A 277799-nucleotide genomic window follows, 5' to 3' on the forward strand; every position below is an offset into this window, starting at 1 on the left:
GCCCGCATGACGTCGCACGAAGACAATCAGGCAAGAGCACTGGAGGGGCGACAGGTGTCACCATGACACCAGGGGTGACCCCGCGGAAGAAAACCCCAGGCCGTCCGCATTGGTTACCCTGGTCCGGGGCTGAAACCCCAGCGCCAGGGAGCGCGCGCCAGCGAGCAGAGGGAAGGGCTCCGAAGGGCACCTGCCGCCCCGGGCCCCGGGGGCTGCGGCTGGGGCTGGGGGCTGCCCGGGCGGCGGGCACGGATCTCCGGCCCGGGGGTCACACGCCTCCCCCACCCCCGTCAAACGCCGTCACGGGCTCGGTTTCAAGCGCACACCGTCCCTGGGCTTTCTAAATCATGGTCCCCTGGGGACACAGGGCGTGCACGTGGTGGTGCTCCTGGAGCCGCGCTCCCCCCAAACCGGGACCCGGACGCGACACCGAGAGCCTCCACGCCCCCAGCTCCCAGGCCCTGCTGCCGCCTCTTCGACTGCGCAGGCGCCAATCAGGACGGCCGGAAGCCAGGCCCCTTGAGGGCGAACCCATTTCCAGGAGGGCAGGGGGGTTGCGAATCCCCATTTCTCTGGAAGATGGTCTGAGCCAACTCTGACCAATCAGAAAGCTTCTTTCATCAGCGCTCTGGCTACTTAGTGTTGGAGTTTGTTTTCCCGGTGAGCAAAGGCGGAGAGAGGCGGGAGATAGAGCTGATTGACATAACCTGGACCCATTCGTCAAGCGGAATGAACTTGAAGAGCAGATGCTGCTACAAATGCTCTCAAAAGGAGCTGATTAGTCCCTCCCCCTCCTCCCATTGGGTCTGCGAGAGCTGTCGGGGGCGGGAGTATTGGTGACAGCCAATCGAGGGTCAGCGAGGAAGAGGCGGAGGCGGAACAAGGGGCGGTGGTTACCAGGGAAACACCTTTGGCGCGGGACTTCGGACGCGGAGGGGCCGGGCTGCGAGGCTGGGCCGCGCTCCGGAGTCGCTTCGCTTGCACTCTCGCAGGCTGCTTCTGGAGCCTCGAGCCGGGCCCCGTCAGGAGCCCTCCTGCAGCCCGCTCGCCCCCCGCCGGCGTCGCTGTCTGCCCCCAGCCCCTGTCCAGCGGATCCAGGCCGCGGATTCGGCCCTCCCACCCACCTCCCGTCGGAGGCCGGCGGGGGCCCTCTCAGGTCCGGGGCGGCGGCTGTTACCATGGTGAAGCTGGCAGCCAAGTGCATCCTGGCCGGTGAGTCGGCGGCCTCGGCTCCGGCGTCGTGGGAGCTCTTGTCCCGTCCCTTTCGCTCTGCTGCAGCGGCTGGGGCAGTCAACTCCGTTAGGCGGGGAGGAGCTGCTCCCAGAGCACCTGTGTCGCCCCGCCGGCCTGGCCCGGCGCGGTCAGCCCAACCCTCCGCTGTCCGGCAGGGCGAGGCCTGGGGGACCTGGCTGGCCATCGCTCCGTGCGTCCTGTCGCCTTGGCGCCCTGGCCTCGGCGCTGCCACGTCCACCCTGGTCCTGTTCCTCCTGAGGCACCGAGAGGGGCGGCCCCAGCTCAGAGCCAGGATTTCCACCCCCGGGTCTTAACTCGCGTTGCTGTGCACACCTGCAGCTTCCCCGGGCTTCCCCAAGCAGCTCCGGAATGGAGCGGCAAGAAATTGTACGGAGAAAAGAATCTCCTTTTTATCCCTCCCTTCCAGAGTGAAATTATTACTTAACGATTTTTTTCTTTATTTGAAAGTCAGCGTTAGATGGGGGGAGGGGCAGATCAATCTTCCATCCGCTGGTTCACTCCCCAGAGGCTGCAACGGCCAGGAGCCAGGAGCTTCTTCCTGGTCTCCCCCGTGGGCGCAGGGACCCGAGGACTTGGACTGTCTCCCGCTGCTCTCCCAGGCTGTTAGCAGGGAGCGCGATGGGATGGCGGCACTGCAGGTGGCCGGTTAACCCGCTGCAGGCTGCAGGCTCGGATGAGATGATCATATTGGTGATGACTTTCCTGATTTGAAAGTAAAAGGGTCCCCCGGAAAGCTGCCTGGCAGCTTTCATGTTAGGGCTAGAGACTAGGGGTTCCCAGGGGAGGCGGCTCCCCCGAGCGCAGTGTTGTGCTGTTCCTCTCACCAGCTCCGTCACCCTGGCCAAGGCACTTTGAGCTTCAGTCTGCTTTAGGGATGAGGTGGCAACAGTTTACTTTCTCTTCTGAATGGGCGTCTCCGACTGTTCCTTCTCCTGTTGCTTTTTTTTTTTTTTTTTTTTTTTTTGGACAGACAGAGACAGTGAGAGAGAGAGAGAAGGGTCTTCCATTTTCCATTGGTTCACCCCCCAAGTGGCCGCTACGGCCAGCGCATTGCAGCCGGCGTGCTGTGCCAATCTGAAGCCAGGAGCCAGGTGCCAGGTGCTTCTCCTGGTCTCCCATGCGGGTGCAGGGCCCAAGCACTTGGGCCATCCTCCACTGCCCTCCCAGGCCACAGCAGAGAGCTAGACTGGAAGAGGGGCAGCCGGGACTAGAACCCGGGGTGTGGGCGCTACAGGCGGAGGATTAGCCAAGTGAGCCGCGGCGCCGGCTCTCCTGTTGCTTTTCAAATCCAGCTGTTGTCCCGGAGCTGACCGCTGGAGTGGTTTCTGGGCGCCAGCACTGTGCTAGACTCTCAACCCTTCTCCCCGTGGCTCCTGGCCACAGCCCCCTGGGCGGGACTGTCCTCCTCACTTACAGGGGAAGAGGCCCAGAGAGGGGAGGACATTGGCACTGGGTCACACAGCAGGAGGCGGCACACTGTGTGATCAGACCAGGTGGTCTGGCTCCTGTGGCTCTGTTCCCAGCCCAGGCTTTAAATGTCTTTCGTTTTGCCCTTCTCCTCCTCCTCCCAGTCCTCCTTCTTAGAGATGTGTTTATTTATTTGCAAGGCCGAGTGACAGTGAGAGAGAAGGCGAGGCAGAGATCTTCCATCCACTGGCCAAATCCAGGAGGCTGGAACTCCATCTGGTTCTCCCTCGTGAGTGGCAGGGGCCCAGACACATTAGCAGGGGGCTGGATTGGAAGCGGAGCAGCCAGGACCTTCACTGGCGCTCCACTGTGGGCCGCCGGCATCGTTGGTGGCAGCTTAGCCTGTGCCACGACACCGGCCCCGTCTCTGCTCCTGCTCCCGAGGCCGACGTTTCTACTCGGTCCAGCCGCTGCCTGAACCCCAGCCTGGCCTTCGGTCTGCAGCCTGCTCGTGCGGCCCCAAAGGCCTCCCTTCCTGGAAGTGTCCGGGGACCTAAAGGCCTCAGCCCGGCGAGCCAGCCCCCTTTCCCACCACATACACAGGCACACGCACATGTAAGCACACGCACACACGCACACACACGTGCATTCACGCACCATCGCTGGCTTTCTCTTTCCTTTCACCTCTCCCAGGGCTGCTGCTTTAACCCATGTGGCTTTGTTTTTTCTCCCACATGACCAGCCCATCAATCCAAGGGTGTTCATGCGACAGCCACCACTGAGCACCTGCTGCGTGGGGGTCGTCCTGCATGGGGAGCGCAGGGACGCTTCAGCCCAGCCCCTGCACTCCAGGACAGGCCAAGGTGCCCGTGAGCGGTTGATCCGCAGCAAACACGAACCAAGACACCCGAGAAACGCCTCACGTGTGGCTCGTTCTGGCTCCCACCACGCGAGCAAAGCACACTTGGTGCTCATCTGTGTCTTATTAGGAAACATTTAAGCAGCACCTACTGTATGCCAGGCACTGTGCATTTTAACTCACGAAATCCTCCCAGCAATTCGAGGAAGCAGGTGTTACTTTGGACGGCTGTGCCCGCTGAGGCACAGAGAGGCTAAGGGACTGACCCACAGTCACACAGCTAGCAAGTGACAGAGTCGGTCCTGAGTCTGCGCCCTGGGGTGCTGTGATGTGCTGCTGCTTGGGACGCAGGGGACGGTGACGGTGCCTCCGGGGAGGATGCACCTTGGCCGCCCGGGGACGGATGGACAGACAGGACACTGGGCTTCACCTGGCAGAGAATGGGCAGGCTTTGGACTTGGACTGGGGCACCGGACGGAGCTGGCCCTGGGCTGAGAGCGGGGCTGCAGAGCCCAGACTGTGTGCAGGAGAGGGCTGGCGAGAGCTGGGCCGTGGGCCGGGGCGGGCTGTGGCGGGCAGGCCTGGGGGCTGGCGAGAGCTGGGCCGTGGGCCGGGGCGGGCTGTGGCGGGCAGGCCTGGGGGCTGGCGAGAGCTGGGCTGTGGGCCGGGGTGGGCTGTGGTGGGTAGGCCTCACCGCCTTTTGCGTGAGAGCCGGGATGAGGGCGCCACTCTGGGAGGGTCCCTGGGTCAGTGCTGTGTGCAGGGCGGTTGAGGCAGGGAGGAGGGAGAATTGCCTGCTGGCCTGTATTCCTACCCCAGGCCTGGTCCAGACCACAACGCATTCAGCCCTCGGCGGGGACGGCTCGTCAGACATGGAGGGCCGCAGAGACGGGACCGCCGAAGCTTAAGAGTCCCCAGAGCTGGGATGCAGACCCCTGCGGCCCCTTGGTGACACCAGCACTGCAATTCAGTGGCCCAACCTGAGGGGGGTGGTCACTGTGACTCACTTCCTGCAACAGCAGGGTCTGGATCCCGGGCCTGGCCCACAATCCAGGTCTCCCACGTGGGCGGCAGGAACACACGCCTGGGCCATCACTGCCCCGGGGGCAGTGTCGGGAGACGCCCGGGTGTGGGGTGTGGGCGGGGGGAAATGTCAGGAGATGCCCAGGTGTGGGGTGTGGGCGGGGGCAGTGTCGGGGACCTCCTGGTGTGGGATGTGGGCTTGGACGGTGTTGGGAGACGCCCAGGTGTGGGGTGTGGGCGGGGGTGGTGTCGGGAAACCCCTAGGTATAGGGTGTCGGCGGGGCCAGTGTCAGGAGATCGCCCAGGTGTGGGGTGTGGGCAGGGAGAGTGTTGGGAGACCCCCCGGAGTGGGGTGTGGGCAGGGGCGGTGTCGGGAGACGCCAGGGGAGGGGTGTGGGAGGATAGGGTGTCGGGAGAAGCCCGGGTGTGTGGTGTGGGCGGGGGCGGTGTCGGGAGACCCCTGGGTGTGGGGTGTGGGCGGGGACGGTGTCGGGAGACCCCAGGGTGTGAGGTGTGTGCAGGTGCGGTGTCGGGAGACCCCCGGGTGTGGATATCGGCGGGGGCGGTGTCGGGAGATCGCCCAGGTGTGGGGTGTGGGCAGGGAGAGTGTTGGGAGACTCCAGGGGTGGGGTGTGGGAGGATAGGGTGTCGGGAGTAGCCCGGGTGTGTGGTGTGGGCGGGTGCGGTGTCGGGAGGCGCCCAGGTGTGGGGTGTGGGCGAGGACGGTGTGGGGAGACGCCCAGGTGTGGGGTGTGGGCGGGGGCACTGTTGGGAGACCCCCGGGTGTGGGGTGTGGGCGGGGATGGTGTCGGGAGACCCACGGGTGTGGGGTGTGGGCGGGGACGGTGTCGGGAGACCCCCGGGTGTGGGGTGTGGGCGGGGGCAGTGTCGGGATCGCCCAGGTGTGGGGTGTGGGCGGGGAAGGTGTCGGGAGACCCCGGGTATGGGGTGTGGGCGGGGGCAGTGTCGGGAGACCCCCGGATGTGGGGTGTGGGTGGGGGCACTGTTGGGAGACTCCCAGGTGTGGGCGGGGGCAGTGTCGGGAGATGCCCAGGTGTGGGCGGGGGCGGTGTCGGGAGACGCCCAGGTGTGGGGTGTGGGCGGGGGCAGTGTTGGGAGACGCCCAGGTGTGGGGTGTGGGCGGGGGCAGTGTCGGGAGACCCCCCCGGTTTTGGGTGTCGGCGGGGGCGTTGTCAGGAGACGCCCAGGTGTGGGGTGTTGGCGGGGACGGTGTTGGGAGACCCCCGGGTGTGGGGTGTGGGCGGGGACGGTGTCGGGAGACCCCCGGGTGTGGGGTGTGGGCGGGGGCACTGTTGGGAGACTCCCAGGTGTGGGGTGTTGGCGGGGACGGTGTTGGGAGACCCCCGGGTGTGGGGTGTGGGCGGGGACGGTGTCGGGAGACCCCCGGGTGTGGGGTGTGGGCGGGGGCACTGTTGGGAGACTCCCAGGTGTGGGGTGTGGGCGGGGGCGGTGTCGGGAGACGCCCAGGTGTGGGGTGTGGGCGGGGGCGGTGTCGGGAGACGCCCAGGTGTGGGGTGTGGGCGGGGGCGGTGTCGGGAGACCCCTGGGTGTTGGGTGTGGGCTTGGACGGTGTCGGGAGACCCCCGGGTGTAGATTGTGGGCGGGGGCAGTGTCGGGAGACTCCCAGGTGTGGGCGGGGGCAGTTTCAGGAGATGCCCAGGTGTGGGGTGTGGGCAGGGAGAGTGTTGGGAGACCCTCCGGGTTTGGGGTGTGGGCAGGGGCGGTGTCGGGAGACGCCAGGGGTGGGGTATGGGCGGATAGGGTGTCGGGAGGCGCTCAGGTGTGTGGTGTGGGCAGGGCGGTGTCGGGAGACCCCCGGGTGTGGGTGTGGGCGGGGGCACTGTTGGGAGACGCCCAGGTGTGGGCGGGGGCAGTTTCAGGAGATGCCCAGGTGTGGGCAGGGGCGGTGTCGGGAGACCCCCGGGAGTTGGGTGTGGGCAGGGACAATGTCGGGAGACCCCCAGGTGTGGGGTGTGGGCGGGGAAGGTGTCAGGAGACCGCCGGGTGTGGGGTGTGGGCTGGGGCGGTGTCAGACCCCCGGGTGTGGGGTGTGTGTGGGGGCGGTGTCGGGAGACCCCCGGGTGTAGATTGTGGGAGGGGGCGGTGTCGGGAGATCCCCGGGTGTGGGGTGTGGGCGGGGGCGGTGTCGGGAGACCCCCGGGTGTGGGGTGTGGGCGGGGGTGGTGTCGGGAGACCCCCGGGTGTGGGGTGGGGGCGGGGACGGTGTTGGGAGACCCCCGGGTGTGGGGTGTGGGCAGGGGCAGTTTCAGGAGATGCCCAGGTGTGGGCAGGTGCGGTGTCCGGAGACCCCCCGGGTGTGGGGTGTGGGCTGGGGCGGTGTCGGGAGACCCCTGGGTGTGGGGTGTGTGCGGGGGCGGTGTCGGGAGACCCCCGGGTGTGGGGTGTGTGCGGTGTCGGGAGACCCCCGGGTGTGGGGTGTGTGCGGGGGCGGTGTCGGAAGACCCCCGGGTTTTGGATGTGGGCGGGGTCGGTGTCCGGAGACCCCCGGGTGTGGGGTGTGGGCGGTGTCGGGAGACCCCCGGGTGTGGGGGTGTGGGCAGGGGCGGTGTCGGGAGACCCCCGGGTGTGGGGTGTGGGCAGGGGCGGTGTCGGGAGACCCCCTGGTGTGGGGGTGTGGGCGGGGGCGGTATCGGGAGACCCCCGGGTGTGGGGTGTGGGCGGTGTCGGGAGACCCCCGGGTGTAGGGTTGTGGGCGGGGGCAGTGTCGGGAGACTCCCAGGTGTGGGCGGGGGCAGTTTCAAGAGATGCCCAGGTTGGGCAGGGGCGGTGTCGGGAGACCCACGGGTGTTGGGTGTGGGCGGTGACACTGTCGGGAGACCCCCGGGTGTGAGGTGTGGGCGGGGAAGGTGTCAGGAAACCCCCGGGTGTGGGGTGTGGGCGGGGGCGGTGTCGGGAGACCCCCGGGTGTGGGGTGTGGGCGGGGGCGGTGTCGGGAGACCCCCCGGATGTGGGGTGTGGGCTGGGGCGGTGTCGGGAGACCCCCGGGTGTGGGGTGTGGGCGGGGGCGGTGTCGGGAGACCCCCGGGTGTGGGGTGTGGGCGGGGGGCGGTGTCGGGAGACCCCCCGGGTGTGGGGTGTGGGCTGGGGCGGTGTCGGGAGACCCCCGGGTGTGGGGTGTGTGCGGGGGCGGTGTCGGGAGACCCCCGGGTGTGGGGTGTGTGCGGGGGCGGTGTCGGGAGACCCCCGGGTGTGGGGTGTGTGCGGTGTCGGGAGACCCCCGGGTGTGGGGTGTGTGCGGGGGCGGTGTCGGAAGACCCCCGGGTTTTGGATGTGGGCGGGGTCGGTGTCTGGAGACCCCCGGGTGTGGGGTGTGGGCAGGGGCGGTGTCGGGAGACCCCCTGGTGTGGGGGTGTGGGCGGGGGCGGTATCGGGAGACCCCTGGGTGTGGGGTGTGGGCGGTGTCGGGAGACCCCCGGGTGTAGGGGTGTGGGCAGGGGCGGTATCGGGAGACCCCCGGGTGTGGGGTGTGGGCAGGGGCGGTGTCGGGAGACCCCTGGGTGTTGGGTGTGGGTTTGGACGGTGTCGGGAGACCCCTGGGTGTAGATTGTGGGCGGGGGCGGTGTCGGGAGACCCCCGTGTGTGGGGTGTGGGCGGGGGCAGTGTCGGGAGACTCCCAGGTGTGGGCGGGGGCAGTTTCAAGAGATGCCCAGGTGTGGGCAGGGGCGGTGTCGGGAGACCCACGGGTGTTGGGTGTGGGCGGTGACACTGTCGGGAGACCCCCGGGTGTGAGGTGTGGGCGGGGAAGGTGTCAGGAAACCCCCGGGTGTGGGGTGTGGGCGGGGGCGGTGTCGGGAGACCCCCGGGTGTGGGGTGTGGGCGGGGGCGGTGTCGGGAGACCCCCGGGTGTGGGGTGTGGGCGGGGGCGGTGTCGGGAGACCCCCGGGTGTGGGGTGTGGGCGGGGGCAGTGTCGGGAGACCCCCGGATGTGGGGTGTGGGCGGGGGCAGTGTCGGGAGATGCCCAGGTGTGGGCGGGGGCAGTGTCGGGAGACCCCCGGGTGTGGGGTATGGGCAGGGGCGTTGTCGGGAGACGCCCAGGTGTGGGGTGTGGGCGGGGGCAGTGTTGGGAGACCCCCGTTTTGGGGTGTTGGCGGGGACGGTGTCGGGAGACCCCCTGGTGTGGGGGTGTGGGCGGGGGCGGTGTCGGGAGACTCCCGGGTGTGGGGTGTGGGCGGGGGCGGTGTCGGGAGACTCCCAGGTGTGGGCGGGGGCAGTTTCAGGAGATGCCCAGGTGTGGGCAGTTGCGGTGTCGGGAGACCCCCGGGTGTTGGGTGTGGGCTTGGACGGTGTCAGGAGACCCCCGGGTGTAGATTGTGGGCGGGGGCGGTGTCGGGAGACCCCCGGTTGTGGGGTGTGGGCGGGGGCGGTGTCGGGAGACCCCCGGGTGTGGGGTGTGGGCAAGGGCGGTGTCGGGAGACCCCCCGGTGTGGGGTGTGGGCGGGGGCGCTGTCGGGAGACCCCCGGGTGTGGGGTGTGGGCAAGGGCGGTGTCGGGAGACCCCCCGGGTGTGGGGTGTGGGCTGGGGTGGTGTCGGGAGACCCCCGGGTGTTGGGTGTGGGCTGGGATGGTGTCGGGAGACCCCCGGGTGTGGGGTGTGGGCGGGGGCGGTGTCGGGAGACTCCCGGGTGTGGTGTGTGGGCTGGGATGGTGTCAGGAGACCCCTGGGTGTAGATTGTGGGTGGGGGCGGTATTGGGAGACGCCCATGTGTGGGGTTTGGGTGGGGGCAGTGTGGGGAGACCCCCGGGTGTGGGGTGTGGGCGGGGGCGGTGTCGGGAGGCCCCCGGGTGTGGGGTGTGGGCGGGGGCGGTGTCGGGAGTCCCCCGGGTGTGGGGTGTGGGCGGGGGCGGTATCGGGAGGCCCCCGGGTGTGGGGTTTGGGTGGGGGCAGTGTGGGGAGACCCCCGGGTGTGGGGTGTGGGCGGGGGCGGTGTCGGGAGGCCCCCGGGTGTGGGGTTTGGGTGGGGGCAGTGTGGGGAGACCCCCGGGTGTGGGGTGTGGGCGGGGGCGGTGGCGGCAGACCCCTGGGTGTGGGGTGTGGGCGGGGGCGGTGTCGGGAGTCCCCCGGGTGTGGGGTGTGGGCGGGGGCGGTGGCGGCAGACCCCCGGGTGTGGGGTGTGGGCGGGGGCGGTGTCGGGAGACCCCGGGGTGTGGGGTGTTGGCGGAGGCAGTGTCGGGAGTCGCCCAGGTGTGGGGTGTGGGCGGGGGCAGTGTCGGGAGACTCCCAGGTGTGGGCGGGGGCGGTGTCAGGAGACCCCCGCGTGTGGTGTGTGGGCTGGGATGGTGTCAGGAGACCCCCGGGTATAGATTGTGGGTGGGGGCGGTGTTGGGAGACGCCCATGTGTGGGGTTTGGGTGGGGGCAGTGTGGGGAGACCCCGGGGTGTGGGGTGTTGGTGGAGGCAGTGTCGGGAGTCGCCCAGGTGTGGGGTGTGGGCGGGGGCAGTGTCGGGAGACTCCCAGGTGTGGGCGGGGCGGTGTCGGGAGACCCCCCGGGTGTTGGGTGTGGGCGGGGACACTGTGGGGAGACGCCCAGGTGTGGGGTGTGGGCGGAGGCAGTGTCAGGAGTCACCCAAGTGTGGGGTTGGGCAGAGGCAGTGTTGGGAGACGCCGGGGTGTGGGCAGGGGCAGTGTCGGGAGACCTCCGGGTGTGGGCGGGGGCAGTGTTGGTAGATGCCCAGGTGTTAGCGGGGGCATTGTCGGGAGTCGCCCAGTTGTGGGCGAGGGCAGTGTCAGGTGTGGGCTTCAGATGTAGCAGATTATGTGAGAGGGAAGGGCCACTGCTGGATAGGGGAGGGGGCAGTGAGGACGCGGTCTGGGGGTGTGCAGAGCCCCAGGGACCGGGGAGCCTGGCTGTGCACTGATGCGTTGGGTAAAGGCCCATGGGTGCTGGGAATACCAAGCTCGGAGGGAGGCCCTTGAGGGTCAAGGCTGTGAGAATGAGTGATTCAGAGCTCCAAGGACTCACGTGGGAGCCGAGGAGTGGGCAGAGTGGCAGGAGACCCTGGCCAGCGCCGGGGCCCTGAAACCACAGGGCCAGGGCTCGGGGTGGAGGGTCACGTCGGGCTGCCTCATGCCCTTGAGAGCTGTCAAGGATGTTGAGAACCAAGAACAGACACTGGACTTGGCAGGTCCGGGGTCACGGTGGCCTCCGCCGTCACCCTCGGGAAGCCCGCCACGCCGCACGACCCACTCCTTCCTTCCGTGCCTCGCTGCTGCCGCAGACGCCGCCGTGGTTCTCAGTTGGGGCTGCTTGAACTTGCACTTGTCAGCTTGCTGCTCTGCTGATGTGGTTAGCAGTGGTTTCGCCTCCTCGCAGCCACCGCAGGAGGTGTCCTGTAGGAGCCGGTGACGCCGCCTGACAGCCGGGGGTGAAGCAGATCAGACCAGCAGGCACTGTCCCACGCGGGGAGGGCCCATTGCTGCTGCGTGTGGGAGCGGGCAGCTGGGTGCAGGCAGGGTGTGCAGGAGAGCTGTCCGTGCTCCAAGAACGGTGGTGCCCGGCCCTGGTCCCCACTGTGGGTCAGGGCTGGGTCAGCGGTGGGCCCCCACTGCAGGGGAGGAGGGGCCTGGAGGGGAGGGCACCTGCTTCTCCCACTCTCTTCATCTGTCCCCTGAGGTTCACGGCAGTGGCCTTGGCAGGGAAGGCAGGGGTGGGTGCGTGAATGGGACACGCTGCTTCCCGTCCACGTGGGGCAGATAGGGAAGCCAGACCCAAACAGCTCACTCACACCTGGAGGAGTTAAAGCGCAGTGCCATGCGCCGTCCAAGAATTGTCTTCCAAGGGAATTATAGGTGGGAAAAGTCTAAACTGGAGGCGAACAGAGCAGCCAGCCTTCGGCAGGTGGCGGGCACGCAGGGTGCAGGGGCGCCAGCACTGAGGGTCGAGAGCTGGTTCTGTCCGGGGCTGGATGGACGAAGGGCTGGGAACCAGGGCGCAGCTCTGCAGGTGAGGAAGATACTGCAAATAAAACAGGCGGCCATCAGGAGGCTGAGTGAGGTCATGGGTGCAAAAGCAGGGAGGGCAAATGGGGAGGTAAAGACGGGCGGAGAGAACCCCCGGCACCCCGGCGAGCTCGGGCAGCACTCCAGGCCCCACTGTTCCCTGGGTGGGATCCCAGGCCCGCCGTGTCCATGTGCGGGGCTGTTGACCAGCCAGAGAGCATTGGGAGAAGCCCAGCTTGGCGGGAACGGTTCCCACTGTGGTGGAGCTGTGGCGAGGCTGCGAGGAGGGGCCCAGGCAGGTGCAGGTGGAGAAGGTCCCCCTGGACACGGGTTTCAGGGTGGGCAGGGAGAAAGACGGGCCTTCCATCCACTGGTTAACTCCCCGTGCCCACAGCAGCCAGGGCTGGGCCAGGCCACAGCCGGGACCCCAGAACTCTATCTGGGTCTCCCACGCGGGTTGGCAGGGACTCGGCTGCTGGAGTCACGCCCTGCTGTCTCCCAGAGCGCACGTTCGCGGAAGCTGGACCAGGCGCTCCGGTGTGGGCTGTGGAAGTCCCAGCTTAACCGCTGCACCAGACGCCCACCCCGTCGTGAATTTAGGGTCTCACAAGCCCATTGACCTGCTCGTGACCTCCAAACAAGAGCCCACGTGGGCCCGGGACGTCGGCGGCAAAAAGCCACTGGCGTTGTGGTGTCTGGGGCCGGAGCTTCTGTGAGGACTCATGGCTTCCCCCTGCCCTGACCTCACAGGAGACCCCGCGGTGGGCAAGACCGCCCTGGCCCAGACCCTCCGCAGTGACGGGGCCCACTTCCAGAAGAACTACACCCTGGTGAGCCACATGAAGGCTGCGGGGCAGGGGCCACCGAGAAGCCCCCTCCCCCACCGCTGCTCGCGGGGCCCGTGCCATGGGGTGGGGGGCCATGTGCTGAGCAGGCTGCCCAGAGCACCGTGCGGTCACCAGGCGCACAGCCCACTCCTGGGCATGGAGGGGAGGGGTCTGGCAGGTCTGTTCTGGCTGCATACTGCCTGCGAACACTGAGGCTGGTGGGGGAGCCTCCAGGGACCAGGGTGCTCATCCTCTCCTCTTGTCGCCCCCCCCCCCCCGACCCCCCATGCTCATGTGCTCGGTGCTCACGGCAGACGACGGGCGTGGACTTGGTGGTGAAGACAGTGCCGGTTCCCGACACCGGCGACAGCGTGGTGAGTGGTGACCTCCCCCCCACCCCCACCAGCGGATCCAGCGCCGCTCCATCTGGGCTCAGGGCCCCTCCCCAGGAGGGCTGCCACGCAAGGACTTGCCCGGCCTCGTCCACACACCTGGGAACAGCATCCAGGACACAGGGGACGTGAGCGGATGAGCTGAGGACGAGCAGGGGCGGAGTTCGGGGGCGTGGGCCCTGCCTCCGGAGAGCCTGTCAGTGAGCATCTGGGTTCTTACCCGGGGTCCCCCTGGGTGCACGGGAACTCCTGCAGCTGAGTGGCCGGATGGGAAGCTCGTGTGTGCGCACCTGCGGGAGGGCTTGTGGCTTTCCCTAGATCCTTTAAAAATAAAGATTGATTGATTTGAAAGGCAGAGTTAGAGGAGTGACAGTTTCCTTCCGCTGGTTCACTCCTCAGATGGCCACAATGGCCAGGGATGGCCAGACCAAAGCCAGGAGCCAGGGGCTTCATCTGGCTCTCCCACATGGGTACAGGGGCCCAAGCACTTGGGCCATCTGCAGCTGCTTTCTCAGGTGCATTATCAGGATCGGAAGTGGAGCAGCCAGGACTCAAACTGGTGCCCATGTGGGATGCCAGTGTCACAGGCCATGACACGGGTCCCTTCTAGAGATCTGTGGTGGGGCCAGGCACTGGTACAGTGCTTAAGCTGTCTCCCGGGACACCCAGATCCTACACCAGACTGCCTGGGGTGGAGGCCTGGCCCCCTTCCTGCCAGTGCGCACCCTGGGAGGCAGCAGGTGATCTCCCAGACACCTGAGTCCCCACCACCCATGTGGGAGGCCTGTGTGGGGCTCTGGGCTCCTGGCTTTGACCTGGCCCAGCCCGGGCTGTTGCTGGCATTTGGGGAGTGAACCAGGGATGGAAAATCTCTTTCTGTCCAGCTCTGTCTCTCTTTGTCTCTTTCAAATAAGTAAAAATTATTTATATAGTATATAATATATACATGGAAAAAACTATGAGCAAAAAAGTCCCTGGCGCCCCTGATGCGGTGGGAAAGGCTGTGGCAGGTGCTCCGGTGCCCCTCTGCGGGGGTGCTGGGGTCAGAACCTGCAGGGGAAGGGCTGAGGGCGAGGGGAGGGGTCTTCTGGGGCAGCAGCACCGGGACAGCCTCCCCTGGGCTGGGTGAGGTGGGGGCGAGGCAGGAAGGGTCATCCCTAGCTCTCCATCCCGGTGGGCGGCCCCTCAGCCATCCTGGAACCTGGACGGCCCGGCCTACTTGACACGCCTCCCCGTGACCTCCTTCACCAGGGTTTGCTTTAAGACTTGAAAATCCATTTGGTTAGCAAAGCCCACGATGACCCCTGGAAAGCAGAGCCCCTGTGGCCATTCTGCTCCCCAAGGTGGGAAGTCGGCTTGCGGCTGGTGCGGGAGGGGTGAGGAGGGGCGGGCGGCACTCGGGGAGGGCTGGGCGGCCTGCGACGGGGGTCGCTGGTCTGCTCTCCACCTTCCTCGCACCCCGGGGCCAGTGTGTGTGCACGGGGCCAGTGTGTGTGCACGGAGCTAAGGCGAGCACCAACCGTGACTCGACTCGCGCCAACTGTGACTCGACTCGCGCCAAGGGCATCACGTGTGTAGGCCTTGTCAGCACGCGTGTTTCCGATTCCAGGAGCTCTTCATCTTCGACTCTGCGGGCAAGGAGCTGTTCTCGGACATGCTGGATAAGCTGGCGAGTAGCACGGCCCCTTTCCTGACTGCCGCCCCTCCCCTGCTCAGCTGCCAACATGTGCTGTGGCCATTGAAAAAAACTCCCGGGGCGAAAGTCCTTACGGGGCATTCTTCTCAGCCCCGGCCCCCACCCCAGCTCTGAAACAGCCAGGTTCCAAAATGTGCCAGAAGCCATGTGGCTCTGTCCTTGCAGCCCCTGCTCTGGGCACCCCCTTCTTGTAAGCACCCTGCCGCAAAGCCTCCTGGGACAATACTTTCTGTGTTCGTTCCTCTAGGAACTTGCCTAAGGGCCCTGAAATGAGGTGCAGACCTCCTAGGGTGGGGGCACCAGGGCAGCACCCCCCCATCCCTGCCCCGCCCCTGCCCAGGAGGGACACGTCACAGCCTTTGCTCCCCGGGTGACCAGCTCTGCTGCTGGGGTGTGGCCGGTCCCTACTCGTGTCCCCTTCAGGGCAGTTCATGCCCTGGCACCCCGCATCCCTTCCCTGGGAAGGCCCCTTCCTCCCCCAACCCCACCTCCACACCGCTGACCCGCGCCCCCTCTCACCCTCACGCCCAGTGGGAGAGTCCCGACGTCCTGTGCCTGGTGTACGACGTGACCAGCGAGCAGTCATTCAACAGCTGCGGCCGGTGGCTGGAGAAGGCACGCTCCCTGGCCCCTGGCGTCTCCCTCCCAGGTAGGAGCTGCGGGTGGCGCCTCTGCCCCTCAGCTGTGGGGCCCAGGGGGTTGCTAGGGTGTCTGGGTGCCAGGTGGGGCGCTGAGGGCGTGGCCTCTGACAGCCTTGCTTGTGCAGTGGCCCCGCCTCTGAGTGGCCACCCACATCTACAGAAGGGGAGCAAAGCCGCCCCCAGCGGGGTTGTGGGAGAAAGGGGAAAGAACACTTGTTCCCGGAAGGCCAGCCTGGGGAGGACCCCTCCTGGGCGTGGGGGACAGGCAGCGTCCGCGTCCCGTTCTCACCACTGAGTACCTTCAGTCCGCCGAGTTTTCATCGCTGTGTGAAATCAACAAGTCCTCCTCCTTCCGACCCAGGAGACAGCCGCTGACGCCGCTGGGGGCCGAGCTGCCTCGCCCTCGCCCGCCAGCCTCTGCCTCGGCATCGATGACCATTTTACAGTGCCCCCTTGGCTCACACACACCTGGCCCTGCCGCCCTCTGCACAGGGGACACAGGAGCACGTGACGGCCAGGAAAAAAGGCCACGCAGAAGCAGAGCTGACCTGGGGGGCCGGCACGAGAGGCCCTGGCCCAGGGAGCCGCTCTCCCAAGGTGCCGCACGTCCCTCAGAGGTCGCGTGCTCGCTCTCGCTGCGCCGGCGGTGCCCCAGCTAAGTGCCGTGTGTTCTGGATGTTTCTTTGGAGCAGGTGTGTTGGTGGGGAATAAGACAGACCTGGCCAGCAGACGAGCCGTGGACCCCGCCCAGGCCCAGGCGTGGGCACTGAGCCAAGGCCTGGAGTGTCTGGAGACCTCCGTGGTGAGTTTGCCCGTGGGGGCGGGGGCGGGGGCGTGCACTTCTGCCGCTGTAGGTACGCAGAGTCCAGTGTGGAGCCGATGTTTGCGTTCTTAGCCCAGATCCTTCCCCCGTGCACCAGAAGTCCTCACAGGTCACGTCAACCACGGGAGCTGTAGCTCCATGGCGGCCCCCGCGGCTGGGCGGGGGTGGGGAAGCACCTGATTCCCCCCGTGTCCGCACACTCAGTGTTGGCCCCACAGCCCCCAGGTGGTTGTGGAGGAGCTGCAGTGACTCGCCCGAGGCAGCGTGACGGGTGACAGGGCCAGCCGGGGCTGGGGTCGTGGCTTCTCATTCCATCGGTGCTGCTGGCCCCCCACTTGCTGCGCCCCGGTTGACTTCAGCCCACCACATGCCCTCCAGCAAGCTGGAGTGGGAAGTTCAAGGGCGAGCTGTCACCTTTAGCCCAGGGGCGACAGGATTTGAGCTGTCCACCACTGCCCCCTGGTGGTGCTTGTGAGCCCTGCAGCCCTGGCCTCCCTGTGGCCAGCTGCAGCAGCTGACCCAGGCCCCGCCTAGAAACGGCCATCTCAGCTCCAACCTGGGGCCTTGGTGCTGCAGCCCCTGGCACTGCCTTTGTGGGGTGCCGTGATGACGTGAGCCTTAAGAGTGGTGCTGCCCTCCCGCGGGCAGTTGAGAGCCAGCCAGGGGGCCCCGGGCGTGGCACTCAGCCGCTCGGTGCTCGGTCCACCCCTGGGAAGCAAGGGAAATGCAACAGCGCCCTCCTGGATCGCAGGTTCAAGATTAAGACGGTGACACCAAAGCCCCGGCACAGTCTGCTAAGTGCTCAGTGAGTGGCCGCTAGTTTTACAGTATGAATGTCCCCTGGCGATCTCACTTGCACCCTTGCGGCTGAGCCCTCGCCTTCGTAGCTGGCAGTGATGACTCTCACCCTTGCCCCTGGCCCAGCGACCACAGACGCTGAATTAAGGAAGTTCCAGTGAGCTTTCACCATGCGGAGGGCTCCCTCGGTGGCGCTCCTGGCGAGCAGCGTCCCGGCATTCCCTCTTCCTGGGTTCCCACCCGTGAACTTGCCCCCTCACCCCGAGACCCATCCCGGGACTTCCTGGAACTCAGAAGTTAAAACCCAGCTGCCGCGAAAGCCGCTGGGCCGCGAGGTGCAGGTGTCCGGGTGTCACGGTGGTGGGGAGGGGCTTCCGTGCGGCTGGTGGTGTTGACCTTGCACACTAACACGTCCCCCCTGCCATGGTCGTAGCATAGCAGCACGGGCAGCTCTGATTCAAAAGGAAATGTAGCCAAATGCCCTCTTGAGATGCGGCCAGGTGGCGACGCCACGCCCGTCTCGTCCTCCCTGAACTCCCGAATCCGCAGCCGTGGTCTCGGGGCCTCTGCGATGCCTCCCTTTCCCAGCACGGCCTGGATCTTGAAACGTGCAGACCAAGACATCGAAGCATTTGTTTAAGCAAAAGTTACAAATGTTGAAAACCACATTGTTCGTCACCTTGAGAGGTTGGACCAGCGTCAGAAACCAAGTCCTGGGATGAGCGCTGGGGGCAGTGAGGGAGGAGGGGCTGGCGCTGGCTGGAGGCTGCCGTGTGCGCTGGGTTTACACACGGTACCTGCGTAAGCGCCCTAACGGCCCCACAGGCGGCTGCACCTGTGTCAGGTCTCAGAGCGATGGAGGAGAGGGTGGCTCCTCCCTGGGTGCGCAGGTGAAGAGAGAACCAAAGCCACGGAAACCCAGAGATGGGACGTCATGTGACACACGGGTCTCTGGCTTGGGTGGCCCTGTGGTGGCAGAAAGTGGCCCAGTTGACGTCACTTCCTGGTGACTGTTGAGGCTCCCAGGCGCTGAACTCCTTACTTCGTAGAGTTCTCCCCAGACCCGGCTTTGGGGAGCCCTCTGAATCCCTTCAGAAGTCCAGGTGCACCTGCTTTGGCAGATGCCTTGTCCACATCCCAAACCGTCCTCAACCACGTGGCCAGCAGCTGCCCTCCTCCCAATCCTGCAGAGCCCCGGGCCGACAGCCCCAGGCCGGCACTGCTGGCCCAGGGGAGCAGAAGCACCTTGCAGCCTTCGTGTCCGTTTATTTTCATTTTATCTGAGAGAGAGAGCTTTTTTTTTTTTTTTTTTTTTTTTTTTTTTTTTTTTTTTTTGACAGGCAAAGTGGACAGTGAGAGAGAGAGAAAGAAAGGTCTTCCTTTTGCTGTTGGTTCACCCTCCAATGGCTGCTGCGGCCGGTGCATCTCGCTGATCCAAAGCCGGGAGCCAGGTGCTTCCTCCTGGTCTCCCATGGGGTGCAGGGCCCAAGCACTTGGGCCATCCTCCACTGCACTCCCGGGCCACAGCAGAGAGCTGGCCTGGAAGAGGGGCAACTGGGACAGAATCCGGCACCCTGACTGGGACTAGAACCCGGTGTGCCAGCGCCGCAGGCGGAGGATTAGCCTACTGAGCCACGACGTCGGCCTGAGAGAGATCTTCTATCTGCTAGTTCTCCCCAAATGCCTGGGCGACAACCAGGGTTGGAGCGGGCCGAAGCCGGGAGCCTGCAACTCTGTCCCGGCCTGCCAGTCCTTGGAGCATCACCCCCGCCTTCAGGGTGCGTTAGCAGGACGCTGGGTTGGCAGTGGAGTGGCTGGGACTCCAGGCAGGCACTCACGTACCGGTGCAGTGCGCTCGGCCCAGCTTTTGTCTGCGTAACTTATATCGAGAGGCAGAGGCGGCCGGAGAGCCTCGTCTACTGAGCCACTCCCGAGTGCCCGGGCTGCACGTGGCTTTACCGGGAGCGCAGTCAGCAGCTCGGGCCCCTGCCTCACGCCGTTGCCTTCTGGCTTTGTTTGTTTATTTTTGAAGATTTGTTCATTGAGGCCCAGCGGGTTAAGCTGCCGCTTGCAGGGCCGGCCCCCACGTCCCGTATCAGAGCGCCGGTTCGAGTCCCTGCTGCTCCACTTCTGGAGCACCCGGGACTGTGCGCTCGTGTGGGAGACCAGGGGAATTCCTGGCTCCTGTTTGTGCCTGGCCTGTCTTTGGCTGCTGTGGCCATTTGGGAAATGAACCAGTGGATGAAAGATATCTCTCTCTCTCTCTCTCTCTCTCTCTCTCTCTCTCTCCATCATTCCGCCTTCCAAATGAAGAAAGAGAAAGCCTCTAGAAAGATGCATTGGTTCCTTTGAAAGGCAGATAGGTCTTCCGCCTGCCCGATCGTTGCCCCGATGCTGGCAGCAGCTAAGTGTAAACCAAGCCAGAGCCGGGAGCTCCATCCGGGTCTCCCTTACGGCGACAGGAACTACACCTGCTGCTTCCCAGGTGCACCTGCAGGGACTCCCACCGTGCTCAGGGTGGGACAGGGGCTTCCTAGATGTCGCCGCCCCCCACCCCGTGCCACGTGCGTGCCCCCTGCTGCAGCCTGCTGGCTGGCACCGGAGCGGGTGGGGGTGGTGTGCGGTGTGCAGCGTGTCCCGGCGGGCTCTCCCGGCTGCGCCGTCAGGACCACCAGCCCTGGGCTCTGCGCTCCTCCAGGCCCTCCGCCTTTTTCCTGAGAGCCTTACACAGACTCGACGGAGACCAGGGAGGGGCGCCCTGCCTCCTCCCCGCTCCAGGAAACGTCCCTGTCCCCGCACCGACCCGGTTCCCATCCAGACCCTTGGGGACAGGGGCTCTCCGTCCGGTGCGTGGGGCTCCTGGCCGGCACCTGCTGTGTTGGCCACCGGACCCTGAGTCCAGACGAAGTGAGAAAGGGCCTTGTCTCACCCCCATCCGGCATCCAGCTCTGTCCTAACGGCCCCAGAGTCTTGGCCGCCGTGGGCAGTGCCTCTCGGCCCAACGCCCTCCTCTAGGGTGCAGGGGGAGGCCGAGTGTGGGCAGCCCCGAGCGAGCAGAGCTGGCCCTCTGCTGATGCGAGAACGACACCGCGGCTTTCTCGACTCTCTGCAGAAGGAGCAGGAGAACTACGAGGCCCCGTTCCACTGCCTGGCCCAGCAGTTCCACCGCCTGTACCGGGAGAAGGTGGAGATCTTCCGGGCGTTGGTGTGAGGGCCGGCGGACGGTGCAGCCGGCCGGGCAGTGCTGCCGGGCATCCCGCAGTGGGCTCGGCTCCGTGGAAGGCACGAGAACGGCGGACTCGCCTCCTGCACTGCCAGAGCATCCCGACAGCTTTCAATAAAGGGAGCAGAGAATCCAGAAGCGGCGGCTCCTCTCGTTCTTGGCCAGGGCAGCCCTGGTTCTGGGTTGCACCTAGGCTGCTGTGGCACCGCCCATCACAGAGCAATCCCAGGAGCTCTGCTCCGAGCTCGGCGGCCTCCCTTTGTGGTGGCTGGCTGTGTGGAGGGCAATGCCGCCCACCCCGTGTAGCACGTGGCTGGGTGCACCGGCTCCCTGAAGGCCCCTTCACAGAGAAAGCCACACCCTCAGGCTCTGCCTCGTAGCCCCCTGGCTGGAGCCCACGGCCCTCTCCTTGTCTCCACCAGGCTTGGTTTTGCGGCCTGTCCGGCAGCCAGGGCTCCCTTGAGGCGGCTGCTGTCGCTGAGGCCACAGCGCCCTCTGCTGGCCAGGCCCGGCCCCGGCATGCTGGGGGAAGGGCCCAGCCTCTCCGCTGCCGCTGCCGGGAAGGGAGCGCTCGACCAGCCAAGGCCCCTCCGTGAACTGGGCAGCAGCCGTCACTCCCTGCATTGAGCCAGACTCTGCTCCGTCCCCCTCTGCGCCAGGTTAATCTTCCTAAAACGCCGCCCTCATCATCTCCCTGCCCTGATTAAGGACCGCAGGGCTGCCTTTGCCATCAGAGCCGCGGCCACCGCGTGGTCTGGCACCGACCTCCCCATCACCCTCGGCAGCCTCTCGCCTGTGTAGCCTGGGCTCTGCCCCAGTGCTGGCGGCGTCTCCTGTGGCCTGCCCGCCGTGTCTTAGCCGAGGTGGCCACGTTTACAGACAGGAGCCAGTGAAACCTGGCTGGCGGGACCGGGGGTGCCGGGCAGGATCTTGGCTGACGGTCAGGCTGCCCCTCCTCAAGGTCACAGCGAGAAGCGATGACCGGGATGACTGGGCCCACGGCGGCAGCCAGCGGCGGCCCTCACGCCCCCTTCCTCTTCCTGTGCCTCCTCCGAGCCCGTGGCAGCCACCCCATAGGACCGCGGGGTCTCCTCCAGCAGCACGCTTGGCATTTGGGGCACGAGCAAGGCCGAGCTGCTGCCCCCGTGTGGTTGCTTCCAGAGAGGAAGGCCCACGGGAAACCCCCAGGGGACCTGGAGCAGGTGGCAGCCCGGTCACCCTGGAATTGGACAGACGCCACTAGGTGGACCACTTTCTAAAGAGGTCCCTGGGAGTTAGGGCCAAGTGACGCCCCACCCCCTCTCCCCTGTCCATGGGAGCTCGCAGTGGGCACAGGAGGCGGGGCTGAGGGTGCACCTGATGTGAGTCAGTGCCCCCCCCAGCCCAAGGCCCAAGCAAGAGAGGCCCCTGGAGAGCCCCCAGGGCTGAGGCTGGCGCCAAGAGGGGGAGGCGGGGCCTTGCCCCCCTGCCAGCTGCTGGCCGGCTGAGCCACAAGTGCTCCGCCAAGTGGGGGGTGTCCTGGGGGAGGCCTGGCCTTGCCAAATGGGCACCGGGCGAGGGGGAACCGTGTCCTGCTTGGAAGAGGGAGGGGCTTGTGCCGCTGTATCTCCCAGAGGAGACCCCAGAGCCCCCGAATCCAGGGACCCTGCCGCCAATGGAACAGGACCAGGAGCGGGCTTGCGCGGGACAGACATGGCTCAGCCCCAGCCCCTCTGACACAAGGGGCCCCAGAGAGGGAGCCTGCTCCTCCCCCACCACACAGGCCAGAGACCTGAGCAGACTCGCAGTTTCCAACTTGGCGTGGGTTTTTCACGACGAGGCGTGCTTGGAGCGCCGCAGGTCCCCTGCTAGGAAGCCCCGGCGGGAACAGGGATTGGCCGAAGCATGGTGGAACTAAGCAATGGGAGGAAGTCCAGAGGTCCTGGTTTGGAGGGTCCCCGGCAGGCCATCCCATGCAGTGCAGACAGACAGAGCAGGGCGAGCAGCCGTGGTGGGCAGGAAGGCCTCTGAGAGGTGGCATTTGAAACCAGACAGATGGTCACGTGACCGTGCGGGGGCTGAGCCATTGGGCAGCAAGGACAGCAAGTGCAAAGGCCCTGAGGCACAGACGGCTTCGAGCGTCCAGAAACCTGAAGCCAAAGAGGATGCAGCCTGGTGTGTGTGGGGAGCAGCAAAGGAGACGAGGCAGGCAGGGGCCACAGCAGGGGGAGCTTGGCTGGCAGGGTGGGAGCCCGGCAAGCGGCTATCAAGAACAATTTTGCCAGAGGGTCCCGTTGCCCATCAGCAAACACACAGGAAACACACACCTGCAGATTTCATTAACGATCGATTTATTTGAAAGGCAGAGTGACGGAGCGACAGGAGATCAGCCATTCTCCATTTCATTCCTCAGAAGCCTACAACAAGCTGGGCTGGGGCAGCCCAAAGCCAGGGGCCAGGAGCTCCACCCAGACCTGCCGCGCGGGTGGCAGAGACTCAGTACTTGGGCCACCTTCTGCCACGTTGCCAAGTGCCTTAGCAGGGAGGGAGCTGGATGGGAAGTGGAGCAGCCGGGACTTGAACCGGTGCTCGTATAGGGCACCGGTGTTGCAGGCTGCGGCTTAACCTGCACAACCCCACAGCCCAGGTCTCATTCTTCAATGAATGCATTGGCTGAAGCAGTGCTCAGACCAAGCATTTGCTGAGCACCTACTATGTGCCAGTTCCTGTGCCTGGGGGGGGGGGAGGACACCAGACTCCCTGCCCTCCAGGGGCTCGCGTTCCTAGTGAGAGAGGTGTTGGTGAAGCAGGCAGCGGGGCAGGGGAGAGCGGGGGTCCTGGGGGCGGGGTGGGGGAGAGACCTCACTGCAGCATGGTCTGAAAGAGGTCAGAGGTCGCAGCCGGCTCCCTCCCGCCATTGTTAAGGTTTGCGCAGATGTGGCCCCCAAACGCAGGTGGACGTCTGAACCCAAAAATGCTCTGCTCACGGCTTAATGCTGGCAGTCGACGGACGGGGCGGCGGCTGGACCCCGGCGTGGCGTCTGCAGGCGGGGCCCCTGGGAAGTGAGTGGGTGAGGTTGCTGGGGTGCAGCCCCGGGGGGGGGGCCTCTATGTCTGTATCAGGAGAGGCCTGCGGAGGGAGGGGGAAGGGTGGCCGCGGGGTCCTCCCGCGACACGTGTTCCACCACCGCCATCACACGGGCCTGGCCCGGGCCCCTTGAGACCACAGGCCGGGGTGGCCTCGGCCCCTGCTAAGGGGCTGCTCTCGCGCACTTTAACAACAACCTGACGCATTCAGCCCCCCGCTCCCCGACCTGTGCTCTCTCTTCCCCGGGCGCCCAGTGCTGGGGTCACTGCCAACAGCGCAGGCTGCGTGCACAGACCCTAGGGGAGGTGAGCTGCATGGGACAGAGAAGAAAGGCGAGAGCCTGACCTCAGGGGGACCCCAGGAAGCGGCCCAGCCGGGGGGGGGGGGGGGCGGGGAGGGCAGCCCACCCAGATTCTGGCCTGACCTCTGCCCTCCCTTCTTCGAAGCCCGGCCTCTCTGTCGTCGCTGCTGGCCCATCTGTCTTGCCTGTGGCTATGCGTTGCCGTCACTTGGTGCCCCCACGGGAGGACAGGGACACTGGGGGTGGGGGTGGGTGGGTACGAGGGAGCAGCGGGGCTGGCCCGGCTTTGGAGCCAGCGTTCCCTGGGTCCAGAGACAACGCCCCCCCATGACACCCAGGGCTTCCCCTGTGCCTTGGCAGGGTTCCACCGCCCGGGCCTCCCCGCTGGGCTGTGTGGGAGGCGGCCCCTGGCGAGTCTGCCCGGCGCCGGCTCTGCAGCCTGCAGCTCGCCCAGCTCAGCAAGGAGACCGGGGGCAGAACGCAGTGCCTCAGCACCCGGGTGGAAAACACCTTCTTGTTTGGGGGTGCGTTTCTAAAACTGGAATACTGGGAATTAAGCATCTCCGTGTCCAATCTGGCCGGCGGTCGGCACAGACTCAGAGGCTCCCAGGAGGGGAACTGGAAGTGATACTAAGTCCCTGTCCGAGAGACAGAGACGTGGGGAGAAGGTTTGGTTCTGCACTGAGCTTCAGACTCCTGGGTTCAGCCCCGGGCAGGGCCCCGCCCCGTGCTGGGTGTTAAGGGAGGGCAGGCTGTGCCCCGGAGGAGCCCCAAGTCTGATGAGCACAGGGCTGACCAGGGAGGTGTTCTGGACAAAAGGGAGCCTGGGCAAAGGCCCTGAGGCAGGAAGACGGAGCCCTGCTAGAGCCCTCCACACATGCACTACAGGGTGTGAGAACCAGAGGGGCACCCAGCTGGTGAGATGCTGGAGACAGGGACAAACCGAGAACACCGAGTTGGGGCCGGCGCTGTGGCGCAGAGTATTAAAGCCACTGCCTGCAGCGCCAGCATCCCATAGGGGTGCCGGTTCAAGTCCCGGCTGCTCCACTTCCAATCCAGTTCTCTGCTGTGGCCTGGGAGAGCAGTAGAAGATGGCCCAAGTGCTTGGGCCCCTGTACCCACCTGGGAGACCCGGAAGAAGCTCCCGGCTCCTGGCTTCAGCCTGACTCAGCCCTGGCCGAGGCCATCTGGGGTGAACCAGCAGATGGAAGGTTGCTCGCTCTCTCTCTCACACTCCGACTTTCAAATAAAATAAATACATTTTAAAAAAGAAAAGAAAAGAACCCTGCACTTCTGTACCCGGAGCCCAGGAGCTGGCCTTTTCCGGAAGGCAGTGGAGCGTGACTCACTGGGAACTGGAAGGAGCGCCGAGGGGCGGGACCTCCCGCCAGAGTGTGGGCGAGGTGGGAGCAGGCTGGACCAGGCAGAGGTTGGGGCACAGCCCCTGCGCCACCCGTTATCTGCGGGGCACAGAGAAATTTCACCGACGACAGAGAAGACAGAGTGAGTTCTTCGGTGATGGAGGCAGGAGGGAGCGCAGGGCCCGCCAGCCTCTGTGGATTTCATGATATTTATGTTCAGGGCGCCCACCCTGCCGCGCTGCCAGTAAACAGAGCTGATAAATATGACGAGGGCCGCGGCACAGAGCCCATGTCTGTGCCTGGAAGGCAGGAGGCTGCGGGGGGCTCGTGAGGAGGAAAGAGTGGCAAGGCAGGCCGGCACCGCGGCTCACTTGGCTAATCCTCTGCCTGCGGCGCCGGCACACCAGGTTCTAGTCCCGGTCAGGGCGCCGGATTCTGTCCCGGTTGCTCCTCTTCCAGGCCAGCTCTCTGCTGTGGCCCGGGAAGGCAGTGGAGGATGGCCCAGGTCCTTGGGCCCTGTACCCGCATGGGAGACCAGGAGAAGCACCTGGCTCCTGCCTTCCGATCAGCGCAGCGCTGGCCATAGCGGTCATTTGGGGGGTGAACCAACGCAAGGAAGACCTTTCTGTCTCTCTCACTGTCTAACTCTGCCTGTAAAAAAAAAAAAAAAAAAAAAGAGAGAGAGAGAGAGAGAGAGAGAGTGGCAGGGAGCTTTCACCTTTCCCCAACGCTGTGACCCGCCCTGGAGGGGGCGGGGCAGGGGCACAGAGTGGGGGTGGGGCCTGAGCAGGGCAAGAGGCTGTAGTTCCTCTGTAGGCAGCCAAGGTTCGGTGGAAAGAGCACCCACCGGCTTCACATCAGAGGCGCTGAATTAGAATTGCAGCTGTGTGTCAAGTGCAAACGACAACACCAAACTTACCAGCTGGTGTGTGGGGGTTAAGATAGGTAAAACCAGGGGCCAGTGCCGCCTGCCACGCCGGCAGCTCGCATGGACACCAGTTCCAGTTTCTGCTGCTCCACTTCCAATCCAGCTCCCTGCTAATGTACCTGGGAAAGCAGCAGAAGATGGCCCAAGTGCTTGGACCCCTGCACCCACAGGGGAGACATGGATGGAGTTTCAGGCTCCTGGCTTCCACCTGGCCTGTTAACAGCCTGGCTATTAACAGCCATTTGGGGAGTGAACCAGCAGATGGAAGTTTCTCTCTCCCCCCTCCCACTTCAAATAAACATAAAAGAAAGAAGAAACTATTCAAATCTGACCGCTCAGATGTAGTCGCCACGAATATCTGATGGGTGTCCTTGCTTCCTCGTTCCTGCCTTTATAAGAACACTTCCATGGTTCGAATCCCCCCCAGATGGGATCACGCCCCAGGGACTATTTGGGACGTCTCTCTCTTCACTGACCAGTATCACGGTCACGATACCAGGCCAAAACAGGTCAATTTATTTCATGTAAAATCATGAATACTCAACACAGGACTCAGAGACAGGGATCAACGCAGAAGACACTGACGCTGCACGAGCAGGCTTGGCGGTTCCGCTGCGTTGGCTTCACCCAGCCCCGTTCTGTGGTTGTGGTTGCTGTCGTTCTTTTTATTTTTTTAAGATTTATTTATTTATTTGAAAGGTGGAGTTACAGAGAGGCAGAGAGAGAGAAAGAGGTCTTCCATCCACTGGTTCACAGCCAGAGCTGCACCGATCTGAAGCCAGGATCTTCTTCCAGGTCTCCCACATGGGTGCAGGGTCCCAAGGACTTGGGCCATCTTCCACTGCTTTCTCAGGCCATAGCAGAGAGCTGGATTGGAAGTGGAGCAGCCAGGGCTCGAACCTGCACCCATATGGAATGCCGGCATTGCAGGCGGCGGCTCTACCTGCTGCACCACAGCGCTGGCCCGCTCCCCCTTCGGTGGTAGTTGCTGATACACTGGTTTACAGCAGCTCCAGCTCACCTGTCCGTCTCCAAGCCGATCACAGGCTCATTACTGCACCTAACACAGTTAACGGTGACTCCTCAGCAGAGAGAGCCGGTCCACGCTCAGAATCCCGGCACGCTTCTCTGGCCGGCACGCCCTGACCAGCTTGTGTGATCTCCAGGGAGGGGCAACAGGTTAGGAGGGTGTCGCTAAGGGACAGGGGCAGCGTCCTGGCGCACGTGGCCCAGGACCCTGTGATTTCTCAAGGACACGTTCCTAGAAGAGGACAGCCAGGTCAAAGCCTATATACTTTTTTTTTTTTAAGGCTTTTAACAGCATTTGACAAATTGCCCTCCAGAGAAATTGCACCAATTTACACTCCCACCAGCAGGGCCCAGCACCCTGGACAACCCGAGACTGCTAATGAAAGGCAATGAAAGGGAGAGAAACAGGTGCCGAGGAAAAGGGGCAGGGCAGGGAATTCTGGAGGGGAGCTCTTGGTGCCCCCCGCCCCCGCCCAGGCCGGCCCACCCCAGCCAACCAGAACGTGGAGGGCGCAGGGAGCACACAGCCGGCCGGGTTCTAGAGCAGCCGGGCACTGCAGACGGAGCGCGAAGACTCTTCGATCCATTTTAATTAGGAGCTGCCTGAACAGAGACCAGAGCAGCCTCCACGGCTGAAGGCAAAAAGCAAAACAAAATTGCCGCAGCCCAGCTGTGCTGCAAGCTTTATCTGTTTCCTAAAATCCCGAGAAAGAGCTCAGCACCCGGGCGCTCCCAGGCGCTCCACCTCCAAGGCACCTGCCTCGCTCCTGCTCCCTAACCGTAAACATTGTTTCCAGGCTTGAGAAGAATAAATACAATTGAGATACATTTGAGCCTAGCAGGGCACTAGGCTCAAATGTGAAGAGGCTGGTTCGGGTCCTTGCGCCCTGGGGGAGGTGAGAGGGTCACCTCCAGTGGACACCATGATGCTCCACTTGCCTTCAAGACACTCTCTCTCCACCTTGCACTACAATAGTCGTATGCTGAAGCCAAGGACCCCAAAAAGAGTGAATCCTAGGCTAAACTTGAGCCACTCTTGAGTCTGCAAAGCCCTCCCGACAGGGGGCAGGGACCCTCCTGACACAGGGCCAGACCCTCTCCGGGCCAGGGACCGTGTGTAACACGGGGTTCACAGGAAGAGCACGCGAGGGCGGGGTCTGATGCAATAGTGCTGCCAACAAAGGAAGTTTTCAAGGCCGGAGAAGATAGCTTCATGTACCAGGCTGAACGCCGTGCCTTCAAGCAGTTCAGGAAACATGAGTGGTGTGAAAAAAGCCAGGGGCCGGCGCTCTGGCGTAGTGGGCTAAGCCCCTACCTGTGGTGCCGGCATCCTATATGGGCACCTGTTCTAGTCCCGGCCGCTCCTCTTCCGATCCAGCTCTCTGCTGTGGCCCGGGAAGGCAGTGGAGGATGGCCCAAGTGCTTGAGCCCCTGCACCTGCATGGGAGACATTGAGGGAGTTCCTGGCTCCTGGCTTCAATTTGGCCCAGTCCCAGATGTTGGGACCATTTGGGGAGTGAACCAGAGGATGGAAGACCTCTCTCTCTCTCCTGTGTGTGTGTGTGTGTGTGTCTACCTCTCAACTCAATAAATTTAGTAGTGTAGGGACATGGCTGGATGGAACGTGATTAGCCCGCTGGCCTGATGAGCAATTCCAGGAGCTGTTCTAGGGAACAGAGTTTGATTGCAACAGAGGCTTGGAACAGCACCTGCCAAAAAGAGACCATCCACAAACCCCTGTAGAAGTCACGGGAGCAGGGGCGAGGCCAGGCGGGACTCTCCACTTGAGCCCTTGCTCCACCAGTGTCATCGTGCGACCCTACCATACCCTGAGCCTTCCCTCTGGAAGAGTCTATGACCGTGGCAGCCCAGGGAACTGTGGAGGGAGCTAGAGGCATGTTGGGGTCACCCTGGGGGAGGCAGCCTGAACCTCGGTTTCCTCGACTGTACAATGGACTCATCAGCTCGCCAGGGCTGGACCGATGTGAAGGCAGGCTGGGCTGTGGCCAGTGCTGCTGCTAGGCCTGCGATTCTGGGGGCAGTGGGGGATGGGGTCTCTGCTGCGGCGTCAACCCTGCAGCAAGATCACCCAGCAGAGCCCCTCTCTGCCCTCCCTCTCCTGGGGTTCCACATGGCCCCCATCTTGCAAGCACTGGGTAGGAGGGACCCCTCCCCAAGAGAGCACAGCAGATACGGGACATGGCGGCGTTGGAGTGGGAACCCCAGCTCCCTCTACACAGCATAGGAGGCCTGGGCCCCACACAGGCCTGGCCCAACAGCAACCCCACTGACAAGCCAGAGCCAACACTGGGGGAAGACCCCTGCCCCGACCCTCCGAGGGAGATGCTGAGGGAGTGAGAGCCGTGGGGGCAGGGTCCCCGGACTGTCTGAGCCAGGGTGGGGGGGAGGGGAGACGCTGTCACCTGCACTTCATGGAGATAGGGCGGGGGAAGGGGCCACTCGCTGACCTCCCTCCTGGGGCCAGGCAGGGAGGAAGCCGAGGCCAGAAGGGGGGGGGCGGGTACTTGGCGCCACCCTTCCTGCTGTGCCACGCACCCCACAGCCCTCACAACCAGCTTGCAAGTGGCCACGATGTGGTCCATTTTACAGATGAGGCTAAGAGAGGTAGAGGTGATTACTCCAGTCCACGCGGGGGCTGGGGCTTGCATACAACCTGAGCTTGTCCAGTCACGAAGCAGCAGCCCAGGCGGACGGGCAGGAGCCTACCCTGGGAGCACTTCTGTCTCCAAAGAGAAGCCCAGGAAGGGTGGGCCGCAGTCGCTCACAGCCCAAGGCGGAATGGAGACACCGCTGACCCCTGCAAGCCAGTCGGGCCCCCCGAGGCACCACAGGGTGGCCAGCACCCCTTGCCACTCTCTTAGCCCCTCCCCCTCCAGAGCCTGAGGAACCCGTGTCCTACACGCCCTGCACCACTGGACGCCGGGAACAAGGGCACCTCTGCCCTGCCACACCGGGCCGGGCGCTGCCGCCGCCAGCCGGGCTCACCCGCCCCTCCCGGACAGCGGGCAAGGGCAGCCGAGCCGCGCAGGAGAAGGTGGGGTGCGCAGACCCTGCTGACCCCATTCGACGGCGCTCAATTACGAGGCCATCTGCTCAGGGCACTGGGGCAGAAACAGCGGCACCCGGCCAGCCACGTGCGCGCACCCCGGGGCCCTGCCCACGGCAGCTGCCAGCCTGCCTGGACTCCTGGCGCCGACCCTTCCCAACAGAGGTCTCAGGGTGGGGAGCGAGGGGCACCCTGGGACTCAGGAGGACGGGCAGGGCCATGGGAGGGGGTGGGGACAGAGGCAGGCGGTGTGGGTCCGGCTCTGCCATGAGCTCTGCGGGCAGTGGTGCAGGGAGCAGAGCCCCTGATTGCCAGCTCTCCTGATCCGCTGACCCCATAGCCCCAGGGACCAGCGAGGAAGCTCAGCGACCCTGCCCCCAGGGTGCCCCAGCCGCCCCCTGCATCTGCCCAGACCCCTGTAACCCACCCTCGCCTCTGTCACAGGTGACCCTGCCCCACGGACCCCGCAGCGCCAAAACCGGCTCGATGCCCCCAGGTTACTGACCCAGCCCCACCCTGCACACCCGCTCCATGGCCTCACTGTGTCCCGTCTACCCCCTCCACACGCATGCACACACACAGTCAACACACATTCACAACACACCCCACATGCAGCAACTCACTCTCGCACACTCACACACAGCACACTCACGGCACACACTCACCCTCGCACGCTTGCTCTTGCACACTCACACACAGCACACGCGTGGCACACACTCTTGCACACTCACTTTGTACACTCGCCAACTCCTGCACACTCACTCTCGCACACTCACACACAGCACATGTGTGGCACACACTCTTGCACACTCACTTTGTACACTAGCCAACTCCTGCACACTCACTCTCGCACACTCACACACAGCACACTCATGGCACACACTCTTGCACACTCACTTTGTACACTCGCCAACTCCTGCACGCTCACTCTCGCACACTCACACACAGCACACTCACGGCACACACTCACCCTCGCACGCTCGCTCTTGCACACTCACACACAGCACACGCGTGGCACACACTCTTGCACACTCACTTTGTACACTCGCCAACTCCTGCACGCTCACTCTCGCACACTCACACACAGCACACTCACGGCACACACTCACACAGGACTTTCATCTCAGGGGCCTTCTTTCGTTATGCGTTCCCTTCCTGCTCTGCCAACCTCTCTGTGCCTCAGTCTCCACACCTGGGAAATGGGAATACCTCATAGTGTGCTGGCTTTAGTTTCTCGGAAAACAGACCCCACGGTGAGTGTTGAGGGGCTGGGAGTTGGTTTGGGGGTGATCTTGGGTCCCTGTGTGTGGGGAGGTGGGGGATGAGACAGGGAGGAAGAAGCACCAACATAGGCAGTGACCGGGGGCCTCTGGGAGGCGCAGGCTCCTCCAGGGGCAGCAGAGGTATTTAACTCCCCAGTATGGGGATCCTGTGTCTTACAGGTCAGCTGGGCGACACAGGAGGCCACCAGCAAGGATGAAATCCATCCTCAGGTCACCCCTGGGGTGGGGTGAGCGACCGCGGGCAGGGCGCTGTCCGTCTCTTCCTCACAGCCCCGTGGGATGAGCGATCTAACCCGGGCCGAGTGCTTACCATATTGGCACCTGCAGGTACTCAGGGAGTCTCGGCTGTGCTGCAACAACACCTTCACATTATCACCGATGATCCTATCGGTGTGCTGTCGCCGCGGGGCCCTTGCTCCAGCTGCTCACACCATCTGGCTCTCCTCAGCACAACCTCCCTCCACGTGGGTGTTGTCCGATTACTCCTTAGGTCACAACCCAAGTACCACCTCCTCCGAGAAGCCTTCCTGGGACTACTGCATCAGATCGGCTGTCATTAAATTGATTAGCATGGTGCCTTGCGATCCTTTGCTGGTTGCCTGTCTCTCCCTCTGGGCACAGGCTGGGTTTGCCTGGCTCACAGAGACATGCCCAGGGCGGCCCCCTCCCCTCGGAAGCTCCCGGAGGAACACCTGTTGTGCTGAGTACAGGTAGCAGTGATCAACCCGGCAGGCACAGTCTCTGCCCTCAGGGGCTCTCCCGCCTGTGAGGGTGGGGAGGGGTGGAGAGACAGGACTGCGTCAGCCAGGTGGCTGCACTTGTGTCCCGAGTATCCAGGAAGACTACATTTCCCAGCGTCCTTGTAGCTGGCTGGGGTCATGTGACCAGCTGTGGCCAATGGGATGTGGGAGGAAGTGATGTGCAGCATTTCCACTCCAGCCCGCAGAAACCTTCCCCCCCATCCTCCGCTCTGTCTTCTTGGGCCTCCAGGACCCCAGGGCAGGGGTCAGCACCCTTTTCCTATGTAGGTCAGAGGGCAAATATTTTAAGTTTTCTGAGTCATGCAGGCTCTGTTCTGGCCTTGTAGCGCTAAAGCGGCCGTTGTCAAAATGTGACTGCAGTGTTGGCCGGCTCTGCGGCTCACTAGGCTAATTCTCCGCCTGCAGCGCCGGCACACCAGGTTCTAGTCCCGGTCGGGGCGCCGGATTCTGTCCCAGTTGCTCCTCTTCCAGGCCAGCTCTCTGCTATGGCCCGGGAGTGCAGTGGAGGATGGCCCAAGTTCTTGGGCCCTGCACCCCATGGGAGACCAGGAGGAAGCACCTGGCTCCTGGCTTCGGATCAGCGCAGCACTGGCAGTAGCAGCCATTAGGGGAGTGAACCAATGGAAAGAAGACCTTTCTCTCTGTCTCTCTTTCTCACTGTCTAACTCTGCCTGTCAAAAAAAAAAAAAAAAGTGTCTGCAGGGGCAGGGCTAGGTGTCAATAAAGCTTTATTTGCAAGAGCCAGTCACAGTCTGCTCGCTCCTTCTCAGAGGGCGGTGGAGCCACTGGGCAGAAGGCACAGCCCACCAGCCTCACCTCAGCCAGCGCTTGTGCCACTGCACTCTGCTGGTGCGAAAGCTTTAGGATGTAGATAACAGACGACGTATCCTAGTGAGTAAGGGTGCTCCTCACCTTGCACCAACCAAGTGGAGAGCGGCAGGTGGGATGGAAGATAGAGGGAAAAGGATGTAAAACGTGCCCACCATGCGACACCTCCTGCCTGGCAACCCCCCCACACACTTAGATTCCACCCACCCCTCAGGACTGTGCCCAGAAAGAGTACGGAGTGTGAGGCCACATAGTCCTGGGTTCAAATCCCGGCTCTGAAGCTCAAGGGTAACCGCTTAAATGTAACGGAGCCAAGACTTGTTGGATTTGAAAACTTTGCTCACACACACTTTTTCTATTAGATGACAATTCGCAAAGCAAGAAGCGACTTTGGCAAAGACCAAAGGGCAGGTGACGGCCAGGAAGGCGTTCAGAGATGATCCAAGGCGTGACTATAAAGTCCTTTGCTTCGAGCTCAGACAGGGGCGAGTCGGGGCCTCCAGACCTCCTGAGCAGTGTATGTTAAAGACCTCTGATGTCAAACAACAGAGCTCCTAAGCATCTCCAGGGCAGCTTCCCCAGGAGCCTATGTTAGCCAGCTTTTCATTTCTGCAAGGGCACTACCCGAGAGGAGCTACTGAGGGAGGAAGCAGGTTTTCCTCAGTTCACGGTTGTGGAGGTTCACAGTCCAAGATCACGGTGGTGGGCTGGCATCCGCAGAGGCAGTGGAGCAGAGAGAGGATTGCACGGCAAGCCAGGAGGCAGAGGGAGAGCGCCTGGACTGAGGTCAGCGTTCATAAACTGCCTGCCCAGGCCACACCCCAGTGACCTCAAACCCCACCCCTGGCTCATCTCCTAGATGCCACAATTCAATCACGTCTCCAACCTTCATTCATTAACATAATCAGCAAGGAGTTTGGGGACCATGCCCTCAATACACGGGCCTTGGGGGAACCCAACCTATTACCTAAACCATAATACAAAGATCCAAAAGAGATTTGCCAGTGTGGCTGTTGTCTAATGGAATGCATTATAAACTCACTCATAGGAGACTCACGCAGCTTCTAAGGGCGTGGTCTTGTCCTTGAATGAGAGGTACAAGAAGACTGTCAAATGAAAAGAGAGGATTTCGACCTTCAGCTGCCCATGGAAGCAAGCAAGGAAAAATTAGCTGCAAATACTGGTGGCTTCTATGGAAATCCAAGGACAGTTAGAACAAGCTACCAGAGGGTGGGGTCGAGAGTGCAGGAGGCGGAGTCAAGAGCTCAGAGGGTGGAGTTGAGAGCCCAGGAGGTGGAGTCAGGAGCCCAGGGGGTGGGGTCTAAAGAGCAGAAGGTAGAGCCAAGAGAATGGAGGTTGAAATCAAGAGCCCAAAGGGTGAAGTCAAAGGAACAGTGGGGAATCAAGTGAACAGAGGGGCGGGGTCAAGAGCTCAGAGGGCGGGGTCAAGGGAACCATCAGGCAGCCGGCCTGGGTACTAACCCAGACACTGGCACCATGTACCCAGACAGCTTTCAGAATTGCCTGGACCAGCGACTGCTCGGTGCTCCTGCCTCTCTGAGTTGGGGGTGTCTGTGCTCGTCACCCCCTGCTTGTCCCAAACTGTAGCTATGGGGGGAAGGCAGAGAACCCTCTCTTCAGCTCCAGCTCCCCTGTGGGATGTGTGGTACACAGGGAACTGCCATGAAGAAAGATTCTGGGGCCTGCAGGGCCCCCGCCAGTCACCCGCAGCCGCCATCACAAAGCCCCATGGCCTGAAGTTCTCTTTTTCTTTTTTTTTTTAAGATTTATTTATTCATTTGAAAGGCAGAATTACAGAGAGGCAGAGGGAGAGGGAGAGAGAGAGAGAGAGAGCTTCCATCTGCTGGTTCACTCCCCAAATGGCCACAACAGCTAGAGCTGTGCCAATCCAAAGCCAGGAGCCAGGAGCTTCTTCCAGGTCTCCCACACAGGTGCAGGGGCCCAAGCACTTGGGCCATCTTCTACTGCTTTCCCAGGCCATAGCAGAGAGCTGCTGGATTGGAAGTGGAGCAGCCAGGACTCGAACCGGCACCCATATGGGATGCCAGCGCTGCAGGCTGGGGCTTTACCCACTACACCACAGGGCACTCCCTGGCAGTTTTCCTCTCCCGGTTTGGAGTCTAAAAACCCAAGGCGGAAGCCGGGCAGGTTTCTTCTGGGGCCGCTGCCCGTGTCTTGGCCTCCTCTCCTGGCTGCGTCTGTGCCCTGAGCGTCCTATCCCAGTGTCAGCCCCGAGGGATCAAGGCCACCGCACCTTAATCCACTCCCCACAGGCAGGCACGTCCTGAGGCTCCCGGAGTTTGGGCTTCAAGACAGGAAATCGAGCCAGGGAGGTGCAGTTCAGCCCGTAACTGGGGTGCGTGTGAGTCCTGGGTGTGAATGGTGGGAACACTTGTGGACGGTGTGAACCTCAGAAACCCGCGGGCCAACCGTGGCCAACTGTACTTGCCACAGCTGCCCCCACAGACTCCGTTCACACGTGACCTTGCCCGTCCTGCACCCGGAGGTGGGCTCCACGTCCCCTCCTCTTCAACCTGGACAGGGCAGTTGGTGACGGCAGCAGCACCGCGTAGCCTCTGCCAAAGGTCATCACACGCCCTGCCGCTGTGCCATCAGGAAGTGCGGGGCACAGGGGGATGCCATGGTCCCGTCTGCTGCCAGCTCCGTGTGCAGCCCCAGCTGCCCCCTATGTCCACAGATGACAGCCCGGACGAGAACGGCAGAGCTGAGCCCACTCAACCCCCAGCTCCGTGGGAAGGAACAATAATCTTCCACGATTGCTGGCTTTTCTCACCCACTAGGTGTGGGGTGGTTTGCAACGTTGCGATGACAGCTGAGACACCGGCCAGCGTGGTGGCAGTGAGGGTTAAACCGCCACTTGCCACACCAGCATCCCCGTATCGTAGCGCAGGTTCAACTCCCGGCTGCTCCACTTCTGATCCAGCTTCCTGTGAATGTGCCTGGGAAAGCAGCCGCCCGTGGAGAGACCTGGATGGCGTTCCAGGCTCCCAGTTTCGCCCTGGCCCAGCGCCAGCCACGGTAGCCATGGGGGAGTGAATCAGTGCAAGGCAGACCCTCTCCCTTATCCATCACTCTGCCTTTCAAATAAATAAACCTTTTTTTTTTTTTAATAAAAAGTGAATAACTGGGACTCCAGAGGTGTAAGAGAACAAGGGCCAAAGAGGAAGGAAGAGGGAGGCAAAGCTGGGAGGGCTGCAGGGAGGAGGAGCCTTAGCAGCCCAGGGCGGGGCAGAGGAGTCCCGGCACACAGCACAGGCTCAGTTAACACTCAGGGAGGGGCGGACGGGGAAGGGCGGGCAGAGGGCTGTGGAAACTGAGCTTTGGGCTGCACCTCTGCAGACAACGGGATGGACCCGGAAGTCACTCCCGGACAGAACGGCCCAGGAGCCGTGTGCCAGGCGGAAGAGGAAGAGGAGGGATGTTGCTCTTCAAGAGCCAGGAGCCGGACTCCTGGGACTGACGACTGCAGGGCCGGAGGCGGGGGCTTGGGGTGAAGCCTGGGAAAGAGGCCACAGCAGAGCCAGGGCTCTGGGGGCTGGACACATGGTGCCCGGCTTGCAGAGGCTGGGCAGGGCATGGAGCAGGGCTTTCTGCCTTTGTCCCTCCCAGCTCTCCGGCCGCCCAAGGTGCTGGGTTCCGGAGTCACGTCTCTGCCTCCCTTGCCCACAAGCAGCCCAGGGCTGTTTGGGGCCCTTCTGGTTCCTTTGCTTTTCACTTAATTCCACCCCCTTCATCCCATTCTTCCCCTTCCAACCCATTTCCTCCCGCTGCCCCTGGCTCTCTAGAACCTTCCATTAGTTCCTTTCAGACTTGCGGCCCGGGGCCCTTCTGCCCATTTCTACACCACCCCCTCCTCTCCAGTCTCCACTCCCTCCTCCCGGTCAGCCCGCCCACCTCACCCCTCCCAGGTTCTGAGCACCCAAGCCCCGGAGTCCTCCCTTGGTCTGGTCCCCTTCTCCTCGTCAAACTGGGTTGTGCACGCGGCTGCGGGCCGCAGGGAGGCCACGCGGCAGGGCTAGGCTCCCGGGGGGCTGGCTTCCAATCATTTTATTTTTACACCGTCCTTGCATGGATCGAGGTGGCTGTGCAGGGTGGGGTTTGGGGCTGGGTGGGAGGGGACCGAGGCGGCGAATAGCACGCGCAATTAATATAGGTCAGTTGTCACGCAGTGTCCCCGTGGGCCTGGCGGGTGGAGAGCCTCGTCATCTGGGGCCTCGCTCTGCAGAAGTGGCGGTGGTGGCGTCCCTGCGAAGCTGTGCGGGCACTCGGGACGGTGGCCGGTGGCCGGTGAGCAGGAGGGGCCCGCTGCTCTGCGGGAATCAGCAGGCAGCAGAAGGGACCTGCCTTCCTCCTGCGGCTCCTGGGGTCTAAGGAGAGCATCCTGGCTCCGCCCCCGATTGCTGGCAGGTGGGAGAGGCAGGCCGTTCCCTGAAAAACGCAAGCTCTGCCAGGGTGCTCCCGGGCACAGCGTGCGACTTCTCCGGGTCGTTGCGGGAAAAGTGGGAGAAGCGCCCCAGAAAGCTCAAGGACACCTGCCCAGCAGGAGGAGTCTTCAGGGTGCCAACGCCTTCCTTGCCTTATCCCCTGCCTGAACGGGCAGCCCCGGGGGCAGCCCAGGTCTCCCCGCCCACGAAGGAAGAGACCCGAGCTTAAACGGCGCGAGGGTCTGATGAGACCAGAGAAGTGAGGAGAGCTCTGGACCTCAGCTGCCCCTGGGAAAGGCCCCTTGTCTCTGCGGCTCCACAGCCCTGGGGAGGCGGGAGCACGCAGGCGCCCTCACTCCGCCAACCGAAAGTGCTAGGGGCCTTTTGGGTGCGGGTCCTGTGCTGGGAAGGGGCGTGACGGTGGGCAGGGCAACCATGATGCCTGCCCTCAGGGGCTCATCTAAGGGGGACACAGACATCAGACTAAGCAGGCGAAGATGCAAGGGCGAATTGAGCAGCGTGCAGGAGACCAAATGCACTGAGAAAACCCAGGGGCCTCCTTGAGATCCCAGGGGCAGAGGGCGGCGCCTCTGGCTGTTGCCGTCTGAAGGGGGAAAGTGTGGCCCAGGCAAAGACTAAGAGAAAATTGTGTTGCAGGAGGAGGGAACATGTGCAAAGGCTGGGGGGCGGGAGGAGCCCATGTGATGGAGGGGCTGAAAGATGGAGAAGGGCTGAAGAGAGCTAAAGTTAGGAGGTCAGGGGGCAAGAGGAGGTCCCTGGAGAGATGGGCAGGGCCAGGTCAAGCAGGGTACCAGGAGTGCATATGGGCAAGGGGCTGGTACTGTGGTGTAGTGGGTTAAGCCTCCACCTACAGTGCCAGCATTGCCTATGGGCGCTGGTTCAAATCCCAGCTGCTCCACTTCCGATCTGGCTCCCTGCTGAAGGCCTGGGAAAACAGTAGAGGATGGCCCAAGTGTTTGGGTCCCAGCACCCACGTGGGAGACCCAGAGGAAACTTCTGGCTCCTGACTTCAGATCAACCTGGCTCCGGCTGTTGTGGCCATTTGGGGAGTGAACCAGCAGATGGAAGACCCCTCTCTCTGTCTCTCCCTCTCTCTAACTCCGCCTCTCAAATAAGTAAATAAATCTTTAAAAAAGAGAGAGAGAGAGAGAGAGAGAGAGAGAGTTTAATTTAACCAAGGAAGTGAGACGCTCTGATTTCTGTTTCAAAAAATCCCTCTGGCTGCTGAGCGGAAAAAGAGATTGCAGAAGGAGGGAAAAAACCAAAGACCCCCAAGGCTGTCCGGACAGGAGAGGCAGCAGCTTGAATAGAGAAGACACTCAGGCCCTCACCCTCCTGGAAGCCCCCTCGCCTACTCCAGGGAGAGGAGACGATCGAACCCATTTGACAGATGAGAAAACTGAGTCTCCGAGAGGTTGCAAGGGCTTGTAGGATGTGACTCTGGACCATGGGTGCAGCTGGTCCGCTTCCCACCCCTGCCCCCCCTGCTTCCTGTGAGGGGCTCTTCGGAGAGCCGGAGTGGGGCAGGCGAGGGAGCAGTGTGTCTGGGACGGATGGGCAGCCTTCAGGCACCCTCCTTGCTTTCACTGCCGTTTCCAAATCCTAGGCGTCCTCATGGGGATGGGGATGGTGATCTGCCCCGCCCTTCCAGGAATGAGAGCACTTAGGGGCGTGTCTGGCACACAGTGGGTGCTCCATCAGCTCCCTTCCCTTGCTGAGGACCTAGGGCCACTGACACATGCCTGCTGTCACGTGGCTGACTGCGTGCCGCCGTGCCGCAGCCCCGCTCAGGCTGCACGAGCCGGCCAGGTGGCTGGGTCGTTCTCCGGGTGAGGTCCCACGCTCTGGTGGGGAATCTGTAGGGGAGGAGCTGGCCACAGAGCTGCCCCCTGGCTGAGCTCTCCCTGCACGGCCTCGGGCAGGGTGTGGGGCCTGCTTCCATCTCCTTCCAACCACAAGCCGGCTGCGGGGCACGGCCACCTGCCAGGGGCTTCCTGAACCCACCGGAACCACCATCTCCCACCCAAGCTCACAGCCGTCCCAAGGTGGAAGGCACCTCCCCTCCAGACGGACGTGGTCCCGCTGCGTAAGGAGAAAGGGTGGGTTTCACTCACAGTTTTGGAAGTTCAAGTTCAAGATCAAGTGGTCCCACTGGTTTAGTTTTTGGAAAGAGCAGTGGGTGGCGGCATAGCGTGGAGGGGACGTGGAGCGAGAGGTGACACTGGGAGCCAGAACAGAGACCCTGATCCACAGTCCCCTGTGAAGGCAGCGCCCCAGCGGCCCAAGGACCTCCCACTCGGCCCCACCTGTAAACGGTTCTAATCCCCTCCCAGTGGCACCACCAGGGACCATGCCTTTAACACCTGGGCCTCTGGGGACAGTCAGCATGCAGGTAACAGCAAGAGGAGGCTGCCGAGAGACACAGGGGAGACAGCAAAGTGCACAGGCCACGTCCAGGACTCCCAGTCACACGACAGCCCCTGTCTGTGCTCACGGCCACCCCGCCCTTGCCCAGAGAGGCACATCCCCCTGCGAGCAGATTCGAGGTCAAGGACAGCCGAGCGAGCACAGCCTTCGTCCCAGGATGGCCAGCAGGACCAAGCTCTGACAGAGGATACCGGACTGGGTTCAGCCCCTGAGCTTTGGGGGGTTCCCCGCTTCTAGAATCCTGGAGTGGCTGAAGTTGTGGGCCCAGAGATGAGCTCGGGGCTGGGGGGCAGGTGCACCCAGGTGGGTGGGATAGACAGGGGACAGGACTGTGCGGGAGGAAGCAGCAGAGCGCAAGGGCCCAAGGGAACGGGAGCACCGAGCCCAGGGAAGCCCGGGGTGGACACGGGGAGAGGAGCCCAGGTGCCCAGGGCCACCCGGAGCCCAGGGGGTCACCTCGCACAGCACCCACACTGGAGGCTGTGGCCCAGCTCCGAGCGGCTTCGGGCAGTTCCCAGGCTGGCAGGAAGGGCCAGCAGGAGGAGGAGGCGGGCGCTCAGGATACAGGAGCCGCTTGCTGCCGTACCCCCGCCTTTCGTCGGCACAGGCTGCCGCCCGCCCCGTTTAAAAGCAGCATAAATGAATGATCAGAGAGGCAGCCGGTGACCTTGAAAGGGGCTTCCAGAGCTGGCTTTGTTCTCCGCTGGCTTGTGTCACATGTGCTCGAGTGTCCCCGATGCACCAGCACTGACTGGGCACCTGCCACGTGCCAGGCTCTGGGCCAGCTCAGCGCACGGAGCAGGAGCCCAGGCTCTGCCCTCAGACGGTGCCACGGCCCAGAGCTGACCCCAGCGAGACCGTGGGGCCCACACACCAAGCAACAGCGTGCCCAAGCCCTGGGGAAGGGAAGGAGGGACATAGCGTTTCCAAGGCTGGGAAAGGAAGAGGAACGTAGCGTTCTGTTGCTTCGTAAATGAAATGCATTTATTAGGGAAAAAAGCACTCCACACGCTCACAAGCATCTCGCTCGCTGCTCAGTCCAAGGCAGGGAAGCCCGGCAACTGTGCAAGAAGAGAACACGGCGACACAGGCGACACAGGCACTGGATTTTGCTGACACCACAGAACGGGGCACAGAGGGACTCAGGGCCGAAGCCACCGCTGACCAGGCCTTGGAATGACTCCCCGGAGTCCAGCAGGCAGACAGGGGCATGGCAGGTGCAAAGGCCCTGGGGCAAGGTGGGGGCAGGGGCCTGAGGTGTTTTGGCATTGGTGGAGCTTGAAGGTGAGAGCAAGAGCGAAGTGAGATGCCCAGGTCAGCAGCCCGCCCTGCCCGGGTCAGCAGCCCGCCTTGCCCGGGTCAGCAGCCCGCCCTGCCCGGGTCAGCAGTCCGCCCTGCTCAGGTCAGCAGCCCGCCCTGCCCGGGTCAGCAGCCCGCCCTGCCCGGGTCAGCAGCCCGCCTTGCCCGGGTCAGCAGCCCGCCCTGCCCGGGTCAGCAGCCCGCCCTGCCCGGGTCAGCAGCCCGCCCTGCCCAGGTCAGCAGTCTGCCCTGCGGGGTCTCTGCTTCCAGGGGGCCTGGCAGTATTTTGTACATCGGAGGGAGCTGGTGCTCTCCTCTCCCCAGCCATGAGGGGAAAGTTGGAGGGTCTGGGGGAGGCTGCTGGGGCTGCATCTGTGGTGGCCACCATGCACAGGGCCAGCTTCCAGAAGGCCTGTGAGCTGTGGGTCAACCAACCGGGCAGAGAGCTCCACTGGAGGCGCCCCCGGGCGGCCGTCATCTCCTCAGGCCACTTCTCCCATGGCAGAGAAAAACCCAGGATGAGGGGGTGAGGAGCTTTGTGCGAGGTGTGGGTGATGCAATCCTAGGGTGATCTGGGAAGAAGGCGCCTGTCTTAGACAACGCAAAGGAGGCGAGGGAGTGACTGTGCATGTGGGAGAAGTCAGTGCAAAGGCCCTGGGGCCGGTGGGGATTGGAGTGGTGGGTGACAGCAAGGTGACCAGAGTGGCTGTCCAGAGCTGTGGGCTAGGAGGGCCCTGCCTGGAGGCCACCTTAAACCCTGGACTTTTACCTGAGTGAAATGAGGTGACACAACCCAGGCAGGTGACACGGTCTTTCTTTCCCACCTACTTGGAAGTCAGAATGACAGAGAGACCGATGACCTTCCTTTAGCTGGTTCACTTCCCAAATGCCAGCAATAGCCAGGGCTGGGCCAGGCCAAAACCAGGACCAGGAACTCCATCCAGGTGTTCCAGATGTTCCCATCCAGGTCCCCGATGTGCGTGGCAGGGCTCCACACACTCGAGCCGTCCCCTGCTGCCTCCCAGGCACATTGGCAGGAAGCTGGATGGGAAGCGGAGTCACCAGGGCTAACACGGGCACATTGTGGGTATTGCAAGCCACTGCAGCTGCCACAAGGCCCGCCCCTAATTTACATGCTAGGAGGCTCACCCTCCCTGTGTTGGGAGGCGATGGAGGTGGGACCGGAGTAGGAGCAGGGAGAGGATGAGGAAGATATCAAGGAGGGAAGATGCCCTAACAGGTGGGAGGCCGGGGTGCCAGGCTGCCTGCAGGGTTCTGGGCCCTGCAGGAGGCTGTGGGGGAAGCAGGTTGGAGGGGAGCAGACCGCGGGTACGAGGTGCAGGGTGTGCTGCCTACGGCATCCAAGTGCGGATGCCAACCCAGGCCTGCAGGGAGAATGCAGGTGCCCCTGAGGGCCAGCACGCCTGAGCGTGTCCCCTGAGTGTGTCTCCCAGCAGGCACGTGGCCCAGGTCCCTGGTGTAGGGCAGAGCTGGGACTGTTTTCTAAGGAGCTGGCCCAAAGCCATCGTCACAGCGGGAGTACGCGTGCAGGGGTCAGGCTTTTGTTACTGTAAGGAAATCCCCGAGCTGGCTTCTTTGTAAAGAAAAGAGGCTCGGGGTCCAAGGGCATCAGCAGGGCTGTGGTGAGGGCCTCCCAGAGGGCCACCACGACAGCGGGAGCAGGTGCATCCGCACCAGGAGGTCTCGGCACCAGACAGGAAACCCAGAGAGGTCCAGGACAACTCACTGCTGCGAGGACTAACAGAGACCCTGCCTCTTAAGGCCCCACCCCTCTCGGCACCCCAACACTGGGGACCGAGTCTCCGGCTCACAAGCCGATGGGGGCGCTCAGATGGCAGTGTAGTCCACCTGTCTCTCAAACTCTGCTCTCTTCCAGAAGGATCAGATACTTCCTCAGAAGTGTTTGGAACCAGCCACAGCCATTGCTGAAGGAGACACACCAAGTGGAACCTTAGCCACATTCCAGAGCCTCCACTTACCCATCCACAAAATGGGTACATGCCTTTGTCCCAAGCACGCTGGGAAGAACAAGCCGTGCTAACATACGTTGCTGTTGCTTTTATTATTAGGATTATCCTATCATGAAAGGGCACATAGTAGGTGCTCAGGACAACAGTGTTATTCTTCATGCTGGCGATGAGACTGGGGTGTCCAGTCCTGCCTGGCCAAGGCTGGCTAATGCGAGCCTGCAAAACCGCGGGATGAGATGGGCAGCCCCGAGCAAGCACAGACAGAGCGGGGCGCACTTCCCACCCCCACCCCGCCCCTGCCCCACAGGGACAATTAGTGGCTGCCATGGTGAGCCGCCACCTGCTGTGACAGGAGCATCTGCCTAGTAGGAACCCAACCAAGAGCTGTCAGCTCCAGCTGTGCGGGCGGGGATCCAGGCCCGAGGCCTGTGAGGGCCAGGTGTCCCCACGCACCCTGGGCTGGACCCTGCGGGAACCAGGGCCCCAGAGGACAGCAGTGGCCACAGCAGCCTGCCCAAGACCCGTGTCCTGGCTCGCCCCCCACTGCAGAGAACAGAGGGCTCCTGGCAGGCCACGAGCAGTAGCCCCTACCCACACCACGCCTAGGGTGCCAGGCTCCAGTGCTGGGCTGCAAACAACCCCAGCCCAGCAGGTGCAGTGGGGCGGGGCTTCCTGGGAGGAGGCTGGTGGTTTGCTGGGTGGGTGTTGGGGGGGCATCTGGAGAGCCCAGGGTGGGAGGTGGGGGAGACAAGGTCAGCTGGACAATCAGACCAGGGCCGGAATGACTTCCTCCTGTGTCCCCTGCCATGCTGGTGAGGCCAGGGTCACTCATCTTTTCAGGTTCGGGACACAGGGCCTGCGGAGCTGGCTCAGTGCCCTGGGGCTCAGGGAGGGCCGGGTGGTCCCTGAAATGATGGTGCCCCCTGACCCCAGGAGGGGGCGAGCTCATTGTCTGGGCAGCAATCAGGGCCCTGTAGCCAGGGGACGGGGACCTGATTCTCACGGCCCCAAACAGCGACGGTGCAGTGCCCTGGGCTCCAGAGACTGGCAGACCCGCAGCCCAGTCCCCACGCGGCCCCTCGCCGCCCTGAGCCACCTTGGACGAGCTGGCTTCCATGTCCGAGGACGACAGGACTCCGCCAAGGAGAGACGGCTGATGAAGCAGCTGGCGGCGCCGGCCCATCCGGGCACTCAGCAAGCCGGAGCCCATGCGGCGGGGGAGGGAGACTACAATGACTCAAATGCGCCAGTCCCACGGGAAAGCAACTCTGACTCCTGAGTCCTGGGACTCCCCAGCGCCCTGGGAGAAGAGTGGGCAGCATTCACCAGCGAGGGACGCGAGGCAGCTGCCAGTCTAGAAGACCGCGAGGGCCCGGGCCCTGGGCCTGAACATGAACTTGAACCTGAACCTGCCTCCCTCCCCAGAGCAGACCCAGGAACAGGTCTCTGAGCCCCTGATCACTCCCAGCCGTGGGACCTGCAGCATATTCAGTGCGCTGGGTTCTGAGAATCCCAGGGTGCGTGGGGAAAGTGACAGCGGCGACACCAGGGCAGAGAGAGAGGAGAGTGCCCACTGCCCCGTGTGACAAGGGTCCCACCCCACTCCCGAGCTTAGAGGCCCTCGGAGCCAGCTCTGCACACTGGATCCACACTTAAGCAAGAGAACTGGGCGAAGGCGGGAGCTGGAGCCAAAGCTGAGTCTTCCACACTCGCACATGGATGCAAAGACACACACACGCACCAACACACAAAGCCCAATCCACACAGGCATGTCTACACATGTTCACACATGCACACAGACACGCAATGCATGTACAAATGCCTGGGATCCACATGCATATGCACACACGTGTGTCTACATGTGCACTACACACAGGCACACACACAGGCTCACACCACCCAGGGAGGTGCACTAAATTCCTCATGAGACTGCCATTTTAAAATGAGCAGGCGTGCGTCTTAACAACCAGAGACTGTTCTTTTTTTAACAACTGAACGTGACTGGAAAGATCTAGAAAAGGCTGGAGGTGTCCCACAGGAAGCCGGCTACCCAGCACGACAACCAAGCTCACCAGAGTTGTCCGGGCACGATGGGAGTAGTTTTTAGAAAGAACGAAACAGAGCAGAACCGTTGTCTGGGTGCCTCCCACGCCCCGGCCCGGCGAACCCCCACCATCTCCCAGCTTCAGGCTGGACCCTGGCTGCGCGCGCTCCCAGCACCCAGGGAAAGCCTCCGTGAATTGGGGAATCTGAAGGGTAAGCGAAGAAGTGGGTACATGGGTGGCTTTCTCACTGCCGCCTTGTTTTGCTTTCAAATCCCGACACGAGCAGGCGAGTTTGCCGGCCGAAGGGGTCTGCGGCAAATTCTCACGCATGCAAGGTACAGCAAGGCTCTCCTGTTCGACCTTGGCTGCTCTCCTTTTCCCAGGAGATTCCATTACTTCCCAGTAGAAGGGTCTGGGAGTGCAGGCAGGGGCTCGCCGTGGGAAGCCCGCGCCTGGCGCCTGCTCACTGGGTGCCCAGGCCAAGCCCCTGTCCCTGGCAGACTCCTGGGGTCATCACGGCCGGCTCCGGGAGTCTGGGTGAAGGAGAGGATGGGTGCGCTCGGTCCTTACCCCGCGCCGGGAGCCAGAGCTGCCTGCCCCAGCCCCCAGGAGCAGCGCAGGCTGCTGCAAGATGCTCCCCTCTTCCAGAGACAGGAAATTGTCTCCACTCCGCCTGACAGGTGAAGCTTCCAGGCGCCTCTGTTTGGTGAGCACCTGTTTTGCACTGGCCCCTACCAGGGGCTCTGCCCACTCAGCTCAGAGGAGCCCCAAGACAGCAGGTCCCACCACCCCTGCTTCACTGGGGCAGCGCTGGGGTTTGAGCCAGATCCGTCTGCCCAAGCCCGGGAGGGCTCTCGCCCCTCCTGCCCCCTCCCTGCTGCTACAGGGCCAGCCATGACTCCCCCTGCACCAGCTTCCCCTCTGGCCCCCCACCCCCACAGCACGCGGAGCCATCCGCATTCACCCAGCCTCCTGCCCGTGGATCAATGCCTCCCTCTCCCTCTCCCCCTCCCTCTCCCTCCCTCTCTCCCTCCCTCTCTCCCCCTCTCCCTCTCCCTCTCCCTCTCCCTCCCTCTGCCTCTCCCTCTGTCCCCCTCTCCCTCTCCCTCTGTCCCCCTCTCCCTCTCCCTCTCCCTCCCTCTCTCCCTCCCTCTCTCCCCCTCTCCCTCTCCCTCTCTCTTTCCCTCCCTCTCTCCCCCTCTCCCTCTCCCTCTCTCCCCCTCTCCCTCTCCCTCTCTCTCTCTTCCCCTCTCCCTCTCCCTCTCCTCTTCCCTCCCTCTCTCCCTCTCCCTCTCCTCTTCCCTCTGCCTCCAGCCCTTGAGTTGCCAGTGTCACCATTAGCTCATTGGACAGTGGCAGTGTTCCCGGTCCCACTCAGGAAGACACCATCTTCTGCAGGACACAGAAAAGCAGCACAAAGGTAGGGCTGCAGGGGCGGTAGTGGGCTCGGGATCACCCAGCAGCAGGCCTGCTGCACCCCTGGGGCTCCCTCAGCCAAGGTCAGTCCCCGCCCCAGCAGGTGTTTCCTGTGCGTGAACTGTCACTCTCGGAGGGCACGCAGGGGCTGGTCGGGGATCACACAGAACAAGGGACCCTGTAAGCCAGGAAAGGCCGCACCCGGGCTGCACGTTAGCACTTCCTCAAATGCCAGGGAACCCGGAATGGGGACGAGCCACTGGGCATGCGAGGGACAGAGCAAGGAGCAACATGGCAGCTCTCAGTGTGAGAGAAAAGAGAGGGGTGCCTCTGAGGTCCCCCGGATGTCCGACTTGAAGGGTTGACATGAACAGGGTGACGAGGACGGGGGACACCCCTTCCTCTGTCCAGCACCTCACATGTTTCATCGCCTGCTGCCCTGGTAACACTGCCCTGACATCATCGTCCCCCCATTGGACAGATGAACAAACTGAGACCTTGGGAGTGAGGTGACTTCCAAGGCCACACAGCTGGGGCCGGGTGACCTGGGACCCAGACCCTGAGAGTGGCTTCTCAGCCTCTTGCTGGGGTGGGAAGCATGGAGCACCACGGCCAGCCCAGGGGAAGAGCCAAGGGAATGGGTCCACCACCCACACTTGACCAAGTGGGGCGGGCCCAAGGCCCGAAGGAGCTGTCCATGGTGGACATGGCCGGCGAGGCGGGGAGTGCCTACCGGACCCCTGCATCCGAGGCACGTGGCTTCCACGCGGTCCTAGGGCCAGCCTGGCAGCAACAGCAAGACTCCAGGTATATTTAAAAATACAAGTGGCCTGGGGCTGGTGCCGTGGCTCACTTGGTTAATTCTCCACCTGCGGCGCCAGCATCCCACATGGGCACCAGGTTCTAGTTCTGGCTGTTTCTCTTCCAGTCCAGCTCTCTGCTGTGGCCCGGGAGGGCAATGGAGGATGGCCCAAGTGCTTGGGCCCTGCACCCACATGGGAGACCAGGAAGAAGCACCTGGCTCCTGGCTTCGGATTGGTGCAGCTCCAGCTGTAGCAGTCAGTTGGGGGGAGAACCAACGGAAGGAAGACCTTTCTCTCTGTCTCTCTATCTCACTGTCTATAACTCTACCTCTCAAATAAAAAAAATTCAAGTGGCCGTTTGAAACCACGGCCCATCTGCATAAGGTGTTGTCAGCGGCGGTCCCACTCACTGCAGGAGTTCTGGACTGGAGGGTCTAAAAAAGCAGGGTTCTGATCTAAGATTTACTAACTCCACTCGCTGTGTGCCCAGGGGTAAATCCTGGCTGTCTCTGGGACGGCCATAAAATAATTCAGTAGAGGCACCGGTTCTTAAAGTGCCTCCCCCGTCTGGCTTTCCAGGAGCCCGGTGAGTGCCCAGGGTCTGTGGGCCGGATGGAGCAGGAGCCCACAGAACTTTTCATAAAAAGTGCTAATTCAGCGCCGGCTGTGTCAGCTCCTGCCCGTGCATAGCCTCAGGTTACCGGCAGCTCAGTCCCGTGACGTGGACCTAGAAGAGCAGTCCGCCCATCTTGCAGAAGAGAAGTTGAGGTTCCAAGGTGTGAAGTCCCATGCCCTTTGGCCCACAGCGAGTTCAAACCCAGCTCCAGTTTTGGACCCCCTCCACTGTGTGCTGCTGCCTCCCCACCCCTGTGCCCACAAAGGTCGCTCCTCCCTCCACAGGGCCTCCTGCGAGGGGCTACACCCAGGACTCCCATTTCACAGAGCGGAACACGGAGGCACAGGCCTTGAGCTTCACCACTGAGCAACACTGCCGTGCCCACCTTGAGGCTCTCACGGTATGAGAGGCAGCAAGCTCGCGGGCCCCTGGCAGCGATTAGGTACTAGACACAGACCTTGTGGAGGCCCAGGGGGGTCCAACAGTGGCTGCGGTCCCAAGGCTGCCTCGTAGGGCCGGGTGGTGGGGGATGAGCAGAAGCAGGAGAGGGGATGGAGCAGAAGGGAGCAGCTTGTGGCTCAGCGGTAAAGCCACCGCGTGGGACAGTGGCATCTCACACCCAAATACCTGGGTTCAAGTCCTGGTTCTGCCTCTGGTCCCAGCTTCCTGCAAACACACGCCCTGGGAGGCAGCAGCTGAGGGCTCAAGTGCTTGGGTTCCTGCCACCCACGTGGGAGACCCAGATGGAGTTCCTGGCCCTTGCTTCAGCCTGGTCCCGTCCCAGCTGTTTTGGGCACTTGGGGAGTGAGCCAGTGGATGGAAGACCTCTCTCTGTCTCTTTGCCCTTCAAAAATATATATATTTGGGCCAAGCATCTGCATTGCACGTTGGGGGCAGTGCCCTGCTCCAACAAAGGATGCAAGTTTGGACACCGCTCCCGGGGCTGGGGGGGACACGAGGAATGGGGGTGCAGGGGCGATGCATGCTGCAACAGGGCGGGGTGCAGAGGAAGACACTGGCCCTGTCCACGTCAAGGAATCCCGGTACTGGGTCCTGGAGCCGCCCTCCTAGGGCGCAGTGGCGACGCCACACCTCCCTAGGGTCCTGTGCCCGCCTCCCTCTCCTGGCCATGCCCACAGCCACGCAGCCCACAGAGCGCCCTTGAATGCCCGCTCCCGCCCTTGGTTTGTCACAGAACTTTCCCGAGGTCCTTTGCATTTTAATCTTGATGACCCGGCTTAAGGGCCAGGGTCTAATTTGTGTTGCACAGAATTTACTACGCGGACAGGGGCTACGGGGACGGACAGATGGTGCAGAGGCGAGGATGGGGCTCTTAGCCTGTGCTGGCGCATAGCAGGTGCTTCTCGAACGTCTACTGGATGGACCGAGGGTCACAGGTGAAGGTTAGGGGGCAACAGGGTGAGGTCCAAGGCTCCAGCAGAACCTTCTGCCACCTCCCGCCCCCTGACCTTGTCCTCACAGCCATTCCCTGGCCTTACTTCCTGACAGACACTTTACGACTTTATGATCAAACGCCCATGGCGGTCCTTGGAGGCACTGATCCATGGTCACTCAATGAGCAAGTAGTGGAGGAATTTCGGCCCAGATTGGCTGACTCTAGAATCCTCTTTCTTATTGGCCGGATTTTACTGATTCTCAAAGCTTCACCCGTAGACATCCACCGCTGTGGCTTAACTGTTTGCTACTCAGGATAAATATTTGAGGTCCACGTCATGCTGTCTTACCAGACCTTTACATTTTAGTGTGAACATGTAACTGAAAGGGGGATACATTTACTAATGAAAACGCCCATAGTAACCTCACGACTAGTATTCACAGTCGCCCGACTGCTCATCGCGCACGTGCGACACACCAGGGACGGTTATCAGCACGGGACAGGTAGTATGTCTTTTAACCTTCGTGATAAGCTCTGACAGAAGTGGTTGTTAGGATCACTGGTCATTAAAGATTGAGATCCCCCACTCTTTTACACCGTTGGTGGGAATGTAAAATAGTAGAGTCTCGTTGGAAAAGGGGATGGAGGAGCTTCAACAAACTAAAAGCAAATAGTCCTGTGATCCAGCGATCCCACCACTGGGTGTCCATCCAGGTGGGATGAGGCCACTATACCCCAGAGATCCCAGCACGCCCCAGTTTTTTGCAGTGCTCCTCACTGTAGCCAGTACCCAGAGTCATCCAGTGTCCACCAACAGATGAGCGGACAAAGAAAACATGGTGTACACACAAGGGAATACTACACAGCCATCAAAAAGAGAAATGCTGGGCCGGCGCTGTGGCATAGTGGGTAAGGCTGCCGCCTGCAGTGCCGGCATCCCATATGGGCACTAGTTCAAGTCCCAGCTGTTCTACTTCCAATCCAACTCTCTGCTATGGCCTGGGAAAGTACAAGATGGTACAAGTCCTTGGACCCCTGCACCCATGTGGGAGACCCGGAAGAAGCTCCTGGCTCCTGGCTTTGGATCAGCACAGCTCTGGCCTTTGCGGCCAACTGGGGAGTGAACCAGCAGATGGAAGACCTCTCTCTCTCTCTTTCTCTCTCTCTCCCTCTCCCTCTCCCTTTCCCTTTCTCTGCCTCTCCTTCTCTCTCTGTGTAACTCTGACTTCCAAATAAATTAATTTTTTTTTAACAGGCAGAGTGGATAGTGAGAGAGAGAGACAGAGAGAAAGGTCTTCCTTTTGCCGTTGGTTCACCCTCCAATGGCCGCTGTGGCTGGCGCACCGCGCTGATCTGATGGCAGGAGCCAGGTGCTTCTCCTGGTCTCCCATGGGGTGCAGGGCCCAAGCACTTGGGCCATCCTCCACTGCACTCCCTGGCCACAGCAGAGAGCTGGCCTGGAAGAGGGGCAACCGGGACAGAATCTGGCACCCCGACCGGGACTAGAACCTGGTGTGCCGGCGCCACAAGGCGGAGGATTAGCCTGTTGAGCCACGGCGCTGGCAAAATAAATATTTTTTAAAAAGTGAAACGCCAACATTTGCAGCAACATGGATGGAGCTGAGGACGTCCTATCACACGAAAGAAGCCAGGAGACAAACACCACGCGTTCTCAGCATCTGCAGACGTGGCAACAGCTGCTCTTGTAGCACAGAGCTCACCAGAGGTGAGGCAGGGAGGTGGGGGTACCCTGAAGTTGGCCAACAGGTGGACAGGAGGCATGGCTCACAGCGTGCTGAGTGGGTTAGCTCTAGTGGGCAACAGCCTGTGCTGCACTTCAAAAATAGCTAGGGGGCTGGCACTGTGGTGCAGTAGGTTAATCCTCTGCCTGTGGTGCCATCATCCCATATGGGCGTCAGTTTGAGTCCCAGCAGCTCCTCTTCTGATCCAGGTCTCTGCTGTGGCCTGGGAAAGCAGTGGAAGATGGCCCAAGTCCTTGGGCCCCTGCACCTGTGTGGGAGACACGGAAGAAGCTCCTGGCTCCTGGCTTTGGATTGGCTCAGCTCTGGCTGTTGTAGCCATTTGGGGAGTGAACCAGCAGATGGAAGACCTTGCTCTCTGTCTCTCTCTCTCACTGTCTATAACTCTACCTCTCAAATAAACAAACAAAATCTTTAAAAAAAATAGCTAGAAGATTCCAGAAGATCCCAACACACAGCGATAATCAGACCAACACTTGAGGGGTCAGGGATACGAGTGTCCAGGCATCGACCATTGGACATGGCCCACGTGCATCCTGCTTCCACACTGTACCCCCAAAACAGACAACTCCTAGGTGTCAGATCCAGTTTCCAAAGATCCACTTTGTTTCCCCTCCCACTTCCCTAGCCCTTGACCTCTCTGCTGGGCCCCCTCTCACCACGAGAACCTGCCTTCCCTCACCCGTGGGTCAAAGAGGAGGTCAGACAAAGGGAGAAGACCTCTGCTCCGTGCACAGCCTGGAGCCATGCACAGAGAGCCCAGCCTGGACAGAGCAAGCCCAGGCCACTTCCACCCTCACCTCCCCCCAGCGGCACAAACGGAAGCCCTGTGCTTGCTGCGGATTCACTGTGTCTGGGGGTGTTTGTCACCGGCCACAGCCAACCAGGACAAATCCCCACGTGCACACAAAATGACTGAGACGCAGGGAGATGGCCTCACTCCCACGCATTCACAGGGCTAAAAGTAAACCCGAACAGTCCCGGGCCAGGGCCTGGAGTCACAGGGGAGGGGCAGAATCTTGAAGAACGAAGTCCGAAAGCTTGTGAATAAAACAAACCAAAGGCCCATGGGTTCATGTTCAAGGTCATCGGAAGGCAGCACCTCCAAGTGCAGAGCAGGTGCAGGCACGGCCAGGACTGAGGTGAGGCGAGAGGAAGGAACTTCAGGACCCTTCCCAGGCAGGGGTGCAGGCTCTGCGGAGGGAGCTCTGTCAGAGGAGCTCCACGAAGCTGGCACTATCCTCTGCCAAGATGTCACTCATTGAACGGATCCCTCCCAGGCCCCCGAGGAGGGGAGGAGACAGTGGCCGGGGGACAAGGACAGCAGGAGGCACCAGGTAGAGAGTGGAAGGAGCCATCATCCGGGACCACAGAATTCTTTCATTTGAAGAATTTCAGGGTCAGGGCCAGCGCTGTGGCATAGCAGGTAAAGCCGCCACCTGCAGTGCCGGCATCCAATATGAGCGCCAGTTTGAGTCTGGCTGCTCCACTTCTGATCCAGCTCTCTGCTATGGCCTGGGAAAGCAGTAGAAGATGGTCCAAGTCCTTGGACCCCTGTACCCACGTGGGAGACCCGGAAGAAGCTCCTGGCTCCTGGCTTCGGATTGGCGCAGCTCTGGCCATTGTGGCCATCTTGGGAGTAAACTAGTGGATGGAAGATTCTCTCTATATATATGTCTCTCTCTGTCTCTCTTTCTGCCTCTGCCTCTCTGTAACTCTGTCTTTCAAATAAATAAATAAATCTAAAAAAAAAGAAAGAAAGAACTTCTGGTCATCACTGTATGAGCCCCATGTTCCTTCTCATGGCCTCCTGAGCCAATATAGCCATCGGGCAGGGATGAGAGGGGGGACTCACTCAAGACCAAATAACAGCCTTTGGCCCTCGGCTGATGATGCCCACGGCCCACACCAGAGAACGCGGGCTCTGCCAGGCAGCAGCCATGGCTCAGGTGACTCGGTTCCTGCCACCCACGTGGGAGACCCGGCCTGGGTTCCCAGCTCCCAGCTCCTGCCCCGGCTCAGCCTCAACTGTGCACTCCCCACAGCCAGCACTCTCCAGGCTGAAGTTTGCTGGTCCCACGTCCGCACACCCGCCCCGGTGGAGGAACCACCACAAACGCGCATGGATAACCAGCCGTTTTCTCCAAGAGCGACATGGCGCCTGGAGAACCCGTTGAACGTGACGCTGCTAGAGACGCCCTCAGAACACAGAGCAGGAGCTGGGAGGAACATTCAGCACACACAGCAGTCCTGGACACAAGCAGTCGCCACACCGGGGCCCTGGGAACTCCACCTCTCGGACGCTCTTCTGACCGCTGAACTGTTGGGCCAGGGGTCAACTGGACTCCTCAGCGGTCAGCAGTGCCCGGTCCCCAGCCTGACACACACACACACACACACACACAGAGTTCTCTGTCCACACTGCTCTCAGAACTCACTAACCACACGGTGGGGCCGCTGATCTGATATTTTATAAGCAGCATAGATCAATTGGAAAAGTGAATTATCCTGGGTTAGTGACTAACAATAAGATAATAATGTTAGAACTACCCCCCCCCAAAAAAAAAGTGTGTAGGAGCTGGGAAAATATGGCAAGAGGAGAAAAATTGAATTAAGTTATGCAAAAAAAAAAAAAAAAATCCAAAGCGAGTGACTGTGAGAAGGCAAAGAGCAGTTAATTTGGTGACGGAATTAAATTACTCCTCTGTTAGAGATGAATTTAGCACCGTAAAATGTAGGAAAATGTATTTCAATGATCGTTGAGCTTATAAATCCAATAAATTGTTATGATCTTACGGAGGTGTCTTAGTTCACTTGCTCTGAGCCTAGAGACAGCTCACTGACGGCGCGCGGAGATCCGGGCTGGCCACCCCGCCCCTCGGCTCTTGCCCTCGGCCTCTCTGCTCCAGGCTTCCTGCTTGCTGTCCCTCGGCCTGGACATCTCCCCCAGCGCCCTGTGCAGATGGACCTCAGTTCCTGGCAGGAGTCTTCTCTGATCCCCCCAGTCCCGCCTCGGTCCCCGCTCCCATGAGTCCCTCGTCTGTTGCTGTCACACAGCCCTGGGAGGTCTGTGGACAACACCTGCTCTGGCTCCGCCCCAGCACCCACAGGCAGGACTGGAAATTCAGCAAATCCATAGCTGGCTGATTCCTAAGTCGATCGTTGTGCAAGGCCTGCGAGTGATGTTAGGAATACTCAAATGGCCCTTGGCAGAAAAAAAGAAACAGGTTCCCCAGCCCTGTTCGAGACGGAGCAGTGTATAAAGCAGAGGTTTCCTTGGGCTCGTGGCTCTGGAGGACCAAGACCAGGCAGCTGCACCTGCTTTCCCGGCGGCAGGCAGAAGGGCAAGTGGACGTGTGCAGAGAGCGAAAGGGGCTGTCCTCCCGCAATGGCTAACCCGCTCCAGCCCCGCGTCCAGCAGCTGCACGTCTGGGGGACTCAGCAACCCTAACACCCCACTGCCACGCGCTCTCTCTCTCTCTGCCATCATCTTGTCTTGTATCTTTCACAGCTCCCACCCCTCAGCGCTGCATGAAACAGACCTGGCACGCTCTGTGTGGGGGTTTGTGGGCCTGAGCAGGAGCCATAGAGATAGCACAGAACGTGGGGGCTGGGCAGGGGGCAGGGCCACGGCGCTGGAGCTCTGCCCCTTACCATCCCTCTGGCCACACCTGTCACCCTGAGTCTCCCGGGGCCCTGCCTTTCCAGCCGTATAACTGGGTGGCCATGCCCACTGCACCAGGCTACTTCAAGAAGCCCGCGAATTAACAGGTGTAAGACGATTTCAGCCCTGCCTGGAATGTACATCCGTTATTTCATCCATCCCTGCCCCCATAGGTTATTCAGAAGCAAATTCCACCTTTCGTGTGATTGTCTCTATTTCTTTAAGCGTCTCTAAGATAGGGACTCTCTATTGTAAATGCAACCCTAACATCACTGTCACACCAAAAATAACCCACAGGGTACCACTGTTACAACTTGAACTTGAGCTTCCGTCTGCCTGGGCCCCTACTCTCTCCCCAGCCCCAAGTCACACCTCACGTAAGACAGGTGCTTGGTAAGGAGGTGTTGCCCAAATGGCTTTTTAAAAAAAGAGTTATTTACTCATTTGAAGGTCAGAGTTGAGAGAGAGAGACAGAGAGAGGTCTTCCATCTGCTGGTTCACTCCCCAGATAGCCACAATGGCTAGAAACCAGGAGCCAGGAGCTTCATCCAGGTCTCCCCCATGGGTGCAGGGGCCCAAGCACTCAGGCCATCTTCTGTTACTTTTCCCAGGCCATTAGCAGGGAGCTGGATCAGAAGTGGAGCAGCTGGGACTCAAACCAGCACGCATACAGGATGCCAGGGCTACAGGCAGTGGCTCTACCCACTACACCACAGCGCCAGCCCCTAAATGAATGACTTCTTCCAATTTGCTTCGAGGGCCTGAAATGTGACAACCGTCCCAGGGGCTCAGCGCCTCTGAGCTGTCCCGTTCAGTTTGCTCCGTCTGTTCTGTAGACATTTATCTGATAACCAGGTAATATTTTAGGGTCTTGGGGTGGGGGCACAGGAGGCCTGTGGGGGGAGGGAACAGCAACAGCACACACCCAACGTCTCCTGTGCCCGCTGTAGTCCCTGGGGGCTCCCACGCAGTGATACCGGAGATGCCACAGAGAAAGACAATGTCCAAGGTCACGCAGCGGAACCAAGAGCCTGCTGACAGCAGACGAGTGTGAGAGCGACCAGCCCGGCTGACTAGAGATGAGGACGCACAAAGACTCCCATGACCAAACGCAAATGGGGCTACGGAGGAAGAGACCCAGAGGCGGGGAGCTCGGCACCAGAGCAAAGCACTCGCGAGAATTTCACCTGGGGCAGGCGACGGTCCAGGCCGGTCGGAGCCGGTGCCTTCGGTGGCTTTACTGTCGATGCCAGCATGACCCGTGATCTTTCATGAGAACAGCGAAGCCTCATCTTCCTTCCTACACATAAACAAACCCGGGATGAGTTAAAGAGTTTACTGTCCCACAGGAGGTGGGTGCAGTGGGTGACAGGCCACGTGGGATGTCCAGATCCCATACCGTGAATCCTGCTAACACACACCCCGGGAGAGAGCAGCCAGGGCAAGCCCTCGAGCCCTGCCAGCCATGCGGAGATCCAGACTGAATTCTGGGCTCCTGGCTTCAGCCTGGCCTAGTCTAGCTGTTGCAGGCATTTGAGGAGAGTGGAAAATCTCTCTCTCTCTCTCTCTCTCTCTCTCTCTCTCTCTCTCTCTCTCCCTCCCTCCCTCTCTCTCTCTCCCTCTCTGACTTTTCAAATAAAGTAAGTACGTAAGCTCTTCTGATAAAAGGAAGACATATTTCATTACCCAAAAATGATTCGTCTGGCAACAGCTATTCCCAAAGCCAATATGAGGACGAGAGTATATCAACTATTTGCACACAGCTGTCAAACCAAAGGTTCCTGCAAGCAGCTGGTCCACACTGAGGCAGCCCGGACTGGAATCGGGAAGGGGGGTATAGGCGAGGCAGGGCACAAAGCCCAGTGGTCAGCGGGCACACAGAGGCGCACAGACTCCCCAGCCGATCCAGAATCGAAAGCAAACGATGAGATTTCATTTTGTCCCCAGCAGGCAAGTGAAAATTAAAAATGATGTCAATACCCTTTGCTGGAGCGGCTTTAGAGAAACGGCGAAGTCACAAATCGTTGGAGAAAACGCAATATGGTAGAGCCTTTGGAGCAAGCAGTCTGGCAACGTCGACTAAAGTGAAAAATCGTATCTGGTCCTTCAGCTGAGTGATGCCACTCCGGGGAGTCCGTTCCGTCAGCATCAAAGCCCCCGTTGGATGGATGTGAGAACCCGGAGGTTTCCTGCAGCGGGGTTCACAGAAAGTAAAAAACAGGGAGTAAAGCGGATGCTGCTCCAAAGAAGACATCCCAGCGCATCTTCACTGTGAAATACGACACCGCGGGTAAGAGAGTGCGCGCGAGCCGCAGATGCCCCGGAAAGGGTAGAGCTGGGAGCAGAAAGGGAGCCTGAGAGAGTGATGCAGCCCCCGTGTGGACACACGCTCCTGGGTACGCGCAGGCGTGCTTGCGGGGGTATACCACTAACACGTGGAAAAACACAGGTTGTCTTTTTCACAAAAATATTGTATTTATTTATTTGAAAGGCAGAGTGATGGGGCGGTGAGACAGAGAGATATCTTCCATCCACTAGGTCACTCCCCAGATGGCCGCAATGGCTAGGGCTGGGCCAGGCGGAAGGCAGGAGCCTGGAACCCCAGCCGGTTCTCTCATGTGGGTGCAGGAGCCCAAACACTTGGGCCATCGGCTGCTTTTGCAGGTGCATTAGCAGGAAGCTGGATCGGAAGAGGAGCAGCCGGGACTGGAACCGGTGCCTGTATGGGATGTCAGCACTGTGGGCAGAGGCTTGGCCCATTATGGCGCAGCACCGGCCGGAAGAAGCTGTTTTATGGAAAAGGGATCTTGACGCCTCACAAATCCCACGGAGGGTGGGCAGGAGGTGGAGTCTACCCACGCACTTTGTTCCCAGCCAGGCCTGGCCACGGCTCGAGGGCACTCAGAACCGTTAGTGGCTTTGACCGTTTCTGGAAGGAGTCAGGGGGCTGGGGTGCACTTGGCAGACCATGGGGACAAAGCGCTGCTACTGAAAACTCCCCAGCAGAGAGGGCCTCGTCTGGTTCCCACGACGTCACCATTACACCCATTTTACAGGTGAGCAAACAGAGGCTCAGAGAGGTAGAGGAGGGAGGGGTGGAGCTGGGCCAGCTAGAACTCTGGCTACATCACCTGGGCGCAGGAGAAACCCCTCCTCCTCCCGCGATCTGCTCTGGGAGCCTGTCTCTCCATACGATGCCAATACCCGTGTCGCTTGCACCCAAGGCCCTGAGAAGGAGCTGCAGGGCTGTGTGGCTGAGCCTCCCTCGGCTGTGGTCCACACCGCCTGCAGCCTGCAGAGTAGGAAGCCCCACTCCTGAAGGCAGGACAGCGGCTAAGGGATGGAGCTGGAGCCCTGTGCAAACGTCACCTCCTCCATGGAGCCCCCCTGCTATGGATCTCCCTTGGCCACTCTGCATCCAGTCCTCGGGTCCTGCCAGTGACAGCCTTGGGTTTGCTCCGCTGGGTGCCCAGTGCCGTGAGCGTGGCACCCAGCAGGCCTGGGCTCATCAAGGCCCTCCTGGGCCCAGCCCCACCTCCTCTCCCAGCTATTCTCCACAGGGCCCACCCACCGGAAACCAGGACCACCTGGGGCTCCAGGGCCACACCATGCACGTACGGCGCCCTCAGTTAGGGAAGCAACAGTGGGATCCGTTACTCAGTGCCCGCCTCCTTTCTGTGGGCGGCGGCTATGCCAGTCCTATTTGGGCTATGCCAGTCCTATTTGCTGACACGTCCTGGGCAAACCTGGGGAGTCCAAGCCTCACGCTTGGGCCTGACATTCCCTCCGCCCAGAAAATGCTTCCCCAGCACCCTCCGCCTCCTCGTCACCTACTCATCCTTCAAGACCCACACCAGTGGTCACCACCTCCGGGAAGCCCTCCTGGCCTCCCGGGTGGCATTACCTGCCCTCTTCCTGCCTTCCCCGTGGGACACTGAGCCCCACTCCCAGGTCCCCGCACCTCTCGGCTGTGAGGGCTCCTAGGCAGGGACCACGTCTTTGCATTTCCATATTTTATGCAGAGCCCACAACCTCCAGCAGGAGCTCCCCACACAGCTAAGATTTATCTGGGGCTTGCTACGCAGTAGGCGCTGGGAGCGCTTTGCGTGATTTTATTTGATTATCAGAACAGCACCTCGGGGCGGGCAATGCTGCCCTCAGTTTCCAGACAGGGCGGCTGAGACCTCGGGTGGCTGTCGCACGCCCAAGGCCACGCTGCTAGGAAACATCAGAACCAGGGCCTGACCCCAGGCTGCATGGTGTCCAGCCCAGCCACCCCAGCAAAGCCCCGTCCTGGACGCGCTAAGACCCACACAGAGGGGAGTCCCCCCTCCTTTCCTACTCATCATCACTCCAGGTCCCACCCTGCGAGGGACCCCGTCAGCCAGACCCCCGCTCAGAGACCCCCAGCCCCTCCTGGGGGCTGTCCCCGTTCCCTTCCTCCTCCTCAGGGCTTTTGTTGAGCACCTACTGTGTGCTAAACACCGTGTGAGAGGCAGAGGCCATAAAAGTAACACAGCCAAGCCCCTGCCCTTACGCTACAAATAAGAAAATAAATACGTGTGGGAGCAGGGGGCGCTGCTGAGCAGGTGCAGAGGGTGTGGCTGTGGGGGGGCAGCAGGCTTGTCTTGGGGGGTCAGTGGGACCTCTGAGCAGACACCGCAGGAATAAGGGAAGGAGCTGGCTGCCCGATGAGCGTCTCAGACAGAGGAGGAGTGATGCAAAGGCCCTGGGGTGGGCGTGGACTGGAGGGGAGAAGTAGGGGGAGGGGCTGTGAGGTGGCCCAAGCCTGGTCACATAGGCCATGCAGGACCTTGCTCGCCCAAGTGTCCCTAGGAAGGGTCTCGTTTTCTACCTCCACCCTTGGATGCCTTCCCACCCAGGAGTCCCTAGGGAGTCCCACCAGCCAGCTCAGCGGGGCACCTTGACCACCCGTGTCCTTTCATGTCCTCTGCTCTGTAGCTTTATTGGCCTCTCATGATTTCCTTTGCCACAGCTCAGTTCCCGGGGGCCAGCCTGGAGGTGGTGACGCTGGTGATCCAGAGCTCTGATGGTGGCCGTCCTGGGAGGTGGGGGCCAGTGACTTCTGGAAGTTCTTGCCGTGGGCACCACACGTGGGGTCTCTGCTTCTGGCTCTCGCAGGCTCAGATCTCATGGCACCCAACCCTCAACACACAGGCTGCCCCAGCCCCCTAGGCCACAGGTTCTTGGACAGCCTCCAGTGCAAGGAGATAACCCACCATCCGCCCCCAGTGCCTTCCCTCCACAGCCCCCGGGGCCCCTGTACAGCATGGGGCTCCACAGCTCTGCTCTCGGGCCCAACCTGCGCCTTTGCCAGTGCCCCCTCCCGCCAAGGGCCAGGACAGCATCCAGGACCCGTTTCCGCGATGGGCCGAAGGCTTCCGATAGATGCAGCCCCCCGGGTGATCCCAACAACCACCGCCGTATCCGTGCACTCGCAGACCCTCCGCTGAGCACCATTCCGGGTGCCGCAAAGGAAGAAGAGCCGGAGTCTGAGCCTGGGCGGGGACAGAACGCACATGACGGACCAACATCGGGCCAGAGTCGCCGGGGTGACCGCGTCCGGTCGTGTGGCCAGCAGCGCCTTCCCGGAGTGGACACTGACATGAACCCCAGACTGGTGAGCTCAGGAGACGGCATCCGAGCAGGGGAACAGCAAATGTAAAGGTAGAAACAGAGCCGGCACCGACGCCCCGGTCACAGAGCAGGACGCTGGGGCTCAGGGGGGCGAAACTGCAGCCAGAGGTAACACAGACGGAGCGGTGAGTGGGGACGCAAACCCAGGCCCATCTGACGACACAACCTGTACCCTTCCTGCATGGGCAGCGGCCACAGGACAGGGTCGCCGAGGGACGTCCCGGACAGGCCCAGCAGCCCAGCCCCAGCCCCTCAACCACGCCCCCTCCTTGAGGCTCCTGCTGCTATACCAACCTCTCTGTGCACCTGTGGCTCTTCGCGGAATGCCCTCCTCCTCTCTCTCTCCCTCCTTCCCCTGACCTTACCCCACCCTGATCTTGGAGGGTCAGCTTGTCACCAAAGTCCTCTAAGACACTCCAAGATCCAAGATGGGAATAAATGCTTCCTGCCCAGGACTCCACAGCACCCGTCTTCACCGTGTGCATGTGTTCACTCATCAAACAAGTGTTGCAGACCTACTACGTGCCAGCCAAGCTCAGCCACGAAACAGCCACTGCAGCAAGGCGGGGAGAAGTGTGGGGCGTGTGGGAGCCGCAGCAGGCAGTGCCGCGCGCCCACGGCCCACAGCTCTCCCGGGCTGGCCGCAGTGCCCTGGCCGAGCTGTCCGCCTGCCAGCCTCCGTGATTCGGGTGTTTTATTCTCGTCCACATCCCTTGCACTCGGCCCAGTGCCTGGCACAGGGCAGACGCGCATTTACATTTCCAGATCAACAAAATCCTCTGTTCTTATTGAGCACCTACTATGTGCCAGAGACAGAGCGGACCCAAATCTTGGCCTCCGTGCGCCTCCCCTTCCTGCGGGGCTGGAATGGAATGGAAGGGGCCGTTCATGTTCCTGGTTCCTCCGTTACCAAGCTCAGAAGAGATGGGCAGGGAGCAGGAAGCTCAGAGCAGCAGAATCCAGCAACACGAGACGCGGGGCCAAAGCTGAATTCCTGGCTCCCTCCCCCAACTCCTTGCCCCACCACACCCTGCTGCCTCACACTTACCCATCTCGGTAATGGGCACCAGTCACCATCAGTCTCTTCCCAGACACCCCGACCTTTGCCTCCACTTCTCTCTGGCCCCGGCCACCACTGACTCTTGCTTGGGCTCTAGTGACAGCTGTGGATGGCCTCCCTGCCTCCAGGTGTGGTTCTCATGTCTACGTCGCACCTGTCTGCTCCCAGAGGGCTCTCCACGCCCCCACCACCAAGGGCTTAGCCTAAACCATTTCCCAGTACTGTTTTAGGATCAGCCAGACTTAGGGTCTTCCCACGCTTCTGAACCTTGGCACCAGCTATGCCCCCCTCCCATTCAAACATTCCAGAATGTTCTTCCTCTGCTCAGCTCCCCTGCCCCCTCCCCATCTGCCCAGCTACTTCCTCCTTCCTGCCCTCAGGGAGGGTGCTCCTCCCCCACAGAAGGTCTGTTCACAGCACGGTGGCCCCTGCCGGCCTGCCTGCCCCCTGGCTTCCCCCTGAGTCCTTGGAGACAGGGTCCGCATCTGTGACCACCTGCACCAGGAATTAGCCCAGCGCCTGTCCCAAGGCAGGGCTCAGTTCTTCGAATGAGGAAGGAAGCGAATAAACTTTGGCCTTGTGGCTACAGAACCGGAAGCAGTACCAAGTGCTCAGGTCTCTGCCACCCCGCTTACTCAATGCAAGGCTGGGGATGCGACGTAGACTCTTGGAGCCGCGTTCTCTCCTCTACAGGAGAAGTTACCAATGTGGGGTCAAGTCTGGGAAGGGCCTGGCAGCGACAAGTTCCTCCACAAGTGTTCCCAGCTTTGTGGATGAAAAATAAAGAGCTGGGGTCTAAAACCCTCACTCAGAAAGCTCGTGTCTTAGGTCTCACAGGCTTCGAGCCAGGCTCCGGGGCCAGCCCCCCAGCCGTGCCACTAAGGACAGCCTCAGGTCAGATCACTGGGCCAGGGTGTGACTCAGTTTCTTTGCCTGCAGAATGGGAATCAGGAAGGTACAGACCTCACAGGCTCATTGTGGGGTTCCGCTTAGCTCGTCCCCCCAGTCGCTAGCTGTTGTCACTGCTACAAACCTGGACCACGCACGTCACGCCGTGTCCTTCCTGACCGAGTGAAAGACGCGTTTCCCGAGAGGTTAGACGACTGCCCAAGGTCACACGAGGAGGGAGCGGCAGGCTTGCGCTTCCAGGCCAGGTCTGCTGCGCCCAAATCCCATGTTACTTCCACTCCATCAAAGAAGCAGCTCAAAATAGGCCTGTGGCATTTCGGCTAATTTCCTCTAAGCCCTTCCCAAAGAACCAGCCACAGGAGCACCGAGCTGCTCCCCCATTCAGCCGCTACTAAGTCTGGGTGCCTGCTGGGTCCCCACCTCCGCATGGGGCTGGACCCAAGCCGGCTCTTCCCTGGTCTGCAGAAGGGATCTTGGAGGGGCAGGGGCAGCTTGGGAGGGGGAGGGTGGGGGTACAGGAGCCACTGGTGGAAGAGGAAGTTGAAGATCAATGCTTGCTGAGCAGCCCCCGCCCCGCCCAGGGCCTGGCACTTCCTGGGTCTTAACACCATTTCACCTGCACCATCCCCGCTGGGTCCCTGCCGCTGGGACTTTGCCTTAGGTTAGGCCCCCAAGACGGACCAGTGAGCAGACAGGGCTATGGGCCCCCAACAACTTGCCCATTGACGCAGACTGACGTGCTAGCACCGTGACGGCCCACGTCCGGTAGGGTGGCAGGCAGTGCGAACCAGGGAGCAGCTGGGAGCAATTTCCGAAAGTGGGAGGCAGCCACCAAGGGCCCCGGATCCCACAAGGTGGAACCGAGGCCCGAGGAAGCCAGCCCCTTGAAGCCACACATTTTGCAAGCAGCAGCATGACGCTGTGCCCCGGGCCTGCTCTCTCTTTCCCGAGGCCTCTGCTCTCTCCGGGCTCGCAGTCCAAGCAAGGGCTTCCTCCCCACCCCCTTTCCTTTTCTCAATGATCATCTGGCCAGAAGATTAATCAAATGCTCCTAAAGCTGCGGCCGCTGTCGGGGGCTAAGACGTGAGCAGCTCCTGTGTCCACACAGAAGCTTCCGGGCCTCGGCTGCGGACTCCTTTGAGCAAAACGTTCAGGGCGGGTAGGGGGAAGAGAAGGGGGGCTCTCGCTCCATTCGGAAGGGACCTCTTCCCAATGGAGAGGACTGGTCAAAGGCAGCCAGGGGACAGGAGCAAACCAGGACAGGCCGCTCAGGCTCCCGGGCTACACCAGGCTCCTCTCCACCAACCCCCCCAGATGCCTAGCTGACCCTGGAGGCCTCGGTGCCTGCCCCGTGCCTCTTCTTCAAAGAGCTGAGAAAATCCCCCCACCGGCTCAACTAACTGGATTCCCTGCTACGTGGGGTCAGCAGCCCAGCCCCTCCCGCCCTCACAGGATGAGACAACCACGGTGGGGGGGGGGGGGCTTCAGCCTGCAAATGAGATCTTGCTGCACCCTCCAGGTGCCTACGAAGAGGCTGTGGGAACCCCACTTCTGTTCTCAAACATCACAGCCCCACAGGGCCCTCTCCCAGGCACCGGAGGGTGGTGGGGCCTTGCGTCTGAGAGGGGAGCCGGGAGGGGGCGGAGGCAAGTTTTGCGGGGAAATGGGTAGCATCTTCTGAATGCCCTGGCCCTACCTGCTGCCCCCCCACCCCCAGCTGAGGCCAGGAGGCCAGGCAGTGGATGGATGTTGACCACAAAGAAAGTTTCTCTGTCATCCGTAAATCTTTTCTCTCCTCTCTGACAGTCAGCAGTGAGAAATTATTAAGCTAAGAACCTCAAGACGAGCAGTGGAGGACAGAGAGAGGCAAGTACGGGATAACGGATGGAAAATCTCAGCTCCCCCCCCCCCCACCGCCACCAGCCCCCTCCAGGCTCCCCCAGGAAAAAAAAAATCTCAAAACCAGGCACCCACATCGCGTCTCCTCCACACGCACTCTCTCTCTCAGCGGCAAAACTGATCAGAGCTAAAGACGCAATGGGCAGCAGGAGGGGCGGGGAGGGGGGGCTGCCTTTTCGCAGGAAAGAGAAGTTGTCCTCGCAGGTGGAGACCTGAGGCTGGAATGAACCCAGGGCAGCGGTTTGTGGAGGAGGAGGGGAGGGCTGTGCGTGTCGGTGTCCCCAGCGGGGAGGGCTTCTACTCCCAAGCCAGTTTATGAATGGCACCGGAAACCTACAGCGCCTACCATGTCTCCCGCGTGCCCTGCGGAGTGTTTACCCTTGGGAGGAAAGCCACAGCCCGCCCCTGCCTCCGGCCGCCCCTCCACAGCTTTTCCCACGAAGAATCTTTCCAAGATGTCTGCTTGCAGAGCAAGACTTGGAATGTCACGGGAAAACTAGAGACACAGACAGTGCAAGGCACACCCGTGTTAGCCAGAGAGAGACAAAGCGAGGACAGACAACCGAGCCCATAAAATAAATCCCACCACCACCACCACCCCCCAAAAAAAAAGCAAAGTGGAAACGGTGATGTCCACAACACACAGAGACGGGGTCTGTAATTACCCACACAGCTCATTTTCGGCTTGCAGGCTGCCCAACGGCTGGGTGAAGTTTGGTGCCCGTCTGATTGTGGTGGGAGGGTGGTGTTTGGAGCTCTGGGCACGTAGAGATGGAACGAGAAGGAGGCTGAGCTGGGAAGAGCACCGAGGGGGAGGGTGGGAGGGGAGAGGGTGCGAGCGAGGGAGCCAGCGCGCTCCAGCGACGCCCTGCTTTAGCCCCGGCAGCCCGGCCGAGCGCTCCCGGCAGGGGCTGGCGGCGCAGCGAGCCCCGGCGAGGCCGCCCCCAGGGAGGGAGCCCCGCGGCCCGCGCGCCCCTCCCGGCGGGCCGGCCCCGAGCCCCGAGCGCCGAGCGCGGCGGGCGCGGCGCGCGGAGCTGTCCAGTTCAGCACCGCCCGGCGATGCAGTAGGTGGGAGCCTCGGCGGGGCCGCGCGGAGCTGGGGGGGCGGCGGCCCATCCTGCAGCAACACGCCGGCTCCCTCGCTTGCGGGCGCTTTGCAGATAGGGGGAGGGAAGCCCGCCTCGGTGCTCCGGGAGAAACCCCCTCCCTCCCCCACTTCGCCGACTCTTCCCCCGCCGCCGCCGCCGACAACAATACCCGCCACCGCGGCCGCGCCTGCCCGCCCCGCCGCCGCCGCCGCCGCCGCCGCCGCCGCCGGGGCCGAGCCATGGAAGGCGAGACCCCCGCACCTGCGCCGCTGAGATCCAGGGCTCGCGGAGTACCGGGGAGTCTGGTCTGAAGCGGAGGCGCCCGAGACCCCGCAAGGAGGAGAACTGGCGAAGCCCAGGATTTTCATGGCGCAGGCCGCAGAGCCGGGAACGAAGAGGAAAGGTTCCCCGGCAGCTCGCGCGGTCTCTAACTCTCTAGGTCCCGACCATGGGAGATGGCGTTGACGACTGCACCCTTCCGTGGCTCGTGGTGGAAGCCATCTCCAAATTAGCTACCACCTATGGAAACTGGAGACCAGAATTTTAGGAAAAGAGATTAAGGCATCTCACTTGGGGGGGTGGGGGGTGTCTTTTTATTTTTATTTTTTCCTTTTTTTAAAAAAAAACAAAACAGTGCAACTGGAACAGTTTCTGATCTCAAAAGGCAAGCCTCTTCCGTGTGATCTTTATAATTTACACTCTTCGTGAGCTTTCTTACCGCCCTTTTTTTTATATCTCTCCGTATTCTCTACTCACACATATATCCGTTATATTAGTAGTGGAATTATCTTTATTGGTTTTTTTTTTTTTTTTTTTTTTTTTTGCTTTAGCCCTGGCACCCTCGCACACACTCTCCCGAGAACCAGAAGTCGGTTGGGTGTTTATATAATGAAGAATTATGGGGCTGTTTGATCGAGGTGTTCAGATGCTTTTAACCACGGTTGGTGCTTTCGCTGCCTTCAGCCTGATGACCATAGCCGTGGGGACCGACTATTGGCTCTACTCCAGAGGGGTTTGCAAGACAAAAAGTGTCAGTGAGAATGAAACCAGTAAGAAGAACGAGGAAGTGATGACCCATTCTGGACTGTGGAGGACCTGCTGCCTGGAAGGTATTTGCTTCTCCATCTCCTCCCCCTCTCCACCCCGCCCCTCCCCGCCGCACTCCCCCCACCCCGAGAGTCCCCTTCACCTTCCACCATTTTCCTACTTCACTCCCTCCACCACACATCAGGGCTGGCTGGGGTACTTTCAGAACAGAGAAAGATCAATAAGCAGAGACCATACGCCGCTCCCCCGCCTCCACCACCCGTCTCCCCCTGCACCCTCCTCACTGGCATCACCTGTGAAATGATGACAACAGCGAGAGGTGGTCTTTAGGAGTCCGGTGGGCTCTGCCTGCTTTGGAATCATTAGGATTTGCCATCTAATTTGGGAGGAGAGAAAGAATCGCTTCTCTCAGTGCTGTTCCCCTTTCCCACTGAAGAACCGGAAAAGACTCCCTTTTCCCCTCTTCTGCCCCTGACTCTCCAAAAGTCCCAGACACATTCAAAAAAAAATCTCCTTTTTATTAAAAGAAAAAATCTGTTGTTTCTAAAGAACGTTTTGCTTGCTAAATCCTAATGATTCCAGGGTCTCCGGAGCATTTCGTAACGTCTGTGAGCCACACGTACCACGCGAGGCGGCTGGCTGCGTGTGTGTCTGTGTGTGCTTTAGCGTTTACGAAGTCTAAAAATACATGCGTCTCTCACAGGAAACAAGCCCAAGTTCTAATACACAGCAATGAACTTGCGGGTCAGGCTGGGAACCAATGCGCGTGCACACAGAATGACATGTCTGTTAAGCCGAGGCGAGAGGAATGAGCCCTGCAGCCAGCTTCGGATTCCGACATTGTGCGGGCAGGGAGGGAGGGAAGCGAGGGCACGGGGAGGTGGGGGGGGGCATTGGGGCGCAGTGGGGTGGGGATGGCAGGTGTTTGCCTTGATCTTGCGGGGTTGCTGAGCTGTGTGCGCGTGCTGCAGGCAAAGAGGCCCTCACGGTGTAGGCTGGGAGATCAGGGGCTGGACGGAGGCATGTGCTTTTGGGACCCATTAAGAGCGCAGGAGAAAAAAAAAAAAAAAAAAAACTCCTGCAGGTCATACAACCTGCATTCGGCAATGGACTTTAACTGGGGTGGGGGTGGGGGGTGCTGCGTCTGGCCGGCTCTGCGCGTCTGTGTGTCCGAGCTGCGGCCGTCCGCAGATAGCTGTGCTGTTTCTGTGTGGCAGGCAGGAAAGGCTGGTGTGCTTGATACCTGATGTGAACCAATCCTGGAGGCCGTTTGAGGCGGTGTCGGGAAGCAGGGACTGCAGGATTGTTTGTTAAGCTCAACATGGGATGGTGATGCAGGGAGTTGAAGCCAAGAGGTGGGGGAGAAGGGAGGGAAAAGGACGGGAGAGGGAGAAACGGATGGAGCCTCTGGGGTCTGACCTGAACTGAGCCAAAGCTGCTCTGGGTGGGGGGAATGGAGAGGTCTGGAGGGGAGCTCACGTTCCAGGCCCCCTCCCACTGGTCTTGGTGCAAACGGTTGAGTGACGGCTGAACATGTTTTGAATAGCTAAGTGACTTCATTGAGCGATGGTCTGTTTGACGCATACTGCATTTGGTGCCCTCTCTCCATCCAAGCCGCTGCCTTTAACACATTCTGCAGAGGAGCTCCGCGCCGAATGCTGGCTGCCCGTCCCTCGCCAGGGAATCGATACCAGGAAATTAATGGGGACTGTTTAGAACACACGCACGCACACCCCCCGCCTTTGAAAAATGAAAAGCCTTTCTCTCAGACAGCTCGTCGTTAGCGGTGGAAAGACTTCCATTGAATTAAACATTCATGACAGACTTGTATTCCGAAAGAGAAGTGAATGAGGGCTGCTTTAGGAAAATGATCAGAGTAGCAATTTGCCCTCCGTGGCGTCTACTCGGGGGACGGAGACAGCCAGCCGAGACAGGGAGCAAAGACACGAGCTGGCTTTAGGGGGAACACACCCAGGGATGGGTGGGTTGCTCTCCGTTGTAGTTTCTCGGCCAGGGTTTTTTCTGATTCCCAGGAGGCAGGGGGACTTCAAAGGCTTAAGTGTCTGTCATTAAGATCCCATCTGTATGGTGTCTGTGTCCCCAGATCCGCAGCCCACCCCAGTAACTTTCTCTGCAGGCTGCACACCCTCTGTGCCCCGGAACATCTTGCCTGGATAGAACTGCGGCGCATCCCACGGCCTGTGGGCTGCACACAGGCGCTTGGGGTTTGGCCCCGGCACCTGCCTCCCGGTGATAACCGGAGGCTCGGGCTGCCTTCAGGTGGAGGGATGGTCTCTCTCCACTCCTACCGGAGGCCTTTTCAGGAAGGGGCCTGGGGGCACCCAGCCTTCAATTCCCAAAGCCTCTTTTGAGATGGGGCATCGCAGGCCTGGGACTGGCCTTGGCCATGCAGATGCATTGATGGTTTTAAGGCTTCTTCTTTGCAAAGGAGGCACTGTGGTTTCCCGAGATTGTCAGCTCGCTTATTTCTGGAAGTCAGCATCGCCGGCTCTTGGGGGGCTGTTGCCAGGCCGCCTTTCTCTGAGCACCCCGAGTGAGGGCAGCATACATGATTGGAAGTCCAATTCTCCCTGCTGCAGGCTCCCCCAGCCTCTGCTGCTTGGGAGAAACCGGACTTTGGAAAAAAGACCCCAGTCGTCACCTCTTTATCTGTGTTTTCTGTCCACACCGGAGGAGTTGGGGACCGGTCTCACAGCTCCCCTCCGATCGGCTGCTAAGGCTTCCAGATACAGAGCAGCCCCGGCCTCCTCCCATCTCTCACTCCCTGGCTCGCGCTAGGGCTGAAAAAGGCATCTGAGACGACTCTTCTCATTCACCCGCTTAGGAACACAGGCACTGCTGCTTTTGAAGTGAATGAGTTTGCCCAAGACTGAGAAAGGACGTGGCCACCTGTTAGGGACAGACGCAGGGGCACAGGGAGAGGGATCCAAAAAAAGAAAGAAAGAAACCCACAGCCCTTCTTTTATCCCCATGCAGAGAAAATAAAAGCTTCGGCGTGTGCTGTCTCCAGCAGGCGCGTGTCCTCGGGGCCATCTGAGGAGCGGGGTGGCGGGTGCGGGCTGCACGTGCACACAGGTAGGTGGCGAGTGATTGGAGGAGCTCTTGAACTTGTCAAGGAAGCTGCATGGAGACTCTCGGGCTGCAGAGATGAGTTGGCCCTTTCAGGGAGGGGTTCAGGCAAACCTGCAGCAGGGCGCTAACACAGCTCGTCCCCAGCGCCGTGTCTCTGGGCTGTGCAGCGGCAGCTTGTGCTTGGGATATTAACCTCTGCGGTCACCCAAAGGAAGCGGCGTCCCCAGGGGCAGGGAGAAATTCTCTCTTGGTTGGCTCACTCTGCACCTCCCTTCCCTCTGCCCAGGCCCCGTGCCTGCCCCAAAGGATTCCCCGTGCTGCAGAGGCCACGCCAGCAGCTGCTACAGTGTGGTCTGCAGGAGAAAGGAGCCCTGCTGCCCTGCTATGGGCAGAGCAGTGCTCTCTCGCGCTCTCTCGCTCTCTCTCTCTCTCTCTCCCTCTCTCTCTCTCTCTCTCCTGGCTGTTGAATTCCATCTGCTGAATTGTTCGGCTCCTTCTGCACCCATGGCCCTCTTTGAGCAAGAAGGGTCTAAAGTGTCCTGAATTCTCTTGGCCAAGTTCATGACTGCACAGCCCTCGCTGCGGGAGTGGGGGCAGCGTGCTGTGCTCTGTTGGACCTCGGCTCTCGGGTTCCGTGGAAGGCAAAGGTGCAGCTGGCTTTTAGCTTTTCTCACACACCCTTGCCCGTAGCGTGGATGAGCTGGGAGTGGAAGACAACGCCTTTCCCACGGCCTGGGCACCGCCCCACGATCCCCAGGGCAATTCGGCTTTTTTTTTTTTAAGGAAGTTTGCAGACAGTAGGTGCATAAGCAAATATTTATCAGTGTGTTCATTCAGAAATTCTTAAAATGACCTCAAAGGAAAGCAAACACCATAAAGACATGTGACAGGTAATTAGAGAGGGAGAGAGAGAGGGGAGAGAGAGCCGAGGGGGTGAGGAGGTCAGGATGATTTGCTTGTTCTTCCTGGAACTTCTTTTTTAAAATAATAATGAGTCACGAATCTGTTATTATAAAAAGAATTCAAAAGGAGCCGGTCACTGGGTCTGCACGGCCCCTAATTGGCTACAGTGAAGGCAAATTAGTCAAGGAAAGGTAAATATATGGCGATGGCGATGGCGATGGCGATGGCGATGGCGATGGAGAGACAGAGATAAAGAGAGAGAGAGAGAGGTCAGAAGACATGGCCTCTACAGGGAAGGCAACTACCCACTTGACTTTCCTTTCTCCTCTGCTACTAACGTTTACTAGAGTCTGGTTCGGTCCTGCCCTCCAGCACAGCAGGTGCTCTGGTGGGCTGTACCTGCTGGCATCGCCTGAACCGTCTTTTTTTTTTTTCTTCCTTCTTTCTTTCTTTCTTTCTTTCTTTCTTTCTTTCTTTCTTTCTTTCTTTCTTTCTTTCTTTCTTTTTCCTTCCATTCCCTTCCCTTCCCTTCCCTTTCTTTTCCTTTTTGCCTTTTTCGCAAACCTCCCATCCAAGGTCCTGAGTTCTAGTTCAGGGTTCCCCACAGATCCAGGCCCTCAACTCCCCAACATTAGCCACATCCCACCCATGCGTGGTTCACACTGCCCGCCCTGCCCAGGTGAGCAGAATGGGGCACACGGGACAGAAGCACCACACCAAGCGCATGGCGCAGCAAGGAGCAGAACCCGATCTTGAACCCAGGCCCCTTGTGACTCCCTGAGCTGCGTGTCCCCCCTGGTCTGGACACCCTGAGAGCCCGCAGGGGCTGTGAGCAGTAGACCTCAGCCCACCGAGGTCGCCACTCACCCCAGATGCCGGGCTGCCTGCGCCCCACTGAGCAGCCCCAAGGAGCTCTGGCCTGGGCCTGTGCCTCTGGAGGCTGAGTTCTGGCCCCCCTGACTCAGCCAGCAGTCCACGCCCCCAGGCCACCAGGGCAAACCGCCCCACCCTTCAGGACAGTGAGTGCACCTGTGTGCCAGGTGCTTGGGAAGAAGGGGGTGCGTCCGGCCAGGCCCACCAGGTGTCTCTTTCTTTTTGCTCTTTCATTTGGGAAGTGTCTTCAACATAAAAAAAAAAAGCTTGGTTTGATGTTGCCAAGCGTTTTCAGAAAATAGGAAACTCACAGCCACTGTAGCTCCTGGGATTTTGCCGCTGAAGCTTTGTGCTGTGGTTGGAAGAAATTGCATCCCCACAGACCCACGCTCACGGCCTGCACGGCCGTCTTAGGAGCTGTGGTTCGGGACCGGTGATGTGACCTCGCCAGGAGTCGGTTTCCTTGTAAGCAAAGGCAGTGTGACAGCTCCTCACTGCGGGGCTGGGGTCCGGGGACTAAATGGATGGGCGCCCGTCCCCTTCTCTTCTCTGGCCGCCTTCTTTGTAATCACCGTGAGCAGTCTTCACTCCACAGCCCCAGACAGGGGACTTCAGCAAGTCCATGGAACCAGAATTAAAACATAAGTCAGGGGCACGCATCTGGCCACGGGGTTAAGATGCCGGTTAAGATGCCTACTTCTCAGTCTCTGGGTTTGAATCCCTGCTCGGCTCCTGCCTCCAGCTTCCTGCTAATGTAGCAGGTGGACCCAAGTCCTTGCGTTCCTGCCACCCACCGGGAGCCTAGATGGAGTCCCCGGCTCCTGGCTTCAGCCCGGCACTGTCCCAGCTATTGCAAGCATTTGGGGAGTGAACCCAAGGATGAGACCTTTCTCTCTCTCTCCCTCCCTCCCTCCCTCCTACTTTCCCTCCCTCCCTCCCTCCCTCTTCCTCTCTGTCTCTTTCTCTACCTCTCCACACATTCTTAAGAAATAAGTTTGGTTTGGTACAAAACCCATTTGGAGTCCGTGCGTAGTTGGTTGGTGAAGCTCGTCTTCCGTGGCCGTGGTGAAGACCCCCCGCGCGTGCCTCATGTCTTCGAGCCCTTGTACGGAGTCCATCCCATCCCCCACACGTGGTCTCAGCTGCTTGGATCTGCTCCCAGCCCTGGCCGCTCAACTCCAGGAGGGCTGGGCCCACAGCGGTGATGATGGTGCCAGGTGGGAACTGGCCCTGGTTGAGAAGTGGCCAGGGGACCTCTGCCCACTGCAGGTGGCCATTGAGAAATGGCGGTCCCTTGTCCTTGTCCAAGGATTGTCCTTTATACACAGCGAGCGGTGGTGGCATAATTTTTTTTTTTTGCACGTTCCAAAAAAAAAAAAAAAAGTAAGAATTTCAACACAAAGACACCTAAGACAGAGGATAAAAGTGATCAGAGAGAAGAGTCCTGAAACGGGGCAGAGTGAGGGTCCTCCAGGCAGTGCCACACCCCGAGATCCCTGGGGAGAGCTCCCTGTGACTGCTCCCTTTTGGGTCGGCAGGGGCGGGGGGAGATGGTGTATATCCAGACTGATAACGCAGCCGGCTGTTAAATGCATTCAAACCCGGAGGCTCCTCTCAGCCTCACGTGTGAGCCTCTTGGCCAAACCCCCTCCCCATTCGAGAGAAATATGAGGATGCTTCTGAAAATGCATGGGGAATGGAGTTAAAAGGACCAACGAGGGGTCTTCAAAACACCCATGGAGGTGCAAAGTTCAAAAAAACCACAGATTTCACCTGGGGGACCCCAGTGTAGACTCGTACTTCAACCCCAGTTCCCGTAGACTTCTGGGAGAGGCCTCCTCGGCCGTGTGAGCTTCCGGGTTAGCTGCAGCTGGGGTCAGGCAGTCCCTTCCTGCATTTGCTTTGTTGGGCCTCTGCCAACTGCCAGGTTGGAGGGAGGGGGTAGACACAGTCAGAGGGGGGAGGACACGGTCAGAGGGGGGAGGACACGGTCGGTTGGAGGCAGCGTTCTTCAGGGTCACCAACCTCAAGCTCCGCAGAGCCTAGCAGGAGAGACTCCATTCACAGCCTCTCTCTCTCTCTCTCTCTCTCTCTCTCTCTCTCTCTCCCTCCCTCCCTCCCTTCCCTCCCTCTCTCTACACACACACACACACACACAGCCAGAGCTACTATAATATGTACTAATCAAGGGATGACCCACCCGAGTCTGAATTCCTGATCTTGGGATTATGTCTAATCTGGGAAGGCTTCCCTGAGGAGGCGAGATGGGAACGAGAATCTGCAGGATGCGCAGGAGTAACAGGCAGAGAAGGACAAGTGGCTGGAGAAGGCTGGGGGGGGGGGGGGGGGGAAGGCGAGCTGGACGGAGGGGGCGGGGCTGCTGGCTGGCGTGGGCGGGGACAGGGATAGTCCCGTCCAGGAGTTTTGCTCCTTGCCTTCTGGCTGCTCGCTGTCAGCTGTGTGACCTTGGGCTACCGAATCCTGCGTCCGTGCCTCGGGCGTGCCATCTGCTGATTGGGAGCGCCCTTGCTTGCCTCCTCGGCACTCGTGGGGGGCCCCTGAGGCTCCACAACTCCCCCTGGCTGTGCCGAGAGCGTGGGAACTAAATGCCACCGAATTCCAATCCAGCAGCTAAACGCAGAAAGCACGAGTGGAGGTGGGTGCCAACCCTGTGGGAAGCAGCAGGCAGTGGCCCCCACCCCTGCCTCCAGGCCCCTCCAGAGGGGTCCCAGCCGGGGGTCCTAAAGCCCCGGATCTCACAAAAGGGCTCCCTCTGATCCGAGACATCAGAGGCAGCCCCAGAGCCTGCAATCCCCACCTGCCAGTTCAGAGAGATTTCCGGTGCCTTCCACAACCTGGTGGGATCACGCAGGATTGGGGCTGGAATTTGAATGAGGCTCAGTTATAACCGTGAGGCTTTGGGGAACTAGGAATGAGGGTGAGCGATGCTAAACTCTGCTCCCAGTGGCAGGAAATACCCATCGGCCGCTGTGGGGGCTGCCAGGAGCCCCGAGGGCCACACCAAGCCTGCTCCTTGCCCTGGGACACACATCGGGCTCCATCCTCCGGTTCTAAGACACCGCCAACCGTGAAAGGAATGATCTGTCCCCCAAAACAGCCTTCGGTGTGGGTGCAGGAGACAAACTTGATGTTCCACATTAACTGTAAGATACAGTCTGATCTCAAAAGCCTTGAGCCTTGAGATAGGTGCCCTGGGACAGGAGGGTGGGGAGCTCTCTGGCTGAGCGGAGCACACGTGGGCAGGGCCCCAGGGATTTCTCCAGATGCGGCTGATGCCTGGCCCCTGGCTCAGGGAGCAGCAGGGGGGCCGGAGAATGTACTCTGCCAGCAACTTTGTTGCCAAGGAAAAGGGGGGGGGAGTCGTTTGCCAGGTCCCAGGTGTGAGTCGCAGAGGGAGTTAAGAGGCTCAAGTTCTGCCCTGGAGGAGCCCAGTCTGGTAGAGAAGCTGCTCCAGCAAAGACAAGGATGACGGCCAGGGGTGAAGGGCCAGAGCAGGGGATTCTGGGAGCACAGAGACCGGGGAGATGAGAGAGGCATGGGGTGGGTGAGCAAGCCCGGGAGAGGAAGAGTGCTCCAGAGAGAAGAAATGGCGGGACTCGCACGGTCCATGGGGCTGGGAGGTGGAAGGCAGGGAGGCGCGAGGCTGGGAGGCGGCAGAGGTGTCACACCCGCGGGACAGAAATGGCTCCCGAGCAGTTCGTCTTTGAGGGTGACACGAGGGATGGCCACAGCGGATGCTGCTGGGCACAGGTCGTGGCAACCGGGGACTTAAGTTAATCTCAGTGAGGGGAGGGGACTAGGGAGAAGGGGAGAGACGGCAGGTGCCGCTCCGTGGGAGCATCCAGACGCCCTTTTTGACATCCTAGGATGAGTGTCGTTGAACACATGCGGTGTGCCAGGCCCTGCAGTTACACAAAGTAAGAGAGTCTGTGCCCAGCTGCCACCTTCTCCAGGGGCCCTTCCAAAGCCGCCCCCCACCCCAGGCCCTGGGCCTCTCTTTCACTTCCTTCTCTACCATTTGCTGTCCATCGATGGATTTTTTGAGCATTCCCTTGTTTTTGATCTGGGTGCCCCTGCGAGACCGTCGGCCCCAGAGGGGCAGGGCCCAGGCCTGCCCAGCCGCCACAGGCTCCCAGAGTGGGGTCTCGTGCGTGGCACAGGTGGGCTGGAGGAAGAGAGAGACGTGGCCGGAGCCCGAGGGCTTCCTAAGCAGGACTGCAGGCCTCCTCCTGGACGCTCCCTTCTCCCGGGCCTCACAGGGGGACCAGCAGGTGTGGGCTCGCCCCCTGCACCCGGAGGGCTTCCAGGAAGGCGTGGTCACCTGGCCCAGAGGCCCTGGCTGAGCAGCCCTGGGCTCGCTCCAAGGAGTTGCCCCCGCCCACCTTGCCTCAGTGCCTCGACGACTCTCCATTCTCCCCTGGTCTTCCCCGACCGTGGGTAGCTTCCCAGCCACTAATGATTTTTCCCCAAGGGGGCCAGTGCTCCTCCCTCATCCTCCTCCATGGGCTCTTGCAAAGCCCTTCTGCCATCCGTGGCTTTAGCACCAATAACGACGGCAGCAGTAATAATAACAGCCGGTCCCTCGTTGGGTGTTTGCTTTGTGCTCTGCACTGTCTGGGATGCTTGCTGGAGGTTAGCTCACATTCAGTCTTTTCACACTTCTGAGGGATCGTCTCCATGCTCCCCGTCTTTGCAGGCTCAGAGACGGTCAGTAACTTGCCCAAAGTCACACAGCCAGTGGCAGAGCTGTGATTCCAGCTCAAGTCTACCCGGCCCAACAATCTGCAGACAGCCTCTTAGTAGCCTAAATGTATCTGCAATTTCTGCCGCCCCTTCCCCCCAAATCTATAAATCAGTTAATTTGAGAAGTGGGGGGGGCAGGGCTGAGTGAGGTCGCTCTTTGAAATCCCGTGCACGAGGGAGTCACCAGAGTTTGGAAGCCTTGCTCAGGACACGCTCCTCACCCACCCAGGCGGAGTGGGGTGGAGTGGGGCGGAGTGGGGGTGCTGCCAGCTTTGCCTGTGGCTTTGAAAACAGGCAGGCGCCTCGCGATGCAAAGACAGCCCTTGCCCCCCGCCCTGTTGTGAACACACAGCCCCTCCCTGCCTCCTGCCTGGCACCCAGTGTTGTCTGTGGGTCTCAGCAGCGCTGTCACCACCTCCCCCCACCCCCTCCCATCTCTGCCACCCCACACCCTGCTGCCTCCTCGGTGGGATCCCTTCCCCCTCCCTTCCACAGCACCCATGCACAGCTCCAGACCCTGAGGTCCCTCACCTGCAGCAACATTTGCTAAGTCACTATCATGTGTCTTGGACCACGTGAGGTTTAGACCTTGGCTGGAGACCCAGGTGTGGGAGCGGCGGCAGGGGAAGGGGCTAGCAATGACCACGAGCTTGGGCAGAGACCTCAGCACGAAGGGACAGTTACACTGGGGTTGCTCAGTTAATGTCTGGGGAATCGGTGAAGGCAGAGAAATAAGGGACCCGGCCCGGAGTTTTGCAACTGAGATTAGGATGCACATAGACGCTCAGCTTTTCCCAGCATGCTCCTCTTCTAAGTGTGTACCACATTGCAGCCAGGCCGGCAGCGCGTATTGGCTCTGACACCGGCCCGCCGAGTTCAGAGCCCGATCTTGTCACTTCCCAGCTGTGTGACCTCGGCCCAGGAACTGCCGCCTCCTAGACGGATTTCTCCCGTGTCAGATGGGGAACCTGCTTGCATCTCCCCCGGCAGCCGGGGAGGGGCGTTCGAAATGATGGGCCGGCCCGCAATAAGGGCTCGGAAAAGCCCAGGGCACCCGTACCCTGGCATTGGTGACACTTTCCCCTATTGGCAGCTGCAAGGGGTCCTCTGCCAGGGAGCTGTGTTCGGCCCCCCTAGGGTGTAGGACTGGGAATTTCCGCATAAAAATTCTGGGCTTCCCTTGGGGGCAAAAAATCCAAAGATTTTTGTAACCCTGAGCTGCATTCCTGCTTGGGGACGGCCGGCAGGAGCCGGGCGGCGGATGTCTCTGCGCACTCCAGGGTCCCCACGGCTCCTGTGTGGCCTCCGGGGCCTCTGCGCTCTGTGAGTGACCCTTACCTGGCCTGGGTAGGCGGCTGAGTTTGCAAGCCAGTGGCAAGTCCCAGGCAGAGCCTTTGTGTTTTGACAGCCGACAGTGTAGCTAAGACAACACAGGCACAGGGCAGGCATCGCGCGGCTCCCGGCCACAGAGGAGCACAAGCCAGGGCATAAACAGCCCACCTTCCCGAGGCTCGGGTGCGAGGTTCGCCCCCGGCCGCTCCCTGTGCTGGAGCAGCCCAGCCAGTGCTGCTGACCTTGGCCTTGGCTCGGCCCCTCTGGGAAGTGCAGGCACCCCTGTGGCGCCCACCAGCCACACGGTGCACCTGCGCCTCCTGTGGTGAGGAATCGAGGGGAGGGGCGCGCGGAGCCCCTGGGGGTTCTCTCCGGCTGCTCTCTACCTCCGAAGACTTCACAGCCAACAGGGAAATCTGAGGAGCTGCCCCAGTAGGCAAAAATGGCCCGGCAGTTGTCCAAAAAGGCTCTGAGTTTCGCGACGTGTGACAGGCCTGACCCAGTTCAGGGATCGTTGAATGTTAGGGTTAAGGTCTGGCTCCGCGCGCACTCAGAGGTCCCCGGAACAGGTCAGCTGCCGCAGAGCCAGCTGCCCCCCCTTCCTGCCCCCCTCTTCCCTGCCCCCCTTCCCTGCCTCTCTCCCCCATTGTCTTTGCTTCATCGTATTTAGTTCCCTCTGAATCTGCTTGTTTGTCTACGGGGTGTGTGGGTTCCCTGCTAAGCTCTGTAAGGCCACTGTCCTCGTCTGCCTGATTCACTGCCACAGCCCTAGAGCTGAGATTGGCACCTGCACGTAGTAGGTGCTTAGTGAATGCTTGTTGGACGGCAGAAGATGCGGGAAGGATATCAGGACTGGAAGAGACGGGCAGCTGCCGGGCCACTGGCCGAGAGCTCAGAGCACCCATAAATGCGTGGAGAAGCGCAGAGAGGAGAGGTCAGGAAAGATGCTGGAGGCAGGGCCCTCTGTAGCGGGCTCTGCAGGATGCATAGGAGTTTACCAGGTGGAACAGGGGAGAAGGCCGAAGGCAGATGAGAGAAATGAAATGACCCAAGGCTGCCCCGCAAAGGGCGAGGTCAAGGACAAGCAGAGGCCCGGGCAGAGCAGCATCTCCCGGGCTTGGACGTGGACACCGACGCCAAGGGCCTTGGGCAGGGCTGGTGCTGGGTCGAGCGTCCAGCTGGCATTTCCAGCCCCCAGGTGAGGCCGACGCCACAGCCCCTTGGCCCCAAGGTTCTGGGCCATGGTCAGCAGGCTCTGCAGGACGCGGATCCAAATCCCGCCCTGGGCCTCGCTGCCAGGCACTGGGTCAACGCCAGTGCATGGACCCAGGGTCGCAGCTTTGCACTCCCAACCCTTCCTGTCCCTCCACCTCAGCTCATCTCCCCCAGGGCTGCAGGGGTGACCCGCGGGGCGGTCTCCCCGAGGCCTGCCGTCCGGGCGTCTCCTCGCGCTGGCCCTGTCCGGCGGCCGCTCAGCACCCTGGACAGGGCTGTAACCGCGCTCCTCGCCTTACCCAGGGCGGCACCGGAGTGGTTCATCTCCTACTGCCGTGCGAAGGCGGAGCGGCTCCAAGGAGCTCAAACCGCTCACTTGCTGTCGCAGGGGTCAGACTTCCGAAACGGGTCTCACCGGGCCAACGCCGGGCGTCGGCGCTCCTGTGCCCTCCAGGCGCTCTCGGCAGAGTCTTTGCTGCCTAGTCCAGCTCTCAGTGGCATGCTCCTGGGTCCATGGCCCCTTCCTCCACCGTTAGGGGCAGCAACACGGGGCAGAGTCCCCCTTGTGAGTCTCCCGTGCCTGCTGCCTCCGTGAGGACCCTGGGGACGACCGTGACCCATCCATGTCATACAGGTCACCTCCCCATCCCCAGTTCTTCTCTGCTGTGCCACGGGGCACATTCTTGGGCGATACGACCTGGGGTGTGGGCCCCTCTGGGAGGCCATCTTTCTGCCTCCCACATACGGTGGGTGAGAACCTATGACTTTTATAACTGGTACCAGAGAGGATACAGCAAATAACAGTGGCTTCAAGTAAAACAAACCTGGAGGCTGGTGTGGAGGCCCAAGAAAATGCTTAGCAACACAGGCTCCTACTAGCTGCCTGCTCCACAGCCCCCTCGCAGTGCAGCCATCAGCCTCGTATCCCATTGTGGCTGCCAGAGTTCCAGCCACTGCCTTTGCATTCCATGCACAGAGGTGGAGGATGCCACTAAAAGACAAGGACAAAGGGCACCTGTCCAAGAAGGCTTCCTGGAAGATATCACACAGCACTTTTGCTTTCGTTTCATTGGCCGCAAGTTTGTCACAGACCATACATTCTCTATAAAGAATCTGGAAAACACTGTAGTTAGTTATTCCAGAAAAAAACAGAGGTTGTGTCGTGACGGGAGAGGGGAAGTTGCAAGGCAGCTGGCAGCAACTCCGCGAGCTCAGCTCCCAGTCCCTCGCTATATTGAAGAGTTGAAGGGCTAGAGAGGGGCTGCAGCCAGAACCCAGCGCCCTCGTCCCAGGCGGCACCGCGCACAGGGCCGGGCACACGGTGGCAGCTCCCAGGCACGCTGCAGGCTGAGGGGCGCCTGGCCTTGCACCTGCCCCCGCCCCGCCCTCTCCCCACCTCCGGGAGGCCCGGCTGTTGGCCCCTCGCTCGTGGCTTGCGTCTCCTCTTAGCTCCTTGGGTGCCCGTCGCGCTCGGGCTGCGTCCCACAGAGCCCTCAGCTCCGAGGGTCCTCCCGCAGACCGGGCAGAGAGAGGCTTGCGGGCGCGCCGACAAGTGGGGCTGCTTCCCTCTCCGCGGTTCTAGATGAGGCTCTACACGGAGGCAGGTTCCACAGCGCGGGTTTGGCACGGGAAGGGCTAACCAAAGCCGAAGCTGGTGCCAACCTTCCGCTCTGCCCTCGGACGCCGAACGCCCCCCACAACCGTGCAGATGGGCACGAGAGTCTCCCCACTTCCCGTCTCTGTCTCCCACCCAGACGGGAGGGCCCTCACCCGCTGTGCCCCCCACCTGCCACGGCGCCCGGCGCAGGGTGGGTGCTGGGTTGAACGGAGGATTGGCCGGTTATTTGGAGTGAAATTGAGGAGGCGCGCGATAGGCCCTCAGGAAAGAAAGGCGATGAGCACAGGAGGGAAGATGGCTGGGCTCAGGGCCGTCCCCCTAGCAGAGGGGCCCTGGGGCCCGGAGGCCCTGCAGCAGTGGGTCAGGGCTGGACAGGGGGCAGTGGAATCCGGGGAGAGGCCTGCCCCCTCTCCGGGCAGGAAGAGACAGCCCTGCCTCCACTCCGACACCCAGCCCCGGGAGAGCCGAGAGGGCCAAGGGGAAGCCCGCAAGCCGCGAAGCCTGCGGCCAGGGCTCGGGCTGAAATCCCAGGCCAGGGCCAGGAACCGCAGCAGCTGGGGCCGATGGATTTTCCCTAGAACCCAGCCGCTTCCTGCCCTAGTTTCTTCCCGGATTGATTGGGCGGCGAGGTCCAGCAGGAGCCTCAGACAGGCCTGGGTGGGGCTCCTGCCCGGTCCTGTCCCCGCCCCCCACTCCCCTGGGCAGGCAGCTTCACCTCTCGGAGCGCTGTGCGCCCGTGGGTCCTGGGGTTCTACGTGCATGACTTGTGCCACACCCAGACACTGCCCTCCCCCACTATTAACCCAGCTCCTCACTTGAAGGTGCCCCCTCCCCGCGCCCCGGTGTGGACCTGGTGTGGAGCAGCCGCCTCCAAGGGATCTCAGGTTTATGTTCTTAACCCACATTTACAGCAGTCAGCCTGAAGCTGCCGGAATGTTCCTTCCACCAACCCCGAGTCTTCTCGGGGCACCCCGGCGGCCCACTCCCCACCGGGCCAACACATCCGCCTGGCCAGCAAACCATCGGCTGGGTTGGAGAGAGACGGGAGAGGCCCCGCCTCCCTGGCACTCTTCAGCCTTGTGCCGTAGGTGCCCAAGGGGACAGCGGGGCAGGAAGTGACAAGGCTGGCATCGAGCCGCAGGGACCACGGGGTCTCCCGGAGCCTCTGTGGGCAGCAGCAGGAGTCGGCCCTTGGTGCAAAGGACGGTGGGGTGGATGTGTGCGGGAGGATCGTCCGCGTGGTTTCCCTAGGGGCGGGGCCCACAGGGAGGCCCGGAGCCCAAGACTGCTCGAGAGTGAGAGGAATCAGCCTTTCTCACCATCACCGGAGGAGCAGGGATCTTGCCCAGCCCGGGGTTTTCCCACCGGAGCAGGGGGCGCCCCTGGAGTCAGGAGGCACCGTGGGGCCTTGGTGCGTCCTTGGACAAAGCGGCGTCGCGTTTGCACCGAACTCAATGCCCCTCATCCTGTATACACGCGATCGCCCGTAGATACGCACAATACCTGAGACAAAGTCTACACAGGCCAGGAACAGCTGCCCCGCGTCACTGAGGGAGTCGTGACAAAATCGACACCTGTGCACGAGCGGGCCAGGTGCTAACAGCTTTTCCCAACGTGTTTGATCCACGGCCTGGTTGATCGCGTGGATGCAGAACCCACAGAGAGGAGGGGACTCTGCACGTGCTTGGAAGACTCCCAGCCGTGACTGTGCCCTGGGGGCAGGAGGACAAAGGCCACGCTGTCCTAACAGCCAAGACTCTGTGTTAGGATAAGGAGCGGCAGGGTCAGCGGTCCCCTCTGGGGCGACGGGACCAAGGGGGTGGGCCGGACAGACACGGCTGCTTCCGCCCCTTCTCTCTAAGTCTCACGCAACCTCTTAGATTCATGGGCTTCCTCCACTCCCCCACCACCCCCACCCATACAGTAAGCGCTGAACTTGAACTTGAAGTGGGGAACTTCACCCCGACGGTGTTTGCGCTCTGCAGATCCAGCACTGTCTTGTTAGACCCTCGCCCGCTGCGAAGAGGCAGGGCCGTTTCCTGCACAGCTGAGTGCGTCAACACATTATGAAAGCTCTAAACTAATTTCTGAGCGTTCACGTGGGGGCCTGGGGACCAACCCCAGAGCGTCCCGTGTCGGCAGCCGTGAGAGGCCAGGACACCCCCGAGGAGGAGCGGGGAGCCGGTGCGCCTCCTCCTGGAGGGCCCCGAGCGGCCATGGGTTCGTTGGCCCCCAGAGCTCCCTGCGGGACGGCGGACGTGGGGGAAGTAAGCAGTCTCGCAATGAAGTTGATGGGATTTTAATAGCCAGACAGATGGCCCGAGAAAAAAAAGAGAAGATTCTTTTTTTTTTTTAAATGAGGGAAAAGACTTCCATAGCTTCCCTTCAATTAAAAACGAAGTGAGAGTTGCCAGGCCAGGAGGATTTATCAGCGTTATTAGTATTGTCCGCGTGGACGTCTTCTTTGTAACAACTGAGTGATGGGGCCTCCGTGATAAATCAGGGCCCTACTCCCGAGCAAATGGAGGCTGGAGCTGTCCACCGGCTTTCGATGTGATTGTTGTTATTTGGGCTCCACTTGATTTCACAATTTAACAATTATCCTAAATAATTGCGTTGATGTTCTCATTCACGCCGTCAAACGTGCTTCAGTCCTTGGGGGCCCACTGACGTAAGAACTTAAGGTTCCATGGAACCCACCCCAGCAGATGGACAGTGGTGCTCAGAACCCTGGGGGAGGAGGACGTACCAGGGAGATGCTCAGGAAGCAAGAGCGGACAGAGAGGGAAAGAAGAGAAGGGGAAGCGAGCCAGTGCTGCCTGGTCCCGGCGACAGCCTTGCAAAACTTTTTGCAAACAAGGAAAACTTTTGCAAACAAGGAAACCGGGTGGGGGGGGGGGGGCGGGCTGAGATGAAGTAGCTCGCCCAGAGCGGGGCAGCCAGCAGGGACAGAGCTGGGAGTCGGCGTCAAGGTCAGAGCGAGTCCTCACTTCCCTTTCTTCAGTGTGGGGCGGCCAGTCCGGCCAGTCCTGCACCTTCTCCTCCAAGGGTCAGCCCAGCCGTGGGGACCGTCCCCGTCCGTCCCCCAGCCCTCTTGTGGTTTGGCGAAGGGCAGCCGCTTCACCCAGAACCCTGCCCCCTGGTCTGCCTCTGTCACTTGTCCCTCATCCAATCATCAGGTTCTCCTAACGACTGAGCCTTGGGCTTGATGGGCCCCAGGAGAGGAGGGGGCCGGGCCCCCAGAGCATGCAGCACCAGAAGTGAGCCCTGTAGGGAGAGGTCTGTGCGCACACAGTAGGGCCACACCTGGTCCACCCCGTGGAATCCGAACGTGGTCAACCTCGCGGCAGCATCAGTGGCACCAATTTTGACCTCAGAAGAGGTTTTGGCTGCCGGTGGGACTGTGGATTTCCTGTCTTTCCTGCAGGGAGCTAACACTCAAATTGAATTCTGCGCGCATTTGCTGGGTGCCGACAAGGTGCACATCACCCATCCCCCAAAGCACTGGGTGCCAACCCAAGATTGGCTTCCCTGCCTCCTAAGAACTGTCGACTCTGAGTAAAGAGATGTCCGCCCTCCCCCAGAGAGGGACGGCCGTTCGGCTGCTCTTCTCACGCTGTTTCCAGACTGAGCGCTCTCCGCTCTCTGGTCCACCCTGGGCGTTTGGAAGCATTTTCCATATTCAGCTTGCATTTATTTTCTTTTTCTTTGCAAGGCAGGGAAAGAGAGACAGAGATCTTCCCGCTGCGGAGCCAAGCCCTAAAAGCCTGCAACAGGGAGAGGGGGCCAGGCCAACAGCTGGGGTCCGGAACTCCATCCGGGCCTCCCAGGATGCACACTTGTGGGAAGCTGGTGCCCAGGCAGCATCCCCAGGGCTCACTGAGTCAGACACTCAGCTGTGGAAGGAGGCGTCCCAAGTGGTGACTCAAGCCACTGAGCCGAACACAGACCACATCTGTAAGCTAAGGTGCTGCATCGGTTCCCCTTAGCTCTGAGCACGTAACCGGCTGAAAATGAGGGCAGGGGTTGAAGGAAAGACTGCAAGGGAAGAGCCCCAGGAACACAGCCCGAGACGGGAAGAAGACCAGAGTGGCCGCTAGGCAGACAGGGCATGAGCGGCCAGCTTGCTCCTAAAGAAAACATTCAAACCCTGGAAGTGAAATAAAGTAGGAAATAACTTCTCTGCTTCTTAAAAAAGATTTGTGTATTTATTTGAAAGGCAGAGTTAGAGAGAGGCAGAGAGAGAGAGAGGTCTTCCATCCACTGGTTCACTCCCCAGATGGCTGCAATGGCCAGAGCTGCACCGATCCAAAGCCAGGAGCCAGGAGCTTCTTCCAGGTCTCCCACGTGGGTGCAGTGGCCCAGGGACCTGGGCCATCTTCTACTGCTTTACCAGTCACATTAGCAGGGAGCTGAATTGGAAGCAGAGCAGCCGGGACTCAAACCGATGCCCATATGAGATGCTAGCACTGCAGACGGTGGCTTTACCCACTCGCCACAGCGCCAGCCCCTCTGCTTTTTATTCTCATTCTTCTTAAAGGATAAACGTGTAGGTGAAGAAGGTGACAGCAGAGGAATTAAGCTGAGAGGAGGGGTCAGCCTTGGTGGTGGTGCGGTCCTCGTGACGGAGGTGGGGGGACAGGGACTGGGGCAGGTGGCAGCAGGGGCTGGGGCACCTACGGTGGTGATGGAGGTGGTGATGAGAGATGCTGATTATTGTGAAGATCACAGGAATTACCATAATAATCAACATCTGGAACAATTCGTCATGGTTTCTAAAACCTTTAATTTGCATTACCTCATGCTAGAAGAAAGATTGGAGTTTGCAAAACAATAAGTATTTCTTTTTTAATCAGGATTTGAGAGGCAGACAGACGGAAAGAGCTCCTATCTGCTGGGTCGCTTCCCAAATGGCCGCTGTCAGGCCAGGGTGGGGCCAGGGCCGAAGCTGGGAGCCAGGAATGCCATCCAGGTGTCCCACGGTGGAGGCGGCAACCCCAGTACTTGGGCCATCACCACGGCCTCCCGGGGTTTGCATGAGCAGGAAGCTGGAGTCGGGAGCCGGAGCCGGGAATGAAGCCTCCGATGGGGGACACTGGGCAAAACACCTGCTCCCGAACAGCAGCTACCTCCAATCTGGCCCCAGCTGGAGTGTCCCCCGGCTCGGCCACGTTCAGAGAGAAAGGCAGACTGTGGGGGACCCTTCCTCTGCCGCCCAGAACCAGACAGTTGGGTAGGGAGGAAAGGGCACTTATGGCAACTACGGCAAAGCCTGGGCTGATTCCCCCACCTGGCCCTGCGCCAGTCGTCCCCACCCCCAAGGTTACTCCGTCCTCACGGCTGGTGCACTTAATGCCCTTGTCACCCACAGCCTGGTTAGTAGCTTCACAGAGTGCGTAAATGATTGGAGGCTGGCTCCTGGTGGATAAGTAAAAATCATTGCCGATCGTTGAAGCATATTTACTTTTTAATTAGGCAGCAGTAGAGACGGGGTGTCCCTGGGGAGCCATCTCTGATAACCTCTTAAGAAGCCCGACTGACATTGCCTGGGGGAGAGGGGGCGCGGCGCGGGGCGGGTGGGGGCGTCCCGTGGCCGTGGCCGTGGCCTGGCCGCTGCCTCTGCTCCTTCCACATTTCCGTATGGAGGCCTTCAGGGCCTGCCTGTCAGTCTATCACCCTTCATTGAAACTGATCACACATCACTTTTTTTTTTTTTAAGAGAACCCAAGTGCTGACAGATAGCTGCCAACAAAATGATTTCTTTAAAAATAACCTAATCGGGGAATATCAGATTAAGGCGTGGGCAGCTGTGCACCTTCCTCTGGCCACGGCCAGTGCCGCAGTAATTGCCTTCTCTGGGCTGTGCTGTGAACTTGAATTGAGAATGCTGGCCGTGTCGGAGGGCCCGACATAGCAGCTATGACACAAGCCGCGCGTCCTTGGGCAGAGGCTGGGAGGTGAGCTCCAGGATCCGAGCAGGGTTGGAGAAGTGGGAGAATCAGGCCAAATTCCTGGGGCGGCACCTGGGAGGCTGTGTCCTCCGTGGCTTTGAAGTGGGTGGTGGCGTGGCCGGACGAGGGGGACACAGCTCTGGCTGTAGTCCATCGTGGGGACACAGAGGGGAAGGGGGCGTGAGTGGCACGCATGGAAATGAGGCCAGAGCTAGTGTGGGAGCTGGGGGGGGGGGGGGAGTGTGGGCCGCATGTGCGGGGCGGGGCGGGGTGGGGACGGTACAAATTGGGTCACGTCTTTGTGGAAATGATGAAAGAAATTGGGTCAGAACTGTGGGGGAGAAGGCTTGAGAAGTGGGTCGAGTCTTTGGATAGAAGGGGGAACTGGGTCAAGTGTGAACAAGTTGGGGAAGAGGGAAGTAGAAGGTGACAGTCAGAGGGCCTGGCTCCCTGGGATCGGGGGTGGGGGGTGCAAGGAGGAAGCAGCTTCGAACACCTGGGGGTTAAAGATGGAGCATGAGGTCTGGATGGTTTTCTCCCGATTCCGCCCACTGGCGGCTTCCTCTCCCGTAACTGGAGGCTGAGAGCAGGCTCTTCGGCTCCTGCCCGGGACCACACGCCATACATCGCAGCCAAGACAGGCTGTCACTCACTTTGCAAGCCACCCCGCGCTGGCGTCTCGGGAGGTAGCAGCTCCAGGTGTCTGTGCAGCCTCTTCTTATCTGGAATAGACAGCCGGCGGGCAGCGGCCCTCCCTCTGGGGTCCAGCCCATCCACGTGGCAGTACCGAGTCCCCCTCCTCCCTGGCCGTTGGCATCCTTGTATGACTCGGAGCTGCAAAACACATTGTGCAAATAGAAGCTGAGGCACCCGTTCATTCCAGCGGCTTCCAAGCTGGCTCGGTTCAAATCCATACAGTCCAAAACAACCCTCCAAATTACACTGCAAAGGGACCCCAACTCCCATTGGCTACTGGGCTGAATGGAACTTATTCTCAAAGCAAAAGCAGACTGTGTGCCACTCAGAAGTCCGTCTTTGCGGTGACGCTCTGCAGAGAAATTCAGGAAACCACGGAACTCGGTTACAATCGAGTGGCACCGCAGGGCTGGCACGGGCCACTGTATGTTCTTGGGAATTCCCCCCACCCCGTGGGGGGTTAAGTGGGGTTTTAGTGGAAATGCTCACCCATGACCTGGCAGCTCCTCTTGGGGGACCTGTGCATGGAGCGACAATGAACCTGATCAGATCGGAGCTCACTGGTTGAGTCTGACTTTTTGGTTGCCTCTGAGAATTCCCTTCTGTTGCCGTGAATCACGGTGAGTAAGGAGATGAGCGTGCAGTGGGTAGCTGAGGGCGTGGGCCCCCCACCCCCACCTGAGCCGTCCCAGGGAACGAGGCACACCTAGGCAGTACCGTGGGAGGAAAACCACATCTTTTCTTGTGCACCGGAAAATGCTATGGCTGCCCGGAGGAGACAGGAGAAGCTTGCCATGGTGTAGCTGATATCGAGGGGTATTCTGGGATGGGGCGGGGGGGAGATACTGCTTGATCGATGCACTTGGAGCTTAAATGATCTGGCTCTGCTTTTTCCGGACTCTTATCATCTTTGTAGAAGGATCTCGCAGCTTCTGAATGCCTTCTCCAGGAAAAGAGAGAGAGGAGAGAGAGAGAAGAGAGAAAGAGAGAGACTAAAAGGGACTCATTCCCTCTGCAATTCAAATCAAACCCTCATTTCTTCGGCAGAGTTATTTTGAGTCATTCATTATTATTTTTCCTCTGAAGCGGAAGCTGTTTGATACTGCGAGACGGTTAGAACCAAAGAGAGCAAAGAGTGCCCTGAAGTAGTATTCTCGCTGCAATTTCACATGTACTTGGTGCTGGCAAAAGGTTTCACACACACACACACACGCACATGCACGCACGCACACGCACACACACACGCACACGCGCACGCACACACACACACGCGCACACATGCACACACACGCACACACACGCACGCACACACACGCATGCACACACACGCACGCACACACACACGCCCTCCGAGAAGCAGCAGCTCCAGCAGGCAGTTCAGAGAAATGAGGGCCCAGGCACTGGGGTGAGGGGGAAACGCACGGCACAGGGGAGCAGGCAGCTGGTAAGAGGCTCTGGCCTCCACTTCTGAGCGCCGTGACCTTGGCCAAGGCTCTCACCCTCTCCATCTCCTGCTCTGTAAGACCCAGCATTTCCCTGGCCAGCCCCTGCTCCGTGCAGCGCCATGAGCTGGGCCTCACGCCACCACCACCACCACCCCCCATCGGAAGGGGGTGTGGCCTCGCTGCTCCGAGGCTTGTGCGTTTACTGAGCGGTTCCGGGACTCAGCGGGTGACCTTGGGCCAGCTGCGCGGCCTCTCTGAGCCTCGCATGCCTCATTTTGCAAAACGAGCGCAGTTGTGATTCGGATGAGCTCCTGAACTGGGCTCGCGCCCCGATCCAGACAAGGGTACCACATAGGGAAGCGACTGGCACTGGTTCCAGGGGCAAAGACACTCTCCTACAGAGACCCTGCCACCAGCAGGAATCAGATTTGGCAAAAAATATGCATGTATGTGTGCAAGCATGTATGTGTGCATGTATGTATAAAGGCTCAGATGTGGCAAGGCTTCCAAGACGGAAGCCATGAGAGGTCCAAGTGCAAGCTGCTGGTCTGTGGTCCCAGCTCCAGGAAAGGCAAGGTCCTGCGTGTCCATGAAAACTTCTGTCGTGGCAGCAAGCAGCCAAGAGACAGCACTGGGGGAGGTCACTCCCTGGGGGTTGGGGCCCTGGTGTCTGGGCGACACCAGGCTCGTGGTAAGCACCATCACACACCAGCCCTGTGGGTGCACACACCCGAGCCAGCTCTCGGTGCCTCCCAGAAATCGGGGGTGGCAGCCGCATGAACCTCATCAGGTGCAGCTGGGGCTGTCACCGTGGAGCCCGGGGGAGCAGCCCCTGCTGCCGCCTCCTGACTCTTGTTGATGGTCGCCGTCGCTGGCGGCAGGCAAAGGAAAGCAAAGCCAGCCTTCCTGATGGCTGCTCTTGCCCTCTCTCAAATATTTCCCCATGGAAGGTGGAAAGGGAAAGGAGCATCCCGCGGGGACAACCAGGAACCGGCGGAAGGCAAGAAAGTGGGGGAGCTGTGGGCCAGGCCCTCTGGAGCTCCGACACTGCTCTGGCCCGGTGGCACTGGAGGCTTGACCGAGCCCAGCCACGGGCCCCCAGGGGCTTTGGATGGGGCCGGGTTCCTAGGACCGTTATCCACAGAATGAGATGCGCCCCCAGTTCTTTGAAAGCAGCCAACATAGAAAGGAGGCCCATGTGTGTCACAGGTTGGGATGCGTCCCACTTTGGCTTTAGAAGCAGATCGGGCCAGCGCCATGGCTCACTTGGCTAATCCTCTGCCTGCGGCGCCGGCACCCCGGGTTCTAGTCCCAGTTGGGACGCTGGATTCTGTCCTGGTTGCCCCTCTTCCAGGCCAGCTCTCTGCTGTGGCCCGGAAGGCAGTGGAGGATGGCCCAAGTGCTTGGGCCCTGCACCTGCATGGGAGACCAGGAGGAAACATCTGGCTCCTAGCTTCGGATTGGCGCAGCGCCGGCCGTGGCGGCCATTTGTGGGGTGAACCAACAGAAGGAAGACCTTTCTCTCTGTCTCTCTGTCTCTCTCTCACTGTCTAACTCTGCCTGTCAAAAAAAAAAAAAAAAAAAAAAAAGATCAGAGCTTACCTGTCGGTCCAGGGAGGGAGAAGAGGCGAGAGGACTAATCTTTCTGTTAGGCTCCCATCTCCTAAGTGACGTCATTTAATCCTCTGGGGCTACCAAGCGCCAGCGCTCACTGGGCACTCAGCAGGTGCCCAGCGTGGTTCTAAATGGCTTACTCATGTCGTCTCATTTCGATCCCTATAATGACCTTTGAGGCAGGTGCTGTCATGAAACCCATTTTACAGATTGGGAAATGGATGCTCAGGGAGATGCCATCCCTTGCACAAGGCCACACATCCCCTTAGCAATGAGCTGGGATTCAAGCCCGGGTCTGGCATCCACATGGAGGTCCCATCCCCCCTGTCTTCCATGCAACACAGCGTGCAGGGAGAGGGCGTGGCCCCAGGACTCCGACTGCCTGTGTCCAATCCAGTGCTCTGTGGTGGCTTTTATTTTCTTTTTCTTTCTTTTTTTTTTTTTTTGACAGGTAGAGTGGACAGTGAGAGAGAGACAGAAAGGTCTTCCTTTGCCGTTGGTTCATCTTCCAATGGCCGCTGCGGCCTGCACGCTGCGGCCAGTGCACCGCGCTGATCCAATGGCAGGAGCCAGGTGCTTCTCCTGGTCTCCCATGGGGTGCAGGGCCCAAGCACTTGGGCCATCCTCCACTGCACTCCCGGGCCACAGCAGAGAGCTGGCCTGGAAGAGGGGCGACCAGGACAGAATCCAGCGCCCCGACCGGGACTAGAACCCGGTGTGCCAGCGCCTCAAGGCGGAGGATTAGCCTGCTGAGCCACGGCGCCGGCCTAGGGCCTCAGCTTTTCTCATATGTAAGATGGGGATGTAAACAGCGCGGATCACACACGCGGTTTGAGACTTAAGTGATGAGGAGATGAGTTTGTCCTCTGTGCGGAGGAAGTGAGAGCTGGGACAGATGCAGTAGCCTCCCCACGGCGGCCCCTCCCCCAGGTTCCCCCTCGGCCCACCACCCGCACCACCCGCAGGACCAATGTCCGCCTGCAGGCATCCACTGCCCATGCATCTCTTCAATTGCCAGGGCTGACATGGCCAAGCCTGGGCACCACCTGGTCATAGTTGACCGTGAAGGAGGGCCGGCTGCAATGGCCAGAGCCATCCGCTCACCAAGCACCCCTCCCTCAGGCCCCTCCCTGCTCCACCCACTGCGAAGCCCCGGGGGAGGGCTTTGTGTGGAGGCCACTGCCCTTCTCCCTGACCTTCAGACACGGTGGGGAGAGGGGGCGGCAGCGGCCCGCAGGCCCTCTACACTCCTCTCCCCGCCTGCCCCTGCCGAGGGTCCCTGATGCGGGCCGGCCCTCCAAGGGGACGGCTGTTTCGACAGCATTTAAGAATTCACCCGGGAGATCGATGTGTTTTCGGCGAAATGTTTATTTCACAGGCAGGTCACTGTCCACATAAAGGTTTTACCGATGCCTCTGACATTATGAGAGTTCAGAGGATTCGATTTCCAGTCTTTGCCATCTCCTTCTAATCCTTGGTGCCCACTCAGATTGATCGATCACCATCCTCGCTCACGCTGGGGCCTCGCCCCGCCCGCCATCCTTGCCTTCTCGGAGATCATTAGTTCGCGCCTTCAACATGTGCCCGTGGCCCTCCCACCACGCGCCCAGCCCTCTGCTGGAGATAAAGACATCAGCTCAGACGCCATCCTTAGCCCACGACGCCTTCCCAGGCTCCAGGTTGGCTTCGTTCGCTCTCTCTCTTTGAATTCAGGTTCAGATTCAGTGCACCTGGGAAGGGGCCAGGACTCTGCATTTTTTCCCTCTGTTTATTTATTTGGAAAGCAGAGCAACAGAGAGAAAGAGAGACAGCCAGAGAGAGATGCTTCATCGTCTAGGTCACTCCCCAAATGCCTGCAATGCCCAGGGCTGGGCCAGGCGGAAGCCAGGAGCCTGCAACTCCCTCGGGGTCTCCCACGTGGGTGCAGGGGCCCAAGCACCTGGGCCATCCTCCACTGCCTTCCCATGTGCAGTAGCAGCTGCTGGATGGGAAGCAGAGTAGCGAGGACTGGAACCAGCGCCCTGACCCAGACATCATCGCAAGCAGCGCACAGCCTGTCCCTTAAGTTTTCTTCTTAACCTTCAATATGCATACCTTGGCTGGGGTGACAGCAGATCGAGACGGAGCATGGCAGGGCGAGGGGTGACGAGAACCCACCCGTGGTCAGTGATGGCGATGCCGGGGAGGCCTGGGGCTTGCCGGGAGCCAGGAGAAGGACCGACCTCATGACCTGAGAACCGGAACAGAACTACAAGTGTTCCCAGGTTCAAGGTCACCCCAACAGGCAGAGGCAGTGTGACCTCCCAAACCCAGCGAGTTAGAGCCGCTCTCGGCAACAGCCTCGCGCAGGCCAACCTGGTGGACAAAACCTCCCCGCCTGTGGGTTCCTGGTCTCTCCACGCTCCCTGCCCTTCCTCCCACCCCTATTCCAAAGGCAGCCCCCACCCCGGGCCTCTTCCTGGGCTCCCCACGCTGTGTTGCTCCGTGTGTACCTTCTTGCTCTTGCTGTGGGTCCCAGGAGAGCTTCCGCCTCCTGAGAATGTTACCTGTTCCTTCTTCCCGTCATTCCTCGCTCCCACTCTCTGCTGCCTTCGGCTGCAGTTACCACCACCCGTCTTCGTCCCTGGAAACCTGCCTCCTCCCCTCTCCCCTTCCAGAAGTCTGACTGCTTTGCCCAGTAGCAGAAGCTTCCTTCCTAGGCGCGGGGCTAGGAAAAACAGGAGTCCCCCTTTGATAGCGGAAGTTCAGGGTCAACAGAGCTCTGTCACAGAGACAGAGGGGCCAGGGGCTCCGTACACGTGCTTGGAACACGCAGCTGCCAGCCAGGCCCGTGACAGAGCTCCAGGAAGGTCAGGAACACACAGATCTCAGAGCAGCCCAGGAGGAGGAACTTTAGGGTAGCATGAGAACCTAGCATGGAGATTTGCTTTAAGACCCTGGCAGGGGGTGGGGGCGGGGGGAGTGCCGGAGGGCACTGGCTGGCATTGTGGTGTAGCAAGTTAAGCTGCCACCTTGAAACACCCACATCACATACGGCATCAGTTCGAGTCCTGGCTGCTCCACTTGCAATCCAGCTGCCTGCTAATGGGCTGGGAAAGCAGTAGAGGATGGCTCAAGTGCTTGGGCCCCTGCACCGATGTGGGAGACCTGGAGGAAGCTCCCAGCTCCAGCCTTGGTCTTTGTGGGCACTTGGGGATGAACTAGCAGATGGAAGACCTCTCTCTCCCTCTCTCTCCCTCTCTGTGATCCCTGTCTGTCACAGCCCTCATCAAGCACAGGTCAATGCAAAGACGCCGGCCCTCAAAACAGCATGAATTAGGCCAGCGCCGCGGCTCAATAGGCTAATCCTCCGCTTGCGGCGCCGGCATACCAGGTTCTAGTCCCGGTCAGGGTGCCGGATTCTGTCCCGGTTGCCCCTCTTCCAGTCCAGCTCTCTGCTATGGCCCGGGAGTGCAGTGGAGGATGGCCCAAGTGCTTGGGTCCTGCACCCCATGGGAGACCAGGATAAGCACCTGGCTCCTGGCTTCGGATCAGCACGGTGCACCGGCCGCAGCGGCCATTGGAGGGTGAACCAACGGCAAAGGAAGACCTTTCTCTCTGTCTCTCTCTCACTGTCCACTCTGCCTGTCAAAAAAAAAAAGAAGAAGAGCATGAATTATTTAAACCAATCCATTGCCGATGAGTAGGACAATGACAGGGGTCGGACCCAAGGGGAGCACAGAGCGGCACTTTTTCAGCCTGCTTGGAGGTTTCCAGGTTAATTTCCACTTGTCTATTTCTGACCTTATGGAGAACGTATTTCCACAAGGTCAAAGCACCTCTCTATATGTGTGTAATTTTAGAACTTCAGAAATAGCAGAGAGCAACTAGTTGAGTAACGAACACACACGTGGGACCTGGTTTGCCATGCCGGCTGTTCTGCCCTTTGAGTAGGTGACTTACATCCTTTGAGCTGGCCTCAGTCTTCCCTTCAGGGAAATAGGTACAAGGAAGCCTTCCTTGCTAGAAACATTGATTAAACACATTGTGGGTAACGCCTGCAACAAAACTGAGCATTGGGCTGTTGTGATAATTAGCATCAAGCAGTAGATTGTTATCGTGTTACAAAGATAATAGCAGAAAAATAGACCCCTCCCAGCAAAGCAACTGGGCAGAAGATGCAAAGCTAGCCTCTGCATTTATGCCTAATAGCTTCCTTTGTAATTGACAGATAATGTGTTCAGTTGAAAGTTGCAATTGCCAAGCTTTGAGGTCCCCAGCCTCCTGGTGTTTCCTTCCTTCTCTTTTGTATGTTTGCCTGTCAATCAGCGTCCAGCCAGTACCCAGCCAATCACAGTCTCCGGTACCCATCGATGTCTACAAAATGTTTGCTGTTGCTGCTTTGAATGAATGAAGTTTATAAAGAGAAACTTATAGCTCAATTAGAAGTCTACAGAAGCTGAGACTCAGAGACGGGGGGAAGCAATAGAAGAGACTTGATTCTTGCGTTCAGTTTGTGAGCCAAGTGTGGAAAGAAAACAATCATTTAAGCATGAGCACATACACAGTCATACATGTACTGCGCACTCACAGCCACACCCCTGTCATACATGCATGTACACACTCTGCATACATGTGTGTATATGCACACAGTCACCCGTGCACTGCAAACACACGGTATGCATGAACACACATATGTAATCATGCATGCCCATGTGTGCACACTCAAACACACTCATGTCAGACATGCAAACTCCTGCACACATATAGGTTCTGCATGCACACTGCACAGTCATGTATGTATGTGTGTGTATGCACACACACAAACCCTAGCCAGGCATCTGGTTTGGACTCCGTCCAGACATGAGCCATGCCTTCAGGATGCATGGGGGGGGGGGGTCCAGACCCAAGGCTGGCAGGCATTCTAGGAAGGGGGTGCTGAAGGCATTGTATGTGCATCAACTTGTCTGGGCCCAGAGGTGCAGGTGGAACATGATTTCTGGGCTGCCTGGCAGAGATGAGCCCTTGAACTCAGGAGCTTGAGTATGGACGTGCCCACACCCGTGTGAGCAAGCATCCTCCCATGCCCCGAGGGTCCGGGGGCAATGAAGGCAGAGAAAGCTGCGTCCACTCAGCCAGAACTGGGACAGCCTTCCAGTGTGGTGCACCTGTGCCTGGGACCCAGACTCAGCACGATTGATGCCCCCTGGTTCTCAGCGGCAGAACCCACACAGAACACACCTCGGCTCCCTGTGTCTGTGCAGTCGCATGAGCCAGTCCCTGAGGAAGTCTCCTCTTGTGTCTCCGTCCGTCAGTGCCTCAGGCTGTTTCTCTGAAGACCCTCATACAGGTGGGCAGGAGTGTGGAGGATCCAGGGGCCCGGGGTCGCCCCAGAGCTCTGGGTCGCCCTGGGAAGTCCTGGGAGCAGGGAGGGAGAAACAGAGTGAGGAGGCAGAGAGGGGCCGGAGCCCAGCGTGGGAGTTAAGGGTCTGGAGCCACAGGTAGCCATGAGCTGCAGGTCCTGCAACTCGGAACTGGAGTTGGCGGAATCGCCTGCTCCCAGGGGTGGGCGGTTGTGAGGACTCCCTGTGGGCGTAAGGCTCAGCCCAGCACCAGCGAGGTGGAAGCGAGGTTAATGTCATCTTGGCGGTTTGGAGCCGGGAGGTATCGGTGTGGATGAACTGTTTTAGGGAGCCAAGTCTAGCAAAGCAAAAAACCAAGATAATTACCAGATATTTAGGCCAGAAGAGAACTGATTAGCATAGCTCTGTAAGGCACACTTAGCGACACCCAGTGACCTAATTTCTCGAAGGAGCGCCACGAACCCTTGCGTTCTGCTTCCCGGTTCCTGCAGCAACCCCGCCCCCGCACTGCGTGGCAAAAGGTTTTTCACCAGGGAAATAAATGCAGCAGCCCGCCACGGGCTCCGCGTGGACCCGGCCTCTCCCCTGGCCTCAGCATTTCCTTACTTTATAATAGCAACAGCACCAAGTGCCCCTTGCAGCCCACACACGCTCCTGTTGTGGGGGACGAGCCCACTGAGCAGGCAGAGCGAGGCGTGGGGCTAGGGCCCAGGCAGGCCAGGGGGCCAGAAACCATCGGGCACGGGCCCTAACTGTCCAGTGGGTGGAAGGGACCTGCCAACGGCTCAGGGTGCCGAGAAGCCAAGGGGCTGGGGACGGCAGCCAGGGATGGGCTCCAGGGAAGCTGAGTCCAGGGAGCAGGGGGCTCCAGGGCAGAGGGGGCTGCAAGTTCTCTCCAGGGTGAGAACCGAGTCTCCCTACAAAGGACCAGGTGACAGCAAGGCCCGGAGAGGCGGGGCCTCCAGTGGTTCAGTCCATGGGGGAGCCAGGGGTGGGAGCCCCGATGCAGAACTGGCAGAGGCCTTGAATGCCAACTTGGAACTGTGGTTTCCTCTAAGGCCAGCAAAGAGCCTCCGGTTGCAGGGTTGGTTTTTTTGTTTTTTTTTTTTTGGGGGGGGTGGCTTTTTTCTTTCTTTTTAAATATTTTATTTATTTATTTATTTGAAAGGCAGAGAGAGAGAGAGAGAAACATAAAGAGAAAGATCTTTCACTCTCCAATGGCCACAATGGCCACAACGGCCAGGTCTGGGCCAGGCTGATGCCAGGAGCTCCATCCAGGTCTCCCATGCAGCAGGCAGGGACCGAGGCACTCGGGTCACCTTCTGCTGCCTCTCGGGTGCATTAGCAGGGAGCTGGATTGGAAGCAAAACAACCAGGACTCAAACTGGCACTCCAAAATATGGGATTCTAGCATTGCTGCCAGCGGCTTCAACTGCTGCGCCTCAATGCCAGCCCCTCATTTTTTTTTTATTGTGGAAAAATTCACATAAGATTTCCCATCTCAGCCATCTCCAAGTGTAGAGTTCAGATGTGGCCATGTTTAGCCACCACATCCATCTCAGAACTGTTCAAAACCTTGTGACCTGAGGCGGTTTCCTGTTAAATACTAGTGCCCCGTATGCCCCAGTGCCCAACGCTAGCATCCTCACCACGCCAGGCGCCTCCTGCAAGTGGAATCACACAGCACCTGCTTTTCTGTGTCTGGCTCATTTTGCTCAGAGCCAGGTCTTCAAGGTTGATCCATGACGGAGCCCACGTCAGGGTCCCCTTCCTTTGTGAAGCTAAGGTTTGTTCCATGGCTGGTCTGGGGCCACCGCTTGCTCGTCTGTCCATCTGTCAGGGGACACTGGGGTTGCTGGTCTGTGTTGGCTATCATGCACATGGGTGTACAAGTATCAGTTGGAGGTACGGCTTCCGGTCCTTTGGGTATCTTCCCAGCGGTGGAAAAACCGGATCACATGAGGATCCTATTGTTACATGTTTCCCACAGCCAATGGACCATTTGACGCTCCCCACCCCCAGGGTTCCTATCTCCACGTGCTCCGCAGTGCACTGAGCTTTTTGAAAGTGACACAGGATCCTGTTGTGGCTTGGATTTGCAAGTCTCTGATGATGAATGGTGTGAAGCATCTTTGTGAATGGCTGCTATCTGCCTCTCTTCCTTAGGGCAGTGTCTGTTCAGGGCTTTTGCCCATCTTTGAATCGAGTTGCTTGGCTTTTTTTTTTTTTTTTTTTTTACTCACAAGGGTGTGGTATGAGCAGACTTAGGATAACAACAGCAGCTCCTGTATAAGCGATTCCTGCCCATTGGCTCCTCCGTCCTTGCGACAGCTCTGTGAATGTGGAGTCACTTCAGGCCTCACTCAGGGATGCGCGAACGGACATTAAGTGACCTGCGCAGGGTCACACAGCGTAGGAAGGGCTGGTCAGGGCTTCAGATCCAGGCACGTCGGCCCTGTGGGTTCCAAGCTGCCTGCTTGGTGGGCAAAATCCCTCCAGCTGCACGGGAAGAGTGGGCATTGGGAGGAGCAGCCGGAGACCTGGAGAGGAGTGTGGGAGTGTTGGAGACAGATGCAGGTCTGCACCAGCTCTCTTTTCTCGTAACAAGTCTTTACCGTCATTCCCAGCAGCCTCCCAGCCTCGCCAGCCTCCTGCAGGCGCCAGCCCGACCTTTCCTGGCTGGGAGAGGCATCCCGTGACCCCCTCGTCAGAGCTGAGTGGTGCCCGCAGGCTTTCATTCCTTCTGTGTCCATCCTCTTTGCCTTGCAGCCTGCAACGCATGCTTTCCCTCCCCCCGAACAGTCCTGTCTTAATGTTGGCTTTCTTGTTCTGTAAACACGAGGAGATGCTGCTCGTAAGAGAACTCTGTTTTATTACACTGCAGTCTAGCAAGCATAATCGAATTAGGCGAGGGCTTATTTGAGCGCGCATCAGCCGATTCTCCCTTCCCGGCTTGCACCATCCCTTCCGGCTCCGGTTTGGCCATTGCTTTTGAGCAGCGGGCGGAAAAGAAAGTCGGCCTCTGCGGGGGCCACAGCCCAGCATGCGGCCGGGGAAGGCTGAACTCCCTGAAGCGTAGAGCCCTTCCCCTGGGGAAGTTGGGGTGCAGTGGTGGCCCCCCAACACCTTTGCATGAATGAGATTAACCTGGTGACAAGCCTGGCACCGAGAAACTCTTCACTCCTAGGGAGCAAGGGCCTTGGCCATTCTGTTCCCTGCTGAGTCCCAGGCCGAGCAGGTGAACACATGCGTGTGTGCACGCGTGTCAAAGTGGGCCTCTCCGTTTCCCCGGCTCTGTGGCTGTGTGTGCATGCGTGCCTGCGTGTACCTGCCCCTATAACTCTCGTGGCCCTGAAATCCTAACCGTAGAAGCCGCAATGCCTGGCAAGTGGGACAAGGTCTGCGAGCTGCCAAGTTCCAGATTTTTCTGGCCTCGTCCATGCCACGCCAGCCACAGGGGAGGAGTGGTGGGAGGAAGCGTGCAGAGACGAGGGTGCCGGTTACTGGACGTGCCCCTCAGGGAGCGCAGGTGCAACTGTGCTCGGCGTGCTCTGTGCCTGGCCTGCACCTGCCAGCCTGCCTCCTCCCGAGCCTCCTCAGGGCATCGGTGTCCTTCCTTAGCAGCAGGGCCATGTGCCCGAGGCCTGGCCTGAATTTGCCTGTCTTCCCGCCCCCCCCCCGCGGAGGGGAGCCAGGTGAGGGCTGTCTTGTTCCTGTCCAGGACCCAGTAGGTCCTGCCAGACTCTGAACGGGATGTGGCGGGCACGGCTCGGGGCTGAGGCGTTGGATGTCGGCTTCGTGCAGCCCGCGGGAGAGGCCCCCTTGCGACACATTGATAAAGATTAAAGGTCTCTCTAGTCCCTGTGATCTTCGCTGTGTCAAAGGGAAAGAGTCGTTTTCCTCGGCTCCTCTCTGGCGCTTATGAATGTTACAGGGGTTTGCTCTCAAAAGCGCACGCTCAGGTTGCCTGCAGAAGATGGGCGTTCCGCAGTCGCGCTGTGTCATTTTGCTTCTTGCTGATGCGTGCGAGAGTTTGGGGGAGGGGGGCAGAGACGGCCTTTTCCTCAAAGGACCCCGTGGCATAAATCAAAGCTCTGGACACAAAGTCCCAGAGCAGCCTTGGCTCACAAGGAGCAGGACTGTCTGAGTTACCGGGCCCAGGGGGGCCGGCACCTACTTGCCCACGCCAGGCAGCGGGGTGGGCACCCATGGACCACTCGGCCAGGGGTCTCTCTGGGCCAGGGGCTCCCCGTGAGCTCCTGCCTTAAACCAGGGAGCAGGATGGCAAACTGGGAAGCCCCATGGATGTCTGTCTGGTTTTTTTTTTTTTTTTTTTATTGTGTTATTCTGCAATCATTGTTTGAATGCCTTTGTGGCAAAGGGCCGTGGGACTACAGGAATAAGCACACCAAGGCCTGGTGGAAGAAACGAGGGACTGAAACGCATTGCCAGGTGCCCCAGGAGCGCTAAAAAGCTCTGTGGTCGGACTCATCTGGCTTCCGGTCCTGGCACCTCCACTGAGACAGGCAGAGGGGATGGCTCCGCTGACCGTGACGGGGCACACTGATGGCAGCGCGTGTGTGAGGGACCCGGCACGTGCCCGAGAGACAGGGAGCACGGATCCAGGCGCAAGGGGCCCTGACCTCCAGTCCAAGGAGCCCAGGCTTCCTGGAGGAGGAGACACACAGCCCAGGCCTGCAGAAACAGGCACGAGGTAGGAAAGGAGCGGAGCTGAGTGCCGATTCCCTGCGCCCGTGGAGAGGAGAGCAGGGACAGGGGCAGGAAAGGGGGAGGATGAGCAACCTTTCTGTGCCTCGGTTTCTGCATCCGTCCAGGGAGAATCTGACAGCTGAAACAACTTTGCAGGGTTGCTTAGGATAGCACCTGGCCCCGAGGAAGAAGTGGGAGCTGTTGGTAACTTTCCAGCCTCACGAGACACCTGCTGGAGAAATACCCATTTTCCAGATGAAGAAACTGAGGCTCAGACACGTGGAGGTGCCCACAGGGAGTGAGGACAGAGACCGGCTCAGCACCCGCCAGTCTGCACCCCAGGCCCAGCAGGCCCCCTCGCCTTCGACCCCTAAGGCTTTGTCCAGTGCCAGTTCTGGGCCAGGTCTCCATGTCCCTTTGTCTGGTGACACGCAGACTGGGGTAAAAACAGTTGTGCCTGAATGCAGGTGCCCTTCCCACGGGAGACGCTGACAAGCCTCTGGGGAGCCAGGGGAGGCAGCGTCGCCTGTGGAGGGTGCTGCTCTGCGGGTGAGAACGCTGTTGTTCCCGCGCAAGGCCGACTCGGGCCCCCCGGGATCCACGCATGCAAGGAGCCTTCAGAACAGTGCGTGGAGGCTGCACGTGCTGGGTTTCCAACCGCTCTGCACCAAGGCAAGCTTCCCTTTGGATCCCACAGTCCGGGGACGGTGTGAAATGCGCTTTCTCCAGGTCTCCGTAGAGGCTGCAGCGTGCGTCTGTCCGGAGGGTCCCCAGGGCGCCGCGTCTGCTGTGTCAGCAGCGTGCACGAAGGCCGTGACGAGCCCCTCGTGGGCCCGCAGTGGGTGTCGTGGTCGCCCGTGCTGTTTCCTGATGGGTTGAGGGTCCGTGGATTTCAACCAAGTCTGCTCTGACTGGGCCCCTGGGAGACCTGGAGCATAAAGTAGCTGACGTCATAGGAAGCCGGCCCTGCGGAGGCCTGAGCTCACAGCAGGACACTAACCTGGCCATCGCGCATCGCGGCCAGCAGGGGGCCGGGTGCCCACTCTGCACCAAGCCCTGGCCGGGCGCTTCCCATCACACTGAATCCTCCCAGCCGTCTTGTGCAGTGAGCGCCGAGTCCGTGGAAACGTTGAAAAGTCCGAGTTTGCTTCGGTAAAGACTTCTTTTCATAAAGCGTGGAAAACGCGTGACACGAACGCTCAGCCGTCTCATTCCGTTTCCACGCGCTTCCTGCAGCCGCTCGTGTCCTCATCCCATTGTCCAGATGGGAAAACGGAGGCACAGAGCGAGTAAGTCACTTGCTTCAAGTCACACGGTTAGTAGGGAACTGGAGAGAAGCAGTGACTTAGAGAACTGTGGTGAGAAGGGAGCGAGGCGGGAGTGGGAGGTGGGAAGGGGCCAGGTCCTTCCCACCGGGCGACCTTGCCCCGTATTTATCACTGAACCCTGGACACACCCACCTGGGGCACCTCGCGGGTGAGACGTGCCAAGCCAGCCAGGCCCACAGGGCACACCTGCCGGCCCTCTCGCACCTGGCGCAATGGGGACTCAGGCCGTTGGTTAGGGGCAAGCCCGCCGCGGTGAAGCCGGCAGCACCTCTGCTTGCCGCACGCTCCATTCCGCTGGCAAGAATTCCCAGGGCAGCGTGGGGTTTCCTTGTGGTTTTCCAAGTCAGGACGTGAGAATGGGCTGGCATGAAAGCAGCCATCGGAAGTGCGGTGAGGAAAATGGTGCCAAAAGGGACACGCCTTTGCTCGGCTCACCCTCTGCGTCTGAGGGCTCGGGAAGCTGTGGTCAGGGGACAGGGGACGGCCCCCAGCCTGGGGAGTTCTGTCTGAGCGGGAAGGAAAGTCAACCACACTTGCTGAGCAGCCCCCATGGGTCCAGTCCTGGCCCGAGCGCTGGGAACACGGGGATGACTCAGGCTCACCCCTGCTGGGCTCAGCTCACGGCCCAGCAAGGGACACGGACAGGCAACCGTACGAGCCCATGCAGGCCAGTGCGGGGGAGGCTGGAGCTCCTGCAGGTGCCCATGGTGCCATCGCCCCTGTCTGTTCCCCGGTGGGGGCAGTCACGCCGAGCTGGGAGGTAGCGGCCATGGGCCACTCTGCCCCCTGCAGCTCCCAAGGCTGGGAGCCAGCACTGATGAGCCAGGCTCTCCTGGGGAACACAGGAGGAGTGGGCAGGCTGGGGGCAGGGCGGCACAGCAGGTGGGATATTCAAGCTGTTCCATGTAGTTTCTGGGGACCAGCAGGTGGCCCGAGCCAGTGTTGGAGCTCTGGTCCTTTCTGCTCCTGGAAGCAGAGCCCGTCTCTATCCCCCATGCAGCCACCTCCCTGTCCAGGACTCGCCCCACGTCCTGTCCTGTCCCCTTCCCTGGCCCTGTGGCCTCTGCCCCGTTCATAGGGAAGAGCTGGGTCCAGGAACCAGGGAGACCCAGCACCCACTTGCTGAGTGACCATGGGCCTCAGTTTCCCCACTTGTTGGAGGAGATGGGAAAAGACCTCCAGGAGAAGAGGCAACCCCGGGCCCCCAGCCCGAGACTCCCCCCTCCCCCACCCAATCAGGATGCCCTCTCCCCTCCCCCAGCCCCTCTGCTGGCTTGGCAGGGGCCGAGCTGTGCTGTGAGGAGACAGGCTGCTGCCCGGGCCCTCGCGACAGGACAGAGCCAGGGCCTTAGGACTCCCCAGCAGGACTCCACCCGCACCCGTGGGAGTGGAGGGCGTTGTGTAAAGCGGGGTCCCCCCCACCTCCATCCCCACCCCACCCCAGCCCCCTCTCCCACAGCACTTTCCCTCCGTCCCCCTCCCCGTCTTTACTGTTCTCTGCCCACATCCTTGCCTGCCCCCCCCCCCCCGACGAAGACTTCCTACTCCGGGACGGACCATGTGTGTTTTCCCCTCCTCCTGCACGCTGGCCTCCAGGCCGCAGTTGGTGATGATCTCATGGTTTGCTGCTTTGTCCGCAGAGATGCCCCCTTGGCTCCCTGCAGGGCACCTGGTGCCTGTGCGGGGCCTGGGTCCCGATGCCTTGAGCGAGGGGAGAAAGCAAAGCATACAAGCAGAGAAGACACGAGCGAGACTTAGAATCGGGGAGAGAGCAAATGACCTAGCTTGTGGCCTTTATTTTCCTCATCTAGAAAATGGGAATGATAGCAAGCACTCAGGGTTATTTTCGGGCACTCTCCTATGTGAAACGCCGCAGGTGCAGTGAGTGCTCCCTCCCGCTCATCTTCCCTCCCAGGGGCTCTAACCATCCCCGGGCCTGTCCCGCGTGCCCGTCATCGCTGCTCTTTCTAGGGGCGGTAGCATGTTCCCTCACTATCCAGGGAGACTGACCTTGCATGTCCTGGCTTGACGTCCACAGTTCAGGCTCCTGCTCCTCCAGGTACAGCTTGGAGTCCCTGCTCGTCACTGCCCGTGCGGGTCACAGGCCATGAGGGCTCAGGACCGCGGCCACGTGGGCTCAGCAGCGCCGCCTCGTGAGGCGACCCCCACAGCACTTCTGCTGGGTGGCTTGCTTGCTTGCTTTTTTCTTTCGGTAAAGATTTTATTTATTTATTTATTTATTTATTTATTTATTTATTTATTTATCTGAGAGGTAGAGTTACAGACGGTGAGAGGGAGAAACAGAGAGAAAGGTCCTCCATCCTCTGGTTCACTCCCCAGATGGCTGCAATGGCTGGAACTGGGCTGATCCGAAGCCAGGAGCTTCCTCCAGGTCTCCCACACAGGTGCAGGAGCCCAAGGACTTGGGCCATCTTCTACTGCTTTCCCAGGCCGCAGCAGAGAGCTGGATGGGAGGTGGAGCAGCCAGGACTACAACTGGCGCCCATATGGAATGCTGGTGCCACAGTTTTACCTGCTACACCACAGCACTGGCCCCAGTAAAAATATTTTAAGATTTATAAAAATTTAGAAAACTTTTACACTTTATTAAAATGAGTATTTTATATGTTTCTCTCTTCGACATTCTTAAAATATAGGCTTTATGAAATCAAGATTAGGGGCAGGCACTGTGGCATAGCGGGTAAAGCCACCACCTGCACTGCCGGCATCCCATATGGGTGCCGATTTGAGTCCCGGCTGCTCCACTTCCGATCCAGCTCTCTGCTCTGGCCTGGGAAACTGGGAAGAAGCAGCTCCTGGCTCCCCGCTTCAGATCAGTGCAGCTCCTGCCCTTGCGGCCATTTGTGGAATGAACCAGCGGATGCAAGATCTCTCTCTCTCTCGCTCTCGCTCTCGCTCTCGCTCTACCTCTGCCTCTCTGTAACTCTGCCTCTCAAATAAATAAATAAATCTTTCCAAAAATAAATAAGATTATAAATTATAGAAATGCAGGATTTGTGACAATGAAGACAGATTAAAAATGCTCTAAGTTACAGGCAGGTGCAGCCTCATCCAACTCGAGAAATGAAATCCTCAGATCAACTTCCCAATCCTGGGAGCCCAGCTGCAGCCGCAGCGTCATCCTGGCTCTTGGCGCAGCCTGTGTTCTTCGGCTCCTCAAAGGCAGGGTCTCCCTGAGCCAGGCCGGCCCCCCTATCCGTGGCCTGTGAGCCACTGGCGCTGGGGGCGGGCGAGAGTCGTGGCTACTGGGGAGCGCCCACAGGAAGTGAGGGAGTGAGCCCCGGCCCTATCTGGGGCAGAGCCTGGAGACGAGAGGAACAGGCAGGTGTGTGGTACATGGAGGAAGTGCAAGGAGGCCAGTGTCCCAGGAGGCAGCGGGGGCTGGCCGGAAGGGACCTGGGGAGTTGGGTGGGGAGCCTGGGTGACTTGGTGTGGAGGAAGGCTTTCACCCTTTCATCCATTTCAGGATGGAGAGCACAGCACGGGGGCTGGGGTGGCAGCAGGGCGACCAGGCCGGGGGCATGGGGGTGAGGCAGGCATGTATGGCAGTGGAGGAGGTGCTGGGAGCGGTCCCGTGCACGCTGGGGAGTGAGGGCCAGTGGGATTTGCTTCTGGACTGGATGTGAGTCATTCAAGAAAGACAAGAGTCAAAGGCAAGTCGGAGCGAGGGGCCAGCCCGGCAGCGTCTGTCCGCACACGGCCGATGCATAGTCTCCCCCTCCCTGAGTCATTTGTAGGAACGACGCGCACAAGGACTCAGCGCCACTCCCCGGGAACACCCGTTTCCCAGCGGAAATCACAAGTGGTAACACAGAGCCCGCTCCTCGCACTGCTAGGTCCTTGGCCACTGCTGAGTCTCAGAGCCCTGGGTGTGGGAGCCTGCAGTGAATCGCACCCTGGGCAGCCCTGCCCATTTGCTCCAGGGATGCTTTACCAGGTGCCTGCTCTGTGCCGGCCACGGTGGTCTTAGCTGTGGGCTGAAGCTACTGAAGCATCCAACAGAGTTGGTTCCTATTCTGCAGAACTTCAGGGCCAAGAAAGGGAGACAAGCGTGTGAATTGGTGAGTTGTTGTATGGAGCAGAACGTGCTAGAACAGATACAAACCAGCCGGTGCAGGGCATCCACACGCCGGCTCATTGGTGGGTGAGTAGATGGAGGTGCCACCTGCTCCAGGCTTTCATGACCTCATCAAGACCGCAGGCAGGACAGGGATGGTCTCCTTGCAGGAACTGCTTTGTCCTAAACCTGGTAGGGACAACCTGGATAGCGGGACAAACAACAGAGCTCCCAGTGGCTCCGTCCTACAAACAAACGGTCACATATGAAGGAGCCAGGCAGAGAGCAATGGAAAGGGATTCTGACGCCAATGCTACACACGATCCCTAAAGACCTTTTTATTAAGGATTTTTTTAATTTACTTTGAAAGTCAGAGAGAGAGAGGAGAGACAGAGAGGTCTTCCATCCGCTGGTTCACTCCCCAAATAGCCACAATGGCAGTGGCTGGGGCAGGCTGAAGCCAGGAGCTTCTTCCAAGTCTCCCATGTGGGTCAGGGGCCCAAGCACTTGGGCCATCTTCTACTGCTTTCCCAGGCCACAGCAGAGAGCTGGATGGAAAGTGGAGCAGCCGGGACACAAACCTGGACTCCAGCTTCCGACAGCAGTCTGCCAAAACCCAGGCTGGGGGGGGAGGCACAGGCAGGAGGGTGTGCAGCCACATTTCTTGAAAGCTCTGAGCTCCCGCTCACGCTAACTCAGACCGACCCCCGTGGGAGGAGCCCGCCCCCCGCCGCCGGGGGAGGTTCTCAGTGACCCTCAGGACATCCTTGTGGGAGAAGGTGGCTCGGAGTCTGAACAAATGGGAACACTTGAAGAGGGCGGGGCCGGGACCACACCTCCTGGTGGGCTGTTTGTTGGGTCTGGCTTCTGCCTTGTGCTGTTTGCAAGGCATGGCTTTGTCTGTGGCCTCCACACACCAGCGAGCAGTGTCAGGGGCGCCTCCCAGCTGCGTGGCTGCTGATACCGCCAGAGGGAAGGGCGGCAGGGAGCGTAAGGCGTGCCCACGTTCCTGACGCCGGCACCTGGGGAGGGCTTGCCAAGCACCCTCAGAGAAAAAGCGGGCTCTCTTTGAGAATGTGGGAACCTTCATTCCCTTGTACTGAGGCACATACGGGTTTTGTCCACACACGCCTACACACATATACACATACACATATACACATGCACACACATATCCACACATACATACACATATGCACACATAGCCACACATGCACATGTGCGCGTACACACATGCATGCATACACACATATACACCTATACATGTGCACGCACGTGCACACACACATATACACACACACACGTACACATACACCTACACACATACATATATAAACACACATACAGACAGACAGACATATACACCTATACACGTACACGCACGTGCACTCATACATATATACACATACATACATACACACCTATACACATACACGCACATGCACACATATATATATACACATACATACACACATGTACACATACACCTACGCACATACATACACATGTATACACATACACGCACGTGCACACATACATACACATACATACACACATGTACACATACACCTACACACATACACATACAAACACACATACATACATACACACATACACCTATACACATACACGCACGTGCACACATATATATACACATACATACACACATGTACACATACACCTACAAACATACATACACATGTATACACATATACGCACATGCACACATACATATATACACATACATACACACATGTACACATACACCTACACACATACATATACATACAGACAGACATATACACCTATACACGTACACACACGTGCACTCATACATATATACACATACATACACACATGTGCACATACACCTATACACACACATACACCTACACACATACATACACACGTATACACGTACACGCACGTGCACACACACATATATACACATACATACACACATGTACACATGCACACCTACCCATACGTGCAGGCACACATGCAGGCACAAACACACATCCACACATGCATACACACTTACACACACACTCACACCATTCTTGCTGTAATTTAGAAAACCAGTTCTTGAGACGCCTCTTTCTCTCCCCGGAGCATGTGACCCCTGAGAACCTCCACCAAACGGTCTGTGAATGTGGCCTCTGCTCCTGGAGGTGGGCAGCTCCCTGGCTTCTGTACGTGAGGACACAGGGGCCTGGCCCACGCTGGGAGCCTCACAGAGGCCCCAGCTCTGTGCCTCCACAAGCCTGCAGGGCCCAGGGCGGCCAGGCGGCTGCCTCATGGAGGGGACCTTTCTTGGGGCGGCGGAGGCGCCAGGTCCCATCGGAGCCGCCCAGCACTGCTCTCTCCTCTGACGCCCCGCTGGGCTGAGCTTCAACATTTTATGTGAAAACTCAATTTTTCAATGTCAGCCCTGGTGTCACTGACGTGCCCTGGGACTTCTGTCCCCTGTGGATGTGGCGTGAAAAGTCACTGGCAGTGACGCCCCACCCCCAATGAACTGCCTGGCAGGGGGGTTCCTGCCACACTCCTGAGCACCTGCTGCGTGCTTGGTGACAGATTGCTGGGCAGTGGGCACGCAAGGGTCTCAGAAGTGAGGTCCCACCCCGCTGATCCCACAGCTCTGCCAGCCAAAGAGCTATCAATCAAAAGAGCCCAGGCCGGCGCCGCGGCTCACTAGGCTAATCCTCCGCCTTGCGGCGCCGGCACACCAGGTTCTAGTCCCGGTCGGGGCACCGATCCTGTCCCGGTTGCCCCTCTTCCAGGCCAGCTCTCTGCTGTGGCTAGGGAGTGCAGTGGAGGATGGCCCAAGTCCTTGGGTCCTGCACCCCATGGGAGACCAGGATAAGCACCTGGCTCCTGCCCTGGGATCAGCGCAGTGCGCCGGCCGCAGCGCGCCTACCGCGGCGACCATTGGAGGGTGAACCAACGGCAAAAGGAAGACCTTTCTCTCTGTCTCTCTCTCTCACTATCCACTCTGCCTGTCAAAAAAAAAAAAAAAAAAAAAAGAGCCCAGCCACAGCGGTCAGTCCCTGCCATGACCCAGCTTACAGAGAAACAGCTTCTTAAAAAGCCAGTGAGTGTGGGGACATTCGGTTCAGGGGTCAGGTCGGAGGGTGAGCAGGACTTGGAGGGGGGTGATCTGGAAGTGCGAGACACACGGGTCCACCTACGACAGCCAAGGGTAGGTTTGCAGGGGCCCGAGAAGCCAGAGGAACTGCACTGCAGAGAGCGAGGGAGGCAGGAGCAGCCGCCTGGGGCAGGGCTCACGGCCACGCACAGGGCTCTTCAGCCTGAGCTCCAGGGGTAGAAGCAGCAATGGTGGGGGATGGTTTGGGGACCTATGGGGACACCTGTGAGCCAGTGAGCAGACAAGAGACAAGGAGGCAGCCAGGGACGTGCCAGGATGACAGAAAGCGTTGTTAAATAGATCCTCGATCTATTTAAGCAGCAAAAGCAGAGGGGTGGGGAAGGGCAGCCCATGGGCCCTTGGTGACGGTGGATCAGCGGCAGGTGACGGTGGATCAGTGGCAGGTGACGGTGGATCAGTGGCAGGTTCGGGTGCTGGGCTGCACAGCAGGGGCACTCGCTGACGGTGGCCTGGGTGTTCCCGATGGGTGGAAGCCAGGAGCTGGGTGGTTCTCAGGAGGGGGTGAGCTCAGAAACAGAAAGACCAGCTATGAGGCCACTGCCACCATCCAGGCAGGAGCAGCTTGGTGGCCTGCACCAGGGAGGCTGTGGCGGGGGCGGGATTTGCTGGGTGATGGGAAGCGGGCGTCAGTTAGAGAGAGGAGCCAGGGGTGAGTGGCACCAGGAGTGGGGAAGCCGGTGCAGGGTGTGAGGAAATCGGTTTGGCAGACCCTGGGGGAGGCCAGCGCGGGCAAGTGACATGCAAGGCCAAGTCCCAGTAGGGCCATGTTGGCCCCAGCTGGGAGGCTGCACGCTTTTTCCTGGTGAGGCGGAAGCCACAGAAGAGCTTTAGGGGTGCAATTTGCATTGAGAAGTCTGTGCTGACTCCCCCGCGTGGAGAGAGAAGATGGCGAGGAGGAGGGTGACAAGATTGGGAAGGTGGCCCCGCGACCTCCAGCCCCAGCCACGCCTTCGCCCAGGACCGGCTCATGCGTGCTGTGGCGGCACAGCATCCCATTGTGTGTGCGGACGGGATGTTTTCTAGACCCACCGGGCAGCTGCTGGGAGCTTATGTTGTCGTTTTGTGGTGTGAAATAAACCAGGCTCGGAAAGATACATGTTACATGATCTCACTCGCATGCGGATCCTGTCCGAGTTGAGTGTAGAATGGTGGTTACCAGAGGCTGGGAGCGCCGGGGAGAGGAGTAGGGCAGGCAGGTGAGTGGGCACCAAGCTACAGTTAGAAATAAGTATGGCGCTTGCACAGGAGGGTGATACAAATAGGGGTGATGTGCCGTCAATCGCAATAAAAGTAGGGACAGGATTTTGAATGTTCTGTAATCACAAAGAGAAGGTAGACTTGTTCACCCTGACTTCGATGTCCCACCACACCCATGGGCATCACAGCACCAGCCGGTGCCCCATCCATACGTACAAGTTGTATGGGTCAATTTGAAAAAGAAGAGGGGGCCGGTGCCATGGCTCACTTGGTTAATCCTCCGCCTGCAGCGCTGGCATCCCATATGGGCGCCAGTTCTAGTCCCGGTTGCTCCTCTTCCAGTCCAGCTCTCTGCTGTGGCCCAGGAGTGCAGTGGAGGATGGCCCAAGTGCTTGGGCCCTGCACCCGCATGGGAGACCAAGAGAAGCACCTGGCTCCTGGCTTTGGGTAGGTGTAGCTCCAGCTGTAGCAGCCATTTGTGGGGTGAACCAACGGAAGGAAGACCTTTCTCTCTGTCTCTCTCTCACTGTCTAAGTCTGTCAAATAAATTTTTAAAAAAAGAAAAAGAAAAAGAAGAGGTTAGGCTGGTGGAGTTAAGAAGAGGTCAGATCTGGGGCGAGCCTTGCTGACGGCTGGGATGTGGCAGGGGGTGGGGAGAGAAGAAGGCGGCCACGGGGCCCCCAGGTTTCTGTCTGCAGCAGGAGAGGGAGGTGCTGAAGATGAGAACTTCACTCAGATAAAGAAATGCCGTGTGGTGAGGCTGCCTGGGAGGTCAGCCAGGGCCCTGGAGACGGGAGCGGCTGGGGAGGGCGGGTGGATCCGGCAGAGGGTGGGCTGGAGGCGCCCGCAGCGTCCGGGGTTACTCCTCCTGGTGCTGGATTTGGAACCCATGGGCTCCTGGTGGGTTTTCTTTCACTCGCTCTCGTCAGGGGCCTCCTGGACCCCGGCCGCGACCCGACGGAGCGTGTTCTCAGGGCTGAACTCGCACTGGGAGCAAAACCGCGTCTTCTCTCAGGCTGGCAGCCAGCGCTGGCTGGGCGTGGGGCGGGGCAGCGCCGGTGCCTGGGCGACCCGCGCCTCCCCAGGGCACCTGCCCAGGGCTTGAAGCCGTGTGCGAGCATCAAGGTTTCTCCTCGGGCTCTTGCTTTATTAGACAGAGACCTCACTGTCATCCTAGAGTCATTCAACAATGTCTTTAAATGCCTGCTCCGCCTGGGGGAGCCGAAGCTCTGAGCAGTCAGAGGCACTTCCTGCTGTCATGGAGCCTCGCACACACACACACACACACACTCATGTATACACACTCACACACATAGACACACACTCATTACACACACTCACACATATACACACTCACACACACGGACACACACTCACACACATATACACACTCACACACACATACACACATACACACTCACGTATACACACTCACACACATACACACACTCATTACACACACTCATATACACACACTCACACATATACATACACACACTCACACACACTCTCACACACGGACACACATACACACACTCATACACACACTCACACACACAGACACACATACATTCATATACATACACACATACACACACACTCACACATACATTCATACACATACACACACTCACACACATAGACACACACTCATTACACACTCATATACACACTCACACACATAGACACACATACACACTCACATATACACACACACATAGACACACATACACACTCACGTATACACACTCACACACATAGACACACATACACACTTACGTATACACACAGAGACACACATACACACTCACATATACACACTCACACATATACACACATACACACTCACATATACACACTCACACACATAGACACACATACACACTCACGTATCCACACTCACACACATAGACACACATACACACACTCATATACACACCCACACACACATACACACATACACACTCACGTATACACACTCACACACATAGACACACATACACACACTCATATACACACTCACACATATACATACACACACTCACACACACGGACACACACTCACACACACAGAGACACACATACATTCATATACATACACACATTCACATACACAATACACTCACACACATACACACTCACACATACATTCATACACATACACTCATACACATACACACATGTACACTCACACTCAAACACGTCTACAGTCTCACACAGTCACATACACACACTCTTACACACACACACATTCACACACAGACACACTCACACACGCGTGTACAAACCGTGTTGAGTGTTGTGGAGGGACAGAACAGAGAGTCAGGAGACTGTAGCTGGCAGCGATGGCAGCGCGAGCAAGCGCCCTGAGGCAGGAGAGCAAAGGGAGAAAACTAAGGACCAAGAGGAAACGCAGAGGCTAGAGAGGAAGCCAGGAAGTGCCGTGGCCGGATCTGCGATTTAAGGGCCTCTCCAGCCACAGTGCAGATACGAGCCTCAGGGCCAGGATGACTGAGGGCAGGCCTTTGAGAAGGCCACTGCACCTGCCCAGGTGGGGGTGAAGGAGGTCTGAGCTAAGACAGACAGAAAGGGAGGAGAGTGGGTGGCTATGAGGTGCGTCAACAGGGCTGTGTGCAGCTGCGTGGGGGACAGCATCACTAAGAATGTAGACACCAAGGTATACCAGGGTCATCAGCCTTACGGGCCCCTCGCAACTTGTCTGGCCCACCAGGGACAAACAAGCCCCTCAAGCTGTTGGGAGCCGTCAGTGATGGGGAGTGCAAACAGAGTTTCACTTCCCGTGCCCACAACCAGGCCGCCCCACCAAGAGCTGTAAGGAAACCTAAGATAAGGTCCCCACTCACCCATTCATTGGCTCTGGCCGTGTCGCCACTGCAGCTGGGGGGTGGGCCAGGGAGGAAGGGGCGATGGGCACCCCCAGCTGGAGAGAGGAGCCCAGGGGAAAATCCGGAGGCGCGAGGTGAGCCCTGGGCTCGGAAGTCCTAGGGGAGGCAATAGACAGCCATTCCCCAGGGACGCATCCCAGGTTTGGGCTTCACATTTTACTCATAAAACAGAGTCAATTATCTGCTCAATTTTCCAGGCTGAAACAGGCTTCTTAGATTTTTACAAAACAAACATGACTGATTGCAAATCAGCTTTCGTGACGCGAGAGATAAAACTTGGCTGGGGAGCTTCCGATGGCAGCCGCGATAGCGTTCCTATCTCATTTGGATCTCATCGCCACTCCAACAGCTCACCAGCAAACCCCTGGGTTCTTCCTCTGCGCCGGGCATCGTTTTAATTCCAGCGAATCTTTCTTCTTCCTTCAGTGTGTCAGGAGTGATGTCATCATTTCGAACCCAATTTAGGAAGTAGACACGTTCAGGCAAGGGGGCGAGGTTGCATTGAACAATGGCCAACTTTACCTATAAAATCGTGGGAAATAGACGGCAAGGAAAAAGAAATGCGTGTCTACCTAATCATGGGAAGATGCTGCTCAGCTGTGGGCTTGCTCTTAGCCACTTCACACAATCTTAAAATTTCACTTAGCATATTTCTCAGCTTAACGATATCAAGCCAAGTTGGGATTTTTTTCTGAAGCCTTTTAGGTGGAGGAGCTCAATGCATTATTCTAGTTGTTAGAGTTTATGTCTGTCTATTCTTTCTTTTGTTTTTGTTTCAAACTGTGATGTCAACCTCATATTGCTAAAACTTTAGCACAAATGAACAGGAGCATTCTTTCCAAAAACCTCCAAAACTGTGCAGGAAATTTCATATTGAAATGAGGATTGGGGCCTTTTTATTTATTTGAAAGGCAGAAATACAGAGAGTAGGAGGGGGAGAGAGAGACAGAAAGAGAGAGAGAGAAAGAGAGAGAGAATGAAAATCTTTCATCTGCTGGTTCACTCCCCAAATGGCCACAATGGCCAGGACTGGGCCAGGTCAAAGCCAGGAGCCAGGAGCTTCTTCCAGGTCTCCCATGTGGGTGCAGGGGTCCAAGCACCTGGACCATCTTCTGCTGCTTTCCTGTGTGCATTAGTAGGGAGCTGGATTGGAAACGAAGCAGCCAGGACTCAAACCAGTGCCCAGATGGGATGTCTGCACTGCAGGCGGAGGCTTAACAGTCTATGCCACAGCGGCTTTTTAAGTTTGGATACCGCTGTTGCGTCTTCAAAAGGCTCATGAGAATTGAGTATCATGAAAAAGTCATGCATGGATTTCAATTTCTTTGCACCAAAATAAACATATCTTTTAATTTAATTTCCCATGAACTTTTGGAAGCCCTCTCGTGTGTTCATGTTTGCTTGCGGAAACGGGAGTTGAATGAAGGGGAGGGTGCAGACGGGAGAGACACAGCCATCCTGTGCAGTTCCTGTTATGAGATTCCTGTAGCTGTAGACAGGCTGTGTCTCCATAAAGTGCCTTGGCATCCATAGATGCCAATCCACAAAGCATTACCCAGCGCCATCAAGGAAGAAAATATACTCTCCCTCTTCCCCTGCAAACTTTGAAAACAATTATAAGCATACGTCGTCATCATTCAGTGACTTGCATTTCTATAGCAACTTTCGCTGGAGGATTTCTCAGATGCTTTGCACACGTAATTAATTAGAGCCCCTAACATCCCTGTGAGGGAGCCCTGAGGTGTGGGCGACGCTGACTCGCTGTCACCTTTGCGGCTGGCGCGCCGCTGTTGTTTACAAACCAGACAGCACACGGGATTGCGCACTTCACAGCGCGATCAAAGGACTCAGGGTTCTGAGAGGCAGCAGAAATTTGGCCGTAGTGCAGGCTTTTGTCTTGTCGTGTCAATGTGACGGAGAAAGATGGGTGCACGATGCTGTTTTCTATGTCATCTGCCATCATTGCATCCCCTCGGGCTCCATTTATCCCATGGCACGCTGCAACTCTGCCAGCCTCATCATCCAAGAGATGACCCCATTACCAAGCAATTCTGCCTTAAGGAATGCAACCAGCTCTTAAAAACAAACACATGCACAGGACTTATTATTTGCCCGGCACTATTTTAAGCCCACGGTAACTAGTGAACCATTGGATCCTCACAGCACCTCTTTTGGGGGTTGGCACGGAGATGAGAGTGATGAACTCCATTTTACCACAAGGACACTGAGGCACAGAAGGCTTAAGAAACTTGCCCAAGGTCACTCTTAGCTATGCTGCCTCTCACCTGCTAATGAACAGGTGCACTTACAGACTGACACGTTTCCTCGGCGTAGTCTCGCAGATTGTCACCTTTTCCAGCCTGCTGGGATGCTAGTGGGGTTACCTGGAGTAGCGTGGCAGAGGCAGGAAGCCGATCTGAACAGGGAGGCTGGGCGCCGCTCACTTCAGCACCTTGGACAGAGGCCTCCATCGCAGGCCCAGGCGCCGTCTGCTGAGGGTCTGTTATAAGAGGGGGTTGGGTTGACTCTCTTTGCTTACTGAGACCATGCCTCTGTGAAGATAGAAATATGTGCAGCATTTCCAGGAGCCCAGGTCAATGTTAGTTTGGCACCTGACCGCTCTGGCTTCGCTTTCTTGGGCCGTTGAGATGTCTTGAACCTAAAAGCTGGTGCTTTTCATACTTAACAATCCGTTGTCTCACTGCACAGAAAAGGGCCTGGCTCATATTAGTGTTTTCCCCAGACCCCCGGCAGGTGTCTTAGCCCATGGACCCCAGTGTCCTCTATCACCTTGCCCTGTAGGAGTGGCAGTGAAGGGCAGGGTGGGGAGCTCAGTCTGTGGGTGTAGACTGCTGGGAATGCATCTCAGCTCTTCCCGTTTCCAGATGTGGTGTTGGGCAAGGCATTAACTTATTGTAGGCCTCAGTTGTTTTTATCTATAAAATGGGGCTAATAACGGTAGCTGAGTCAGGAGATTGCTTAATGAAGTTGTTCTAAGGCTTAAGTAAAGTTATTAGTAGATAAACAAACTGTATCATGATAAGAAATAAGGAACATAGTGGCGTGTCTTTGCAAACCAGAAGATTCATGTAACTGATACAATTCCTCTCCTTGCTTTGGGTGCCAGGGAGCTCTGGGCCATGTTACCAACTCTATGGGATGCTATGGACTTCCCATTGCTGTTTCTCTGTTTCCGCCCTGGCCCTGACCTTCCCTCCTGATTGATGTAATCTTTTTTGTGATCTTATTGCCTGCATCATTTCAGATCACTGCACAGATAGACGGATGCAGATCCCTAGAAGGGGAGTCTACAGTGATCAAAGAGCTTCATCTCTTGTGTTTGTTGCTGTGCCCCAAAGCAACGGGATGATGCAAGGGCTTAGGAAATATTCATTGTACAGTCGAAAAGGTAGATGACAGGTAGAGGTGAGGGGAGAGAGAGAGAGAGAGAGAGAGAGAGAGAGAGAGAGAGACTTCTCTACCAATTCCTCTCCATCTCCTGACCACACAATTGTCGCACGTGTTTTGCAAAGGACACCATTATTACTTCTCGCACCTGCCCACAGCCAGTGCTCAGAACAACCCCTTCCCTTGGATCTGCTACAGTCACTAACTCAGCAACTTTGCCTCAATGCAAGGTCAGCGGGCTGTGGCCGCTTCACTCCGTATCCAGGATCACACAGGCCCATGCCCGGCGGAGCTGCAGAAGTGTTGATGCTCATGGGGCACGTGGTACAGCCTGTCTCTCCCTACCCCCATCATCTGAGAAGCCAGGGGGAGGATTCTACTCAGCAAACTTCCTCTTTCTCCAGACACCCAACCTCGAGGTCTCAGCTGGTGCAGGCCCCTTCCTTAAAAAAAAAACAAAAAACAAAAAAACCTACCAGGGTTTTACCAACGCTGGAAAAGCCTTCGTGACTCAGAGCCCCAGCACGTGGGTGGAGCCGCGCATGTCTGTGACAGGGAGATTCCCCTGGGGAAAGCCAGATCCCTCCCTGTAACACAGCCAAAGGCCTCCAGGCTGCTGGGTCTGTGTGGCAGATTCGTAGGCAGGGTGGATGCCCTGGGGGCTGGAGGCGGGGAGAGGCACAGTCTGATCCCCATGCCAGCCACAGCAGCTGACACAGCGTCCACATCCTCCCCAGCTGACTTCAGCTGCAGCTCCACTTCCATTTATTGAGTGCTTACTATGTGCCCGAGCTCCGGAACTGCTGAGGGCTTCACATTCCCAGGCATCTGATTTGAAGACAACGAAGCCAGGAGAGAGGTTGCCACGTGCCCCTCTCGCCTGCGCTCCCTCCCCCCGATCTGCCAGCCTTGGTCTGGAGATGTTCACACCCTCACGAGTCAGAGTCAGCTTCCCTTGGAAGGAATCCAGCATACCCTCTCCTCTCGCTCAGCAGGTATCGCACAAACAGCAATTCCAGCCAGGCAGGGAACACTGGTGCCTCCTCCCGCCCACCCCCAGCTTCAGGAAGTCTTCCAGCTCCCATCTTGTTAGAGGAGTCTTGCCTTGGAAGCCTCCCTGGGAATGAACAGGCATTTCTGATCACTATAAAGATTAAGCCAATGAAATAAAAATTCATTTTTGAGACATAAACTGTAAATGACCGGGATTTTCCACGGCAGCGCTGGCACTTCGGTGGAGGCCCCGCGGCCCTCCCGTCGATAATAATTCTCTGCAGTGAGCCAGGCGGTCCTGGAGCCGCTCAGTAGACAAGACACCATCACACGGCACATCTGAATGCTGTTCATATTATTAGGATGAAAAGGGTAATGCAATTCAATTGCCTGGAGATCCCGAGTACACGCAGCCATAAACAGAGCTGACCAGAGGCAAAATTGCTTAGCAAGAGTGGCTCACCTCTCAGGCCCCTGGCTCGCCTTCCTCTGGCCTGCCAGCCGGGGAGTCCAGAAGGACTGTCAATCCACGGGGAGCTCCTCCCCAGGGGATGCGCTTTTCAAAGGTGCTTTCTAATGTGATAATGAGGGGATTAGCAGCCCACATTTCTCCAACGCCCACAAAGGACCAGGCACGTCCTCACGAACATTGCTAATCCATCCTGCGTGCTGTGCACTTGCTCCTTCATTGAGAAAACACTTATTGACTATGCACCCCGAGCCGGGCCCAGGGCCAGGTGCCGGAGATCAGCAGAGATGAAAAGCACAAGACCGTCTCTGCCTGGGCTCTAGGAAGGAGACTGCAGGAAGGAGATGATAAGCAAAAGTTTTTGAAGATTTTATTTATTTATTTATTTATTTGAGAGGTGGAGCTACAGACAGAGAGAGGGAGAGACAGAGAGAGAGGCCTTCCATCTGCTGGGTCACTCCCTAAATGGCCCCAATGGCCAGAGCTGGGCATATCTGAAGCCAGGAGCTTCTTCTGGGTCTACAACATGGGTGCAGGGGCCCAAGAACGTGGGCCATCCTCCACTGCTTTCCCAGGTGCATTAGCAGGAAGCTGGGTTGGAAAAGGAGCAGCTGGGACTTGAACCCACATCCATATGGGATGCGGGCACTGCAGGCGGAAGCTTAGCCCAGTACACCACAGCAAATTTTTTAAGGTGTAAGTAAGGATGGGGGATAGAGGAGTTCAGGAAGTGAGAGCTGAACAGATTCCCCAGAGGGAATGAGCACACGAGCCATGTTGCTCTCTGGAAGGAAAAGTATTCCAGGTCTGGGAACAGCAGGTGTGACCATCTCAAGAGTGTTTGCTGGGGTTTTCCAAGAAGCGAGAGAGAGCAGAGGGAAGAAATGGAGGGGGCGCAAAGAAGAAGTGTGGGGCAGACACAAGAGTGCTCGAAGGCCAGGCCAGGGTTCTGGCATTTAGCCCCAGGGCACCGGGGGCACCACGGCAGGTCTAAGCAAAGAGCCGCAACCACTGACGTGGTTTGCAGAAGCTTGCTCGGGACAGCGCCTAGGGAACAAGCGTAGAACCAGAGATGGCTGCAGTACCCCAGGCCAGTGGGCAGGTGTGGACTTGGGTGGTGTTGCTAAATGGTCAGATGCACCTGCTGGGGGAAGCAGCACGGCCCCATCCTGCAGGTGAGGAAGCGAAGGGACAGAAAGGGAGAGCAGTTGCGTGAGATCAAAGGCGTGCAGAGCCACCGTGCAAGTCCTGCAGGCTGAGGGTGCTGGCTTTTTTTACTGGGCCATGAGCTTCGCTGCCCTCAATGAAAAGCACTGGGGGGGGGGGTGAAGGGAGTTTACCTCTCTGAGAGCAGGAAGAGGGACTTGTGCGGGGCTGGGAGATTTTTCTGTGCCCTTCGTCTCCCTGCAGACTTGCAAGGAAAGGGTCCCACCAGGAACAAACGGCTACAGCCATTTTTCCTACAGCCGTCTTCTAAGCCATCCCCACCCACTGTGGCACCTGTCCCCAGGAAGGAGCCACTACCAGCATTCCCAGTCTATACACGAGGCGCTGCATGGGGAATGGGACCCTGGCAGTCTGGCTCACAGAGTCCCGACTGGAGACATCACCCTTGGAGAGTTCTTCGCTTTTGATCTTGGGGATTCCAGCCCACACCACCGCCAATCACACTGATGTGGATTCAGGACACTGGAGAGTGTCCGGGCCGGGGGCTGAGGCCCCTCCTCTGCAGGGTGTGATGGGGCGTCCTGCCCCGGGGGGCAGGGAGACGAGAGGGCCTCCGGCTTCCCATCCATCTCCCAGGAGTCAATGAGGCTCCTGCTGTTGTAGCGCTGGCTTGTCCAGCCTGGGGCACAGCTCTTCCAGCTGGACACAGGGGGAGAAGAATTGGAAATCATTGATGGAACTCTGGCAGCCAGCTCCAGCTCTGGGTGATGGATGGCAGACATGTGCCAGCCCGCCAGCCCTCCCCGCTTAGAGGGAGCAGGGTTAACTGGAGGCACGGAATTGTGCAGGGCGGGGCAGAGAGCAGACTGGGGGAGAAGGGGTGCACCGAGCGGACAGGATCCCCAAAAGACAAGCAGAACTGATCTGGGAAGAAGATAGGGTGGGGTGTGCTGAGAGAGAGAGAAATTTTCAAACCCTCACACTTTCAGATTCCCCCTCAAGTCCACTTTATCTCACCTCTCCCTCCACCCAGAAGCCCTTGCTCCTCACCCACGGGCCTTAGCGGCACTCACTCAGTACTCAGTACCCAACCTCCCCCTCTTCGGTAACCGTGACCCAGCCTCTCTCTCCACCCCACTCTCCTCACCAGAGGAGACAATGAGCTTTGCTTCTGCTTTCAGCTTAGCATCCACACAGCCCTTCGATGTGGGTGTCGGTACCTCAATGTACAGAGGAGACACGCAGAGCTCAGAGAAGTGAGGTGGCTTACCCAGGGCCACACAGCTGAGAACTGAGGATGGGTGACCCTCACGTGGAGTGAGCTGGCCAGGAAGGCCAGGCTCTTGTCCCTCCCCGGGCCCCGGTCAGCCCCCTCCCCACCCTGGCCGCGTGACTGAACAGTACATCTCTCTCTTCACTCACGTCTGTGTCCCCAGCACCAAGTAAGGGCTTAGTAAATATTGATGGAAATGACTCGTGGATGAATAAGTGGGTGACAACTGAGCTCTAAGGAAGTGGAATCTACAAGTGTGCTCACGCGCGCTCACATTGTCAGACAATGGCAGCAGCTCTTGAAAACCATTGGTGGCCGGCGCCGCAGCTCAATAGGCTAATCCTCTGCCTGTGGCGCCAGCACACCAGGTTCTAGTCCCAGTCAGGGCACCAGATTCTGTCCCGGTTGCTCCTCTTCTTCCTGTCCAGCTCTCTGCTGTGGCCCGGGAAGACAGTGGAGGATGGCCCAAGTGCTTGGGTCCTGCACCCGCATGGAAGACCAGGAGAAGCACCTGGCTCCTGGCTTCGGATCAGCACGGTGCGCCGACCGCAGCAGCCATTGGGGGGTGAACCAACGGAAAAGGAAGACCTTTCACTCTGTCTGTCTCTCTCACTGTACACTCTGCCTGTCAAAATTTAAAAAAAAAAAAGAAAACTATTGATTCCTTCAACAAGTTGCAAAAGGACTCATTGGACATCTGCTGTGTGCTGGGTGGTGTGTGACTCCCTGGGGATAGTACAAGGTGCAGGGGGAGCTCGTAAAACAGAGGGGAGGAAAGGCCATAAAACAAATAGCCAGCGAGGTCACCGGTGGGGAGATCCCTGCACGGGGTTGCAACCTGATGAACGCAGAGTGCAGGACCCCAGGGAGGAAGAGGTGGGCAGACAGTGAGGGCCGGGAGTGATCTTGGAGCAGGAAATTTTAAGGCTGGGCAGTCATTCAGACAAAGGCTGCAGGCAAGTTTCCTGGCAGAAGGCATGGCCTAAGCAAGAGTCCCGAGGCAGGGCTTGGGACCTTCTAGAAAGTGCTAGAAGACCACTATGTTTGGAGCAAGAGCAGGGGAGGTGCAGGGGCAAAGAGGAGGCAGAGGCCAGATCTTTCCTCATGGGCCTTGTTAAGTACTGTGGGCTCCAGGCGGCGGCCATGGGAAGCCCCAGCAGGGTGTGGGGTGGGGGAGGGCAGCAGAGATCTGCTTCTGTGCTGTGGGCCATGGGAAGCAATGAGGGCAGCAAGAAGCGGCCAGAGAGACTGCGCAGGAGGCTCTCCCGGTCAAAAAATGGAAGCCATCGTCCCTCTGCCAACCTCCAGATACCGGGAGTCTGACCTGCCAGTGGCCGCCCTGGCCGCTGGGCTGCACTACCCCAGAGAACTCCTCTAGACATTGGACCAAAGAGGGAATGCAGACCGGCCCTGTCGGGATGCCCGGCAGCACCTGCCAGCCTCCCGTCACTAGGACTTGTTGCTGGCCACGGCCTCTCATCACTTGGGCAGTAACTCAGTCACCAGCCCCTGGGCACCTGCAGACACAACACCTCCCTCCTGTGGGTCCCCACTGTTTTCCTTGGAAGCCTAGGTCGCACGTCAATTTCTTGGCCCAAGTGAGAGCTTTTTGCCACCTGACGGGAGCTACTGAGCAGGTGCTAAGTGCAGGCTTTGGGCCCCCCAGGACAGAGGCAGCCGCCAGTCGGGAGGTGCTGTGGCCCTGGCACGGGAGCCGTCACAGCAGATGTTGCTGCCCTACGTGGCAGCCCAACTAGGATACTCACACCCTGGGCGCTAATCCCTGGGTCCTGGCCAGCCAGGAGCCGCTCTGCTCCCTGCTTTGACAACACAAGTCTTCTGGGTGACCAGGGAAGCGCCTAGGGAGGGTGACCCTTCTCCCCAGCTCATATTCCAAGCCCAGCTTCTCTGCATCACACCCGGGGGGGGGGGGGGGGCTGAGATCTCCTAGCCTGCGCGCCACATCCCCTGAGAGCTGTGATTGCAACGGAGCCTGGGAAAGTCAACATCTTCCCCGTGCACCGGGCTCCTTGGATGCAGCGTTTCCTTCCCCGGTCCCCGGGGGTTGACAGTTGTTAAGTAAATGGTGAGCACCATGGGGGGGGGTGCAGCCTCTTACGTGCTATAGACTCCTTGGCATAAAGCCCTAGTCCTGATTCAAGTTCATTATCAGATCTGTGATGTACAGATCCACATTCAGTCGTCCACAGGTGGGACACCCGCCCTGCATCTCCAGCGACAAAGGTGCCTTGCAGATTTGGCTCCTCACTGTCCAGAACAGCCCCCCTTTCCCTCTGTCCAGGTGCTGAGTGAGCTACGAAAGCAGGACCCAGGGGAGCCCTGATCTGAGGACAGGGCCAGGGAGGGCTTCCATGAGGTGCTTGAACCTGTGAGAGAGGGAGGCTACACTGATGTGAACTTGGTAATGGTGCATTGGAGGTGGGTGGAAGATCAGGCTTGGAAAGTGCCCTCTGCCGGCACCACGGCTCACTAGGCTAATCCTCTGCCTGCGGCACGGCCACCCCAGATTCTAGTCCCAGTTGGGACGCCGGATTCTGTCCCCATTGCCCCTCTTCCAGTCCAGCTCTCTGCTGTGGCCCGGGAGGGCAGTGGAGGATGGCCCAAGTGCTTGGGCCCTGCACCTGCATGGGAGACCAGGAGGAAGCACCTGGCTCCTGGCTTCAGATTGGCACAGTGCGCCAGCCGTAGTGGCCATTTTGGGGGTGAACCAACGCAAGGAGGACCTTTCTCTCTGTCTCTCTCTCTCACTGTCTAACTCTGCCTTCCAAACAAAAATGCCCTCTGAACAGAGGGAATGACTTGGGCTGTGTCCACGGCTGGACTGCAGAGAAGGGGGAGGAGAGGAGCAGAACGGGGCGAAGCTGCAGAGGCGCCGCCCAGCCAACAAGGGCTGGGAGGGCCGGGTCAAGAGTTTTGGCCTCCGCTCTGTCAGGGGCGCAGTCCCTGCAGAGCATTGGGGGGATGGCAGGGATGACACAACGGACATGAACTTGAACAGACGGGAGAGGAGCCTAGGAGCGCGCAGGAAGCCCAGCTGGGGAGCTAAGATGGCGTCTTAGAGGAGACGAGGAGGAGAGGCTGGGTTTGAAGGCTATTTAGGAGGTGAACATTAGCACAGTGGCTAAGAATCCGCACCCCGTATCACAGGCCGGGGCTTGAGTCCCTGCTCCTGTCTCGAATCCAGCTTCCTGCCGATGCACAGCCCTGGGAGGCAGCAGGCAATGGCTCAGGTACTTGTCCCTGCCACCCATGTGAGAGCCTGAATTGAGTTATCCAGTCCTGGCTTCAGCCTGGTGGATGGGAGTGGACCAGCAGATAGGAGACCCATCTCTCGCCCTCTCTCTCTCTCTCTCCTCCCCTCCCCCACCTCTCAAATAAATTAAATATTTTTTTTAAAAATCAAGGGTATTTAGGACCTAACGGATTGGCTATGGGGATAAGGGGAAGGGGCTGCTGAGGAGGACTCCAGGGACCCTCATTCTCATGTGCAGGTGGCGGGCAGAAGGCGCTGGAGGACCCCATTGAAGGGTGGGAGGTGACGAGGGGAAGCTGTGCAAGCCCCAAGTTCAGGGTCAGGATGCCTGAGTGTGTGATGCCTTGGTGCCATCCAGGAGGGAACACCCGTATGGAGTGGTAGATCTGGGCGTGCAGTTTGGAGAAGTCAGGGCCAGAGTGGCAGATGTGAGAGCCACTGACGTGACACTGACTGAATCCATGGATTTCAATGGCATGTCTTAGGGGCAGATTACATCGAAGGCTGTCGCGCGGTTGACTTCGGCCTTTTCCCATGACTGGGCATTCGATTGCTTCTGTCTTTTGGAATTATAAATGGCCAGGTAATGAGCACCCTTGTACTAACTTACAGCTTTGTCTATACTCAGGGTTAAGTTTCTAAGTAGCCATGTTAGCAATGAGAGAACGAATCTGTCATGTTCATTCTCCCTAGAATGAAGTAGAAATTCTTTTTTGATTGACCACGCTTCCTGGTGGTCCAGGCGACTGTGTCTTTGAGTATGTGCATGATTAATTAAGTCTTCCCAGCTGCCTAGCCAAAGGGACTCTCTTCTCCAGAGTTCTTAAGGCGAATCCTAGACCCCTCACTCCCGGCTGTCCTTCGGAAGCCTGGTGCTTCAGGATACGCACCCACCATAGGACAAGTGCCTGCCCCTGTTAGAGCCTGGAGCTAGAGAGCTGGGACCTGTTTTAGACACCTTGAGGCCCCTTCTGAGGCTAGTAGAACCCCGTACACGGTCTGTGTGTCAGGGAGAGTGCAGAATAACTAACCAGGCAAGAGCTTAGGAAGAGACAATATCCATGAAACCCCTGCTGTGCCTCAAGACTTGCTGGCAAGCTGCAAACACAATGCACCTGCCAGCCCTCCAAAAAAAAATGTCTCCATTTTGCAAAGGTTTGGGGGAATGGTTTCTGACCTGACAACCACACCCCCGAATCCCAGCGGCTCAGCACGTGCGAGTTACTTCCTCACTCACTTTAGGTCCTAGACAAGGATGCAGGGACTTGTGATTTCCAGCTGGTGGCCCCGCCACTTCCACCTTCTGAAGTGAGTGACCACGACCCCCTGCCTCAAACCAGAGAGGCAAAGAGCACGGCGGTGGCCTGGGAGAGGTTCTTGTGGGCGAGGCTTGGGAGTCGTGCACATTTCCTTCTTCAGAATGCCCGTGTGCATGTGGGCACATCTGACCTCCAGGAAGGCTGAGAGATGGGGTCGGGCTGTGGTCTCAGGGGGAGAGGGCTGGGCCGTTCATAGTGGTCCCCACTGGTCACAGTCCGGGGACTCTAAGTAGCTGACCTGCTGCTGCTCAGCTCATACGCGGCAGGGAGGGGGTTCACCCCCGAGTCTGTACAACTCCAGAGTCCGCTCTCTCCACTGCATCCTCCTGACCAGCACCGCCCGCTGGGGTCTCGTCCCCCTGGGAGGTCTGAGATGAACCTGGGTGACTCGCCTTGGCCGGTGTTTGATTCCACAAACGATCGTGTTCCCGACGGCAGGGAGAGTGCCAGACCCTCCCCGTGCACGTTGAGGATGCACACCCCTGCTCCTTCCACCCCTGGCCCTGGGTTCTGCATCTCGTGAGTGTGCCTTTGTGTCCGGTAGGCGCCTATTCACGATCTAAAGTCTACGCCTTAGAAACTTGACGTGTCCCGATGCCGTGGCTTTATCATGAGTCAGTTAAAGCTCTGAAGATATCAGAGTGTTTTCTTCCATTTGACAGTCTGTGGGTCAGACTCCTGCCACACAGGCCCGCCTAAATGCTGTCTTAGTCCAGGGCTCAGAAGGGCTTTTGAGGAAGTCTTGGGTGTCCAGGGGTATGGGGATCTTGACACCCCTGAGCTCAGGAATTCTGTTTGGGTCTCTTCCCGCGTGAGCGATTTCCATCCATCCATGCTGGGCATGGAAAATGCCAGGGGATCTTGGGGGCGGGGAGGGACAGTTGTCATTGAATCCACCTCTCGTGTTGCAAACACAAACCACAGAACCTTCAAGTCGGGGGAAATCCGAGGACGAGAGTTATAACACTAGCAGTTATCCTCAATGGATGAGTGTATCCGACAAACGTTTATTGAAAGCCCATTTTGTGCCAAACGCTGTTACAGGAGCTGAAGACAGAACTGTGTACAAAACGAGGTCACCAACCTCGACGAGGTTGTGGAGCTGGGTGCCCGCGGGGGAAGGGCTAACGCACGCTGACTGTGTTCCCCGGTGCAGTGGCCTAGAGTGCCGTGGAGACCGAGCCGATGGGATGGGGAGTGGTTAGGTTACACCGGTGCCTAGGGACTGGTCCTCTGACATCTGAGCAGACTTGAGCAAGGGAGACAGTGAGGCTCTGGCAGAAGCCAGAGTGAGGGAAGAGGCTTGAGGGGGGAATAGGCTCAGCATCTTCCAGAGACAGCAAGTAGACCAGATGACCCGGGGGGAAGAGCGGTGGGGAGGGTGGGGGGGAGACTGGGAAGGGAGACAGCAGGGGTGGGGTCCTGTGACCCCTGATAAGGATGCTGGGCTTCACTCCGACTCAGAAAGGGCCTTGAGTGGTGAGAATATCCGGAAATGAGAGGAGGTTTGAGGATCAAACCAGGGCCTCCCGCGATCCGGGGGTCGAGGAGATGTGGAGGAGCCAGTGAAGAGAAGGGATTCAGGCAGGGGGCAGGAGCCTGAAGGGGAGCAAAGAGGGCAGTCAGGACGGAGGGACCGAGCAAGCCAAACACCACCGATCGGCCACGTAAGCTGGGACAGACCTGGCACGGGGGTCTCTGGGTAGGTGGGAGATTAGTGAGAGAGCTCGCGGGAGACCGAGCTGGGGGAGCAAAGAAAAGGGCGCTCACTCCCACACTCTCATCTCATCTCTATCTCGCCTTCATCTCACTCGGTCTCTGTCATGTCTCTCTCTCCATCTCTGTCTCTCTCTCTCCATCTCTCTCTCTCTCTCTCTCTCCCTCTCTCTCTCTCTCTCCATCTCTGTCTCTCCATCTCTCTCTCTCCATCTCTGTCTCTTCATCTCCATCTCTCTCTCTCTCCATCTCTGTCTCTCTCTCTCTATCTCTGTCTCTTCATCTCTCTCTCTCTCTCTCTCTCTCTCTCCATCTCTCTCTCTCCCTCTCTCTCTCTCTCTCTCTCCATCTCTGTCTCTCCACCTCTCTCTCTCTCTCTCTCTCCATCTCTGTCTGTCCATCTCTCTCTCCATCTCTGTCTCTTCATCTCCATCTCTCTCTCTCTCTCTCCATCTCTCTCTCTCTCTCTCTCCTTCCATCTGCTGAGCGCAAGCCCGGCTCCTTGTGTGAGTCTCCCAACTTCACTCCCAGCTCACCTTGGGGGCAGCTGCTTTCTCCCTGTTACCAGTGAGGCTCGGGGGGACCACGCAGCTTGCAGGGCTGAAAGCTGGACTTGACTTTCACACTTGCCCGACCCAGAGCTCTGGCTCCTTTCCTCTGGACTCATGGGTGCTTCCTGTAGGTCATCCAGGGCAACCGGCACAAAATGAATTCCACTTGAAAACTCGGAAAAATAGGTCGTTTGGTTTCTCTTTGAACCATGTGTGAATCATTCTCATGACTAGCATCTCTCCGTTGATTTTTAAGTACAGTGGTGCCACAATCCGCCCTGGACATGGCCACACAATGTAGTACATTCTCCAAGGAGGTCCCTCCTTTCTTCACTCCAGTTTCTTCCTTATTAAAAAAAAATCCTAAGTGAATAGAAAACAGATGCTATTGGATCCTATTGACATCACCTTTCAGAGTAGGGTGAGCATGAGGGTTCGCTTTCTGTCTCAAGACCCAGCTGAGCTCCAGCCCTGGACAGAAATCCCCGTGTGCCTGCCAGAGCTGTCCACCTGCATGGCCCACTGGCCCTTGCACCTGTTGCAATGCTTCCAGTGCAGGCTTCACCAGCAGGAAATGGGGCACACACATAGCGTTGGCCTCTTTCTCATCCTCTCCAGGCCGGTGGCAGGGCAGGTGCAATGATTTAGGGGACCAGCGAGGGTCACTTCCTGCTACTCTCAGACAAAGGCAAGGGAGCTGCCTTCCCAGAAGCCTCCAGAAATCCACTCCTGTCTCATTGGCCCAAGGTGGTCACATGACCTCTCTCCTGCTAATCATTGGCCAGGGATGGGTCACCTGCTCAGACAGAGAAAGGGGCAGGGAGGCAGCTGTCGGGCAAAAGTACGGTTCTGAGAGGAGGGAGGAAGTTCCAACTGGACACCAGGGGAGCCACACTCAGTCCTCTACATCCGAGTCTGCCTCTGGACCCCCCACCCCTGGCCTCCCTCTACCACGCGCTGCACTGCCAGGGGGAGAAACACCGTCCACGCGGTTGTGGCAAATGGGAGCTCACGGCCTCCCTCGTCTCCCGCATGCGCCGAGTCACTGGGGGCTGTGCCTTCCACCCAGGAAGTAGCCCAGGAGTCGCACCTCTTGCCTGCATCCTACTGCCGTCAGCCTTCGCCAGCTCTGCCAGGGGCCTTGCCGACAGCCTCCCCGCCTCCCAGACAGTAGCCATGCTGGAGCCCACGTCTCCAAAGATAGACCCAGAAAGTGGTCGCCACGCCGGCAGTGTCTGCCTGCACTTCTAAGTTGGGCCTGGGTCTCTCCCAGCACCTTTGTGATCCCACGTGACCCCTGTCTATCCCTTCTGCCATCCCCTGTCCCCTTCCATAACCCTGGGCTTATGCCTCTGAAGACCCCCAAATGCTTGCTCTCCCCCACTCCAAAACAGCCCCTCCTCCCCGCCGCTATAAACGGCCACCACCCACCTGCCTCTCAGGCAGAACGCCAGAGCGCTATCTTGGTTCCTCTCTGTCCTCCCATCACATCTGACGCTTCCATGGATAACGCTGACCCTGCCTCCAGGACACGACCCCAGACTCTTGTCTTCTGTCCGTGTCCACAGCATCCAGCTCAACCCAGGCCACCAGGGCTTCCCCCTGGCTCTGCAACAATAGCCGACCAACTGGTCTACCCACTGCTCCTGCCCTTTGCAACCATCTCTTGATGTTCTCAGCCAGGCCCCCTTCCACCAACCTCCAACTCGCTGCCTTCTGATCCCTACACACATAGAGCCTGTTCCCATCTGACAGCCCCTGCCCTCACTGCTCCCTGTCCACGGAAGGCTCTTCCCCAGGACTTGCTAGCTCTGCCTAAGGATACAGCCTGGACGGTCGTCTCTGAGCTGGCCTCTCGCTAGCCCACGGCACCCTCCAATCACGTGATGCCTTCTCACAATCCCCGTGACCCAGCGCCAGGGGCAGCCTCGTCTCGGTTGGTTTCTCCGATCCCCCTAGAATGGAAGATGTCGGAAGGCAAGGATCTTGTCTGCCCGGCTCTCTCAGTCCTTGTGCCTGGACTACAGTAAGAGCTCAATATCTGTGCTGTGCAAGTGAACGAACACATGACGATCCCGCCTGGGTAGCTCGTGTGCTTCTCACACTCTGTCCTGCTGCACTTGTTCTGGGCGTCCTTAAAGTCACCTGTGGCCACCTCCAGTTCACACACAGGCACCTGCGCAACCCCCAGCATTTACCGCCGTCCCTTCATGTACCACAGAGCTCTGTGCCATGGCCCGAGCCCCACGCTCTGAGCTGCTTGGAGCTGGGGCTGTGTCCTGCCATGCCACGTCTCCTTTCCCCGCTCACCGCCGGCCCTGGGAGGCACCGGGAGACTGCCAAGCCAATGAGCTGTTTGTCACTGATCCTTAAGGCTTTGCTTATTCTTTAGAGATAAAATTAGACCCATATTCCCCGTTTCTTTCCATCAGTCTCCAAGCAGGAGTGGGAAGGGTGGGCATCCCGATTCTCTCCGTGTGTTCCTGCAAGTCCCTACTCGGCTGTTGCAGGCTAATGCTCTCTGGGTTATTTCGGAACTGGAGCCTCTCTGATGTATTTCCGATCGGTCGCTATTTGTTTTGACAGCTGTCAGGGGTTTTTATTTATGCCAAGCTCTCCCCAGGGTTTAGTTGACTGGACCCTCTCCATCTCACACCTCGAAAGAGGAGAAAACGACTTCCCCGTAAATCTCTCTTATTGAAGGTGCGCCCCGAGCCGGCTGTGCCTTCACCTCTCCACGCTCCCCTGAGACGTCGGGGCTCCTGGTTTTTCTTGTAGTCTTTGCCACTCAGTTCAAAAGGACAGAGCAGCCGGCGGCGGGGTGTGGGATGCTGAGAGGCTTATTAACCCCACCCGGGAGGGTCTGCAGGCTCACCCGGCCTGACCGGGGGTCTGGCCACAGGTTTCCCAAGACTCTTCGACAGCTCCATTCCAGAAACACACAGCGGGCTGAGGGTGTTGATCTGAGGGTATGCGTCCAAGGGGCCAGAATGCTGGGCCTCTTCTCCTACCTGTCCCTTCGTTGGGCTCCTAGCAGATAGCCATGGATACAGCCACTGATTTCCACAGGGAAAGCAACACCCTGACTACAAGTAAGAGAGGGCTTCCGGGGCTGCCCCAAGAGACGCTTTCCCGTGTTCATTCCAAGTTGTGCCTGCTTCGTAAGAGTCGAGGCATCTGCAGGAAATGAATCTTCCAGAAACTCTGACAAGCAGCCCCTGCCCCAGCAAACCCCATCCCCCCTCTCCGATGCAGCCAGCCTGAGTGCTGCTTCAACGGATCAAAGCTCGGCTCTGCTTTGTCTCCACACACGGTGATCGCTGTGTGCCTCTCAAAGACATCTCGTCCCCAAATATCTCTCCTCTTTTCATAAATAGCATACATTATTCTCTGATTGTATAAGCAAAAAATAGTCTCATAATTTAAAAAAAAAAAAAAGTGTTAGTGGGGCCGGTGCTGTGGCTTAGTAGGTTAAGCCTCTGCCTGCAGCGCCAGCATCCCAAATGGGCACCAGTTCAAGTCCCAGCTGCTCCATTTCTGATCCAGCTCCCTGCTGACGGCCTGGGAAAGCAGTGGAGGATGGCCCAAGTGCTTGGGTCCTTGCACCCATGTGGGAGACCTAGAAGAAGCTCCTGGCTCCTGGTTTCAGGTAGGCCCAACTCTGGCCATTGCAGCCATCTGGGCAGTGACCCAGTGAATGGAAGACCTTTCTCTGTCTCTCCCTGTCTCTGTAACTCTACCTCTCAGATAAATAAATAAATAAATAAATAAATCTTTTTTTAAAAAAAAGTATTATTAAACACTGAAAACTACAAAGAAGATGCTCTTCACAGTCCCACTCAGAAGTAAGCATCAATAACATTGCAGAAATACCGACTGTGCCCTGTCTTTTTTGGGGCTGTAGATCTCTATCTTAACACTCAGATCCTACTGGAGACATAATATTTTAAAGACTGATTTATTTATTTGAAAGGTAGAGTTACAGAGAGAGAGAGAGATCTTCCATCCGCTGGTTCACTCCCCAGATGGCGGCAAGTCAGGGCTGGGCCAGGCTAGAGCAGGAGCCAGGCGCTCCATCTGGGCCTCCCATGGGGGAGGCAGGGGCCCATGTGCCTGGGCCATCATCTGCCTCTTTCCCAGGAGCATTGGCAGGGAGCTGGGTCCAGAGCAGAGCAGCCCCTAGGGATGCCGTTGTCCCCAGCGGCAGCTCAACCTGGCGCACAGCTCAACCCCAGCACACACCATTTTCTGTTCTCCTTTTTAGTGACAGCAAAAAACCTTCCACTTCCATAATCTTTGAAAACATGATCATGTTTTGGTAATCTTAAAACCCATCTGCGAGGAAATAAACCCAAGGAAGTAGCCGGGCGACAGGGACACGGACACCTACCCCAAAGCGCCCGTGTGTCCAGCACTGGCAGCCGAGTGACTCACTTAGCTGCTGGCTGGTGGTCTCCATGGCAACCTGCCAACAGGCGAGACTGGGCTGGGTTTAAGGCAGCCTCCCCAGGGTATGCCAGCTGGGGTCTCCCCTCTCCTTGGCTGGTGAACGCACGGGCAGTTTTCACTTCCGGTGTTATTCATTTCTGCCAGACCAAGTGTGTGGCCATGAGGATGCTTTGCTTTTATGATCAGAAACAAATCGTAATTCTGTTGTCATTTCGGGAGCGAACACCTCATTATGTAGTGACCCTAAGAGTCTCTACCCCTCTCCCTCTGCGCGCACACACACACACGTGCACACGCGCGCGTCACCACCCTGAACCCATTTCCCATCCCACCACCACTATTCCAGGCACACCTCCCCACCCCTACCCCCGTGGTCCTGGGTAGGTGGGGCGGCAGTGGTGGAGCCCCCGATCCCTCAGTCTCCCCGTGTCTGGCTCCACTCCACGGGCCTCCAGCGCGATGCCAGGAGGTAGCATCGCTCAGCAGAAAAGGAGACACACTTTGATGGAAAGAGGCTTTGACGTCAAAGAGCTGTGTCACTTCCTATCTGGGTGGCCCTGGCTAAGTCACTTGACCTCTGTGAGCCTCAGCCCCCGCGTCTGCACAGTGAGGACGAGGCTGCCCGATTTGCAGCCCCCGTGGCCCCTCGGGGGCGCAGGTCTTCCTCTAGATCCGCCAGTCCTGCCTCAGCCAGGGGCGAGGCCACGCGCGTCTGAGCTGCAGCCGTGGGCTTTTCATCCACGCAGGGTTTCCTGCTTGGATGGAGGCTCTGGGCTCTGGTTTCAAAAGCCAACCACTGAAGAGACAAGAACCGAAATGCAGCTCAACTCTTAAGACAGCGCAGCCCTGGCTGCCTGAGGTTCCGCGCTGGTTTCGCTGTAAAACCCACAGAGATCCGCCAGGAAGGTCGCTTTCATTGATAAAGGCAGAGAGGCCCCGCTGAAGCCCCCCTCCCCAACACATTTCCATTTCTGACCCCACATTGGAGCCCATTGGACGATTCGGGGAAGAGGAGGAGGGGCCGAGAGGGAGAATGGAGTGGATCAGATGATTCTGGTAAAAGCAGCCATCGTGGGGCATGAAGTGGGTCGGTGCCGTCATCCTCCGCCTCGCAGCCAGCTGGGGCTGTGCCCTTAAGTGACTCCAGAGGCTAAAACGAAGTGGGCATCCGAAGCAGGACGAGAAGGGTGGCGCTCGGACTCCCTCTGCAACTGGCGCTGGTTGGGAAAGTGCCAATGGCCAGGCCCCAGCAGGTTGCAAGGCAGCTGGCTCCACCTGCTACGTGTTTCATTCCTGTGCCTTTAAATCCCCGAGCAGCCTGGCCTGTGACTGAGTCGCACTTGTTCTCATTTCTCCCTCCCCCCTCCCACCTCGCCAAGAAAATGACTAGAGGTAGAAAAACCCATATAGTCAAATTACTGTCGGAAGGTTTTACTAAAAATTATTTTTTTAACTGCAGTTAAAGATAAACGCATTTTCCGCAAAGCGGAGCAATTTTATCAAGTCAGACAAAACATCATCCAGTTTCTTTTTAAGAACCAGATTAGCTCTATCGCTGGTGATTATCTGGATGTAATCCGTCACAGTTTGCACACTGAGCAGCCCACTCCACGCTGGGAGGCATCGCTCATTCATTCGCAGTCTTTCCTTCCATGTAGACCCTGGGGGCACCAGCAAGGCAATGGGGGCAGCGCCCTGCCCAGAAGGACCCTACCTTCTGCTGGGGGATGGGCAGGCCCCCTCACAACCTCCAAGCAAAATGTGATCTCCAAGGGCAGAGCTAAGAAAGGTCAGCTCGCAGGAAATGGGCACAGAGAGGGGATGGGACTTACCCAAGGTCACACAGCAATATATTTTTGGATCTCTGTCCTTAATGTGTTTTACTACGAAACTTAAAAACACTACTAGTCGAACAATACCCTATACCTTGTGCGGTTGTGTGAATGCAGCCTGTTGAAATCCTTGCTTAGTATATACTAAGTTGATCTTCAGTATATGAAGGTAATTAAAAATGAAACTCGATAAAGGGCGGGATGGGAGAGGGAGATGGGAGGGCCACGGGAGGGAGGGAGGTTGGGGGGGGGGGGGAAGCCACAACAATACAAAAGTTGCACTTTGTAAATTCACATTTATGAAATAAAAAATAAAAAAAAAGAGGAAAAAAAAAAAGAAAAATCAGCTCACAGAAAATGGGCACAGAGAGGGGATGGGACTTAACCAAGGTCACACAGCAATATATTTTTTGAAAGATTTGTCTGTTTATTTCAAAGAGTTACAGAGAGAGAGAGAGGCAGGAGGAGGGGGAGAGATCTTCCATCTGCTGGTTCACCCCGTAAATGGCCACAACGGCAGGGCTGGGCCAGGCTGAAGCCAAGAGCCGGGAGCTTCATCCGGGTCTCCCACGTGGGTGCAGGAGCCCAAGGACTTCCTCCGATGCTTTCCCAAGTGCATTAGCAAGGGGCTGGACTGGAAGTAGGGCAGCTGGGACTCGAACTGGCACCGCAGGCGGCGGCATAACCCCGCTGCGCCACAACGCCGGCCCCCACACAGCAATTTAGCGGGAGAACTACAGCGAATTTTCAGTGCTCTTAGCTCCACAACGAATCAACTTTAGTTCGATGTTTTTGAAATGTGCCCCGTCCCGTGCCTGGGCTTGTGCAAAGCCAGGTGGAGTGGCAGAGAGCCCTTTCTAACCCCTTGGGTCTCTCCCTTCCACCTGTTACAAGCGGGAGGGGCCCCAAGGATCGCTTAGCCAGGTGGATCTTGACCCAGGGGTGCATTGCTCGAAGCCACAGACTCAAGTCTCTGGGGCTGGGCTCTTTACTGCCTCAGTGACCCCTGGAAGTTGATTCTCAGATTTCTCGGGGCGCCGGGGGCAGGTGTGGAGGAGCCAGTGGGTAAAGTAGAAGTGGAAACCCAAAACCCAGAAGCGGGTGCACACAGGAGATGGCTCAGGGTGGGCTGCACTGGGGAGACCCCTGGCTCCACCCTCAGGCTGAGCGGCCCTGGACAAGCAACTTGACCTCTCTGGGCCGATTTCTTCTTTGTCAAAGCAAAGCTGTGCCTCCTGCTAGCTCACGGGCTTGCCCAGGGCTCAGGGCCTCAGGGGCATGACGTGGGGCGCCTGGCACGCAGTCAGCGCTGTGCAAAGGGGAGCAGGCGGGTTCCCCAGGAGTGGGCCGAGAAGGTGCGAGAAGCCTCGGCCTGGCTCCCGGCTTTGCCTGGGGCCATCCCCGCCGCCTCCCAGGCAGACTGTCAGCCAGACTTCCTGAGGTGTCTGGAATTCCAAACCACAAACCCCAGGGGGCCCGCTCCCCTGACACATGAAGCTCAAGGGCAAGAAGATCCTAACTGTGGGTGTCGCCCAGGTTTGTGCAGTGACGTGGGCGGGGAGTCACCGAAGCTGAGACCAACCCCGTCCTGCCAGGGAGGGAAGCAGCTCGCCCAAGGGCACACAGAGCGCCATCAGGGCACCCAGGTAGAGCGCCAGCCTCCATCTGGGCAGCGGAGATAATCGCGGGGATTAGAGGGGACTGTGCGCGGGGACCGAGCCACAGCCGCCTCTGTGCCTGTCACCAACCGTGCTTCTTGTCATCGCCCACGTCACCGCCCATGTCACCGCCCACGTCATCACCCACGTCACCGCCCACATCATCTCCGCTGTCACCACTGCCGTCATCGCCCACGTCATCGCCCATGTCACTGCCCACGTCACCGCCCACGTCATCGCCGCTGTCACCGCCCTCTGGTTTTAAGCTGCCCCCCGCCCCCGTCAGCTCGGGGGCGCTCCGTGGCCTGGCCCCCGGTTTTCCAGACCCAGCCTGGCCATGCGCATCAGCAGCCAGCAAGGTCACGGAGGGGGAGCGAGCACAGGCCCGGCGGCCTCACCACGAGGCTGGGGAGCGGGTGGACCTGTCCCCCCATTGCTCAGAAAGGGACGTAGAAGCCAGGCCGGTCTGGGGGGCTGGGGGGCCAGGCCTGTGACCACAGCGCCAGGAAGGACCCGTGCTGTGACTGCCACCTGGCCCCGCCCCCAGCACACGCGAGCCTGCCACTGCGCATGCATGTCTCCCACGCGTGGCCCCCCACAACACACACTCGTCCCCTCCACAGAACACGCAGCCCCCCCCCACAACACACACTCGTCCCCTCCACAGAACATGCAGCCCCCCCACACACACAACACACACTCGTCCCCTCCACAGAACACGCAGGCCTCCCCCACACACACACACTTGTCCCCTCCACAGAACACGCAGGGCCCCCCCCACAACACACACTCGTCCCCTCCACAGAACACGCAGGCCCCCCCCACAACACACACTCGTCCCCTCCACAGAACACGCAGCCCCCCCCCACAACACACACTCGTCCCCTCCACAGAACACGCAGCCCCCCCACAACACACACTCGTCCCCTCCACAGAACACGCAGCCCCCCCACACACAGCACACATTTGTCCCCTCCACAGAACACGCAGGCTCCCCCCCGCAGCCCACGCACGCCTGCCACTGCTCTCGATGCTTCTCTGAGCTACGCCTCCATCAGGAATCCGAACCCCGGAGCCCGAGCGAGGAAGGCGGCTTGTCTCACCCTTTATGTGACCTCCTGTCAAAGAGGGCTGGCCCAGGGCAGGCGCCCAGAAATGGCTCACGCCGCCCGCACCCTGGAGTTCTGAGCTCAGTCTCTGCTCTCACAGGTGCCCCTGGCCCTGTTCCCACCGTGGCTGGCTGGTGCTCCAGGGGTGCTCCGGGGGTGGGCCCAGGCATCTGTGTCTCTACAAACCCTCCAGGAGCTCCGACACACACTGGGCACCTGCACCGCGCCACACCCAGCCTGTGCCTACCACGTGCAGGGCTCAGGAAGCGCCGGTTGAATCCTGCCTTGCCACTGGCTTGCTGAGTGACCTCGGGCAAGTCACCTACCCTCTCTGTGTTCCCGTCACCTCGTTTGCTGTGGCTGAAGCTCCAGCCGTCGATTCAGTCCAGCTCCCTTCAAGAGCTACAAGTGTCCCTCGGCTTCCACTGTTTGCTGGCACCTTTTCCATTCTGTGATGCCAGGTGTCGCTGGAGACAAACACCACCGGGCAGGGCCCTGTGCCCCAGCGCACACGGGAAAGGAACCATATGCGTGTGCCTGTGCGTGCGCCTGCACACTCTACTTAATTTTGATCTCTCCTTAATGAAGAGCACATAGCGGGTGGGCATTGTAGCCCAGCGGCTGGGACACCCATGAAGACACCCACATCCCGCATCGGAGTTGCTGGGTCCCAGCACCAGCTCCGGCCCCTGACCCCAGCTTCCTGGGAGGCAGCGGCGATGCCCAAGTAGTTGGGTTCCTGCCACTCACGTGGGGAACCTGGACTGAGGTCCTGGCTCCTGGCTTGAGCCTTGGCTCCTGTGGGTATCTGGGGAGTGAACCGGCTGTACTCACCCCCACCGCCTCTCAGATAAATGCATAAATCTTTTTTTTTTTTTAAAGCGCATGTGGACTTCAGGGATGGAATTCATTCTGCTCTGACTTCTCCTTTATGGGTGTCAAGAATGAGCTCCATACCTAGGAGATACCATTAGCCGTTCATCCAGGCACCAAGCTTAGTCACCAGACAAGTCATCTTTGTCCTCGAATTGCACCTGTCTCTTCTGATGCGAGACTTCTAGGGGCTAGCGTTGCGCACAGTGGGTTAAGCTGTGGCTTGGGCATGGGATTGCGCCTGCCTCCACTTCCCATCCAGTGTCCTGCTGATGCGCTTGGGAGGAAGAAAGTGATGGCCCAGGTGCTTGGGCCCCTACCTCCCACATGGGCGGCCTGGTGGAGTTCCTTGCTCTGGGAGTCAGCCGGGCCCAGCCCTGGCTTCTTGGGGCATTTGGGGCGTGAACCAGTGGGTGGAAGGTCTCTCTCTCTCTCTCTCTCTCTCTCTCTCTGCCTTTCAAATAAATAAATTACTAAATCTCTTTTAAAAGTAAAAGATTACTAAAGTCTGTAGGTCCAGAGAACACAGACTTTGCCTGGGAGGCAAACCTGCCAGCGAGGAGCAGGCTAGCGGGGGAAGGCAGCACTCACTCTAGGCTTCTCAAGCCGGGAAGGCTTCCCAGAGGAGGTGGAACCCAAGTTAGCCTTGAGGGACAGGGCCTCAAGTTGCAAATGCCCATCCCTTCTGGAGAGCCTCTGACTCAGACCAGGACAAGGCACAAGTTAGGGACACAGCCCTGGCTCTGGACTGTCCAGTGCAAGGCCCCATGCTGGGTACTGAATGTCCAGGTCTCATCTGAGCACCTTAATAAACCCAACATCTTCTAGCTGAGCACCAAGAGGCACAGAGAAGTTAAGTAACTTGCCCAAGGTCACACGGCGGTAGTGGTATTATTGGGACTGAACTCTAAACCCAGGCTCTTAAACATGTCGCCGGATCATAGAACAAGTGAACTGATGGAAGGGACCAGAAGAGATGTTCTCCATGGTGATTATGGACGTTTCTCTGTGCCGAGAGCCTCCCTTGGGGGCACGGGTTTTGTTGTGGCTCCGTCACTCCGGGCAGCTCTCCCTGAATTCTCCAGCCAGGGAGGGGCTGCCGCTCTTAGCTGCTGTCCATCTGCAGACAGATCCGGAAGCTGAGTGTCCAGTTACGTGTCTCCTCCTGGCCTGTGCTTTAGCAAAGGAGGTCCCGGGAGACGGGGTAGGCTCTCCCTCGCCATTCACGGCGTGAGTGTGTGTGTGCACGTGTGTGTGCACGTGTGCGTGGGCCCTCCTTGATGATAATCTTTGAGCATCCACTTAGTGTAACTGGCTTATGAGGACCTGCCCTGGCGCCTTCTGAGCGGCGGCGTCTCGGGGCTGGAGCCTTTGTGTTTCCACAAAGCGATGACCCCGAGTGACAGCGGTCACCTTTGAACAGACCGATAAGCACGTCCCGCTGCTGAGACAGCGGCACGTGCGTCCAACTTCCAAGTGACAACCGTCGGCCCTCAGATGGAAATCTCTTGCGTCACACACACGTGGAAAGTCGGCCCGCGGACCTGCGCCCCCGCTGCCAGGCAGCGCGAGTGGGGCGTGGGGGCAGACTGTGCAGTACGGAGCAGCGCCATCGGCCAGGGGAGCTACCGCCTCGCTGGTCACCAACTACAGAGAAAAAGGCAGGGCCGAGGGCGCGTGACGGACAGCTGTGGCACCACGGGGGTCTTCGTGGGCGAGGGTCCGGGAGCATTCACAGTGAAAACGTGGGTGCGCGTCCCGCTCCATCTTTAGTGACTAGAACAAAGTACCTGAGGCAGGCTGACCTCAGAAAGCAAAGGTTTGTTTGGTGCACAGTGTTTTGGGGTTGTTTTTTTTTTTAAGATTTATTTATTTATTTGAAAGGCAGTTCAGAGAGTTCCAGAGAGAGAGAGAGAGAGAGAGAGAGAGAGAGAGAGAGAGAAATCTTCCATCCACTGCTTCACTCTCCAAATGGCCATAACAACTGGAGTTTGGCCAGGCTGAAGCCAAGAGCTTCTTCCCAGTCCCCGATGTGGATGCAGGGCCCAAGCACTGGGCCATCCTCTGCTGCTTTCCCAGGCACATTAGCAAGGAGCTGGATGGGAAATGGAGCAGCCAGGACTTGAACCAGTGCCCATATGGGATGCCGGTGCTGCAGGCAGCAGCTTTACCCACTACGCCACAGTGCTGGCCCCTTGGTGCACAGTCTATAGTCATGTGGCCCTATTGGGTCAGCCTTTGGTAAGGGCCTGACGGGGAGGGTGCCATGGCAGGAGTGCGTGTTGGGGAAAGAGATCACTTTGCAAAGCAGGAAGCCAGAGGTGAGGAGAGGGCCAGATCCGCCTCTATCAAGACAGGGCCCCATCAGAACTCCCTTAACCCCCGATGGCTAATGACCTCCCTGTGGGCCCCACCTCTTCCCAGCACCACACCGAGAGCCAGGCTCCTGACACATGAAGCCTAAGGGCTGAACTCCACAGCAGTGGACACGGAACCAGCACTTGGATCGCCCTGGCCCAGGCACGGCTCTACTATGGTATAAACCAACGTGGCTCATTTGAATTCTGTTAGTGTCAAAACTCTGGATTTCCTAGGTCACGTTGTTTGTATTTTACAGTTGAGGAAGAACGCTAAGCATAAGAAATTTGCACTTAGTGATATGTTTTTATATTTTAAGCATCAAAATTTTTAGACTTATTTATTTATTTGAAACTCAGAATCACAGAGAGAGAGGAAGAGGGGTAGGGAGAGAGAGAGAGAGAGAGAGAGAGAGATCTTGAATCTGTTGTTCTACTCCTCAGATAGCCTCAACAGCCGGGGCTGGGCCAGGCTACAGCCAGGAGCCAGGGGCTTCTTCCAGGTCTCCCACGCGGGTGCAGGGGCCCCAGCACTTGGGCCATCTTCCATTGCTTTCCCGGGCCACCAGCAGGGAGCTGGTGACATGGGACATGAACCAGTGCCCATATGGGATGCAGGTCTCCCAAGCAGTGGCTCTACCCACTATGCCATAATGCCAGCCTCTCACTTGAGAATTTTAAAATCTGTCCTCCTGCAGGGCCACGGGAATCATATCCGCATCACTCACCCCCACGTTTGTCAAGTGTGAGACGCCCTAATGCGGCGGAATGAGCTTGAAACGTGGGCCTGGCAGAGCCGGGTTTCAACCCTGCCTCTGCACAGAGCCACTCGGCGACCTTGGGCGATCCCTTAGCCTTCCCAGCCCTCCCAGGTTGGCCATGAGGTTTTATGTGGAAAATGCTAGAAGTCTGTTTCCTGCCCTTCTGTAAGCTGTAGCCCCATCTCCACTGTCTGCTGTCCCCGCCACAGTGGCCAGGTCGGGAAGAGCAGCCACGTCCCGTGTCAGCACGGCCCTGGCTGGACAGCATCGCCTCGTTCTTCCTGGTGCTGCAGGGCTGCGGCCAGCAGGACACAGAGGCAGAGGGGGCCTTGGTGTCTAGTGCTGCCACCTGTCTCCCCAGCAAGGGCAGAGCCGGGCTCTCGTGTGAGAGCAGCAGGCAGGGCAGCCTCTGCAGCCGGGCTGTGTCAGGAACAGCCGCCTGCGAGGCGCCCCCGCGGGCACACTTGGCTGCCTTCCTCTGGGCTTCACCCAGTTCCAGGCCAGCTGAAGACGAGGCCATATGGCAGCAAGCTCCTCCTTGGGAAGAGAGGGGAGGTCAGGCCTCCAAGCACCCAAGGGGGCAGAGGCACAGAGCAGAGTCTGGCGAGGCCTGGCCCCAGCGTCCCGGAACCCATCCAAAGCCACCAGCTGTCCACAGCACACAGTTCAGAACTCGCCTCCCCCCTGTCCCTCCTCCCCATAAAGGCAGACACGCACGCAGGGCACACTTACTGCTTAGCTACTGCCGCGCTCTGGTGTCAGTGTGGACGCTGAGCCCCCGTGTGGAGGGCTTGGTCCCCCAAAGTCTTCCGTTGGCTCTAAGGCAGGGGAAGCTTAAACCAATCATGGCGTCTGCAGGTGGGATGTTTGGGAAGTGATTAGGGTAGAGTCCCATGATGGAATCCTGGTGGCTTTTTTTTAAAGATTTATTTATTTGTAAGGCAGATTTAGAGAGAGAGAGAGAGAGATTACAGAGTTACAGAGGGAGAGAGATATTCTACCTGCTGGTTTACTCCCCGAATGGCTACAATAGCCAGGGCAGAGCCAGGCTAAGGCCAGGAGCCTAGAACTCCATCTGGGTCTCCCACGTGGGTGGCAGGGACCCAGGCACTTGGGCCATCTTCTGCTGCTTTCCCAGGTGCATTAGCAGGGAGCTGGATCAGAAGTGAAGCAGCCATAATTTGAATTGGCGCTCATATGGGATGCCAGTGTTACAGGCAGTGGCTTAGCCCCCTGCGCCACACTGCCTGCCCCATTCCGGGTGTGTTTTTAAGAGCCCACAGACACATGGACCGACCCTGCTTCTTCCTGCCACGTGCTGCCCTGCACCCTGGACTCTGCCAGAGGAAAGATTTCACCAGAGGCCAAACCAGTGCAGCCTGATCAATCTCAGACTGTGAATCTCCAAAACTGTGAGAAAAAAAAAAAAAAAAGCTCAGGTGTTTCATTATGGTGACAAAAAGCTGGCTGATATGGCTGCTCCGACCAGGTAGATGTGCTGAGTAGGCAGTGGTAGAAAGGGGGGCGGGGGGGACAGCCTGCCTTCTGCCTGTGGACTCACGGTTGACACAGCAGCCCTTGTAAGGGCTCGAGCCCAGGGAAGGAGATGGCAAGGGAACAGGCCACTGGGGCATTCAGGGCAGTGTGAAAGGTGTCGCTCAATGTATGCGCGTGGGGTGCTGTGGGAAACAGGGGACTAGCCCAGTTTTGGGGTAACAGCAGGGGTGGGTCAGTCTCGCAGGAAGCCTTCCCAAAGGAAATCAGGTGTGGCTGAGCACAAAAGAGCCAGTGGGAGGACTCCAGGTGGTGGGCAGAGAGGAGCAAGTGTGAAGGGAGGGACAGGCAGGAGCCACAGGGGGAAATCCAGACAGAAGAGAACACGGTGGATCCCGGCTCAGGGCAGCTCCGAAGACGCTGCAGGCCCAGCCCAGAGTTTGGGCCCCGCCCTGCAGGCGTGGGGAGGTGCCCAGGGAGAGGCAGCCGGATTTCACCTGCTGTAAATCAGGTGACTGCAGGGTAACAAGGAAGCAAGGAAGCCAGCTGGGGGCTGGACAGGGTCACAGTGACTCAGGGAAAGCAGAGGGGGCTCTGGATTAAGGTGTGGGTCATCCAAGACATGGGCAAAATTTGGCGAGCCAGTGAGTGTGGGATGGAGAGAGAGGAAGCCACGGCAGCTCCCAGGTTTGCAGCTGGGGGACTGGGGCTGGAGGGAGGTGTGCTTGGTTAACAGAGGGTCTATGGGGAAAGGAAACAGATGGCAAGTTCAGAGTGAGGTTCAGATACCTGCGGGATGGGGGTGCATAGGGGGACAGCCAGTGCACCAAGAAGTCGGGTGGGGGGGAAGACAGGTCTGGGTATAGAGACTTGTGGGCCATCAGCACATAGATAAAACCAGAAGTCATGGGACGAGACTCACCAAGGCATGTATGAGAGGGAAATGGGAGACAGACCAGCGGGAGATCGCCAGGAACGACAGATGTGCGAGAGCATCACGGACGAGGGCCGTGCAAAGGAGTCTGACAGCGAAGCAGGAAGAGAATTAGGCAATCCTGGGGTCCCAGACACGCTGGGACGAGGGCACATCGAGAAACCAGGTGGGCAGACAGACCAGACGATACAGGCACAGCATGGCAGAGGAAGAGGCCGTGTGCAGCAACGCCTCCCGCCCTGGTGCCGAAGGGGGAAACGGTGTTGGAAATCTTTGCACCCTGCCTTCTCAGTACCCTCTGCTCAACATTGCTTCCCAAAGAATGTCCCAAACTATCCCTATGAGATGCAAGACACACGCGCACACACAGAGTCTGCAGTGAAATGGATTTTGGAAAGATGGTGCACGCTGTCCCACCTCGGAGTTCAACGATGCAATTCACACTATAAAGCTTCAGAAAAGCCTTGCAGTGAGGAAACCTGTTTGACCCAGAATTTCCCAGACTCACTTGGCTCTGGAACCGCTTTGCGCTCTGTCTCCACCTCCCAGCACTGGCATCAGCAAAACACACTTCAGACACTGCGGTATGAGCAGAGAGGGGCGTGTCTCACTGTTGAAGTGACAGAGCTGGTGGACTACTGGTAAACCACCAGGGAAAAACACCCACCCCGCGAGCTTAAGACAGAGACTTCTCGAGTCTGGGTTCCCTCATTCATTCATTGATTTAAAATTCATGGGGTCCGTACTAAGTGGTAGCACAGCCTTGCAGGTGGCCGAGGTGGTCTGTGTGGGGACAAGGACAGAGGAGAGCTGGGAGGGCATTCTTTGGACACATGTTGGATGCTCATGGTGGAGACTATCGCTGGCCAAATAACAGGCAAGTGCTGGCCAGTTGGGAGGGATGAGAGGGAAGGCATCTCGCGAGGTGGTCTTTTCTCCACCAAGAGGTGATGACATTGGGGCCGGCGCCGTGGCTCACTAGGCTAATCCTCCGCCTTGCGGCGCCGGCACACCGGGTTCTAGTCCCGGTCAGGGCACCGATCATGTCCCGGTTGCCCCTCTTCCAGGCCAGCTCTCTGCTGTGGCCAGGGAGTGCAGTGGAGGATGGCCCAAGTCCTTGGGCCCTGCACCCCATGGGAGACCAGGATAAGCACCTGGCTCCTGCCATCGGATCAGCGCGGTGCGCCGGCTGCAGCGCGCTACCGCGGCGGCCATTGGAGGGTGAACCAACGGCAAAAGGAAGACCTTTCTCTCTGTCTCTCTCTCACTATCCACTCTGCCTGTCAAAAATTAAAAAAAAAAAGAGGTGATGACATTGGAACAACCATAAACAGTCTGCAGACAGCAGGTGATGAAGGCATGGAGGAGTACTAGTCCCAGGACCCAGGAGACCAGGGGCTCTTACCCCAGGCAGAGTGGCAAATCCTTCTCAATGCAGTAGTAGGTGCTACCACCTACTGAGAACCTACTGTATGCCAGGCACTTGCATAATTGCAATGCAGCCATGGTTAGCATTTCCTGAATTCCCACTCTCCACAAACACTCCTCGAAGTCGCTTTCAAAGATTATTGTATCTCTCCTCCCCACAACCTGCCGAAACTCATCATCGCGTTCTCCGAGAGGGAAATGAGGTATTGAGAGGTGACGTTTCTTGCCTGAGTTATGGCTCGTTAAGTGGCAGAGCTGCGTTGTGAACCCAGTCTTGCTCCTTCAAATATTGCACTCGTCAACATTATAGTCTATGCACGTTAAAATGTCTCACTGGTACTTGAACTCGGATTGCTGAAGTCTGAATCTAAAGTGCTAGCCGTTACACCCAGAACCACCCGCATTATTTATGTTCTTTAATCTTCCCAACGGCGTTTCGATGTAGGCGTTATCAATCGTGTTTACAGAGGAGGCCCGGAGTGTTAATAACACAACTCATGCAGGCAGCGCTGACTCCTGAATCCAGGGCGGGGGGGGAGGGTCTGACTCCAAAGTTCATGCTCCCAGATCTCTACTCTTCTGCTGTCATTTTTACAGCAGCCGGCATATTTTATTGCAAATGCAAAGGGGTGCACCCTGGCCATCAAGATGGTCGCTGGCCATGGTGCTGGAGGACCTTCCCGGGACTTCTGCTTTGCCAGCTCCAACCCTTGAGCTGCCGAGACCCCAGAGGAGGGGCCGGAGTGAGTGGTCTCTGGCGTGGTTTGGGCAGCAGGCGTGATATCAACCTCTGTTTGACAATCTGTGTAGCAATTTTGGTGCATACTTGAGCAATGCCAGTCCCGGCTGGGATCATGGGCACCGTTGTTTACCAGTGTCCTGCAGCCTTGACCTTTACTGCCCCTGTACCAGGGCCAGTTGGGCCGGAAGACAGTTCCTCTCTCCAAGTCTGGCCTCTGAGGAGTCCTCACCTAATCAGGGGTCATGGCCTTGAGCCTCAATTAGGTCAAGTTCATTTGCATCATGCTACAGTCAAATACTGCAGCCTGACTAGCAGATGTAGATTTCCAAACACAGAATGGGCCAGGACCCTCCATCTTTCCTGCCAGAACTGCCAAAAAGCAGTGCCCTTGAGCCAGAATCTGCAGAGGCCAGGCATCGAACTTGGACGCGTCATCCAGCCCCCCCCAGCCCCTCCAGAGCACTGCAGATCCACACACAAAACCCTGAAGTGGCTCCTCACTGAAGGGCTTGCAAAGCCCTCTGTGTATTGTGGATCTAATTAAGTTCCAACATCATATCAAATTGAATCCTTTTATTAAACATTTATCTTCAGATTCCAGCGTGTCACAACATCACGTTGTTTTAAATGACAAAAATGCAAACAGTGTTTGCTTCCCAAGAGCAACCGAAGTGGCCACTGCAGGCCAGAGGCAGCAGTGGACGCCTCTTCCCAGAGCCCACCCCTCCCTGGCAAAGGGGCAGAGGGGCAGGGGCCTTGGCGGTGCCCCTCCCCCACATGTGCAGCCACTGGCGCAGCCAGCCCAGCCCCCCACCACCACGCCGTGTCCTCACGGCCCTGTCTGATCAGCTGCAGCTCCTCTCAGTAAATTTCCTCCTCCCTCAGGAACCTCTGTGCCCTGGAGACCACGTGCAGAGACAGAGGGGGCTGGGCTGTGTCCTCTGCTCTTCTCTGTGCACGGGCTGCCTTCGGAGGAGGTGCGCAGAGTTCGCGGGGCCCACCCCTCTATGCGCCCCACCCCCACCCCTCTCCCCATGAAGGCTTCAGAATGAAGATTCTGACTCCTCATCCTTATCCACTCCCCTAGCACAGTATTCTCATTTAGTGAACTAATCAATAATTAAGAGCGAGACTCGGTCTCTTTGCACTGCCCCCCCAAGGTGATCAAGTTCTGGGGGACTGATTGCTGGTACCAGTAGCTGCTGGGCCAGATTGTTCTCTCCCAGAGACGGGACGGAAGAAACCAGAGGCCGTGCAGGTGCACAGTCCTTCTGCCCCTGCCTGAGCAGCAGGGTCTATTTAAACACCTGAAAACACTAGGACTCGCATTCTGTTCTTTCTTTCTAAATAATTCCGCAAGGTCCACCCTTCTTGCGATAGCAACCATCGTAACAGTGATAATAATAGTGGCCACTCTGTACGCAGTTCTGGGAGCTTTCTGTGTGTAGTAACAAGTCCCTTGGCTTCTTTAACCTCCACAAGAGACCGGGAGATAGGTAAGGTTGTCAGCCCCTTTTACAGTGCAGACACTGAATCTCAAAGAGGTGAAGCCGCTTGCCCAAGGCCACACACCTACTCGAGGGGCATCGGCCCGGAATTGCTATTTAAAACAACAAACTAACATGCATCAACCTCCAAGGGCCTCCAGGGCCTTACCCGTAGAATGGGCTCAATGCTGGAAGCTGCCGAAGGCACTGGCATGCTAACTAAGTCAAGTGGATTGTGAAGTGTTGGCACAGAGAGGATTTTTCATGAATATCAGAGTCTCCTACACCCCACCCCCCAGTAGATCATCTCTGTCCTCGGCGCAAATCTCTCAGGAAATGACACAGAAGCTCCCGAAGTCTGAAACAATAAGGCAAGACGGTGATGCAGGCGCTAGCGCGAGCCTGCCTGAAGTCACCTGCCGGATAAGCGATCTGAACAGCGAAAGGCGGGGGCGGGGTTCTGGGCTGTGAGCTCACCGAGGGCTCCTTCCAATCCCAGCTTCTCAGGGACAGAAGGACCTTAGCACCCCCGCACCTTCGCACTTGCCCTCTTCTGCATCCCCAGGAGGCAACAACCACGTTCTCCTTGAACCCCTCCGCAACGGAGCGTTCACTCCCTTGGGAGGCAGCTCTGAACACCCCAACACTCACTGGGTCACGAGGGAGGGTGGAGCTCCCTGGGCGCAGTACGGGAGGCAGGGGCGCACGCCTTAGATTGTGTGTCCTGAGCCCCTCCCCAGCGCTGGCCCTTCCTGTGCATCCCCAGCCCTGGCTCCAGCTCTGTCCTCCAGAGCCAACGGGACGCTGGTTTTGGTGGTGGACCGGGGGGAGTTTCAATCGGCTGGGAGCAGAAGTGTGTGGAGAGGAGCGGAGGCAGAGTCTGGGCCGGGAACGGCCGGTGCTGGGCAGCAGGCAGGGGATGCTCTGAAGGCCTCCAAGCAGGCCGGTGCCTCTGGCTGGGGGCGGTGGGCTCCCTCGGCCTGGGGCTCTTAGTTGCAGGAGCCGTTTGCTCCACCACGGGTCAGGGGTGTAAGGGGTGCTTGGCTCATCTGTCCTGGCCCTTGGCCACCAAGCGTGAGCCAGCAGGGGGCCGAGGAACTCTGTGCTCAGAGAACGGAGGTGGACTTTGTAAAAGCAGCAGGGGCCGCTGGCAGTTCTCATTCCATGGAGGCGTCTGGGCACGTGGCTTCTGGATGGGCCTCCCCCACCCATTCCCCACCCAGCCGGCAGGGCCTTCACCCTAAAACACAAACCTGGTCCCGGTAGCCTTCTGCTGAGAATCCAACAGTGGCTCCGCATGGCTCCCAGGTTCCTCCCTGGAACAGCTCCCTAGGACCTGAACGGTCTGACCCGGCTGCTTTCTCCCCGCTGGGACAAATGCACATGTATGCATGTACACACACACACACAGCCCAAACAGACCCATGCCCTTGGCCTTGACCTCATGTCCTCTCTCTGAGTGACCCTGGCCCTTCTACACTGTCAGCTGTCCACTTTCATCTGTCAACTCCCACTTAGCCACCACAGCTCATCTGAGATGCAGCCTCTTCCAGGAAGCCTTCCTGACAACCTACCACCACGAGGCTGAGCCATGCCCGTCCTGCTCCCCAGTGCCCTGTGATCCGCACACTGGTCACCCCAAGCCCCTGCCCAGGTTCAGATCCAGCCCCTGCGCTCACGCTGGCTGTGTCTCCTCACCCCTCGGCTCCTCCGTTCCCCCATCGCTAGAGCAGAGACAACAACGCTCACCACAGCAGGGGATTGAGGGTTCAGTGCCTGGTGCTTTGCCCAGTGCCTGGCTCGGGGCGGCCTCTGCCCTGTGGCTGCCCATGTGGCCATCACTCTGGGTCACGTGCATTGGGCATTTGTCTGGGGGCCTCTTAGCAGACAGATTCGGGGGATGGGAAACCCTACTCCCCCCAGCTTGGCATCTAGCTCCATGATAGCACCTGGTAGGTCCCCGCTACAAACTGATTCCTCATTTACTATAATTAATAATGGAGGGTATATTCAGAATCGTTGTTAAATTAGTAGATTATAGTTGCTGTTGCCATGGGAACGTGAGTGTCGTGAGGAATCATGGCTATGTACTTTGTCCCAGCACAGTGGAAACATGTATATATATATTACAACTAGAGTAACCATTTATCAAACCTAGCACATCACAGAGTACACCTTAAATATACACAACGAAATTTATTTTAAAATATGAAGAAGATAAAAAGACGACTTTAACTCACGTGATTGTATTCATTAGGCCCAGGCTGTGCTGTGAGGTTTTTTCCTAAGAGACAAATGGCAGCTGCAGCCTGGGGCTGGGATAACTCCCCCACAGTGGGGCCCAGACACCCCCTCCCCTGCCGTCACTCAGTACCCCGTTCTCAAGGTTGTCTTGGGCCCAGTATGGCAGCCGGTGCTCCACCACCCACCTGCAAGCAGGGAAAGGCCGAGAAAGGCACAGCCCAAGCTCTGAAGGTCATTTCTCTCTAGCCGCTCTCTGCACTTCCACTCACATCCCATTGGTCAGAACTCGGTCACATGGCCCCCTCCAGCCGCAAGGCCTCCTGGGAAGTAAAGTCTATAGTGTGGGTTGGAGGGACTCGAGCATCCTGGTATTTTGGTATCCAGGGGGATGCGGGATGGAGAGGAGGGGCCTCCCAGGACCGACGCCTGGTGGGAGCCGAGGGACAGCCTGTGTTTCTGGCCAATCCATAACCTAGTGGCTTGTGAGAGTGGAGTCATGCCCTGGGACGTGTCCCTGGCTGCATTAGTAGCGTTCCTCCGGGTTGACACATGTAACCGGAATCCACTCACTTTCTCGGATGTTGAATATCTCACTATATGAAGGGCCTTCAGAAATTTTGTCTAGATGGAATTAAAGGATCGGAGTATGCTACTGCAAAAAAAAAAAAAGATTGAAATCTATGTGTCTTTTTTTCAAAATATTTACTGTCCATCAACTTTTTGAACACAGCTCATATCAATACACTACCAGGTGCTAGCATTCTGATGACAGAAATGTGGCTTGTTCCCAGAGGATATTTTTAAAATTTATTTATTTTTATGGGGCCAGTGCTGTGGCACAGCAGGTAAAGCTGCCGCCTGCAATGCCAGCATCCCATATGGGTGCCGGTTCGTGTCCCAGCTGCTCCACTTCCCATCCAGCTTCCTGCTAATGCACTTGGGAAAAAAGTGCTTGGGCCCCTACTGCCCATGTAGGGAATGCGGGTGAAGCGCCCGGCTCTTGGGCCGTCTGCTGCTGCTTTCCCAGGCGGATTAGCAGGGCGCCGGATTGGAAGCAGTGCGGCCAGGCTGGCAGCAGCATCACAGGTGGCAGCTTGAGCCACTGTGCCACGGCGCCAGCTCCCTGCGCCCGGTTTTGGTTGTGACGAGCAGTGCTGCCAAGAGCGTTCTCATTTGCATCTCCTTGTGCATCGACGCAAGGGCTTCTCCATACGTTTCTGGGGAAAATCGCTCGGGCGTGAGGTGTGCATATATCTTAACATCATCAAGCAGGCTTTTAATAAGGAAGGCGCGAGGGGCGCTGGTGCCTGAGGATTCTGGTATCTGGCGCGGCGTGCCTCTGCTTAGAACACAAACGTGCAGTGCCCACGTGTGTGCACACATGCACAGTGACTCATTCATGTACGTGTTCATTCGTCCAATAAACTTCCGCCAGGGAGCCATTCTCATTCATTAAAAGTAGGAACAGTGTCTCAGGAGCGAAGCCACGGCTGCAATGGAGGCGCCATCAGCTGCAGGAACCCTGAACTGAGACCTCAGAACCAAGGACAGCAGAGTATTCAGGGAACTCTCGAGAATCAGTTCTGCCCGTGAGGGACTCACAGAGCCGCAGCTGTCTGTTCCCAAACAACACCAGAGCAGAAGATGATCAGAGCCCATGCGAAGTGCTTGGCAGCCAACCCAGAGACCCTGCAGCCTGGCGTCACCCAGGAGCTTTGAGAAATGCAGCGTCTCAGGCCACGGAACCAGGCTCTGGCTTAACATTCTTATGCCCATTCATCTCTGAGAAGCCCTGCAAGGGGGAGAGGGGTGGTGAAGGGAGCAATCAAGAAAGACTTCCTGCAGGAGGTAGCATTGGAAGAAAATAGAGAAGGAAAAGCCACGTTGACTGAGTGCCTGCTCTGGGGTTGGAACTACACTGAGGGTGCCTTCCCTGAGCCCCTCGCCCCCCAGGCAGGAATTAAGATTGCTTTCTTACAGCGAGGGAGACCAGGGCACAGAGGTTGCAGGCCCACGCAGCTGACACAGCAGGCTTAGGAGCCAGGTCTTCCGGGGTCCAGAGCCCCGGCTCTCCCCCACATCACGTGGGAAGAGCTGACGGAGCCGCAGAGGAGGCGGCAAAGAAGAGCAGGCGGCACCTGGAGACCAGCGAGCGAGGGCCGCTGCCTCCCTCCGCCTCTTGGGTGCTGCGGCTTCTGAGCAGTGCTCGGAGCCAAAGGGTGAGGGCGGGCAGCAGCGATGTTTGCTCGGAGCCGGCACGGTTAGCACCCAGCACGTAGTGAGCACTCAAAACTGTCCTCAGAATGAATGAATGAATGCATGAGCTAATGACTGAACTCAAGGACGGCCGCATGAGCTGTCACTCAAAGCACCCCAGGCCAGCTGGTGCAAATGAGGTGGGGCGGGGCGGGAGCTGAGGCCCAGGGGAGGGCTCTGAATCCAGGAGCAGAAAAAGGTTTACAGCGGGGAGAAAGCAGCTCCCACAGGGTCCCTCATTTGCTTCACTTAAAAAATTACTGGGACAGCCTCCTCCCCAGGCCCCCCCCTGGCTCCCGGGCTGCTCCGGTGAACACATGGAAAACCAAACCGCAGCTCTCAGCCCCAAATGACCAGGTTCGCCGGGAGCTTATTGCAGCTGAAGAAACAACACAGCAGTTGGCATGCGGCGGTCCTACAGCGCTTGTTCTGCAGGCCAGGGAATCTGTAAATGACCTAACACCTGCATGTGCGCACACACAGACACCCAGCCCGCCAGGGTCAACTCCTGGAGGCACAGCCCCAGGTCCCTCCGCCTGGAGGCCGCCAGGGCACCGCTGCCCCCTGGGATGGGAGTTCAGCGCAGATCTGAGGCCGTTGAGTCATCGTGCGTGGGGTGCCGTCTCCCCTGCGCCCCATCCTCCAAGCTCAAAGTCGATGCCAGTGGCGGAGGTGGCGGGGGGAGGGCCAGGGGAGGGATGGAAGTGCACGAAGGAGATGCCCCTTCCTTGGTTCAGCCTGAACTCGGCAGGGTCTGGCGCCTGCCCTCATCGTCACCCACCCAGCCTCTAAATGGGACCCACCTTTTGGCAAATCTCCACTCCCACTGGTTGGCTGGGACACAGACCCCCAGGCTTGCCCTCCATGCAGGGGTGTGCTGCTAATGGTTAACAGCTGGCTCTCTGGGGAGGGAATAGGGGTCTTATCTGTGGCTCTGGTCACTTCCCTCAGGGTAACCACTCCCACGGAGACTGATTTCAAGCTACTAATGTGGGTTAGGAAGAGAGGCTACACCTCTGGCAGGTGCAAGCCAGCTCTGTCAGACCCGTGCCTCCTTCGTGCTGCCTCTGGAGCCTTGTCCTGCCCCCCAACCTCCAACTCTGCCCTGGGAGCCCCTCTCTGTGTGTCGGGCACATCCCTGACAGATACTGCTGGTCCCTCTTCCCAGAAAGCCCTTCTCACCCACCACCACGACGTCCTCCTGCCTCAGTGCGCAGGCCTACACACCCCTACCCCCTTCACCCGGCTGGCTCCTCCCCCAGCATCTGTGCCCACACCCTCACACACCTGGGACACCCCCTCCTGCGTGCTCTCCTCTGTCCCAACACACACCTGCCATGCCACTGCACCCGTTTTCTGTCTCCCACCACAAACGGCGGGTACAATAGTTCTCCCCTGTGTTCTCAGCAGGTGCACAGTTGGAGTTACATAAATCAGTGGACACCTGTGCTCCCAGAAGGCCTGTATCTCCTTCTAGGATGAGGATACTTCCAAAAGTTTATGGGGAAAATGGAATAAAAATATAGGTTCATTCTGGTGCAAAAAAAAAATTGAGATCCATGCATAGTATTTTCATGATACGCATTTTTATGGAAATTTTAAAATATTTTATTTATTTATTTGAAGAGACAGAGAAACTATGAGAGCTCCCATCCCCAGATGCCTGCCACAAGCTGGGGCTGGGCCGGAGCCAAAGCCGGGAGCCTGGAACTCTATCCAAGTGTGCCATGTGGGTGACAGAGACCCGAGTGCACACGGGCAAGCAGCCGCCATCGGGAGCCAGCGCTGGGAACCAAAGCTAGGAGCTCCGACATGCAGCCAGGGCTCAGCTTTTGGAGAAGCCCCCTGTGTTCCTTCTTGCACCAGATTAAGCTTATCTTCTAATTCCCTCTCCTGCAGACATGCTGAAGTGCCGTCTCATACTGCAAGTGAGCCCTGCCCTCTCTCCCTTCCACACTTTCTGTCTTTGTCCCCAGATCGGGAGCCCCTGGGGAGCGGAGGGCAGCTGAGGTTCACTTCCATCCCCCTCTCCTCCTGGGGAGAGAGCCTCCCCGAGAAAGACACTGGCTGAGAGGAGAGACAGAGGGGGAGACAGATACCAGAGCCATCTGTGCCTGAAGCTGTCACAACCCCTGGGCTCCAGCACCAGCCGGAACGGAGTACGGGGTGGGGTGGGGGGGCTCCGGGCTGGCTTCAGGGAGACAAGACCACAGCGCTCCACGCCATCTGTCACGAATGGCCTACACAACTTCCAGCCCACCAGGAGTGACCGGGCGCCACTGACTCACCCCACTCGCCTGCTTGAGCCCCAGCACCATCCACCCTCCGTCAGACTGAACCCAGGGCCCTACCCTCCCAGCCTCCGGGGACGCCCCTGGGACTGCGCTCACCCTGACCTGCCTCTCAGGCCCACAGTCTGACCCCAGACCCTTGCCCTGGGCCCTGTGGAATTTGTGTCCCAACATCAGCAGTCGCCCACGTTCTCTTCACAGCCGCGTCCCTCGTGCTGGTGGGAGCCCGGCTGTCCCAGGACACCCCGCACCTACACACCTGGAGCTCCCAGGTGCTCCCTCCCGCCTAACTCCTGCCTCTCTGAAACTCACCCCCCCTGCCCCCGCCCCCCTACATTGCCTTCGGTCACTAATTCCCTGAACCCCGATCTGGCACCTCCATCTCCAGAGCTGCTTCTGGGGCCCTCCCCACGGGGTCCACAGCCAGGCGGGCAGTCCCTCCTGCTCCTGGCCTTGACCCCTCACTCGCGCCATCTTGAACTCAGCCAACTGTGTGGCCTCGCAATTGTTAGGTATTGAAATACAGTACTAGGTGCAGGGACAAGGACTGGGGACAGACGTGGCTCCGGGGTTGTGACAGAGAGAACGCAGGAGCTGGGACAGGGTGCCGCCTCCTCTCCCCTGTCCCCAAGGATGGGTCCAGGGCTGCAGGCTCCGAGGCCCAGCCGAGGCGTCCCCAGCCCTGCAGGGGGCGAGCAAGGGCACAGGGCTGGGCAGAGCTGCAGGCGCTTCCTCATGGCTGAGCGTGTGTCTCTGGGGCCTCTGCCCTCCTCCTCCCTGCTCTCAGCACCTCGGTGCCTGCTCCAGGCCTGGCCTGCAGCGAGAGGTCGGCCCCTTGAGCCGCAGTCAACACGTTAGGAGGCGGGAGGGAGCAGAGTGGGAGAGAAGGCTGAAATGCACAGTGAGGGGGGAACGGGGTGGGAGGTGAGGCCGGAGACGGAAGATGGGGTCTGCATCTTCAGGGCACCCGTGTGCTAACCGCGCAGGGAGGGAGAGCGGTGGGTGTGAGGTGGCAGGTGGGGAGCAGGGCCGGTAGCCTGGGGTGGGCACTGCCGCCCATGGGGAGACCAGTGAGCTGGAGAGACACTGAGGCTCTAACCCAAGTAGGACATCATGATGGAGGGAGCCTGAGGCGAGCAGGAAGTGACAGCATCAGGTCGCCTTGCCTAGACCCCGGCTGGCCCGCAGGAGCCATGGAGAGGCACCTGCAGCATGCATGGGGACCCGGGCTCCCACCACCACTCTATCACGTGCAGCCTGGCAGCTGCTGGAAGACCTAAATGTGTACAGTTACACAGGAAACCTGAGCACGCAAGGGGTCTTCAGAGAGTTCATGGGAAAGGCGTACTATGGAAAAAAGGGACACGTGGATTTCAAAATGTTTTGAACCAAAAGACACTGAATTCCGCGTTTCCATGAACTGTACGTAGTGGGCCGCACTCATATGCACAGTGTGTCGAATGGGCCAGTGTAATACTTACCATTTCTGCAAAGTATCTCCCGTGCACGCTAAAACCGCCTCCTACGTCCTGAGACATGGGACCTCAGGCCTGCACAGGCAAATAGGTTGCTAACATGGATTGAGGCCTGTGGCCAAGAGACAGTGCCGGCCACTGGGTGGAGAAAGCCAGGTTGGTGGCTGCACGTCTCTCCAGCATCAGTGCCCCCAAGGACCTCCCCAGCGCACCAGGCACGGTCTCTCCCACTCCGTCTGTGTTAGCTCCGTTACCCCCTGTGACACTTAGTGGGCAGAATTCTCATTATCTCCACTCTCGGCAGAGGAAACAGACAACCCGGCTGGGCTGAGCAGGACCCAGGCAGTGGCAGGGAGGGACCTGCACCCCTCCCTGTCTCCCTGCTCCCAGGTTTAATTACTTTTGCATCCAGAGGCATTCAATGGGGGTGATTTGCGCTTGCGCTGGGGCTGGGGCTATGCCAGAGAATGGATGGCAAATTCTAGCCCATCCCTTGGTGTCCACGAAGGCTGCGTCAAATCATTCACGCATTTGCTCAGTGAACATTGGCGAGGACCTGCTGGGGCGCTGTGCCCGGGGCTCTCAACAAGGGCCCCTTCTCGCCTGCTCAGCAGTCCCCGGGGGGGTGTTCGGATGGCCCTGACGCCATCCAATCGCAACTCCATATTCAGGCCATCTAGGCTCTGTGAGCCTCAGTGTTCTCATCTGTGATAGGCTCCCTCTCACAGGCCTGTGGGCAAACGAAACGAGCCAACGTGTCGCTCAAGAACCTGGTTGAGGGCTCCGACCCCAGCTCCAGCGCCCAGGACAGTGCAGAGCTGTCGAGGGCTGGGTGGTGCAGGTGCTCATGCAGGCTCCTGTGACGGGCGTGGGAGGGGCTCCCAATGTGGGTCTGGATCTGCCTGCTTCAGAACACCCTGGCTGCTTTCCCGCCTTCAAACCACAGGGCACCACGGCGGGCTGGTGGGCATAGCGGTCCCCGGGGCAGAATCGAAGCCAGCCACCGCCGAGCTGCACCCGGGGCAGGGGTGGGAGGCAGGGCTGTGCAGCCCCCAGGCCCTGGTTGCAGTGCTGGAGGTGGGGTGCGTTCATCCAGCAGGCAGGTGCCCAGGAGCGCCCGAGCACTGAGGTCTCACGCTGAGCACCCAGGTCCCGCGCTGAGCACCAGGTCCCGCGCTGAGCACCCAGGTCTCACGCTGAGTGCCCAGGTCCCACGCTGAGCGCCCAGGTCTCACGCTGAGTGCCCAGGTCCCACGCTGAGCGCCCAGGCCCCACGCTGAGCACCCAGGTCTCATGCTGAGCGCCCAGGTCCCGCGCTGAGCACCAGGTCTCGCGCACCCTCTCTCACGCGCCCTCTCCCTTGTCTTGCAGGGAACTTCAAAGGTCTATGCAAGCAAATCGACCACTTCCCCGAGGACGCAGATTACGAAGCGGACACGGCCGAGTATTTCCTCCGTGAGTGCGCCACAGGCTTTCCCCTCCCCCTGGGGGTGGGTCCTGACCCTCCATCCTTCCGAGAGCCAAGGACCAGGCCCACCTGGAGGCCACCATGAGAGCAGAGGGCAGGAAAACACACAGCTTCCCTCCTTGGCAAAATGCAAACCTTTTTGCCTGCCGTTCCCTCTGCCTGAAATACCCTTCCCTCCCTTTGTCTGGTAAACTCTTCCCTCATCCTCTCGGTCTTAACTAAAACATCACCTCCTCCAGGAAGCCCTGCCTGCCTCCTACATGGGTTCCTGAGGGCACAGCACTCAGCCATGCTCTGAGGCCCTTGTCTGTCTGAATGACCGGCAGGCACTCTTTCCTATCTCGTTGGCCATTGTATTCCCTGTCTGGTGCTTGGCACCACCATAAGCACTCAGTAAATATTTCCTGAGCAATCATTGAATGAACAAACCCATCAGGCACTGTCGGATTGGACCTTCCACTGAGAGGAGAGAGAAAATAAAACAACAAGAGTTTTTCTTTCTTCCCCCACAAGCCAAATCCAAGCTAAACCCTGGTGTCACCATTGCGGTCTGAAATCCGCCTGAGACACGTTATCAAGTGGAAGGCTTTGTAGGCCCCAGGGAAGTTTCTCAAGCATCAGCAAAAACTAACACGGCTCCGCTCCCTGAGACGGGATTTCCCGGAGAGGGGCTGAGAGTCCTTGAGGCCCAGGGCCTGAGCGGGAGGCTCGCAGGCCGGCTCCTCCCCCGCCGAGCACCCCCATCACCCCTCCCCCACAGCAGGCCGGCCGGCTCCCGTTGCTCTCAGCTCACTGATATGAAAAATGTAAGAGCCACTTTATTGTACAGATCGCCCCTGTCTCTTCCCATCACTGCCGCTCGCGTCAAACCCGGCTCTCGGATCAGCCTGGAATCTGGCTTCGCAGAAAAGTGAACGAGGTCGACCAGGAGGCCGGGAAGGGAGGAGCCGGGAACAGTGGGCAATTTATAGATGTGGGTTTTGTTAAGGGGAAAAAGGATCGCACCGTGCCTGTCATTTCCTGTTACGAAGTCTCTCAAGCCTTAAAGGCTCTTAAAGGGAATTCCTAAAGGGCCATCTGCAGTGTCGTTACCTGCCACCATGTCCAGGGCTCTCGCCAAGCCTCCTCCTATGGCTGCAGGTGCCTGGCAGCTCGGTGAGCGTGGGCGGGGCACCTACCGTATGCCAGACCCTGGGCCCGGCGCTGGGGAGGCTGAGATGGGAGAGGGAGACGCAGTCCCCTGCCCCGAGGAGAGGCGAGAGGACACTGGGCGGGTCAGAGAAACAGCTGGACTTGGGCGATGCCGAACTCGGAGGGTCTGCTTCGAGCCGACTTAACCCAGGGATCCGTGAAGGTTTTCTATAAAGAGCCGGATGCTGGAGATTCTCCAGTCTCTTTCCCAACCTCTGCACAAAGGTAGCCACAGCCAACAGGGATGCCAACGATCGCGCCGGCTCCAGGACGACACTGTCCTCCACAGCCAGCCGCCGCCCGCACTTGGCTGTGTGCTGACCGTGACCTCTGGTGGGCCGGTCCCGAGCTGCACACCACAGCTTGGGTTTTGAAGCTAAGACTCTGTGAGGCTCCATCCTGGTAGGTGAGAGAAACTGAAAGACAGGAATCATTTTTCCAGAAGGATCCCCAGCCCTGCTCCCCGCCCCCGCCCCCTGTCTGGGTCGGAAGCTGCCCTGGGGCCTCCCCTGCATCTCAGCACCCTCGGCTGCCATTTTGCTGGTTCCCGCTGGGCACACGCACAAGGCCGTGACCCAGCTCAGGGCCTGGCGGGGAATTGGGGCCCAGTACTCTGCAAGGAAGAGACAACAGCCAATCGTGGCCAAGTGCCACGGAGGACAAAGCAGGCAGCACCAGCGCCCTGAGGAAGAGGGCTGGGAGCCAGTGAGGTGGGCGGGGCTGTGCCTGCAGTGGGCGGAGCCTCAGTGAGCTCCTGGTTCCTGTGTGTGAAGCCCACTTACCTGCGCAGCTCACCATCCACAGGGGAGACCGTGGGGCCTGCAGAAGGAGGCCCTGTCCCTGAGGGCAGTGTCTAGAGACAGAGTTAGGGACCTGATATGTCTTCCAGGGATAGAAGGAAGCAGAGGGGATGACACACAGGGGACTGCCTGCCCCTGACTCAGACTGAAGGAGATCATTCTAGAAGGGTTCCCTAGACAAGGTGGCACCAGAGCAGAGACTTGGACTCTAAAGGACTCGCTCATCCACTCCCTCACGAGATACTTGCTAAGGACGCCCCACGTGCTGGGCAGTGCTGTCAGTACTTGTGGGGGAGGGGCCCCAGGGTGGACCAATCAGAGCCTTAGCGCAGGCCAAGGGGCAGGCTGAGGGAGCAGAGATGCAGGTCAGGCCAGAGCCCAGCAGGTGCACGGAGGGACAGCTGCCCCACGGGGGAGGGGAGATGGCGGGAGAGCTGTGTCCGCGCCCCAGGGAGAAATCAGACCTGGTGCTAAGTGTGGACGGGGCCAGTTGGGGAAGGGCAGGCTGGCCACTGGGGAGGGTAACAGGGTCCACGTAGGCCAGGGAGGCCGGAGGGGGTGGTTCGGAACCGCACACTGGGGAGCAGGAGGCAGCCAGGGACTGGGCCCTGCGGCAGCCCAGGAGATATGGCAGAGGGAGGAGGTGGGGAGTGTTGGCCTGGGGGTGTGTCTCAAACCCCAAGGTTTCCTGAGCCCACCAAGTAGAGGCCCCAGGGGAAGGGGCGTGGCCAGGGAGGGGCCTGGCATCACAGCGGGGCCCAGGACACTGGGCAGAGAGGGAGAGAGAATGTCAGGAGGGCACACTGGACCCACGTCCAGGGCTTGACCCTGGGCGGCTCAGTCATCACCCGCGCCTCCTGGGGGCCTGGCTGGAGGGGCCGCCCCACAACGGGTGCGAGTGAATGAGTGAGAATGAACGTGCACTCACTCCCCACGGCCTCTCCAGAACCAGAGGCTGGGGTGCCCTCAGCAGCATCTGGGTCCCATGGGGGCACAGCCTGCATGGCGCTCACCCCTCCTCCTGCTGTCTGTGCCGTTGGGTGCCACAGGCCCACCAGATGTGTATGCTCTGGTGGACCCCCCCCCCGCCCCGTCCCCTCCCTCTTTACCCAGAGCCAGAGGAGCAGGTGGAGGCCAGAGATGGTGGTGACAGGGGTGGCCGCATGTGAATGTCACCGTGTGTCAGGGCGTGTCAGCACACGTGGCCCATGTGGGCGTGTCTGTATTCATGGCCTAGGGCATAAGCCCGTGCTGTGCTCTGTGCCACCCGTCCGTGCATGTGAGCGTGATCCTCTGCCCGTATGTAAGTGGGCGCCCGCGTGCTGTGTCTGCATGTCCAGGAGCTGTTCCCGTGTTCCCGTCCTGGCCGTCTCCATGTGGCATGGAGGGGAACGGAGATTCAGAGTCAGGTGTTGGGCCCAGCATCCACTCCCAGCACTGAGGCAGAGCGGGGCCTCTCTGTGCCACACTCAGAGCCTAGCTAGCACAGAGACACCTCATCCCAGCTCCTGAGGTGCGGGCCTGGGGCACGCCCTGCGCACAGCCCAGCCCCACCCTCCGAGACCCAGAAGGGCCAAGGATTTTCTCGGCCCAGAGCCCCATCTGGGGCAGCCCCACACCCCGGGGCCAGGATGGAAGCCCCTGCCACCTGCCCGTGCCTCAACCTTCGCTCAGGCTTCTGAGAGTCGCTCCCTCTGGAAGCCACCACCGTCCGTGAGGCTACAACCGCCGTGACCACATCCTGCCACCCACAGTCCTTCATATCCCCAGGCTTCCGCAGTGTCTCCCCACAGGCCCGCGGTGGTGGTTCTGCCCTTGCCTGCTGGCTGGTTGCAACCCCAGATTTCACCACCCCAGAATAAACGCAGAACCCCACACCCCACGAGACACGGCAGGAATGCACTCTGCACCCACTCAGGGTTAGCAAAGAGTTCCCTGCACGGGCCACCCCCCAACCCCTCCCCCGGCACCCGGGACGCTCTACTCTCCATCACCAGCATTGAAAACCGTACACTGACCACGGCACGCCGGCGTTCTGCACTTGCAGGAGCTCCGTGTTCTTCCTTAGGGGAGACTGGGCAGGGTGTTGGTCCCCATCTCACCGAAGGGGACAAGGAGGCCAAGGGACGCCATCTCTCGTCCAGGGTCTCCTCAGGCCAGTCACCCAACCCTGGAGCGCCCCACCCCACCCCTGACCTAAGCCTCCCATGCTCTCCTGTGCGTCTGTGAATCAGGGTCAGCCTAGATCACACCTCTGCCCCACACCCCTGTGTGCCCTACTGCCCCACACATGCAATGGCCCCAAAGCACCCCCAGCTCTGCGTGGCCTCTCCCCTCTCACCCCTCCCGGTCTCCACACAGGGTCCTTCGGTCCCGCTCACAAGCCTAGAACCTGGAAATTCTCCCCAACGCCCCCTAAACCCATCCATCAAGCCTTGGCCCGGCCCCCAGACACCTCTCACACCCATCCGCCTCTGTCCACCCACTTCATGCCACCCTGGGCCAAGCCCCAGCGTCCCTCCTCTCTGGCAACCACAGTCGGCTCCTCGCTGGCCCCTGTGGCTGCCCTGACCCCTCTGTAACAATCAGCTCACCACAGCCCCTCCTGTTCCAAGCCCTTTGAGCTCTCCCATTGCCCTGGGACAAAAGCTCTTTGTCACAGCCACAGGGCGCAGCTGCCGCATCTCCCACGGTAGCCCCAAGCCTCCCACTCACCAGCTCCTTGCAACCCGACCCAGCCTTTCCGTCTTGGACAAGCCCTGGCCTGTGCTGCCCTCTCTCAACCTGCCTCCCTTCCACCTAATTGGCTTCTCCTGTCTATCGAGATCAGCTCCACTCTCTCAAAGAAGTCCCCTCCCCTAGCCCCGACGTGAGCTCAGAGGACGCTGAGAGAGGCAGTGACGTGTAGAATCTGAAAGCAGAGGCATGTGCTGGTTCAGCACAGGGGTCCCGGAGCCAGACAGCCTTAGATGCATGGCTTAATCTCTCTGTGCCTCAGTTTTGGACTCTGTAAAATGGGTATAATGAAAGTATTTGCTTCGTAGGGTAGTAATGAGGACTAATGAGCTAACAACACGTGTGCAGTGTTGAAAACATGTGTGGCACATGCAAACACCTTCCTCTCTCAGAACTTGATTGTGGCTGTGCTACCATGTGATGTCAAAGCTCTCCCTCGTGAGACCGTACATCCCTAAAGACACGGACCAGAACCGGCACACTGGCTGCCTCTGTCCTTGTCCACAACTGGCCCTGGGCCTTGCAGCTCCCTGCTCTGGACCATGTAGCTTTTCCCTAGTATCCTCAGTCAGAGGTGGCCAAACACAACCAGGGGCCAAACCCGGCCCTCCAACTGACTCTGTCGATAAAGTTTTATTGAAACAAAACCATACCCATTTATTCACACATGGCTAGTCTCAGGCTGCAACAGCCAAGCTGAGAAATTGCAATGGAGACTGTAGACCGTAGGACCAGCAAAGCCGAAACTACTTCCGACCTGCCCCTCTACAGAAAGGGTGCCGTGCCTGCTGCGGGGACCGGCCTCTCCTCAAGGCCAAGGGCGTGGCTGCGTAGGGCTGGGGACTGAGTTCCGTGGATGAATCTGTACCGGCCACCGAGCGCCAGGCTTGGCCCTGGAGGGCAGGGCTGCCGCGGTGAATGGCCAGGTGCTTATTCGTGGTTTGCTGAACGAATCAGATGCCTTGTGCTCCCCGTGGGAGCTCTTAGGCCCCATGGGAAGTCAGGACAAATGGCGGGGGAGTCGTGTCTGGAATGAAGGAGAGGGGCCAGGAGAAGCCCTTTGGCTGTGCATCTTGCAGGGTGGGATGTGGTACGGATCCCACCCCACCCCTCGTCAACCTTATCCCCGCGCCTCTCAAACTTCTATGTGCATACGGGGACTCTCACTAAACCAGACTCGCTCAGGAGGCCCAGCGAGGGGCCTGGGAATCTGCATCTCTAGCAAGCCCCCAGGAGAGGCCACCGCTGCTGGCCCACAGCCGGCACCTGCAGTGCCAAGGCGTGAGCGCACTCTCCTAAGCTGGATGCTGTTTTCGTCATGATTCCACTTTACAGGACGGAGACACTGAGGCCCAGAGAGGTAAAGACGTTTGCCCAAGGGTCACACAGCTAGTAAGAGGCAAAGCCAGGTTCAAATTCAAGTGCTAATTGATCTAAAATCTCCCACGCAGTCTGTGACACCTCTGCCTGCTCTCAAACCAGCCCCCTTCCCGGCCTGGCCCTGGGCCCTGCAAAGCCCAGCCTCCCTAGGCATGCCATCATCCAGGGGCAACCCCCCGTCACCTCCTTCCCGGGGAAGAGACCTCCCCACCGGAGGCTGCAGCGTGGAGCGGCTCTGCCGGGCAGAAGGGCGCTGGTTCTGCCCTGTGCTGCCAGCCTGGGTCCACAGCCCTGTCCTCCTTCAGACCCCCCCAGAATGACCCTCGGTCGAGCAGTGTGGACTCCACTGCAGAGGGGGGACTGCACACAGCACCTACATCCGGGAAAACTGCCTCCCAGGTCCTTTTGGAAAAAGTTCTCAAGTTCCCCACAGAAAAGCTCTTCTGATGGGCCCTTCGTGGCCTCACGGAAGGGGCAGGGCTGGGGACAGGGGGAAGCTCCACCCCTGGCATCTGTCCCTCCTTTATGCACCTTCCCAGCCAATTCCTGGGCTGGGCCCAAAGGCCCCTGGCTGATCACACCCCGCTCCTTGGAATCCTGCTCCCTCTCCCAGCCTCCTGCCCAGTCCACAGCTCCCAGGCCAGCGCCACTGGCACCTGCTTGAATTTACAACAAAACACATCTCGCTCTGCAGAGGCACTTGGGTAGCTGTCCTTGAACCTCTGGGGCCCCCTGCCCACACCCAGCCTCTCCCCCCTCTGTCCGTTTCTCCCTTTTCTTTTAAGATTTATTTTATTTTATTTGAAAGACAGAGTTACAGAGAGAGGTAGAGGCAGAGAGAGAGAGGTCTCCCATCCGCTGGTTCACTCCGCAATGGCCGGAGGTGCACTGATCCGAAGCCAGGAGCCAGGAGATTCTTCCGGATCTCCCACGCAGGTGCAAGGGCCCAAGGACCTGGGCCATCTTCTACTGCTTTCCCAGGCCACAGCAGAGAGCTGCATCGGAAGAGGAGCAGCCAGGACTAGAACCGGCACCCATATGGGATGGCGGCACTGCAGGCCAGGGCTTTAACCTGCTGCGCCCCAGCGCCGGCCCCGTTTCTCCCTTTTCGTTAAAGCGTTCTTTGCTTCTCCTGCGCGCTGCGGGTCAGTGCCCCCTTCTGAGCGGTCTCGTCTCTCCTCCGCTGTCTTTTGCTCCCGCGATGGGCTCGTTCCTTCTCTCTCTGATTTCCCCACACTTCTTCATCGGACAAGCTTGTACTGGGGGCCTCTGTGTCCTTGGCCCTGTGCTGGGGACAGAAAGAAGGGACGCGCCTCGCCTCGGGCTCACGGCCACGCCTTCTCTCCCCCCACCCTCGTGTCCCGCAGGGGCGGTGCGGGCCTCGAGCGTCTTCCCAATCCTGAGCGTGATCCTGCTCTTCATGGGCGGCCTGTGCGTGGCGGCCAGCGAGTTCTACAAGACGCGGCACAACATCATCCTGAGTGCCGGCATCTTCTTCGTCTCCGCAGGTAACCCGGGTCGGGGTGGGCAGCAGGGAGCAGCCACAGCGTGCGGGCCCTGGGGCTCCTGCCCCCAGCACTGCCAAGTGCCCCAGGAAACACCCCTCCCCCGGCCCACCCACCCATCTTCCGCCCAAAGCCCGGGTCCCTCTCGGTTGGCTGGGCCCATCCCCCACCGCAGCCGCCTCCCTGGGGCGTGAAGAACCCCTGGCGGGTAGGGTGCCCTTGCCCTGCCCAAGACACCAAGCATGGCGCCCTCTGCAGGCGCCAAGGGGCACAGCCCGTCACCAGCACCCCGTTTCATAGATCCCAAAACCCAGGTGGGGGCCAGCTTGCCCAAGGCTGTGAGCCTGCGGCTTCAGAACCCAGTGCTGCCCGCAGCAGCTGCCCAGCCTCTGGGTGCTGCCGTGTGAAGCCTTGAGTGAGTGGGCGCTGGAGGGTGGGGACCCCGCGGGTCCCGGGGAGGGGGGGACCCCGCGGGCCCGGGGAGGGGGGACCCCCGCGGGCCCGCTGCCCTCTGATGGCTCCACGCCCCCCCCCCCAGGGCTGAGCAACATCATTGGCATCATCGTGTACATATCCGCCAACGCCGGGGACCCCTCCAAGAGCGACTCGAAGAAGAACAGCTACTCGTACGGCTGGTCCTTCTACTTCGGGGCCCTGTCTTTCATCATCGCCGAGATGGTCGGGGTGCTGGCCGTGCATATGTTTATCGACCGGCACAAACAGCTGCGGGCCACGGCCCGCGCCACGGACTACCTCCAGGCCTCGGCCATCACCCGCATCCCCAGCTACCGCTACCGCTACCAGCGCCGCAGCCGCTCCAGCTCGCGCTCCACCGAGCCCTCGCACTCCAGGGACGCCTCGCCCGTGGGCATCAAGGGCTTCAACACCCTGCCGTCCACGGAGATCTCCATGTACACGCTGAGCAGGGACCCCCTGAAGGCCGCCACCACGCCCACCGCCACCTACAACTCCGACAGGGACAACAGCTTCCTCCAGGTCCACAACTGTATCCAGAAAGAGAACAAGGACTCGCTGCACTCCAACGCGGCCAACCGCCGGACCACCCCCGTGTGACAGCCCCCGGAGGGCGTGGCCTGCGGGCTGGGGGGCGGGGGCGGGGCGACCTTCCCAAAGCAAAAAAAAAAAAAAAAAAAAAATACACACATACACACACAAAACAAAAACAACAAAAACACACACTCAAAAAAAAGAGAAAAACACAACACGTAAATTAAAACAAACAAAAAAAAAGAACAAAATATATGAGGAATGAAGAAGCAAACCAACAGGAAATGTGGAAAAATAGAAACGAGGCGAGAAAAACAAACTTAAAAAGATAGAGGGATTAAAAAAATTAAAACTAGAAAATAAATCTAAAAGAACATGCATGATTTCCCATGTACCTTATTTTAACATTTAATAAAAACCAATTTAAAGGAAACAATAAGAGGGCCAAGATAACATCCTAAGAGCACGGAGGCTGTCCTCCGGGGGTGAGGCTTCGGTCCTCTGCTTTCTTGGGTTTTTGGTTCTTACTATTTTTTTTTTTTTAATACGGGAGAGATTCCATTCTGTTCCCTTTAACCCCCAGCCGGCCCCGCCTCCCTGGGAGAGTGGGGGCGGAGCCTCAGGGGCCCTCGGGGCCCGGGAGGGGGGGGGCCTGTGGTCACTGCCAGGTCCCTGGAGCCCCCCCACCCTGCGCTGGGCCGGGTGCCCCAGGAAGGCTGGGAAAGCTCACGGGGCACCTGCAGGCCTCCAGGCGACCTTGGTCTCTCCTGTCTGTCCCTCAGGTGCCTGCAGGGGGCGCACTTGGGGCCTGCCCAGCCCCGCGTTCCCAGTCCTGAACGGTCCTTAACCCACTGTGATGACTTTCTAGGCCTTGAGGAAAGGGAAGGAGAGGGGGTGGCTGCGGGGGGCCTCCCTCAGGGCGAGCCTCTGGGGGCCACCGTGCCCTGAGCTCCTGTCCCTGGGGCGGCGGGACGCCCGCCCTCCCGGGGCTGCAAAGCAACGCTCTCTCTCCTCACCCCTCACCTCAGGGCTGCCTGCCGACCCTGGGGTGACGGTGGACCCCCGGACTCATAGGCCCCCCTCCCCTGGGAAGGGGGCGCACTGACCCTTTGGGGGTCCTGGGACTCACTGACGCCCCATAGGGCCCAGCGGGTCCAACAATGACACTGCAAAAAGGTTTCTTTTTACAAAAGAAAAAAAGGAAAAACAAGTGGTGATTTTTTTTAATAAAAAAACCACAGACTATAAATAAATGTAAATATATAATAAGTGGATTTACTTGCAAGAAAATCAGATAGTATTTTTCTTTTAATTCTTTTCCAGCTTTAAACTGTGAAATCAAAAAAAAAAAATGGGGTGGGGTGGGGGACTTAACATTTAGCAGGGAACTTGTAAAGAACAAAACAGAAAACAAATATCCAACTCCATGTAAAACAACAACAACGCAGTGAGAGGTAAGAGCTGGGCTTAGTGCTGCAGAGAGACAGGAGCCAGCCCCAGCCAGCTGCAGGGCATCTCTGACCCGGAAGAGCTCTTCCCGACCCCGGAAGAAGGTGCTGCCATTGCAGAGGGGAGAGCAGACCACACGCCCCGGTCACACACGCGGCCATGCACAGCCACGTCCTCCGAGGCCAGCGCGACGGTGGCCCGCAGGGACACACACCCTCAGCCCTGACCCTTCTATCACGTTCACAGCCAGGGGCACGGCTCAGAGAAAACTCACAGCCTCCAAAGCCATGGCGACAACCACGACTCCTTCACCTTGGCCTTTATGCTCACACCTCTCACCACATCACCTGCACACACACACACACACGCACACACCATGCTCACAGGCACATGCATTCTGGGATTTCTTGCTGTGTGGCCTGTTTCCCCACTGTGGGTTAACCCAGGGGAGCGCCCGAGGCTCATTCTCGGCGTCTGTGACTTTGCAGATCAGCTACCTACCCAGGGCATCCATCACCACACACACACACACACACACACACACACACACCCTGTATGCCTCTCACTGTGCTCCCCATCTCCTGCCCCCACATTCAATGTCAAAGCAAAAATACACACACGCGCGCCAACATATGCTGCCCCCCCCAGACCAGGACGGGGACGACAGGTCCCCAGCCCACTCTCCATTCTGTGTCTCCTTTCTCCGATGCCATAGCCCGGCCCTGAGAGCGGAGGGCATGTCCCAGAGGGATGGGCCAGCAGGTGCTCCCAGCACCTTCGGGAGTGGGTGGAAAAGAGGGTCCTCGGCGCCCGCCAGGAGCGGTTGAGGCTCTCCCTGCACCAGAGGGTTTCAGCGGAAGTCAGCCCTGGGATGAGAGGACCAGACTGAAGTCTGGGGGCATCCCTTGTATTCCCCAGAGGGACAAGGGCCAGTCCAACCGGAGCTAAAAAAAATCTCAGGCCAGCCTGCGTGCCACTTGGCGGACGGCAAGGCGCTTGCCGCCTCCATCAGGGAGCCTCCCTTGGTTGGCCTCTTTCTTGCTGCTGAGGTTCCTGTACGGAGCTCTCTGGGGAGCTCGATGGAGTGGCTTATTTTGTCTCGGCCTCTCTTCCTTCAGCTGGAGCCTGGCAAGGCGGCCTGAGGCAGGAGGCAGAGCGGCTGCCGGCCCAGCCGGGCGTGCACGCAGGGAGGCTGCGGGGCCCAGGCACAGCCCTGGGCTCACTCGAGGTGTGCGGCTCACTCTGGGCGCAGGCAGACTTTCCCTCCCACACCCGAGCCAGACTGCAGAGCTGGACGGATCGGGGACTAGAGAGGAGGGAGAGGCCACGAGGAAGCGGCCAGCGAGCAGGCACAGCGCGAAGACAAAGAGTGGCCCCAGGTCTGAGCTCTGCCGGGGCCTCTGGGCTGCCACTTGGGTTTCCACTTGGGTTTCCTTCCAGGCTGCCAGGAAGCAGGCCATCTGGGCGGGGGGGGGGCGGGGGGCACCAGCATGGCCGAGAAAGGGCTAGGGGCCCTGGAGGGAAGGAGCTGGGGCTCGGGCAGCAAGGGCCCTGCTTCCCGAGTGGACGACTGCCCGTGTCCAGCTCAAACCAGTTCAAGAAACCAACCTCCATTTTATTTTCTTGGTGGGTCCTTTTTTTTTTTTTTTTTCAGACTGTTAACGGAAAAAATTTTAAAAAGCAGAAAACTAAAAAAAAAAAATCCTGGTACATGAAATAAAGATTTTTTTTATAGCTCGGTCCTCCTGTCAGTGAATTTCTTTCATCGCTTCGCCAACTTTGGGCATTCTGGGTACAAGGACACTAAAGCCACAGTCACGGGGTTAGGGAGTGTGCAGCTGGGGGGGCACGCTGTAGCAGGTGCCCACTCTTCAGGCCACTGACACTTGCATGCTGCCAGTGATGGGGGGCTCACCCCTGCAAAGGTGTGGGCGGAGGACCCTCTGCACTCGGAAGCTGAGAGCACACTTCCTTCGCATTCCAGCAATGCTGAGTGAGCTCCTCCCGTTCCCACACGGGAGTCCCTGGGACACCTGGAGACACAGCAAGGCATCCTTTGAGTTTCGTCTTTTAGAGTGAACCAGACGTGTGGGGAGTGTTGGGACGGTGGCTGGGCCACTGCTTGGGACAGCCACGTCCCATATCAGTAGAATGCCTGGCTTGAGCTCTAGCTGCTCCACTTCCAACACAGCTGCCTGCTATTGGGCACCTTGGGAGGCGACAGTGATGGCTCAAGTGCTTGGGTCCCTGCCACCCACATGGGAGACCTGGATTTAAAAAAAAAAATTATTTATTTGAAAGGCAGGTTACAGAGACAGAGGAAGAGATGGGGTGGAGGAGCTTCCATCCACTGGTTCACTCCCCAAATGGCTGCAATGGATGGGGCTGGGCAGGCCAAAGCTTTTTCCCAGTCTCCCACACAGGTGCAGGGGCCCCAGCACTTGGGCCGTCTTCTGCTGCTTTCCCAGGAGCATTGGCAGGAAGCTGGATCAGAAGTGGAGCAGCTGGGACTCCAACCAGTGCCCGTCTGGGATGCCAGCACTGCAGGTGGCGACTTTACCCATTACGCCACAGCACCGGCCCCCAGACCTAGATTGAGTTTCATGCTCCTGGCTTTGGCCTTGGCCCTGCCCAGCCCAGCCCTGGCTGGTGCCGGTATTTGGAGAGTGAATCAGATGGAACAGCTCTTTCCATCTCTGTCTCTCTCTCTCTCCCTCCTCCCACCCCTGCTCAGGTAACAACAAATAAACAAAACTTACAGATCGGTAACTCCAAGAAAAGGTAGAAAGACTTTTACAAGAATAAACCGGTCCCACTCAGCAGCCCAAGCACAGCCAGGCTGTGGACAGCCTGAAGGGCTGAAGGCACCACAGGGGCAGGACAAACGAGGAAACAGGAAGAGGGAAGCCGGCCCCAGCTGGCTTCCGGGTCGCGCTTGAGCCCGGGGCCCCGGAGAGAGGAGAGCGCTTCCTTCCGCCCTCCTGCCGGCTGGGCTGTCTCCTGCGCCCAGACAGCTGGGATTCACCAGCCTGGCGCCTTTCGTGTCTTCCTTCGGACACCGGAGAGCGAACCAAGGGGGGCCTCCAAGTTACCTTAGAAACGGCCCTGATGGCACAGCAGCGGGGACCACGAGTGTCCGTGACCTTGGGAGCTTGGGGAGGCAGGGGTGTGCAGAGTGGGCCTGCAGGGCAGAGCTGCGCCACACACAGACCCAACAGGGGGTCATCCCTGCCCCGGACCCCCCAACCTACCCCAAAGTGGCAAGGAACTCCGCCCAAGTTCAGCTCCAGTGCCCTGCCCCCTCCAGACTGTCCCCACACCTGGCCAGGCCCAGGACACCAGCACAAACGGAGGATCTAGCAGCCGCACATCAAACCAACAAGTGGAAAAGTCCCGCCCATCCTTCCGCCCTGACAGCCTGTCTGAGCATTCACAAACCCTCCCGGCTCCTGGCCCACCGCCCACACCACCCCCCACATCCCAATTCCCCAAAACGAAACACAGCAGCCATTTCCTGGCCACTTCCTGGGACCCGTCCACCCCCAAGGCTGTTGGGTGCTGGCCAGTCCTGGAAACAGGCTCAGAGACCCTCTGGGTGGAGCAGGCCCCAGAGAGAAATCTAGAAGGGCATGGGGCTCACGTGGAGCCCATCCCCTTGCCCTGGGGCCTCCTCTCGTGTGGGGGAGGGGCACAGTCTGAGCCAGGCAGACCAGGGTCCCCTGTCTCCAGCTTTGCACGTGGATTTCAACACTCAGGGCTGACACCCAGAGGGTCAGATTAAGGGAGTACAGAGTGCAGGACCCTGCCTGGAAGAAGACCAGGGTTGGGGGTCAGAGAGGGCATTCAGAGCACCCAGATTTGCCCAGCGACTCGGCTCCAGGCAGGCAGGCTCGAGGCCCAGCCCCCTGAGCCCTCAGCATCCCCTGCCACCTGCCACCTGCCCCCTTCTCCCTTCTCCACACGTGCTCCTGGTGTAGAGCCTCCTCCTGCGGTCCTACCTGCCTGCCAACCTCACCTGACTCCCCAGACCACTCAGAGCACCTGCCGCGGGGGGCCAGCCTCCGTCTCCGTGAGCCCCTGGACCTGCCTGCTGAGGCCACAGTGACCATGAGCATGACCATGACGACTGGGAAAGTTGGCTGGCAGCCACCCCATGCCTGCACCGTGAGGGCTCCAGCTCGGGAAGGGGCCGGCCCCCGCGGCCAGCAGAGACTTTTCTCAGGCCATGGGAGCTTTGCTGGGTCCACTGGCCCTGCCACCAGCCAGCATAGATCAAAGTCCCCACTGTGAGTTCCATGGGCAGGGCCAGCATTCCATATAGGTTCGAGTCCCGGCTGCTCCACTTCCAACCCAGCTCCCTGCTAACGGTCTGGGAAAGCAGAGGAAAATGGCCCCAGAGTTTGGGCCCCTGCACCCGCACGGGAGACCAGAGGGAGTTCCAGGCTCCTGGCCCGGCCCCTGGGCATTGGAGCCATTTGGAGAATGAACCAGCTGGTGGAAAATGTCTGTCTGTCTCTCAGTCTCACTCTCTCTCTGTAACTCTGCCTCTCAAATAAATAAATAAATCTGTCTTTTAAAGATTTGAGAGGCAGAGTTACAGACAGAGAGAGGGAGAGACAGAGAGAAAGGTCATCTATCTGCTGGTTCACTCCCCAAATGGGGGCAACAGTTGGAGCTGGGCCAATCTGAAGCCAAGAGCCAGGAGTTTCTTCCGGGCCTCCCAGGCGGGTGCAGGGACCCAAGGACTTGGGCCATCTTCTAGCTGGATCAGAAGTGGAGCAGCCAGGACTCAAACCGGCACCCATATGGAATCCTGGACTGTAGGCAGTGGCTCTACTCGCTACATCACAGCACCGGCACCTAAATAAATAAATCTTCCAGGAGGGGCTAACCGCCCCCAATGCAGGGATGCTAAGCACACACACTCCCTGTGTGATGCACCTGCGGCTGCTACAGCTCCCCACCAGTGCGTGCGTGGAAGGCAGCAGAGCCGGGGATCATGGCAGGGGTCTCCACGTGCAACCCCCCACTCACACCCACTACCCAGTCCTGCCCCACAGAGACCTGCCAGGTGCCCGAGGGGAGGGCAGCCCAGACAGACAGAAGGGCAGTGGGACGGGCCAGGGCGATTCTCCATGGCAGGGGCGTGGAGGTCCGGGAACAGGGGGCAGTGACGGGGGCAGCGCCCAGGTCTGAGCCTAGAAGCCCTGAGAGCTGAGGCTCACCATGCCCACCTCGCTCCTGACACTGCTCCAGCCTGGGCTCCCACCACGGACCCGCATACCGGCCCCTGGGGACCTGCAGATGCCACTCACACAGCCATCCAGCTCCATGCTGGGAGCAGCTGCAACCGACAGAGACATGGATCCTGCCTCCTGTAGCTCTCGCTCAGAGGGAAACGGGGAAATTAGCAAGAATTAAATAATTATATAATTACAGATGGTCATGGATGCTATGACAGAAATGCATTGGGGCAGTGAATGAAATAATACCAGGCCAGTGGGCACTTGGCACAGTGGCTAAGCCACCGCTTGGGATGCCCGCAGCCCACACGGGAGTGCCTGTGTTCAAGTCCCAGCTCCAGTCCCAATTCCAGCCTCTTGCCAGTGTAGACCGTGGGAGGCAGCAGTGACAGCTCCACTGATTGGATCCCTGCCACTCACATGGATGACTAGGAATGAGCCTTTGGCCTGGCCCAGTTCCAGCTGCTGCAGGAATTTGGGAAGTGAACCAGCAAACCTGTCCATGTCTGCCTTCTCTCTCTCTCTCTCTCTCTATCTCTCTCTCTCTCTCTCTCTTTCAGGAGTTGACCCCTCTTCTGTTTTTCTAAAGCTTGGTATCTTACAACAACCCTAACCATGTTTTCATCTTCCACACAATCTGTTCTGTGAGCCCAGCAGGTGGCTGGTCTGTGCCCACGGGGGGGTGTGCTCCCACAGGGCCTCCACGGGTCAGGGACAACCACGCTGGCTCACGCACCTGGCTGGAGCCCTTGCTGACGGTCTACAGGGCGCTCAGCTTGAGGGCAGACCTGCGTGCCTAGTTTCTCCCCACTGTGGCCTGTGTGTGTGATGTGGGCCTCTCAAAGCACGCCAGCTGGACCAGCAAGTCCCCTGTGCCACCTCTGGTGGCCTCGGCCAGTCCCAAGGCCCAGCCCAGTCCAGGGGCAGGGGAGGGTTGGGGGGAGGATCGGACCTACAGCCCAGCAGCGATGCAGTGGACTAAGCAACACCAACATCACATGTCTGAATGCTGGTTTGAGTCCTGGCTACTCTGTCTCCAATCCAGCTCACTGGGAAGGCAGCGGAAGATGGCCCAAGTGCTTAGGCCCCTGCACACATGTGGGAGACCCAGATGGAATTCTGGGCTCCCAGCTTTGGCCGTTGTGGCCATCTGGGGAGTAAACTGGTGAATGAAAGATCTCTCCCTCTCTGTCACTCTGCCTTTCAAAGAAATAGTAAATTATTTTCTAAAAAGAGGTAGACAGGTTCTAGTCCCGGTCAGGGTGCCGGATTCTGTCCCGGTTGCCCCTCTTCCAGGCCAGCTCTCTGCTGTGGCCAGGGAGTGCAGTGGAGGATGGCCCAAGTGCTTGGGCCCTGCACCCCATGGGAGACCAGGAGAAGCACCTGGCTCCTGCCATCGGATCAGCGCGGTGCGCCAGCTGCAGCGTGCCAGCCATGGCAGCCATTGGAGGGTGAACCAATGGCAAAGGAACACCTTTCTCTCTGTCTCTCTCACTGTCCACTCTGCCTGTCAAAAAATAAATAAATAAATAAAAACAAATAAATTAAAAAATAAAATAAAAAGAGGTAGAAAACCAAAACTGTTGAAAACACAAGGAAGCAATGTGATTTGGGGAAAAAAATAAAAAGCGTGAGCTTCCTGGCAAACCAGGAGAAAGGGGAAACACCACCAGCTCTGTGTCTTCCATCGTCTAAATCCACACTTGAGTTCTGGGTGAACTTTTTCTCCTGGTCTCAGGCTCTCCGGGGAGGAGAGAAAACACACGTGCACTGGTCATTAAGAACTCACAGCTGGAAATACAGGAGGCCGGAAGAGTGCCCCAGACGGAGACTGGGCTGGACGTCCTAGCGTCGCTGCCCTCAGGGCACTCGTCCCTGGAGAACCAGCAGAGAAAGGCAGGCAGGACACGTGGGTGGCAGAGGGAGACTCCAGCGCCACCCTTCACCGCCACGTGGTGCGAGCGCGGGACAGCCTCCCCGGCCTTTATGTCCTCATCTGCAAACTGGGTTCAATGATCCCGACCCAGGCCCAGCAGCTGGGCTGCTCGGAGGAGACAGTGGCAGTGAAAGCACGGGCCCAGGGCCTGGAGGCAGCTGGCGCTGGACAGAACCATCGCGGCGAGAGTCCTCGGAGCGCCCCCTTCAGGCTAGGCATACACGGAATCCCTTCACCTGCTGATGCTAACATCAGGAAATAATGTCGTTCATACCCCTGTGGGACAAATGGGCAGACTGGGGCTCCGAGAGTGTGCACAGGTCACATGACAGGCGCGTGGTGGCCCTGGGACGCTAAGCCGAGCAGCCACCGGCTCCAAGGACCTGGCTTCGCCCCACACTGGCCCAGCTCTCCTACAGTGCTGTCCTAGCCACCTCCTCTTTCCCCTTCCCCTCGATTCACACTCCATCCCGCTGGGGGGCTCCCAGTGGAAGCCAGGTGCCTCCCTCCGAGGGGCTCCGTCTCACATCCTTCCCACCCTTGGCCTCTCTCCTTGCCCTGTGGGGGTCAGGGAAACTAAGCTCCTCCACAGTGGCCCTTTGGAGGCCACTGCTTCTGCGCAGGGACTAGCGGGGGATCAGCAGGAGTCTCTAAGCTGGCCGGGAAGGGCGGGAGGATTCTACCCAGGGAACCCCTGAAAACAGAGGCGCGTCTCGCTCATCACTTGCCTGGCACAGAGCAAAGCCCAGTGACCCTATTAACTGAATAAGGGTGAACTGAAATGCGTATTTTAAGATTTTATTTATTTGATTGAGAGGTAGAGTTATAGACAGTGAGAGGGAGAGAAAGAGAGAGAGGTCTTTCATCCGCTGGTTCACTCCCCAAATGCCTGCTGGCCAGCGCTGGGCCGATCCAAAGCCAGGAGCCAGGAGCCTCTGCCTGGTCTGCCCAAGTGCAGGGGCCCAAAGACCTGGGCCATCTTCTACTGCTTTCCCAGGCCACAGCAGAGAGCCGGATTGTAAGAGGAGCAGCCGGGACTCAAACCGGCGCCCATAAGGGATCCGGCACCACACACAGAGGATTAACCTACTGCACCACAGCGCCAGCCCTGAAATGAACTTAATTGCACAAAGTTTAATTGAATTTAATAGCACTGAACTGAATTCCAAGTCTGAATGGTGGGTGCGTGAATGGAGGGATGGGTGAATGGGTGGATAGATGATTGGGTGGTAAGATGAAGGGATATTTTGGTGGGATAAATGGGGAAAACGGGCGGAAGTTGGATGATAGGATAGATAGGTAATTGGACGGGTGATTGGATCATTGGATGGATGGCCGAAGTGAATTACTGAGCACAGCTGATAGGGAAACCGGGTTACAGCAGGCACAGAGGTAGGGATGTCCACAGTACGTTTGGGGCAGAGTGCTCATGCCAGGGAGAAGCAGGAAAAGACTAAGCCCTCAACATGCTCGCTCTCCTAGGGAGAGGCGGAGGCCCCCGGGGCAGGTGCTGTACAAGTGGCTGCTGGGAAGAGAGGAGTTAACAGCGGCGCGGCTCCCCTGCCAGCTGCGGCCGGGGTGACACTGACAGATTACAGCGTGTCCCTCCGCACTAATAACACTGCGGGTGCCTCCTCCTGCTGCTCCCAGCCAGCGCCAGCCGATCAATACCCAGAGGCCCTCGTGGAGAGCCCTCGGGCCAGCTCCCCTGGAGGCCTGACGCCCGCAGAACCACAGAGGAAAGGGGACGGCAGGGAGCAGCGCCTTGCTCGGAGCTGGTGCTCCTGGGGCCAGACCTGGGGTCACCTCGGCAACCCCCTGCCCAACGCAACCCCTTCCTGAAGTCTGCCGAGACAGGGAACCGACGTCCTCACGGAGACACCCCCGGGGCACGCGGTCCCACAGCCTCCGCTTGCACACCTCCGAGGGACAGCCCCCAGAGCCAGGGCCCTCCCCTTGTATGGCCCTGCATGAACTGCCCCCCTTTATCTGTCCACCCAGTGGCCCAGTCCTCGCCTCCTGGGGGGCTGGGGGGCTGAAGACTGGGGCGGGAGAAGGGAACCAGCAGGCCTCGTGCACCTGCTGCAGGTAAGCCGTGTCGCACACGCACATGTGACCCTCACGAAGGCCTGCTCTCCTCATCTCACAGACGAACCCCCTGAGGCTCAGGGGGTTACGTGTCACGCCCAGAGCCACACGAGCACACGGCGGCAGAGTGGGGATGGAAGTCCAGGCCTGTCCACTTCCACCGTGCATTCGAACCCGTGGAGCTGCGGCCTGAGAGCTTCCTGCATCTTACCTGGGCTTCTAAGGCCCCACCCCCAGGGAGGCGGAGCCACCCGCTCATGGGCACCAGCACTAAGGGGCTGCCCAGATCAGGGGCTGTCCCCACGCAGCCCCTACCCGCACGGTGGCCTCCCCACAGCATTGCTCACGGAAGGAACCTTGGAGAAGCGCACGAGTCCCATTTCCCTGGCGCAGGGAAGGGCCGAGAGACGGGGCTGGAACCTCTGCGCCTCAGGAAGCCCGGAAGTGCCCGGGAACTGCAGAGCTGGCTGTGAGTCAGGGCCCAGCTGGAAGGAGCCGTGGGCTGTGCAGAGAGCGCGGGAGGAGGGCAAAAAGCCCACCGGGTTACTTGGAAACCTGGTTTCAGAGTGGGAGGTGAGCCTGAAGCCACATCCTCTAGTCCTAGCACGCATCATCCTTACATGGCGTGTGACACTGCACGTGCACACCGCACGTGCCCCGCCAGCCCATGCCAGTCCGAGCCCTCCCGCTGCCCACCCCAATGGTGCCTTGACCTGCACCACAGCCTGGGGGTGGAATGACCTGCTCAGAAGCCCCCCGCAGCACTCAGCCCAGTCCCAGGGCTCAGCTCTGGGGCGTGGCCGACAGGTTGCACCTGCCCCAGGAGCCAGCATGGACCACAGCCAGGTCCCATCTCAATCCACGGCCTCGCTCTGGCCACCTCCCATGGCCTCTTCTCCCGGCTCATCCCCCGTCTGCCTCCCCAGGCTCCACCGGTTCCTGTTCATTTGTCTCCACCCTGTCAAACTCAGCCAGGGCCAGGCCTCCACCATCAGACACGCACAGGGCCTCCTGACACCAACATCCCAGCCCCTATGCCCCTCACAGACCTCGAACCCCCCCCTCAACCACAGCCGAGGGGTGACACGCTCCACGCCCCTGGGAAAGGCAGCCACGCCTGTGACTGGCACTCTTGTCTTTTCCCACCGCGGGAGCCTGTGTCTGCACCGCATCTCACCGGAGCAGGGACGCGACAGGAGAGCAGCCGCCCTTGGCACCCTGTGAGCACCTTGGATTTGGGGCACACACAGCTAATGCCTTTGCTCCGGGAGGGGGTGACCGCTAATGCCTTCGCTCTGGGAGAGGTGACCGCTGAAACACGAAAGCACACAAGTCCTAATGCCACCAGCGCCGGCTCTGGGACTCTGCACAGCTCACTTCCTCACTCCAAGCCTCAGTTTATACATCTGTAAAATGGGGGTGGTAGCAGTGCCTGTCTCACAGGGGCTCGGGAAGCATCGGGTGCCGCCAGCGGCAGGCAGTCTGGACTCGGTGGACTTGAGGGGCGGCCTTGTCTGTCCACCTTCGCCAGAGAGCTCAGAGCCGACCAGAGGAACCACAGCACCAGCTTTGGGCCACAGAGCCTGGCCCGGCTCCCCGCCTGACATCCTCGGGCAGCTTTGCTCTGTGCCTGCACCCCTCCCTTCTCCTCTGCGGGGACTGCCCCTGCCAGACCCCCGCTCCCCACCTCCCCCGGCACCCCTGAGGCGCTTGGAACCAACCTCTGATTGGCAACTGCATTGTCGGCCATTTGCCCTCAGCCCCCCCTGCGCTCCCGAGCCCCCCGGGGTGGCCAGGGCTGGGTTTTTCTGTCCTCCCCATGTAGCAGGCGCCCGGAAGATGCTCCCTGAGCACATGAACGAATGGACAAAACGATCATCTCTGACCACTCGGCCCCCTGGCAGCCTTCAGGGAGCAGATCACCCAGGTGAGGCCCTCGGGCCCTGCGGCCGCCCCCTGGCGCGGTGTCACCACCTCCCTGCCCGTCTTCCACCAGTTCCACCCCGGAAGCTGCGTGCAGCCAGGGGCATTCCAGGCCCGGCCCGGAGGCCACAGTGGCTCAGCACGCGGCTTCCCCACTCCATACACCACGTCTGACCCACGGAGTGCCTAGTGTGTGCCACTGTGCAAGTCCTGTGCCTCAGTTTCCCCCAAAGGAGGGTGGAAAGACCAGCCCCTTCTCACACATCGGGAGGGGTTTGGCAGATGAGAGCACACAATCGGTTTGCACGGCACCAGGAGCGAAGAGGCCGCTACTGTTCACAGAGCCCCTGCAGCATGGAGCTGAAGCCCTCCCCCCAAGCAGACACAGGGGCTTGCACATAGTAGGCGGCAGCGCTGAGATACGCATGTGATGGCCCATGCCTTGGAGAGCAGCGCCATCGTGTGGCCAAATGCAGAACACGGGTAACATGCAATGGGGTTGCAGCAGCAAGGCCAGATTGCTTCAGCCCCAGTGGTGGCACAGGCCCAGGGTGTCACCAGCATTCTGGACTATCTCCCTACCCTGGAGCTTGGGAAAAACAGTGGCCAGGCAGCAGCCCAGCCACGAGTTCAGGCCGTCTGGCCAGGCCCTGGGGGCATCGCCGCTCATCCCTCATCAGGGAACACTTGAACTCCGCTCTGTCACTCACATGCTGTGTGATGGTGAGCAGACCATTGCCCTCTCTGGGCCCCACTCGTCTCATCTAGACCATGAGGTCATAACCCCTGCACTGGCCACCTCAGAAAACTGTAGAACACAAGTGGGATGGGGCCAGCCTGGTGGTGCAGTGGGTTAAGCTACCTCCTGCAATGCTGGCATTCCGATGGAGCGCCGGTTCAAGTCCAGGCTGCTCCATTTCCGATTCCCCTGTTTGCTAATGTGCCTGGGAACGCAGCAGAAGGTGGCCCAAAGGCCTGGGCCCCTGCACCACGTGGGAGACCCAGACAGAGTTCCAGGCTCCTGACTTTAGCCGGGCCCAGCCCAGGCCTTTGCAGCCACTTGGGGAGTGAACCAGCAGATGGAAATCTCTCTCTCTCTCTCTCTCTCTCTCTCTCTCTCTCTCTCCTTCTCTGTAACTCTGCCCTTCAAATAAACAAAAATAAAATTTTTTTAGAAACCAAGCGGGCTGAGAAAAGCACAACAGGTGTACAAGGGGTTGAGAGTGGCGCCAGCGCGATGGCCGGCTCCCAGTGACGACGGGCACTGCTCAGCTCCACGCTGCACCAAGCCCACGGCACAAGGACTCGAGGAGGCCCATTTTGTGGATGAGGACGCTGAGGCTCCAAGAAATGTGCGGCGTGGCCCAAAGTCACAGTCCTTCTCCCGGGGCTCCCAGCCTGCCAGGCCACATGAGAGCTGGCGAAGGCAGGTGCGGGAGCAGGTCCTCTCCAGGTCAAAGATGGGGCCCAAAGCAGCCGTGCACAGGCGGCTCCTGTCTCAAGAACCCTGGCGCCTCTCGAGCGTCCCTGGTCTTGTCAAGCCGGGGAGCCATCTCCCTGCCCACGTCCTCGCTCTCTGAGCCCCGCCCTGGAGCGCTCCTTCGAGGCCAGGGTCCCCATCCCTGCCTCGTGGGTGAGAACACGGAGCAGAGACCCCAAGGTGAGCTCTCCGAGGCCACGCTGCAAGCAGGGTGGCCAGGATGAGACTCAAGTCTGGTTCTAGCCCTGCCCTGCCATCCGCCGGCCGCATGACCTCCTCTGAGCCACGGAGCCGCAGCTGGTTTGCATCCAAGATCCCTGCCGGCTGCGGCTGTGTGTCCTTGTGCCAGGATGAGGAGGGCGTTCCGCAGCATCTGCGGGTGGGGGGAGAAGCAGAGCTGCGCCCTCGGCTCTCCGGGGAGGCTGCTCCCGGCCGCCCAAGGCTGAGTTCTCAACGCTCCCCGTGCCCTCCCAGCACCCGCAGTTGTGCGCTGCAGCTCATCCGCACATCCCCCGGGGCCGGGCAGCAAACACAGGAATAGGAAGTTGAGTAGGCTGCAGTAGGGAGCAGTGGGGGCTAGAGCAACGCAGAGCGAGCCCTGGCCAAGGGGGCGGCGGCTCCTCTTCTGCTCCAGCTTCTTATCACCACACAGGAAGGCCAGCCTAGACTCTAAGCCAAATATCGGGATCTTTACATAAAATCTGCTTTTTGAATATAGACTCCAACATACTTGACTACATACTTCACAGGCATAGCCGCCCCTGGATTAGCCACGCCCACATTCTCCTCTAGACTCTGGGCATGACGGGGGTCTCTCTCTGAACGTGGAGTGACCAAGTGGCCGGGGACCACTCCGGAAAGGTTGCAAGATCTTGTGCCAGTCAAAGCTCTCCGCTACCACGGCAGGTTTCTGGAAACCGTGATAACCCAGTTGAGATGGATTAAAAGTTTATTCTGTGTCCGGCATTGTTTCAGCCATACTCCCTCCAACACCCGCCTCAGTCTCCCTCCCTCCCCACACGGCACCCGCTGTGATCTCACGCATTACACAAAGGAGGAAGTCAAGGCTCGGGGTGGGGGGCACACGCCATGCCCAAGGTCACACGGCTAGAAGCCAGCCTGGGGCCCCATGCAGGCAGCCTGAGTCCACCAGTGCCTGTTTGCGTTGCTGGCATCCCCACCTGCCCCGTGCAGCTCCATTCACACTGCCTGCAGCAACTCGGCCCCAACAAGGCTCGCAGGCACCCCCAGAGGGTGGGGACCAGGGCACAGGGTGCAGGCAGAGGAGAGCCCAAGGCCGTGCTGCAGCTCAGGCCTGAAGTTCAGAACGGGGCCTCCGCCAGCCCAAGACGGCACAGCCAGGTCAACGCCAAGTCCACGTTTGCCCTGGACACGAAACCACAGCTTCCAAGAGAGGGCAGAGAGAAGGGGCCAAGAAGCTCTCATTCTCTGAAGTAGGCAAATGACTCCGAAGGAAACGGGAGTTTATTTTGTCCCCTGTCACCAGCGCCGCGAATCCTGATATATCTCAGGCCACAGCAGAGAAGCGGATGGCTCAGCACTGGGACAGGTGCCCGCACGAGGCAGGAAGTGGGTGGGTGGCTCAACAGGTGCCTCTCTATTCTGAGAGCCGGTCCTGTGATGGCTGAGTGTACTTCCAGCGGAGAGAAAAAATAGCTCTGGATGCCGACCGCTGGGACAGCAAGCTTCCCGGTCTCGCGGGGGACTTGCAGCATTCTTTGGGACTTTCATCCTTCCAGGTTTTCTGTTTTTAAAGTTTTCCTGGGACACACAGGGCTCTTGGGAAGTGGGGGTGGGGCTGGTGACTCAGAAGTGCTCCTGCCCACCGGTGCGGCTCTTCCTGGGGCCCCTCGACCCCCGCCCTCAGTCTTTCTCATCTGTAAAATGGGGGCAGTGGCCTCTGCCTCCATGGAGACAGAGCGGTTGGTAGGGGCCACCATTCTTCATCTGAACTCCTGGCCGTGCGTTGCGTTCTCGATCCCAGGATGCTTTCTTGTGGGTCTGCCTCCCAGGAGATGACTTGCCGAGTGAGTTCATCACAAATATGCACACGGGCTGGGATAGAAGGACCGCAGATAACCTCACCGGTGGTTCCCCCCGGTTCTCCAGAGCTTTCTGGATGGGGGGCTGGCATGCCTGGGCTTTCCATCCCCACTGCACCCTGGCCAGCTGGCTGACTGGGCAGCTACCAGAATGGCGTTGAGCCTGGTGGTTAAGACGCTCATGTCCCACATCAGAGGGCCCGGGTTCAACCCCCACTCCTGCTCCGGACGCCAGCTCCCTGGGAGGTTGCAAGTGATGGCTCAAATAGTGGGGCTCCAGCCACCCACATGGGAGACTCGGATTGAGATCCCAGCCCCTGGACCCCACTCCACCTCCCAACCATTGTGGGCAATTGGGGAGCAATCCAGCAGGCGGGATCTCAGGATCTCTCTCTTTCTCTCACTCTCTCTCCCCCTCTCAAATAAATAAAACTGAAAAAGCGAAACCATCGCTCAACAGAGCAGCTGCCTCCTAAGGGGATAGCTTTGCCCAGGCAATAGAGGCACTGCCCAGGCCAGAACAGCCAGGAACCTGCTCCGTGCACGCCGCCGGCACCAGCTCTGTGATGGTCCCCAGCCTCCGCTCTGAGGGGCTCCTCCACCCACTGCTTCTCCAAAGACAGCAGCAGCCGAGTGATCGGCGTCCCCCTGGTAAGCCCTGACGGCATCCCAGGCTGCCGGCTCCTCCCGGCCAGACCCCTCAGAAGCTGTGACTGGCGTGTGACATGACCCAGACTTCCATCACGCATTTCAGACAACTGGACGACGACTCGCAGGCCAGGCCCGTGTGCTCCTCAGAGGGCCGCACACCTCCCACGCCACACGCTCTTTCCTTCAGAACCTTGGGCCTCACCCATAGGAAACCGAGTCACTGTCCTTGTCCCTTGACCTTGGGCAGGCCTGCGACTCACCTGTGACCAGGTGACCACCTGCTGCCTGGGTGACTGCTGAGGCCCCACACAGGTGGCCATGCTGCTTCCAGCTCGCTCGCAAGTCCCCAGCCCCTGACTGCCCGAGGCCACCGTCTTGGGAGGAGGTCCAACTCCCCACGTGGACTCAAGCAGCTTCTGAGAGTAAATGAAGGGGGTGGGGCCGGCGCTGTGGTGCAGCAGGTTAATGCCCTGGCCTGAAGTGCCAGCATCCCATATGGGCACTGGTTTGAGACCCAGCTGCTCCACTTCCAATCCAGTTCTCTGCTGGCCTGGGAAAGCAGTAGAAGATGGCCCAAGTCCTTGGGCCCCTGCACGCACATGGGAGATCCGAAGAGGCTCCTGGCTCCTGGCTTCGGATCAGCACAGCTCCAGCTGTTGCAGCCAATTGGGGAGTGAACCAGCGGATGGATGACCTCTCTCTCTTTCTCTCTCTCTCTCTCTCCTCTCTCTGTGTAACTCTGACTCTCAAATAAATTAATCTTTAAGAGACAGAGAGAGACAGAGACAGAGACAGAGACCAAGCCAGCCGCCTGCCAGCCACTCCAGCTCCTCCGATGCCTGTGCCAGTGTCATGAGAGACCCCAGGCCAGAACCAGAGGGCCGAGCCCGCCTCCAATTCCGGACATGCAGAAGCCAAAAGAGGTAACAAATTGTTGCTGTTTCAGCTTCTGGATTTCAGAGTGATCTGTAACTGTTACACAGCAGCAGAGACCAGAACCAAGGGCTCTTTTAATCCCTCCACCCAGGGCGAGCACAGCCCCGGTCCACACCTTCTGCCCCGCATAATTATTTTCTTTTTAATAAACCATATTTTCATCTTTTTAACTTTGATATTTTATTTATTTCTCTGAAAGGTAGGGAGACAGAGATAAACAAGCAGAGACCGTCCATCCATCGGTTCACTCCCCAAATACCCACACCAGCCGCAGCCAGGCCAGGCCAAAGCCAGGAACCTGGGACCCAACCTGGGTCTCCCATGTGGGAGGCAGGGACTCGAGAGCTTGGACCACCCTCTGCCGCCTCCCAGGGTGTGCACCTGCACGAAACTGGAATCGGAGCAGAGCCAGGACTGGAACCAGCATGGAAGTATTATGGGATGTGGGCATCTTGTGCAGCATGCTGACTGCAGCACCCAAAACCTTCCTCTGTCCTTCTATTTTACGTATTTGAGAAAGACACAGGGACAGCTCCCCTCTGCTGCTTCACTCCCCAACGACCAGGGCTAGGCCAGGGCCAATGCCCAAAGCCAGAAACTCCATCTGGGTCCCACCTTGACAGCCATGGCCACAGCCTCCCAAGACCAACATCAGCAGGAAGCTGGAATCAGCAGCCTGAGCCAGGACTTGAACCCAAGAGCTTCAACGTGGGAGGCAGGCATCTTTTTTTAAAGATTTATTTATTTTTTTGAAAGGCAGAGTTATAAAGAGGCACAGGCAGAGAGGGAGAGAGAGGTTTTCCATCCTCTGGTTCACTCCCCAAATGGCTGCAATGGCCAGAGGTGCGCCAACCCAAAGCCAGGAGCCAGGAGCTTCCTCCAAGTCTCCCACATGGGTGCAGGGGCCCAAGGACTTGGACCACCTTCTGTTGCTTTTCCAGGCCACAACAGAGAGCTGGATCAGAAGTGGAGCAGTCGGACTTGAACCGGCGCTGCAGACGGTGGCTCTACCCGCTACCCCACAGCACCGGCCTCCAGGCATCTTAACTGAGGTCTTAATTGCTAGGCAAAAAGCCCACCCGCGGCATAAGTCGATGGAGACGCCTCTGGCAAAGTGCCTGCCGCGGACAGCAAGTCACGTTATCCCAGGACGTTTGGCCAGCTTCTCCGAGCGCACTCAGGGACCCTGCACTCATAGTGCAGCGGAACCCAACAGCGCAGCAGGAGGCGCCTCACCCACAGGGTGCTCGGGAGGTCCGCGCTCGCCCTCTGCACCTTCTCCTCCTGACACTGCTCCGCCTGGGTGCCCGGCAGGCGCCTCGCTGAGAGATGGCTTCAGGGGCAGGCTCAGCCTCCTTGAGGCCTTCAGAACACCCCCCACCCCCTGCCAGCCAAACACAGCTCCAAGACAGGGCTCCCCGTGCTCACCCCGACTGTCCCCTCACCCCCCACCCCCTGCCAGCCAAACACAGCTCCAAGACAGGGCTCCCCGTGCTCACCCCGGCTGTCCCCTCACCCCCCACCCCCTGCCAGCCAAACACAGCTCCAAGACAGGGCTCCCCGTGCTCACCCCGGCTGTCCCCTCACCCCCCACCCCCTGCCAGCCAAACACAGCTCCAAGACAGGGCTCCCTGTGCTCACCCCCGGCTGTCCCCTCCCCAGTGCCTTCCCAGGAGAAGATTCTGGAACAGGCCAAGCAGGATCTGAATACAGAGGACAGAGGACTGCAGAAAGGGGGAACCCTGCAAACCCCAGACAGGGCCTTCTCCACCCCCCAAAATGCGTGGGGGCTGCTGAGTACTTGCTCAGGGGGCCAAGTAGCCGACCCCCTCCTTCCCAGGCCTCTCCCCCCCCCCCCCCCGCCTCATTAAGGAGAGGTTGCCACCCACTCAGGGAACTGCCTGGCCGGCGCCAGGTGTGGAGGGCGTACTCAGTGTCAGCCCCTGTTTAAGGCAGGAGGCTCCTGTAAGATGACGGGCTTGTGTCATCTGGACAACTGTCTTATCAGGACAAGGCACACGGCCCAGAAACCTGATCGGGGCGTGTGGCGGGCCCGGCATCCAAGACGCCCAAGTCCCAGTCCGAGTGGGACCAGCCGCACCCAGCCGCAGCTCCCGCCAAGGCAGAGCCGGGAGGCTCAGGTCATGGGGTCCCTGCCGCCCACAGGGCAGACCTGAGTTGAGTTCCTGGCTAACAGTTGTGGTCACGGCCTTGGGGAGAGACCCAGCAGATGGAAGTGTTTTCTCTCGCTCTCTCTCTCTTAAATAAATAAATGATATTTTTAAAAAGGCTGACTGGGGAGCCAGTGCTGTGGCGTAGCAGGTAAAGCCACTGCCTGCAACCCTGGCATCCCATGTGGGCATTCAAGCCGGGATTCAAGTCCCGGCTGCTCCACTTCCTGACCCAGCTCTGGCTGTTGTGGCCATTTGGGGAGTGAACGAGTAGATAAGACTCTCTCTCTCTCTCTCTCTCTCTCTCTCTGCAACTCTTTGAAACAAATAAATTAAAACTTAAAAAAAAAAAAAAAAAAAAGCTGATCCGACACAGTAACAACAGCATCTCTCACTTCTGGACACAGATACAGTGTGTCCATGAAGGGCTCTAGACCGGGAGACCACGGGATATTCCTCTTCAAGTCTAGACAATGCGGGGGCCAGCCCTTCAGCCAGAATGGGAGGGAGCTCTCTGAAAATGAGTCGCCTTTTAAAAAGATTCATTTTACTTATTTGAAAGGCAAAGTTACGGAGAGAGAGGGAGAAACAGAGACAGAGCGAATCCATCCCTTGGTTCAGTCCCCAGATGGCCCTAACAGCCTGGGCTGGGCCAAACCAAAGCCAGAAACCAGGAGCCGGGAGTTTCTTCTAGGTCTCCCATGTGGGTTTGGGGGCCCAAGCACTCGGGTCATCTTCAGCTACTTTCCCAGGTGCATTGGCAGGCAGCTGGATCAGAAGGGGAGCAGCCGGGATTTGAACCAGCGCCCATATGGGATGGGAGCATAGGACTGGGCAGCAACTTTACCCACCATGCCACAACGCCGGCCCCAGAATCTCATTGTATCAACCGCTGTGCACACAGGGTCCCGCTGCAAAGCGGGTGTTGCCCTAGCGCGCTCTGAATGAACCGCCTCACCCCAGCTTTGAGCCTTCCTCCACTGATCTCGCCAGTCCAGCACCTAGCAGGCACCCGGGCCCTCGGGGACCAATCAACGCTCAGGTCATCATTTCGTTCTCCTTGCTGCTGCCTGGCACTGGGAGTGAACCTGTTCTCAGGACAGACGGGCGACCAAGGGAGGCACCGCCATGAGTGCTCCGGAGCGGGGGAGGAGCGTGGTGGTCATTTGGTCAGAATTGGGACAAAGTGCGACGCAGAGCAGACAGAGTGTCTGTGCGAGGACTTGAGGAGGGGAAGGGAGCAGGGGGTGCACCCCAGGCCCCACAGGTGACGTGGCCAGGGAGGGAAAAAGCAGCTTCCAGCCGGGGCTGCCCAGCAGGGCCTCACGGGCACAGCGCTCAGGGGGAGGCCTGACCTCAGGAGCGCTGAGCCGCTGAGGATCTGTGCCGGTGCCTGTGTCCACCTGCCTTCTGCAGATCTGTTATTCGAGAGGCGGTGAGACTGAGAGAACACGCACCCATCTGCTGGTCCACTCCCCAAATGCCAGGGCTGTACGCGGCTGAATCTAGGAGCCAGGAGCTCCATGTGGGCCTCCCACATGGGTGGCAGGGGCCCAGGTCCTCGGGCTGTCATTGTTGCCTCCCGGGGCCTGCACTTCTCAGGGGGCCGGAATCCGCGGCAGAGCCAAGACTCAAGCCCCGGCAGCCTGACACGAGACGCAGGCGTCCTCAGTGGCATCTTAAGCGCTACGCCCAACGGAGAGACCCGAAGCTGGGGCAGGGGGAGGGAGGGTCATTCCAGCTGCCGTGGGAGCTGCGGAAAGAGCGGCAGCAGGGGTCAGCTGGGAGGAAGGCCGGAAGCAAGATCCACCCCCAAGCCCAGGGACGCCACCGACAATCAGGCAGGCTCCTTCCCTCCTGGGGGCGGCAGGCACATCTGGGCCAAAACACGGGAGACGATTCCACTCTGACACGAGACAGGCTGCGCAGATGGCCTGCAGCCCACGGCAACACAGACACCCTCCAAGCAAGTCACCCGTGCTCGTGGAAATTCGCTGTGGCCTGCATCCCACCCAGAGCGACACTCGGTCTTCCTTCAGTTCCCACAACTCCCCTTCTCATTCAACACGCATCGCCCACCACAGGCTGCTCCAGGTCAGAGAGGCCTGCCCTTGGGGCGCTTACTCTAGGGACAGGCAGCGCCCAGACCAGGGGGCGAACAGTGTTTCAGAGAGCAACGAGAACCCAGGAGGGAAGAGTCAGACGGCTTGAATGGGGCTGGTGCTGTGGCGTAGCAGGTAAAGCCACTGCCTGCAACGCAGCCATCCCATAGGGGTGCCAGTTCGAGTCCTGGCTGCTCCACTTTCAATCCCGCTCCCTGCTAAGACACCTGGGAAAGCAAGGGGGGAGTGGCTCAAGTCCTTGGGCCCCTGCACCCCTGTACCCACATGGTCCACCTGGAGGAGCCTCCTGGCTTTGGCTCAGCACAGCTCTGACCGCTGCAGCCATCTGGGGAGTGAATCAGCAGATGGAAGACCTCTCTCTCTCTCTCTCTTTCTCTCTCTCTCTCTCTCTCTCTGCCTCTGCTCTATGTAACTGACTTTCAAATAAATAAATAAATCTTAAAAAAAAAAAAAAAAAGGGAGCGGGACCGGAGCAGCCACAAGAAACCCCCGCGTTTCCCTCGCGGCATCTAGGCACAGGACAGGAAGCTGCCGACAGGTGCTCCCGCGTGCGCGAGGCAGGAGCTGGGCCAGTGGTGCGCGGTGTGCCGGGGTTGGTGCAGCACAGAGGAGCCAGCCGAGAACGGAATGAGGGCAGAGAGAAGGACCCGCCACTGAGGACCACAAGGTCTGCAGTCAGCAGGCACCGTCAACAAAAACCAGGGGACCTGGAAGATGCACGGATGGGGGGGGGGGGGGGGGGCCGTGGGGGGGGGGATGCAGCAAATGCCTGCGGTTTGCTGCGGCTCAGACTCGCTGAGCTCGCCTGTGTGAGTAATGAGATGCAGCCTCCCTGGACCAGCCACTTAATCATCCTCATTTCACAGATGAATAAGCAAGTCCAGAGAGGCCAAGCTCACCCAACTGCTAAGTGCAGACAGATCTTCCCCTCCCCAGACGGCCACCACAGCCAGACCTGGGCCGGGCTGAAGCCAGGAGCCTGGAACTGCGTCCGGCTCTCCCGCGAGGGTGGCGGGGGCCGAGAACCTGGGTCACCCTCTGCGGGGAGGAGCCGGGACTCGAACCCGCACTGCCGCGGCCCCCGCACACACCCATCCCCTAAGGCTGAGAAGGCGCCTCGTGACTTCCCTCCCCGGGACACGGGAGCACCTAGCAGGCCCGGCAGAGAGGGGGCCGCGGTTCCCGCCTCGCCTCCGCAGGTCACTAAAGCAGAGTCCCGGGCTCCGGCTGAGCCGCCTTTGGTGAACAATCTCCGGCTACCCCAGCCGGAATCCGCAGTTGTGAGCGCTCCGGACAATCTGTGACGTTACCTCTAAGCTCGGTAACTGTGGAGCGAGGGGTGCGCCCTGGCGGCCACCCCGTAAACTAGCAGCCCGAACTGAACTGTGCGGGCGGACGTCCAGCTGTGGAACACGCCGGAGGAATAAACGCCGCCTAACGCGCTCCACCCAGGCCCCTCCGCCATCCGACGCCGCAGTCCCGCGGGCAGAGCGGCCGGGGCCGCGGGGCATTGTGGGATACAGAGGGGCCGACGCATCCCGCGAGGCATTGTGGGACACAGCGAGCTGTCAGCCGCTCTCCAGCCTCCAGCTTCGCTTGCCAGAGCCCGGCCTCCACGTTTGCCACTGTGAACGCTCTCTGTGAGCGTCCCCGGATGCCGCCTGACGTAATCGTAATCACCCCCTCAGGCGACTTGGAGCCTCGGAAGCTGAAGATGCCTTCTGAAGAGCAGTGACGGACTTCCGGGTGTAGCCTCGCTTTACGGCTCTGGCGTTCCTCCGCCCCAATCCGGGGAAGGCAGGAGAGCAGTTTACGACAGCGACGGTCGTGTTTACGGCGCCGGCAGCTGCGTGCGCATGTTCCCTCCTTTCCCGGTTTCTCCGAGTGCAGCTGGAGTCGCCGTCTCCGGCCCGGACCATCTCTCGCCATCCGGGCGGGCCGAGGCCTTTGCAGGTGAGCGGCGCGTTTCTCTCGGTCCTGCGGACCTTTGGAGCCCGCTCGGGCTCGTCTCGGCCTTTGGGGTCCTCCCGGAAGAGAGACTTTTACGTCCTCTCGTGCCGCCGCTGTCCCTCCGCTGGGCGGGGCGTGAATCTGCCTGCGGGGCCCTCGGGCCCGGCACTGTTGGGGGATGCGGGGCGCGCGCTGTGGGGCGTGGGTCCTGTGGCCCGGGAGTCCGCTCGGCAGGCGCAAGTTGGGTGGATTGGGTTATGTCACCTGACCCAGATGGGTCATAAGGCCGTCTTCCTAAAGTGGCCGAAGGGCGGAGGTCGGCCCCGCCCCGAGCACTTCGGCTCTTGGAAATGGACGGCGAGGAGAGGGTGGGCCTCTGGTCCGAGCCCGCTTGCCCAGGAGTCGGCGGCGTGCCACCCGTGGTGGCGGCAGAACCTGGGGACCATAGCCCGCCAGCCGCGGGGCCTCGCCCGCGGGCCCCGGCTCTCAGCCCCGGAGGCTCCGGGCAGAACCAGATCTCGTTGAGAGGCTGTGTTTGGGGGCGTGTGGTGGAGAACCCCGGGTGTTTTGCAGGCGTGCTGCTGCCCAGCTGGGTTTCTGGCACCAGCCTTGCCAACAGTCCGTTCTGAAGCCGGAGTGGGTCGACCGCTTGACCTGGCTGAGCCTGTGACGGCCCGGGGCTCAGCGTTGCACCTGGGCGGTCCTGAGACCACCGCCCTGCTCCTGTAGCGTAGTTGGGGTTCAGATTTGGGGGCTGAAGCTCCCACGCTCCTCCCCCCCCCCCGCGCCGTGGCCCAGATGTCACCTCGGGCAGCCGGGAGTGTACCCCAAGTTCCACACGCAGCTTTCCCCCCGGAACCTCACCTGCGCGTTTTCAGAGGGCTGTAGTGGACTGGGATAAGTGCGTGGGTTTTGGATCGGACGTGTCAGGCACGCGTGTACAGAGCCTTGGCTTTGGGTCCTGGGAGGAGCCGTGGCACTGCAGGGGTATGGGCACAGGAGCAGGGGCCGGGCGCCGTCTCAGCCTGCATTGACTTCCGGCCGTTTCTGACCTCTGTACCTCGGTTTTCCTATCTGGGAAGTGGGGACGGTGCCGGCACCTGCCTCGCTGGCTCTGACGTGTGAATTCACGGTGAGACTGAGACCCGGTGCCGTGGGTGAGCATCCAGCGCAGGGCTCCTTGGGGCCTTGGTTGGTGCTGACCCCTGGGCCTTCCGCCTGGCGCTGACCACTCGCTCTGCACATGGGCTTTGCACTGGTGGCAAAGACTTGGGACAAGGCGGAAGAAGTTGAATGTCAGTGCCTGCTTGAGGACCAGGGATCCTCCATGTAGCACTGGCACCTAAGGGTGTCTGTGCAAGTCTGCGTCCTAATTGTGCGTGTTCACGCATGGCGAGACTGGGCGGTGGTCCTGTGACAGTCTCCCTCCGCGTGTAGTTGGGGACATTAGGTACCGCTGCCTGCCTGGCTCGAGGTGCCTCGGGGGCCCAGAGGTGGTTACACCCGTGTCGGGTCTGTGGGGCAGGCTGAAGCCGGGAAGCACCTTGACTATGTGTCGCTAAACCGCCGGCTGAGACGGATGCCCTGCCGAGCCAAAGGTGCTCGGGCAAGCAGGGTCCGCGAGTTCATGGTTCACGGCAGAGGGTAAGCCGGTGGTCTCCGGGGCTCGGGCCTTCACCGCGGGATGTCCAAGGAGCACACGGCCATGGAGCGCCCCGTGCTGTGGGTTGCGCCTTGGGTTCTCTGGTTTGTGTGTTCCTTCCTGTGACGGAGGGATTTCACACTCAGCGTCGTCCACGTTCTCTGTAAGGTCCGAGAAGATGGCGAAGTTCCTGACGCCCGTGATCCAGGACAACCCGTCCGGCTGGGGCCCCTGCGCCGTCCCCGAGCAGTTTCGGGACATGCCCTACCAGCCCTTCAGCAAGGGCGACCGGCTCGGGAAGGTGCGTGCGCCCTTGGGTCCCCTCGCGTCGGGAAAGCGGCTGAGGAGGGCGCTGAGCCCTGGGAGCTGTCCCGGGAGACCCGGGGGCCGTATCTCCTGGTGCTCTCCCGGCCGTGTCCCTCGTCCTGGGCCTTCTGGCTGACCTGAGCGCCCCCCTGTGCTCCTCCTAGGTTGCGGACTGGACAGGGGCCACGTACCAAGACAAGCGGTACACAAGTAAGTGCTCGGCCCGGCTGCCGCGCCAGGGCCTGCGGGCGCCGGTGCCTCCTCGCTAGCCTTCCAGAAGCTGTCTAGACGGGAAGGAGGTGCCAGAGGTCTGCTTGGTTGTGGTGCAGCCACACGCAGACGTCTGGGGAAGGCACAGACCCTTGGGGACGTCTGTGGGACACGTCGCCGTGCTGCAGTCCAGCTTGGGTACTGAGCCGCTGAAGCCAGTCAGTGGACTACAGGTTCAGTCTGGTTTTCAGACCCCGGCAGCATGAAAAGTCTCCTTCCCTGTGCAGCCGAGGTGGTTGGAAGGGGCTGCCCAGAGCACCAAGCTAGGGTCGGGGCTGCTGGGTGCCGCAGGATGGAGACGGTGGTGCCTGTGCCCGGGATTGGTGTGTGGTCCCTCGGATTCTCCCTGTAAGGGGGCGGGCGCCATTGCATTCCCCAGGCTCTGTCTGGCTCAGGTCTTCAGACCAGAGCGTTCAGACGCGAGTGTGTGTGTGATCTGCTGGTTGCGGCCGCTGGGCCTGGGCAAGGCTGCGGGGCTGCACACCTCACCGGCTGCCTGCCGTGCCTGAGGCCCGAGGCGCGCTTGGGCGAGCGGATTTGAGTCTGTCGGGGCTGCCCAACACGTTGCCCCTTTGCCCCCAGATAAGTACTCCTCCCAGTTTGGAGGCGGAAGTCAGTACGCCTACTTCCACGAGGAGGACGAGACCAGCTTCCAGCTGGTGGACACGGCGCGCACGCAGAAGACTGCCTACCAGCGGAACCGGATGCGCTTCGCACAGGTGGGCCGGCCCGAGCGGGGCTGTCTCCTGCCGCCAGGGCTGCTGTGTGGGAGTTCTGGGGGGAGACGCACTGTCACCAAGGGCTCTCCTGGTGAATCCCATCGCTGCCCAGTGACAGGCTGGGGGAGGCGCCTGTGCTGGGTCCAGGCGCGCGTTTCAGAGTTGATCGTTGCCGGTGGTCATTAGGACGACCTTCCTGTTTGCTGGAAGGAGAGCTGTGGCCTGCCCGCGGCCCCACTAATTGCTGCATGCGGGCTTTATTGAGGAGCTCTTCCAGTCGGGTTGCGTCACCACGTAGAGGCCAACTGGGCCGCCCTAACGAAACGCGGGGAACCTGCTTCAGAGGGGAGCTTGTTGTGGGAACATGCATCTAAGCTAACCCCAAGTGCGCCCGCCCTGAGACCCCCTGGCTGCATGCACAGAGCGCCGTGTCACATGTGGAGTGTCGCATACTCTGGTGAGCGCACAGCCACGATTTTAACGAGGTTGTTTGTCCTTGCCGCCCAGCGGAACCTCCGCCGAGACAAGGACCGACGGAACATGCTGCAGTTCAACCTGCAGACCCTGCCCAAGAGTGCCAAGCAGAAAGAGAGGTGAGCCCTTCCTGCCGGCGCTCGGCACTCGGAAACCACGGGGCCAGAGCGAGAGACGGCCGTCCTCCCCACCGACGCCAAAACAGGACTTCCTAACCCCGGTGACGCCACCTTCCCAGCCTGCCATTCCCCAGGGCAGGAAACGGACTGCTTACAGGCATGCGCGCTAAAGGGAGACAGGCAGGGGAGAGGCAGCTCTGGGCCTAGGCTCCGCCCTGCAGGGGCCCAGCCCCCAAGTTCCCCTTGGAATTGTGTGGCACAGCAGCCGCTGCCCCTGGTCCCTGCTGTGGGTGGAGCGAGTAGACCTGGCCGGTGTGCACCTGCTGGCCTGTCCCTTCTCTAAGCCCACATCGCCCACATTCAGGGAAGTCAGCGACAAGGTTGCCATTCCTCGGAAGAGAAGGGCAGCTTTCTCTGTCTTTGGCAGAGCCGCCAACCTGCAGGTCTGCACTGAGGCCACACATTCTGTCTTCCAGGGAACGTATACGGCTGCAGAAAAAATTCCAGAAGCAATTTGGAGTGAGGCAGAAATGGGACCAAAAGTCACAGGTAACCTGTGTGCGAGGACGCAGTCCTGCCTGCCTTCTTCGTAGCCTCATTGAGATGCCCGTCACGTCCCGTGCGTTTCGTGGTTTTCCCTAGTCACGGTTAGGCCACCATCTCGGCCTTTGTCATGCCCTGATGAGCCTGTGCCCTGTGTAGTCACCGCTACTCCCCCTCGTCGTGGGCAGCCCCTACTGTATTTCCTGTCTCTGGGTTTCCTCTTCTGAACATTTCACTGGAATCATGCAATATGTGGTCTTTTTGTGACCAGCAGCTTCTCTCTTTTTTTAGATTTATTTTATTTATTTGAATGACAGAGTTACAGAGAGAGGTCTTCCAACCACTGACTCACTCCCCAAATGGCCATGATGGCCGGAGCTGAGCCAGTCCGGAGCCAGGAGCTTCTTCTGAGTCTGCCATGCAGGTGGAGGGGCCCAAGTACGTGGGCCATCCTCCGCTGCTTCCCAGGCACATGAGCAGGGAGCTGGATGGGAAGTGGAGCAGCTGGGACTTGAACCGGCGTCCATATGGGATGCCAGCACTGCAGCCCAGGGCTTTAACCTGCTGCGTCATGGCGCCGGCCCCAGCGCCGTCTCTTTAGCATAATGTTGCTGAGGTTCGTCCACCCTGTGGCCTCTGCACTTTATTCCTTTTTAGCCGTGCACCAGTTGGTGGACATTTGGGTTTTCCCACTCTGAGGCTTTTATGCATCACACTGCTACGAACATCGGTGTGCAGGTGTTCGTGTGGACACGTGTAATCAGAAGTGAGCCTACAGTTGGAACATTTCCATGAGTCTCATGAGACAAACAGTAAAAGCCAGGGCCAGTGTGTGGACACCTGAGGCTGTGACATCCCTGTCGGAGGCCACTTAGCATTCCAGCTATTGTGTGCCCAGCTGGTGGCACCTGGGAAAGCAGCTGATAACCCAAGTACCTGGGGCCCTGCCACCCATGTGGGAGACCAGAATGGAGCTCTGGTTCCTGGCTTCAGCCTGACCAAGACCTGGCTGTTGCAGCCACGTAGGGAGTGAACCAGTGGATAGAAGATGTCTCTCTTTCTCTGCCTTCAAATAAATAAAATTTTCTTTAAAAAGAACTGTAAAGGAGCCGTTACGTGTTCCCTGGGTGACAGCGGTCCCTGCGCGTGGATCCCATTCTTCGCGAGCTCCTGACCCAGGTCCCCGTAGAGCTGGAGAGCCAGAATCCGGCTCTGTCTGCTATGTGCAGCCGGCGCGGTGCTCACTAGCAGGAGCCCTTCAGTTCTCCGCGGTCTCGCTGCTTTCCCGCCACAGAAACCGCGGGACTCCTCGGTGGAGGTGCGCAGCGACTGGGAGGTGAAGGAGGAGATGGACTTCCCTCAGCTGATGAAGATGCGCTACCTGGAGGTGTCTGAGCCTCAGGACATGTGAGTGGCGCCGGGCGGCGTCTCCAGAGAGGGCCTGAAGCTGCTGCTCAGAGGCGCCGGCTTTGAGAAACGAAGAGCGAGGGGGAGGGCGTTACACCGGAGGCTTCCTTCCCCTCCCTGGGACCCCGAGCAGAGAAGTAAAATAAGTTCCGTTGCTCTCGACAGAAGGGGGGAAGGGGGAACGCAGAACGAGTCTGCTGGTGCTAGGCTCCAGTCTCTGCCAGCTCCCTGGCACCCACAGCGAGGCCGCTGGTCTGGCAGACAAACACAGCGTTCCTCAGAGGCAAGGAGCCGGAGCTAACTGGGTGGGGGCCCTGCGCCCCGAGAGTCAGCCCACAGGGGCCTCTGGGACAGCCCAGCCCTGGCCCCAGTCTTCAGGCTTTAAGACGAGGCTGGGCGGGCACCGTGGCCAAGCAGGTGGAGGCACAGCTTTGTGTGCCCCCATCCCGTACCCATACTCCTCACTTCCGGTGCAGCTCCTGCTGACACACTGGAGAGGCAGCCAAGGATAGCCCAGGTGCTGAGGTCCTGCACCCATGTGGGAAACCCAGGTGGAGGTCCAGGCTCCTGCCTTCTGCCTGGCCCAGCCCTGTGGTTGAGGGCATTGGGAGGATGAACCGGTGAATGGAAGGCCTGTCACCCTGCCCTTCAAATAAACCTTTGATAGGGAATAGGTAGCACGGGGAGGTTGGGCACGGGGGTTGCGTTTGCCCTGTTCTGTGGGGGCAGGGGCGGAGACCACAGAGAGCGCATCCCCCGCATAACACTCACTGTTCTCCCTCTGCATGCCTTAGCTTCTGGATCAGGCCTCAGGCGGGCTTGGCGCCGGCCTTACCCTGTCTGTCCGCCTCTCCCACAGCGAGTGCTGCGGGGCCCTGGAATATTACGACAAGGCCTTCGACCGCATCACCACGCGGAGCGAGAAGCCACTGCGCAGCATCAAGCGCATCTTCCACACAGTCACCACCACGGACGACCCCGTCATCCGGAAGGTCTGCCCCCTGCCCCTCCCCACTGGGATCACGGCCGAGCTCCGGGGCCGGACTGAGTGCGGCATGTTTGTGTGTGTGATTGGAACCGTTACATAAGTCTTAGGGTCAGACTGACGGTTAGATGGGAACAAGGCCAAGGGTGGCCGGGTGTAGATGAGTGTGAAGCAGTGCCTGACCCGGATCCCAGCCCTGCCGGGCCGCCTGGATTCACGTCTGCAGCCTTAGTTTGCTCGTCTGTGAAAGGGGTTTAGTGTACGCGGCTGTGCCGTGGGGAGCAGGGCGAGCGCACCGGGAACCACTCGCCACAGTCTGTGGGGGGCTCAGCCACGGTCCTGGTGACGCTGCTAACGGACGCTCTGGCTGATAGGCTGCAGCCTTCTTGGGCACCAGGGGAGGCGTAGGGACGAAAAAGGCAAGGGTCTGTGCTGTGAGCGGAGGCGGGAATGGGCAGCTGGACCGGGGGTGTCTCGTCCTTGCAGCTGGCTAAGACCCAGGGGAACGTGTTCGCCACTGACGCCATCCTGGCCACACTGATGAGCTGCACGCGCTCCGTGTACTCCTGGGACATCGTGGTCCAGAGAGTCGGGTCCAAGCTCTTCTTCGACAAGCGGGACAACTCTGACTTCGGTGAGTGGCTTTTTGGGGGGGGCACAGCCCGAAGGCCTGGGTGTGTGGTTGCAGCGGGCGTCTCGGCGCGCACGGCGTGTGCTGGTCATGGCAGGCCAGCCGGCACGTCCCCTTCTACAGGCTCCCTCTGCTGTGTGGCGCTGGGGACTCGCTCCTTCTGTCTGGCCATGAGTCGCTCCCCCAGCCTTGGGTGATTTTGTTGACGGAGAATAAGCCCCATGTTGGAGAGCCTTAGGAAAGGGTCTGCCTTCCCCCGGGGTGTGGATGGCACCCACACTCTGCTTCAGAGGTCATTCGTTTGCATAGCCCTTTGCCGCTGGAGCCCTCACACATACCATCTGTAATGTGCATTTCATAGTTCTGATTAAATGGTAGGCGCCCTCGGTTTTTTTGTTTTTTGCTGCAGGAAACAATACAATATATCTATTTGATATGTACATGTGGATACACACAATGAAAACCAGGCCACTCAAGAGAAAACAGAATAATGGTGTTGTTTGTTTGTTTGTTTGTTTTTAATGGGCAGAGCTAGAGAAAGGTCGTCCTTTTCCGTTGGTTCACCCCCCCAAATGGCCGCAAATTGGCGCTGCGCGGATCCGAAGCCAGGAGCCAGGTGCTCCTCCTGGTCTCCCATGGGGTGCAGGGCCCAAACACTTGGGCCATCCTCCACTGCCTTCCCGGGCCACAGCAGAGAGCTGGACTGGAACCCGGGGTGCCGGCACCACAGGTGGAGGATTAGCCAAGCGAACCACGGCGCCCACGGCGCCGGCCAGAATAATGGTGTTCTAAGCTTGCAGCCAGAGGCCGTTTCTTTGTTGGAAGGCTGACAGAATCAAGTATTCTGAAGTTAACCAAGTGTGTCACACAGTGGCTGGCTGTTCCTTGAAGGGAGGGCCTGTGTCCTGGGGCTGTCCACATTGCTGGGGGCTCTTGCCAGGGTGGGTGACCGTGCCACCATTTCCACAGATCTGCTGACCGTGAGCGAGACAGCCAATGAGCCCCCGCAGGATGAAGGCAACTCCTTCAACTCGCCCCGCAACCTGGCCATGGAAGCGACATACATCAACCACAACTTCTCCCAGCAGTGCCTGAGAATGGTGAGCCGACAGGCGTGGGCTGATGGCAGCTTCGCTTTGGACTGGGCTCTGGGGTTATGGGATTGCACGGGACAAATGTGGTCCGTGCCTGTAGCTGAGGAGTTTTGAACTTGGGCTTTGAAGTCAGACTTTCTGGCTTTGAACCCTGGATTCCACTACTTAATAGCTTTGTGACCTCAGCACGTTTCCTCCCTGTAAAACTATAATACGCGAGTACTTTAAAAAGTTTGTGGAAAATTAATTGAAAAGATGTTTATCTTGGTGCCAACAAAAATTTGAAGATGATGCATCTTCAGCAGATTTTCCACGGATGTTCTGAAGCCCCCTTATGCGTGGATTTCAGTTTTTTGCACCAGAATAAACTTAGCTTTTAATTCCATTTTCCAGGCTGTTGAAGTCCCCTCGTAGTAGCACTTGTCTGACAGATGTGACACTGCTCTGGGCGTTGGGGACCCAGCCAAGCCCTCCCTTAGGACCCACGTGGCAGCAGAGCGGAGGGGCACGGACGCTGGCTAGGAGCCGTGCTGTGGGGTAGCACGGGACTGGCGCGTCAGAACTCAGTGCCGGCGTCGGGAGGGCCGAGGGGACGGCAGGCCTGACGCCCTCTCACTCCTGCAGGGGAAGGAGAGGTACAACTTCCCCAACCCAAACCCTTTCGTGGAGGACGACATGGACAAGAACGAGATCGCCTCTGTTGCGTACCGGTAGGCGCCTCGGGGGCACGAGCTCCAGACGGGAGACGGGGCGAGGGCCGGGCCCGGGACCCAGCGCTGCTCCTCCCTTGCAGCTACCGCAGGTGGAAGCTGGGGGACGACATTGATCTCATCGTGCGCTGTGAGCACGACGGGGTCATGACCGGAGCCAACGGGGAAGTGTCCTTCATCAACATCAAGACCCTCAACGAGTGGGACTCCAGGGTGAGCCCCAGCTGGAGGAGCCGGCCTCCCTGCGTCCCCTGACGTGCTGTCTGGTTTTCGGGCTTGGAGCTTTCCCTCCGTTAAGCGCCTGGAGCGTGGGCATGTGGAACGCACTGCTTCCACAGCCTCCGTGTTTATCGTGCGGTGCCAAGCAGCGGCCCCCTTCCCCCTGGTCTGTCTTCATCCTGCTCCATCCTGACGCCATGGCGTCCACCGTGTGCGTGTCCGGCTCCCGCCCCACCTGTCGTCCAGGCTGGTGGTCTCCCTACAGGCCCAGCCGCCCTCGCCGGACTCAGGGACGCTCGCTCAGCATCACAGGAAGCTGCTTCCCTCACATCCTCCCTTGTGCTGGCGCGGTGCTGTCGGGTCATGGGTGGACTGCGGGCCTGCTGTGCGGGACAGAGGCCGCCAGCAGGAAGCCCAGAGGCCCAGCTCTGCTGAGTTCCCGGAGAAAGCGGCGCGTGGGGCACCTCACTCCCCTGCCCCGTCCTCACTGCTGGATCAGACCCTGCCCGCTCTCCCTGCCGTGAGGTGGTGCGCTTTTTTTTTTTTTAGGTTTTTACTTATTTATTTGAGAGACAGAATTACAAAGAGAGGGAGAGACAGAGAGAAAGGTCTTCCATCCACTGGTTCACTCCCCAAATGGCTGCAATGGCTAGACCAATCTGAAGCCAGGAGCTTCTTCCGGGTCTCCTACACGGGTGCAGGGTTCCAGGCACTTGGGCCCCCTTCTGCTGCCTTCCCAGGCCAGAGCAGAGAGCTGGGTCAGAGAGAACTGGTGCTCGTGGGATGCCGGCACTGCAGGCCGAGACTCAGCCTGCTAGGCCACAGCGCCGGCCCCTGTATTTTTTCTCTCATTTTGTTTTTTGTTTTCTGGGGGTTCGGTGGCACAGTTTAGTGGCGTTTCCTTTTTTATTTCGTAGGTACTCCTTTATGCGGCCTTGTGTTAGTGCTGCTCTGCTTCATAACAGATGCGCCTCTAGGAAGAGCAGCTCCGAGTGATGCCCAGAACTGCTGCCTCACGGCTCTGTCGGTCACGAGTCTGCACGCATACACACAGTGGCCGGGTTCTCGGGGCTGTCAGCAGAACTAGGTTCTCACCCGAGGGTCTGGAGAAAACCCACCTCCTGACTCTCGGGTGCTGGCAGCGTCAGAATCGTGTGTGAGCGCTCTGGGCACGCAGGTCCCAGAGTCACGGCGGTGACAGTTATCCGGCCGCACGCTGTGGCCACAGTGAGGGCAGGGGTCCCTGAGGACCAGCCTGATCCTGTCTGCCCCAAGCCTCAGCTCTGAACTACAAGGACGCTGGGCTGCCTCTGACTCGCTGCCGTTGATTTTGTGCTAAAGCCCCTCCCTTCCCGCGGCCTCCTGCCGTCGCCTCTGGCGGGGCTGCTCGCCGCGGCTTCCCTGCGCTCAGCTGCAGCCTGCCCCTGGGTCCTGGAGTTGGCGCCAGACCCCAGCCTCAGACTGCTGGAGCGGCCTCCTGCCCACGCCCAGATCTAGTTTCTCAGCTAACTCCCAGCTGCTTCCATCTCGCAGCCCTGCTGGGCGGAAAGGCTCTTAAAATGCCATGGCGTTGGCACGGTGCTGAGGGGAACAGGCGTGGCGGGGTCCACCTGCTCTCGGGTTTGGACCGATGGCTTCAGCAGAGGGGCTCTTGGGTATTTCCTCTGGCTGGGGACCTGCGTGCAGCCCGAGCAGTCCTCCCCTCCGGGTCAGCGTCCCCACGCCCCCACCCTACCCGCGGTAACCAGGGCCTTCCTCCCGCAGCACTGCAACGGCGTGGACTGGCGGCAGAAGCTGGACTCTCAGCGTGGGGCCGTCATCGCCACAGAGCTGAAGAACAACAGCTACAAGTTGGCGCGGTGGACTTGCTGCGCTCTGCTGGCCGGGTCCGAGTACCTCAAGCTAGGGTGAGCTCTGTGGGCAGCCGTGGGCGGGGCTCAGGGCGGGCAGGAGGCTGGGCCCCGCCCTCCCACCGACACCCCTCCCCGCCCCAGGTACGTGTCCCGCTACCACGTGAAGGACTCCTCCCGCCACGTGATCCTGGGCACGCAGCAGTTCAAGCCCAACGAGTTCGCCAGCCAGATCAACCTGAGCGTGGAGAACGCCTGGGGCATCCTGCGCTGCGTCATTGACATCTGCATGAAGCTGGAGGAGGGCAAGTACCTGATCCTCAAGGACCCCAACAAGCAGGTCATCCGCGTCTACAGCCTGCCCGACGGCACCTTCAGCTCCGACGAGGACGACGAGGACGAGGAGGAGGAGGAGGAGGAGGAGGAGGGTGTGTAGCAACCCTGGTAGAGGGGAGACCGCCCGAGACTTGAGTAGCGTGCGCTCTGGCTCCAGGAGCTCCTGCAGAGCCTTAGGTCACTTGGTGCTGGGCGGGGGCGTGGTCTTCGGGGACGCCTCCTGAGCGAGGGGAGGGTCCCAAGCAGGGCACTGGCCATCCCTGAGCCAGAGAGGCCTCCAGGTGAGTTACCAGTGAGGGCCGCCGCAGCTGCTCCCCCTGCTGGTGACCGAAGGCTCCAGTCAGCCCTGTGAGGACCTGGGGATGGGGTTCACCTGGGGTGCAGAGGCCGGCGGCTGCCAAGGCACACCCAGCGTGGCTCACAGCTGTCACCATCCTTGTCTTTCAGAGGAAGAAACTTAAGCAGACAGTGACGCTGGCCTTGAGTGATCCCCCAAGCCTGACCGGCCTTTGGTGCTTAGCTGGGACTCCTGCTCTGGTGGTGCACGGCTGGAAAGGGCCTAATAAAGGATGAGTGTCTTCACGCCCGTGCCTCCTTGTCCGCCTCCAGTCGTGGTCGCGGGGCCCGCGGTCTGCTGCCTGACTCCTGCCGTCGGAACAGCGGGGCAGGCGCCGCGCAGGTGCCTCGGAAGATTTGAGGGCTGTCCCCAGGGCGGGCTGTACGTTGTCTTCAGGCTTGACGTGTGGCGACAGCCTCCAGCCAGCCCTGAAAGCAGTGTCGGGAGCAGTGGGAGGTTTAGGACAGAGCCTTTGGGGGTGGGTTGCAAGTTGTTTCCAACACTCGATGAAGTGATGACCTTGCCGGGTATCGCAGCACGCCCACGACAGATCCCTGGGCGGGGAGCAGCGCCACTGTGCAGGGGAGGGAGCTCGGAGCGGCACGCCTGAAGCTGCAGTGCGGTCGCCATCCGCGGGCGCTCGGCCTGATGGTTAGGCTGCTGCTACCAGTGCCCGGAGCTACCGGAGTGCCTGGGGCCACCAGAGTGCCTGGGCGAGTTCCTGGTTTATGTTGTTGTTTTTTTTTGTTTGTTTAAGTTTGTTTATTTGAAAGGGGTTGGGAGCAATCTTCCATCTGCTGGTTCACTCTCCAAGTGGCCACAACAGCCAGGACTGGGCCAGGCCAAAGCCAGGAGTTTCTCATGGATCTGTCACTGGGTGCAGGGGCTCAAGCACTTTGCCCATTCTCTGCTGCTTTCCCAGCACACGAGCAGGGAGCTGGATCGGAAATGGAGCGGCTGGAACTCAAAACCAGCACCCAGATGGGATGCTGGTGTTGGGTGGCAGCTTTACCCACTACACCACAACGCTGGCCCCTCCAATGCTGTAGAAAACAATGGGGGGGGGCAGCACTGGTATCCCATATGGGTGCTGGTTTGAGTCCCGGCTGCTCCACTTCCCATCCAGCTCTCTGCTGTGGCCTGGGAGAGTAGTAGAAGATGGTCCAAGTGCTTGGGCCCCTGCACCCTTGTGGGAGACCTGGAGGAGGCTCCTGGCTCCTGGCTCCAGATCAGCATGGCTCTGGCCGTTCCATACATCTGGGGAGCGAACCAGCAGATGGAAGACCTCTGTTTCTGCCTCTAACTCCTTGCAAATAAAATCTTGTTTAAAAGTGACTACTTAAATACAATATAAGCCTCAGAAAGCCAGCAGGGGTATGATACTGGAAAGAGCACACGGTGCTTGGGGAGTATCCAGTGTCGAGTGTTTTTTAAAAAATAATAAATTGGTGTGGCAGGTGCCATGGGTTTCACGTCGGACCGCGTCAGTGCATGGCCCAACCCGACCGGACTAAGGGAGCCAGTGGCAGGTGGGAGTGACGCAAGCGTTCTCAGGTGTGGGGCCGCCAAGCCAACTGTAGCACGCTGGCTCCCCCACCCAGTGATGTGCCGGGCCGTCCCCACCCCCGTGAGGCCCCCAGGCGTGTTCAGCCCGTGCTGACGGGGGAGCCGCTGCCCGGAGAGGCCAGGCCTCCCCTCGGCGAAGCCGCGGGCGCACGGAGTCCTCGGGCGGGCTTCCCTCACAGCCCGCACCCCCTGCCGCCGCCGCCGGGTCCGCTTTCTCCGCGCACGTTCCCGGGGTGTTCGCCCCCGTGCACCCCCGCCTGGCCGGCGTCAGCTCCGGTCCGTCGTGCGTTCTTGTCCACCAGTCCCGCGAGGCCGGGCAGGCCGCCTGGCTCCCGTCCTGGATGCGCGAATGGGGACGGCAGCGCGGGGCTCGGCTTTAAACCAACAGCCCCGTCCCGCGCCGGTTTTCTCAAGCAGACCCCCCCGGCAGGCCCGCTCCCGCCACCTGCGCGAGCCCCGAGTGCCCGCGCTCCCGGCGTGCAGCGCGCCGCGCACGTGACCCCGCCCACTGCCCTGCGCCCGGCGGGAGGGGCGTGGCCGCCGCAGCGGCGCGAGCGAGGCGGGCGGGACCCCGCGGACTGCGGGCCGGCCGTCGGAGAGGCCGGGAGGAGGGGCTCGCTCTGCCGGGGTCGGGGGTGGGGTCGACGGGACGGGAGCAAGTGGGAGCTGCGGGCGTAGGCACCGCTCAGGCGCGGGCAGTCGGATCCCGGAGCGCGCGGGCAGGAGGGCGGCAGGTGTGCCGGGGCGTCCGTCGCGTGGCCGAGGAGGCGGGGGCGCGCCGCACCTGTCCGGGGGCGGGGTCCACGCAGGCTACGCCTCCGCCGGGCTCCGCGGACGGGCGGTGGAACGTAGGGACGGCTCCCCGGGGGTGCTGGGCGCGACCTCCAGTTGGGGTGCAGTGCAGGGAGCGCGCAGCCCTGCCCCGGGGTCGCGGTTCCCATGGCAACCGGGAGGGGACTGGCGGCCCTGGGAGAGGAGGCCGTGGCGGGGATGAGCGGTGGGGGTTCGAGACCCGTGCCGGGAGCCCCGCGCTCCGGTCGGGGCAAATGAGCCCCGAAGGCGCAGGGCTCCAGCGCTGGCCGTGGCCCGAGGCGCAGTGAGAGCTCAGGCGGGTTCCCAGGGAGCCTGCAGAATGTGGGGCTCCCCGGGGCTGCTGCTGACCCTCGCGCTGCACCCGGCGCTCGCCGTGGCCCCGGCCCGGGACTACTGCGTGCTGGGCGCCGGGCCCGCGGGCCTGCAGATGGCTTACTTCCTGCAGCGGGCCGGCAGGGACTACACGGTGCTCGAGCGCGCCCCGGGCCCGGGCAGCTTCTTCGCGCGCTACCCGCGGCACCGCAAGCTCATCAGCATCAACAAGCGCTACACGGGCAGGAGCAACGCCGAGTTCAACCTGCGCCACGACTGGAACTCTCTGCTCAGCCACGACCCGCGGCTGCTCTTCAAGCACTACTCGGCCGCCTACTTCCCCGACGCCGGCGACATGCTGCGCTACCTGGGCGACTTCGCGGGCAGGCTGGGGCTCCGCGTGCAGTACAACACGACCGTCGTGCACGTCGCCCTGGACAAGGACCGGCGGGCCTGGAACGGCCACTACTTCGTCCTGACCGACCACAAGGGCCAGGAGTACCGGTGCAGGTAAGGAGCCGCGCCCTAGCACCTGCTGGAGCTGGGATTTCAGAACCGAGTGGGATGAGACACCCCCAGCCCCGGCCCGGCCCGGCCCGGCCCAGCCACCAAGCAGAGTGCCTCCAGCGATCAGTTTCTGCTTCCTTTGGGCTCGTATTGCGTGGCCAGGCCCCAGACGTGTGCAGTCTTCACAAGGAACCCCAGGGGAGGCTCCCCGGTCCCCACTTCTCTGGTGGAGAAGGGAGGCGCTGAGGAGGGGAGTAACTGGCGCTGTGACACCTGGCGGCTGTGGTTCCAGCTGCGTCCACCTGACTGTGCGGCCTCCCCTCCTGACCCTGACCCCCCACCGGGCCGCAGGCAGGGCTCGGCCAGTGTTCATCAGATACCTTGCTGCTCGCCTGCTCCAAGGGGGCAGCTCAGCACGGGGGACAAAGGTCAGAGAACAGAGACCAGTGGGGGTGGCCTGAGCCTGTGCCCCGTACAGGCAGGTAGAGGGAGAGAGAGATCCGCTGGGGGCTGGCTCACTCCTCGGGTGTCTGCAGCAGCGGGGGCTGGGCCAAAGCCAGGAGCCCAGACCTCAAGCCCGGCCTCCCACATGGGCAGCAGGAACCTAAATACTTGCGCCTCCACCTGCTGCCTCCCAGGGCGCACGTTAGCAGGAAGCTGGCATCGGAGCGGAGCCGGGACTCAACCCCAGGCCCCCTGAGATGCAGGCCTCCCAAGCGGCATCCTAACCGTGGTGCCACATGCTCACCCCCAGTTGGGTTTTTGCAGTCAGGCCTGGCTGTGCGCGGAGCCTGGCTCTGTGCCCCCGGGGACCGGGGTCTGCCAGGCCGAGTCGGGGAGGTTTTGGGGGTGAACAAGGTGATGCCAAGCCCCCCCCAGCACAGGGAGCTCCTGCTCGGCAGGTGCGGGCCTCGGCCAGGCACACCAGAAAGGGGGACATGGCACATCTGGCCGCACTCTCCGCCTGGGGCAGACGCTTGGCCTGGCGCCGTGTGCAGAGCTGGGTGCAGCACTCCCTTTCCCCGCGTATCACTGCCTGCTCTGTTGGAGCAGAGCTGCCCCCTGGTGGCTGTGCAGGGTGTTAAGGGGAGGGATTCACTGGCCTGAGAGCCCAGAGAGCGGCAAGGGGCCACCCCATAGGCCTGTGAATGAACGAATGAGTAAATGAATGATGTCCTCCTGTTTTCCTTGGGGAGCAGCAGCGGGGTGAGGCAGGTGCCTCCAGAGGGTGACCCCGTGTCCCCGCCGGCAGAGTCCTTCTCGTAGCCACCGGGCTGTCCGTCCCCAACCACGTTGACTTCCCCGGCTCTGAGCACCTGGAGGGTTACGAGTCGGTGTCAGTGGACCCCGAGGACTTCGTGGGCCAGAACGTGCTGATCCTGGGCCGTGGGAACGCGGCCTTCGAGACCGCTGAGAACATACTGGGCGTCACCAACTTCATCCACATGCTGAGCCGCTCCCGCGTGCGGCTCTCCTGGGCCACGCACTACGTGGGGGACCTCAGGTGAGCCCCGCCCCGCCGGCGTCTGCCGCCCGCAGGCCCGGAGCCCCCTCCCACGCCCTCGCCGCCCTCCTCTGAGGCCCCCTCCCCTCTCCCCGCCTCCTCGTGTGCCCCAGAGCCATCAACAACGGCCTGCTGGACACCTACCAGCTCAAGTCCCTGGATGGGCTGCTGGAGTCGGACCTGACAGACCTGGCCATCCTGAAGGACCGCGAGGGCAAGTTCCACGTGACCCTGAAGTTCTTCGTGGAGGAAGCCGGCGCCAACCAGAGCGCCGATGCCATCACCCTCCCCCAGGACGACAGCGACAACTTTGCCATGCGGGTGGCCTACGACCGGGTCATCCGCTGCCTGGGCTGGAACTTTGACTTCTCCATTTTCAACGAGTGAGTCCTGCAGGGGGTGGCGCCGCGGTGGCAGCCACCCCTTCTGCCCGCTCCTGGGGGACAGGGTGGCCGCTAAGCAAGTGGCAGCAGGACAGAGAGAGGCTCCTGTCCACTGCTGCTCCCGGGGGCCCTGAGGCCCTCCGTCCTGGAGCAACGGCAAGTCCCCATCTGCCCCGTGAGCTTCCAAGAGCTTCCACACATCAGATGTATTTATTTATTTGAAAGGCAGAGTCGCAGAGAGGCAGAGAGAGAGAGAGAGAGGTCTTCCATCCGCTGGTTCACTCCCCAATTGGCCACAACGGCCGGAGATGAGCCGATCCGAAGCCAGAAGCCAGGAGCTCCTTCCAGGTCTCCCACGCAGGTGCAAGGACCCAAGGACTTGGGTCATCTTCCAATGCTTTCCCAGGCCATGGCAGAGAGTTGGATCAGAAATGGAGCAGCCAGGTCTGGAACCGGCGCCCATATGGGATGCCGGCACAGCTACGCCACAGTGCCTGCCCCAGTTTCTTCATTTCTACTGGGGACAATCATGTCTCTTTCACAGGGCTATGTGAGTAATCACATAAGAAGGTGTTTGGCTTCTACTATTCACTGAGTAAAACAGTAGTTGCTAAAACTACGTACGATTGTATTTTGCTTAATGGAGCCTGGTCTTTGACTGCCCAGTACCAAGTGAGGCTTGGTACCACTGCTGCCATCCAAGTCCCTCACTTGCCTTTGGCCAGGGCCCAAGAGGACAAGGAGAAGCCAGTGGCCAGGACACAGCAGGACTAAGACTTCCTCCCGAGCCCAGCCATGGCTCCGTCCTGCCGTGACCTTTAATGCCTAAGCCCCAGCCCCTTTGGGTGCTGGATGGAGGTGACTGTGCCACCTGCTGGGGCAGGTGAGGGAGAGGAGTTGATGATGCACTTGGTGACCGTGGGGCAGCCGTGAGGCACGCGGCCTCTTAGCCCTGTCTCGCTTCCAGGTCCCTGAGACTGTCCTCGGGGAGCGAGTTCAGCAGGAAGTACCCCCTGATCAGAGCCAGCTACGAGGCCAAAGGCAGCCGGGGTCTCTTCGTCCTGGGCACCGCCAGCCACTCGGTAGACTACCGGAAGTCGGCGGGGGGCTTCATCCACGGATTCCGGTACACAGGTGAGCCGGCGGCGAGGGCCGTTGAGCCCACGTGGAACCATGCGTGTTCTCCCCAGGCCCCCAAACACTGCTAAGTTCCCGAAGTGTCCGGGGTTGCTCATCAGTGGTTGGCGGTTGTGAGTTCGCTGTGCATGCGAGGTGACAGCAGTGTTCGTGGCCTGAGCATTTGCTTGGCAAAGTTCCGGGCGAAGTGTGAAAGTAGAGACGCCAGCGGGGACACGCGTGGCGGGCTGTGCCTGGAGAGGGGCTGGGCCCGCGCACAGGACCTGCCTGTACCTCGCTCGTCTTTCAGTCGAGGAAGTCCCGAGGGACAGAGGCAGGCCGGGAGGCAGAGGAGGGCGACCGAAGACAGAGATGGGACACGGATGGGCTGGAAGCCGTGTCCCCTCCCCTCCGGAGTCGCTCCGCGGTCCGCACCGCGTCTCCATCTGAGCTGGGGCTGCCTCTTTCCTGGCTGCCTTCCTGCCACTGGTCCCTGTTTCTGCCCAGCCCCCATGGCTCCTGCCGCAGCCACTGCCCGTAAACAAAGCCTCTCACCTCTGCTCACGCTTCCTCAGCAGCCTCCGTTCCCCTGGGCAAGGCCGGCTCCTCGTAGGCATTGCGAGCTTGGCATGGGCTGGGGCTGGTCAGACTCCCTTCCCCGCCCCTCCCCCTTCCCCTCTTCTCCCATCCCCCATGCAAATCCTGCTTTCCAAAGCACATCGGGTGCGCTCCAGACCTTACCACTTTGTGTATGTCACCTCCTTTGTCTGGGGCACCCTCTCCAGCTGTGCCCCCAAAACCTGTCACCAGCTTTGGCTTCCTCCTGTTGCCTCCAGGGAGGCTGAACATCTTCTCCCGCCATTAGTGGCCCACCGGGCGCCCTCCCCTGTGAGCCGCCTGCCTTCAGAGCCATTGGAGGTGATGCGATGGATTTGGGGAGATCCGGCCGCTGTGCGCGGTGCCGCCTTCGCACAGCTGAGCGTGGCAGCCCCAGGCACTCAGAAGGCCTCTCCCCGCGTTCCAGGCGGCAGCACACAGAGCACCTCTCAGCAGACCGGGCTTGGGCTGGGAAAGAGGAAACAGTCAGACTTCCCGCGTGTGGGGTTCTGTAGGAGCAGGGGCTGCGAGGCGGAGGGACTCCGAGCAAGGCCGTGTGGCTGGTTTGCCCTCCCGGGGCGAGCGGCGGGCGGGCGGGCGGGCCTGGCCTGCGCCCGGATCCCTGTTTGTGAGCCTGCTTCCGGCCAAGGGGCAGGATTGCATCGTGAGTGGCTCACAAAGCAGGGAACGGGCAGGGCCCTCGGAAAGCTCATGGAAAAAGCTATGCATGCTTCTCAGTTACGCTGGCATCAAAGTAAATATCCCTTTCTGATTTTTACTTACGTGTTTTATTTATCTGAGAGACACAGACACCACTGGTTCACTTCCCAAATGCCTGGGAACCAGGAGCTCATCCGGGTCTCCCACGTAGGTGGCGGGGACCGAGCCCAGGGTGTACCCTAGCAGGAGGCTGGGGCGGAGAGACCCAGGCCCTCCGATGTGGGGCGCCCATCTCCCAAGTCGTGTCTTAACTGCCCTGCCAAATGCCCGCCCCTACGCTTGCCTCTTTTTTTTTTTTTTTAAGATTTATTTATTTATTTGAAAGTCAGAGAGACAGAGAGAGCGCTTCCATCTGCTGGTTCACTCCCCAGATGGCTGCAGTGGCCAGCTATGACACTGGGAACTCCATCCGGGCCTCCCACGTGGGTGCAAGGGACCCAAGCACTTGCACCATCTTCCGCAGCTCTCCTGGGTACATGAGCAGGGAGGTGGATCGGAAGTGGAGCAGCCGGGACATGAACCAGCACCCATATAGGATGCTGGCATTTCAGGTGGAGGCTTAACCTGCTTCTCCGTAGTACCAGCCCCTAAATTATCTCTTAATTGCATTTTTTAAAAGATTTTATTTATTTGAGAGGTAGAGTTACAGACAGAAGGAGAGAGAGAGAGAGAGAGAGAGAGGTCTTCCATCCGCTGGGTCACTCCCCACATGGCCGCGACAGCCAGAGCTGCGCCAATCCGAAGCCAGGAGCTTCTTCTGGGTCTCTCACGCAGGTGTAGGGGCCTGAGCACTTGCCTGTCTGCTTTCCCAGGCCATGGCGGAGAGCTGGATCAGAAGAGGAGCAGCCGGGACTTGAACCGGCGCCCCTTAGTTGCATTTTTGCACACCCTGTTTGGCGCACCCTCACCTTTATCCTTCGGCCCTTTCTGGCCCCCCGCTCTGAGGGTGTCTTTGCCTGAGCAGAGTAAGCAGGCGCGTGCTGGTTCCGGAGAAGCTGAGGGGCCGTGAGGAGCAAAGGTCGGCTCTGAACTGCAGCCCCCCCGCCCCCCGCCCTTGCAGTGCGTGCCGTGCACCGGCTCCTGGAGCAGCGCCACCACGGGGTCGCCTGGCCTGCCACCCAGCTCCCCATCACGCAGCTGACCAGCTCCCTGCTCCGGCGCGTGAACGAGGCATCGGGGCTGTACCAGATGTTCGGGGTGCTGGCTGACGTCATCCTGGTGAAAGAGTGAGTAGCCCGCCCCGCCCCGCCGCGTCTCCTCCTGCCACAGATGTTCCTTCTGGGGTTGGCGGGGGCCGGGGTGCAGTGCCATGCAGTCTGCAGACAGCGTCCTTACTGCTTTCTCGCTGTGTGACCCTGGGCAGGTTAGTGAGCCTCTCTGAGCCGTTCTCACTTGGTCCGCAAAATGGGAACAGTAAGCCCGCCTTGCAGTGTTGAAGGAGAGGACGAGCGCTTGGCACCAGTAGCGGAGCAGTGAGGGAGGCCCTCAGGGAGCGCCCGGGCAGGGTTCGAGCCCCCTCGGGCCAGCACCTGCTCGGTCCTGATGCTTATCAACCCAGCGGTAATGACAGCACGAAGGACAGACCGTGCAGAGGAGGGCACAGTGCCCAGCCCCAGGGCAGAAGGGCTGGAGGCAGAGACCCGCGAGGACCCCAGGCAGAGCAGGCTCCTTGGAGCGGAGGGAACAGCCTGACCCCAAGGCAGCGAGGGCCGCGGCTCGCGCAGTCCAGGGACGTGTGGGAAGCGCAGCGGGGCTCCGCATGCAGACCGTGTGGCGTCACGCCGGCCGCCAGCCTGGGCGGGTCCGTGGCTGCTCTCGGCAGCCCACGCTCACCAGACGCCCTGCATCTGCTGCCTGCTCTCATACGCCACCTTCGCCCCTGCGGCGGGGGTCCTTCTCACCGCAGCCGCCAGGGGGCGCCTTGAAATCCCGGGTGGGCGCTGTGCAGGCGGAACCCCGAGTGTGACGGTGCGCACACAGACCCTGTCCCCACGCCGGCCCCCGCGGTGCCTCCCGAGGGCTCCCTTCGTCCCCAGCCTGCCCCCTCCTGCCCCAGGCCCCCACTCAGGCTGCACGGCTTTCTGCCGCACGCGTGGGGGAGAGCCCAGGTGTCATGGAACAGGCGCGTGCGCCGCGTGGAGCCCCTCTGAGGCCGCGCGCCTGGGAGGGAGGGACGCTGTGTGCCCGCACTGCACACACGCCCGGGCTCTGTACGGCCATGGCTGAGCCCCCTGGGCCGCTAACCCCCTAGGAACGCCACGGCGTTTGAGTACCTGGAGGAGTTCCCCACGCAGATGCTGGCCCAGCTGGAGAGCCTGACGGGCAGGCGGGCGCGGCACGGGCTCTTTGTGGTCCACATGGAGTACGGCAGGAACTTCTCTGGCCCCGAGAAGGACGTGTTCTTCTACGACCGCTCCGTGGGGCACACGGAGGACGCCTGGCAGTCCAACTTCCTCCACCCTGTCATCTACTACTACCGGCACCTCCCCACCGGTGAGCGGGGAGATCCACCTGCTGGCAGGGGCTGCTGGGGGCTTCTGGGGACGAGGAGTGCCAAGAATCCCCGTGTCCATGGTGGGGACAGTGGCCCGGGCCCCGATGCCGGACAGCACAGAGCTGGGGAGCACAGAACCAAGAAGCTGGGTGGGAGCCCCCGGGCTGTCCTGTCACTGTGTCACTTGGGTCTGTGACAGCCTCTCTGAGCCTCAGCCGTACCACGGGGTAACTGTGATGGCTGCTGAGAGACGAAGGCCCGGGGGTAGGACCGGACTTCAGAGCTGGCAGCACCGCCGGGGAGGGGGTGGTCTCGGCGGCAGGGGGGCTCTCCTGGGAGGGGGGCACCAACAGATGCAGGCGCCCTGCCAGCGTCAGGTTGCCCCGTGCAGAGGTCATCCCGGCACGGCTCAGAGGCCATCTGACTGGGACAAGACAGCCAGAGGGCGTCCACACCGGACCAGCTCTCAGATACTTCAGTGCTGGGCCCGAGCCTTCGGCCAGGGAGGCCGACTACATGGCAGCCACGGTAGAGCCCGGTCACGTTGTTCGTGTTGGTAGTGACCTCAACCACAAGGGGCAAGTCCAGTTCCTCTTCCTCACGTCAGCCTCCCAAGTAGCGGATGGTGTCGCTGCCCAAGCTGCCCACAGCCCGGGCGGGGCCAGGGGGCGTCAGGTGTGCGGGAGCCACCCCGGGTGGCCCCAGGACCGGGTCGGCTGCAGGACGCGCTCCCTGTGTCCCCCACAGAGCAGGAGGTGAGGTTCCGCCCCGCGCAGTGGCCCCTGCCGCGGCCCACAGCCATCCACCACATCGTGGAGGACTTCCTGACCGACTGGACCGCCCCTGTCAGCCACGTGCTGCCTCTCAGGCGCTTCCTGGAGAACTGCTTGGACACGGATCTGCGAACCTTCTATGCAGGTAGTGAAGTCCCCAGAGGACAGAGACTGAGCCAGGGGCCAGAGGAAGGCCGCCGAGCCCGAGCCCCGAGCCGCCGAGCCCGAGCCCCGAACCCCGGAGCCCGAGCCCCGAGCCCTGGAGCCCAAGCCCAAGCCCGAGGCCCCGTTGCAGTTCGGGGCCCGTTTCCAGACGTCCAAGCCCACCTGCTGTTTCCTGCGGGGTGGCGGGCGAGGTGTGCGCACTCGGCCCCGGGGAGCACGTGCCCAGACGCCCAGCAGTGGAGTCTCTCTTGGAGAATGAAGGAAACCAAGACGCACGACCACTGCTGGGCCCCTCGGGAGCCGAGAGCCTGGCGGGGTGGTTTTTTTTAAACATTTATTATTTAGTTACTTGAAATGGAGAGACAGAGATGAGACAGAGAGATCCTCCATCCTCTGTTTTACCCCCAAATGGCTGCAACAGCCAGAGCTGGGCAAGGCCAAAGCCAGGAGCCACAACTCCACCCTGGTCTCCCATGTGGGTGGCTGGGACCAGACACTTGGGCTGTCTTGGCTGCTTTCCCAGCTCATCAGCAGGAAGTTGAATTGGAAGCCGAGCAGCTGGGACTCAAACTGGTGCTCTGTGTGGCAAGCAGGGCCGCACACTGCCAGCCCCGTTGCCCGGGTGTTCACTGAGCAGCCCTCGGCCTGTTGCCGCTGCCTCAGGCTGGGAGGTCGGATTGGAGGCAGATAAAGCTTGCCTGGCCAACAAGCAGGTGCAGAGCAGCCGCGGGAGGAGACAGGAAGGAGGCCCCTGGGCCCTGGGAGGGTAGGGAGAAAATGCCCTCTGCAGTTCCAACTGTACTGCATGGGGCCAGACTCCACACTGGGGATGGTGAGGGAGTCCCAGAAGCCAGCGCAAGTCTCGTCTTGAGAGCTAGCTTTAGAAGTAGGCCTTGGGATGGGTGCTGTGGCTCAGCGGGTGAGGCTGCCTCTTGGGACACCCGCATCCCGTGTCAGAGCGCCTTCTGATCCAGCGCCCTGCTGATGCACCTGGGAAGGCAGCAGAGGATGGCCCGAGGGCGCAGGCCCCTGCCACCCACAGGGGAGACCTGTGGCTTCCGCCTGGACAAGCCCCGGCTACTGTGGGCATCTGCGGAGGGAACCAGTGGATGCTACGATGTGCTGGGGCCATCTGTTGGGAGGGCGGACTCCCCTGGCCAGGGCGGCACCAGCGGCAGGTCAGGCAGACACAGGACGGTAGCTGGGCGTGGGGCGCACTCCCTCACACCGCTGGCATTTCCGGCCGCTCCCGGAGCCGTGACAGGCAGACAGGCATTTGGGAGCTGCGGACCTGAGACCTCTGGCGTCACTTCTGCCTAAGTGCGTGTCGAGGTGGGAGGTTTGCAGGCTGCCTCTGCGTCACAGTTGCTTAGCTGTGGTTCTGTAAATTAACTCTGAGCCTCGCTTAGGGGAGGGGTCTGCAAAAAGCCCATGGAAACTGTGCATAGATGTCCACATTTGTTTGCACCGGAATGAACTCGTCTTTTAAAAAAATTTTGTTTGAAAGCCAGAGCCAGAGCCAGACAGGGATCTTCCATGCTCGGATTGACTCCCAAATTCCTACAGCAGCTGGGGCTGGGCCAAGCCACAGTCAGAAGCCGGGAGCTCCATCCGGGTCTCCCCTGTGGGTTGCAGGTACCCGAGGACTTGAGCCGTCACCTGCTGGTTCCTGGGGCGTAGATTCGCAGGCAGCTGGAATCAGGAGCTGAGCTGGGACTGGAACCCCGGTCACTCTGATGTGAGATGCGGGCGTCCCAGACAGCATCGGAACCCCGCACCAAGGCCCGCTCCTGTGTTTTTTAAATCAAAGTCACATGACTACGTGGCTAAAGTTGGTTTCCCACCCCCATGAGGAAGTGTGGCCCACTCTGTGGTTCCTCGTATTGGTTTCTGTCTTCCGGTTGCTTCTTTCGGTTCTTTCTTGCTAAACAACAAGCGCCCACAGCCATTTGCGATGGACCAGCCCAGACGTGCCGTGTGCACCTGCTTTCCGCTGTGCCGTCTGTGTCACCTCTGCCCCCGCGGGTTCAGAATGAACTTGGCACCCGATGTTTGCAACTCAGATGCCGTAGACGGCGAAAAGTCTGCCCGCGGCGCTGAGCTCGGACTGGGACTGACCAGAGTCCCCCCCCCTCCCCCCGGGCCAGCTCCCAGCCCACCCTGGCTCGGCCTGCTCCCTGGGGATCATTTCTCATGGTCTGCCCTCATTTTGGGGCCCTTGTTCTTCCAAAATGTCGAGGCAGCTTCCTGTTTCTGGAGCCCTGTGGAGGTGCACGACCCATGGCTGAGGTCGGGCACGAGACACCTGGAGAGGAGAGAGCTAGAGGCTAAGGGCTTGGTGACCCCACCGTGGCGGCCCCCGCCCCGCAGCCCAGCCTGACGAAATCCTCTCTCTCTCTCTGCTTTTGTGTAGAGTCCTGTTTCCTGTTCGCCCTAACGCGCCAGAAGCTGCCCCCCTTCTGCCAGCAGGGGTACTTGAGAAAGCAGGGGCTCGCGAGCACCCAGAGCCTCCGGCGGCACGGAGTGGAGAGCAGGCTGATGCAGGACCACGCGGCCGCCAGCCAGCACCTGAGGGACAGTGGACAGCAGCCCGGCCACCGCGGGCCAGTAGGTCACCCCCCAGCTGCAGGGACGCTGGCCCAGTCCCTCAACAGCGACAAGGAGGAGCTCTGACTGTCCCCTCCTGGCCCTGGGCGCGGTGGCCACACCCACAGTCAACCCTCTCTCCCTGCAGCTTCCAGCACCGCCCACGGAGTTGTGATTGCTGATGACCACGCCCACCTTGAAGACCACGCCCACCTCGCTGCACCTGCACCAAGCAGCCTGCAGGGCTGAGATGTGGCCATGCACCTGGCTCCCCTCCTCAGAAGGGTTCCCAGCAGGCACTTGAACCAGGGCTCCAGTCTCCAAGACGGCCATCACGGGCAGACGGCCTTGTTGCCCCTGACACCTGCCGCAGACGGGGCTCTAAGATGCCAGGAGTGCCTGTCTGGGTCACCCGCTTTCCGCTCACTGCCTCGCCCTCCTGCTGCTGGTCTCAGCAGGGCCTGCCCTTAGCCACGGCACCCACGGGGCAGCGCGGCTGTCATGGTGTGGGCATGGGATAGCTCCCTGCAAGGCCACCTCCACTCAGCACCTTTCTCCCTGAGCTGCGAGCTCAGAGCTGCTGTGTCCCCAGGCTGTGCCCCCGCCATCCCCAGCCTCTGCGGCTCCTCAGGCATCCTGCTCCCCACCCTTTGCCCACAATCTGCCGTCCTGAGCCAGGCCTTGCCTCCGGCTGCCCTGTCCAGCGCCATGAGCGGCTCTCCTGCTGCCGTTCCCTGTGAGCACCCCTGCGTGCTGGCTGGAGCGAGGAATCAATGGCTGGTGTTTTTGTACCATTTCGATGGTGAACTTGGACTTGGTGCCCTTGGCTGCCCCACCTCTCCTTGTGCTTTCTTACCAGGAGGCGCCGTCTTGCAGCAGATGTCTCAGTCTTGTTTGTGCATTTGTGCACTGGACAGCCGGGGTCATGGTGGCCTCCCAGAGCCTCCTCTGGGTCTCCCTAGTGCTTCCTGTGTGCACTGGGAATTCCAGGGTCTCGGGCAGGCCCTCCGGCTCCCAAGCTCCATCCTGGGAACACACCCTCCCCTTCCTCCTCACGCCCCAGGCCCCACACTCCACCCTCAGCAGCCTCCCCGCTGCTGCACCTCCAGACCTGGGTAAGGTGTGCAGGGCTGTGGCTTCCTCCAGGGCTGCGGCTTCCTCCATGATCCCCACACCGGGTGCACATTGTAGGGAAACAAATTGTATCCAAATTGTATCCTGTTATGCCCTCTGCCCGCCCCCCCCCCACACTTTTCCAAAGCATCTCCTAATGAGGCCCTGCCCACCACTTCAAGTCCTCCGACCTGGCGGCTGAAGGCTGGCCGAGCTGGCCGAGACCCTGTGGTTTCCGATGCCTGAGCGGGTGGTCCTGCCGCCTTTGCCCTCATCTGCCAAGCCCCCATCCCATCAGGTCCCACAGGCCTGGTGTGGAGAGAAGACCTGACCCCGGCCTTGATCCGTGAGTCAGACCCCGGCCCTGATCCGTGAGTCAGACCCCGGCCCCGTTCCTCTTTGTGTAAACTAATAGCCGGTGTCTAAGAACTCCCTGTTCCCGTGAAGGTCACTGCCGCGTTAGCCAAGTTCCCACCAAGGCTGTCCCTCCGGGCAGCCTCCCTCCCCGTTTTTCTGCCCTGACCTCCAGTGCTGGGGCTTGGAGCCGCCTCCTGCTGTGCTGATTCGGTTCCCCCGAGGCTGGACCTGCCAGAGGCCTGACTTCGGTCATTCCTCCTCCCCTCAACTTTGCGGAGTTGCTGGTGCAAGACCGACATGCTGCACGCTGGGGGGATGGTGGGCCGGAAGTAGGGCCTCCCCTGGGCCCGTCCCGAGTGACCAACAGTGGGAAGGACTGGCAGGAAGGTGCTGTGAGATTGCACCGTGCGCGAGGGAGCTGGGAAAAGAGAAGCATCATTTTGGACCCTGTTCCCTGCCGCAGAACGAACTCCCGGAAGTCATTTAAAGCCACATGGACGCCAAGGCTGAGGAGGGGCCCGGGAGCCAAAGGGAGGACTTGGCAAGCTTCCACACACCTACTGTGTGCCTACTGTACTGGGTGCAGGCTTAGCCTTTCGGGGTGCACCCACCTGCCCCGACGTAATTGGCGTGACTCCTAGGATGATTTCTTTGAAGATGATGGCTCCAAACCCGCGTGGATGAAAGTCATTACAGAATAAGCACGTGAAAGAATTGATTATGCAAAGAAGTGGTTGAGCTGGTTAAGCTGCCTCTTGGGCTGTGCCGTCCACTATCCGAGGGCCTCTGCTTCCTATCCAGCTTCCTGCTAGTGCTCACCCTGGGGGGCAGCAGGTGACGGCTCGAGGCCTTGGCCCCCTGCCTTCATACAGGAGACCCGGATGGAATTCCTGGCTCCTGGCTTCAGCATTTGAGTGAACCAGTGGATGGAAGATTCTCTCACTTTGCCTTTCAGATACATGTAAAATAAACGGAACTTGTGACAGGCAGGTGCTTTTTTAAGAACTGAAGATTTTAAGTGAAGAACAGCTGTCCCTGATGGACTGGTGTGCAGCATACAGGGGCCAGGGAACAGCTGAGCGCACATGTGTGTGGAGGAAACTTACCTGAAAAGCAGGATACGAAATCGTCCTCGCCACTACTTGGACTAACTGCAGCTGTGTGAAAATAGGAAACTGGGACCAGCACTGTGGCATGGCGGGTAAAGCCGCCGCCTGCAGTGCTAGCATCCCATATGGGCACTGGTTCAAGTCCTGGCTGCTCCACTTCCCATCCAGCTCTCTGCTATGGCCTGGGAAAGCAGTAGAGGATGGCCCAAGTCCTTGGGCCCCTGCACCCACATGGGGGACCCGGAAGAAGCTCCTGGCTCCTGGCTTCGGATCGGCACAGCTCCGGCTGTTGCAGCAAATTGGGGAGTGAACCAGCAGATGGAAGACCTTTCTCTCTGCCTCTGCCTCTTTGTAACTCTTTCAAATAAATAAATAAATAAATCTTTAAAGAAAAAAATAGGAAACAAACCATATTCAGGAAAAACTGGAAATGTCACAAAATATCCACAGTGGCTATGTTTGTTTCATTTTAATCATCTTGTTGAAATCTGGTTATTCTGTATGGTACAATAAATACATTTACTTTTTAAAAATAATCTCTGTCAAATGCAACATCCCTGGAGGCGCATGGGCCAGGGAGCCCTGCGCAGAAGCTGTGCTCTGATTCCTTGGTCGAGTGGTGCCCAGCCATTGTCCCTGCCCAGGTCACCACTGCCCTTCCCAGCACCAGGCAGCCACAGACACTGGCTGAAGGAGGGGAACTTAAGCCACATGTGTGCTTCTCATAGTCGCACTGATAGGCCCAGCACAACCGAGGTTTCTGGAAGAATCCTCCCTCCCAAGTGGTAGAAAGCGGAAGATGAAAATCCTCATTTCTGTGTAAACCTCCTGGGTGCAACCTCCAGTGTGTCACAGAGTCCAAACTTCCCTTTGCCTGATAAGAGTCGGAGTGTCCCGGGGGCTGGCGCCGTGGCACAGTAGGTTAATCCTCCGCCTGTGGTGCTGGCATCCTATATGGGCGCCGGTTCATGTCTCAGCTGCTCCTCTTCCAATCCAGCTCTCTGCTGTGGCCTGGGAAAGCAGTGGAAGATGGTCCAAGTCCTTGGGCCCCTGCACTCATGTGGGAGACCCGGAAGAAACACCTGGCTCCTGGCTTCGGATGGGCACAGCTCCGGCCGTTGCAGCCATCTGGGGAGTGAACCAACGGAAGGAAGACCTTTATCTCTGTCTCTTCCTCTCACTGTCTGTAACTCTACCTCTCAAATAAATAAATGAAATCTTAAAAAAAAAAAAAAGAGTTGGAGTCGGAGTGTCCCTAACGCCTGCCTGGAGATCAGCTCATCAGGAGGCAAACACCCGCTGTGTGCCTAGAACGAGATGCTGCGAGTGTTTGAAAGAGGCGTGCACACACGCTGACACCGCCCCCCAGGGGAGGAGCCTGATGCCCCTCCTCCTGAGTGTGGGCTGGACAGGGGCTCACTTCTGAGCAACCAAGGCACAGGAAGGGATGGACTGTCAACTCGAGGTTATGGAAACACAGTGGGTCACCTACGGAGACGGCTCTCTCTCCCCGGAGCCACACACCTGGGGGGCCGCCCAGCCCTGCCCCCAAGGACTCCCAGGCAGCTTCTGTGGCAGGGACAGACCCGCCCCAGCCAACAGCTTCAACACAGCCTTAAGGGGGACCCTGAGCCAGACCCTCCCAGCTAAGCTTTGAGATGAGGTTTGCTGGGCGACAGGGGAGCTTGTCACACAGCAGTAGGTAGTGATGCAGGTGCTACATAACCTACCTATGCTCATCCTCACTACAGGCACAGGAGGTGGATGTTCTACTGCCACTTTGCAAATAGGAAGCCTGAGAGCCGGTACCCAGGAAGACGGGTGTGGTCCTTAGGAAATGCAGTCATCCAGGCCATCCTCTAGGTGGCAGTCATGAGCACCAGCATCTTGTCCATCCCACCCACCCCAGGTGACAAGAAAGTCAGAGGCCGGGGCCGATGTTGTGGCGTAGCCGGTTAAGCTGCCGCCTGCCGTGCCGGCATCTCATATGAGCTTCCGGTTGGAGTCCCAGCTGCTCCACTTCCGATCCAGCTGCCCCCTTATGCACCTGGAAAGGCAACCGAGGATGACCTAAGTGCTCGGTTTCCTGCCACCCGCATTTGGGGAGTGAACCAGCAGATGGAAGAATCCTCTCTCTCTGTCTCCCCCCCCCCCAACTCTGCCTTTCAAATAAATCAATAAATCTTTATAAAAAAAATTAAGAGTCCAGGTAATCATCAGATTTAGGAAGGTGTGTGGCAGCCCAGGAAGTTATTGAAACGAATACTGATTATGCAAAAGGGCCCCCCCCCCCGAGTTGAATCCAGCGCATCAGTGCAGGCGTCCTGACACGGGGGGGGGGGGGGGGCGGGCTGGCCAGAGGTGGGAAGAGGACAGCCCGGGAGCCCGGGTCGCAGCCCTCCGCCAGCCTCGGCCTCGGGACCTCAGTTCTCGGCCACTGTCAGCACGAGCCCTGAGAGCCACATTGGACGTTTCCCTCAGAAGCGAGCCCCAGGCTGCGCCACCTCACTGCAGATGCTTCCTTTTTAACTACGGTGGAAATGCTGACGCCATGAAGATTCTTGTCAGACTGCGGGCTTTAAAGAAGCATTTAATTCCATCTGGCAGCCCAGACAGATTGTAAATCTGCTACAGAGTGAAGCGGATGGGCAAATACAGGAGCTGTTTCAGCCCAAGTATTTAATGCAAGTGCATCACACAACCAATCCATCAACCCCCAAATAAAAACAGAAGGCGGCAGCCGCGCTGCAGCAGGGAAGGGGGAGCAGCCGGCTACCCTGTCGCACGCTTCCTCCATTCTGCAGCAGAAGGACCGGTTTGCTGGATTTCTGGGGAAAGCACCAGCCTCGCTGTCACTGCCTTCTCATCCTCTCTGAGACTCAGGGTCCCAGTTGTCCCAAAGCATCAGAAGGCAGACGCCGACCAGGCCCTGCCGTCAGGGGCTACGATGGGAAATGTCTCAGAATGTTCGGTGCGTAGCTTAGACAATGCAGCTGTAACAGTGAGACGGGGTGGACAGTTAAGATGCCCGAATCCCGTATCCGAACACCTGGACTCAATGCCTACCTCCAGCTCCCGACTGCAGTTTCCTGGTATTTGAAAAGCAGAATGAGAGAGAGAGAGAGAGAGAGAAACTGTCCATCCACTGGTTCACTCCCCAGATGCCTGCAACAGCTGGGCCTGCGCCATGGCAAAACCAGGAGCCTGGAACTCCATCTGGTCTCCCACAGGAGTGATGGACCCAAGAGCCTGAACCATCACCTGCTGCCTCCCAGGGTGCGCGTCAGCAGGAGGCTGGATCAGAAGTGGGGCTGGAGCTTGAACCCAAGCGCCCCAATATAGGCTGTGGGGGCCCCAAGTGGTGGCTTAACCTGCTGAGCCACAACATGTTGGCATCGCATATCCGAGTGCAGGCTCTCGTCCCAGCTACTCCACTTCCTATCCAGCTTCCTGCTGACGTAACTGGAAAGGCAACAGTTGTCGATCCAAGTTCTGAGGTTCCTGCAACCCGTGTGGGAGACCTAAATGGAATTCCTGACTCGGTTTCATGGCGTACCGCTGCCTATTGCAGCCCATCTGGGGAGTGAACTAGCAAGTGGAAGCTTCTCTCTCTCTACGTCCCCCTCCTCCTCTGCCACTCTGCCTTTTTTTTTTTTTTGACAGGCAGAGTGGACAGTGAGAGAGAGAGACAGAGAGAAAGGTCTTCCTTTACCATTGGTTCACCCTCCAATGGCCGCCACAGCTGGCGCGCTGCGGCCGGCGCATCTCGCTGATCCAAAGCCAGGAGCCAGGTGCTTCTCCTGGTCTCCCATGGGGTGCAGGGCCCAAGCACTTGGGCCATCCTCCACTGCCTTCCCGGGCCACAGAAGAGAGCTGGCCTGGAAGAGGGGCAACCGGGACAGAATCCAGCGCCCCGACCAGGACTAGAACCCAGTGTGCCGGCACCGCAGGTGAAGGATTAGCCTATTGAGCTGTGGCACTGGCCAATAAATATTCTTTAAAATATATATATAGGGACCAGCACTATGGTGGGTAAAGCCACCACCTGTCGTGCCAGCGTCCCATATGAGCGCTGGTTAGAGTCTCAGCTGCTCCACTTCCAATCTAGCTCTCTGCTATGGCCTGGGAAAGCAGTAAAAAATGGCCCAAATGCTTGGGCCCCTGCACCCACATGTAAGACCTGGAAGAAGCTCCTGGATCCTGGCTTTGGATCGGCCCAGCTCTGGCCATGCAGCCACTTGAGGAGTGAACCAACAGATGGAAGACCTCTCTCCTCTCTCTCTCTGCCTCTGCCTCTCTGTAACTCTGCTTTCAAATAAATAAATAAATAGAGCTTTAAAAAAAGAATATATTTAGAAGATATATAAACTTAGATTACATAATCTCACTGAACTCCAAGCAAGATAAACACCACTGATGGGGTACAAGAAACACCAGCCCCAAGTATGGCCCATGACCCTCAGCCAACATCAGCAGGAGGAAGTTCCCTCTGAGCTTCCCCTCCCTTTCCCACAGGCCCTGCCCTCTGTCTGGAGGGGCGCGTCACTCGAGGGCACCAGGAACAAGCAGGCCTTGCTAAGTTCCCCAAGTTGATGACCACTCGATTGTATCCTTTGTCCTCCAACCACAGGAACACGCACATTTCTCTGTTTCTCTGGTTCTTCATTTCTGAAGGTTCTCAAGTCACACAAAACTGACATCAAATCAATTCGTACACTTTCCTCTTGTTCATCTGTCTTGGTTATGGGGGCTCAGCCATGAGCTGAGTAAGTAAATAAATGGAAACAAATGGAGCCAGAAGAGAACTCTTTTCTCCTCTCTAAACCGTACCCATGGACCTGGCACCGTGGAGCAACAAGTAAAGTTGTCGCCTGCAGTGCCAGCACCAGTGTGAGCACCAGTTCTAATCCCATCTGCTCCACTTCCTGTCCTGATCCCTGCTAATGACCTGGGACAGCAGCAGAAGGCGTCTGAGTGCTTGGGCCCCTGCGCCCACGTGGGAGACCTGAAGAGAGTTCTGGGCTCCTGTGTTGGCCTGGCCCAGCCCAGGCTATTTGTAGCCGTTTGGGGAGTGAACCAGTGGATGGAAGATCGATCTCTCTCTCTCTCTCTCTCTCTCTCCCCCTCCATCCCTCCGTCCCTTCCTCACTGTAACTCAGCCTCTCAAATAAATCAATACATAAACCTTTTTTTTTTAATCATACCCATGCTTGTCATTTAACATGCAGAAAAACAAAGATAAAGAAATCTTGAAAACTCAAGAGAAACAACACGCTATCCACAGACAGCAATAAAGCAAACAGCCGCTGAGGTCTTGCTGGAAATAGCAGAGGTCAGGGGACAGAAAAATGATGTCTCTACTCAACGTAGAATTTTATAATGCAAGAACGTAGTCATCAAGAATTAAGGCTAACAAAGACATGTTCCACCTGTTCACTTTATGTGACATGCAGAGGGACAGAGAGGCTGAGAAACAAAGACAGAGAGAGAGCTCCTCCTCCACTGGCTCACTCCCTAAATGCCCTCAACAGCCAGGGCTGGGCCGGGCCACAGCTGGGAGGCAGGAACTCAGCCCGGGCCTCCCACGCGGAAGGCAAGGGACGAAAATGCTGGAGCCATCACCCACTTCCTCCCAGCGTGCCCATGAGTGGGGAGCTGGACTCAGGAGCCGAGCCAGGACCTGAGCCCAGGCCAAGACATTTTTAGATAAACCAAAACGAGAGGAACTCATTTCCTGCAGGCCTGAACTATAAAGAAATGCTAAACCAAGTGCTTCAGGCAGAAGGGGAATTATAAAGAGATGCAAACTTCAAAAATGGCAGAGTACAGGAAAGGAAAAGACCGATGTTAGACTGGAGCGTTCTTAGCCTGTGGATGGAGCACAGACGACAGCAAGCATAAAAGACGGGAGAGGCAGTGAGCTGGGCTGCACAGTGGCGTGGGTCTTCATTACAGGTGGAAATATGGGCTCTGAGCTGGCTGCGGGAACTTAAGGATTTACTCTGCAAACTCTACAGTAACCATTTTTTAAAAAGTGCAAAGAGGCATAGTTAAAAATCCAATAGATAGATCAATTAAAATGAATTTCCTTTTTATATAAGCTTTATTATTTGAAAGGCAAAGCAAGAGAGAGAGAGAGAGGTCTTCTATCTGCTGGTTCCACCCCCCATCCCACCCCTAGCCAAATGCTTGCAACAGCCAGGTCTGGGACAGGCAGAACCCAGGAGCCAAGGTCTCTATCTGGGTCTCCCACATGGGTGGCCGGGGCTCGAGCACTTGGGCCACCTCCCACTGCCTTCCAGGCACTTCAGCAGGAAGCTGGATCAGAAGCAGAACAGCCGGACTCGAACCAGTGCTCCCATACGGGACGCTAGTGTGGTGAGTAGCAGTTTAACCAGCCACACCACAATGTCAGCCCCAAAATTTATATGAGACATGCCCTAAAGACGCAAGGGTAGGGGTCGGTGCCGTGGCTCACTTGGTTAATCCTCCACTTGCAGCGCCAGCATCCCACATGGGCACCGGGTTCTGGTCCTGGTTGCTCTTCTTCTAGTCCAGCTCTCTGCTGTGGTCCGGGAGGGCAGTGGAGGATGGCCCAAGTGCTTGGGCGCCTGCACCCGTATGGGATACCGGGAGGAGGCATTTGGCTCCTGGCTTCTGATCGGCGTAGCTCTGGCCGTGGCGGCCATTTGGGGGGTGAACCAATGGAAGGAAGACCTTTCTCTCTGTCTCACTGTCTCTAACTCTGTCAAATTAAAAAAAAAAAAAAAAAGAAAAAAGACGGCCAGTGCCGCGGCTCACTTGGCTAATCCTCCACCTGCGGCGCTGGCACCCTGGGTTCTAGTCCCGGCTGCTCCTCTTCCAGTCCAGCTCTCTTCTGTGGCCCGGGAAGGCAGTGGAGGATGGCCCAAGTGCTTGGGCCCTGCACCAGCATGGAGACCAGGAAGAAGCACCTGGCTCCTGGCAGCCATTTGGGGGGGTGAACCAATGGAAAGGAAGACCTTTCTCTCTGTCTCTCTCTCTCACTGTCCACTCTGCCTGTAAAAAAAAAAAAAAAAAAAAAAAAGACGCAAGGGTCCACCCGCTCCCGGGGACCCTAGCCTAAGTGTCTAGGCACCGAGGTGTCCCCCACCCCACCCCTCACAGCCATGACACGCAAAGGGACGTGGTGCACCTGCTGGAGACCCCCACAGCAGGAAACCAGCCTCTGGGACTGATCGTTCTGCGACAGCTCAAAGTAAAACAACCCCTAAAGGACCGTCAGGGTGGACCTGGAAAGGAAGTGACCCTGGGAAAGCCCCGCTCGGCAGGGCGCACCGCCTCGCGCACACAGGCGGTCACGGTCGGTCGGGCTGCCAAACGGGCCGCGAGAGCCACAGCGCCACCGTGCGGCGGCGGCCCCGTCCACCGGGTCTGAGCCCGCACTGGCTGGCTGGCCGGGGGAGCTGGCAGGAGTGGGGGTGCACAGCGCCTTTCCACTAGCTGGGTGACCTGGACGAGCTCCTTAACCTCTTCCTCGCAGTGACAGGCAGAGTAACTCGCAGCCTCACCTGGCTGTAGGATCCACAGTGGCCCCCGCGGGGCGCTCGGAACCGAGCCAGGGCTCACTGACTCTTACAGTAAACCAGCAGCTTTGGGATCCTTTGTATCCCAGCTTAGGCCACGCAGACGTGACAGCGACAGATGCTTCCCCAGGCCCTACTTCGACAGCGGACCCTGATGTTTCCAATTCTGCTCTGTGTTTTGCAAAGCTGATTACAACTTACTAAACTGATCTTGCAAATCCACGATGGCTCACGTCCCACTTCTGAAAAGCACTGCAATGAATACCGGCAAGAGGATGCGGTAGGCGCTTTACCCGCGGCCCAAGCTGCCTGCCCTTGGTCTCACACCTGTGCCCCGGCCACACCCAGGCCAGGTCCGCTCTGGCTGGCTGGAGGAGCCACCGCGTGGCTGAGGGCCCCCAGGGGTGAGGCACTGAAGACAGACTCAGTGCCTCCTGCAACCTCACAGCCTCTCCACCCAGCAAGCACTGTTCTCCCCATTTCTCAGGCGAGAAGCCTGAGGCCAGCAGAGGTTAAATGACCACAGGCTAAGGACAGATGGGCCCGATCTTCCCTGGGAACCCAGGATGTGAATCCAGCAGGGGAACTGGCTCTGCAGAAGGTGCTCGAGAGGGTGGGTGGGTGGCTGTGGGACAGAAAGTTCCAGAGACACAGAAAAGTGGGTCTGAAAACGAGCCAGGCAGCAGCAGCCCCGTCAAGGGAGGAACCAGGGGCCTGGGAGTCCCACTCCGGGCCCCACTGTGGGGGTCAGGCAGCGTGGAGGGGCCACGTTCCGTCCAGCCTTGCCTTAGTCTCCTGCCAGCTGTGGCCAAGTCACCCTGTCAAGAGGAAGGTCGACATGGCGGCTGGCAGCCTCTTCCAAGGATCCCCCACCCCATCCCGCTAGGAGAGCTCTCTGCACAGAGCTGGGAAACCTGCCCGTTGGACGGGGGACAAATACTAACACAATGTGGCCAAACTGCGCTGGAAGAAACACAGCAACGATTCGCAGAGGGCACAATAGGGCCATGCCACGTGATGGGGAAAATGGGATTTGCAGCCAGAAGAGTCTATCTGGGTCACTGCTCTCTGTTCATGAGCACCTACCATGAGGCATCAGGCCCCGCGGCCTGATGGAGAGGGGGCAACGCAGACAGAGACGGACCGGCGGGGGCTCGCAGAATAAAGAAACAGACAAGAGCAAGGCAGCCCGAGCGCGTGATTGGCAGAGGCTCGGAGGAGAGTCCTGCCCCCGACTCAGGACAGCCTCGGCGGAGCGGCTTTGGCGCAGCAGGGAGGGTGCCCCGGGATGCCTGTTTGCAGTCCCAGCCCCTCCGCTCCTGTTCCAGCTCCCTGCTAATGTGCGCACGGAGGCCTTAGATGATGGTTCAAGTCCTGGCGTCCCTGCCAGCGTGGACTGGGTTCCGGGCTCCTGACTTTGGCCTGGCCCAGCCCTGGCTGTCTGGGGGTTGGGGGAGTGAATCAGTGGATAGGAGACCTCCCCCTGTGTCTGACTCTCTGCCTGTCTAATAAAATGAAACTAAATCAATGCACAAAACGTGCTCATGGCCGCCGAGAGGGCTCACCAGAGATGTCTCCTGGCCTGGCTGCTGGGAGCATTTTCTCCGGTGGACAGCAAAGGGAAAAGCCAGGGCAGGGCTGGGAGAGACATTTCTGTCAACTCGGGAACTCACTCACACCCCCAGGCTGGGGTGCAAGTTGAAATGGAGGTCAAGACAGCATTGCTAGGTAGGGCGATAGAAATCAGTCTATAGGGGCTGTGCTGTGGCGTGGCGGGTAAAGCCACTGCCTGAAGCGCTGGCATCCCATGTGGGCACCGGTTCTAGCCCCGGCTGCTCCACTTCCGATCCAGCTCTCTGCTGTGGCCTCGGAAAGCACCGGAAGATGGCCCAAGTCCTTGGACCCCGGCACCCGCATGGGAGACCGGGAGGAGGCTCCTGGCTCCTGGCTTCTGATGGCCCAGCTCTGACCATTGCGGCCATTTGGGGAGCGAACCAGCAGATGGAAGACCTCTCTCTGTCTCTACCTCTCAAATAAATGACTAAAATCTTAAAAAAAAGAGAGACTCATCCATTTGAAAGGCAGCCTCACAGAGAAAGAGAGGGAGCCAGAGAGATCTTCCATCTGCTGGGTCTTCTGAATAAACCGCTTTGGCTTTGGCTCTACACCCCCGCTCTTTCCCGACAGATGTGACGCAAAGCAAACAGGCCATCGCTGCGTCCACAGAATAATACGAGGCCCCGCGCGGCCGCACTGCCAGGCGCCGTGTGCAGGGGAGAGGAGATGGCTGTGCCACCGGCCCGAGACAAGACAGCGGCCAGGCGAGAAGGGAAGGCCTCGGGCCCAGCTCGCCCTGGTCACCTGGGGCCCAGCTAGGCAGGCAGGCGCCAGGGCTCCGGTCCCAGCGACGCCCCGGGGGCAGGGTGACCCGCTGTGCGTCACAGGCCAGGGACACAGAGCGGCCTCCAGACCGCCGCGGAGGTCGCTAGGTACCAGGTCTTTGAGGATGTCAGCCGAGGGAAAGAACCCTGCAGCACCTGCAGGAGTCACTGGGAGGCCAGGAGCCGCGGGCATTACCCGCAACAAGAACCCGGAGCCACGCCCCCGTCGCAGTAACCCCACCCCTTCCGCTCCCTCTTCCGGTCCCTCCTCTAGGGCGCCCCGCCCCTTCCGGTCCCATCGCGCCCGCGGTCCATCCTCCCCTTCCGGTGTGTCGCGGAAGCTCCGCCCCCTGAGGTGTGCCTTCTTCCGCTATTCCCATTGGCGGAAAATCCAAACAGCCAGAGACGCGCTCCAGGGTGCCCGTTCCAGGAAGTGACGCTAGGCAGGCCCGCCCCTGAGGAAGTGACGTCTGAGTGCCCTTGACGGGCGGGGAGGGCTGGGCTGCGCATCCCTCCGCTCGCGCTGCAGGGAGGTAGGCGGCTGGGGCGGCTCGAGGTGGTGTCGCGTCCGAGGCTCTGCGGGCGCGCTCCCGCGCAGGCCCGCGGCGCGGGGGACCTGGCCTTGCGGAGCGCTGGGGTCCCCGGTGGCGTCCCGTTCTCCCAGTTCCCCCCGGACACGTGTGCCTTGTATTTTGGTTCCCTCCACACTCCGACCCTTGTGTCTCTTGGTTCCTCCTGGAGTGGCTGAGGCTCCCCGTTTCTGAACCTCCGCGCGTCCCTGTGTGCTTCCTTCATCTCCCTGCGAGACGCTCTGTAGAGGAGCGAGGCCGGAGGCGGCCTTGGCTCCCCGCCTGGACTGCCCTTGCTGGTCGGGGTCCCGGGCATGGCCGCAGCTGAGCTGCGAGGACCAGGGGTGTGTGACAGGCACCTGGCCCGTGGCGGGGCTCTGCAGACACTGGGTCCTCCCTCCGTCCTGGGAATCCCGCCCAAGCCCTTTGGCGGCGGTCAGCCCGGCTCGCCCGGGCCCTCCTTCGTGCCCCGGCCCCTCTGCCCCAGAAGTCCCAGCTGTGAGTCATGGCGGTCGGCCTCCCATGGGTCTGTCACTGTGTGCCCCAGCTTCCCTTACAGATGGCTCAGCGACTTCTCCTGAGGAGGTTCCTGGCTGCCGCCGCCTCCAGGAAGCCCGCTCAGAGTCGGTGGGCACCCCTCGCCTTCAGCGCGGCGCAGACCCCGCCGTGCGGCCCTGGTGGCCACGCAGGGACACCCGGCCCCGCCCGGACGCTGCACGCCACCGGAGTGCTGGCCACGACCTTCAACATCCAAGATGGATCCGACTTTCAGGACCGAGTCGTCAACAGCGAGACCCCAGTGGTTGTGGATTTCCACGCACAGTGAGTAGGGGCGGCGGTCTCGGGCATTCCCCGAGCGCCCGCCGGGTCCCAGAGACTGGTGAGCGTGGACGCCCCGCCTCCCCGAGGGGGGTCTCGGGGGACAGTGCAGTCCGGTCTGCAGGGCTGACCGTGGCCGCAGTCAGTGCTGGGGGAGTGTTTGTGTTCCCTCCGCACCACGTGGAAGGCCCAGAGTCCTCCTGGGCGTGGGTCCCAGTTGGAGAGAGAACACCAGGGTCGGCGCTGTGGCAGAGCAGGTTCAGCCTCTGCCTAAGGCACTGGCATCCCCTATGGGCGCCGGTTCGAGTCCTGGCTGCTCCCCTTCCAGTCCAGCTCCCTGCTGATGACCTGGGGAAGCAGAGGATGGCCAGAGTGCTTGGGCCCCTGCACCCACATGGGAGACCCAGAAGAAGCCCCTGGCTCCTGGCTTCACATCGGCCCAGCCATTTGGGGAGTAAACCAGCAGGTGGAAGACCTCTCTGTAACTCTGCCTCTCAAAATAGATAAATAAACCTTTTAAAAAAAGAGAGAGAGACATTTTCCACGCCACCACAGTGGTGCCCACGCATGTAGGGGAGGGCAGGCTTTTCTCTTCAGCACTGTACGAGCTGGTTTAGATATTTAAAGGCCAGCGGCTTTGCGATTTCTTCTAACCTGGCCTCCCTTTCCAATCTCTTGGGTCCTGCCTAGATGCCTGGCTACAGAAAAGTTGGCCAGACCCCTGAGGACGAGGCCTCCCGAGGAGCCGGTGCGCTGTGGGCCGAGTCGGGAGGTGGGAGACCGGACAGAGTCGCTGACAACTTCTACAGCGGCCTTTTCAGATCTGACTCGCTGTGGCCTGGGCAGCCCACTCCGTGTCCTGGTGCTCCCTGCTCGCTTGGGGAAGCAGCTGAGGCCTTGCAGACTGGGCTCTAGGGGTTCCGAGTTCATCAGCTGAATCTCTGAATGGAAAAGGCTTTTCTGGGTTTTTTTCCTGTTTTGTTTGTTTGTTTTTAGTTTGAGGAGAAAAGACACAGAGCTCAATCTTCCACCCTCTTGTTCACTCCCCAAATGCCGGCAACAGCTGGGGCTGGGCGAGACCACGGCCAGGAGCCAGGAGCTCCATGCAGGGCTCCCATGGACTTGAGCTGCCACCTGCTGCCTCCCAGGGTGTGCGTGAGCAGGAAGCCCAGAGTGGAGGTGGGGCCCGAACCCCGGCCTTCTGCGGGGCGCACATGTCCCCCTCGGCGTCCTAACCCGCTTCCCCCACTGAGAATTTTCCTCATGCCTGTGGGCCTCGGTGTTGGGGGGTTTTTGTGGTGTCAGCAGATTTGAGGAGTCTGCAGTAAGAGCAGAGGAGGTGCAGCCGTGGGCCTGGAACCCTGTGGACGCCCAGCCATCGCTGCCCCGCCTTCAGCCTGCGGTCCTCAGGGCGCTGGGAGCAACTGCGGGCTGCAGAGGCTGTTTAAGATAGCCGATTTCTCCTAACAGCCCGAGGGGGCGTGGTCTGCCTTCTCGTAGGGACTGTAGGAGGCACGGTCTACCTTCTCTTAACAGCCGGAGGGGGCACGGTCTGCCTTCTAACAGCCGGAGGGGGCACGGTCTGCCATTTGCAATGAGGAAGCAGGCCCTACTGCCGGATGAGCCGCCTCTCTGTGAACACAGACTTTTTAACGTGTCCCTGGCAGCGTGCACGTTGAGACCCAGACCCCCCCCGACTTCCGATGGCCTTTGCCAGCAAGGCCACTGTCTACTGAGAATGTCGAGTTGGACACACACCAAGGGCGCCTGGGTCCAGCCAGGCTCGGCAGCACGGGGCGTGCTGGGCATCTCCCTCGTGGCCGTGGGGCTGACCAGGAGCCGCGCGCACTGCCAGTGCCCGGCACCACGGCGCCCAGTGACATGTCTCTAGCCCAGGAAGGGTCAGGGTTCAGAGTATGGTTCCTACATATGTGTGTGCCCTGTGCGCTGGCGCGAAGTCGGCCGTCAGCTTGAACCACTCTAGGCGAAATCACCGCGGGCGTCCTAGGATGCAGCCCGTGTCTGGGGTCTGGAATCCGTGCGTGGTGCCCAGAAGCAGAGCCTCTGGCATTGCTGTTTGGTGTGTCAACACGCCAGGTTAATATTCAAACACTAGCACAGAGAAGCGAGGAAGGGCAGAGGTCCCTGGGGAAGATGGGGTCGGGTGGTTCCGGGGAGGCGGGAGAGGGGTGGAGTGCACAGCACTGCTATGACCACGGGCTGCTTACCTTCCAAGGTGGTGTGGCCCCTGCAAGATCCTGGGGCCACGGTTAGAGAAGATGGTGGCCAAGCAGCAGGGGAAGGTGGTGATGGCCAAGGTGGACATAGATGACCACACGGACCTCGCCCTCGAGTATGAGGTACGGATTGGGGGGGTTGCCGCGGGGGAGCTGGCGGGGCGGGGTCAGCCCAGGAGTAGCTGGTGTCTTAGGGACCACCTGATGGCCAGTAGGGATGTCTGGGGTTTTTCCAGAGCTCTCGGGACCCAGAGCCCTTTGCAGATGGGGCTGTCGGTCCTCAGCCCCTTGCTGTCCACTGCCTTTAGGAAGGAAGTGGCTCGGGTGACCAGAGCACTGGGCCACCCTCTTAGTCTCAGGACATGAGCACAGTCCTTCCCTGACTCTCCAGCCAACCTTCTGTGTGCCGGGCATTCGTGCTTCTTTGGCTCCAAGCGGCCCTTAGTGTAGTCAGAGAGACGACAGGTCACTTCCGGGTGGGGTGAGGAGGAAGGGGGCGATGGCCCCCCGGGCGGGCGGCACAGCGCCTCTGAGCTGCACTCTGGTGGATGTTGGAACCATGTTAAGCGCTGACTTGCGGCTCCCAGCAGCGTGGCATTCCGGAGCATCTCACACGGCGCCTCTGTGTGTCGGGGTGCTCAGCCCATAAAGACCACACACATGGTGGAAAAAAAAGTCCCAGATGTGAAAACCCCTCTGGTCCCAAGCATTTCGGGGAAGGGATTATTGCCCTAAGTAAGAGGTACAGGGAGGTGGGGAGGTAAACCAGGAGGAGGGGTGGAGGTCCGGGCCTGGAGGAGCAGCAGGGAGTGGTCTTCTTTATAAGGGCGGGGCCAGGGCAGGCCTGGCTGAGAGGCCCAGGGGTGATGAGTGAAGTAACCCGGGGCGTGGGAGAGCACACAGAAGCACCAGGGCCCTGAGGTTGCGTGAGTGTGGCCCACTCACACCAGCAGCGGCCGGGTCCCTGGGGCAGGGGTGGCTCGGGCGTGGGTTGGCTGTCTCTCAGCCCTGGAGACCTCTGCAGTTGGAGAAAAGGGAGGGTCCGTCCTGGCTGGGGGCCGGAGGAGAGACAGCTGGGACAAAGCAGAGTGCAGCCAGCTCGGGAGGGGTCTGGGATAGCCTGGCTGGAGGGCGCCCCGGGCAGGCCTGGTGGCTCGGGTCAGATCTGGCTGGCCCTGGAAGGGATTTGAAGAAATGCAGAACCACGTGCTGGAACTCGAGACTGAAGATTTCATGTAAAAAACCCAAATTTCTGGCTCTCTTGCAACACCTTGGTCTGCCCAGGGCGAGCTTCACCCCTCCCTCCTGACTCCTCTGGGTTAGGAAGTCCCAGTTTCCCTCTCCCTGGCCCAGCTCGGATGCCCATCCCCCACCCAGTGCCGGGGAGGAGATGGGTAGGGGCAGGCCGCTGCCGACTGCAGGTGGCGACAGATCAGCTGTCGTCCTCGGGACCTGGTCACTGCCGGCTGCTCACACCGGCTTGGAGGAGAGTGTGGCTGTGTCTTAGAAAGCTCTCCCACCCATGTTCTGTCAGAGAGGCTTTGCCTGACCATTTAGATGCCCTTGGTTTTCTGTCACCCCGGGGCCGCCACCAGGGCTGCCTGTGGGAGTGAGGGTGACCAGCTAGTGTGAGCCCAGGGCCCGAGCTGCCAAGGTCATGGTCGGGCTTCCCCCCCCACTGGCGCTGCTGGACACCACAGCTTCAGCCTCAGCCGTGTAACCCTAACAGCTGCACCAGCTGTGTGCGAGCACCCCCCTGCAGAGGGGAGCCCAGTTCCGCCTCCGGAGAGCCTCACGCAGGAACCGCAGGGCGAGCCCGGGAAGGGAGGCAGCTCTGCCTCTGTCCACCGTCCACCTGGCGCGTGGTCCCACAGGAGGGCCGCGAGGCTGCCGGGTCCAGGTCGCCGAGCCCTGCGCTGTCCTCACGGGGGCGGGGGAGTTAGGAAACCTCCACGGGGATTCTTCCTGGCCTCTCCCCACCCCCACCCCCTTCCTTCACACCTGTCCTCTCTAAAGAGAGCCGGGAGAGACGTTCCAGCCAGGACACCTGTAGAACCTTCCGGACAGCTTCCTCCAAGGCCGCAAATCCTCTGTCTAGCTTCTGTTGCTCTTCGTGGAGAGACTGCTTTAAATTCTGTTCTGGGAGTGAGGCGCCTCTCGCCAACTCCCCTGACTCCTCGTCTCCTCCTTCCTCGTACAAACTCCCCTGCCCTGGAACTGTTGGCATTTTTTCGTTTTTCGAAAAAGTGACACAGAGAGAGAAAGAGAGATCTTCCATCCACCGGTTGGTGGATCTTCCATCCACTTCAAATGGTCGCAACGGCTGGGCCAAAGCCAGGAGCCAGAAGCTGCATCTTGGTCTCCCGCATGGGTGGGCCATCTTGCTGCCTTGCCAGGTGCATTAGCAGGGGGCTGGCGTGGAGGCAGAGCAGCTGGGACAAAACCATGCTGCAGTGTGTGTGACGTGCAGCGGCCTCCCCCCCCCACAACGCCAGCAACTGCCCACGCTAGAGCTTCAGCGCCCCCTAGGGGAGAAGGAAGGGCAAGTCCCTCGTTGCCTGGGGGCTCGGCCTCCCCCACACTGCCCTTGCTGACTCCTGGGCAAGCCAGCCTTCCTTCCGCCCTCACGCTTAAAGCTGTCATCCTCTTGTTCCTCGTCTGAGACAAGGTGTGAGTGCGTTTTAAGACGCACGCCAGAGGGGAGCAGTTGCCTGGACACAGCTGCTGCCCACGTGGTGGCTCACTCGCGTTTCCTGCAGCGTCCCATACGGCCTCGCTGATGGCGTGTAGCTGACACGCAGTTTTGGTCACTCCCGTCTCCCTCACTTGCAGTCCCTCTGAGGAGTGCTGTCGACCCTGTCCAGAGGCAGACTGTGACTCCGAGGGCCCAGGAAGGCCCAGGGTCCTGCCTTTCTTTTATTTTTTAAGATCTATTGTATTAGGCTGGCACTGCGGCTCACTAGGCTAATCCTCCGCCTGCAGCGCCGGCACACCGGGTTCTAGTCCCGGTCGGGGCGCCGGATTCTGTCCCAGTTGCCCCTCTTCCTCTGCTGTGGCCCGGGAAGGCAGTGGAGAATGGCCCAGGTGCTTGGGCCCTGCACCCGCATGGGAGACCTGGAGAAGCACCTGGCTCCTAGCTTAGGATCAGCACAGTGCGCTGGCCGCAGCAGCCATTGGAGGGTGAACCAACGGCAAAGGAAGACCTTTCTGTCTCTCTCTCACTGTCCACTCTGCCTATTGTAATTACATGAAAGGCAGACAGAGAGTGAGAGGTCTTCCATCTGCTGACTCACTCCCCAGATGGCCACAGTGACTGGAGCTGGGCCAGTCCAAAGCCAGGAGCTTCTTCCAGGTCTCAAACGTGGGTGGCAGAGGGCTCAGTCCTCGAGCCATCATCTGCTGGCTCGCAGGGTGTGCATTAGCAGGAAGCTGGATCGGAAGCAGAGATGGGACTTGACCAGGGCTCCAATGTTGGATGCCACCCTGGCAGGCGGCGGCCTAATCTGCTTGCCTAACCTGTTTAACCATGGCCGTCCCAGGACTGTGTGTGCATTTCTTTCTTTCTGTTTTTTTGTTTTGTTTTTTGTTTTTGTTTTTTGTTTTTTTTTGTAAAGATTTATTTTTATTTGAAAGGCAGAGTTACAGGAGAGACAGAAAGGATCTTCCATCCTCTGGGTCACTCCCCAAATAGCCGCAACATCAGGGCTGAGCCAGACTGAGCCCAGGAGCCAGGAGCTTTTTCAGGGTCTCCCACCTGAGTGCAGAGGCCCAAGGTCGTGGGCCATCCTCTGTTGCTTTCCCGGGTGCATTAGCAGGGAGCTAGATCAGAAGAGGAGCAGCCAGGAATTGAAGGGCGTCTATATGGGATGCCAGCGTTGCAGGCAGTGGCTTAACCGCTGCACCACAGTGCTGAGCGCCCCCCACCCCATGCCCCACTTTTTTTAATTTTTATTTATTTATTTGAAAGGCAAGGTTACAGAGATCTTCCATCTGCTGGTTCACTCCAAATGGCTGCAGTTACTTGAGCTGGGTGATTCAGGAGCCAGGAGCTTCTTCCGGCTCCCTTGTGGGTATAGGGGCCCAGGTACTTGAACATCTTCCATTGCTTTCCCAGGCAAATTAGCAGGGAATCGGAAGTGGAGTAACCAGAACTCGAACTGGCACCCATATGGGATGCCAGCACCGCGCATGGTGGTTTTACCCGCTAGACCGCTATGCTGGCCCCAAGACTGAGTGTGTCTAATCCCAGTGATTCTGGCCCTGGGGATCACAGGCTGAGCGAGGAGGAGCAGACCCTCTGAAAGCTATGTGCTGCCCCTGGCAGTGGGGGACGCTGCCTTTGAAAGCCCTTGTCTTCTGTGCCCCTCAGTGGGGGCTGCTTGTCGGTAGGTAGGGTCGCCCACAAGGACACACGAGCCCTCACTGCCCTAAGTCCCCTGCACTACACCCTTCACTCCCTCCCACTGCTCTCAGTCCCCGACAGCCACTGATTTGTTTGTTGAGATTTTGGTTTTCTTAGAACAGTTCTGGGTTCACAGCAAAGCTGAGAGGAAGGCCCAGAAATGTCCCGCGTCCTGCTCTGCCAGACCCTGCACTGTGCCTGCCCACACAGCAGAGGGCGCGTTGGTCACAGCTGAGGGTCCTGCGTTGACCCTGTGCGGTTATACCCGAGTGCACAGTCTCCGTTAGGGCTCACGCAGTGTCGTCCGGTCTGGGGGTTCGCACACGTCCTCCCTGACCTGTCCCCATCCGTGTCCCGGAGCACCTGCGGCTGCCCTGAAGGCCCTCGCACGATCCTCCCCTGCCACAGTCCCGCTCCCCTGCTGCCTGCGTAACGTTGCCTCTCAGGGATGGTTCCTCCAGGTCCCCTCTCGTCTCCCAAGGCTTTCACAGAACACTTGGTGTCGTCATTTGAAGCCCGAAATACTTTTCTTTTTCTTCTTCTTTTTTTTTTTTTTTTTGTAAGATTTATCTATTTATTCATTTGAAAGAGCTACAGAGAGATCCTCCATCCACTGGTTCAGTCCCCAAATGGCCTCAACACCTGGGGCTGGGCCAGGTGGAAGCCAGGAGCTTTTCCTGGGTCTCCCACATGGGCCACAGGGCCCAAGCACTGGGCCATCGTCCGCTGCTTTCCCAGGCCACCAGCAGGGGAGCCACCAGGACACCCACATGGGACGTCGGCACTGCAGACAGCACTTTACCCACTGCGCTGGCCCCTGAAATCCTCTCCATGCTTCCCACATCCTCTCCCCGCCAGGACTCTGTCTCCAACTCTGTGTCCTGGGCAGAAGCAAAGCGCAGTTTGATGTCGACAGACAGTGAAGTGGGCGCCTTCCAAGCCCCAGGCCCCCCACCCACCTGTCGCCCTGTCGTCCTGGAACGTCACCCAGCCCTTGAGCCTCAGCCTTCTCAGCTGGGCGGCGCTCCCTCAGGGCAAGAACGGATGAAGGCAGCAGGTGCAAGGCTCAGTGTCGTCCCTGGCACTTAAAAGGCAGCGGAACGTGGCCGTGACCTCTTTCTCTCCGGCAGTCAGCCAAGGAGCCGGCTGCCCATGTCTGCGGCACCAGGTGCCCTGCTGCTCCTTTGGTCAAGTTAACACACGGACAGGGTTAGGGAGACCCGACAAGGACCCCGAGCTGGGTGGCGCAGCGGGCGGGCTGCGGGCTGGTGTGAAGAGGCCACACACACACTCCTGCCCGTAGTTCTCAGGCCCGGCCACAGAGCAAAGGCCACAGGAGCACATGCTGGGCCTTGCACTCAGACCACCGGTGCAGACGAGCGTGGCCCCTGGACCTGGGCAGCTCCATTTAAGGCAGTGTCTGCGGCACCGGCCCTTCCTGGCTTAGAGCCAGACTCGGAGCAGGGACAGTGAAGCCGCAACCTCCTCCTCCTCCTCCTCCTCCCGGGCAGCGGGAGGAAGTCCAGCCCGCCCAGATAGCCGGCAGTGTGCCAGAACATCCAGCTGCCTGCACGTCCCCGCTGAGCATGCGCACGTCACACCCAAACTTCAGTGGATCCCCTGCGTCAGTGGGGACGAGACCTTGGCTGTCCCAGGGCCGGCGTTGTGGCGCAGAGGGTTAAGCTGCTGCCTGCGACATCAGCCTCCCACACGAGTGCCCCTCTTCCTCTCCAGCTCCCTGCTCATGCCCCTGGGGAGGCAGTGGACGATGGCCCTGCCACCCATCTGGGAGACCCAAGTGGAGTTCTGGGCTCCTGGCTTCAGCCTGGCGCACCCCTGGATGTTGCAGCTATCTGGGGAGTGAATCAGCAGATGGAAGATACCTCTGTGTGTGTAACTCCCTCTCTAAGTCTGCCTTTTTTTTTTTTTTTTTTTTTTTTGACAGAGTTAGACTGAGAGAGACAGAAAGGTCTTCCTTCCGTTGGTTCACCCCCCAAATGGCCGCCATGGCCGGCACTGCACCGATCCGAAACCAGGAGCCAGGTGCTTCCTCCTGGTCTCCCATGCGGGTGCAGGGCCCAAGCACTTGGGCCGCCATCCACTGCCTTCCCGGGCCATAGCAGAGAGCTGGACTGGAAGAGGAGCAACCAGGACTAGAACCCAGTGCCCATGTGTTATGCCAGTGCCACAGGCGGAGGATTAGCCAAGTGAGCCACAACACCAGCCCCAAAGTCTGCCTTTCAAATAAGTAAAAATAAATCTCTATAAAAAACTTTCCAAGAAAGTAGATCCCCAGCATATGTGCTACACGCCTGACGGCTGCGTGGCCCATGCTTACGCACGTGTGTGGCGTGCACACAGCTGGGGTCACCTGAAGTTTATTAGTTGAAGGAGCGATCTCCCATCTGCTGGTTCACCCCTCAGATGCCCTCAGCAGGCAGGGCTGAGCCAGCCCGAGAGCAGGAGCCTGGTGCTGGATCAGGGAGAGCAGAGGGTGGGATGCAGGGGGGAGCCCAAGTGTTCCAACACCAGGTGCAGGCATCTCGGAGTGGTGGCTCTGCTGTGCCGCCTTCGTGAGCTCAGAGGCTGTGGAAAAGGCCACCTTCTATGCCGCAGCATAACCTGCTTGTTTGAATTAAAGAGACAGGACAGGACGGCATCCAGCAAGCACAAAGTTGAAAGCTGGGCGTTCAACTCTGCCTCAGTAGGGAGCTGCCCCAGGAGGCGCCCAGCTCCCACGCAGACCACTAGGGGGCGCAGGAGCCCGCGCTGGGAGGGCCCCTGCAGCTTCCAGAGCTCAGCGGAAGCGAGCTGAGCCAGGAGACCCCGCAGGCACCGTGCTGGCCCCTTAGACTTGTACCAGAGTGTAACAAGGACAGCAGCCCGTCGGGCCTCTGCACGGGGACGTCCATGGTTAGCCCAGTTCCAGCGAGTAGCCTGTCAGAGTGTGTCAGCCCAGCACAGTCCTTACGGGGACCAGAGGCCCTGACAAGGGCAGGGATGGTGTTGTACTGTGTGTGTCCACCTGTGTGAGCAAACCCCTGTCCCCTGTCTGCTTGCACCGCCTTCTCCAAGGCCCTGGGTGCCAGGCAGGGAGCCCAGGCAGCAGAGGAGCCGTGGTGCCAGGGCAGGCCGTGGCCTCTACATTCTGTCTCATCCACACGGGGCCCTGACGAGCTGGGCGGGGTGCCTCATCCACCAGGAACGTTGCTTTCCCACCTGCCCCCACCCCCACCTCCCCACGCTGTCCAGGAGCAGGCCGTGAGTGGATCTGACATCTGGGCTGCAAGCAGCTGCAGGAGCGCTTCCAGACGTCAGGGGAAAGGGGATTTAAAGACAGGCTGGCTTTGCCGCATCGCTTCTGCCGTGGACCCGGTGTCGGGCTTTGCTGCCCCTCTGTGGCCTCCATTGAGGGCCCACCGCGTGCCAGCTCCCTCCTTAGCGCCATTCCTCATGGCCAGGTGGGACCTGTGGCTTGCCTGAGTGTGCCCAGCCGGCAGAGTCCTGGGCTGCTGACTGCCCCGCTGTCCCAAACCCTCAGCTCCGCCTGCTGCCGGCCCCGCACCTCCTCCACCCGGCCCTGCCGCAGCTGCGTGGGTTATTTTCATCTCCCCAGTCATCCCAGCCAAACCGCTGGGCTGTGACTCAGGCGTGCTGCCGGGGAGGGAGGGCACTGCTGGGAGCCCACAGTGGAGGACGTCCCCCCAGGAGTCCGCACCAAGGGCGCGGCCTGGGGCAGGGGCCGTCGATGCTGCCGGTGACTCGAGCTCCCTCTGCCTTGCGCAGGTGTCGGCTGTGCCCACCGTGCTGGCCATCAAGAACGGGGACGTGGTGGACAAGTTCGTTGGCATCAAGGATGAGGAGCAGCTGGAGGCCTTCCTGAAGAAGCTGATCGGCTGACAAGCAGGGAAGGGTCCAACTCACCCCTGCCCGCTCGGGGCCCCCGCAGTCCTGGGAGCGGACCCCACAGAACTCGCAGCCCTTCCGTGCTGGCCCCTGCTGCCTCCTCTCTGTCTGCGCCAGTGGCCCCGTGCTTTGGGGACCAGCCTCCGAACACGGGAGCCACAAGTGCTTCTGAGGTCGGGAGTGGTGCTGCGGCTGGCGTGGCGACCGCGCCTTCCACCTTGTCCTTTTGTCTGCCCCCTGCAGGGCCTGCCTCGCTCTCTGTGCTGGGGAGGGCCCCGGGCGGGTGCACCACGAGGCCCAGGCGGCGACGCCTCGTCCTGTCTCCTTGGTCCTCTCTGAGCGGAACCCCTGAGCCTGGCTCCTCTGCCTCCTGCGTCTGTCTTTCCTGCTGCTGTTTTGTAAGAAGAGAAAGAACCAGGAACCCCAGACAAGGGGGAACGAGACCGAATTCTTTCATTTTTTTGGTAGGCCTGTAATAAAGAACTTATGTGATCCCTTCTGTCTCCTGCTCTGAAGCAGAGCCGGCCCCACACTCGGATGCCCTGTAGTCCGTGTCCCGGAGAGAGCTGCCCTTCTCGCTCCCTGCGCCTGGCCCGGGCCCGAGCACAGAGGCCGGCAGTGTCGGGGAGCGGAGCTCTCGGCTCTGGAGGGCTCCAGGCAGCGCCAGGCCTAACCGCCGACAGCTCAGACCAAGAAAAGCGGCTGTGATCTGTCTGGGCCCCGAGCACCTGGGGCCTTTCCCCAGCTCCGCCGCGGTCCCTGCATCCCCCTCCGAGCCCACCCCTCCCCCGGGCCAGCCCCTGCGGCCACCGTGCTGATGTCTTAGTCTCTGTCACCCGGCTGAAGACGCAGCAATACCCTCACCTCCCCCGGGGTGTCCTCCATGGTGGCTCCTGGCCCCTGCGTGCTCACAGGACCGCCTGGGCCTGGGGACCCGCCCCCACCCTCAGCTGTCGTCTCCCTTGGCAGGAGAAGGGTGCCAGGTAAACCATGCTCACCAGGTAATCCAGGCTTACCAGCCAAGAAAACCCTCGCCGTGCCTCTTTGGCTCAGCGGCCGAGAGGTACCAGTCCCCTGCCACTCTCAGGTGCCTGGCAGCAGGGCTGCCCTGCCCCCTGCGCTTGGGCCCCAGGCGTGCGGTATCCGCTGGCCTGTGCATGCTCGTGACGCCCTGTGCCTGTCGGCGCTGCCCTGTCTCAGCTTTGGGAAGGTGGCTGGGCCCAGTGCTGAGCCTCTTGCCTCGCAGAAGGCCCCCCTCCCGACCCCCAGCGGGCCCCCCAGCATCAGTGCTGTCCGCACGTGAGCTGCTCCGAGGGGCTACCGAGCAGGTGCAGGGTCACAAAGCCGTAGAGGCTGGCATTCGAGGCCGGGGGCCTGGCACCGCTCCCGCGCGTCCCCACTGCGTCCTCCCTCCCATCACCGTAGCAAATGTGTGTAGGCTGGACAGGGTGGGCGGTGCCCGCAGGGCTGCTCTGGGTGAGGAACTCCGGAGGACACCAGGGAGATCGGGCTGGGCCCTTCCCACTGCACCCGCTGCCGCTCCTTAAAAGGCCTGCCTGCCAAGCACTCCACGTTACTTCACCATTCCTGTCTCGTGAGGCAAGCCTCATTTCCATACGGTAAGGGAGGAAGCCGGCCCGGAGACATGGACTTGCCCAAGGTCGCATCGAGAAAGCGACCCTGCCAGCTGTAAGGCAGGTGGGGGCCTGACCTCTCCACCCCGGTGGCTGCGAGGAGCAGGCAGAGGCCCGGGCTGCTCCCTGTCCTTAAAAGGCGCGACGAGGCGCGAGGTGAGCCACGGCCACGGCCGTCTCCCAGGTCGGCGGGCTTTGCCCGTGAGGCTGCTCGCCGCGGTGAGTCACTGGCCGTGAGCACAGAATCCGCAGCGGGGATCCTGGTCGGCTAATTCCATGGTGCTGACCTCACCAAGGACACAGCTGGCTCGGCCCCAGCCCCGCTGTCGCCCTCTGGGTGCCAAGCTGGGCTCCAGTCCCGCAGAAGGGGTCAGTGGCACAGCTGCACGGCGAGGCACAGAAAGCCCCGAGCCTCGAGGTGGGAAATCCGGGAGAGGGGACGACGCCCCAGGCTCCCCCTGGCCTCAGGTGTGCCCAGGCCGGCTCCTTCTGTGCAGAGAGTCTGCTGATGGGGGCGTGAGCTTGCTGCCCTGGGAGATTGTTACATTCATTTGAAAGGCAGAGACAAAGAGAAACAGAGGTCTTCCATCTGCTGATACATGCACAGATGCCCGCTACAGCTGGGCCAGCCAAGCCAGGGTTCTGAAACTCGAGCTGGATCTCCCACATGGGTGACAGGGACCCAAGCTTTGAGCCGTCATCTGCTCCCTCCCAAGGTGTGTGCCGGCAGCGAGCTGGACCCGACCCGAGAGAGGGGCTGAACTCCAGGCCGTCGGATGTGGGATGTAAGCCACACGCCCACCTTGCTGTCGGCTCGCTCCTGCGACCCTGGCAGGGGTCCTTCCTGGCCCTCCGAGGGGACACTGTCCCCAGCAGGGGTGGCTCAGCATCTGGAATGAATGCCTGCTGGCCACTAGCAGGAGCGCTGGAGGGAGACTGACCACGCCCTCTGGGAGCGTAAGCCCCCTGACGCCCAAGCACGGGGCTGCAGGTCCTGCAGCGCGCAGGGACCTCGGGTCATCCAGGCCCCCTCAGGAGGGCTCAGGAGAGGGAGGACTTGCCCAGGTCGCAGTGCGATTGTAGCTGGGCTGGGATTTGAACCCAGTACCCCGCCTCCCGCCAGCTCTAAAATGCAAAGGCCTTTCGTCCCCTTGGTTTGGGGAGGGCCAGCACCTAACTGGCAACTACGGGAGTGCTGCCGTCCCTGCCCTCCCCTGCGACCCCCACCCCCCAGCCCCAACCCAGGGGCTGGGGAAAGCTCTGGAAAGTGAAGGTGGTTCTGGCCTGGCTGCCGGATCCCTGAAGTGTGGGCCCTGGGCTGGGAGAGGCCCAGAAAACAATGGTGGGACCGGGGCCACGGCGGCAGGATGGGGCCGCAGTTCCTCCCCACTGCCTGGAACTGCGCTGCAGGTGTGACCCTGACCCCAGCCCCCAGGCCTGGGTTGTGGCTCCCCTGGAATCTGGGCCATAGGTCGCTCCAAGGAGCTCCGCTCTCCAGCCGCCTCCTGGAGGCCCTTCCACCGGGCACCCGACGGAGGGGCACGTCGGGCAGGAGGGATCGGGCTCAATCCTGCCTTCGCCACCTGCTGCAGGCTCCTTCGCCCCTCTGAGGCTCAGTGTGCGAGTCAGGAGAATGGGAGGTACGGCAGGCTGGCATTCGCACCATCTGGAGTTGTCACAACCAGGGCCCACTCTCACCATTCCACAGAGGAGGGAGACGAAGGCCCAGAGAGCTCCAGCAGCTCGGCACGAGTCGGTGCCAGAGCCCAGAGGTGAACTGGGGTGTGTCTGATGCCAGCGCCTCTCTGCTCCCGTCCCTCGGCTCCGCTGCTTTCCCTACGGGGCGGGTTTCTCGGCATTTCCAGCCCCAGCTGCACCACCTACGGACGGGGTGATGCTGTCTGTGCGGGAGGAGGCCCTGGCACCGCGGGCAGCTCCGTGGTGGTGGCCACCTCTCGTGTTCCCTTTGCCCAGCTCCTGCCTTCCCCAAGCTCCGTCCCAGGCAGGAAACACCAGACTTCCCGAGATAAGGACCCCAGCTCCCCGCCACGGGAGGGGCCGTGGCTGTGCCATCCTGAGGGCCTCCCACTGGGCCCCGTGTCCTGGCCCTGACCCCTGCCACCGCCCCCTCCCCCTTGGAGCTGGTTGGGTCTTGCCTATGGCTCAGGCAGCCCTGGGGAGCTATAGGTGGTGACCTCACCCTTGAAGAATGCCCAGCGCCAATCCCCGCCCCAGTCCTGTGCTCTCTGTGCCTCCCCACCACTCTCTGCCCTCTGCCCTGTCACTCGGCACGCCTCTCTCTGCCCACTCGCCACACATGGCAGCCAACGGGAGCCCCTCTTGTGAGCTGGGACCCCTGCACTCCACGGCTGTCAGTGACCAGTTGGGGGCAGGGCGGTTCCCCACCTTCAGGGGGTGCACTGGTGAGCGTGGGCACAAGGCTGCCTGCCCCTGGCCTGCTGCCCTCCTCAGCCTCCCACAGGAAGTCAGTCTACACCACCAGACCCACCTGCGTGTCCTCTCACCCTCCCAACACCCCTGAGGACGGAGTGCTGCCCCCGAGAGTCAAAGGACCCCTCTTTGCGCCTCCAAATTTCACCTGACTCTGCCCTTCCCCCTGCCCAAGGAGGCAGGAGATTCCCTCTGCCCAGGACGCACTGTCTCCGGTGCACACAGGGCTCTGACGCAGTGTCACGGCCAGGGCTGGCGTGGGGCTTCACAGGTTGAGCCACCACCTGCAGCGCCACATCCCACGTGAGCGCCGGTTCGAGTCCCAGCTGCGGCACTTCGGATCCGGCTCCCGCACCAGCACAGGCCGGGACAGAAAAGTGCAGCCCGACGCGAAGCCCTGAAGAGGGGCAAACCTGCAAGTGGCTGCCAGGTAAACTGCATAGGCGGTGATGGCGTGTGAGCAGGACTCAGAGGCGTGGAGTGGGAGGCGGGCAGTGGGGAGACGAGGCTGTGACAAATCCAGTGGAGGAGACTGGGAGCCAGCGCTGTCACCCTGCAGGTTAAGCCACCGCTGACCCAGCTCTCTGCTTGTGCACCCGGAAGGCAGCAGATGATGGCTCAGTACCTGGGCCCCTGCCACCCACGTGGGAGACCCGGGTGGACTTCCAGGCCCCTCGCATCAGCCTGGCCCAGCCCTGCTTGGCCATTGAGGCCATTTGGGGAGAGGCAAGCAGTGGATGAAAGATCTCTCTCTCTCTCTCTCTCTCTCTCTCTCTCTCCCCGTCACTCTGCCTTTCAAATACATAAATACATCTTAAAAAAACAATTCTGGAGGCTGAAGTTCAAGATCCCTGGAGCCCGCGCGGTGGTTTGCAGTTGGCAGTGTCCTCCATGGTTTCTCCTCTGCCCATACCGTCCCTGTCCCACCCCACTGACCTCACGTGACTTCTATAAAGGGCCTGTCCCAAGTGTAGTCACATTCTGTGGCCCTGGGTGTTGGGGCTTCAATATATGAATTTTGGGGGACACAACTCAACTCATAATAGCAACTTGTAAAAACCCCCATGGCTCTCACACGCAGCGGTGCCGGGCCCTGTGCTAACCGCTCTCCAGGTTTACGTTAAAGCGTTCAAAGCTCAGATGAGCCGGGGAGGTAGGGCGGCATATTATTAGTTCCAGTTTGTGGATGAGAAGGTTGAGGCACAGAAGGCTTTTGGTTGTAGCCCCAGGTCACACAGCCAGGAAGGGACAGCGTGGGATTTAAGCCCAGGCTGTCCAGGGGCGGTGTGTGGCACAGTGGATGGAGCCGCCGTTTGACACGTGGCATCACTAGCATCTCATATCCAAATCCCAGCTTCCCAGGTTCCAATCCAGCTCCCTGCTGATGCGCCTGGGAAAGCAACAGAAGATGGCCCAAGTGCATCGAAACCCTGCACTCACACGGGAGACCCAGATAAAGTTCCAGGCTCCTGGCTTCATCCTGGCTTGGCCCTGGCCATTTATTTATTTATTTGAAAGTCAGAGTAACAGACACACAGAGAGAATATTTCATTCACTCTCCGAATAGCTGCAATAGCCAGGCCGGGCCAGGCCAAAGCCAGGAGCTTGATCCATGTCTCCCATGTGGGTGCAGGAGCCCAAGCACTTGGGCCATCTTCTGCTGCTCTCCCAGGAGCATTAGCAGAGAACTGGATCAGAACTGAACATTATGGGGCCGGTGCTGTGGTACAGCAGGTTAACGCCCTGGCCTGAAGTGCCGGCATTCCATATGGGCCCCGGTTCGAGTCCCGGATGCTCCACTTCCAATCCAGCTCTCTGCTGTGGCCTGGGAAAGCAGTAGAAGATGGCTCACGTTCTTGGGCCCCTGCTCCCACGTGGGAGATCTGAAGGAAGCTCCTGGCTCCTGGCTTCGGATTGGCGCAGCTCCAGCCGTTGCGGCCAGTTGGGGAGTGAACCAGTGGATGGAAGACCTCTCTCTCTCTAGCTGCCTATCCTCTCTCTGTGTAACTCTGACTTGCAAATAAATAAATAAATATTAAAAAAAAAAAAAAAAGAAAAAGAGAAAGAAAAGAAAAGAGGGCCTGGCGCCCTGGCTCACTTGGCTAATCCTCTACCTGCGGCGCCAGCATCCCATATGGGCGCCGGGTTCTAGTCCCAGTTGCTCCTCTTCCAGTCCAGCTCTCTGCTGTGGCCCAGGAGTGCAGTGGAGGATGGCCCAAGTGCTTGGGCTCTGCATCCGCATGGGAGACCAGGAGGAAGCACCTGGCTCCTGGCTTTGGATCGGCACAGCGCCGGCCGCAGCAGCCATTTGTGGGGGGTGAACCAATGGAGGGAAGACCTTTCTTTCTGTCTCTCTCTCTCACTGTCTGTAACTCTACCTGTCAAATAAATAAATTAAAAAAAAATCTTTGAAAAAAAGAAAAGAAGAAGAAAAGTGAACATGAGCCGGCGCCCGTACGGGAGGCTGACATTGTAGGCCGTGGCTTAACCTACTGTTCCACAATGCTGGCCCCTAAAAACAAATTAATCTTCAAAAAATAAATAAGTAAACCCAGACCGTGTGACGCCAGGGCCTGCATCCCAGCAGCCTTAGCACACCCCTCCCCAGCAGCTCGGCCTCCCCATCGCGGCCTTGAGAGGGTCGCCATCTCTCAGACCACGGAAGTCTCTCAGCCAGGGGCTCCCGTGGCAACCCTCCAGCGGTCGCCTAGCTAGGTATCTGACAGATAATTCCTCCCCCTTAGAAGTGACGTTGGAGCAAACATGCTGGGACACAGAGCTCACTTCTTTTATAGATGTGGGGTTTCCAGGGCGAAAGAAGCCTTTTATTGTCCCCCGATAAGGCTGAAGGAGTGTCCCCAGGCCTGAAACCCGAGCCCGGCTCCACCTGCACCTCCCACCTGCAGGTTTACTTTGGGGGAGGGGAGGCAGCCGCAGGAATGTGGCTCGGCTGGGCCCCGCCCCCGGCCACTTCTGCCTTAGAAAGTTCCAGGCCCCAGATGCTGAGGTTCCTAAGGACCCCCACCCCCCCACACCCCCCACCTCCCCCACCCCCCACCCCCGTCCAAAGCGGCAGGTCCGATGAGGCTCTGGTTCCGGCTGTGGATGGGGGGTGCAGCCTCGGGCTGCGTGCAACCTGAGAAGAGGCGTTTTCAGGGCCCTGGGGGACCAGAAGTGCACGTGGGGAGAGTGGTGCAGCCTCTGGGTGCCACTCTCTGTGCGCGGGAAGTCCTCTCTGCCCTCCCCACAGGGCCAGGCACCCAGGAGGGCCCAGCAATCTGCGAGATGCATGAATGAATGAAGTGTACAGGAGTGAACGAAGAGCCCGCCCTCATGGGGGTTCCTGGGCCAGGCCCTGGCCCTTTCTGCTCTGTGACTTTGGGCTTAGTGTCCGAGTCCCGGGGAAGAAGACACGTGAGTGGCTCCCACCTTAGGTCCACCTTCCAGGGGCCCTCTGGGTCCCTCTGGTGTTGCGAGACGGAAGGAAGCCGCCGAGTCTGCCCCAGAAAGGGAACTGGAAGCCCAGAGAGGGCAGGAGCCCTGCTCAGGGTCGACCAGCAAGCAAGCAAGTGGAGAGAATCCAGAGGTGGCTCTGGGCTCCCACCACCAGGCCTGGGGCTGCTGTCAGACAGAGACATTGTCTCTAGGGGGAGGGGACAGGAAGTGGTCCCCAGGAGAACCAGACTCAGCGAAGACCCTGTTACCCCGAGGGGCACCCCCATGTGGCCCAGGTGGGGAGCCGGCTGCCCTGGGAGGCAGGGTGTTTGCTCAGCACTTGGCCCTGACCAATGAGCCAGGGCCAGGCCAGCTTCTCAGGCCAGGAGAACAGGGGCCACCTCCTCGGCGGGGGTGGGGGCTCTGGCCCCTGGGGGCTGCAGGAAACAGGCAGGGAGGCCAGCATGCGGGTGGGGGAAGCGGGATGGAGTGAGGTGGTGGGGCGGGAGTTGGGCTTGCTGGCCTGGGAAGAGGAGGAGTTGTTGGTGCCTGGCCTCTCCCTGGAGGCTGCGTTTCCCAGAACTCTGCTCCCCGCAGTGGGGGAGCTCAGGGCAGGAGGCCTCAGAGGGGAGTGGCCATGCTGGAGGTCAGCTGCTGCCCACGGCCCGGCAGGGGGCGCTCTCCAGAACCCCCAGCCAACCCCTCCCTTCTGCTGGCCACCACCACCAGACCTCCAGCTCCAGAGCTGGGGCCTGGCCTGGGAGGGACCGATGCGTCTGCATTTGAGTGGGTGGGAGCCCCGGCCCCCCAGATCCCAGCCCTGTTCCCGCTCTGTCCCCCTGCTCATGGGCTGTGAGCCATTCGGGAGTCAGCGGGATCTCCTTAGTCTTTGCGACCCTCTGGGCTACACAGCATTCTCGAGGTCCACCAGGAAACTGGGTACAAAGTGTGGGGCCCAGGCACAGGGGGCAGTCCTCAGAAACTGGGGTTCAGAACTCGATCCAGGGGGACAGTCCCAGCCTGCCTGAGACCAGAGGGGTTCCTGGACAGGGCATCACCCTGTGCTGCCTCTCCCGGGGCCAACTCGCTCCACCTGCTCATCCTCACAGGTTTACCAGGAAAGTGGCATAGGTGGGCTGGCTCCACGCCAGAATTTCATGCCTTCAACACCAACACTCGGGGCCGGCGCTGTGGCGTAGCGGGTAAAGACACTGCCTACAGTGCCGGCATCCCACATGGGTGCCAGTTCGAGTCCTGGATGCTCCACTTCCCATCCAGCTCTCTGCTACGGCCTGGGAAAGCAGTAGAAGATGGCCCAAGTGCTTGGGCCACTGCACCCACGTGGGAGACCTGGAAGAAGCTCCTGGCTCCTGGCTTTGGATCGGTGCAGGTCTGGCCACTGTGGCCATTTAGGGAGTGAACCAGCGGATGGAAGATCACCCCCTTCCCCTCTGCTTCTCTGTAACTCTGCCTTTTAAATAAATAAACCTTAAAAAAAAAAAAAACAAAAAAAACTGGCGCACACCTGCTCCTCATCAAACTCACAGCACGGGCGTGTACTGATTTTGTTTAGCACCACGTTTTTCATGAGCAGCTACTGCATGCCTGAGGAATCTGACAAACATTAACCTGTGGGCTTCTCATCTTAAAGATTTATTTTATTGGCCGGCGCTGCGGCTCAATAGGCTAATCCTACGCCTTGCGGCGCCAGCACACCGGGTTCTAGTCCCGGTCGGGGCACTGGATTCTGTCCCGGTTGCCCCTCTTCCAGGCCAGCTCTCTGCTGTGGCCCGGGAGGGCAGTGGAGGATGGCCCAAGTGCTTGGGCCCTGCACCCCATGGGAGACCAGGAGAAGCACCTGGCTCCTGGCTTAGGATCAGCGCAGTGCGCTGGCCGCAGCAGCCATTGGAGGGTGAACCAACGGCAAAGGAAGACCTTTCTCTCTGTCTCTCTCTCTCACTGTCCACTCTGCCTGTCAAAAATAAAATAAAAAGATTTATTTTATTTATTTGAAAGGCAGAGTTGCTGAGAGAGAGAGAGAGAGAGAGAGAGAGAGAGAGAGAGAAGAGAGATAGTTCTTCCATCTGCTGGTTCACTCTCCAAATGGCTGCAACAGCTGGAGCTGGGCCAGGTAGAAGCCAGGAGCCAGGAGCTTTTTCCGGGTCTCCCACGTGGGTGCAGGGGCCCAAGGACTTGGACCATCTTCCACTGCTTTCCCAGGCCAATAGCAGGGAGCCAGATCGGGAATAGAGCATCCCGTACCCAACCGGCGCCCATATGGGATGCCGGCGCTGTAGGCAGCAGGCAGTGGCTTGGCCTGGGCTTCTCACCTGAACACGGAGAGGTAGGGACTACTGTATCCCCATTTTGCAGATCCCAAGATCGAGGCTGAGGACGATGAGATGCTCAGTGGACAGGTCAGGAAGGCGGCTACTGTGTCTGAGTGTGTGCAGCAGGTGCAAGGCTGGGACGCATGGAACAGCATGATGTGTCTGGGGAACAGCAAACTCCCGGAGGCCGCCCCAATCCGGCGGCAACTAGCGGGCTGTGCCAGGCTCTGGCCGCCTCGGCGCGGGCCGGGCTGGGGAAGGCTCATCCATCCAGCGGTCAAGCTCACTGAGGAGGCCCAAGCTGGCGTCACTAGAGGGTCCCCTCCCCCAGCTACCAAGGGGGATCCGCCCCGTTTGGGGCGAAGCAAGAAATGCGCCCACAGTCAGCGGGGGCCTGGGCAGGCCGCAGGTGTCTGCAAGCGGAGCCTGGGCAGGGGCGGGCCCCGGGGCGGGGCCTGCGGCGCGCGACGCCCCGCCCACGCCGGCCCGGCCCCCGCCCCTCCGCGCCGCGCTGTGCGCCCTCCGGGACTGGCTGCCGACCCGCGCACCGCCCCCACCGTCCCCCTCCCGCCTTCCTGCCGGGCAGTGCCGCCCCGCCCCGCGGCCCGGGGGAGTCGGCCCGCTCGCGGGCGACCCCCGGTCCGGTCCCTGCACCTGCGCCCTCCCGAGCGCGCGGCAGGGCGCGTGGGGCCTGGGTCGGGGGGGAAGGAGACCTGGGCCCGCGAAAGCCGGGGTCGGGGCGCGGCGGGGGGCGCCCCCGCCTCTGCCGTAGCGCGGGGCGGCGAGCTCGTTCTTGGTGGTCGCCCCGCTGCGCGCTGGCTCCGTGAGCTCTGGGCGACGGGCGGGATCTTCGAGGGCCTCAGTGTCTCCATCTGTGAGATGGGGGTGGTACTCGTGCCTCGGGGTTTGGTGAGCGGGGGATGCGCTGGCGGAGGGCAGGTGGAGGTGTTTCCCTGCCCCAGGGAATAGCTGATCTGGATGGATCTGCCCCCCGGGTGGGGGCGGCTGAGCCGGGGACCCTGGTGCCCAGGACTCAGCCCAGCCCACGCCCCTCACTTGTGCGCCCGTTAGGCCGCACGGGTGCTTCTTTAAAAAAAAATTAACATGTGATACCAAAGTACAGCTTTTTAAGGTTTCTTTAACTCTGTTTTTATTTATTTGAAAGGCACAGGGAAGGAGTGACCGCCCCATCTTGTTTCACTCCCCAGAAGCCTGCAACAGCCAGGGCTGGGTCACCCACGTGGGTGGTGGCCCCCCAAGTATCCGAGCTGCCCCCCCAGGTGCACAAGAGCAGGGAGTTGGAAAAGGAAGCGGAGCCAGGACTCCGGCCCCATGGCTCTGATCTGTGATCTGTGATGCGGGCAGGCGTCTTAGCCTCAGCACGGACCTCTTGCCCCTGGGCCCAGCTTTTGAGAACAGCCAGGGGACTTTCACAGCTCAGTGAATCCTCTTTAGGGTCCAGGAGAACACGAGGGCCTCGGGGTTGACCACCTCTTCAGCAATCTCACTTAAATTTTTTTAAGGTTTGTTTATTTATTTATTTGGAAGGCATTTGGTCCACCCCCCAGATGCTGGTAGTAGATGCTGGGCCAGGCTGTAGCCAGGAGCTGGGGCTCCATCCAGGTCTCCCATGTGGGCGGCAGGAACCCAGGTACCTGAGCCATCGAACACCTGCCTCCAGGTGGCTGGGAACCCCCATCCCAGGGACTCGGGTACAGGGCGCAGGCGTAACAAGAAGTAGTGGGGGGGGCGGTGCCTCGGCCATCTCAGCTCCCTCTATGGCAGAAGGAAAACCTGTTCTCGCCTGGGAGCTGGGGCACGAGACAGGAGCATGTTAGAACTGCACTTCCAGAGGGAGACCGTCAGCCCTAACACCTTCTTCTTCCTTTAAAAAAAATTATTTTTTAAAAATTATTTATTTGAAAGGCAGAGTTACAGAGAGAGGAGAAAAGACAGAGAAGGAGAGAGATCTCTTTTCCATCTGCTGTTTCACTCCCCAAATGGCCACAGTGGCTGGGGCTGGGCCAGGCCAAAGCCAGGAGCCAGGAACTTCTTCCAGGTCTCCCACATGGGTGCAGGGGCCCAAACACTTGGGCCATCTTCCACCGCCTTTCCCAGGCACCTTAGCAGGGAGCTGGATCAGAAGTGGAGTAGCCAGGACTTGAAGTCTGGCACTCCAATATGGGATGCAGGTATACCAAGTACCATCTTAACTTGTGCACCAAAGCCCATGCCCCCTCCCCAAGAGAGCTTTTGCCTTTTACCTACAAGGCCCCCTGCCCGGCGCACTCCAGCCCTGCCCGGGCACTCTCTTCCATTGAGGCCTGTTGAGCATCATCAGCTGTATTGGTTCCCTTCCACCGGCCTTTGGGGGAGCTCTGCCGTCCGTGGGGCAGGGATTTCCACACCTGTCTCCCACATTGTGCTCCTCAGGGCAAAGGTCTTCAGGTTGGGGGTCTGGTGCCCTCCAGGTGCTGTGAGGCACAGGGCCTCGCAGGTGCACAGCGGTTGTTCGATAACAGACTCTGCACCGGGCCCCCACGCCCAGCCTCCAGTCAACCATTCATCTACTTGTTTCCTGGTTCCTCCCTGAAATCAAAGCGAGCCGACTTTGCCTCCACCTGCCAGACGCTGACTTGGGCGAGTGCTGAGCTGCTGCAGGTCATGGGACCGCCAACCAGGGAGGGGCCGTCAGCCTGGCCCCATGGTGGCGGGGGGGGGGGGGGACGGCCATGAATGACACCTGCTCAGGGCCTCCTTGGTGAAGGCAGGGGTGTGTGTGGTCAGGTGCGTGGGCAAGGCGCGGAAGGTGACCGGCAGCTGCCAGCTCTGTCTTGTGACCTTGACAGGAGTAAGAAATGCATTGCATCACAGCCTGGTGCAACACACAGAATTCGTTACTCTTTTTTAGCGGCTCAGTAGGCTAATCCTCCGCCTTGCGGCGCCGGCACACTGGGTTCTAGTCCCGGTTGGGGCACCGATCCTGTCCCGGTTGCCCCTCTTCCAGTCCAGCTCTCTGCTGTGGCCAGGGAGTGCAGTGGAGGATGGCCCAAGTCCTTGGGCCCTGCACCCCATGGGAGACCAGGAGAAGCACCTGACTCCTGCCCTGGGATCAGCGCGGTGCGCCAGCCGCAGCGCACCAGCCGCGGCGGCCATTGGAGGGTGAACCAACGGCAAAAGGAAGACCTTTCTCTCTGTCTCTCTCTCTCACTGTCCACTCTGCCTGTCAAAAAAATAATAAAATAAAAATAAAATAAAAAATAAGAGTATATATATTGTTACAATGTTTATTTATTTGCAAGGTGGAGGGGGGGAGAGAGAGAGAGAGAGCGAGCATATCTCATCCACTGGGTCACATCCCATGTGTCCAGGGTTGTTGGGCCTGGCTAAAGTCAAGAACTCAGTCCAGGTCTCCCACGTGGGTGGCAGGAAGCCAATTACTTGAGTCATCGCTGCTGCCTCCCAGGGTCTGCAAGGGGCGGGAAGCTGTAGCCAGGAGCCCGAGGTGGGCAGGGGACCAGGCGCTTTGATGTGGGAGGCAGGTGTCTTTCCTGGGAGGCTCAGCGCCCCACCCCCACCCCGACAGCTACCCTCACTTCCCCGGGAGCCTCTGATAGTTCCTCTTAGAATATCCAGTGCCTGAGCTCATTTCGGGGTGCCCCAGCGGCTCGCCACCTGCAGCTTGAGAGCCAGCGATCTACACGCTCTCCCAGCCCCGAGCTCAATGGTCCAGCAGCGGCTGGGGGGCCATTTCCGGTCCTCCAGGGGCTTGAACTTCTAAGCCCCCTTGGGAAGCCGCCCTTCACGCCCCAGCTCCTGGGAAAGCAGCCCGAGAGGGTGGGGCAGACCCATCCCCTAAACTCTCCCAGCCCCATCCACAGAAGACCCCATGGCTGCAGGGTGGACTCCAGGGTCCGAGACCTCCCCCCCAAACAACCTACAGCCGGGCGTTCCCCCCACCCAGTTTACTCCCCAGCTCTGAGAGGTCCCCGCTTGGCATCCATTTCCCAGCTGGTGGTGCTGGCTTCAGGTGCCTCTGACTGGCAGCAGCTGTGGGGGTGGGGAGGAGAAGGTGGCTGTGGGTCCAGCGGGGTTCTGGCCCCACCCTAGGGACCAGCCCTCCCTCCCTGGAGAGGGGAAGCTCTCGCCTGTACCCATGCCCTTGCCTGCAGGGCTGTGTCCTGGCCTAACAGAGGTTGGGTGCGGGCTCAGAACTGCCACCCCATCTCCATCGATGCCTCTGTCCAATTCCTCTCCAGTCTGCTGTCTCTGAGGCTTCCCGAGAGACTGGGGACACTTGGGGTCGGGGTGGGATGGGGTCAACTCGCAACCTTTGACTCCAGAACATCGGAGGAGCCAGAACGGACCTTAGGAATGGGATCCAGGGCCGGCCACTGTGGCACAGCGGGTTAAGCTTCCTCCTGGGATGCTAGCATCCCATATAGGCGCTGGTTCGAGTCCCGGCTGCTCCACTTCCCAGCCAGCTCCCTGCTAATGCACTGGGAGAGCCTCAGAAGATGGCCCAAGTGCTCGGGCCCCTGCCACTCAGGTGGGAGAGCCGGATGGAGTTCCAGGTTCCCGGCTTCCCCTGGTCCAGCCCCAACTATTGTGGCCATTTGGGGGGTGAACCAGTAGACAGAGGATCTCTCCCCTCTGCACCCCACCCCGAAACTCTGCTTTTCAAATTAATTAATTGATTAATTAAGCTTTGTAAATCCAATCCCCTCGTTTTATGGAGGTGGAAAGTGAGGCTCACCCAGGATTGCACAATACTTGTCTCAGCCTCCCGGGTGCAAATCCAGCGAACCCCAGCGCTGTGTCTTCTCGCTGAAACCTGGCAGTCTGTGGGAGGGGTTGGGGAGGGGGCTAAAGAACTGTCCCCCGTGGGGGAGCAGGGCTGTGTGCTTGCCAGGACCCCCGCCCTGGGGACCCTGCATCCTGGATGGGTCTGCTGCCCGAGCCCTGCCCTACCTGGGCTGCAAGGTGAGGGGTGGGGGTGGGGCAGGTGGTGGCCTGGAGCCCTTCCTGCTCAGCCGTGCCACCCTGGCCTCTCTCCTCTGTGTGTGGGGGGTGCCCCCCCACCGGGAGAGGCGGCAGATTAAACCTGTGGAAGATTAAGCCTGTGGGAACCTGTTTTCTCCCAGGAACTTGCTGCTTCCCTGAGGGCTGGGGATTAGGGAAGTGGCTTCTAGCCCTTTCTTTCGGCAGACACTGGATATGGCCTGAAATGCAGGCAGAGGTGTCCTCCCTACCCCCCACCCCCCATCCGCCCACAGAGCCGCGCTGGTTCCTGGGGCCCTCACTGCACCCCCGCACCTGCTCAGTTCCACGTCCTTTCCCACGTGGCCCCCTGCTCTGGGGCAGGGGCTGAGAGCCTGTGTGTGCCATCAGGGAATTGCACCGTGGGCAGGGACTTGGGTCCTGGTTGAGATTGGGGCTCTGCACAGAGGGTGCTGGGCTCTAGTCGGCCCTGCTGGCCTGCTGCTGGCCTCGAGGGCTGCGTGTTAGCCTCTCCGTGCCCCAAGTGCCTGCCTGTGTCCTGCAGGCGCTGTTCTCGGGGCAGAGCTGCATCAGGCCCGGCCTAGATTCGTCAGTACAGTTTCCTGCAGGTGCCGGGAGCGCTCTGCCGAGGAGCCGCACTGCAGGGCCTGGAGCGGGGTGAAGGGCCTCACCTACATCGCCCAGGACACTGGGAGCACAGAGTGAAGGGACTTGCCTGGGTCCCCCAGCCGGAGGAGGGAGAATCCGACTCAGGTCTCTCCGGCCACAGGGCCTTTGATCCTCCCTCCCGTTCCCCACCACACAGACACCACGTCCCCTGTCCTGGAGTTCCAGCTAGAGACACTTGTCCTAAGAGGGCCAGCTCTGCTGTTGGTTGGCCCTTCCTTGCAGTGAGACGGGCTCCATGGTTTGCTGCCCAGGAAATGGCCCCTCTGGGCTGAAACATAGTGAAATGGGGGGTGGAGCTGTACTGGAACACGGCCAGCTGGGCGGCTGGGTGCCTGGTCTCTGAGAGACCACAAGCTCCCAGGATTCTCCTACCCCAGCCCAAGGGCTCTCTGTGCCCTTGGCAGTTGGTTGTCAAGAAATGTAGGGTCAGGAGCCCTTCAGCATGGCCCCAGGCCCCCCAGACTGCTTCCGACCCTGGCCCCACCACTTCCTCTCGGGTTTGGGGACTGTCTCTCCCGGATGTGGTTGTCAGATGCTGTAACTTTATTGTCTGTTTAAAATGTTTATTCCATTAATTTGAAAGGCAGAGATACAGAGAGACCTTCCATCTGTTGGTTCACTCCCCAAATACCTGCAACAGCGGGGCTGGGCCAGGCTGACAGGAGCCTGGCTTCCATCCGGGTCTCCCACACGAGTGGCAGGGGCCCAAGGTCTTGAGCCGTCACCTGCTGGCTCCCTGAGTGCCCATTGGCAGGAAGCTGGGCTGGGGGGCAGAGCGGGGCGTGGATTCAGCCACTCTGAGACAGGACACAGATGGCCCGAGCAGGGTGTTAACCGCCGGGCCAGACGCCTGCCCCCACGCCATAACTTCTGTCGCTCTCCCTCCCTGTGGATTTCTGCCTTGGGAAACAGGCCTACCCCTGGAGAAGACCCTGTGACTGGCACCTGTCACCTAACCAGATGGACTGTCTGAGTCACACGATGGAATCCCACCTCCTAGGGTGACAGCGTTAGGAGCGGGGCCCTTTTAGGGGAATTGGCCCGTGAGGGCGGTGCTCTTAGGAAAGAGGCCCCCACCACTGCCTCCCTTTCTGCACGGGGCTGTAGACCCCAAGTCTGCCAGCGCCTTTCTCCTGGACTTGCGACCTCCAGAACTGTGAACCCTTGTGAGTAAAATGTCTCTCGCTTGGATGCCCGGTCCATGGTGCTTCGCTACAGCAGCCAGACCAGACCACCAGAAAGTTGTCTTTCCCTGCCTCCCTGCCTCCTGCCTTCTAATCTCCGCCTCCATCCAACATCATCCAATAAACAATAAAGTTACAGCTGCTAGGCCCTGGAAGTAAGAGCCAGCCCCAGCCAGCCCTGGAGACTCACCTGCTCCACCTCCGCAGATGCGGCTCCTCTGCCATGACTAGGCCAAGGCAGGCATTGCCAATCAATCAGACCAAGGCAGGCATTGCCAATGGATCGGAGCACACATTCCCTCAGAGCCTGGGACCAGCCTCAAGATTCTGTCTTTCTTCGGGGAACTCAGAGCAGCCAGTTCCCATCAACCGCAGAGGGTTGGGCCTGGCCAGACATTTCTCTCTTCCATAACGATTCTGATGTTCAAAACCAGCAGCACTCCCCTCCTCTCTCCCCATGGCAATTCCTTCTCCTTGGGGGTCACCTGTTGCCTCCAGCTCCCTACCTGCTCGGCTGGGGGTCAGCCTGTGCTCAGGGTCTGAATGCAGCGTCTGCAGACACAGACTGCACCTGGGGCCGTGGTGCGGGGACTTAAGCTGCTGCCTGCAGCGCCAGCATCCCACATGAGCACCGGTTCCAGTCCCAGCTGCTCCACTTCTAATCCAGCCGCCTGCTAATGCCCTGGGAAAGCAGGAGAAGATGGCCCAAGTGTTTGGGCCCCTGCTCCTGCATGGGAGACCAGGATGAGGCTCCAGGCTCCTGGCTTTGGCTTGGCCCAGCCCCGGCCAGTGTGGCCATTTGGTGAGTGAACCAGCAGATAGAAGATCTCTCTGTCTCTCTCTCTGTCTCTCTCTCTGTGTCACTTTGCCTTTCAAATAAGGACATTTTTTATAAAAGATTTATTTATTTATTTGAAAGAGTTACACAGAGAAGGACAGAGAAAGAGAGAGAGATCTTCCATCCATTGGCTCACTCCCCAGATGACCAAAAAGGTCGTGGTTGGGCCAGGCTGAAGCCAGGAGCCAGGAGCTTCATCCTGGTCTCCCATGCAGGTGCAGGGGCCCAAGCACTTGGGCCATCTTCTCCTGCTTTCCCAGGCCATAGCGGAGAGCCGGATTGGAAGCTGGAGCAGCCAGGACTTGAACCGGGTCAATATGGGATGCAAACAGCAGCTTAACCCGCTGTGCCACAACACCAGCCCCTCAAATGAACATCTTTTAAAAGATTAAAATGAAAAGAGAGAGAGACTGCATTTGAGTCCTACCCCTACCAGTGCACCTTCCTGAGCCTGGAGTGAGAGGTAAATTTTCTGTGGTCACTGGCAGCCATTGTCATGAGAGGTCCAGCGTGAGTCCTCCAGGCCACGGTCAAGGCGCGGGCAGCTGGGGTTCTCCGAGGCCCCGCGAGGGAGTCTGTTTCCTTCCTTTTCCGGGTCCCACAGGCTGTCCCCGTTCTTGGGCTGCTAGGCCCACCCCCCGTGTTTTAATTAATGAATTAATTTTATTTGAAAGGCAGTCAGACAGATCTCTCATTTGCTAGCTCACTCCCCAAATGCCTGCAACAGCCAGGGCTGGGCCAGGCCACAAACAGCACGTGGGAATGCCATCGGTTCTCCCACGTGGGTGGCAAGGACCAGGCACCTGCTACCTCCCAGGGTGTGCATTAGCAGGGAGCTGGAATCGGGAGGGGAGCTGGGACTCGAAGCCAGGCACACCGATGGGTGATACAGGCATCCCAGGCCTCCATCTCCCAACCCTCTGTATGCATCACGCCGTCTCCTGACCTCTGACCCTCTGCCGCCTCCTCCCTCTGGCCTCTGTGGTCGCAGCAGGGCCACCTGGGTAGTCCAGTCTACTCCACGTTGCTCACTAAGAGCTGACAGCGAAGTCCCAGGCTCCCAGGGCTGGAATGTGGCTATCTCCGAGGGCCATAGCAGTGACTACTGCTATGGGTCCCTTAGCTGCAACACGGGGGTGCTGACAGACTGTGCCACGGACCTGGGGGGTGATTCCGTGAAAGGGTTCACCCGGAGCGTTTAGCCAAGCGCCTGGCACATGGCAAGCGTGTGACCGTGTGCATTTCAGGGGAGATCTGGGTGCTGCTGGAGGGCGCTCAGGGCCCTGCCCCCCTCCCTGAATGCCGTCCCTTCCTGGACACCCTCTGTCCAGCAGTGGTGGCAGGGGAGTGAAATTGCTGTGGAATGGGAAGTTTGCCGTGAGCGCCCCTTCCCGGCTCGCTCTCTCTCTCTCTCTCTCTCTCTCTCCCTCTGTCAGAGTTAGAGAAGGAGAGCCAGAGGCTGAGAAAAGTCTTCCATCCCCAAATGGCCTCAATGGCCAGGACTGGGCCAGGCCAAAGCCAGAAGCCAGGGGCTTCTTCTAAGTCTCCCACATGGGTTCAGGGCCAAGCACTTGGGCCATCTTCCGCTGTCATCCCAGGTGCATTAGCAGGGAGCTGGATCGGAAGTGGAGCAGCGGGACTCGAACTTGTGCCCATGTGGGATGCCGGTGCTCCGGGTGGAGTCTTAACCTACACCACAGTGCGGCTCCCCCGTCGAGCTTTTCACAGGGTCCCTGAGTTCCAAAGAGGAGTGGTCCCAGCACTAGCAGCAGAGCCCCAAGAGCTTGTGGGGAGCCTGGTAGAGATGCCCTCTCTGCCCCCCCCCAAGAAGCAGCCTCTCTGGGGGGGGGGCGCAGGGAGCTGGGTTTGCCATCAGCATGTTCTAAGGCCCCTGGACGTGCGAGAACCCTTGGGTGGAGCACTCAAAGGCCTCGCACCTGCAAGGTAGACATGGAGGCCGCACCGCCTTGGCACAGGGGAGGCTGCTGAGGCTCAGGTAGGTGAGTGGCTTGCCTAAGGCTGCACAGGTAGGAGGTGGGAGGGCTCCGGTTGGATCCTGGGCTCCTCCCACATCACCCTGTACCTCCACCTTGGACGCCTCACTTCTCGCTGCCACCTGGACACAGGACCCAGGGCCAGGTGCAGAGGGAAGCCCCACCCAGCCACTCCCAGGGCATAGCCTAAGCCCGGGGACCGCTCCCCCCTCCACTGCCATGTGTCATTCTGGGCAACACCTTGCATTCAGCTGTCGCTCTCAGACTCTGAGGATTAATTTATACTAGAGTAGGAGTGGCTGATAACGCCTTCAGCTGTGACGTGCTGAATCGGGAACGAAGAGGTTCAAGCAGGTTCGTAGCCGCGTGACGGCCAAGGCAGAGGAAATAGGTGGGCAGCATGGTGGCAGGGAAGCAGCACAGGGCCTGCTGTCACGGGGTCGTCACTGCCCGGAACACCGGGCTGAGATGGAAGATGGCTCGAGGCCCTTCCTACGCCAGCGTGGAGCCCCCAGCAACCCTGCTGTGCCCCGGCTGTGGGCCAGAGGCCATCCACGGGAATGAAGCCTGCTGCCAGGGCCGGTCCTTCTCCCCTGCACGACCATCAGCTCTTGGAGGGCAGAGCCTGGGGCTCTGAAGACCCAGTGACAGGGCCCGGCGCTGTGGCACAGCGGGTTAAACAGCCACCTGCAGCTCCAGCATCCCCTATGGGTGCTGGTTCGAGTCCCGGCTGCTCCAGTTCCGGTCCAGCTCCCTACTGATGTGCCTGGGGAAACAGTGGAAGATGGCCCAGGTGCTTGGGTCTCTGCCACCCAAAGGTGGAGTCCCTAGCTCCTGGCTTCGGCCTGGCCTAGCCCTGGCTGTTGTTGCCATTTGGGGAATGAACCAATGGATGCGAGATTGCTCTCTCTCTTTCTCTTTCCTTTTCTCTGTACCTCTGCCTTTCAAATATAAACACCTTTTAAAAAGAAAAAAATGGCATAAAAACTAAAAGTAAAAGGACCCACTGACAAACCCCTGGAGGCCCAGCTGTGCTCGGGAGATCCCTTTGCTTCAATCTCAGCCAGGCAAACGCTGTTGGCCGAGCACCAGCCACCGCGGACCCTGCAGGAGACGGCAGAGTAACTTCCGGAACTACCCCTCTTTCGCCATCTCCCCTCCCAGATCCAGGTCCACACCGCAAGTCCTCGAGCACTCGGAGTCTGGCCACGGCGCCTTTCCACTCGCATCTCCCTGGGCCTGAGCTCACTCTGGGCCCTCTGCCGTTCCTTCCCCAGCTCACAGACACCTCCTCCAGGAAGCCTTCCTACAGGCCACTCCGGAACACAGATCCACACCCCCACGTCTGCCCTGGCTCAGAGTTGCCAGGAGGTTTTCAGTGTTCCTAGCCCAGTGCCTGGGACATCCAGTAAATCGGAATCAAGTTGTCTTGGATGATAGTGGAGGTCGGGGGACAGGGAGGGAGATGAAAGGGGCATTAGGCCCTTCCCGGGCCTGGGGCTCCGTGGGCAGGGCCTCTTTCCCAGGAAGGGCTGCAAACAGCTGGTGCCCGGTGGCTGTGACTCAGCGGCCGCCCCTGCAGGCCCAGGATGCTGAGTCAGGGGTCAGAGCCCTGCGGGGATTCTGAGGAGGCCAAGTCAGGCCCTGGAGCATTTCTAGAATGCGGGAGGTTAAGTGTGCGGGAGCCGGGGCAGGAAGTGTGCATGGTGAAAAAAGCCACGCATGGATTTCCAGCATTTTTGCACGAAAGTAAATTTATCTTTTAATTCCATTTTCCATGGACTTCTTGCAGTCCCCACATGGCAGGCGCCCTCTGGGGAGGAGACGTCCTCCCTGGACATGGAGGCTGGTGCCTTGCTCAAGGCCTGCCCAGCCTCCAGGCAGGACTGCGAGCGCCCTGTTCCTGTTGCTTATAAGTTACCCAGGCCAAGGCCTTTTAATTAAGAGAGTTTGCATTCAGTTATTTGTGAGACAGCGAGACAGAGAGGCATGGATAGACAGACCCGACACAGCGCTCCCATCTGCTGGGTCACTCCCCAGATGTCTGCAATGGCCGGGGCTGGGCTGGGCCAGAAGCCAGGAGCAGGGGACTCCATCCCGGTCTCCCGTGGGAGTGGCGGGAACCCCAGCATTTGAGCCACCACTGCCGTCCCCAGGCTCTGCCCTAGCAGGAGGTGGGCGCCAGGAGCTGGACGAAGACTCAAGTCCAAGTACTCCGATGCGGGACTAAATGTCCACTCCCTGGGCTGTTTCCTTTTGCAGCTCAGAAAGCCTAAGACGGACAGCGCTTCGATCAGCAGGGCAAGCGCTTTCTCATTCTTTTGTTTTGTTTTGTTTTTTAAAAGATTATTTATTTATTTGAAAGGCAGAGTTACAGAGAAAGAGAGAGAAGGAGAGACAGAAGGAAAGATCTTCTATCCGCTGGCTCACCCCACAAACGGCCACTATGGCTAGCGCTAGGCCAGTCCTAAGCCAGGAACTTCTTCCAGGTCTCCCACATAGGTACAGGAGCCCAAGCACTTGAGCCATTTTCATTGCTTTCTGAGGCCATTACCAGGGAGCTGGATCGGAAGTGGAGCAGCCAGGACTCAAACTGGTGCCCATTTAGGATGCTGGCGCTGTGGTGGCTTCACCTGCTACACCACGCACTGGCCCTCATCATTGTCTTTGACTGCTTTTAGAGTTGCCAGATAAAATACAAGACAGCTAGTTAAATTTTTTTAGATGTATTTATTTATTTGAAAGTCAGAGTTACACAGAGAGAGGAGAGGCAGAGAGAGAGAGAGAGAGAGAGAGGTCTTCCATCCAGTGGTTCACTCCCCAATTGGCTGCAACAGCCGGAGCTGTGCCGAACCAAAGCCAGGAGCTTCTTCTGGGTCTCCCACGTGGGTGCAGGGCCTCAAAGACTTGGGTCATCTTCTTACTACTGCTTTCTCAGGCCACAGCAGAGAGCTGGATTGGAAGTGGAGCAGCCAGGACTGGAACCAGCGCCCATAAGGGATGCCGGCACTGCAGGCAGCGGCTTTACCTGCTATGCCACAGCCTCCACCTTTCTCTCTGTTTCTTCCTCTCCCTGTCTGTAACTCTGTCTCTTAGATAAATAACTAGAAAATCTCAGGCCAGCGCTGTGGGTTAATGTGGGTTAATGCCCTATGGGCGCCAATTCTAGTCCCGGCTGCTCCACTTCTGATCCAGCTCTCTGCTGTGGCCTGGGAAAGCAGTAGAAGATGGCCCAAGTCCTTAGGCCTCTGCACCCACGTGGGAGACCCGGAAGAAGCTCCTGGCTCCTGGCTTCAGATTTGTGCAGCTCTGGCTGTTGCAGCCAATTGGGGAGTGAACCAGCGGATGGAAGACCTCTCTCTCTCTCTGCTGCTGCTCCTCTCTCTGTGTACGAGAGACTTTCAAATAAATAAATACATCTTAAAAAAGAAAAAGAAAAATGTAATTAAAAATAAATAGAAAATCTCTTTTTTTTAAAGTGTAAGATCAAAGACGCAGGAGCCGGGCAGGGGTTAAAGGGTAGGGGAGCGGTGGGGCGTAGAGAGGACAATGGGTGCACCCCTGCCCAGTGAAGCCCAGCTTGGACCTGCACAAAGAAGTCAATGAATGAATGAATGACAGGGGAGGGCGCCAGGGCCTCAGCCTATGGTGGGCAGAACGGCCCCCAGAGATGTGCACATCCCAGTGCCTAACCCCTGTGAGCGTGCGCTCTTCCAGGCAAAGAGGACTTTGGGCTCTGGGCGGGGTCCCATCTGCAGGTGTGGCCCTGTGCATGCAGAGTCGGGCTGGGCCTCTCCTGCCTGGTGGGTGGGACGAAGGAGCCAGCACACGCACCCTGGTCTTTCTAGTCCAGCCTGAGCTCTGGGCCCCCAGGGCTTCTGCAACCCACCGGCAGCGCCTCACCGCCGAGGGGAGGGGCCCTGAAGAAGGGGCAGCCCCGGCAGCTGTTCCTTGCGCCTGCCTTGTCTTCCTAGGAAACCTGTGCGGGCTGCATTCCACGCCCTCCTGTGTCTGCGCCTGGTTCAGGAGAGCCTCCTCCTCTCCCCTCCTGCCTGGCCGGGTTGGAGGAAACTGATTGCCGACCAGCCGGGAGGGAGCGGGGTGCAGCCAGCAGGCTGTCCTCCCTCCACACCGCCCATCTTTCCCTCCTCCCTCTGAGACAGTCGGTCCCCTGCTCCAGGCCATTGAAGCCCTGTCCCAGCCTCCCCAGCTCACCCTCCCCTCTGTATCATAACCCGGGGTCTGTGGCTGCCTCTGCTCCTGCCTGCCTCCGAATCCCTCGCCCTCAGCACAGGCCTGGCCTGCACCTGCGTGAGGAAATGAGTGAGCGAATGGGGAGGTTGGACAGACAGACGGCCGCGTCCTAAACCTTGCAGCCTGTGCACGTGTGCTCTTACAGTGCAGAGGGGCCCGCAGAGGGCATGAGGTCGAGGACATGGGGGTGGACAGCCCCTCAGCCATCGCCCGGGGCTCCAGCTGCAGCTCACCCCGCCCCATACTCCAGTCCCCCCAAGCCCTCTCCCGCCCCCCGCGGGATCTGTCTCTCAGGTTGAACCCTGACTGTACAAGGGGCCAAGGGAAAGTGGCCTCCGGGATCTGTCTTGGCAGCACTGCAGGGATGTGGCCGTGGGGGCAAAGGACAAAGAGCGCAGGCCTAGTCTGGAAGGCCTGGAGCCTGGCTGGCCCCCAGGGCTCCAGGGCCAGGAGGCTGGCTCTGCTGACCTTGGCTGTGCGCCAGCCGAGGAGGTGGCGCGCAGCCCCCGCCTCCCTCCAGGCAGCTGAGCAAACATAGGAGCCCGGGAACAGCAGCAGCCGCCTTGGGGAGCGGACTCAAGAGGAGGGGCAGGGCCGGGGTGGGGGTGAGGTCTCTGGGGAAGAGAGGGGGCAACGCTGCTGAATCCCACAGGGGTGCTTCAACAGGCTCACGGGAGAGAGACAGGGCGGGCATCGGGTGCAGCGGCTAAGACGCCGGCATGCCATATAGGAGTGCCCGAGTTTGAACGTGACTCCACTTCCGATTCCACCTAACACAGACGCTGGGAAGCAGCGGGTGGTGGTGAGAGTCCCTAGGTCCCCGCCACCTGCACGGGAGAGCCAGGGGCAGGTCCGGGTCCTGGCTTTAGCCTGGCCCAGCCGCACCTGTTGAGGGCTTTGGGGCAGCAGAGACCTCTGCCTGGCTCTCTCTGTCTCTGCCTTTGGAGTAGGAATGAACAAACAAGTTTTTACCAGAATGTCTTTTGGTGCCCAGAGATTTTAAATCCATGCACAGGAGGAGACTTCAAAAGGCTCATAAAAAAGCATTTAATGAAAAAATGAGGCAGAGAGTTCAAGGGTTTTTTTTGCACCCAAATCAGCATATCTTTGAGTTCCATTTTCTACGCACTTTTTGAAGTCCCCCAGGCAGGGTCCTGGCGACCTCATGAGGACAGGACCTCCCTCCTGGAGCGTGTGGTCCCCAAATTGTCTCCCCCACACTCAGGAAGTGCAGCTCCTGGCCCGTAAGCAAGGGGACTGGCCCACAAGGAGGCCCCAGGAGGAGAGAGAGGGGGCCTGGGGGAGGCACAGAGCAGGAAGCTGGGAAGAGACAGGGCTGCATGGGAGAGTCCCCGGCAGCCAGCCCTGTGGCCGTGGGAGACACAGTTCCTGTCTTACCCCTCCCCTGCTTTCCTTTTGAAGGGCCCCAAGCCATCACAGCCAGGTCCCTGCCCGGCCTCCCAGACCCCCATCCGCACCCACACCTCTGCTGGGCTGTGGGCTTAGCAGACAATTCGGAACCTTCTAGAGCCTGGGAGAGGCCTCCACCCTTCCCTCCTAGCAGCTTTCAGAAATGTCCGGCATTCCTGGGGTCACAGGGCCAGGGGCCACCGCTTGTGCGCAGCACAGGGCAGCCCCAGAGGAGCAAAACCAAATCGGAATCCAACGTCCATCTCAGGCTCCCAGCTTCTTCCCTCCCTCCCTCCCTCCCTGCCCGTGGGTCCCTCAGGACTGCAGGGCTGGGAGGGGCAGGGGGCTGGCAAGTGAGGCCTGGCCCCTTCAGGTCCTGGGGAAGGAGGCCCTGGGGAGCCCCAGAAAGTTAGAGGGGGAGATCCTAGTGCTCCAGCCCAGCCTGCACCCAGAAGGGCCCTGTAAGGGGTAAGTTGGTGGATGAGTGAGGGTAAGTGGGGGTGGGCCATGGGGGATCACACCTGTGCCGTGGCCTGGAGGTTGCGTGTGTTGGCAGCCAGGTACCGCATAGGCCAGGTACCCAGACTCCTCTTGGCTCCTCACTCAGCCAGCAAGTGTACTGTCTCACCCATAGCACAGATGAAGGGGCCGAAGCCCAGAGAGGGTGAGTAACTTGTCCAAGAGCACACAGCAGGTAACTGCCAAGGCCAGGATTTGCACTCTGGAGTCCTGGTATTTTTTATTTTACTTTATTTTATTTTATTTTTTAGCAGGAAACACAAAGCTTCTGTGGACTCTAGGCCTGGGGAGGGGTGGTGGTGAGTGATGGCCTGGGCTGGGAGCAGAGAATGCCAGGCTCTGCGGAAAGCAGGAATGCCCAAGGCTGTGGGGCTGCTGTGTGGGTGGGGGGCGGGACACAGGAAGCTGGGAGCCCCCACAAGGCGGCAGGGGCCTTGAGGCCCCCTGAGAAGCTCCCTGGTTGGTGGACTTGAGGCAGGCCGTCCTGCGGAGAAATGATTCGTTACAAGAGAGAGACTGAAAGTGAGACCTGCGGATTAGCCCAGCCGCCTGGGCCCTGTGTGGGAAGATTTCAGGACAGCCCCGCAGCAGGTCTGGGGCCAGGGGGCCTTGAGCCAGCGCTGGGATGGCGACCCCTGCCCAGGACCCCTGCTCAGCGGGATGAGCAGGGCGGAGGACAGCAGGACACCAGGTCAGGGAGTGGGGAGGCCAGGGCCGGATTTGATTCTGTTGCTGTTTTTAATTTTTATGTATTTTTTTTTTATTTGAAAGACAGAGTTACGGTGTATGAACCAGTGGATCACTCCCCAAATGGCCACAACAGCCAGGGCTGGGCCAGGCTGGAGCCAGGAGCCCCATCTAGGGCCTCCTTGGGCCGTATTTCACTGCTTTCCCAGGCGCACTAGCAGGGAGCTGGATTGGACGTGGCGCAGCCGGGACACGCACCAGCACTCTGCTATGGCATGTGCTGGCCGACAAGCGGCAGCTGAACTTGCTGCGCCACACGCTGGCCCCAGGCGGACTTCAGGCTGTTAGCTAGCTGACCTTCAAGCAGGGCCATTTCCCCAGGGCTACCTGGTGGCCTGGGCTAGTGACCAGGGTCCTAACCTGTGGCAGAGGGCACAGAAGAGGTGGAGGGAGATATGATGTGGAGGACTGGCCAGAGTGATGCGGTGTTGCTGCTTCGAGGGGCCTCTGGAAGCCAGAAAGGGCCGGGAAACGGATTCTCGGCAGAGCAGGACCTCAGCTCTGGGTCGCCTCGACGGTAGCCCCCGAGGCCGGTCACGTGGGACTTCTGACCATGGCACTGTTGGCAGGGGGTGTGGGGGGATGAAGTCCTGTTGTTTTAAGCTGCCAAGTTTATGGTCATTTAGGCTGCTAGCAATAGGTCAGTAAATGTTGGTCCAATCTCTAGCTCCTTTAATCGTGGCACCCACTCTAGAATGTTCTATAGCAAGCGGGTCTCTGTGCCTGCTGGGAGGTGGCCAGCAGCAAGGTGGAAATGGAGCCTCTGGCTCCAGGTCACTTTCTAACACACCACACCCAGGGCCTGCAAAAATATCTTCAGGGCATGCAAAAGGGAGGTGTGGTTCCATGCACCTGGCTGGAAGTCCCGCCTCTATAGAGACCTTCTCCTCCCCCCCCCCACCCCAGGTTTCAGTTCTCCCTGCTCCCACCCCCAGCCCCAGCCCTTTGTCCATACGTGTCTTTCTGTCTTCAAGGAGAGGGGCTGTGACTTCCACGCTGTCTCCCAGGGCCCAGTGCTCGGTGAAAGTGGGGCTCTCTCCGCTGCATCCCCTCCCCCCAGCCGCAGCCTCAGAGCCCCTTGCAAGTGAGGTGGTGGGCTTGATCCCCAGCCCTCCCACCCCCTGGGGTGAACAGCGGAGGGAGGGCTACAGCACCCCCTGCCAGCTGACAGGGTCAGAGGGGAAGTGCACTTCCTGCTGGGTCTGCGGGGAGCTGCTCTTCTCTGAGAGCTCCAGGGGGACCCAGGGCAGAGAGAGGGGGCCAGGAGCTAGGGCAAAGGGCCAGGAGGCAGAGGAGCGAGCCAGAGACCCCAGGGATCGGAAAGAGGGGAGGAGCAGCCGGAGACGAGGCTGGGAAAGCTGTGGCAACACAGAGAAACAGGGGATGAGAGTGCGGACAAAGAGGGGGAAGCACACAGAAAGCGCATCACCCCCAGGGGAGCCCCAGAGGGGGCCGCGACCAGGGAGGGTGCAGGGACTCAGGCCCAGGCGCTGGGATCCGGGATGTGTGCGAGTTACCGCTGTGCCAGCTGTGCCAGCCGCCTGCACCGTGGCCCCCGTGGCCCCCAGAGCTGCGGCTTTCTCTACTTCAACCCTGTAGCATCGTCCGGAATGCGCAGTTAGCTCTGACAGCACCGGCTTGGGCAGCACACTCACCCCTGAACCCATCACCCACCGGCAGATGAGTGGACAATTCTGATTGGCTGAATCCCTGGAGCCAGGGGGGTGGAGTCAGCCTCGCAGGATCTGGGTGGACCAATAGGGAAGGAGGGCGGGGCCCCACGTGGACGCTGGGGCAGGAGACCTGGCTGCTGCCGCTGCTCCGGCGGTGAATGGGAAGAGGAGCGAGGATGGGTGCTTGCGTCCTGTGTTGCCGCTGAGCGAATTGTCGCAAACTCGTGGCTTAGAACATCCCACATTCATTGTCCGAGGGTCAGCACAGGGCGCAGCGCAGCTTCGACAGATGTTGCCCCGGGGCTGCTGTCTCAGCTGAGGCTCGGCTGGGGCAGGCTCCTCCGGCAGGCTCAGGCAATAGGGCCCCAGGCTCCGGTTGGCTGTCAGCCAGGGGCCTCCCTCCTTTCCTTGGCCCGTGGGCTCCCCGGCCAAAGCCCGCAAGGTCCTCCCAAGGAAAGTGTTGCTTATGCAACGCAGGTGCACACGTGTACCCGGCGGCACCCCATCCCCTAATGCTTTGCTGGGTTGAAGGTGTCAGGGCCCCAGTCACATGGAAGGGGAGGGGATTACACAGCACGTGAACATGGGGGGCTGGGGTCTTTGTCCTGCCCTGAGTACACCCACCACCTCCAGCATGAGCAGCCACAGAGTTGAGGCTCACTTTGTTCTGAAGGCTTATTTATTTGGAAGGCAGGGTTACAGAGAGAGAGAAAGTGACAGAGAGAGAGGTCTTCCATCTACTGGGTCACTCTCCAAATGGACACAACAGCCAGGGCTGGGCCAGGCTGAAGCCAAGAGCCTGGAGCTCCATCCGGACCTCCCACGTGGGTGGCAGGGGCCCAAGTACTTGGGCCTTCCTAGGTGCGTTAGTGATGCAGGCATCAGTAGTTCTAGCCATTCAGGTTCCCCTTGTGTGCCCTGGAAGAATGGGAACACGGACAAGGAAGAACAAGCAAAGTTTACTGAGATAAATAAGGCTCCCGCGGCGTAGAGAGGGACTCCCGAGCAGGGAGCCGTTTGAGAGAAGCGAGGTCCGGGATTTTATATCCTTCGGGGCCATGAGGGCATTTTTTATGTAGGAGCCTTTCAAGCGCTATTCGCTGTCCAGGGGATCTCGCATGGTGGTGTGAGCGCATGGTGGTGTGAGCACATGGTGGTGTGGGCGCATGGTGGTGTGGGCGCATGGTGATGTGAATGTATGGTGGTGTGAGCGCACCGTGGTGATCTCCCATCCTGGTGTGGGCACATCCCATTCCAGCACTCTCATCCTCCGCTTTCCAGGCCCAGGCCCTTATCTCCAGCTCTCTTATCTTGCTAACTTCCAGTTTCCCCCAGGGGTCTTTGCCAGACCTGCCTCTGCACCCTGGCCCTTTGTCCCTGGTTAGCTGCCTCCAACACTGAACCGGCTCCTGTCTCTAACATTAGCAGGGCGCTGGACTGGGAAGTGGAACAGCCAGGTCTCTGACCGGCTTTCGTGAGGGATACTGGCATCGCCGAGGCCGCTTAACCCGCTGCTCCGCACGCTGGCCCTGAGGTTCAACTTAGAACGAGGAGTAAGTGCGTGGCCTTGAAAAGGCTCCGCTCAGGAATGTCGCTCCCTGTTGTGCCAGAGGCTCTTGTGAGCAGGAAAGGCTGTCTTGCTAGTCTGTATTTTTTCCCCAGTGCCTGGCCTAGCTCCTGGCACACACAGAGAGGCTTCAGAAGGATCTGGAAGGTGCCCATTATCTCCTCACTCCCTTTTCCATGGCCTTTTTTCCATAGACTCCCTTAACGACAGTTTGTTGGGTGGGATGGCTGAGTTCAGTGACATCTTCAGACGCTCACACCCTCATTCACTCACCCATCTGCTGGTTCAACGAGCAGCGACCCAGCTCCTACCGAGAGGCGGGTCCTGTGCCAGGCCTGGGACACAGTCTGGGGTGAGGACAGAGCTTTGCCTTCTAGATGGCTCTGGATTAATCGCTTGCAGCTGCAAAGCCTCGTTGTTTATGGTTTGTGGTTTACGAGGGCTTTGTGCATATCCTGTCCCATGGTGCTGGGGTATGGATGTTGTGTGTGGGGGGGGGAATTCAGAAGGAAATTCTGAAGCGGCTCCAGGGTGAGGACTTCCTGGAGAAAGCATATGATGGGCGGCAGCTGGGCTCCCTGCCTCGTGCGCCTCCCACCCCGCCAAGGACCACGCAGTCCAGTGTGTCTCGGGCCCGTCCCTGGGCTCCTTCCCTTGTCTGGCTCAGAGTTTGGGGGGTGCCCTGTGGGGCCTCACACATGTCCACTGCCTCCACCACAGCCTGATAAGAAAGTGACCACAGTCCTTTTTTGGCTCCTTTTCTTGGTCCAGAGAGGAACCTGGGCTTGGGTGAAGAGGAAAGATAGGACAGAGCTGCCACTGAGTGACGTGCTCACCAGGAAGCGTGCGTGAGGCCAGAGCTGGGGGCTCGGGGTTCCACCTCCCCTGTCTTGGTTCTGGAGGCTCCCGCTGCCGTTGGGATTTGCTGCTGATCCTCTGCCTTCTCGGGATGTACTCAGCTCGGCCACCTGCGTGGTGGCTCCGCTGTCACCAACCAACCCGCCTCGGGGGCCACAGCCGGCACTAGTTTTGCATTTAGGATTTTAACGTGGTTTGAATCGGGAGGAGATACAGAGAGAGGATTTGAATACAAGCAGTGTATTTGGGTTGGCATCCCAGCTAACCCAAAGGAGTTAGCTAAAGGAGTGCAAAGGAGTTCATGGAGGGGCAGGATCTGACCTAGCGATTAAGATACCCAGGTCCCTGGTCGGCGCCACAGCTCACTAGGCTAATCCTCTGCCTGCGGCACTGGCACCCCGGGTTCTAGTCCCCAGTTGGGGGGCCAGTTCTGTCCCGGTCGCTCCTCTTCCAGTCCAGCTCTCTGCTGTGGCCCGGGAAGGCAGTGGAGGATAGCCCAAGTGCTTGGGCCCTGTACCCGCATGGGAGACCAGGAGGAAGCACCTGGCTCCTGACTTTGGATCAGTGCAGTGCGCCAGCAGCAACATGCCGGCCAGCCATAGCGGCCACTTGGGGGGTGAACCAACAGAAAAAGGAAGACCTTTCTCTCTGTCTCTGTCTCCCACTGTCTAACTCTGCCTGTCCAAAAAAAAAAAAAAAAAAATGCTCAGGTCCCACGCTGGTTCCGTTCCTGGCTCGGGCCCCTGACTCAGCTGCCTGCTCACAGAGACCCTCTGAGCCAGCACTGATGGCTCGGGCGGTTGGGTTCCTGCTGCTCACCTGTGAGACCTGGATGGTATTCCCAGATTCCATCTTTGCCTGGCCCAGCCCCGGCTATTGCAGACATTGGGGAGTAAGCCAGCAGATGGGAACTCTATCTCTCTGCCTCTCAACGCAATTCTTAAAAAAATTTAAAGTTCATGGTAAAATGGAATTAAAATGCAAATTTACTTTGGTGCAAAAAGTTTTTGAAATCCATGCATATAATTTTTTAAATTAATTAATTTATTTGAAACTCAGAGTTACAGAGAGAGAGAGAGAGAAAGGAGAGACAGAAAGAGATCTTCTACCTGCTGGTTCACTCCCCAAATTGCTGCTATGGCTGGAGCTGGGCTGGTTTGAAGCTAAAAGCCAGGAGCTTCTTCCAGGTCTCCCACATGGGTGCAGGGGCCCAAGGACTTGGGCCATAATCTGCTGCTTTCCCAGGCCACAGCAGAGAGCTGGATCGGAAGTGGAACAGCCGGGACTTGAACCTGTGCCCACATGGGCTGCAGACAGTGGCTCAACCTGTTGCACCACAGTGCCAGGCCTGAATAGAAGGATCTTTCAAGAAGTTCATGGAAATTATGAAGAACTATGCTTGGACTTCAATTTCTTTTGCACCAACCTTAAATAAAAAAAAACCGATTTATTTACTTATTTATTTGAGAGGCAGAGTTAGAGAGAGACAGGAAGAGAGAGAAAGATCTTCCCTCTGCTGGTTCACCCCCTAAATGGCCACAATGGCCGGAGCTGGGCTGATATGAAGCCAGGAGCCAGGAGATTCATCTGGGTGTCTTATGTGGGTGCAGGGGCCCAAGCACTTGGGCCATCTTCCTCTGCTTTCCCAGTCCCTAAGCAGAGAGCTGGATTGGAAGAGGAGCAGTCGGGACATGAACCGGTGCCCGCCCATATGGGATGCTGGCGCCACAGGCAGAAAGCTTAGTATACCACGCCACAGCACCAGCCTCTTTTGCACCAACTTAAGCTTATCTCTCTTTTTTTAAAAAAAGTATTTTTTATTTGAAAGAATGACAGGAGGGTAGAGAGAGAGAGAGAGAGAGAGAGAGATATCTTCCATCTGCCTATTCACTCCCCAAATGGCCACAATGGCTGGAACTGGTCCAGGCCAAAGACAGGAGCCCAGAACTCCATCCAGGTCTCCCACGTGAGTGGCAGGGATCCAAGTACCTGGGCCGCCATCCTACACATTAGCAGCGAGGAAGCTGGGGCTCTAACCTGTGCTCCGATATGGGTTGCAGGCATCCCAGGTAGGAACTTCACCTGCTCTACCACAATGCCTGCTCCCGGGTTGTTTTTTTTTTTTTTTTTTTTTTTTTTTTTTTTTTGACAAAGGACTTTATTCTCGAACATAAACAATAGAACACCTGTGGCATAAGCCAAAGCCCCCATTTCACAGATGGGCTAATAGAGTCCAAGAGATGCCAAGGGAATTTCTGAAGCTTCCCAGCAAGTTAAGAAAAGAATCAGGCTCAGCCCTGGCTGCTGTTGTGGTCGTTTGGGGAGTGAACCAGTGGTTGGAAGATTTCTCTCTCCCTCTCTCCCTCTCTCCCTCTCTCCCTCTCTCCCTCTCTCCCTATCTCTCTCTCCCTCTCCCCTCCCTCTCTCCCTCCCAAGTATAAGAAAAAAGAAAAACAGACAAGAATCAGGTCTAGAACCCAGACACCAGGTCTCCAGGCTGGGAGTCCAGCACGTTTTAAAAATCACTTTCTCAGTGTGGGTTGAGGGGAAGTTGCGAAGTTCAAAGTGCAGAGTCCAGTGCCCTCTTCACCTAGACTCCTCCAGCATCAGTGCCTTGCATAACTGGAATCTGATATCAAACCAGGAAGTTGACATTAATGCAAGGCCCAGAGCTCATTCAGACCCCACCAGTCAAATGCATCCATCTCTGTGTGTGTGTGTGTGCACGCGCGTGGGCACGTGCCATCGCTGCAAGGTTCTCCCCCATGGCCACCTCCTAACCCCTAGCAGCCTCTCTCCAGTCCCCGTCTCTGTGTACGCTGCCTTTTCCCAGGTGTTGAGGCAGCGGGTCCGTGCAGTGTGTGAGCTCCACACTGGCTTGTTTCTGAGCGTGTTTGGCACAAAGGTTAAGGCGCCACCTGAGATGCCTGCGGCCCAGAGCAGATTCGAGTCCTGACTCCCCCACTTCAGATCCAGCTCCCTGCTAAGGCACACTCTGACGGCCACAGGGCTGGCTAAAGTAGTTGGGCCCCTGCCACCCACGTGGGAGACCTGGACGGAAGTTCCTAGCCCCTGGCTTCGGCCTGGCCCAGCCTTGGCTGTCAGGTTTTGGCGAAGTGAACATGCAGATGAAGACTTCTCTGTTGTGTGGCTCTCTATGTGTCTCTCTGTCTTTCAAATAAAATGAAAGTAAATATTTTAAAAAATAGATTGATCTGTTTAATTCAACATCATTTTTAAACGATTTATTTATTTATTTGAAAGCAGAAGCACACACACAGACACACACACACAGAGGGAGAGAGAGAGAGAGAAAGGTCTTCCACCCATTCAACATCATTTCCTCAGGGTGCACCCACGTTGCGTATCACTAGATCATTCCTTTTTGTTGCTGAATAGTATTCCATTACTGTTGCTCTGCCACCAGTTGTTCAACCATTCATCCTTGGAAGGCGATTTAGCCAGTTTTTGGCTATTACAGCCAAAGCTGCTTTGGACATTTTGGCAGTAGGCAGAATATTGCCCCCAAAGATGTCCACTGGAGTGTGTTCCCTTACGTGGCAAAAGGAATTGTACAGATATACGTAAATAGAGCACCTCAGAAGTAGATGTTTTACCTGGGCACATTTCCCAGAATCCCTTGCAGCTACACATGGTTTTGTGATGTCAGTGAAAAGGATCTGTCTTATTTTTTAAAAATTAATTTACTGGGGCCGGCGCCGTGGCTCACTTGGTTAATCCTCCGCCTGCGGTGCTGGCATCCCATATGGGCGCCGGATTCTGTCCCGGCTGCTCCTCTTCCAGGCCAGCTCTCTGCTATGGCCTGGGAGGGCAGTGGAGGATGGCCCAAGTGCTTGGGCCCTGCACCCACATGGGAGACCAGGAGAAGCACCTGGCTCCTGGCTTCGGATCCGTGCAGCGCCGGCCATGGCGGCCATTTGGGGAGTAAACCAACGGAAGGAAGACCTTTCTCTCTGTCTCTCTCTTCACTGTCTATGATTTTACCTGTCAAATAAAAAATCAATTTATTTATTTGAAAGGCAGACTAACAGAGAGGCCGCAACAGCTGGAGCTGCGCTGATCAAAAGCCAGGAGCCAGGAGCCTCTTCAGGGTCTCCCACATAGGTGCAGGGGCCCATGGAGTTAGGCCATCTTCTACCACTTTCCCAGGCCACAGCAGAGAGCTGGATCGGAAGTGGAGCAGCTGGTAATTGAACCAGCTCCCATAGGGGATGTCAGCACTGCAGGCGGCAGCCTCACCCACTACACCACAGCACCCGCCCCAGGATTTGTCCTATTATGTGTCAATTAAAAATAAAACTATTTTGGGGCTGGTGCTGTGGCATAGCTGGTAAAGCCACCAGCTGCAGTGCCGGCATCCCATCTAAGTGTCCGTTCAAGTCCTGGCTGCTCCTCTTCTGAACCAGCTCTCTGCTGTGGCCTGGGAAGCAATAGAAGATGGCCCAAGTCCTTGGGCCCCTGCATCTGCATGGGAGACCTGGAAGAAGCTCCTGGCTCCTGGCTTCAGATCAGCTCAGCTCCTGCCATTGCGGCCAACTGGGGAGTGAACCATCGGATAGCAGATCTCTCTCTCTCTCTCTCTCTCTCTGCCTCTGCCTCTCTGTAACTCTGCCTTTCAAATAAATAAATAAGTCTTTTAAAAATATTTTTAAACTAGTGTTGGGAAGAGGGTGCCTGCACCTTCTGAGGTGGCCTGTGCTGGCTCCCTGTCGCTGCCTAGGGGATTTCCCCAGCCCTAACACCTCGAAACACAGCAGACGTCCATTGTCTCACACAGCTCCTGTGGGGCAGGAGTCTAGGCGCGGCTGAGCTGGGCGGTTCTGTCTCAATTGTGAAATCAGTTGGTGAGGATCGATTCTGAAAAGGCTGTGAGATGTTGCCTGGGTTTGCAGGGCCTCCTTCCCGGGTGAGAGGCCCGAGCCCCCGGCCTTGGCCACCTCTCTGTGGGGCTGCCTGAGGGTCCTCAAGACATGGCTATGGCCTCCCCTGGAATGAGTGGTCCTAGAGACAGCCAGGTGCACGGTGCCATGTCTTCCATCACCTTGCTGTGCACATCACACTCTATTTTTTTCCCCCAAAATATCCAGTTAGTGACCCTGATCGTCCCTACTCAACATGGGAGGGACCACACAGGGGCGTGAGTACCAGGAGCAGAGGCGCAGCACCCGGGCGAATCTTGGAAGCTGGTAAGCGGATGCCCTTCCTGGGGAGGGAGTTGCCAGCCCCTTCTTTCTCCCTCCCCTGTGTCTGGAATAACAAATGGATCAGTTGCCATTTTGTGGCTGAGAACATGTGAACAGGGCAACCCTCTAGGGCTGGCTGAGCACAGAATAGGAACCTGGGGCCTGCCTAGTCCTGCCGAGCTGCCGGGCCAGCCCCAGAGTATCAGACATGAGAAGGAAAGACAGGTCTGTCTTCTTAAAAAATGTTTGCTAACATTTACTTTATTTATCCAGAAGGCAGAGTGACAAAGAGAGAAGGAGAGACAGAGACAGCTCTTCCAATCACTGATTCATTCCCCCAAACAGCCATGATGGTCAGGTTGGGCCAGGTCGGGCCAGGTCAAAGCCAGGAGCCAGGAACTGCATCCGGGTCTCCCACATGGGTGGCACAAGGCCCGTTTGCTGCTGCTTTCCCAGGTTCAGTAGCAGGGGGCTGGGCCGGAAGCAGAGCAGCCGGGCCTCAGACTGGAGCTCCCAGATGGGATGCTGCGGCTTAACCTGCTGCACCACAACGCCAGCCCCGTGTGCGTGTTATTGAAGCAACCGTATGTCCCACACGTGTCCCAGCAGCCTCGTCTGACCACTGACGGAGCTGTCCCTTTGTGGAGGCAGTGGCCCTCGCCCCCCAGCCTCTCAGCTCCTTGACCTCTGGGTCTGTGTGAGGGGAGGTGGTGAGAAGGTGGTTCTTAGCTCCCGACAGGTGAGCAGCCATGTCTCAGCCCCGCCCTCGCCTCCCACGGCCCCCTCCCTCTCCCTGCACAGTGGATGGGCTGCCCAGAGCACTGCCCACTAAAATAAAACCGTTTCCTTTTTAATGTTTTCCCCTGTTTTATCTATCTGTCTTGATTTGAAAGGCAGAGTTCTTCCCCTCATCTGCTGGTTCATTTCCCAAGTACCCCCAGCAGCCAGGGCTGGGCCAGCCTGAAGCCAGGACCCAGGACCCAAATGGAGGCATTGCGCTATGGGACGCGGGTGTTCTACCCAGCATCTCACCTGCTGCACCTCGGGATTGTCAACCGCCCTGCGGGAGAGAACCCGCCAGCCACCCTGCAAGGTAAATCTCTGCTTTTTCCTACAATAGCCATCCGCCTAGATGTACTTGGTCTAGAAAGTTCTTCCCACCAATCCATTGGCTCACTTGACCCTGAAAACATCTCTGTGAGTCCCCCTTCCCAGATGTGGCAAGTGAGTGTCCAACAGAGCTGGTAGGGGAGGGACAGAGAGCGGAAGGGGTGAGAGGCAACAGACTCGGTGGCTTGGGTTGCCCTGGTCACAGCCCCATCGCTCTGTGCAGTGTCTGTGTCCCCCAGCGCCTGCAGGGCCCTTGAGGGCAGGGGCTCGCTCAGGTTTATTCAAAGGTCCTCCGTGCTTATTGTAAGAGTTTGTTGAATGAATGAATGAGGGCATATGCGTAGCTACTTTACACGAGAGCCCCTGTGGGAGCCAGAGAAGTGAGACTGTGGGTAGAAGGTGCGTCAGAGGGAGGCCAGGCTGTGTGCCCCTTCCCACGCTCCTGCCTCTCGTCAGTGCCACAGGAGCCCCCGGCAGGGCTTTCTTTTTTAAAAGATTTATTTATTTATTTGAAAGGCAGTGTTACACAGAGAGAAGGGAAGGCAGAGAGAGAGAGAGAGAGGGGTCTTCCATTCTGCTGGTTTACTCCCCAAATAGCTGCAACAGCCAGAGCCGGGCCGAGCTGAAGCCAGGAGCCAGGAGCTTCTTCCAGGTCTCCCACGCGAGTGCAGGGGCCCAAGGACTTGGGCCATCTTCTACTGCTTTCCCAGGCCACAGCAGAGAGCTGGACCGGAAGTGGAGCAGCCGGCACTCAAACCAGCTCCTATATGGAATGCCAGCACTGCAGGCAATGGCTTTACCCGCTACGCCACAGCACCAGCCTGCAGGCAAGGCTTCAAAGCCAGCATCCGCCAAGTGCTCAGTCAACAGCGGACAGCATCCGAAGCATTCTCCATAGAGCAGTTCGGGTTCCATGAGGCAGGCGCTGTTACTGTTTTCCCTTTACAGATCAGCACACGGAGTCTTCCAACAGAAAAGCTTCTCCCAGACCCTTGACCCTCAGTGGTTCTGTTCCAGCCTCCAACCCCCGCCCCGGGAGACTCTGGGTTAGGACAGTTCACAGGCACGTGGCATTTATTCTATCTCAACGTTTAAAACGGATAACAACACGTGAGGAAGGTCTGTCCAGTGCCACCATCTGGCCGCAGCTGTTCCCTGCCCTGTGGATGTCCTCGTCCTGTGATGTCCTCGTCCTTACCGAGCCTCGCCTATCTCACTCGGGCCCCTGTTCTCTGGATGAACACAGGCTCCCGTCTCTGCAACCAAGGGGCATGCCTTTGACTCTGTGGGAATGTCCACCCCCTCACATTCCCTCCAGCTGCTTCTGGGAGTCGCTGGGGAATTGGCTCTTGGCCAGCAGCTTCTGAGTGGAGTGACTCTTCCTGTTTTGCTCACTTGTGACAGCGTCTCCCCTCCCCAGGGGTCAGGCCGGGGTTCAGGAGGGCCGCTCACGGGAGTGATGCGTCCACACACTGGGAAGGCGGAACAGTGGCAGGCACGGAGCAGGACGCGGGCCACGGCGGTTCGGTCCGTGTGGGCGCCGCCCTCTCACGCTTACAACCCAGCAGGCGACCACTACGAGGAGAGTGCGATGCGATTTCATACCAGTGACAGATTAGAAAGGCCAGTATTCTCAAGTGCTGGGGACAACGTGGGGACACGGAGCTTCCCCAGCCTGGCTGTGGACATGCGGATTCTGGAAGTGACTGGGCGGGGTTTAGCAACCTTAAATCTGGGCATGCCTCATGATCCAGCCATGCCACTGTTGGGCTGTCATCCCAGAAAATCTCTCCCCCAGGTCCGCGAGAGGACATGGCAGGGGCGGTCACTGGATCACAGGCAGAGATCACACTGATCACTGGATCAGTGGCCAGCGCAGCAGATCTGGGCTGGGTTACTGGGGGAGCCACAGGGAACAGCAGCCTCGATGTAGGGTTGGCAGTGAGGGCAGAGAGGACCCAACGCAGGACACAGAGCAAGACTCAGTTTTGGAAAGTTGAAACACATGCAAGGAACCCTTCAAAGAAAGTGTACAAGATGCATCCTTGTTCTGGGAGAAGGAAGACATGAAATCAGCCAGAATCCACCCAGATCAGTTGCTACGCCCTGGAGGTGATGTCGGCCGGACTCCCAGCACGCGGAGATATTGAACATTAGCAAACTCCGGGGTCTAGTGCAGGCGCTCTGGGGGCCTCCCCGGGCTGCTCTGCTTTGTGTTCTCCCTTCCGGCCTTGGCCCAGACCTCAAGCCAACGTTCCGGGTCCGGGTTCTCATCACTTCCGGTGAGTCCTCTGCCGGAAGTGCCCTTGTGCCCGTGCACACAGAGCAGACCCCAGCTGCTCCTGCACAGATCATGGCAAGGCCCGTGGGACGGCAGCCACCGGGATGAATGCAGGGCTATGGGAGCCTGGGTGGCGGTAGAGGGTGGAGGGGCCCCACGGAGGAGGGGAGCAGAGGCAGGAACAGCGAGTGGGCGGGGCATCCAGGTGACGTGGAGTGCGGGAGGGTTTAGGTGGAGCGTGGGGGATCACGTACTCACCGTGCGAAGGTGCCAGGGCACCAGACAGGGCTGGGGTGCAGGGTCCTGGTCCTGCTCCCTGGGGCCCCAGGGCCCTCTCTTGCCACTGCGGTCTGTCGCATCCTGGAAGCTCCCCAGACCTACAGTTCTACACACAAATCCTCGTGGTTGGCGTTTAGCACTGTGGTTTTGTTTCTGCTGCCTCTCTGTTCACGGCCCTGGGTATCTCCCTGGCTACAGCCAAGGCCCTGGAGGGACGGCAAGGGCCCTTCTGCCAACGACAATGTCTCTGGTTCTTCGCCAGCCGGCAGCAGCCCGGGAAGGCGGTGTACTCACTGGCTCATCTCCACCGTGGCCGAGTGGAGGAAGAGCGGGAGCAGACACAGCTAGTGCCCTTCCACTCTGTTCTCCCAATTGGCCTGTCCACCAGTGACTTAGTGCTTTCCCTAGTTCATGGACGTGGAAATTCTGGCACAGAGAGGGAAGCTAACCAGCCCGAAGTCACACAGCAGCCATGGAGCGGCTGGGTGAAACCCCGACGGGCTGGCTGTGGCTCTCGTCCTGTCTACTGGTCCAGCCCATGGCTGGAAGTCTTTGGGTTGGTGGAACCTGGGACAGGTTCATTATTTTCCTTCTCCCACCCAGTCTTGCCCAGAGTGGCTAACATGAAAATAGCAACAGCTGGCCTTACTGGGGGCCCCCTCTGTCCCAAGCATTCTGCTGGTTTAAAAAAAAAAAAAAAAAAAAAAAACAACTAAG

General features: G+C 59.5%; 5 protein-coding genes and 1 long non-coding RNA gene across 9 annotated transcripts; 5 read left to right on the plus strand and 1 right to left on the minus strand.

Moving 5' to 3' along the window:
* The first annotated feature begins 911 nt into the window (after nucleotides 1-911).
* On the plus strand, nucleotides 912-20054 carry IFT27 (intraflagellar transport 27). The gene is made up of 7 exons (XM_062202896.1): nucleotides 912-1212; nucleotides 12274-12353; nucleotides 12665-12724; nucleotides 14352-14411; nucleotides 14970-15087; nucleotides 15772-15881; nucleotides 19813-20054. The coding sequence occupies exons 1-7, from the start codon at nucleotides 1179-1181 to the stop codon at nucleotides 19909-19911; spliced, it is 561 nt and encodes a 186-aa protein (XP_062058880.1). The 5' UTR covers nucleotides 912-1178; the 3' UTR covers nucleotides 19912-20054.
* A 45910-nt stretch (nucleotides 20055-65964) lies between these two features.
* CACNG2 (calcium voltage-gated channel auxiliary subunit gamma 2) lies at nucleotides 65965-164061 on the plus strand. Its single transcript, XM_062201979.1, has 4 exons — nucleotides 65965-66175; nucleotides 155279-155362; nucleotides 162850-162990; nucleotides 163526-164061. Exons 1-4 carry the CDS (start codon nucleotides 65965-65967, stop codon nucleotides 164059-164061), a joined length of 972 nt encoding a protein of 323 aa, XP_062057963.1.
* Nucleotides 164062-187901: 23840 nt separating this feature from the next.
* EIF3D (eukaryotic translation initiation factor 3 subunit D) lies at nucleotides 187902-199895 on the plus strand. The gene is made up of 15 exons (XM_062202897.1): nucleotides 187902-188011; nucleotides 189819-189951; nucleotides 190121-190166; nucleotides 190809-190945; nucleotides 191453-191538; nucleotides 192015-192087; nucleotides 193376-193488; nucleotides 194348-194480; nucleotides 194960-195107; nucleotides 196074-196204; nucleotides 196823-196908; nucleotides 196992-197121; nucleotides 198892-199034; nucleotides 199122-199405; nucleotides 199761-199895. Exons 2-15 carry the CDS (start codon nucleotides 189829-189831, stop codon nucleotides 199772-199774), a joined length of 1647 nt encoding a protein of 548 aa, XP_062058881.1. The 5' UTR covers nucleotides 187902-188011; nucleotides 189819-189828; the 3' UTR covers nucleotides 199775-199895.
* Nucleotides 199896-201867: 1972 nt separating this feature from the next.
* On the plus strand, nucleotides 201868-216960 carry FOXRED2 (FAD dependent oxidoreductase domain containing 2). Of its 3 annotated transcripts, none has more exons than XM_062202900.1 (9): nucleotides 201868-202851; nucleotides 204101-204352; nucleotides 204466-204735; nucleotides 205703-205869; nucleotides 208229-208394; nucleotides 209420-209661; nucleotides 210410-210580; nucleotides 213014-213207; nucleotides 213335-216960. In XM_062202900.1, the coding sequence occupies exons 1-9, from the start codon at nucleotides 202349-202351 to the stop codon at nucleotides 213359-213361; spliced, it is 1992 nt and encodes a 663-aa protein (XP_062058884.1). In that variant the 5' UTR covers nucleotides 201868-202348; the 3' UTR covers nucleotides 213362-216960. The 3 variants fall into 3 exon arrangements, with proteins under 3 accessions (XP_062058884.1, XP_062058882.1, XP_062058883.1); XM_062202898.1 differs by having other exon boundaries at nucleotides 210415-210580; XM_062202899.1 differs by having other exon boundaries at nucleotides 213014-213414.
* A 9182-nt stretch (nucleotides 216961-226142) lies between these two features.
* TXN2 (thioredoxin 2) lies at nucleotides 226143-238136 on the plus strand. Of its 2 annotated transcripts, XM_062202902.1 has the most exons (4): nucleotides 226143-226244; nucleotides 226828-227102; nucleotides 229336-229459; nucleotides 237525-238136. In XM_062202902.1, the coding sequence occupies exons 2-4, from the start codon at nucleotides 226840-226842 to the stop codon at nucleotides 237636-237638; spliced, it is 501 nt and encodes a 166-aa protein (XP_062058886.1). In that variant the 5' UTR covers nucleotides 226143-226244; nucleotides 226828-226839; the 3' UTR covers nucleotides 237639-238136. The 2 variants fall into 2 exon arrangements, with proteins under 2 accessions (XP_062058886.1, XP_062058885.1); XM_062202901.1 differs by lacking the exon at nucleotides 226143-226244 and having other exon boundaries at nucleotides 226328-227102.
* Nucleotides 238137-263622: 25486 nt separating this feature from the next.
* On the minus strand, nucleotides 263623-265733 carry LOC133767551 (uncharacterized). Its single transcript, XR_009866890.1, has 3 exons — nucleotides 265628-265733; nucleotides 264471-264669; nucleotides 263623-263847 (listed from the first exon to the last, which is right to left on the minus strand). It is a non-coding gene; the product is annotated as an uncharacterized LOC133767551 (long non-coding RNA).
* Between the last annotated feature and the right edge of the window lie 12066 nt (nucleotides 265734-277799).

The sequence above is a fragment of the Lepus europaeus genome, chromosome 10, assembly GCF_033115175.1.
Source record: "Lepus europaeus isolate LE1 chromosome 10, mLepTim1.pri, whole genome shotgun sequence".
Taxonomy (NCBI): domain Eukaryota; kingdom Metazoa; phylum Chordata; class Mammalia; order Lagomorpha; family Leporidae; genus Lepus; species Lepus europaeus.

Excerpts from the sequence above, each read along its gene's own strand:
- IFT27 (XM_062202896.1), top strand. The coding sequence starts at position 1,179 with ATGGTGAAGCTGGCAGCCAAGTGCATCCTGGCCG. Across the intron at positions 1,213-12,273 it reads AGCCAAGTGCATCCTGGCCG|GAGACCCCGCGGTGGGCAAG; the intron begins GTGAGTCGGCGG and ends CTGACCTCACAG. Across the intron at positions 15,088-15,771 it reads CCCTGGCGTCTCCCTCCCAG|GTGTGTTGGTGGGGAATAAG; the intron begins GTAGGAGCTGCG and ends TCTTTGGAGCAG.
- EIF3D (XM_062202897.1), top strand. The coding sequence starts at position 189,829 with ATGGCGAAGTTCCTGACGCCCGTGATCCAGGACAACCCGTCCGGCTGG. Across the intron at positions 189,952-190,120 it reads AGGGCGACCGGCTCGGGAAG|GTTGCGGACTGGACAGGGGC; the intron begins GTGCGTGCGCCC and ends TGCTCCTCCTAG. Across the intron at positions 196,909-196,991 it reads ATCGCCTCTGTTGCGTACCG|CTACCGCAGGTGGAAGCTGG; the intron begins GTAGGCGCCTCG and ends CCTCCCTTGCAG.
- FOXRED2 (XM_062202898.1), top strand. The coding sequence starts at position 202,349 with ATGTGGGGCTCCCCGGGGCTGCTGCTGACCCTCGCGCTGCACCCGGCG. Across the intron at positions 202,852-204,100 it reads GGCCAGGAGTACCGGTGCAG|AGTCCTTCTCGTAGCCACCG; the intron begins GTAAGGAGCCGC and ends CCCCGCCGGCAG. Across the intron at positions 205,870-208,228 it reads CCACGGATTCCGGTACACAG|TGCGTGCCGTGCACCGGCTC; the intron begins GTGAGCCGGCGG and ends CCGCCCTTGCAG.
- TXN2 (XM_062202901.1), top strand. The coding sequence starts at position 226,786 with ATGGCGGTCGGCCTCCCATGGGTCTGTCACTGTGTGCCCCAGCTTCCC. Across the intron at positions 227,103-229,335 it reads GTTGTGGATTTCCACGCACA|GTGGTGTGGCCCCTGCAAGA; the intron begins GTGAGTAGGGGC and ends TTACCTTCCAAG. Across the intron at positions 229,460-237,524 it reads ACCTCGCCCTCGAGTATGAG|GTGTCGGCTGTGCCCACCGT; the intron begins GTACGGATTGGG and ends TGCCTTGCGCAG.
- CACNG2 (XM_062201979.1), top strand. The coding sequence starts at position 65,965 with ATGGGGCTGTTTGATCGAGGTGTTCAGATGCTTTTAACCACGGTTGGT. Across the intron at positions 155,363-162,849 it reads CACGGCCGAGTATTTCCTCC|GGGCGGTGCGGGCCTCGAGC; the intron begins GTGAGTGCGCCA and ends CGTGTCCCGCAG. Across the intron at positions 162,991-163,525 it reads CATCTTCTTCGTCTCCGCAG|GGCTGAGCAACATCATTGGC; the intron begins GTAACCCGGGTC and ends CCCCCCCCCCAG.